Genomic DNA, 284,176 nt, shown 5'->3' with positions numbered 1-284,176 from the left:
AACACCACAGAGGCTGGAATTCTGAAAAATGAACAGTTTCCCCTTCTCCACCTTGATCCAAAGCTCTTGTGTCTCAGTAATTACAGAAATGTTGATGTCCCACCACAGAACTTCAGTCTCTGGGATTCAGCTAGACAATGTCCCAGACAATTCCATCCTCAAGGTCCCTCCTTACCCCTGCATCCTGAAAAAAACTAATGAAAAGTTTTCCATGTGAAATGCACAGAAACCACAGCAAAGCCATTCTGAGTGATTTATCAAAGTTTCTCTCTGACAAGCACATCACTCTTGGAAGCCAGAGTTTCAACTGATCCCCAGTGATTCCAGCTGAGAACCTACATTAAAAACTGGCATTTACAGTCATATGTATCCAGTTTTAAAACACTGATTAGATTTTATTAAGCATATGCATTTCATTTAAAATTAAAAGAATTTTTTATTATTATTAAACTGCTGGCCTGACTTTTGGTATGGTGATACTATCTGTAAAATATTTTTGAAATGAAATCAAGAAAGTGTCTGAATTCCAACCTTTCCCTGTCAGCCTGGAGCACAGGGGCAGTGTCTGAGCAGGGTCACTCCCAGGAGCAGTGTGGTACTGTTGGGCTTTTGGGATTTACAAAACGGAATAAAGAGGGTATAAAGAGTTTTGTGATTAAAAAAAAAAAATGGAATAAAAAAGGGAATAAAGATTAAGAATGAAGGACACTCTGCGCCAAGCCTGCAACCTTTGACAAAGGTTGCACTGGACTGCTGGAGAGCAGAAATTCAGATTTATGAGCAGCCACAGCAGCACCTGCAGAGGGAGAAATCTGAACTGGGTTCAAACCACGGGTCCCTGAGCAGGCTCCACCTGCCCTGCCCACCTGGGGCAGCTGCTGTGGCCACAGAGCTGGGAATGGTTGTTCCAGAACCTTCTGCTCCTGGAGCTGGGAATGGTTGCTCCAGAACCTTCTGCTCCTGGAGCTGGGAATGGTTGCTCCAGAACCTTCTGCCCCTGGCAATGATTGCTCCAGAACCTTCTGCTTCTGCTCCTGGAGCTGGCAGTGATTGCCCCAGAACCTGTTGCTCCAGGCTCTTCTGGGCTGGTTGCTCTGAGGGATTTTTGTTGGTCCACAGAGCATTTCAATCCCTGCAGTTTGGGGCAGGGCTGCTGTGGGTGCAGAATTTACTCAGCACATCCCCAGCAGGGTTTTCTCTGTGCTTGTTACTCAAAGTTGCCAAAAGAAGGCCACAAAAACAAGAGGGCAAATTCTCACAAGACACAGCGAGGAACTTGGGGCTGACTCTTGCTTTGTTCCTTGCCCAGAGCTGCCTTTATATAGAAATAAACTCCAGACAATCCTGACTTCCTTATTGCTACTAAACACCATGACAGGCAGTTGACTTCACTGGACAAGCCTGCAGGATTCTCATTTCCATTTGCTGGGGTTTTTATGCAGCATTTTGAAGCCACCACTTGAGAGACAAGGACCCACAGCTGGGACAGCCATTACCACTTCACCAGCAAATTCTCATAAAATACACATCAAACAAAACTGCCTGAAATGCAGGAGGAAGATCACAATTACAGGGGAGGCAAGCAGAGGAGGGACCTGGTAGAGAAGTCCTGAGATGCCCCTGGGCTGGTGAGGGTGCAGATAAATTCAAGGAGAACACATGGAGGGGGTGCTTTCCTTCCCCCGGCTCACCCAGAGGTGCCACACACAGGGACAGCTCTGCATTCCTGCTTTTCCAAGGCTTCTGGAACCTTCCACCTCTCCCTTCCTCCTGCAGCTGTTGTGTGAGCACGTTGACAAACTCACATTGACAAACTCACACTCGCAATCTCACATTCACAAACTCACACTCACAATCTCACACTGACAAAGTCACACTCGCAATCTCACATTGACAAAGTCACATTCACAAACTCACATTGACAAACTCACACTCACAATCTCACACTCACAAACTCACATTGACAAACTCACACTCACAATCTCACATTCACAAAGCCCAGGTGTGCCCTGGTGGATCCTGATCCCTCCCCCAGCCCAGGGCTGAGCAGAAGTTGTTAAACAAATGTTGAAATATCACTGAGCAGGAGCTCTGGGTGTTTCCAGCCTCCTCTAAAGGTGTTACCAACCCTTTCCTCCATTCCTCCACCTTGGCCAGTCCCTCAGCCCTGCCAGCTCCAAGCTGTGCTGGTGACAAGGACAGGGGTAGGGACAGGGATGTGTCAGAGCAGGAGCAGCTCCTGGCAGGATTTAAGGAGCAGCTTGTAGGATAAATCACTCCAAACATGAAAACATTTGTGAGGATTAGTGAGCAGGAGCTTTATGTCAGCAGCTGTGGTCAGATTAATTCCAGCACAGGTTACCCACACTCAGCAAGCAGCTGGCTGTGTCATCTTTACAGTTTAGGAAAGCAAGAGATGCTGGAAAAGCTTGGAGTGAAAGCCTCAGAGCTGGGTGATGTTGTGGTTGTTCCAGAAAAATGGGATTGGGGTCCCACACTCTGCAGTCACATCTCAGTTTGTGTGTGGGATGAAGAACAAGGCTCACCACTCCTGCCAGCTCCAGAGAGAGAGATAAACCTCCAATATTATTTTTTTATTCTGGAAGAAGAGCATTATCCAACTAAAAACCTAAAAGAGCATCACTGGAGGTGCTCCTTTCACCTCTTGATTAAAAAAGCCATGAGCAGTTTGTAGCCCCACAGCCAAAATTGAAATTTGCTTCCTTTTTCTGCCCTCTCTGGTTCCTGATGGCCCACAGAGCAGATTTGGGAGGTTTGGAAGGGATGGATGGACACCCTAACCAGGATTTCTGCAGGGACCTTTCCCCTCTCAATCCATGCACACCTCTGGATCTGAGGATGTCAAGAATTTCAAATACAATCCACCAACACCTAAAGAAATAACGACACAATTCCAGCAGGTTTTGTCTCCCTGAGAGACACAGAAAGTGCAAACAAAACTGAATTGCATGGCAGGACATGCAAGAGCTGCATTTTGTGCCCACAAATGCCCAATTCCTGGAAAACTCACCGAGGCACAGGCCAGGATCCCAAAGAACCCAACCTTCTGCACCAGGTTCTGCACGGCCACTCTCGCCCGGGAAGCAAAGTCCTGCAACAGGAAAATCAAATTATTCATGAGGAAACCTCACCTGAACAGAGCCCAGGACGTGTGTGACATCCAGGATTTCCTACCTGGGAACTGAAGGAATTTTAAAGCAGAAAGGTCAGTGTGAAACCCTGAGTTTGGAGGGACAGTGGTGGTGGAATGGGAGCTCCCCGTGCACTGAGTTTGGTTTTCACACCCTGAGAGTGGCACTGAGCTCCCTCTTGTTGTGGAAACAGATTTTCCATTATTTATTTCCCCATATCTTTGGAATGCCAGGGCTGTTTGTACCTATTCCTTAAACAAGCAGAAGGAATGAATTCCTCCAATGCCTTTCTGAGGACAGAAAGAGCAAAATAATCCCAATTATCCCATTACAGCCTCAGATCTGCTCTCCCAAACCCAGGATCTCAACCAAAATTGCCAATTCCAGGCACTGCCTACAACAGACCTGGAAAATTCATTAAAATCCAGCCTAAATTACTTTAAATTACTGAGCCTAAATTGCTTTAAAAGCAGGGGAGGTGCAGCCCCTGTGACTGGAGCTGCCTCCTTTTATTTTGTGATCAGTTCTTGCTCCTGAGGCTCAAAATTTGCCAGACACCCAGGAAACCCCTCAAAAAAACCTAAAATAAAGATTCTCACGAGCAGTTTCTTTGCATGTGAGAAGGGAATTTACAGGAGATAAAATTCTGTCCAGAAAAATAAAAGCAAGGTCAGTGCTCCCTGCTCAGGCTTGGCCACAGCAGTTGCAGAAAGCTGGGAATCCTTGGGAATAGCAAACATTAAAAAATAATTACTCATTCCTTTTAAAAAACCTACAAATAAGCAATAAAATTCTGATTTTTTCCAGGAGCAATGCAGTAAATTACCCAAGGAAATGACTGTAATCAATAATTAATGATATTCTAAATTCCACCCTCTACTATTGAATTGTAGAATTTAGAATATCATTAATTATTGATTAAAGCAACTGCAGGGTAATCCAGAAAAATTACATTTATGCAATTTTAACTTGGTTACAGTTCTGTTGAAACTTTAAATACTACACACCTAAGAAGGAAAACTACAATTATTTTACAATGTTCTTGCATATTATTTAAATTTTGAGCTGTAGAATTGAGAAAGTTTTCTGTGGCAGATTAAAAAATAATAAATCTGTGATGAGACCATTTGCTTCTTTTTACACCCCTTTTTCAAGTAGTAACTCTTCTTCATTACTGTGCTTTCAAAAAGTTAAATTCCCTATTTAAAAATTAAAACAAACAAACAAACAAAAACCCCCCAATTATTACTCAATGCAGAATAATTCTATTTATTGTATTTAATGCCTGGAAAAACAACTCAAATTAAAACTGCAAGAAATGAGATTTTCTAAATCTTTCAGTGGGACATTTTTAACCACAGGGGAATATAAAACCCCTCTAGAATATCCTATAAAGGTGAATTTCCACACTTTGAGCAGGAGTTACACCTTGGGCTCATGATTACAAAATGCAAAAGATCAAAATTCACTTTTAAATGAAAAATTTCCCTGGTTTTTGTAGGATCCCCCCCAGAACATGAGGATTAAACCTGTGACACCAACCCCTTGAGCTCATTCTGACAGGAAACAATCTGGAAAGTAAAACGAATTTTTTATTTTGTATTTTTTTTTTAATTAAAAGAGGGAATTTTGACAGGAATTGTTGTAAACAACAAAACACAACAATTTCCTGAGGACCCAGCCCAAAACTCTTGCGACATCCAGGGCAGTTCCTGCTGCAGCCCCAAATTCCCTCGAGGTTATTTCCAGGGAAACAGAGCCCAAAAAGGGGATCCCAGCTCCAGGGGGACCCTCAGGGCTTGGGATGCAGGGAATAAAATACCCAATTATTTCTATTTTATAAAAATAACCTTTTATTTTGTTTATTTCTAGGATTTCCCCAAGGAAAACAACACAAACACACACTGAAAAATCTTTAGGATTCTTTACAAATTCATTTAACACCCAAAGGTGCTGAAGCAGATTTTGTCCTTGGGAAAGGTGTCCTGGAATTGTTCTCTTTATAAGCACAATTTATACTTTATAAAAATACTCTTTTATTTTATTTATTTATTTATAAGATTTTCCCCAAGGAAAACAACAGGCAAACACATAGTGAAAAGTTTTTAAGATTCTCTACAAATTCATTTAAACACCACAAGGTGCTAAAACAGATTTTGTCCTTGGGAAAGGTGTCCTGGAATTGTTCTCTTTATAAGAACAATTTATACTTTATAAAAATACTCTTTTATTTTATTTATTTATAAGATTTTCCCCAAGGAAAACAACAGGCAAACACATAGTGAAAAGTTTTTAGGATTCTTTACAAATTCATTTAAACACCACAAGGTGCTAAAGCAGATTTTGTCCTTAGAAAGGGTGTCCTGGAATTGCTCTTTTTAGAATAACAATTTCTATTTTATAAAAATACCCTTTTATTTTATTTATTTCTAGGATTTCCCCCAAGGAAAACAACAGGCAAAGACACGGTAAAAAATCTTTAGGGTTCTTTACAAATTCATTAAACACCAAAAGGTGCTAAAGCAGATTTTGTCCTTAGAAAGGGTGTCCTGGAATTGTTCTCTTTATAAGAACAATTTCTATTTTATAAAAATACTCTTTTATTTTTTTTATAAGATTTCCCCCAAGGAAAACAACAACTCTTCAATTCCTCAGGCAAACACACACTGAAAAATCTTTAGGGTTTTTTACAAATTCATTTAAACATCCAAAGGTGCTAAAGCAGATTTTGTCCTTAGAAAGGGTGTCCTGGAATCTTTCTCTTTATAAGAACAATTTCTATTTTATAAAAAAACCTTTTATTTTATTTATTTCTAGGATTTTCCCCAAGGAAAACAACACAAACACACAGTGAAAAATCTTTAGCGTTTTTTACAAATCCATTTAACACCCAAAGGTGCTAAAGCAGATTTTGTCTTTGGGAAATTGGAATTTGTCCCTGGAATTGTTCCCTCCTCAGGGATTTCTGGAGGAGCTCACTGGGGCCATTTTCAGCTCCTTTTTTCTCCCCCCTTTCCCAAAGCTCATGGGCTTGGAGCAATAATTTCACTTTTATAAGCCAATAAATATTTTTTTCTCACAGTTCCATAAATCTGATGGCAAAGTATCTCGAAAATAAAACACTCCAAGACAATTATTGAAATGGCTCCATGATTTATTTGCATGGAAGTTGTTTCTATTCTGATTTTAATTTATTCCCCCATTATCTTTTACCGTGTTGCTAATGCACTGTTGTATTCATTTTCACAAGATGGAATTGGAAATAAACTTTCTATAAACTAATGGTTGCAGCACAGCTGCTTTAATAAAATATATTATTATAATTAGAGAAGAACTGACTGTATGAACTTAGGGGAAAGCACCATTTTTAACCAAATTTCTTAAAAAGAACCAGCTTACCCCACCCACATTTCTCAACTACAAAATTCAAGGCTGCCTTGAAATTAATATTTTCCCTCCAGCTAAAAACATATAAAACATTAAAAAGCTAATAATGAAAGTCTTTAAAAAAAGTTTAACAAGTTTGTCTCAAAAAAAAAAAACCCAAACCAAAACCAATGTTGGAGCAAATTTTCTCACCTTGTTAATTCATAATTTATGTTTTTTAAGTTATTACTCAGCTTGTTTCTTTGCTAAGTTTTGGTTTTACATTGTCTAGCACAATCTACTTCATGGAAAGCAAATTTTAAATTCTAAAAATTTCACTAAAGAACTTGCCATTGGTCTTCCTTTTGCCAAATTTTCTGAATAAACCAAAAGAAAATTAAAGATTTTTTGTACCTATTTTTAATGATCTAATGTAATCAAACCTGTGAGTAATTTGCAGGGTAATAAACCAACAAAACCATGAATTCCAGCCCCAACATTTACTCTGTGAAAACAAGTCCAGAACTATTTCTCTTTGGTTCCTTCCTTAAAGTTTCTTTGACAAATCTTTGCGACATCTGCAACAATAAAAAAGCTTCAAAGTTTCATTTCCCTGAGAATCCAATCCCCAGTTTTACAACTTTTACCTCTTTCACAACATAATTTTTTTTTTCTTTTCTTTTCTAAAGCCTGCATGGGGAACAATCTTTTCTCTATTTTTTTTAGCATTTGAAATAAAATAAGTTTAATCAATTATTGCTTTAAAAATTATATATATATATATATATGAAGAGAGATAAAAGTTCAGCTACTTACAGGCAAACCATTTTCCCCCCAAATTAAAGTTTCTAGACTGGAGTGGCCTCCCAGCTAATTGTGATTCATTCTTTAGAACATTTCAGGATGCTTGAGCTCACTGTGTCCCTTTCAAAGATGATTTATTTTTTGGGGGTTTGGAAATAGATTTCCTGTGAGTGCCACAGAGCAGGCAGAGGAAGGTTAAATGATTAAAGATGACTTCATTGGGTTAATCATCACATCCCAAAAGCAGGGAAAGGTCAGGCATGATTCCCCAGGCCCAGCTGGCACAACTGTCCTGGGTCTGCTCAGCCTCAGCCAAAGGGAATTTTTCATCATTTCATTCACCCCATTGCCTCCATAGGATAAAAATCCCCCCAAAATTTCCAAACCTAAAGGGATGGTAAGGAGAATTTCCATGTTCTGCCTCAGTGCTCCTCCCTGTGTAAATGCGGAACTTTTATCCCTGGAAAATCCTTCCTGAGAGAGAGAATGGACAACCTTGTCTGTGTTACAAAGTGCTGCCCCATCCCTGTTTTATTTGGTTTCCATTTATAATTTAATCTCTCTCTTCTTTCTCATCTCACTGTGAAGTTGGTGAGCTCCTCAGCAAGCACCTCACTAGATTTAACTAACAAGCTTGAGGAAAAAATTGTTTTAATAAATAAAATTGTTGTAATAAATCAGATTGTTTTAATAAATAAAACCTCACCAGATTTAGCTAACAAGCTCAAGGAAAAATAATTTTAATAAATATTTTTTTTCCTCTTTTCCCTCTCTAACAGAACAGTCACCATTAATTGTTCCCACTGAAATTGTGGAGCCTCTTTTTTCTTACTCTGATTGATCCACAGGAGGTATCCAAGGAGCTCTGAATAATCAGAATCCCCCCAGAAATAACCTGTGCCACCTCTCCAGCCCTGTTCTCTGAAGCCTGCACAGATTATGCAATGTGAGAGTTCATTTTCAAACAGCTGCAATCAGATTTTAGGAGCACTGAGAAACCAGGGGCTCCCATCACATCCCAGCTCAATCTCTGAAAAACCCATCCAGTTCCACATCCCAGGGATTTGAGGCCTGGAAAAACTTCTCTCCTTTTCTTTCCTGCTGTAAATACCTCAAGCACCTTACAATAAATTGATAAAACTGGCAGATTTAACACAAAGGTGGAGACTGAATTTAACACAATTCCATCCCAAGCTCGTGGTGCACATTCCCTGCTCAGGCCTCATCCATGCCATGGACATTCCTCACCTGGTGGGTGCTGGCCTGGAGGAGTTAAAAGATTTTTCTAGAAGGCCTAGAAGGGGATACACAGGATTTGTGACTCTGACAGAAAACAGGAGAATTATAGAAAAAAAAATTAAAATTCATATAGAGAGATCTGGATGTGTTACACCTCAGTGGCTCTCCAGGAGAACTCTGGAGCAGCTGCAGAGATGGAAATTCCTCCTCCTGCAGATTCCTCCCTTTTGTGTGGACAATCCCTCAAGATTTGACATTATTTCTATTATTTTGAGCATTATTTCTATTATTCTTATAATAAAAAAGTTTAATTATCCAGATAATCATCTGAAGTAAAGAAGTAAAGAATATTTTCCCCTCCCCAAAGACTGAAGGCTGGGTGTGAAGTTACCACTTGGATCACCAAAATTAGGGAGTCTTTAACATTTAAAGAGCTGCCTACAAAGACAGTGCCCCTCTTGATGGAAAAATCCCAGTTATGTTAAAAATGAGCTGCACAGTATTTTGTTTCTTCTGGCTTTCTGTTCCAACACAATGGAATCAAACACAACTGATGGGAGAATGACCATTTGTGGTCAGGGAATGGATTCCAGGATTTCAGACTGGGAGGAATTATTAACTCCTTGGAATAAAGCATTGACTGCAGGGGAGCCACAGAGGTACCCAGGGCTGGGAGGTCACAGTGGCTCAGCACTCGCTGGCCAAAAATCGCTGCTCAACTCCCCCAAAATATCAAAAAATTACAAACAGGAATATTGTGATAGCAGCTCAAGGTTCTTTGTTCCAGCTTTCTCCAAAATGTTTCCAGGTAAATGCAAAGGGGCAATAAAAAGAGGAAATTTCCATTTGATGCCTGGAGAGCAGGGGGTGTGAAGGGAAAGGTTTAAACTTCCTCATCACCCAAAATTCTGGGAGAGAAAGGTCCTGTCTGGGAAATCAGAGCCCCAAAAGAGGGAGCTGGGAAAAGTAATTTTCAAGGATTTCTGAAAGCAGTGGTGGGATGGTGGCAGAACTAAGCAAGGACTGAGTCTGATGAAAGAAAGGGATTTACAACAGGCACAGGGCAGATATTCCAGATTCTCAGTAAGTTTCACTTCATGAGAAGTCTGGGTTTTCTGAGGCATTCACTTGTGGAAAAGGAGTTGGGAAATCATGGAAAAGTTGCAAGAGGAAAGGACATAGATGTTGAACGTGGTAACAGTTTAAAAAGTACAAGATGAAGGGAACCAAGCAGCAATGAAACAGCCAAAGAACTGTGGAAAGGAGAGAGCAGCACCCACAAAGCCTCATTAAACAGACTGTGCTGGAGATCTGAGGGCCTGAAACTGGTAAGAGCTCAATATTCAGAATATTTGTATGTAAGCATGAACATACAGTAGATATTACAGAAAAATCCCAGCTCAACAAGAAATTCTGTTTACAGGTGGATTCTTCCATTGTGAGGATGAGAAAGCAGGACAGATTGTGAGGGGTTTATTTCCACATCTGTTTGCCTTCAGATTCTTCAGGTTGGCTGCATGTTAAGGTTGAGGGGTGATGCTGCAATCCAGAGATAATCAGGAGGATGCTCATCATCTTTGGGACTTGGGAAACTCAGACATGAGGAACTACAATCAGTTCTTGGGTCAGAAAACCCTAAGTTTTTCTACAGAAAATACAATTAAACCCACTGTCCTCTTATCAGATGTTAAAAGTGCTGTTAGATGTTAGAAAAGACAGACAAGAGAAGCCACAGAGCACAAAAGAAGCTGCATTTTTTGCAAGCCCTGTGGGAGCAGAGACAACAGAGTGAAGTGTCCATTCCAACAGAGGCTTGGCTTTCCTGGGCATTTCATTTTAGGAGTAAAAGTGTGAAACTTCCAAATTATGAGTCCATTTTATGGCAAATAAGATCTCCCCATTACCAGGAGCAGGAATGAAGTCAAGCAGCTCTGGATCAGTCCATTAGTTCCACCTGGAACTTCCAGGTATTTTCTTCATTTCATTAATCATCTGAACCATGGTAGGAACTTTTTATTTCCCTCCCCCTTCTTGAGGGAAGAACCAGCAGAAATGTTTTTTACAACAGACTCCATCTCAGGAGCTTCCATTTCAAGATTTCAGCCTGTTGCAATGCACAGCCAGGTTCAGAAGGGAAATACCAAAAGGAACACAGATTATAGGGCTCTGTCAGCTCTGTAACTCAAATTTAAACCCAGCTTTTTCCACAGCCAGAACTGAAACCCTCAAACTTCTACATAAAAAGTCCTTTTTGCTTCACACGCTGTAAGAATAAAGAAATTTTGTAAAGAATGAGACACAATTAAAGGAAACAGCCTAAAGGAAGAGGAAGGAGCATGTCCTTTCAGCCTTATCAGATCTGTCCTGCAGAGCTGCAGCCCCTTTAACCACATCCCCTGCCACCTCTGCTCCCCAGAGCAGTAATGTGTCCACTCTGACACCCTGCACACCAACTGCAGATAAACTGATTTATTTCCTTGCTGAACAGCCACTTTCTGTTCCCATGTGGCAGGGCAGATCCTGCAGCCCATTTTCAGGGTGTCATGGCAATGTCAGCAGCACTGCAGGAGATTGCCCAGGGAGCTTCTGCTGCCTCCAGCCCTGGAGGGCTCCAGCACCAGCCCAGACAATGCCCTGACGAACCTGAGCTGCACTAGGAAAGGAAAAAATAAAAAAAGCTGGATTAGAAACTACCTCAGGTCCTTCTCCAGGTGAATTTTTCTTTGATTCCATGACAAGACACTACAGCCACAGGCAGGGGATGAGTGGAGTAAGGAACATCCCAGCACTGCCAAAAACCTCCTGCACTGCTCATTTATCTCAAAGCTACCACTGCCATCAGTTATTGTGGCCAGTTCCAGAATACTGTTAACTTTTAAAAATCCATTCTAAAGAATCGAGTCTCATTTTGAGGTGGTTTAAAACCCAGACATTGTAAGGAAGGGATTTTTGATCACCAGCTATGAAAATTGACATTTTCAATCTCTGACAAACCTGAGAACTCAAAGCCATCAGCACTGAAAAAAATATTGTTTCTTCACAGACGACTCAGACATAAGTTAAGGATTAAAATAGAATGGAAGTGAGGAACTTGTGACACAGCTGACAAAGCCTTCAGCACACACAAGCCTTCCCTCTGAGCCCAGATGTGCAAGCTCTCCCCTGTTGTCCCTGGGAGGGACAGAGGTTCCCAGACAGCTCACACAAGTGGGCTGCATACCAGACTCTTGTACAACACAGATATTTAAACAGTGTCTGGAGCAGGGGGGAAAAAACAGCCATTTCTTGATTATGATACCAGAATGAATTTCTATCAGTTATTGAAGGTTGGCCTTAAAAAAATATTTAAACCGTATTTCTGACCCAGCTTTTGATCATTTATCGGTCTTTCCCAGAATTCTGAGGAGTGAAATATCAAGTATTGAGGGACAAATTTTCCCCTTAGAAATTTGTGTTGAGCATTCCCAACACACACAGAACAGGGAAGGAAAATCCAATGACAGAATTCAACCACCTGCTTTTCCACAGCTCCTGTGCAAATGCAGCTTCCAGAATTTCCAGTACACCTGGTGACATTATTTCTAATTTCTGTTATAAAGTGAGAAATTTGTTACTGAGAAAATCCTCCTGACCGGTGAAAATGTATCAAAGTAACCCAGGTTTCCTCACTGCCTGGGTGATTTCTGATTAATGTACTTCCACACTGAACATTTAAATAATTTTTTAGGGAACAGACCCTTCAAAATAGAACTCAAAAGTCCTCTCCAGTCAGCATTAGTAATTAGTGCAATGCCCTGTGCTGTTTTTTCCTTATCTGTGAGCAGGTGTGCAAATGAATAGAACAATGTGGGCACGTTCCCCTGCCAGTGGCCAAAGAAATCCAACCAGGAGGTGCTTTACACATTCCTTACTCACAGCTCTCATTGTCTTCCCCCTGCCTGCTTTAACTCTTTGCTATCTCTTCTCTCAGGAAGTGCTCAAGTTCCCTTATTTAAAGCTGCCATTGACTCATTCCAAAACTTTTTTTAAACGAGGTAATTTTGGAGAACAGCTCAGAACTGAGTTGTTACTCAGTGCACCCACTGCCTGTTCTATTGTCTGTGAAAACACACTGTCACTTTGTCACCTCACTCCCCAGCACTGTGGGGACTTCAGTCTAAAATGCAGCTGAAGGTTTGATCAGTTGTGAATTTCTGTTTAATTAAAGACCATTAAAAAAGGGAAGAAACCTCCCCTGGAGCTGTTAACAAATACTGGCATCAAACCCGAGGAATGCAGGGTGTGAGGAGCAGCCTCCTGGTGACCACCCACAGCAGTTAATAAATAACAATTAATAAAGAGAGGAAGCTGATGAGGAAAGGGAAGACTGAGCAAGAGAAAGGATGAGTGGAATTCGATGTTCATTTCAACAGGTGATTTCTGGGAAAGCAAAAAAAGAAATAAAAAAGAAGTCAAGGTTTCCCAGTTATTGTACGTGACCCTTCCACTTCCATTTTTATGATAAATGCTTTATAAAAACCTGCTTGTGGTCTGCTCGAACTTCTTTTTTCTTGTACCAAGTACCCTCAAACGCTGTTGATTAAACAAGCCAGCAGCCTTTTCAAGCAGGGAACTTATCAGATAGCAGCTGCTAATTTAATCACGGCACGGATCCGCTCTGAATTTGGCCATCTAAAACGCTGCTAATTAAGCGAGATTTCTCTCATTAGCCGTGCTCAATCATTCCCGGGCAGTGAAGTCAGAAGTGTCGTGTCAGAACACAGCGCTGCCTTGTCCCGGGTGTGGCACGGGCTTTGTTCTGCCCCAGCGCCGGAGATGCGGAGAAGCAGGGCAGGGTTTGCGGCGAGGCCGGGACGGTGCGGGAGCCGGTCCCCACCGGGTTAACCCCTTGCTGCCCTCGGGGAGGGCTCCGTCCCCACCGGGTTAACCCCTTGCTGCCCTCGGGCAGGGCTCCGTCCCCACCGGGTTAACCCCTTGCTGGCCTCGGGCAGGGCTCCGTCCCCACCGGGTTAACCCCTTGCTGGCCTCGGGCAGGGCTCCGTCCCCACCGGGTTAACCCCTTGCTGCCCTCGGGGAGGGCTCCGTCCCCACCGGGTTAACCCCTTGCTGCCCGCGGGGAGGGCTCCGTCCCCACCGGGTTAACCCCTTGCTGCCCTCGGGCAGGGCTCTGTCCCCACCGGGTTAACCCCTTGCTGCCCGCGGGGAGGGCTCTGTCCCCACCGGGTTAACCCCTTGCTGCCCGCGGGGAGGGCTCCGTTCCCACCGGGTTAACCCCTTGCTGCCCTCAGGGAGGGCTCCGTCCCCACCGGGTTAACCCCTTGCTGCCCTCGGGGAGCGCTCTGTCCCCACCGGGTTAACCCCTTGCTGCCCTCGGGCAGGGCTCCGTCCCCACCGGGTTAACCCCTTGCTGCCCTCGGGGAGGGCTCCGTGGAGCTCCAGGGCAGGCGGCTGCAGCTCGGTTCGATTCAAACCCTCTCGAGTCCACGTTGACAAATTCTTCGGCAAGCCCTGTGGTTACAGGGAAGCTGGTTTCACTCTGAGTCACTCCTGTTCAAACAGTTTACTGGAAATGGAGGGGAGGGGGAATTTTCAGAGAAGTCATGTGATGGCCAGACAAACCACAACCAGTAAAGGTTCAGTGGAGGCAAAAACAGGTCCCGGCAACAACTGACAGCCAGTGTGCAGATGGCACTCAGTCATTTCCAAACCAGCCCTGCTGCACCTCGGCGTTTCTGAGCATTTAACCCTTCTCCAAGGCTCTGTTCTTCCCCAGCTTGGAGAGTAAACAAACAGCGCTGGCTGATAGTAACATAGGCAACTAGAAAATATTTTTACATGGAAATTTGGCTGCGGGCGAGGCTGCACAGAAGCGAACCCCCGATGTGTAAATCATTACTTCTTAAAGAAATGCCACTTAATGAAGCCAAACACTCAGAGCCATTAAGGATTAGATATTCAGAGATATCAGTACTTTCCCCTCTTAGCAAGGAGCACCGGGATAGAGCAATGCCCACGCACTGTCACAGGGTGCCCTGAGGGAAGCTGGCACCAAAAGTTGCTTTTTCACTCCTCAGCTTGAAGTGTTCCAGCATGACAGAGAACCGAGAAAAATTACCAAGCAGCAACTATTAAACTGGCAAAAGAGTCCCTGCTCGTGTGTGTGGGACAGAAAACTGCACCAAGAGTCTGTGACTGTGCCGTTCCCAAAGTGCTGCCCCAGCACTGAGCATTCACTCTGCTTTGGATACACTCCCTGTGGCCAAAAGGGAGCTCTGATAAAACCTCCCTTCACTCTGGAATCCCACTGGAACAGAGCTGACAGCAGCTCAGATGCTGTTTGAAACGCTGCTGGGTTCTAAACCCTGCCCTGAGTATGAACAAATCCCAGCTGGGCGTGCTGGGCTCTGCCTTGTGGCAGCTCTGGGGACAAAGAAAAGGCAGAAAAGGCAGAAAAGGCACCCCCTTGTGCAGGGCACGGCCACGAGGCAGCTGTGACACTCCCTGCAGGAACTGGGACTCGCTGGGGAGCACACAAAGGGACGGCGAGGAAGGAGAAGTGAGTGTTCCTTTAAAAGAAGGGGCTTTTTCTCAAGGGTGCTAATGGGAAGTACAGCACAGACACATCGGCTGCAGGTTAATGAGCTCTCTCAAAAGCCAGCACAAGGAGACAGGTCACTCAGATCTGACATTCGGGACAGAAAATCCATCAATAGACTCTTTAGAGTAAATGGCATTTTACTCTGTGCTGCTCTGAATGGAGCACTAAACCTTTACGCTGTTTAATCCTCTTAGGTCCCTTTCTTGGCTGGTTTTTTGAGGCCACATTCCCCCTCCCAGACCCTTCAGGCTGGATGCTGCAGCCACGACCTATTCTCACCAGAGAGGATGCTCATCTGTTTCTCCAAATGACCATTGTTGTTGAGAAACAGCAGCAGTAAGCTCTCTGAGCAGCTCACACGCAGCAAAAACGTCAAACAGCTGGCTCTGCCTCATGGGCAAAGAGCAGCTCAGCTATTCTGCAAAATCCACCACCCATCCCCATACCTTCCCAAAATGATGCCTGCAAGGAGACCTTTTTACTGAAAAAATGCTCCTGTCACTTGGCATCAAGCATTTGCAGCATCCCCAAGGCACAGGACACTTGTCACAGCCTCCGTGTGAGGCTTCAGACTCTCAGAGTGGGAGAAAGCTGATGGAGGTAACAATTGTTAATGAGCAATTTAAAAATAAGCATCAGCACTGCTCATGAATGCAAATTACAGGGCAAAGAGTGATAAGCTGTGCTGGAGATTGGGATTTGCAGAGGTCATAGGAAAGGCAGGCCTGTCTCCCACAGACATCCAGAGAAAACATGACTGAAGCCAAAAGCAAAAAGGAAGTCACATTAGCAAATGGAAAAAACTGAACTGTCAGTTTTATGAGCACAATACAATTTAATTGGATTGTCAAAGCCTCATGTTAAAAGAGTTTATAGAAACCAAACCACAAGTGGAGTTTGAAAGATTTTTTTTTTTTCCTGGCCATCCATCCACAAAACAACACGCTTCAACCCAAACTCAATTGCCAAGAAAATAAAATCAAAAGTACTGGTAAATAACAGCATCATTTTCCTTCATTAATTCCACAAGGCCACTTGTTTACTCCAGGCAGTCAATACAGCTATAGTTTGGCCTGGCCTGACAAAATGCTCTCTAGCAAAAAATTTTCTTCCCAAGAATCTCACTGTGCGTTCTGGAAACCATCTCTGGCTGCTCCCACAACTGTACACACATATAATTTGCTGGGAGAGTTTCAGTAAACACAGATACTGAAGTCATGTATTGAACTGGTTTCCTTGTTGTTTTTTTTTACCACAACTTGATTTTCCTACAGTTAAGGGATTACTTTGCAAAGCAAAGATTGATGGGAGACAAAAGAACAAAGGAGATTCTTTTTTCCCCCTGCTGCATCTTTTAAAAAAATAGAAGAATTTACTATTTATAATAGCAGAAAAACCCTTTGGAACCTTCTAGTAGGGGGAGGCTTTTGGGAAACACAGGGTTTACTGTTAGAATTACTAGATTGCACTCAGTATTTCCAGACAAACCACTTTCATGGAAAAGCTTCATCCATTATTTTTTGAAGGAGGGAAAAGAAAAGTGTGTATTTATCTCCAGAAACTACCCTGGCAGAGGAGTTTAAAGACATCAGTGCATGGTAAATAGCATCTGCTGGTTTTTAACAGCAGTCTCATGACCCGTTTCAACTTAGTGGCAGACAAAACAGGATAAGAAGGAAAAATAAAGAGGGAAAAATTCAGTGGCAAACAGCATGAGGAAAAAATGTTTGATTTGGTCTAAAACACTATCAGGAACTCGTGACCAGGATACAAACTCCTGATCTGAAGGAAAAAATATCCACAGCAGTACCTGACTGATGTGCTGCATCAACTGCAAACTGTGCTCTATTCAACCCCTGGGGAAAATAAATGACAAGAGCAACAAAAAGGGACTTGGAGCAGTTTTGCTGCATTTCCACATCAGGAAAAATGTTTCCTCAGGCTGATGAATGGGTCACACACTGGTCCCTGAGGGTGTCAGTGGCAAGGCAGGCAAATGTCATCTGAAAGGGGTGAGCTGAGGCTGAAAATCATCTCTGGCCCAGGGCGGATTTCAATGCAGCCAGAACAACCAGGATTATGGAACAGCAGCTCCTGTACCCCTGTTTTCCCAGCCCAGTGTCTCCCTACCTTTATTGTGCTGTTCTTGGACTCTAAATAATTGCAAATGCTTGGCTGCACTATTTTATCTGCTCCAACAAGCTGCACTCTTGTCCTGCCATCAGCACAGGTATCACCCAGTGCAGGATCTTTCTCCATCCCTGGGAAGTCTGTTGTGAACTCACACCAGCTGACTGTTTGGCCCCCCTCTCATTTAACTGGAATGGTTATTTACCCCCTGTAAGATGCTCTGTGTCATTAACTCTGCTGTGTCACACTCTGTCCTTACTTGTGCAGTCTCTGCGTGTTCCAGCATCTCCTCGAATTCCTGGTACTCCTCATCATCAGGCTCAGCACCCGACAGCCGGGCTGCCCTCGCCATGAAATAGGGGGGCAGCTCTCCAATGGCTGTACCAGCACCCTGGGAAAAGAAACAATCCTGATTTATTTTCCTGTTTATTCCCAAACACAAAACATGTGACACGCACAAGTCCCGTGGCCATTCTCCGAGCCGACAAGAGCAGCTGTTTGGAGCAGTTTGCTTTCACCCACCAGGTCAGAATTCCCATCATTTCCAACAGAATGCTGCTCCTTTGAATCCCTACTTCCCTTTATTTCCCTGTGCAGAGGAAAGCCTGGGGGCTGCAGGGTCGAGCAGAGAGGAGCTGTGCATCCCATGGAGCGGCGCGTGGCTGGAGCCGTGGGAGGCTGGAGCTGGTGGCTCTGCTGTCCCCCACATCCCTGCTGTCCCCCACATCCTGAGTCAGCACTGCTGTGTCTCACCCCACCACATGATGCCAGACACATTCCCCAGCATGTGACAACCCTTGATCCCCAAGGGCCTCCAGAATAATCCGGGAGCTCCTCCCCGGTGCTGTCCTGGAGTTTGCTTGGTCAGTCATGAGACTCTGGGCGAGTGTTTGTTAGAAAACAGACTCAGGTTTTACTACAGCAAGGAAAAAAAAGGTTAAGCAAAGCCTGAGCTGGAGTTTTCCCTCTCCTTCAGCTGGGATAGCTGGAGCCAACCCCAGATGAAAGGACGGCTGCGTTCTCACCGCAGGAAAATCGTATTTGTTTTCTCAGGACATCAAATGACTCATTTCAGTCTTGTGGGTAAAGGCAGCTTTAGCTTAAGCAAGGGAAAAAAGAGAGACAAGCTAAGATTGAACATATGGATAAACAGAGGCTAATGGAACAGGAACTTAGAATTAACTCAGGATGGTTTAAATTTAGGGCAGGTAAGAGACAATAGCTGGGCACTGCACGGGAATGTGCTCCCTGCAGATGGCTTTTCTCTCCCAGGGTCAGCAGTGAGTAACAAATGCTTTTCTCCTCCTTTGAAGCAACGTGAAAGCTTTTCAATTTCCTTTGTTCCTGCTCTATGCACAGCTGCAAGCAAGAATTCCAGCTGCTGTGGATATTCCAAATCAACAGGTTGTGGTTTTAAATACCACCGCAGTTAAATTCTCAGTTTAAGCACCCGAAGTGCACACAGGCCTCGAATGTTTATGCCCTTGTTTTCCACAGAAGAAAAAGTTTAAATGACTGCAACAAGCTGAACTTCATTAATCTGCATATTTCTGGCACAAGGGGAAGATAAGCCAGAAAACAGTAGCAACAACACTTCAGAAAAATTAACTTGAGGTTATGTTCTCAGGGTGATGCAAGAAGAAAAAGTCACATTGCTCCTCCAGGCTCTGCCAATTTGCTTTGGCTTCGTTCTGTGAACTGAGGAAGAGGTTTGCATGTGTGTACTGGACATGAACTTGCTTTAAATTGCATAAGTCACATGCTCATTATTACAAAGCATTTCAGAAGTGCAACAAAAATCATATGATTTCATGTCTGCTGGAGATAGGTTCCTTAAGTGCATAAAAGCAAAAAAAAAAGAAGAAAAACCAGCAAAAGCAGCAATTAAGGGCTCCAAACCAGTAACTATTTAACTTTTTGTCACATTAGATATTTTCCCCATTTAACTCTGAATGCCAGTTTTACATGGAGGTCCCTTGGACTCACAACAAACTGGAAAGGCAAATGCTAATCAAAATTCTTTTACATTCAGAAAAGGAAACTGGGAAATGACTCCACTAGAAAGAGTCCTTTAAACAGATTTGATCCTACTCAGGACACAGGCAGCCTGTTCTGCTAATCCCAAGCAATTAAACATTTTTATTCTTTCCCCTTATTTCTTGTAAAAAACCAAAAAGGCTGCAAGACATTAAAAATATAGGGCACTATTGAATTGCTGGTCCCTGTGGGATGGGAGGCTGTGAAAACTGGCATTCACCTAAGGATTGTTCTGAGCCCTTCTGCAGGCCAGGGCTGCTGCAGCCAACTTTTACAGGAATTGCAAAAAGCATCATTTTCATCCCACCTAATAACTCAGGGAGATTTAATCCATGTTACACTCATTATCAGCAGGAATGGCCAGCCCTGCCATGCTGGGGACTGGGAATGATTTTAATCTCTGCCTGAAGTTGGCTGCTGATGGTTTGGTGACCCTTGTGCAGAGAAATGCTCACATTTCACCCCACAGGACACTCAGCCTGCAAAGTCACCCTGGGTGAGCTGCAAAAATCAGCTTTTTCACCTTCTGCAAGTCACCTTTCTCTTTGCTAAGTGGACATTTAGTTTAAGAGCGACAGAGTCCAAAATAACTCTCCTCCACAGCTTCCATAAGGAGTGAGCTGGAATTAGGACAAAAGAAACACTCTGGAAGCAGAGCAGCAGCAATTGCCAACTTGATTTGGCTTACAGGAAATTAGCAAGCAATGTTTATGTACTCAGGAACATTCCAAGAAAGCATAACATTACACGAGACACCAGGGGAGGACAGAGGATGCTCCCCAGGGAACAGCCAGAGGAGACAGAGTTCAGAGCAAAGGTAGCTGACAGGGAATTTGGAAAAAGGGGGGGAAAGGGTGAAAAAGTGGGATGCAAATGTTCCTGTTCCCTTGGCCTCTCCCTGATCTAATCCAAGGAGCTCAGAGCACCAAGGCACTGCCTGTTCTCCCCCATGGCTGCTCTGGAGGACACGAGATTCCAGCTCTGCTCTCCCAGTTCTCAACTTCATTCTCCTCATAGCTCAGTTTTTACATGCTGCAGATGAAGCAAGAGATGTTTACCCTCAGCTGCATTTTTATTTTGCAACCCTAGAAACGTAGCTGTAAATGCCATTTTTATTGCTTGTCTCTATTAAACAGATTTCAGCAGAGGGGGGTGAGGAAGAAAACAAAAAGAAATCTTAGATATATTTACAGTCTTGTAAGGATTTGTGTGATCAGCTACTTACTGAGCATTCAGGCAATTCTGGACTTTCATTAAGAGTCAAATTTAAGCTGTACTTTGCTTTTTGACAGGGCTGTGAGTTCACTTTCTCTGTTACTATTTTGATTTTAGTCTCTAAACTCACACATTGACTGGAATTTTTGTAACTAACACAACAGCTGCTATTTAAGAAATTGTAGTGACCAATTGCCTTATATATTAAAAAATACCAGGGCAGGCATCAGATCCTGTTTTTAGAATTTCCTTTTCCTGCATTTGAGTTGGACAACCAAGAATTTAGTAATTAAATCACCAGCTAAGACAGGAAGTCAGCAGCAAAATAAAGTTAATTTGGCATGTAGTTCACAGCAGATGCATCTGTGTAAACTGCAATTCAAAATGAAAAAAACAGCCTGGCCAACCGAAATTCTCCAAAAATTCAACTTGTACAAGAAGCTGTAAAGAAAAAAAAGAGGAAAACTGAAAGGAAGTTCCAATGACAGAGTTTCCTAAGAGCCTGATTCACTTAGGAAAAGCTGCTCAGCTTTTAAGTGAAAAGTGGAAGCAGGCAGAGAAACAGAAATAAAAGGTGTAAAAATGTGGAAAAGAACACTTTAATATTAAATCAAATTTAATTAAAATTTATATATTTTATTAAAATATGTTAAAATGTGGAAAAGAACACTTTTTAATAATTAAATGCAATTTACTGCTGCAGCCCAGAACAAGCTGTGTGAGATGAGATGAGAACTGCAGCTTCACTCATGTTACAGCCCCAAAATTATTGCAATTATTTCTTGCTTAGCCCTGAGAGCTGCCAGATCATCTGGGGTGCAGAAACCCCTACTAAAATTTACTTTTTACATCAACAGCCTTCAAATTCTCTGCTGGTGTTTAGGAAACTGCAGCTGATAGAAAGATCCCAGGAATATTCTGTTAAAAAGATCAGGGTTAAAAAGTTCACTTCTCACATTACCTCGGGCATCGTTATTTTGCTAATTAAGGAATTTTTGTCAACTGCTGGCCACAGAATTAAACACACAAATGGAATTGCAGGTTTTTAAAGCAGCCTTACCCACATGCAGGCCTCCAGCCTGACTTTTGAGATGATTGCCCACAGGGAGATGGAGCCCTCAGCTGTCTCCTCGTCGGGGCAGATGATTTGATCCGGGTAAGGAGGCTCAGGGAAATTCACAGAGTTACATTCATAGGCAGCAAGAGTGACTGAGGCTATGTGTGGACCCTGAAAAATAAAAAAAAAATTCAATTGTATTTTACGTTGAGTTAGAATAAAAATTAAAATTAGCAACCCCCTTCCCCAACATTTGTCCCTAGGCTAAAACTTAGTGTTTCTCTCTTTTAATAATGTTATTTATGAAAAATTCTTGTTTGTTGGAGTTTTTTTTTAAGGCCACCTGAATCACAATGTTGAGCTACCAATGTACTTTTAAATAAATTAAATATTTCTTTTGACCCACTGAAATGTGAGGAAGCCTTTCAGCTTGTTCCCTGCCACTTAGAAGGCTGTCAAAGAGAAATAAAAATCCTTATTTTTAAAAAAAACAGGAATTTTCAACTATTTTACAATGTTCTCCTTAAGGTATTTATGACCTACAGCTTTATTAGAGGAGGTGTTTTCCCTACTGCTGCTTTTAGAGGATTAGGCATTTAAATTATATATTGATTTTTTTAATGACTGGGTTTAATGACATCTTGCAGCAGACTTTGCTAACTTCTGTATTTTTCTCCAACAGCCAGTTGTTTAATTTGTGTCTGTTTTTTCTGGGTAAACAAGAAAGGGACCTCAGTGCTTTTTTGCTAAAAAATGGTTTAAAATGTAATTCCAGAATTAAACATTATTTAAATACCATTTAACTGAATTAATTTTAGTTTCCATCTTACACTGTAAGATTTTTTTGGACAAAACTCCAAATAAAAGCAGCATAAAAATCTATTCAAGAAATGAACTGTTACATAGTTTAAAAACCTGAAAGAATTGCCATTATTTTTAATACAAAAGAATTGAGAAGCAATTCAAACAATCTGAACACCAGACATTGTAGCTAAAAAACAATCACTTAACAAAGGTCATGGAAACACTGTCCAGGGAAGAGGGAGGGGGAAAAAATAAAATTACTGAATAAAACTACTGCGTTAAAGTGAGGTCTTTATGTAAAACCACACTTTTAAATAAATCTAAAAGTTTCATTAAGTGCAGAACAAATTACACAACTTAACTTCTGCTATTCATTATTTGATGGGTTTTGACATCGTGCTGGGAAATATTGCCAGCAATTTTCATTTATGTTTTTATCTGCAATCTTAATTTAGTTTCATTTTATTAGAGCAATAAGGGAGTTGGATATACCCCCAAAAATCAAAGGTGAATTTATGACAGAGCAGAGGGAGAGTGTGAGAGAGCTGAGCCCTGCCCAGGCTCCCTTTGAAATGCAGGAGCCATCCAGCCCCAAAAGCTCCATTTGCACATTAAAGGGTGAAATTCCAGCGCAGCCCCAGCGCTCCTGGGTTTGCTGGGGAGATGAGATTCACTCACCAGCATTTCACAGCAATGACACCCACACTGCCATTTTTCAGTGGCACTGAACTAAGAATGTTGAAATAAAATCCCACTTATATTTTCTGTATGGCAGCTGCAACTACTGTTGGCATATGCAAACAATTCCAAATAAACCAAATAAATCCAAATAAACCCATTCTTCTGGTGAAGCACAAGCTGCTCTGAGAGCAAGAAAATTATTTTATTTATTCCTTGCTGCTTTACAGGAAGCTCATTCCAAGTGCTTGGGTGTATTTTGGATTGCAGAAATACAAAACCTGTGAGATGATAAATGAGGCACAGAATCTCTTGAGGAGAAGAAAAGGTTCAGTGAAATAAAACTGAAAAAGAAGGGATCCAGAAATTAATACACAAGAGAGATTTTGATATGGAAGGGAGAAAAAAGACTGGAAGAAGGAACCAAGGAGTAATAATTTATATTATTAATATTTCTATAGGCCATAATGGTAATAAACTTCTTGGTAGCTGTAGCAAGATCATCTCCACAGCAGCTTCAGAGCTAAATAAATAAATCTCTCTATTTCACTCATCAAGGGCAGATGCAAAGAGATTTGAAACCTCCCTACAATTGTAAAGTACATTTATGACAAACCTGGGAACCCTTTCTCACTGTGAAACTTGGAGGATTTAATCCCATCCCTGCTTGCCCCTCCCTGGGTCTGACAGCCACCTTGGGACAAAAAAACAAAAAAAAAGGTCTCAATCCTCAAATGAATGGTTTTCACCTGCAGAAATTTGCAGTGAAACCCTCCTGAAGGGCAGGATTGCAAGGAGGAAATCCCCCAGTGTTTGAGCTGGAAATGACAATTCCCTCATTCCCTCATTCCCTCAGGCCATGGCCAAGCAGTGAGATAGGAAATCCAGAGGTGAGGCTTTCACTGCCACAAAATTTGGAATACAGCACAGAGGAACTACAGCCAGCTTATTTAGAATAGCAAGAGACAAATTTTATCACTACTATCAGTGGTGACAAGCAGCCCCCCAGTCCTTGCAAGGCTTGAGCATCCCCCAGAATTCCTCCCAAAGTGCACCCAAGGTGGATAAAGCAGCTCCTGAAATCCCAGGGGAGCACACCAGGACAAAATGCCCAAGTGGAGATGCTGCAGGAGCCTCTCCAGCAGAGCTGCCACCCTGCAAGAGGCTGAACCCCCTCCAGACCCTCCTGGTGAGAGCCCTCCCAGCCTCAACAAATGTCTGCAAAAAGAAAAATCTCACAGGGAGTAGCCAATGGAAAAAAAAAAATAAAATAAAAGGCATTTGACCAAACAGCTGCAAAGGGCCACCTGAAGGCCAGGCCAAGGGAACAGAACTCTCCCAGAGCAATGTAAACAATTCTATAATGGAAAAAAGTTGGAGTGGTGGAAGCCACAGAAGCCACATTTGAACTGGAATGAGGAATAAAGTGCAAATGGTTTGTTCAGAGGGATGAAGTGTGGCATGGAACGGGGGCAGAGCAATTCCCAGGGCTCCTCCCCTGTCTGGGTGTCCTGGGGGTCACAGGGACTCCGTGCCAGGCTCAGAGCAACACCCCAACATCTGATTTTGGAGCTCCACAAACCCTGGGTACCCCCAAACAAAGCTTGGCTGAACAGGCCCAGGGCTGGGAGCAGGAGCACTGGGGGGTTCATTTCTGTTTCTGAACGGAGCAGGGACCAGCTTCAAACAGGCTCCAGGTGCCACCTTTGGAAAAGTCCTGACTCTACAGCCAGGAGGATTCACTCTCATCCAGTTTTTTATCCTTTTCACCAATAACACCTCCTCCACCCTCTCCTCCTCCTCCTCAGTGTGGGGTGCAGGAAATGCTGAGTGTTTTGCCTCCCTGCAATAGTTCAGTTTGTTACAACACTTGGGGAAGTCCTCTGAGATGTCCCCCTTGGACTGGGACTGCAGCTCTGCCTTTGGAAAGGACAAAATTTCCTTCAAAGGACAAGGCTTCAAACCTCATCACACCCAACACTAAATCCCAGGCAATTCACATGAGCTCCTGGCCAAGGCAGGAAAACTCAGGGCATGTAAGATCCTGAACACCAACTGTCCTTCCCTCACCCTCTCCCAATGATTTTTTTTTTTCCTTTTGAGCTGCAGGAGGCACTAAAAAAGGATTAAAGAGGAGAAACTGAGAAGCATTCTGCTGACTGGGGTGAGAAACATTTGCTTGCCACTGCAGAGGAGCAGAAGGAGCCTGTGGTCAGGAGGAATGTGATGTGTTAGAAATATCTGTACCATTTGCAAATCAAACAGGACAGGATTTGCTCATCGAGATGAACTCAACATAAATCTATTTCTGAGCAACAGCAGTTCAGGGCAGTTTGGAAATCCCTGTCTGCACAACCCAATGTCTCAGAGAAGGTAACTTTCAACTCTTGAACTCACAGGCCTTCAAAGGAGTTTGATTCCAGTGGTTGAAGGCACCCAGGTTGGAATGGCACAGAAGTTAATTGAAGCCATGTACTATGAAATTTCTGGAAAGTAAAAATCTTTTTATCTGTAAATTATGCTTGGAAATTCATCTGTGGAAGTAGAAAGAGACAGCAGCCACATGTAAAAAAAATCATGAGGTAAAATCCTTGAAAACATGCTGATCTGTATAATTCTTACAGCAGAAAGTCTTTGCCATAAGGAAAAGTGACCGAATATCCAAATAAAAATGAATCATATTTTCACACTATTAATCATTCTGAGCACCTGGACTGGAAAGTCAATTAAAGCCCCAAACAAATCCTGTATCAAGTGTTGGTTTCTCACATGCCCCTCCACAGAACAGCCAGGCTGCTCAAGTGATACAAGAACAACCACATCTAATTTTAACCTTTTCTTTTTGGGGAAGATATAATTTTAGACTGGCTTTAATTTAGAAACATTTCTCAAAGAAAAGTGATATGTCTGCCAGCAAGAAAAATATTACCCTGAACTTAATGCACTAAAAATCTGTTTTCCTCCTGGACACACTGCTCTTCACACTGAGTTCAAGACTCAGCCTTTGCACAGGGGGGGAACAAGTCATGATGCATTTGATGGAGATAAATTGGAAAATAAAAGTTTGCTTCTCATGGGAAACATCCTCTGAGTGGTGCCCCAGGCCACGACTCATCCCATACTTATCCATGAAGTCATTACACCTCTCCAGAAAGTCCCACCACACTCACAGCATCTTTTTTATCTCTGAGAGCAGTGGACAGCTGCCCACAGAGGGAACTGCTCTGTGATTAACAGGGAGAAGCTTGGTCTGGTACATAAGTGCAGTCTGTCTGTCTGTGCTACGAGATTAAACTGTCTCATGATTTTATAACGTCTGGAATGTGGTGCTGGCTGGAAATCAGGGCTGGGGACAGAGGATCCTGTACCTGGAGCATCCTCAAGTGACACCAACATCCATCAAGTGGTCAGGGCTGGGCTTAGAAGACCTTCACAGCATTTCAAGCTGGGCATTCATTTTACACTCACGTGGCTGTGGTGACGTTTCTATTCCCACTTCAGGCAAGCCTTGCCCTGCAGTGCAGAGCTGATGGAAATTCCAAATGATCACCACAAGCTCTGAATTTGACTAAACCAGAGCCACTGAGGGGGCAGCACATGGCACAGCTGTCTGTAAAGGGCCATGGTGCTGCTCTAAGGAGTAACATGAAACACAGATTTTTTTTTTTTAAGGCTGCACCTACATTACTTTCTATAGAAACAGATGGACTCATGTCAGGGGGAGGCACAATTGCAAGAATTCAAATTTATCTTCTGCTGCTGACAGAAAATCATTAATAAAATCATAAAATACTCTGACAGTGTTCTCTCCTTGCCCTTCCCTAGCCACCCCCTCATTTCTAAAGAGTAAACTCAGCATTTATTCAAACTGCCACCAGCAGTGGTGATTGGCTTTAGAATCTCCAATTAGAGATGGTTCTGCACAATTATCAGTATTTTCAACCTGTTCCAGGAAGCAGGACATGAAAGGTAGAAAGTTCAGGCTGTGCATAAAAAAAAAAAAACAAACCAAAAAACGCAGACACTCCAAGGGAACAAATGAGGAGAAAGCACAATGGGCCCTCTCAGCAGAGAGCTGACAGAACAAACGTTGAGGAAGTGGAGAGCAGATAATGAAAACTGGGTGTCAGCTTCTGAGAGGTAAAGTCCATCAACCTTCAGGAGGAAGAGAAGGGTGCAGCCACCCTCCCATTAACTGCTCCACCACCCCATTAACTCCTCCAGCACCCCAGGACTGCTCTTGCACAGCCTGACCAAGGCAGCAGTGCTGGGTTTACTCCCTGTAGGTAGCTACAGGCATCTGACCCAACAACAGGAGCACTCAGGGGGACCAAGACTTAAATGAAAGTTTTTCCCCTTGAAATCACCACTTTTCACCTCAGATTTTTAAAGTGCAAGCGAGCCACCCGAAGATTTAAGGAACACCCAGATTGCACAACTGATTCAGCAGCAGTGTCCAGTTAACTCAGCACACCCTCCCAGTTCATCAGGGTGTTATTCTGATCAATGCTGCAGTTTCAAGCAGAACAGAGCCCAGGTGCGCTGGAAGCAGGAATTTCTGGGAAGAAAACTGCAAAAGTGATTTTTAAAAAAAGTTTTCTGTTGATTCGCGTATTCCAGGATATTTTAGTTCATTGTACAAAGCTTAGGACAGCTGGAGGAAGTAGTTTAAAGACAGGAAAGAAACAAATGACAGAGTAAGAGACAAAAACGACCCTCACACCAACAGGCTCCATTTCAACTTATTTTAGAATTAATTTCAGCCTTCTGCACCCTCCAGGTATTTTTCTTCCAAGCACCCCAGCAATTCAATGGCAGTAACGTGAGCACAGGTATTAGACAGAACCCTTTTTTATTTCCTTTGTTTTAGGCTTGCAAGCTGACGTGTGAACTGGAGAACAGAGAGGCTGGAAATGAACACCTCACTTCACAAGAAGAATTCAGCCTGGGAAGGGGAGCACTGCTGCACCTCCCACCTGGCTGAGGCAGCTCAGTCTTTGTTTCTCACTTTTTCCTTTACACACAGAACCTTCGTTTTCTGGGTTACTCACAATGGTTTTGAATGATCTGCGTGGAAAGAGCAAAACCTCTCCTGAAGCTGATAATTACTACGAAAATACTCCTGTGTTAGTCACAAGGAAGTAAATGGAGAAAAAAAAGAGAATAAGTTGTGTGGGTTTCTAAATTATTCTATTTCATAAAAGTGGAGTAAGTCCTGTTCTGTGAGCTTCTCTTTTATGAGGGACTTAAGTAATTTTTATCATGAGTCCTCTTACAAGCTCAGCTCCTGGAACAAGAGAACTAAAAGGAATTAGGTTTGACTTTAAAAAGCTTTTAGTAGTCCTGACAGGAAACCGTTTATTTGTGTGGGTTTGTTTTTTTAAAAATTATTTACACCACCAACATCTTTTTTTCCAAGATAATGGACTCATTATTGCACAAGTGTCTGGCTTTTAAATCTTCAAATTCTAACCTAAACCAGTTTGGGTAGGGCCAGCACAGGGCTCATTTCAGCTGCAAACTCTGACTGTTTGGGGAGGCCAAATGTGACTCCTGGGTGAGGGGAACCAATTCAGAATGAAAGTGAGATGCTGAGCCCTTAAACCAGACAAACCCAGCTCTGCTCTCTCAGGGCAGCACAGGCAATAAGGGCACTGCTTTTCTCTTTAAAGGCACATTTCTGCTCTTTATTTTTTTTCTATACTTCAGCTCTTTTTTTTTTTTTTTTTTTGCTGTGCCCTCTTCCACTCTGCTGCCGAGCAGCACTGTAAGAATTCCTGACAAACCCACATATTCCAGAGCTGAAATATCCGGGCTGGACCTCGGCACAACCATTGCTATTGTACCTCACATTTCCTGTTTGCGCTCGCCCAGGGCCTGGCCACCAGCACAAACCCCCTCAGCAGCTAAATCAAAATGAACCCCCTCAGCAACTAAATCAAAATGTACCCCCCCATAGCAGCTAAACAAAAATGTACTCCCTCAGCAGCTAAATAGAAATGCACCCCCTCACAGTTAAATCAAAATTAACCCCTTCAACGTTAAATGAAAATGTACCCCCTCACAGTTAATGAACTCCCTCAGCAGCTAAATACAAATGAACCCCCTCAGCAGTTAAATAAAAGTGAACCCCCTCAACATGTAAATAAAAATGTATATCCCCTCAGCCCCCCTGGCTCCAGCAGCAGCGAACAAAATCCACATTTAAGCACCAAAACCACCACCAATGCAAACAGGCAGAGCTCTGAGCTGTGAGGAATTCGGTGCCATTCATCCCCTCAGGGATTTCACTTCCCCAGGGAGAGGGGACTCACCGCGCCCTCAACCACTCGTTTGAAGCACTTTTTTTTTAGCTTCATCTTTGACAAAAATCCGTTTTTCAGAGCTGAAGTGAAACCAAAGCACGAGGCAAGGTTTGGGTGGGGATGGGCTCAGCCATGATCCCAACCCTGCCCTGCTCGGAGCCCTCCGGCACCGCCGCCTCATTCATTCATTCATTTTCAGCAGCAAAGATCTCTCAGAGATGTGCAAACACCAAAAATTCCTCATGAGTTACCCTCAGCCATCCTCTGCTGGTAATGAGGTGATTCATGCTGTTCGTATTTTAATCTACCACCAAGAGAAAACATCTCAGGACCGAGGAAAAAGCCATGTACTGCTAAAACCAGTATTTGGAGTCATTAATCATGATAGTTTTATTTCCTACAGAACCACATCATGATTCCTATTTTTAAGGGTTGTTTTTAAAGAACTGTGAAAAACCTTTAATGGGCTTCAGGAAAAATAAGCCAGCAGGCTTGTTTTGAGAGTGTCAGAATGGAAAGGATTCTTGGAAGAGTGGCCTTGCTTCCCTGTTCCTGCCTTGAAGATCTGCTCTGTGCCAGCCCTCAGCTCGGTGCCAAGTGCAGCACGAGAATTGTTTCCCAAAAAGCCATGTCAGATTTTACATCCAGTGCTGGCAGCAAACAAGGAAGCAGCATTAAAGTAGGAATTGATACTTCAGATAATGTTCAGGCCCTCTCTAACATGTAGAAAGGTCTCCAATCACAGGAACAGCAATTAAAAGCCTGGTATCAAACTGACACACTCGACCTGTCTCTCTTGCACCAAGGATTGGTGACCAAAAAAATCCCAAATCAGATGTGAACTGAAATGATCCTGAGGCAGCAACACCCCTCCCACACTGAGGCTGCTTGAAATTCTTCTTTTAGCAATTTCCAAGTACTCTCTTCTCAGCTAACCCTGGGATCTCTCCTGGCACCAGAATGCAGCTCCAAAAAGCAGCTGGTGAGAGATGCTCTGAAGGATCCAGACAAATGACAGTTTTCAACGCTGCAAAAACAGCTAAGCAGGCCAGGGAAAGCAAACATCAGAGTCATTCATATCCTGCAGCCATTGCATAACCACTTGCAGAGCCTGCCCAGTGCCTGGCCCCATGCAGTAAATGGCTAATGCAGAGTGTTTAATTCAGGTGCACCTGTGTGACAGCTGAGGGAGCCTGAGCAGGTGCCCACATGCCATCAATTCCTCCACGTGCCCTCGGTGGCACAGACAGGGCTGCAAGTCCCAGCAGAGCTCAGCACCACATGGGTGGGCCCAAGGGCATTGTTCTCCCAGCGTGTAATTGCACTGCCAGCAATCTCCCTGTACATACAGCTTTAAAATGAGCAATTAATTAAGAGCAATTTGAAAGCACTTACTGGGCCTATTCTCTAGTGCCAGCAAATCCAGGCACTGAAGCAGGGGAGGATTTGTTTTGTAGCTTCTCATTTCTTTGAGTCAACAGAAGAATAAGTTTTACCATTATGAAGAAAGGTAATTAAAGTGTGTGGAACATGAACAGTAGATCAGTAGTAATGCAGAAGTTAATATTGAAAGCCTCACTTAATGTGTCATATTTCGATTTTAGAGGGAACTGCTGTACAGTTAACAAAGCAAAATAGTTACAACTCCTTTCTTTGAGAGCTGGAGCCTCTACCTGCATTGTCTCCAGCTGGGTTAAAAGCAGAGCACCACTCTGAAAGAGCTCACCCCTGAAAGCTCAGGTCAGCACTCCCTGTTCCCTCTCACACCGAGCAGATCCCAGCACTGTTTTACTACAGCGATAACAAATCCCATGTACACCTTGCTGGCACAGCTGCAGCGATAAGAACACGAACAGTTCAAACACGGCTTGTTCGGGTCAGCAGTGCTGTTTTTACACCCCCTCTGCCATCTAGTGGCAACAACCGCGTGGCTTCCACCGAGGTGTAAACCATGAGGTGCTCAGGCACTGCCCAGGTGTTAATTGACCTGAGCAGACCGTGCTAATCACTAAATGTCACTCAGGAAAAAAGAGGAAACAAATCCTGGCTTCTCGTTGTTCCAGGAATTCCCTCAGTGAAACAGGAACATGCTTATCTCATGTATTTATATATTAAATACATTTAAAGCAAACTAGTGTTTCTCCTGTAGTATTTACACTTTGGATGTTGATGGTACATTTTTATTACATTTTAGTCCATAACCACCTTCTAATTACTCAGTGTAATCTAATCAGTCTGATTTCCCTTCCTAACAAAGTTATGTGAAGCCTTCCCTTTTATGTTCCTAATAAATACCTTCCCTACCAATATTAAACTCAGTTTCTTTTCCTGGGTGACACATCCCTGTAATCTTTGGAAGGCTGTGAACTTCCCAAACACCCACCATAAGTTATACTGATAAACCAACTGAGAGGTTGTATTTTCTCTAAATTATTTCAGTGTCAGCTCAGGTCAAGGCCTAATGAGGTTCACATATCCCAAAGGATAATCAAAGTGATGTATTATGGAATTTAATTTTTCTACACTGAAGGAATTTAGAATTTTGATTTTTAAATACAGAGTAAAAGAAAGGTTCCACCTCCTTTAAGAAAAGGAGTGGTGCTGTCTTAGGAGGATTTCATGTGTCAAAATAATTTTGAAGTGGCCTGGGGTGTGACAGTGCTCAATGCACAAACTTGGTTTGTTTAGCAGGAATTAATTCCACAACCTTTAGGACAGAAGCAAATCTGAGGCTGCTCATGCCATGCCATCCCATCTGCCAGGCACTGCCCTCCCTGCTGGGGGGACAGGCAGGAGTTTCCTGCAGTGTTTTCTGTGTTATTGTTAATGATTAAAGCAGCTCTGAAAGTAAACATCTGTAATGGTTCCAAACACAAGATGACATTTGTTGCATGAACTGGTTTTAATTATTTTGTGGCCATGAATCCTTTTCTTGAATCCAGGACAGTGGTTTCATAACCCAGGAACTAATCCAATGGCCAAAAGCAAAACACACCCAAACATTTCCCTGACTTTCATAGCTACACTGAGATAAACAACATCATGCAAATTTTCATACTTTATCTTCATAGAAAAACATTGTTCTTGCTATTATTTTCAAAGCAAAATTAATACAGACTGAACTTTAAACCAGCTGCCTGTTTTGGTGGCTTCAGTTAGAAAAATGATCATTTTAAGCTACTAAAAAAATACTCTGAAAAATTTTAAATGGAAACACTTGAGCTGCACACAGTAGGACAGGCTTCATTTAAATGAGGAGATTAGAGGGTGGAGCTTGCAGATTTGGCTCATTGTTTCAAAGTGAGCATTAACCAACAGCAGGCCAATATCCACAGTTCAACAAACACAGAGCTTACAAACTACAGAACAGGGGATGCAGTGTAGAACATGAACAGCACCCACCAGAGCACCAACTTCAGATGTATTTAATGTTGAGAACTTGCAGAAAATTATTTATTCATTGCTTTTAAAATATGCAACAATTAAAGTACTCAATTCAAAAAGGACATGGTGTGGAAATATCCTTACCAAGTAGAGCAGAAAGGTGTGGAGACCTGTTCCAAGCCCAACAGAGGACAGAATGCCCAATCCTACCCAGTAGGCACACCAGAAGAACTTCTTCTCCATGTACTGCACATACTGAGCAAGGAAAGGCACAAAAAAAGAAAAAAAAATATAAATTATGAAATCTCCAAGGCAGAAAATTAAGCTACAAGCTAACACAGACATTTATCTGGATTACAACAACTGAAATAGGCTCCTAAATACTTCTTTTTACAATTTATTTCAGTAACAGCACAGACATGTAGAGGAAACTGCACTTTCAAAAGAAAAAGAACCCCACATTTTGGAATCAGCAAGTTTCCAAGGAGACAGATGGAAATTCAGGTTCAATAGTAGGAGGCTGAAATCCAGAACAGGCCCATGAGGAGCAAGCCCCAGACAGTGTCAGGTAGAGCCCTGGCAGCTCAGAGAATTGTCTGAACAGTTTAAATAAAGAATAAAATCAGCTGCACTCCCAGTGAACCTGCTGGATGTTACACCTTGGAGCAGGTTTGTCATTTTTAAGAAAACATTAAAATGCTGGTTGTGTGCTGCACCCAGAAATGAGGGGATGTGGGAAAGCCACAGCAAGTTCTGGACACTGTTTTACACCATCCATAGACCAACAGCACCAAGGTGAATTTTACACCATTCTTATCCAGGCTCCAACCTGCCCGGGCACAAAAACACCTTAAAAATGCCAAGTGAACCTGGCTGACACCTCCTTGGCAGGGAGCTCCTGCACTGGCTGTCACCTGAGGGTGACACTGCCCTCAGCAGGCCCAAGGAAACCTGGGCAGTCAGGACTTGGGGTCCAGAACAGCAGATCCCTCAGCAGGCAGTGCCACACCCCAGCAGGAGGGATGGAAGCAAAATTTGCAATTGGGAACCTGCTCATTTCAGAGCTGTGACAGCAGCTGGGATTGGTTTTTAAAAGGGCTCCCTGTCCTCCAGGAAAATCAAACTCCAAGAGAAATGGGGAAGGGAAAGGTGCAGAGAGCACCATCACTAAGCTGAACCATGTCTGAGACTTCCAGTGCTGCAGAAGCACCAGGCTTTGTGTTCACATCACAGGAACAGATCTGAAACACAAAACCATTTTACATCTCCTGTGCTAGCTGGGCAGGAGACTTTCTACAGGATCAAGAGTCATTTCTTGGGAAACACGAAGCTCTGCTCTGTATGTGCCTGTCCTAGCTGGGCAGGAGACCTTCCACAGCATCATTTCTTCCACAAGAATCATTTCCTGGGAAACACGAAGCTCTGCCACGACTCAGGGTAACACCTCCCCTCCCACCACCATGAAAATCCTGCTGACAGCAGCTGGGAAGGAGTGCTGCAGCCCCCCAGGTGTGCTTCACTCAGGAGCAGATGAGACACCTCCAGATCCACCAGAATGACACAGCTCATCCCTCCCCACCTCTGAACACAACTCATGCACACCAACAGAGCAGCCACAACTTGAGGAACAAAACCTTAGCGAGCAGCTGCAAAGATCCATGATAAATTCATGGAGATGGCAGCAGGATTCATTCAGTTCCCAGCCCAGGGAGGGAGGGGGCCAGGGAAGCAGGGCTGGTACCTGCTGGTGTGCTCCCTCGATGTAGTACAGGGCTGTGAGCGCCGCCAGTGCCAGCACCACGCACGCCAGGACCCCGCGCCGCCACCACAGCCTGAAAGACAAATGGCAAATCAGGGATTTTCACCATTAAACATGCAGCTCAGAGAAACTCAGTTACCTCTGGGGACTGGGGATGTGCTCAGCAGGGACAACGGCAGCACTGCAAACCTCCCAAGAAAATATCTGGGGAGCCTTTAGTCTTCAGGGAAAAATCCCCGCGTCACTGGCAAGCCAGATCAAAGTTCAGCCACTCGTATTTTACTTTTTTTAATAAAGCAAAACAAAGTAACTGACTGAAAACAAACACAAGCTGAAAACAATTCAGCTTCTGGAGCCAAGAGTCAGACCCAGGCCCTGAGCAGCAGCTGTGGCCAAGCACAGAGCAAAGCAGGCCCTGGGCAAGGACGAGCTGGGTGGAATTCAGAAATGCTGATTTCCAACTGTGCTGCTGGGCAGAGCCACAGTGACAGTCACAGGGATAAATCTTTACATTATTTTGTTTTCCTTTATCTATTAAAATTGGTACTTATAACAGCTCCAAATTTAATAAATCTATTTTAAGTAACTTTGAAGCATTAGGTGAGTAAATGGAGAAAAATGTTTTCCAAAGTCATCTGCTACCAAATAATATTTGAGCACATTTGGTTTTAACTCCTTTTTTCCTGCTTGATGTGTATGTGGCCACACACAGTAGATTAGCAAATACATTTATAATTTTCCACAAAACACTACTATATTGTCACCTAATGATGTATAAAAAAAGTGCTAGCATCACTTAAAATTCCCAGCCTAAAATAGCAAATTATAAACATAACTTATCTAATTAGACAGAAAGATAGAAATGTGAGGCATAATACAGGAAAACAGTCACAAATATTTCATATTAAGCAAACTGAAAAGAGCACTCAAAACATTTTAAAATTAAAGTTAGTGCTGCTTACATTAGTATGACAATTGAATTTTCAAATTATTGTCATTCAAAAACACAATTTATGCAATGAAACACAGGAGATTATTAAGAGTCAATCTGAGGTCTCAACTTAATATCTTGTAATAGTCAGGGTTATTTTCTGTAAAGATTCTGTCAGGGGAGTGCCAGACAACTGAAAGTGCTGCTCAGCAGAGGAGGCAAGTGCTATCTGTAACAGAACTGGATGTCTAGGAAGCCAAATAAGATTTGAGGTCTTAAAATAAATCCTCCAATGTTTTTTCTGCTTAGTTTAAATAAATGCTTGGCTATTATCAGAAATTACAGATGTCAGACCCAGTAAACAGTTCTCAGAGACAATTCCTAATGGTAGTTGAAAGAATGCACATAATAAAATAAATAGGCTTGGGGGGGTTTCAGGTTTTTTTGGGGTGTAAAAAGGAATTAAGGCTACACTACACAAACCTGGTGTTTTTCGTACAAACAATTTCAAAGGCAAATGGAAGCTGTCAGTAAATCTGGACTGCAGCACCTCCAGACAGTGAGCAGAGCCCTGAGGAGCAGCCCCACAGCTGGAGTCACCCAAGGTGACATTAGACCCTGTCCCCTGACTGGGAAAGGCTTTGTGAACTCATCCCAAGCACAGCAGAGCCACCAGCACAAGCCCTGCCTGGCTGCTACTCCTGCCATTTTCACTGCACATTACACTCTTGTTTTGGCAGCCTAAACCCCCAGGCCTGTGCCTTAAGAACTGGCTCTGCATTTCAGCACTAGCAGGGAATGGCAGGACTGCTCCTCACCAATTCTCTCACTGGGATAAAAGCTGGTTTTATCCAGTGTGGAAATAACACTCAAGGAAAGTGCTTTAATAAATCATTTCCTGCTGTAAAAAGGCCACAGAGAAGCAAAGTCCTCTTTACAGCATCATAAACATCAGTGCAAGCTGCACAGAGCCCTGATCTCTGCCCTGGCTGAGCTGTTTGAAGATTACTCAGTGACACCAGCATTAGCAGGTCAGTGCTGACACTGCAGCCATAAGCACAACATCCCTTTGCCTTAAGGATCTCACTCTTTCAAAGTGGAATATTCAACCCTTCAGAAAGGCAGTTTGCCATTTTCTCTCCCAAGCACCTTGCTGCATTTATGTAATTTAGGCAGCAGATCTGAGAGCACAGCTACAAGTGTGGGATGCTCCAGCAGCCACCTTTAAGGGACAAAAATACACATGTTGTCTGAAAAAAACCAGTTTTCAGGTTGTGAACCATCAGGGAAAGTGAGATGTCAGAATGACCTACTGAATCAGAGCATGGGTTTGCCCAGAACGCTTAGTAGAAGTTAAAGAAATGATCTTTACTTTATGGTCCATTCCTTCAAGTTTAATAGAGTTTCCAGGCAAAAATACTGCAAGGTAACAAGAGGTTTTTTCCACAGCACAATATTCAACCTCTCCTCTCGCTCCCTTCGCTTCCGCTCACTCAACATCGAGGAATCTGCAAATGAAAAGGAAAGAAAATATAAAAAAAAAAAATCTGTAAAAGCACAGGTTGGCAGTCAGCTGCTATCCCACCCAAAAATACACTGATTTTTAAAAAAAATTGTCAGGAAGTTAATGGGAGCTGTCGCTATAGGACATGGAATAACACAAGTGTCCATACTGCTGCTCTTAAGGTGAAGAAAAGGGAAGTGAATTTTCTGACTTTAACATTTCTAGTTTGTTAAAAAATGACATTGGAAGGTGAAAGTGCCACCTTTCCAATGACACTGGACAAACTAAGAGTCTATTCAATGTCTCTTTTTTTTATAAAAGAATGCAAAATAAGAAGTTGCAGGGCACTGAGAGGAGCTGAGAGCAGCCAGACCCCAGGTCAGGTGTGAGCTCAGCAGGGACATTTCCCTCTGAAGCTCTGAGCTGGCTCTTGTCCAGCACAGCTATTCCCAGCTGCCCCTGCAGAGGATGGAATTACAGGGTGCAACTGGATAGGGGCACCTGCCCTGCCAGGCAGGAGCCTCTCCCAGAGTCCTGTCCTGGAAAGGAGCTCAGCCCTGCCTGGCACTGAGCTCACACCCAGCCCAGGCCCTGCTCACAAACCTTTTCCAATCAAGGTGTTATTTTGTGCTCACAATAAGATGAATAAAATCCCAAACCTGAGCTGTTTTTTTTGGAGGAGAATGAATGGCTTGTTCAAAGGTTGTCAAGCTAACAAGCAGTAATAATTTTTAAACTTCTAAAGAAAAGGAATTCTGGAATAAGATTTAAAAATAGTACCAGTAAACAATGAAAAAATACACTTGTAGCCAAACAGACACCAAAGTTGTTGAAACACCACTTACTACACAGACACAACACATGTATTCTATTTTGCATTGTAATAATATTGATAAATTTTAGATTTTTAAAAAGCTGTTGCATTTAAAATATTGATCTAATCTGATCTCCAGCACATTGGAACCCAAGATGTATTATTTCAGTCTTACTCCAGTACCTGAACCATTTTGCCTTATCAGATGCTGATATTTACACAGAAATTGCAGCTCTCATTAGTCACACAGCCCACTTAATTCTGTATTCCTTAGCTGGAAAATCAGTTGCTTAAGATGAACTAACAGAAATCCTGGCAAATACTGAAGAACATCCACATTCCCTCAGAGTTACAGGATGATTTAAGACTTTAAGTAAAAGACTTTAATTTGTTCCATACATACAAACATGCAGTTAATCTTTTTGGTTTAATATGTGTAATAAAAATGTTTCAACCTCGTTTTTATGACCTTGTTTTTAGTAAAAGGTCATAAAAGACAATGGTGTAAGACTGCACGCAACTTGAGAAATCACTTGATTACAAAACTTAATTAAATATGGAACTGGCACATTCAAAGCTGACAGGAAACAAACAAGGATGATTATAATTTCCATGCTTTACTACACAGCATGGATAATTCAGTGACACAAAAATCTTCATTAACTGTTTTCAGGTTATTTTTCATGAGTTCTAAACATTAATCCCAGGCTACTTCAGCCATACCAGCAGGAAAAACAGAGGAGAGGCAGGAGGTGAAGTAGTTAAAACTGTTTTGCTGGTAATTTATCACTGAAACCAATAAATTATAGTGACATTGAATTTCAACAGAACAGCTAGAAATTGGGAGACTAATAACTGGATGTGTCCCAGAGTAAATCAGGTTTTTATGACCAAGAACTGACTTTTCAGTGCCAAAGGGTGGGGCTGTACAGTCTGACTTCCACAGCCACACATTTGCCAACAGAGTTACACTTTTTTAGGGTTTTTTTGTTGTTGTTGTAGCCTCTGCTGGTACCCAGGTCAGCTTGTGGGGCTTAAATGTATCAAGAACTTTGGGAGAAGAAAGGAGTGTAAGAGAAACGTGAATGGAAATACACAGCATGAATCTACTCCATGGCTTTGAAATCCTAAATCCCTCAGGTTCAGAGCTGACTGAGGTTTCTAAGATTGATTCAGGCATGGAGCCCTCTGCAATATGGGCATAAAATCAGAGTGCCAGAATGGTTTGGGTTGGAAGGGCCCTAAAGCCCATCCCATTCCACCCCTGGCACGGGCAGAGGTGCCACTCCCTAGGTCAGGTGGCTCCATCCAGCCTGGCCTGCACAGAAAACCCAAATCAATTCCTTTTCCATCTTGTGCTGCTTTGCAGCCCACACAGGGCAGTGAGAGCACCAAGGGATTCCCACCTACCTGTGAAGTTGCCATTGTGCTGCTCTTTGCTCATTCTGATGCGTCTCTGGTCACAGTCTGTGCCATTCTCTGCCATCTCATAGATCAGTCACCTCTGGGGCTGAGAGAGAAGAAACCAAAAAGGACAAGGTGTGGTTCAGGTTAGGAGCTCTCCACTGGCAAAGGATGCAGACAAACACCCAGCAGCTCCCAAAGCCAGCTCACACTCATCCTGCATTACACCACCAACACAGAAAGTGATTCAATCCCCACACTGACAAAGATTAAAACATTTCCACCTACATCATTCTAAATTTTTCACTCAAATGACAAAACTCCCTCACTTCTAACAGCTGAACAAAAGCTCATTAAACAAAGCCCTTCCTTGACCCAGCCCACTGTTTGGGCTCCAGGAGCAGCAGAGCTTTGTACAAACCTCACTCCCATCCTGAGGCTGGAGCTCCAGGTGTGCTCCTCGTGCTGGCACCAGAGCTCTGCAGGTTGTGCCTGTGTCAGAACCCTCCCTGGCTGGAAGTGAGCCCTCAGTGTGGTAAACAGGACACCGAGCTGCATCTCCTGCCCTGCACAGAAGGCAAACCCTGCAGAGGACAGGAGCTTTCTGAGGGGAGCTGTGCTGCCCTGTCCATGCTCAGTGCTGCTTTAGCCTCCCTCTAGAGGGATCAGCCCTACAACAAAACCCCAAAAGAACAGATGGGGCTTTCCTTATCCAGGAGAGTAAATAATGCAAGAAGTGGGAGCCAGCACAAACCACAGTGTTGCAAGAGTTGCCTTTTTTTCTTTCAAAATACAAAACCTGAACAGCTGACAATTCTTATGCAATCAAACACAGAGTGTAACCAGTCAGACTCCTTGTTTTAAAAACCCTCTCTTGAATCTTAAAACTCTCTCTCTTAAAAGACAGTCCCACAAAGCTATAGCATTTTATTTGCATTGTATTTCTCCCTGTAAGCATACCTGATTTACAGTTTTTCATATGTTGCTTTTGTTGGAAAGAAAAGTGGTGCAGTATTAAAATGACAGGTTATATAAAACTGTCCAGTGGAAGAAATTGAAGTTCTACAGAAAAAATCCTTCCCCATTGATTTATGTGAGGCTTAAGAGCCAAGCAGCAACTCAGGTTTGGTAAACAGGAGTGAGGTCACCCCTTGGATTCAGACTGCAATAATTTTGTCAAATTTTATTAAAATGTTCAGAGATTTCAGATACTGTATTTGACATTTCCAGGGTGTCACAAGTCATTTTACACAGGTGTTTTTCTAAACAGGTGCAAGCCAGGTACATTAATTGCAATACAGATAAAATTGTTGGCTAGAATCTAATTACTAAAAGTTTTAGTTAAAATCCAGTTGTCAAAAGCCCTGGATCTCAGGAAGGAGGAATTATATATTTTTATATATATAATTATATAACATATATAATATATAGCATATATATAAAATCTACAATTTTATATATATGCTATATATTATATATGTTATATAATTATATATATAAAAATATATAATATATAAATACATATAAATTATATATGCTATATATATGTTATATAGTTATATATATAAAAATAAGCATTTATGAACAACTACAATTTTATATATATTTTATATATATTAAATAGATATAATTATATATATTTAAATAAGCATTTATGAATATCTACAATTTTATATATATTTTATATATTATATATTGAATTTTATATATATAAATAAGCATTTATGAACGCCTACAATTTTATATATATTATATATAGTATATAGATATAATTATATGTGTATTTAAATAAGCACTTATGAACACCTACAATTTTATATATATTTTATATATATATTACATAGATATAATTTTATATATATATTTAAATGAGCATTTACAAACACCTGCAATTTTATATTAATATGTAATGTACAATATGTATAATTTTATATATATTTAAATAAGCATTTATGAACAACTACAATTTTATATATATTTTATATATATTATATAGATATAATTATATGTGTATTTAAATAAGCACTTATGAACACCTACAATTTTATATAGATTTTATATATATATTATATATATATAATTTTATATATATTTAAATAAGCATTTACAAACACCTGCAATTTTATATTAATATGTAATGCACAATATGTAATGCACAATATGTAATGCACAATATGTAATGCACAATATGTATAATTTTATATATATTTAAATAAGCATTTATGAACAACTACAATTTTATATTTTTTATATAGATATAATATATATATAATTTTATATATAGTTAACTAAGTATTTATGAACATCTCCAATGCAAGTTTCCATACACACACACCCATGTCCACACCACAGGAATTCACACACACAGAGCCCAGACTGCAGAGGGCAATATTTCAATTATTTCAATTGCACACCCACACCCTGCCAGCCTGATGTTCACAGAAAGCTGCTTAGGAAGCAAAAGCCAACCAGAGCTGCTGAGCACACACAGCAACACTAAAAAAAGGGTTCTGGCTTAGGGAACTTCAGTCACGTTTTGTTGACTTAAATATAGCAAAGATTAGAAAAAAAAACCCACAAATTTCAGTGGAAGCCACACGTTCCTCGTTTTGAAATCTATCTTTTTTCACATGTGCAAATCTAGACTTCAGAATTAAAGTCTTGATTGGTTTGGTCCCTGCTCTCAGCTTAATTACACCCCAAGGAAATTCATTTAGTGCAATGCCAACTGCTCTCCGTGTCTGATGCTGCAGCCCAGGCTGTGCAAACCCTGAATTCCAGTGCAATCCATGAATTCCTGCCCCTCTGGGGGCTCAGGTGTGCTGTTCCCAAGGCACGACAGCTTCTTCTCAGGAGCTCAAACGCCAGAGCCACTTTTGCCCTGGCTGCCTGGAAAGGCACTAATCCAGGATTAGCTTTGCATAACACCACCTCACACAAGTCAACGCTTGCACTGAGCAGATAAATAATCCCTTCCACATTTCTGCAGGACAAATACTTGTCAAAAAGGTCTTAAAGTTCAACCATTCTGCAGGAAAGCTCTAAAAATTCCTATTTAAAAGCACAGCTGACTTGGAGATGGGGTGTCTACCACATGGCAGGGCTGAAAGGCTGCAAACCCTTCCTGGCTCCAGAAAAGAACCTCCCTGGTTCACCTCAGTCTGATTATACTCAAAGCATCTTAGCAAAGGGCCTGGAGGCTGCACATCCCCTCAGCTCAGCACCCTTGATCTGCTGATGCCCATCAGAACCCCTGGTCCTGCACTGATTCCTGCCCACAGGGATGGGCTGGAGTGGGAGGTGACCCAAAATGGAGTTATCCTTCATTAACTCACCCCATGTTCTCAAATCTACACCCAACCCGTGAGAGCTCACCACGGGAAACTCAATTCCATCTGCTGAACAGAACTTCACTTCTGACAGAAGCTGGGGAAGACACAGAGCCCATCTCTAAAAATAAATTTGCCTACAGCATGGAGCATTTAGCAGCAAACATAAAAATAAACTATTTAAAAGAGCGAGGAAAACAACTGGGGCCAGTTTTTGTATCAGGGTGCCTGAGATCATTTGTTAGAGCTGTGCTCACACAGGAGCTGCTCTGTGGGGCTGAACAAAGAGCTGACAATGCCCCATTGAGCTTTAGTGCAACCCAAAACGTGAAGTATAAAAAGACAATTATTGCTAGTCAAAAATGCAAATTGCTCAACAAAAAGGGTTTATGGTGACTGTGACTGGCACTTCACAGCAGAAGTGAGACAAAGCAAAACAAGCAATCAGAGCAGGAGGGCACAACAAAACCGGGCACTGCACTATCTGCCCTCTGTAATCATGGAAAAGGACAAAAGTCTCTTCTCTGGAGCTCTGGGGGGCTGTGGAAGCACCAAGTGCTGCACTCATGCAAAAGGAACCAGTTTTGGACAAACTGGGGTGGCTGCACTCTCACCCAGAGGAGCAGGATGTGGGCTCATGTTCTGTTCTGAGCATTTCTGGAGGACTCCTTTCCAGGGTGCTGGAACAACAAGGAAGTGTTTTCATGGTCTCAGTCATTGTTTGAACCACTCATCCTTACCACTCCTTACTGAAAGAGCCCTGACTCTCAGCTCCACCAGCTCCTGCTCACACAGCTCCCACAACCAGAGTTAAAACTTGAAAAATTTTGTTCCCCCCATCCACCTCAGTAACACATCATCTCCAGTCAGTCCTTGCATTTAAAGCCAAATGTTCCAAACCTGCTGCTTCCTTCTCAACTTTTTTGATATTCCTTCTTTTTCCACACCCCAGTTACAACAAGGGGAAAAAAGGATTAAAATCCAGCCTTTCCAGGTGGGTAAAGAATTGCACATCTGTGAGAGGAGTTTTTCTTCAGTCACCAAATGCTCTACAGAGAGACTAAGTTAACAATTCCCTGGCAAAGAAACTTGGAGAGCACTTTTCCCTCGAAAAGCAAAGCTTGCCTGGCACAGGAGCAGGTTCAGGGATCAGTTTGGAAGTGAAACATCCCCTGCCCCTTCCAGCTGTTCCCTCTCCAGCACTTGCCCAGGATGTGGGGGCAGTGGAGGAGCCAAGCAGGTCCTCAGCTCTGCAGCCCAGAGCCTCCTCCTGCAAAGCTGCTGCCCCTCCAGAGCGAGAGAGCCCCGTGTGGGTGGCACTGGGGTGGCACTGGGGTGGCACTGCCCCTCACCTGCGGGTTAATGACTTTCCTAAAGATGACAGAAAATATTAAATGTAACTGCGCGATTTTTCCCCCCCCCCCAGTCCCTCAGCACTCCTGGGAAGTGTTCAATTAAAATAAATGAGGCCACATCTGAAAGATGCTCCAAATCTCTGCACATTTAGCCCATAATGGGTTATTTTGATAGGAGTGCATTTATTCCCATGCTAAAAATGTTTTCCTAACTAAAATAGTTTAATTCCTCAAAGGAGAAGTAATGCAGTTAAAGACCACAGGTTTCCATTTTGTGGGTTATGCCTCTGTACACCAGACCTATTTTCCAATTCCCACCCAAATAAATCAGCTTAGAATTTAGAGTTAAAATTCCAATTTTTTTTTTTATGGGACTTTGAGATACCTTTTAGGAAAAACTGTTGTAACATGAGCTTCAGGGACACCATACAATTTTCTTTTCAGTTAACAGAAAGTTCTGTCCCTGCCATTGAAGCCACATACATTAACTTGATCTTTTTGGTGTATTTTTTTTTTCTGGTGAAACATGAATTTTAATTACATCCAGCAGTAGAATCAGGTGCTATAATAAAGGAGTAGAGACAAATAGATGAAAAGGTGAGAGCCAGGATAAGAGGACATGCAGAGGAGGCACAGCACAGATGAAAGGGGATGAACACAAGGACCTGACAAAGCCCAGCGAGGCTGAAAGCAGCTCCTGAGATAACAAATTCTGCTTTTCACTGGAACACTCTCTAATGCAGCCAATTCAGATTTCACACTTGGCCATCCAGTGAGGACACACTGCCCAGACAGAGGCCAATTCTGAGCCCTGGGAGACAGAAAAATATTCTTTTAATAAGCTTGAAATGCCCTGAACAACTCACTAATAACATCCCTCTGGTCCAAGCAGCACCAAAAGCAGCAAGGCTCAGTGGTTTTGGTGCTGTCCCATGGCTGTGTTTGAAGCTGGTACAAAAAGCTCAGCGTTGCAACAGCCTCAAGGTTGTGCCCTTTGTCCTCAGGGAACAGCAAAGTTCACCCAGCTCAGGAAGAAAAGTTAAAGTTCCAACCTGCAGATAACTCTGTCTCCCATCACAGTACACCAGTAATTACAGGTTTGGGGGTTTTTTTGTTTGTTTTAAGCACACAGGTTTTTAAGGAATAAGAAATGTCCAAGCATGCACTAATGGCACAGATCACCCTGAGGAGAGCAGCTCATGAGGTGCACTCAGAGGCAGTTATGACATTCAGAAGGAATTCCAAGACAACAACTTAGAAAAGAAGGTTTAAGGCAGAAAGAGTGCAGTTGTTGCAGCCTACTCACCTTCCTCATTGCTGCCACCCACTTGAAAGCTGCTGAGCCTCCTCCTACCCTTCCTCACAGCAATTACAAACACCGGTGACTTCAGCAGCTCAGCAGGACACGAAACAAATCTCAGACTAACAAAGAGAGCTCACCTCCCATTGCACAAGTGGAAAGTGGCTTTTAGAACCCTCATGTGAAAACAGGGGATGAAGCCATTGTTACAACTGTCACTTATCCCATAAGGAATAAAGGAAAGTCTATTCCACACTGCAGAAATGATGGAGTGGAAGAAGGAGGACTGACATAACAAAGATTATTTCAATAGCAAAATCAATGCATTAAGAAAAGCTGATGTATGCTATCATAAGGTGTTAGGAATCCCCCAACAAACTGAGGTGAAACAACCTCTAAAAGAGCAGAATTCCTAACAGCAAAACAGCACCAAAATCCACTGCCCAAACACAACACACGTGGTCCAAGGCATGAAAGAATATCACCACATTTTTCTCCACCTCAACCCACATTGTCACCATTAACTAAACCAGGATACCCACTTGTTGGTAAGCACAGAGCAGAGAAAACAAGGGCAGGAGAAAACCCTGAAGAAATGTCGTAGGCGCAGTTGGAAAGGGATAACCTGGATTCACAGCACTTCACAGATAAACAGCTGCCATCAAACATCACCCCTTCTCTCAGGTCACCTTCATGACCTGCCAGGCAAAACCGGAATAAAACGGGAATCTTGCTGCTTTATTATCTGCTGTAAACACCACACGACACTGGCTAGGGAAATAAAAACCAGACGAGGTGTTTAACCCCAGCCAGCAGAAATGCTCCCATGGATTTGGGCCTCACATCCACGAGCCCCAGGCAGCCCACAGGGACGGCGGGATCACCCAGCCGGGATCTCACAGCACATTTCCAGTGGAAAAGCACACAAAAGCCATCGCTGTCTGCCTCTCCGCAGGGAGCAGGACACATTTCTCCCTGTGTCATCAGGCACCGTCCCTTGGGCCGGAGCAGGGCGAGTCTCTCCCACCTTCCCGGGGCTCTGGAGGAGCACAGCCGCTCTCCAGCGCGGTGAGGGGGCAGCGGCTCATTTCTCACCCTCAAGGCCGGCAGCAGCAGCCTGCCCTCCCGCCCTGCTCCTCCACAGCATTCCCGGCTCCCTCACGGCTTCCTCGGCTCGCACAGCACCGGAGCCGCCCGGCCCGGGGGGTCCCCTCAGAGCCGGAGGGGCTGTGAGGGGAGCGGGCGGCGATGGGCAGCGCTGAGGGGCCCCGCTGAGGAGACCCCCGCCCGCCGGGACAGCCCCAGGCCCGGCCCCGCACTCACCACGCTCCGGCGGCTCCGCTCGGCCCGGCACAACGCGGAACTGGGCCCGGCACAACACGCCCCGTCCCGCCCCGGGCTCCGTCACTTCCCGAGCGCCGCGGCCCCGTCACCTCCGGGCGGGCGCGGCGGAGCGGCAGCGGCAGGTGAGCGCTGAGGGGATGCTCCCCCATGGCCCCCTCGGTTTCCCCCTCAGGGCCGCGGGGTCCCGCACGGTGCTGTCCCCGCTCGGGCCTGGCGGGGCTGAGGAGATGGAGGCGGCCCCGCTCTTCAGCTGAATTTGGGTATTGATTTAAAATCTCCGGCATTTCACAGTTTCTCTCCCCGTTTTTAGGTGTAATGAGGAAAGGCTGAGAGAATTGGGAGGGTTCAACCTGAAGAAGAGAAGCTCTGAGGTGACCTAACTGCGGCCTTCCAGCAGGTGAAGGGAATTTACAGGAGAGGTGGGGCAAGGTTAATTACAGAGGCCTGGGGTGTTGAACAAGGGGGAATGGTTCACACTGAAAGACGGGAGGGTTAATTGGATATTAGGATATTGGTTAATTGGTCTCACCACCTGTGAGGGTGGTGAGACCCTGCACGAGAGCAGCTGTGGCTGCCCCATCCCTGGAAGTGTCCAGGGCCAGGCTGGGCAGAGCTTGGAGAAATCTCAGATAGTGTCCCTGGCCATGGCAGAAGTTGGAGCAGATGAGCTTTAAGGCCCTTTCCAACACAAACCATTCTATGATTCTATGATAATTTCCCGTTTTATCTTAGCTCTGAGTCAAAGCCCATCAGCAGTGAGGTGTTTGCAGTCAGAAAGCTGTGTCTGGGGAGCTGTTCCTTTGTGTTTCTAACAAATGTTCTTTGTCTTCAAATAACCAAATGAAAACCAGGTGAGAGCACAGAAAATGCTCTCAGAAGCTGAGAAACGCTCAAGTAAATTTGTCTTTTCCCCCCCTTCCAGAGGCAGTCTCCAAAACCCACCATGATTTCTCTCTTTGAGCCCGAGTTTGTGAATGTCATCATCGGAGTGGTGTGCGGTGTGTGCCTGGGCTGGGGCATGCGGGGGCGGCTCCGCAGGAAGCCTGGAGGAGCTGGGGCAGTGCCAGACCCTTCCAGCAGCCTGGGGGGCGAGCCTGACATCATGGGGGAGACAGGGGAGCTCAAGCTGGTGCTGATCGTCCGCAACGACCTGAAGATGGGCAAGGGCAAAGTGGCAGCACAGTGCTCCCACGCTGCTGTCTCTGCCTACAAGCAGGTTCACAAGAGGAATCCCGAGCTCCTGAAGCAGTGGGAATATTGTGGGCAGCCCAAAGTGGTGCTCAAGGCTCCTGATGAAGAGACTCTGGTGCAGCTGCTGGCTGAGGCCAAGCGCCTGGGGCTGACTGTGAGCTTGATACAGGATGCTGGGCGCACTCAGATAGCTCCAGGCTCCAGGACAGTCCTTGGGATAGGACCAGGACCAGCTGATGTCATAGATAAAGTGTCTGGTCACCTGAAACTCTTCTAAACTGGTACCAAAAACACCTGGATGTGTTCATGTATGTCGGTGCTGAAGGGATGAAAATCAAAGTTGGGGTTTTTTGCCATCTCTTTCCTCAGTGTTAATAAAATAAGCAAGTTTTGTAAGATTTAATTTGTAAATCATGAGTTTCTCTAGCTTTTGTTCCAGAAGTGGGAAAGAATATTCTAGGCTCAGGGCAGTTGAGGGAAGCAGAGCTGGCACAAGAAGGAACCCAGTAAATTTACAATTTGTGCAATTGATTGAGGATTTTGCACATTGCTTGATGACTTTTAAGTTTCCTCTTTCTGCCTGTTTTCTGTGAATACCTTCTTTAATTCAGAAAGCCTCAGCTGCTGAAGCAGTTAAGGACTGGAGCTGGGGGTAACTGTAGCCAACTTCCTGCCCAACAACTGCTGCAACAACTGTAACTGGTACCAGACTGACCAGTTCAACTGGATTTGCAGCCCAGACCAGTAAACAGCTGTGGGGAGCAGCTGTAAGCTGAGCTTCCCTCTGGAGGGGTCTGTGTAGCTCCTACACGTGCAAAAATGTGCAGTGAAGCCAAGGTGTGGGGAGTTACCCTCCATTAAACAACTGGGCACTCAGGGACAGGCTTAAATCCTGGTTTCATTGAGATTAACAGGCACTCCTGTGTTTAAGGAAGCACCTTGTTATAGGTATTACTGCACAGTTCAGAGCACCTTGGGGGTTCCAGTAAATTCTGCCTGAAATTTGTGAGAGTTCTGCTGTTAAGCACCTTTGCCAACCTCTCAGCGACGTGTTCCAGCTGAGTGTTGTGCACCAGGAAGGAGAAGGAACAGGATTGATCTCCATCTCCACAGAGCCAGAGGGAATGGCAGAGGGGCTGAAATGCCAATAAACACAGAGGATGGAAATGTTCTTATACTGCACCCCTTACTCAGAGGCAGAATCCTTTTCAGGGACTCACTGCAGGCTTTGCTCCACCTCTGACCTCCATGCTGACCATGGAGAGCCTGGGGCAGGTGAGCCCTGCCAGCCCCAGTCCATGGAAGTGCTGCAGTGCCCAGGATCACAGCACACAGCTCTGGAGCTCACGGGAGGAACACGGAGTGGCATCTGCATCCTGATGCCCAGAGTGGCTCCTGGATAAGGAACAGGGAGTGGGATCTGGATCCTGATGCCCAGAGTGGCTCCTGGTTAAGGAACAGGGAGGGGGATCTGCATCCTGATGCCCAGAGTGGCTCCTGGATAAGGAACAGGACCTCCTAGAGCTCCTGTTGGAAATGTGGCCAGTGCTGTCAGACTCATCACACTCAAATATGACAGTATTCATAAAGAAACATTTAAGTCAATTTTATTTGAAGCTAAATATGTTTAAGGCAATTTACATACCTAGAACATGATCTCAATTGAACTGGCACGCCCTACTACAATCCTAATGTATCATCTGGTCGAATATGCTAGAGTTGACCACAGTGCAGCCAACTGGTGAAAAGTGCTATTTTCTTCTCTCTGCCATAATCTCTCTCTAGAAAAAGCATTACATATTTTCCTGCATTGCCCCCTCAGTGCAAGACCCCACCACTGGTCCCCATTGCTGCTCTGCTGCTGGCCCCTCTGACCCCTGGCTGCACACACCTGCATTGCCCCCCACTACCAGCACTGGAATACTTGGGTTGAGTCCAAAGGTCCTTTTTTTGAAGACAGTAAAGTGAAGCTACCACTATGCAGCATGTCCACAGTCCAGTAATTTATTTTTAAATTGCGTAATTTCAAATTGCACAAACAAAACTGAACAGCAATATGCTTGAATTCTCTCTTCTGTACACTCAAAACAGTGATCTAAAACACCACAATATCCAACATACACAAACCTCAGGGCAGGGTTAGTAAATACACAGATTGGAATCATGGTGCTCTGTTCCTGAATGGAATGTCCCACAAAAGCACAGGATACAGCACAACATAAGGTCATCTGTTACATATGGAGTGAGCAAAAAGACACTAGCATTTTCTATATGCATAACTGGAAAAACCTGCATAGGTTAAGGGAAAAAAAAAAAACCAAAAAAAACAAAACCCAAAATTTTTACTCATTTTAAGTCAGGCAAGGTTGTCTGTACGCATTTTAAATTCTTTTAGAGCTATGCAATCCAACCCAGGGAGGATATGCTGATTAGTGTTGTCTCTTGTCAGCAGTCTTGCAAGGTCAAATACAATTATCTTGGCTTTAGCTTTCTCCAAATATACAGTGAGATTTAAATGCATTTAGAATAGACAGTACATACCGTAAGCTGCTCACATACAATGAAATTAAGATTCAATATTAGAGTGTAACACTATAGAGTGCAAATCAGAATCTTCACAATAGACTTAATGGTAATAAGCAGTCCTGCAAAAGCCCACTTTGAACAAAGTCGTTTAAACTATTCCCCTTCTGAAAGTAAAAGTCTAAATGGACATGGAATGTGAAAAAGATTTAACAGAAGTGATTCAAATCGTTCGCGCTAGAAAAAACAGTCCTTCATGAAATAAAGGTTACAAGAACACGAGGCAGAACTCTTTGCTTTTCCCTGTTATGAGTTAAAGCGGGGAGGGACGGTGGAGTTTCAGTAAGAAAAGTTGCTGCTCCAGGCTGCCTTGTGCTGCATCTCACATGCTGTAGCCGAAGCCGGGCTGCGGCTGCCCGTACGGAGGGGCCGTGTAGCCGTAGCCAAAAGGTGCCTGCGGAGGAACCGCCACGCTGGGTCCTGCTGTCAGCATCAGCTGGGGCTGGCCTGCAACACACAACGGGCATCTTACTCCTCCTCAACTCAGAAACCACCCTGCTAAATGCCTGGAAGTTTGCAGGAGGTTATTTTCTGTGTTTCACCCTGCTGACCTGGACTGGGCTTCTTCAGGGCCACAACCGGTAAAAACCACAGGGCACAACACATGGCTAAAAATACTACAGTGAAGAAACTCTTACTAGGATAACCCGGATATAAAGACAATACCCAATATAAAGTAGGTATAAATATGCTTTAGATATAAAGCATATTGCACAAGATGCAAATAACCCCTTGGTGGAAATCTGGAATGGCACAGCTCCTTCCTGTACACCTTCCTTAAGGAGTCTGGAGTAGCACAGATCCTGTACACTTCTCCTTAAGGAGTCTGGAATGGCACAGCTCCTGTACACCTTCCTTAAGGAGTCTGGAATGGCACAGCTCCTGCACAGCTCTCAAGGAGTCTGGAATGGCACAGCTCCTATACACCTTCCTTAAGGAGCCTGGAATGGCACAGCTCCTGTACACCTCTCCTTAAGGAGCCTGGAATGGCACAGCTCCTGTACACCTCTCCTTAAGGAGTCTGGAGTAGCACAGATCCTGTACACCTTCCTTAAGGAGTCTGGAATGGCACAGCTCCTGTACACCTTCCTTAAGGAGCCAGGACAACCTTCAATCCTGCAGTCCACAGCTCACCTCAGCAGCCACAGCACTTATCTTGTATTTTGGAACACATTCCTTAAGACTTGATTTCACATGGAGAATGTTCCCATTTCCCAGGACTTTGTCAGGAACAAAACAAGATTAGGGAAGGCTTGTTTAAAAAGTGAAATATGTAATTGATAACACACAAACTAAAGCATTACCATAAACAATAGGTTGTGTTTCTGTAGCTTGCTCCTCTTCCTTTCTCAAAGACTCTGATGCATCCAGTTTATCCACCTGGAATTGAGACCAACAATTAAAGAAATCTCCTCTAAAACAGGTACTTATTGGTGGCAGAGAAGTGGAAAAGCCTTAGTGGTATGTCAACACCCATCAAGAAAAGGAGACCATTTACAAGTTAAGATCAATTCAAGTAGCAATGTTGGTACTGGTGCAGTCAAGATTGTCTGTTTCCTGAACAAAATCCCTCACTGAGGGATTTTCAACTACTTTGAAAGCTCACTCCAGGCTGAAGCTTTGTACAAAGGTTCTGGACTGGACTGGAGCTGGACAGTCTTTGGACTCAAGACTCAGATTTGAGCTCAGTCTCAATTGGAGACCTCTGGCCTTGGAGCAATTGCCAAGATAATGCCCAGACCTGGAGAGGTTTCCCTGGAGGTGACATTGAGGCAAAGTAATCAGGTTTGTATTTGGATAGAGCAGACTGCAATAGCATCCGACATGTCACTTGAGCCTCAAGATTTCACTTTCCAAACCCATTCACTCATGCAATTTAAGTTCAAATGCAGAGAATGCATGTGTATAAGACTTGCTTTTTCCACTCCAGAACTGTGTGGCAGTCAGCCTAAACCCACAGATACTCCAGTTCTTCCAGCTTCACACACAGTAACAGACAAGCCTGGCCAGCTTCACTGCTGCACTGCGAGTGCAATGGTGCTGTTTGCCCACCCCTACAGAAAGGCAAGAGAAGGAACTTCTGTAGTGAATTATTGCTCATTTCTAAGACAGATCCAAGGGAACTCAGCATTTCTATAGTCTAAGGCAGGCCCTGAAACTAAAACCACAAAATGAGGTATTGGTATTTTACCTGGGAGATAAGACTTAGAACAAAGTCAGAGGTAATCATGCCAATTGCTTTGAAAGACAATAATACAAGATTAATGTTTCATTTCATTTGTGTCCTTAATAAAGGAGTTTGAAGGTTTCCTGCACTTACACAGGGTCAGTGTTATTTACTCAGCTACAACATTGACAAGTGAGTTTTGAGCTGAACTGTGCTACATGAGCAAATATCTGCTGTGAGCTCCTCCTTTCAGCTGTGTGTTCCATAAACCTGTTCCTGTGTAACCTCAGGCTGAGGCACAACTCCAGGGAGTGGCAGAAGTCCTGAGCTGGAGTTCCCTCAGTGGCTGGGCTTCCATGGCCAGCCTGGTGGTGCCTCCCTCAGTATCTGGCCTGCAGCTGCCAAAGTGCACGGGATTGTATCCAATGCTCCGAGACTCATTTCCAGACACCGTGCTGGGAACTGCACTGCTTTTAACTCCAAACAGCAACACACTGAACACACAAGCACAAGTTTAGAGATGCAAATCCAAGGAGAATGTGCTACTAAGCAGAGGCATTTGGCTTACTCACACTTGGAAAGCCTCCAGCCCAGGACATTCAATGCATTTTGGAGCCAGTTTTGATGCCTCCCCTCAGAGCTGAACAAATACTGACAAGAACAAGCGCAAGTTTGAAACCAGCCCTCAGGATGGTTCTTACACCACTTGCTCGAGCATCACCAGCTTCAGGGCCCTACACCTGGAGCAAGATTGACTGAAAGGCTTTTCCACAGGGACTGCAATAAGCTGCAGAGGAAAAGTAACATGCATTCAATGTTATCGTGTTATGTGTGCATGAAAAAGAGGCAAAAGTACTGAAGCACGAGTGAGGTCTGAAGATGACTGCCATACAGGCTCCCCCCAGAAAACCACAGCAGCCCACAGCAATGCCTTGGAGCTTCAGGAGGAGTGGGATGTAATTGCAATGACTGCTACACATGCGTCGTTTATGCAAACACTGCAGTTCAATTACCTTTTTTCACACACACGCTCTCCTACTTTCCTTACTAGCTGCTGAAGGACCTTACACTACGTGTCTTAGGTTAGCCTTGAGTTCCAGTGGTGTCTTTACAACCAGCAGTTTTTGCATTTAGTCCATCTTCAAAGCTGTCTGTCAACTTTGCTTTGCCCTTTGCTGAACCACATTAATGGAAAACTCCTGCAAGGGCTGACCCCTGGGCTCAGGAGGATCACAGTGGCATTTGTAGGGAAGCAGATGGACACAAAACCTTGGATTGCCCTTCTGAAGGTCAAAGTTACATAGCAAAAGGCAAGCCCTGGAGTAGCCTCAGAAGAGCAATAAGCATTACCATTTTTATATGTTTTTTTAACGAGGTAGCAAAAGAGGTTTAGTGAAGCTGAAGAGCTTGGAAGGCAGTCTTTTTTTGGACAACTACTAGAAATTTACTGTAGGGAGGAGAACCACAGACTTGTAAGAGCTGAAGATTTAAGTTGCTACATGAACTAGAGCACTGTGTGGATTAGATCAGCACCATGAGAACTGACACCTGAGTGAGGAAGAGTCCCTCTGGAGCAGCCAGTATCTACTCTGCCTACGGTCAGCACGCATTAGTCATGGTCCAGAGATCAGGAACTGGATCACAGCCCTTCAACTAGCAAATGCCAGACTGATTTAGGGATTCACAGACTTATTTCTTATTGTAGGAGGTTGTTCCAGTCAGATTGGCTGTCAAATAATAGCATTTGTAAGTATTTGTGTGTTGTTTCAATTGCAGGCTGACTGTGATCCAACTGATCACCTGTATGCCCTTCCTGAGGATCTAGTAGCTTATTAGTAGCAAATGAATCTACTTTTCTCCTACAGCACTAGCTAGTGAGAGTTAAACAATTTGCAAATGCTTTAGTGATATTTTGTTTGGGGAAAAAGCAGTAGCAGCAGTGTAGTAAACATAGGAAAGAAAAAAACTCATGCAGAATCCTTAGACTTAGTCCTCCAGACTTAAAGATGGAAAACAAGAATCAACTTTCACCTTTTCCTTTATTGCATCAACCTGCAAAGGAATTCAGAAGGTGCAGCTTAGAAAAATCAAATTCCATATTTAGCATATAAAAAGGTAGAAACAAAAGCGTCAGGGAAGAAATAATCAAGGTACAGGCGAGTAAAAACAAAAGTACACCAGAAGTATCTGCTTTAGAAAGGCAGCTCTGCTTCTTGCTGGCTCTTACTTCATTAGCTACACCAAAGCTACATCCTAATCCTTTATCAGATCAGGAAATGTTTATCTTTAAGAATCTACTACTCCCACCAAAGGCATGGTGTTAGCTTGGTGCAGGCATCTCTGACAAACAGTTGCATTGCTCAGCCCACCTCCCCCAAAACAGCATTTCAGGCTGGCTACAGAACTACAGCTAGTTCTGCCTTTGGAAAGAACAGCCAGGCAAATTTCTGGACAAACAGGCACTTTAGTCTTCACTGACTGCATGAAAGTAAAAGCTGAACTCAAGCTTGGAAAGGTCTTAATCATTAAGCAATTTACACCATTTCACTGGAAGATACTCCAAAAGCTTCATCTGGGAACATCTTGCTAGTGACAGCTGGATTGAACTCAAGTCTGTTCAAGTCTGTCAGAGCATTACCAAGTAGTTCCCCCATCCTGAGTCACTTCAAGTAAGAGTTGAATCATAATTAGTGCCATTACGTGTCAGAGCCACATTTTAGAGTTAAATGCATAGCAGAACAAGTTATCTCTAGGTCTAGCTATAAAGCTGTTTTAGTAACAGTCTAGTATTTAGTTAAAGCTTGATCCCAGCTGGGATTCCTGACTGACACAGCACAGGAAATGCCTGGAGCCTGGACCTACTTTAGACACTGCCCAGGGTCAGGCAAATACTACTGATGTAGGTTCTGTCATTGGCAGAGGGTGAAGCCTGCAAGTGTTTCAGCCTCTTAGAGGGCGAAGTCTCTCCCCAGATGGACTGAAAAGTAAGTGTGGACATGGACAGACAGACATTGGACAAAGCCCAAACCAATGTTAGTAGCAAGCAGAGAGTCTCAAGGCATTCACCACAGTGACTAACAAGCTCTGGGTGTTGGAGGGGCACCTGCTCTTACCTTGGTCAAGTATTCCTTCATGACCTGGATAAAGTATGGCATGGCAAAGTCCATAATGTTGTGCCTCCACGCTGTTTCCAAGACAACATCCGGCCTTAGGAGATCGTAGCAGGTGAAGAGACAAGCACCAAAGCATTCCCTCTTGTTCTCCTGCAGGAACCACTGCAGCAGCTCCTCTGCCAGCTCAGTATCTTTGGATTCTGAAGCGTACTGCATGGCATCCTGCAAAGGACAGAGCCTCAGCCTCAGGGGACACAGCAACCCACAAGGGGCTGTTAACCAAGAGCCAAAAGCCAGAACCAACAAGGCAGAGCTGTGGAGCTGCCCTGGGTGCTGCCTCACCTTGTAGAGCCTGTCCTTCTTGCAGAGCTCCACGCTCTGTTTCCAGCGGTTGTTGCCTTTGAAGAGATAGGCGGCGATCCTCCGGAACTCTATTAGCTCGTGCTTCTCCAAACGTTGGGCAAGAGAAATGTTGTCAAAGTTGTCATAAGCATCTATAGAAGTCCTAAGAGCCTGAGTGAAGCAGAAAAAAAAAAAAAAGTCACACCTCAGATGTACAACTGCACCCACAAAATGCAAATATTTTCCACTAGTTCTCTATTCCTGCTTGTAGGAAGATAAAGTAGCCCAGCCAGACCTGCAGAGATCTGCTATTCTGTTTGAGAAGCTGCTGTTTGACACACATGGAGTTTAGATCTTTCAGTCAGTATTTTTCAGAAGGTTAATAAGAGTCTCTGAAAACCAGGCAGCTGTTCTCTGAAAACAGTAAAACAGCCAGACATCACAACTGTTTGCTTCTTCTTTTGGTGGCACCCAGTGTTTGTTTGCGTTAAATAAAAGCTGTTGCACTTATAACATAGCCACTCTATCCCCAATAGGAATGACACAAAATGCTCTCAGGAAGCCACTAATACTTTTCCACTTATTCCATGGTTCCTCACCACTAATTCACTTTAAAGCTGAAGAACATACACTTAAGGAATTAAAGTTAACAGCAAGCAGGTAAAAAATACTGAAAATGAGAAAGAAAACTCTGTGTTTCTACACATGAAACAAAAGCTGAGAATACGAAGTAAATCCAGAATGAAGTGCTTCAAGACAAGACATACCTGGTAATCTTCTTCAATAATGAAGAGGTTGTTGAGGGACTCATTGACTGATTTGTTGTTGTGATTTTGAACAGAGCGCAGGTAAGGCTTAACCAGGGGCAGCTGTTTAACCTTCAAGGAATCAGAGAGACATTTAAGTCAGTTTTTGTGGAAGTCTCTTAGCATTTTCCCTGGCAGGTAGGGGGGTAGCTAAGCATTTTTAAATGCTACTACAGCTCAATGCTTTCCCAGCTTTTGTTTTTATCTGGATAGCAGGAAAATTACCTTTGTGAAGAACGTGACAGCACGAGTGTGGTCAAGCCGAGGGGACAACACCATCAGCAGATCATTGAGCAGCAGAGGCTTAAATTCCAAATAGAACTGAACTGCCTTGTAGTACAGCTCCACATTGGCCACCTACAGAGGGGTAAAGATGCATGTTCAGAGCAGGAGTTTGATTGTGGGGAAATCCAAAAGAAAAACAAACATAACTTTCACCAGGAAAGCAATACCTTAGTGATGATATCTTTGAACTGGCCTTCTTTCCAAGCATCTGTTGGGTGATTCATCATTGTGATTATGGCATTATCATATTCTTCATACTTATCATACAGGAACACCAGTTCAGCCCAGAGGTGGGCTTGTTCTGCAGCTCTCAGAACCTAAGCAAAAGGCAGAATTAGCAATATTTGTTAACTGGAATTTCCAGCAGTGCTCAGGTTTTAGTGCCATTAATAACCCCAGGAGTTGCTTGTGCAAAAGCTGGGTACAGACAGCCCAAAGAGGTGCGTTTTCAGTTAAATTTAAAGCCTCAGATATTCACCTTGGGAATGTTAACTCTGGACCAGAACAGCTCCAAGTGCTCCCTCATCTTCTGTGGCTTGAACTTGGAGTAGAGAATTGCCAACTCTGTGAACATCCCCATGTGTGCTCGCTCCAGTCCAAGTGCTGCTTCCAACATAGTGATCAGCTCCTCAAAGTACCCACGATCCTTAGAGACACACACAGAGACATTTCACATCAGAAACAATCCAGAATCCCAGATTTTGACAGGGCTGCCATGACAGAACTGACTGTACAACAGGAGTCAGCCTAATTACCTGGTAATAGTTGATTAGCTCTTCCAGCTCATCTGCATGCACTACAATGTGGAGCCCACACAGCTGAGCCAGGCGGAATTCTTTTCCATCCACACAAGCGAAGCAGACCTGGAATTGAGAGTTGTGTTACTGCTTGGAACCAAGGCTCCTGAGCAGGCCCCAGCTTTGAGGCCCTGAGCTCAGGGGCAGGGAATTCACCTCTTTCCACGTGCGGGTGCTGTTGGCTTTGCGAGCGCCGTCCACGGCTGCCTGGTACTCGCCCAGGTGCACCAAGGTCGAGGCCAAGCGGCCGAAGTTGGACACGTTGTTGTACAGGAGCTTGGCAGCTTCATACATCTTCTCATCATAGCAGCGATCACCAACCTGGGGCAGAGCACAGCCAGGTTATTCCAGCACCTTTTCAGCCAGTGGTTTACATTCAATGTGAGGCATTCAAGTCCTTGTCAAAATGGATTTAAAGATCTATGTGCATATCCAAAGAGAGAGAATTCCCAACACCCCTCTGTGAGTCAGGAAAACAAAGTCAGCCCCACTCACCTGCTGGATATGTGCATTGTTGGGGCCATTGATGAACTCCTCTAGCTCTGCCAGGCGGTTTGTTTTAGCCAGAGCAAAGATTAATTCTGTTTCCACATACGACTCCCGGGCCTTCTTGCGTGCCATCTGCAGATACTTCACCAGTTCTTCCCAGTTTCCTATGGAAAGGAGTTCAGAATGTTTATTTCACACCACTGGGGACACCTGTGCTTAACTTAAACAATCTGAGCCTAATTTTGACATATTTCTACAGCCCCAACAATCAACAACCTTCACACTGCCAATTACGCATTAATCAAATAATCTCAAAATGGGCCTAACTAAAATCTTATTTAACTTCATATAAAGACTCTGAAAGAAGTCTCCAGCTAGCTAAAGAAAGAAATTACAGGCTACTGATTATCTGCAGATGGAATACACTACCTTTTCCCACTCTTATTTAGAGCAGTCCTTGAAGGGCCAGATTCCTCTACTTGCACCAAGATACAGGTCTGGCAGAACTGCAGTTTGAGCAGACCAGGCAAAGGAGCTGAGCAACATCAACAGCCAAGATGCAAACAAAACTTAATCATACCACTGGCATTAGCAGCTTGAACAACTTCCATGTATGAGGAAGGATCATCTGCTTTGATGTAGGAGTCAATTGCTTCCTTCACCATCCCCTTCTGGAGCTGTGCTTTGGCCAGCTGGCTCCACACTGCAGGTTCATTGCAGCGCTCGGCGAACTCGTACGCACGGTCCAGGTTCCCAATGTGCTCTATCAACACCTGGGGAAAGGATAACCACCATCAGCCACTCTCAGGAAGGCTAAGAGTGTCACTTTTACAACACACTAAGCTGGAGTTTATCTAAGTTCCTCAATGGATCCACAGCTTGTAAAAGAGAGGGACTAACTCCACACAACCCACACAGCGTGAGTGATTTTAGGCTTACAAAGTTTCAATAAACAAATGTTGTTTAGGTTTGAGGACACTTGGACCTTTAAGTGCAAAGGTTAAAACTCACCTATTTTCACAGAAACAGTGTCTGCTTTGTAAGACAAGACACTGAGCAGCTTTGGGCACTTTGCTAACTGGTGTTAAGCACCAGCAAAGTCCTTGTGAGGGGATGCACAGGGAGTTTGTACAAGCTGAGAATTGAAGATACCTGTACAGCTGATGTGTTGACATCAAACTTCCTGAAGATAGCAAATGCCTCCTCAAACAGCTCGTTGCTGATAGCAATATTGGCTATATCAGGGGCATCGTAGTTATCCAGGCGGTTGATGTACTCCATGACACGGGTGCGGTCAGCCTTGATAGCTGTAAGGATGAGAAGGTTCTGCAGGTTCCTGAGGAGGGAAAAAACCAGTACTTAGCAAATAATGATCAAGAAATTCACCCTCCCCTCTGGAGAAGGTATTAGTTCATTTGCTGTTTCACATTACAGCAGTAACTCCAAGTTTCCTGTGGCTTAGCTTTCATTTCACACACCTGTGCTCACTGAACACTGAATTATCCAGAACGATTTTCTCCAGCAGTTCAATGAGCTCGTTGGGAAGATCTGCAGTCATGAAGGCCTTCACAGTGACAGAGACTTCCTCGGGGTCCTGGGTCTCTGACAGAGCAGTCTGGACAACCTGCAGGCAGAGCAAGGCATGCAGAAATGAGTGATGTCAGGTTCTGCAAATCCAGTTGGGACAGGCAAGGCTGTGAGTGTCCTGCAGCTGTACCTGGTCAATCAGGGGTCTCCTGTAGGGGTTGCTTTCCAGCAGCACACTGGCCCAGAGCTCGGGGTCCTTACGGCGAACTAAGTAGCGGGAGAGACTCTTGAACAGGGAGTTCTCATTGCACACCTGGAGAGAGGCACAGCTTGCTCAGAGGGAAGGCAAGGCTATGGAGCCTACAGAAAATTGTACTGTAACTCTGAACTGAGGGCAGACTGAAATCTCAGCCTTTGTTACTCCATTAACCTCCCATTTTAGGATGAGCAGGAGAGTTTCTCATTAAGCTGCAGAGGAAGGTTAAACAGCCACCCCCTCTTCTGTGTTACAAACATGCACTTCCCAGCTTAATACATTTTTAAAAAACCATACTTTTGTCCTAAATCTTTCAATGCAGCCCCTGACACTGATGTCAGCAGTCAATCAAGAGGCAGCAGCCTGGCATACATACATTGATCAGCTCCAGGTCACACTGTCCACGCTCGTAGGCCACGCAGGCCAGGTGAGGGTCCCTCTTCTCACAGTACTTGCCAACAACACGGCTGTCATAGTAGGGGTTCTCGCGCAGGAACCTCTCTGGGTTGTTGTTGCTGTCAATGTAGATCTTGGCCAGTGCATTGTGAGTGGCAGGCTCCTCACAGCCCTCGTGAATTCTTGCTTCCAGCCAGGGCAGAAGCAGCTTCAGCCTAGAAGAAGGTGATTTTCATGTTAGAGGTTGAGTAAGTAAATATCCAGTTGTATGATTTCTACACCCTGGAAGCCAGTCTTGGTGTAGGATAGTCAGAACTAAACCAGAGTTCCAGTGCTCTGTGTTAACCTACATTTTGATTCATTATTATAATGGTGTAACCTTCTGACACTATGAAGAAAACACACCAAAGTTATCTGGAGAGATCCCCACATCAGGCAAGAATTAGAGCTGGCTCTCACCAGTGGCAGCTTCTGCTTGTGTCAGTACCAGCTTTAGCTGTGTGACATGCACTGATGGATAAGCAGCAAGCACTGCCAGACTGGAATTGGTAAGAGACTTGTAGAAGTTTAATACCTGTTTCTTTTCTCAACCTCTGCAACAAGTTCATCAGTTGAAAATTGACCTCTGACTACAAGGATGAGGTTCTTGATCACATCTTCAGAGCAATCCACATCAAGCAGTCCCCCAATAACAACAGGCAGACGGCTGGGATTGACCTGCACAGGAGCATTTAAAGAGGTCAGGATGCTGTCAGGGAGCAAGGGCAGGCAATGCATATCCTCAGAATTCCACTTGTTAAGATTGACCCCATCTTCCCACCTTTACTCCCAGCCTCCTAAGGTTCTGAAAAAGCTTGAAAGTCAATTCTTCAGTCAGCAGGTGTTCCCACCCCAGCCCAGTGGCTCACTTAGCTCCCACAGGAAGAGCTCCTGAGCAATCCACTTTGTCCCTGCAGGAAGTTAAAAGGAAAACTTCCCCTTCTCCCCACTCCAAAATACTGAGACTTAAAATCACCTCAACAACTCCAAAGTTATTCTACCAAGTGGCACATGAGTGGGAGTTACTGCTTAACCTGACTGAAGAACGAGACCTGACTCACATCAGGGTTAATTTACTGGAGGCCACTAATTAACCACTTAAATGTCATTTTCAGGTACAAATCTGTTTGCACAATACTTAAAGATGATGCCTGTAATTGTACATGATACTGTAAAAACTGATCAATTTGACTCACTGAAGCCAAGGGGCAAGCTGTCACCTACCTTCTGTACATAAATCTCAATATATTTCTGGAGATTATTTCTATACAAATACAGCACCAAGTCGTGCACAAAGTCAAAGCGGTCGCACACAATGATGAGAGGCAGCTGGTCAGTGAGTTTAGCTTCCTAGAAAGAGAAGAGCTTTAGTAATTTGCTTTTGCTCTTGGACTTAAGCAGACAAATAATACAGTCACTTAAACTGTCAAAGCAGCTGAATTTGGAAAGCCAATCTCAACAGTCAACCAAATAATGACAGCTTGTTGTTCAGCTAATTGTTTGCAAGATGTAAAGTGAGAGCACTCACACCCACTGCAGGGAGTGAGGAGCAAGAAGCTTTTTGGAGTTTAACCCTGCTCCTTTGCATGGCAGACTCTACAGAGTTTTACAACACAATACAACTATTACAAGCCTAGGCTATAGAGAATATTTTTGGTTGCCACTGGTGTTTGGTGTGCAGGATTAGCACTCTGGGATTTCAAAAGAAATTTAACCATGACTAGATTAAGTTGTGGTTGGTAATGTAAAACTTAGATACAGAATTAACTCTGAGTGCCATGTGTCATGTGATACCTCCTAACTATGGATTTAGAGAACAGTAAGAATTAAGCTCTATAGCAGTACTACTTAAACTGCTTACCAGATTAATTATCTAAAAGCATTCCAACTTTCAGCATAAGGTTACAATGGTTACAGTACAGAAGCTTAGTCTATGTGGCAGACAGTATTCCGGATGCATATTTCAGATCACTTATTCCAACATGCACATCCCAGAATATAATCCTACATATAAATTACACTTAAGGACTTTACACAGGGAGGCCTGTACTGGGAGATTTACCTGGTACATGTCCTGCACATTCCAGACATGGAACAGCACAAAAAACAATAACTTTCATCAGGAGTTTGACAGCTTGATAACATATCTTAGGTGGCTTGATCAAATGACATACCTTACACCTCGGTGACACCAGGTTAGTTTTAGAGAATTCTCTTGGGAAGAGTTTTGCCATCTTCAGATATGATCAGCAAAATCTAAGACTATGCTATGTAACCAACAAACATGAAGGCAGGAAATGTTCCCAGATAAAGTTTTCCCCTCCCACATGGTTCCTAAGGTATTTCTCAGTGTTGTGTCTGTCAATAAGCTGACTACTAAGACTACAGAACCTGAACTTTGAGCACAGCATCCTTCCCTACTCTCCAGCAATGCTCTGCATCAGTCAGGATATTTCCCACTGACTGGCATCTCCCAGCAGAGCTAAACCATGGCTCACCTGGCTGAAATTTCATGTGTAGGAGAGTAAGATCAGCCCTGAATCTGAAAGCATTTATGGAATGAACTGACTCTTTTCATCTGTTGTTTCTGTAGTTGCTCAGTTGGAGTTGATTACACTATAAATAAGCATTAAGTTATCAACTCATTTGGCACTATGGGTGTTCTCAAGTTAAGCAAACTGTTTCCTATTTTATAGCAGACATTTTTAACAAGTTCTAGGTAAGCTGGTACATTTACTACAGGTTAAGAGTTCAAACCAGATTAACCTTAGCAAGAACAGTGAGGAACTGACCTGATTCTTATTTTTTAGACAATATTCCAGGCTCAGACTTCATTAGGAGGTACTGTCAACATGGCAGATACCTCAGGTTTGAGGACACTTGGATCCTTAAGTGCAAAGGTTACAACTCATCTGTTTTCACAGAGCTGCCTCATTTCACTAGTGACATACCATATTTTGTCAGAACCCCCAACAGCCCCAGACATTCCAGTGTTACCCAAACATTACCTTGAGGAAGTTTTTAACACGTTCTGGATCATAGCAGTTGCTTTCCCTGCAGATTCTTTCCACTTCTTTAATTTGTCCTGTCTTGCATGCAGCTTGAATGTACTTGAAGTGCACATCTGGATCCTGGCTGAAGTTTACAATGGAGCCCAGGAAATAAAACAAACCTGCAGAGAAACAGTAAACACATTATTTGCTGGTCTCAATTAAAAATACAAATCCCAAAGGCTACAGAAATTAAAGGCACCCATTTTGGACAAAGGCAAGAGGCCAGCATTCTAGGTTTTTCTAGATCTCCAAACATTTTCCAGGATTTCAGAAAAACAAATTATGCAACTGAATAGTGGTATCCACCCTAAACAGGGAAACTTGAAAGTTTAGATCTGTTTCAACACAGTTTGAGGCCTAAATACTTAAGCTGATTATGGCTTTCTAGATTTCAGCAGACAGACACACACCTGTAACGAGGTGAGCAACAGCTCCTCTTGCAGAAGTACAGACTCACCTTCAAAGCTCTTGAAGGACTCAAAGAGCTCAATGAGTGACTGTGTTGACAGCTGTTCGTGGTATTTGGAAGCCACCTGGACACAGATCTGCAGGTTCTGACGGATGTTAGCGGACAGCATCGCACGCAGACACTCCAGAGAGTCTTCTACTGACAAGGACCCAAAATAATTCACTAACCACTGCAAAAACACATAAGGCATCTTAGACCTGAGCAAAGAGCAGTTATTAGAGGCAGGATTTGCAGGTGCAGGGTGTTTGATGCCTTACCTCAGGGTTGAGGAGGTGAGTGTGAACCACGGCACGCTTGATGTCGTAGAGGTCTGTGAAGTGCTCGAGTGCTCTCTGCAGCAAACCAGCCTTCTCACACAGCTGAGCTATGTGAGCCCGGTCATAGTGAGTAAACATTTGGTTTCCCAGGATGGCATCTGCAACCTGGAAGGAACAGGGAACATTTTCACTCAGTTCCTGAGCACTCCCAGCAGTGTTTGCCATGTCCAGCTGCAGGGAGTCTGAGCAGTACCTGAGGGGCGTGCATGAGGTTCATCTCAAGTAAACGTGTTTGCAGGGGACCTTCTGAGGGACGATTATTCTTCAGTGCATCCAGCAGAAAGGCTGTACATTGCTGGATTAAATTATATTCCATAAAGACATCCACAATCTGCAAAACAAAAAAAAAAAAAAAAAAAAGGAAAGAAATTTAGGTTTTTGATTAGGAACTGGAAGTATATTTAAGCATCAATAGCTAAATCCAAACTCATTGCTCTGATGGTTTGAGCAGGGCTCCTCTTACCAATCTAATGCTTTGAAGTCAACATTTCACAGCAATAAAGTTATTTACCTGAGTTATATCTGCAAGAGGCTCTTCATCTTGAACGAGCATTTGTGCAAACTGCTGTCCTTGATCAGGGCTGATTCTCATTACATTCCTCAGCAAAAAGATCCAGTCTGGAGTATATCCAACCTGAGAAGATGATGGAAAGTGAGAACTCAGCAAGAGCACCACACATCTTGGTAAATACAGAGCTCAGTCAAAGCTACTGTCAGATTACACAACCCAGCCAGGATTTCCTCTTTTGGAAAAGGCTACATGGGGAAGTAGGGAAAGATCCATGTGTGAAGTCTAACAGTAGCTATTCATGAAAAACTTGAGGCAAAAGTAAATACTGTACAGGCTCTCAGATTCCCCCCAGTTACTTTGGAACATGCACTAGCTATTATTAAATACAGGACAGATAGAGCAATTAAATTTTCTCTCACCTTCTTAGCATACAAAACAATCTTCTGGACTTGTCCTGTTTCAGCAAAACACTGGATGACCTTGTTTGGAACGTTGGCTCTCAGATAGACACTAAGTGCTAGCGTGGGATCCACAGATTTCACAAGGTCTCCCAGCTCCTCCGAGCACTCCAGCTGCTCACAAACAGAAATGCAGTCAGCCCACCCTGGGAGTGCCATGATGAGATGCTCTACCACCCTCTTCCTCATTTCTCTTCCTTTTGGACTTCAAAAAATTAAGCCCCAGGTGGACAGCCTGAGCTGACTCTCCCAGCAGGGCTCTAGTGGGCTCAGCTCCTCACGCTCTACAGCAGTTCAATGAATTTTCAGAGCCAGAACTGGGTGACACATTGTACCAGCGTGTCTCCCCAATTAATTACACAGCTGTAACCACAGCTCACAGCACTTGCAGTCAGTTTCCAACGGACTGGTTTGGCAAAGCCCAGCAGCAGCTCAGAGCTTTCCATGCTCTGCACAGCCTGCTGTGATTTTAAATGCAGAATGAGTGAGAATTGATCAATTCCCTTGCAGTAGTTTGAGTCATAGTGACAGGTAGAGTGAGCACCTACTGCTCAGCTGTTTGCTGTCACTGCTGAGCTCCCAGCTGAATTTTCCTGGGAAGGGGGGAAGCTGTCAGGCAGTGCTGTTCCTTCCCCCCACACCTCTGAAAGTATCAATCCCAAACTCACCTTATCTTCTTTTAACCATTTTTCCAGGAGCTGCTTGCGGCCCTGCTGGAGCACTGGTCTGCAGAGCTCCAGTGACTCATACTTGTTCAGCTGCCCTTGGTCCAGCAGAATGCCAAAATACTGCAGGAGAGGGGAAGTCTGCCCTGGCTGAGCTGGAACACTCTGGAACCGGCGTATGGTGTCTGGAGTACGCAGGATTCCCTGCCAGAGAGAGAGAGAGAGAGATCCACTTCAATTTTCTGCTGTTGTGGCTTGGCAAGAGCTTCTCCAGGAAGCTGGAGGTAATGTCACTGTAGCTGTCACAAGCATTTCTATGTTTTGCCAGCCCAGAATGTCAGGAGCAATATGGCTGAACACCAGCTCAGACACTGAGATGCTTTGACAGAAAATGTGCTATAATAACCCATTATACTTATTTCAGTAGCAATGCAGATTTAAGTTCAGAATTAGGACACGCTTGGCCTTGCAAGCAAGTTCCTCTCATCTGAATTTAGCTTAGCCTGGGTTTTTTATCCTGTTTCCAGGTGCACCCTTCAGCTAGAGGTTGTCTTTTCACAGACACTTTTTTGCATCACTAGAGAAGTAAAGGTGAGTACCAGAAATGTTATGAATCATAGCCATTAGTTCATCATTTACTCCTCCCTTCCTCTGTGGGCTTTACAAACTCCAAGATCATCCAGCTTGCAATCACTGTCATCACCCAAGGTACCTGTGAAGCACCAAACTACCTTGGGACATGAGCAGTAACAAGACTCTGCCCCTGCCACTAGAAAAATTCACTGAGCTATCCTGAAGCCAGTAGAGTTCAGTGCTATTGTGAACACTTTACCTTTGGGGCATTAGCTGCCACTTTTGCTGCCTCTGAGTAGTTCCCTTGTGCAAAGAGTGCATTGAATTTCCTGGCAAAGAGCTCCTCGGCCCCCGCCAGGTTGTTGCGGACAGCCATCCGTAGCGCCAGGTCAGGGTTCTGCAGCACGTTTGTGATGTAGGGAATGATGTTCTCCTCTTCCACACACACTGACAGCACCTGGAGAAACCACCAGGGGAAACATCCAGTTAGCCCAAGTGTCAAAAGTGAGCCAAAGGCTAAGGTAACTTCTGAGAGGAAAGTTAGGGTATTCATGGAAAGTTTTTCATCCCTTGATAACTCATAATTATCATTTTATTAAAGAGGCCTCTGGTCAGAATGAACCAATGTCATCCATTGTCTGCATCAAAGCAGGCAATTAACAGTTTAATTGAAGTATCTGCAGAGGCAGAAACACAGAAATACAATGGATCTTTCAGGGATACAGGGATCTTTCTAAAACTCAATGTCTTAGGTAATCAATCCTAGAGGATACCAGGAACAAATCTGCTCTATATTCCCCATGTTCAACAAACAATCCACCCAAAATCAGTGTGGGCTAAAGGCATGGCTGTACAATGTGAGTAACTTGTTCATAAAGTACTTAAGTATGGAGATAGAACAGCACATTTATTTTGGGGCACACAACACTGTCAGACCCCACATGCTCTGAGCAGAGTTCAAAGTGAACATTTCTGGAAACTGAATTTTTATTCATAGACATGAACCCTGCAGTGCAACATGAAGAGCCAGTGGGATCAGCTAAGAAGTGGCTTCCAGGCCAAGTTTCCTTACCTGTCCCTTTCTGTTGACCCCAATAATTCCAGCTGTTGCTTCATGCTGTGCAGTAACAAAAATGGTCTCTCCACTGATCCTGTTCATGTAGATACAGGTGCCAGTTTCCAGGTCATACAAGTGGATGTAGCCATACTTTGTTATGAGGAACACCACGTCATGCTTGTCACTGATCTGCAAAACAGAAATAGATTACTCAAATTTGGCACTGGATAAATGAGTTGGTGCTTTTGGAACAGCTGGGCCATTTCAGGACAGCCAGAAGTGCTGTTTTATTTTTACTTGAGTACTATCACAGCAGAATGACGTTTGAAGAGCTTGAAAAGCAGTTAAAACATATGGATATTTCTTCTATAAATAAGAACATGCTGCCTTTGAATGCTGCTTGCCTCCACCTTTACTTTCCCACTACTGAAGCAGGAGCAGCAGCCACACCAGTCCCACCAGTTTAGGCCCACATTAAGTAGCTGGCTCCCAGTGCCCTCCCTGCTCCTGTCACATCCACCCAGAGAAGCTGCAGACCTTTTGCAGCTGTCATACCTGCATAGCAACAGGAAAGTCACTTTGTGCTTCAGGAGGGAAGAAGACATCCACAGCTTTCTTTGGAAAGGGCTGATTCCCAGTGGGTGGTGTGCCAACCTCAATGATATGCAGCTGTGCAAGAGATAAGATTAATTCTTGAAACTAATTTATTTAACAATAGATTCAACAATGAAATTACAGCAGCTCTCTTGCTGCTCAGCCTTAATTCCAGGTTTATGCAAAGACAAACTAAGTTAATCTTCCTAAATATTTTCACTGGCTAAAGGTGTGGCACCTGGTGTTCATGTACCAGTTAAATATGATCTTTAGTTACCTCTAATTACTTGGAAGTCTCAGGATTCAGTAAGGTTACTTTAGATGCAATCTTTTAACTTGGTTCACATTCTGCAGAGACAGTTCTGAAGATGTTTCTCTGAATCTAGCTCTGGTTTTGCTGTAACTCACATAATTCCAGCATTCACATGGGATCATTATTTAGCCCTGCAACACTATTGCTTTACTTTTTTTTTTTATTTCCATCCAATAACTTGGAAATTATTTGAGTCTGATACCAGGGATCAGCATCAAAGAAAGATTACCACAGCTTTTCCCTCAAGTTCAGCCTGTGAAGCTGAGAGTCACATGTTTCAAGCAGCTAACTGGGCTGGTCATGACATGCCACTTAACTTCTCCACTCACAGATTCTTGCTACACCAGGTAGTCCAAGCTCTGCATGCACCACATGTCATATCCAGACTGACACAGTCCTTCACTTTCTTCCTTAAATGCAACTTTTTGCATTAAACCACTTGTTCTCCTGGAAGCAGAGAACCAGGGTGAGTCACTAAAGATTACAATATGTTTAGAACCAAGCCTTACCTTACCCCCAGCTTGCCCTCTTACTGCAAAACAGAAGAGAGTGGATTCTTCAGCATTCCCTTCCATCTTGAACTGTGCAAAGCTGGCTGCATGTCCCTCGATGGGCTGGGACACTTTTCTGTCCACAGAGTACAGCTGCATTGCCCCCACTACACGGTTTTGCTACACAAAAAAGAACAAGTGTCAGGAAAAACAGGCACTGTGACAGTAATTTAATTTAATATTGGTCAATATGCTGCCATTTAAAGCTTCCTCTTACAACAGCATCACTTCAGACTCTTGTCACTTCAGACTAGTGTTCATATCATTACAAATCCAATTATAGCAATGTGAGATTTTCAGTTACACTTAAGTTTGTTATTTGAAGATTGAGATGAGCAATTAAGTTTAATAAAACAAACAGATCAGTCCTGCTCCTGTAGAAGGAGACAACAAGACAATCTCTGGGGTTTGCCCACCTTCCTGGAGGTAAAGTACCTGAGCAGATATTCCAGTCAGCAGGAGCCATTTCTGCTTGGCATCAGTTCTGTAGTTGATGATCTGGCAGCCAGCGAGGCTGGAGTGGCGATCAAACATCTTCACAGGCTGGGACTCGCCCTCCATGCTCCAGTGGTACACGGCGTTATCCGTCACGAGGGCAACGGTGTTCAGAGAGATCCACTTCCAGAAGGTGACATCATCTGTCATGGTGTGAGCCTTCATCTTGCTCTTCATCTCAATGTTAAAGATTTGCAGCGTTTTCCCAGCTAGAAGACACAGTGGTGTTAGGCACAGGACAGAGTTGCACTAGGACATCAAACCCTGGGGACTTCCTTCAAGAAAAAGCTGCTCTACACTGGCAGACCTTCAGGGATCAGCCTCCACTTGGCAGCAGACCACACTCCTGGGGCTGATTTTACTGATTTGCCACTACTGAGCAATCAAACAGATGTGGAGAATGGGTTGGTAGGAGACAAAAGCTTCAGCCACACAAATGGGTTGGAGGATACTTCACACACACCAACACCAGGTCACAGTCATGCTGAGGCTCCTTGGAGCTCTGAGGGAAGCTGTCAGTGGCATTTAAAGCTATGTCCACATCTGTTTTAAGTATTAAAAGGGCACAACATGGAACAGTCAGGTTGGCAGAGGGCTTTTGTAATTCAGGCTAATTAACCAAAACCTTGGGGTTGCACTAATGGGATACACAGCTACTGACTGCAAACCAGACTGACAGGAACTGTGCAGGGCAAGGAATCTAGGGACCAACACAAGCTCTAGAAGGCAAGAGGAAAAGTTCTCCAAATACATAGAATGGTGCATACAAACATCCTGAACAGCCACCTGCAGTCAAATCTACCAGTTTGTATAACACAGTGGCCTAAGAAATGATTTCTTCCTGTTGAGAAGATAAGAAAAGTTCTGACAGTTCTATTACTTATAGGAGAGAATTATTTAAGCACACATTAGTGTAGCCCAGGAGGAATAGGAAAGATCCCATAAAAGTGGATGCAGGCCAGAAAATCTGCTACAGTTAGTAACTGTAGGCCAGCTTGAGGAAGTCACAGTGCCACAGAGGCAAGTGCCTGCACTCACCAAGGACTGATTTAGCTCAAAGCCATTAGCTCAGCAATTGATGCAAGATGCTGAGTGAGGAGTTTCTCCAGAATTTGGAGAAATCTCTCTACTACAGAGTTACTCAGGCTACAGGCAGCAGTTTGTTTCCACATCTAGTGCAGCTGGAGCTTTAGGGTCAAGGGAGAGGACATTCAGGTAACACATTCCTACATGCTAGGCAAGGTGTATTACAAGGCAAAATCTAGACTTGAGTCAAAGGGGTCAGTCCTGTTCATAAAAAGCTCAGTATCAAGATCCCAGTGATTCAAGTACACTTTGGGTTCTTGAATGGATTAATTTTGGGAATCTTAGGGTTTCCCTTGTTTGGGAGGGCACAGAAACCTCTGACTTTTAGGCCTTCAGTTGCTTAAACACCACTGTTCAGCCATGTGCACCATAAATCTGAGCCATTTTATTCTGCTTTTTCTTGTCATAAGACACAACAGGTACTAGGTACAGTCAATTGAGGTAACTCACCATCTGCACACACAAGAAAGCATTAAAGTTGTGACAAAACAGTAGCACAGTATTAAAGGCAAAGTTAGGTAACATTGGATACATACAAATCTTTCCATTAGCAATACATGCATTTCTAGAGTGACTGCACTTTAAGCTTTTTGGGCCTCTGAGGGGAAGAGATGGACATTTCTGGAAACTCCAGAGGAATGCTTGTTCTCTGTAACATCAGAGATACCAAGCTGGCTGACCTTGTACTTCCTTCACCACACAAGTCTTCCCTGCATAATTTTACTCCTCTTATCACTGCCTGATACAATAAAAATGCACTGGACTCTTTCAGCAAGGCCAAACCAAGGCCTTCAGGAATGTTTGTCCCCCCTTCCCAGCCTTAGTTTTCCTGTCTCTAAGGAAAGGTTTAGTTGATCTAAGAGTTATACTCTTAGATCAGGTCTCACTTCCCTCTAACATGATTCCTTAAAGGCCAAACTTGCCTTCCAGCTCTCCCTGCTCAAAGCTGCAGCATTTGGACTGAAGGAAAAAACTCATCCTAATCATCAGCAAAATAGCAGGACACTCAGCTGAAGCTCCCTGCCCAGCTGCCTCCAGAAGGGCTGAAAATGCATTCAGCTTAAGCTCCCATTAAGCTGTGGGAAATTGCTGCAGGATCCTCCCACACAAATTACCTGGGAGAGCTCAGTCCCTCACAAACTAGCTCTACAGCAAGCTCTCCATCCACTCCAGCAGCCCTTTAGCAGAACTCATACCTTTCAGTGCAATGACTTTACTGGCAGGGTTCATGATAGCACTGTCAGCTGAAATTGGTCTCCTGATGGGGTTGCTGGGGTCGTTCATGTCAATGATCACCACTTGAGCCTGCTCTCCTACTTTCTCTCTGATGCAGATGAATTTGTCAGACTCCATGGTCAGAGTGCTGAACCCAATGTTTGCTGGGTTGATGCCCAAACTTTGGAGCTGGAAGAGAATAAAAAGGTTTAACATTATTACCTTGGTATAGCCACAAGCAGCTTTTGTGAATGTCACAGGAAATATCAGACTTTGCTTTATCTGGTGACAAACAGCAATGCTACCCCAAACCTGCACAACACAAAATGTTGCACAATTTCATCTAAAGCCAGCAGGCTTCCTGGAGAAGCATTCAAGCACTTGTATCTTGTCTTCAAGGTCCATTTACAACTTATCCATTAAGAACTCAATCTTTGAGCCCCCTCACATGGCTTAAAGCACTCTGAACTCACCATACTGGACCTGCAGCCTCAGCCCTCACTCTCCCCAGCCCTCCTCCCTGAGCTCATCCACTGCCTTTGGCAGCTATCACTATTTCAAGCTTAACACCACACGTGAGGTGTCTGAGCTTTATCTCCATCCCTGTGCAGCTAAAAAAAGCTGCCTGTCTAGCAATTAGCCCAGGCCTGTCTCGCAGCAGCAGGCACAGCTGGGCACTGCTGAAATCACCAATGGCCCTGTTTGACACAGGAGTTATCAATAAACCACTTCCTTCTCTGAGCCACAGCCTGCTCCCCTAAGCCTTGCAATGCCCACATTTCTTGTACAGCTTGCAACAAAACATTTCAGTTAACAGCACTTAGCAAAGCCCCTGCATGAGGAGGATAATCAGTAGGGAAACAAAGTTGATTGCATTTTTAACACCAAAAATGCAGCCATGGTCACATCACACCGATATTCCAGCTTGTCCACCTTGAGAACCCCAGTTTTCTTCTATGAGAAGAACTATCAGCTCTAATATTCTGGTATTTTTCTTTCTGGAAGACCTTCAAGCCCAAGATGCCCCAAGAAGGGCGAGACCTTCCAAGGCATTTTAGGCTGATTGTGCTGGTTTGGAGCTCTCAGCTCTTATCAGCTGTGCTCTGAGGCAGCTCCAGGGAGGCCATGCCCCAGCTGCTCTGCTCCTGCCTGTTTGCAGCTCCTGATAAAGAGGGTTTGACTCCACTTCCCCTTTGCCCAGGCTCTGCAACAGCACATGTGAGGAACAAGTAACATCTGAGCCGTGGCACAGCAAGTTAACCAAGCCAGCCTCACAGAAATCACTTGGATGGATGATGTAGATTATGCAGAGAATATTTTGACAATAAAGTCAGGTGACAGCATGTGACAGCTATTAAAAAAATAAAAATCAAACCCTAACTCATTAACAGGTCAGAACTCTTTTACTCAGATTTAGGCAAGTGTTTGAGGTCCAGCATCCCAGAAGCTGACCCCACATTCTCCAGCCATTTAGAAGATTTTAGATTCAAGCTCAGAAGTCCCTTTCACACTTTGAGCAGTGTCCTCCAGACCTGGCAATTGTACCTGAGCTAGGCAGGGTTATACACAAGCCAATCACACCCCTGCAGGGAGGGAAGGGCTGGAGATGTGGGAGTTTGATCTGGTGGAGCTGCAGTGACTTACTGGGACGTGGCATTTCCTTTGCTAGGGCTGCAGGCTTAGCAAGTGCCAAATCATTTATCAAGCACTCAATTTCCTCGTTAATTTGGTAGAGGGGGTGGCTGCAGAGAGCCAAGCAGGCAATAACTCACAGGGTGAAACCAGAACAAATCAGAGCAGCAAGTCCAAGCAGATGGCAGGACCTCTTAGGGAGGTCTAGACAAAACCACCACAGCAAAGGTGCTTGGATACTGCAAGGCAGATTTACCTTAATCCACAGCAAACTGCCATCTGCTCGTGCAGCTCTGAGGCTCTGACCCAGGTGGGACATGGGAGACTTTTACAATTTCTGTTATCAAAGATGAGGTATTTCTTTGCAAAGATTTAGAAGATTGGCACAGGAGCTCTGAAGAAGTTTTCTGATGGAGATGCAACCATCTCAAGGTCTCTAAGTCCACAAACTCCTCCTGCCAACATTTCATCTTTCATCTCAACAAACCAAGTGCATGAACCACGTCTGCTTCAAGGCTCAGGAAATTGACTCTGACAGAGACAATCTCTGTGTTTGGTTACACAAGAGTGTCACCAGCCAGGAGTGGCACTTCCTTGCCCAGCTGGTGAATTTCTGGGCTGCACAGAACTCCTGAGCACAGATCATTCCCTGGAATATCGGTTGTTTTCCTGCCCAAACAGGCTGAAGTTCAGGTGAGTGAGGCAGGCATGTTTATAAAGCTAAGCAAAGCAAACAGAGATGAAGATTACTGTTAGGAAACGTGACAGCAAATATTTCTTTGAAGGCTTTTATTCTGAAAATTTCAATACTATTCCATGTACAAACCCAGGAGCTGAACTACAACTAAGGAGTACAGATTTTCTATTACAAAGGGAAAGACCCCCAAGTATTTTATGCTGCACCAAGTCTACTACATTTCACTGATTCATAAACAAAAAAAAAGGAATTTCAGACATTGCTATATTTTACTACAAAACCCACTTCCTTGGCTTTTAAGCAGATATGAAAGCAGAACTTGCTAACAGTCCTTGGGCAACTGATTTACAGTTGGGAGTTATTTTACAGCACCGTTTGTTGGAAAGATCAGTTGCACCAGACTCCTGCTAGGAATAAAGTGTTCTGTGAAAGAGCTGCTCCAGTAGAGTGGAACCATGACACAGACTGTCAGGGACAGCAGCAACTCCTGTGTTCAGCAGTCCCCAAAGGACTCATCTCACCCAGGATCAGATACTTCAGTCACTTGCAGGCTCTGCTGAACCCTGGAATTCTGTGATGGCATTTATCTGAGCAGCCCTGAGATGTGAGTCATTGTAACGTTGTAAGGCAGTGGCTGATTACCAGAATTGTTTTTTCACTGCAAGATAATTCAAGTGCATTCTTGGTAACTTAGCCAGAGAAGTTGTCACATGTGTAGGACATCAAACTGAATGGTAAAAGTGCTGACAGGAGTCTCTTTGTTGACCCCTTCCTGTAATGTTCCCTTTCTTGTGGCAGTCTGCTTAGTTGTCAGATCATTTCTCCTTGCCTGTGAGGAAGGGCACGAAGTGCTGAGCACACATTTCACCTCAGCTCTCACACCCAACAGGATGCAAGCACTGCTCTGTGGCCACCAGCAGCTGCTCAGCCCCTGCCCAGAGACTCCTTATCTGCATGCTGCTGGAAATCACAAAGCTGGAAAATGCCACTAAACTGGAAAATACCCATATTTTTGAGAAGCACTTCAGTGTGCAATGAATCATATTTAGCTCTATCCCAGGCCATGCTTTCCTAGGCTTTGACTGACCAAGGCAGACACTTGAGCTGCTCTTTTCATTCCACAGACCAAAGTTCAGCAGAGCAAACATCAGCCACACAGAACCATTTGTGTTTGTGATGCTCTCTTAGTTATCCCTGCAGTTCTGAGAGTCCCACAGCCAGTCCATGGCAAAGTACTCCATATTCACCAGTGCAAGGTAAGAGTTACAGCCTGTGGCAGCCTAGGAAGTCGTGTTTCCAACAGATAAGGAGATTCAAGAGCTCTCCTGTTTCTATATCCTTCCTATTCTCTGCCTCCCCCCCAGCAGGCTGAGGCAGCACCCTCCCTCAGCAGCCAGGCCGTGCTGTGGGACTGTCCCAGTGCCCCCAGTGAGGCTGGACCTGCTGGCACTGGGGCTCAGAGCCCCTGATCCCACTCCTCCTTTGGGCTGAGCCCAGCCCCAGCAGCAAACACAAACCACGGCAGCAGGGCCCTGCACTCAGTGCCTGGGAGGGACGTGCCCAGCACAGCTCATAAACTGCTTAACTCAGTGCTGCTATCCAATTAGCTGAGACACACACACAATCCCTCTCACTTCCATTCTCTCTTACGTATTTCCCCTCTGTAGGAATACTCCAAAATCACTAAGAAGCAAAGAGCAAGAATCCCACCAAAACAGCATTAGGCACCACAGTTCTCTAATTTCTGACTTGCACTGTCACAGAGGATGTAACTGCTCCCAACTAATGCTGTTACAGCAGAGATTTGTGGTTTAGGCTGCATTAAACTCCCTGTCAGCACAATACATGGAACAATTTTGCTGTTTGTCATATTTAGAGCAAACAACTGAATTTATATATTTCGTTCTATGATTCCTTGGCTGTCCTGTTTTATTCTCTGGCCCAGCTGTGATTCCAAGAGCCATCCCAGCACCACCACAGCAGAACAGCACAGCTGCCATTCAGGTTTGCTCCATCAATGAACAATAAATACAAACCCCCTTTTCCTAGGGTTAAAAAAGCACTTCTGTCCTGGTATCGAGTGCACAGCCTGAGCTGGTAGTTTTCTCTATATTGTTTTACAAAAATATTTCAATTCAGAAGAATATTTATTAATGCCTTAACTCAGTACAGCAGCGGGCCTGCTCCAAGTTCAGTATTTATATATTTCAGGGTAGTGTGGTTAAATTAAGTGGCAATCACAGTTCATCACCTGCTAATTAGTCTGGTTCCTTCTCACTCATCAAGAACTTGTCCTCTTAGAAAAGCTCCACTGACCCACCACAGTAAGCAGCTGTTTTCAGGAATCCCTGAAGCCTGGATAGAAGCAAGCAGATCTGCAATCATCCCACACACTGAACTCTGATCTCCCACTACATACACAGTGGATTGTTTCCTCATACCTACTTTGGGGAAAGAAAAAAAAAAGGCAGCAGCTATATAAAGTTTTATAACATGAGTGTTGATAGCACAGCAATCAGGTTCCTCCCTGAAAATTCCCAAGGAAAGTTCTGCCCAGGCTGTTGTTGCTGCTCCTTGGTGGCAAGGCAGGGGTGTAGAGCAGACACCACACAGATAAGAGCAGCCTGCACACCTGGGGCTGCTGAGATTGCAGAGCTTGTGACCCTGACAAACAAACCCTGGCAACATTTTTGGTTTTACACTCCCCAGAAAGCTCCCTCCTCCCTAGCATGTTACCTACTTGTCCAAAGTCCACCTTCAGCTCCAATTTGGGGTACAAAGCACTGTGCCCCCAAGAGATGAGGCATTCAGGAGTTTTCACCTCTTCATTCCCAAATCACACAGCCAAGCTGCCAACAGCAGCAGCTAATGGTCTGCCTTGAAGCTGAACACCAGGACAAGCTTTGTACTTGACCACTTTTTAACCTCCAATAATGAATCTGTGGAGAACCAGGATCACACTGTGTCTATTGACTGATTTCAATAACAGCCTGCAAGAACTTTCTCATTCAAATCCATCACCTGCTTTTTCAGGCTCCAGCTGGGTACCTCCTCTTTCATTAACAATCACTACAAACTTGCAGGTGTTGCACAACACCTGTACAACAAGTTTCCTAGACAAATGTGGGTCAGGTACAGTTCAAGAAATTGTTTTATTGAGTCCATGAGGAGCCTGGACAGCAAAAATATTGCAATATCAGTGTTTCTGCTCTCAAAATTACATCAGGAACTTCAGCAGAAAAGCAACTCCTAGAATCCAAATTCCTCTGAATATTTTTTTCAATGAAATGAAAGGAGGAAGTTCAAAGGCAAGAGCCACGTGCACCCAGGCTCAGAGGGGTGCACACCCAGCTGAGAAAGGATCAGCTCCTGTGTGCAGCTGGAACAGAGACTGGTTCAGCCAGTGCTCCACACTGAATGGGCACAGGCAGAGAAAAATGCAAATCCAACCCCAAATAAGCAGACAAATCAGTCTGGAGGCTGAGCAGTCCTGTTCCACCCCAGTGCTGGCCTGGAAGCTCCCAGCACTTCTGGCGTGAAGCAGATGAGTTCCATTATGTAACAGCACTCATGTCATTAGAGACCTGGCAGTGGGTCACATGCGAGGTTTGGGGCTTAAATAATGCACAAAGGTGCAGTGCCACAATGCCTGACTGAGAGCTGGGCTGGCTTTCACCTGAGTGCACAGAACCTCCTCAGCACCTGGGGCTGGACAAGGCACTGTCTGGGAGGTGAAGCTCTGGCCAATTCCTGACATTCTCCTCTCAGTGCTGCTCACCACAGGGATACCTAAACTATGGATTCTGCCCTGCTTTTAAACTGATATTGGAGTAAAACCATTCAGTGCTCAGCTACACACCTGAACAAGCACCAAAGCAGCATTTATGAACAGCTGTAGCCTTCAACTAAGTACTCTGCAGTGGTTCTTTCAACAAGGCGCTTAGAAATGAATTACCTTCCATTTGAGTCGGGCACTTTTTTTCACAGTAAATCATGCAAATCCATCACTGTGTTTACCCCAGTTAGCTGAGCACAAACCAAACACAGACCCTGGCACCACCAGAAGACCTTGACCAGGTGAGCCAATGTAGCTTTTACTAGACAAATTCTCCTCAAAAAAAAAAAACAAACCCACTCCTGAGCAGTGAAACCGAGCTGAGGAACACTCAGAGCCCTTCGCCCTTCAGACCTGTCAGATGGGAAGTGCCCATTGCACAAGTGGATCCAGACCCCTCCCAGCGCCGCGGCTTCACCCACGGGCAGGGAGCCCTCGCTGCCCCGGGAGGGAGCCCCGCGCTCCCGCTCCGCAGCCCGGCGCCTCCAGGAAGTCACCTCAGAGAAATTCAGCGCCATCGCTCGGAAATAAACTATTAACGTGTGGTTCTGGTGCAACGAGAGCCAGAGCTGGGCTTGGGGAGAGGCCAGCGGACAGCGGAGCGGGCACCTGGGCACCTGCACTGCCACAGCTGCACTGCAGGCAGCCGCAGAGCTCCCACGTTTCGCTGCAATACGCGATTTTCCTTCCACAAAATGACATTAGAAGTGGGAACACCGGCAGATCGCTTTAGCCTGTCCTTAGAACTACAGAAGCTTTAAGACCATTCAAATAAATACATTAAGCGGCACACGGACACAGCTCGGCCACCTGCCCGCCTCACCCCCCCGTGCCGGGCCGTGCCGGGCCGGGATTTCCCGCTGGCGCCGCTCCGGAGCCACCCGCGCCCGGCCCGCACCGCCCGGCCCGCCCGGGCACCGCGCCAGCCTCGCCCACCCCGCCGGGCACGGCCCGCGGGCACCGGCAAGGACGGGATGCCCGGGCCGGCCCCTCCCGGGAGCGCCCTCCGGGCAGCGCTCCCCGAGCCGGGCACCGCGGGCCGAGCAGCGCCGAGCGCGCCCGGCCGCCCTCACGGGAGGCACCGCGGGCAGGCCCGGCGCGGCTCCCCCGGCTCCGTCCCCGGGCGGCTCCCCCGGCGGAGCGAGGCAGCGGCCCGCCCGCCCCCGCGCCCACCTGGAGATGCTCCTGGAAGCGGATGGGCAGGATCTGGGCCATGGCGGCGGCGGGGCGCTCCGGGCCGGGCCGGGCTCAGCGGTGCGGGCGGAGCGGGGCCGCGATGGCGGAGCGGGGCCGTGCGGAAGCTGCCCCCGCCGGCGGAAGGATACCGCCGCGGAAGGATACCCGCACCTGCCGCCGCCGGTCGGCCGCGCGGAGGGATCCCGGCGAGCGGCGCCAATGGGAGCGGCGGCTGTGATGCGCCGCCGGAAGGGACTATTTGGGGACGCATCACTCCCTCCCTCCCTTTCCCCGGCCTTTTTTTTTTTTGCCACATCATGCGACCGAGGGGCCGCGGCGTCACTTCCGGCCCGCGCGCGCGCGGTCACGTGGGGCGGGGCGGCGCGGCCGGGCAAGGTGACACCGGGGGGACACGGGGGGGAACAACAGTGGGACACCGGGGGGACACGGGGGGGACGTGAGGGGACACCGGGGGCAGTCCCTGGACCACCCCCGCCAGGGTGTCCCCGTCACCGGGATGGGAGGGATGTCCCCTCTGAGGGGACACTGAGGGGACAGGGATGTCACCGTCAGCGGGATGCGATGGATCCCACCCCCTCCTGCCAGGGTGTCCCCCTGTCATGGGGATGTGATGGAGGCACAGCCCCGGAGGTGACACCGAGGGGATAAGGGTGTCCCTGGCACTGGGATCTGATGGATTCCCCATCCCCTCGTGTCCCTGTCCCCAGGATGTGATGGATTCCTTATCCTTAGAGCATCCCTGTCCCCGTGATCTCATGGTGTCCCTGGTGTCCCTGTCACTGATGGATCTCCCCTCCCAGGGTGTCCCTGTCACTGGGATCTGATGGATTCCCCATGATCTGATGGCTCTCCCATCCCCTGCTGTCCCTGTCTCCAGATCTCATGCATTCCTCATCCCCAGGGTGTCCCTGTCCCCTCTGTCCCCATCCCTCCCCCCAGGGCTGCTCTCCCAGACCCTTCCCACGCCCCTGTTAATGAGTCCAGCACAGTAATGAAGCTCCTCCACACTTCCCTCTGTGTTTTATTAACTCCCACTTGACCTCCAGCACGTAAAACAGGTAAAAACTTAACTTTTTCCTGGGATCAGCAGCCAGAGCTGTGTGTGCTGTCACACTTGGCATGGCTGAAATCTTATTTTATTGAACAGCTTATTCTGAAATCTTATTTTATTTCACAGTTGTTACTTCCCCAGACAATTTTTACTTTGTCTTAAATTCCCCATCTCCAAACCTCTGAGAGAAGCCCTGGAACACAGTGGGGGAAAAATCCCTCACTTGGAAAATGAAAAGAAAAAAAAATATATATAAAGAAATCAGCATTAGGATCTGCCAAGTGATTTATAGCCCCAAGGAACAGTGGGCATTCTGTGTACTCATTTCAGGCCCACTGGGTGGTGCAGATGGCATTTGACTCATGAGGGGCTGTGACACTGCAAATATAAATCAAATTAAACAGCAGAACTCAGAGCAGAGGATGAGTCAAGCCCAAGTGCTGCTGCTGCTCCAAAGCAGAAAGAACAAAACCCTTCCCCATCAATCACAGCATGAGGAACAATTACCAGAGCCAGCACTTTCTTTATGAGCAATAATATTGTAATATTAAAAAAAAAATCCACGGTTTTGGAGGCAGTGCTGGAATGCTGGAGGTGAGGCAGAGGTGGGATGGTGAATGCTTTATTCAGGCTACAGTAATAAAACACAATCCAGCACTTGAAGCAGTGCCCAGGGTGGCACAGAGCACACAGCTGAGGCAGGAAAAATCACAGCAAGTTCTTCCAATTATTTGGAAATTCTTACCCAAACTGCTCACTCCAGCCCTGGAGCGTTTCAGGGTTATTATGGTGATAAAACAGAATTTCTTTATTGAGAAGGAAACAAACTTCATGATGACAAAGCACCACAGCTCCTTCTCTTTCAGATGCTCAAGGAAAAACACTTTTAATTCCCTGTGTGTACCTGGTACAGCACAGCAAGGAATGCAGGTGGGAAATGTCCCTTTGGATTTTATCCTGAAATTTTCCCTTTTGGTTAATCCTGCAGTTGTCCCTTTGGATTTAATCCTGCAGTTGTCCCTTTGGATCTAATCCTGCTGCTCCCACCACTGCAAGAGCCCTTCCTGCACATTTTCCTGAGCATGAATTCTGTGTGACCACCATCAGAATAAAATGGGTAAAAAATTACAGTTCCACTCCTTACAAAAATAAACCCCAACTGACCTTGAAGAAAAATTTCATTTATAACAGCACTGAGAGCTCTTTCAGTCAAATAAATGCCAGAGAATTGGCATGACACTTGGTATCAGGGCTTCAGCCACAGCTGAGGCTGTGAAATTGTTGCCACTGCCCTGCAGCAACACCAAGCTTGGGAAGCTTTCCCTGCTGGATGCAGCACAGGGAATTGAGTTTGTCCTCTTTGGCACAAGTTTCCCTGCACTCCTGTCAGTCCTTGGGCATTCTGCAAAGAGCCCAGAGCTGCACAATCTGCCCCCCAAGCAGAGTTACCCCATTTCCTTCCCAGGGCCACTCAGAGCCTGAGCTCTTTGCTGCTTCCTCTGCAGATACCGAGCTCGGGCATCCTGGATGGATTGCTCATCGTTCCTCCTCTCCATCTTCCCTGCAGAGCTCTCTGGGGCTCCTTCTGGGGAGAGAGGAGAGAAAGAAATGAAAATAAACTCTCTGTGTCAAACCCACTCCCCTGGTGTGTTTGTGTCCCCCCCAGATGAAGGGAGGAATGATGAATCTGGCTCTGTGTTCTCAGAGGGCTGATTTATTGTTTTATGATGCTATATTAAATTAAAGGATGCTGAACTAAACTGTATTAAAGAATACAGAAGGGATACTTACAGAAGGCTAAAAAGATAATAATGAGAATTCTTTCCAGAGCCCTGACACAGCTTGGCACTGATTGGCCATTGACTGAAAACAATTCACATCAGAAACCAATGAAACAAGCTCCAAACACATTCCAAAGGAGCAAAACACAGGAGAAGCAAATCAGACAATTAATTATTGTTTTCCTTTTTCTCTGAGGCTTCTCGGCTTCCCAGGAGAAAAATCCTGGGTAAAGTGATTTTTCAGAGAATATGAATGTAACACCCCCCAGCATTACAAGTCCTCCTATTTGTTAAATACCAAAAAGAAAAAAAACCCAACAAAATCTCTTTTTTTTTCTCCCATGCAGCCACTTGAATAACTTCCAGAGAGGACAGACTGCACCACAGCAGGGAGGGAAAAAAATTCAAAATAAAATCACACCTTAGCTCCCATGTCAATGTTTGCAGCTGGGCTCATCTCATCCCCAAATCTTGCTTTTTACTGAGCAGAGAATATGAAACCTGTGTTCTGCACACCCACTTCTCCTCTGAAATGCACATCCCAAACTCAGGTTTGAGCAGGACAGCACAGGAAAAAACATTGGGATAAACTATCTTTAAAAAATTTCCGGAGGCAGGAGGGAGGGAGAGGAAAACATGCAGATAAGGGAGTGAAAAAAGTCAATATTGCAGCTCAGGCACCATCAGAAATGCACATTCCCCCACAGCACTGAGACCTTGGGACTGCTTCTCACAGAAGGCAAGAGAAGCAGAAAATATTTTCAGCCTAAAAAAACAATAAAAAAGAAAATCAAAGGCTCTGAGAGTTTAAAATCTGTGAGTGAAGCAGCTACTGCAGCCTGGTCCTGGGGGCTGGTAAGAGAAGGAGAATGAGCTTTAATCAGCACCCCTTGTTAAAATAATTCTAATTATTATGTCTTGTCAGCTATTCAGCCACCTATTTTCATGAAGGTGCCAGAAATACAACATCTGTAAGGTGAAAATGAAACTGCAGTTAATTGGGAATTGCCTGATGAAGCCATAACGAGAAGGGGGACACAGAGAACATTTCCTTCAGATAAACTAATGGGGCTCTTCTGCATTATTTATAACCAACTGAAATTGATGTTTAAAATGCTGGGTTTATACAATAGTGCAGGGGAGCAAGTGATGCTGGCCTGAGCACAATTGTGCATTTTTGCCTTTGTTAAGGAAATGGAAGAGAATCTGTGTTTAGTGTACAATGAATGGATGTTTTGGAAGGGTCAGCTCAGGAGTAAAGAGGCCCTTTGGATACTTGGCTGCTTTAGGAACCTGCTGACAGGAGAATCCCAGGAATGCCAAGCGGCCAGATCAGTCAGCAGGCACAGTTCTAATTAACACTGACCATTCACACATTGGCATTAAATTCATTGTCAGAATCAGACACCAAAATGTGAGACTTTTTCTTCTCCCTCTATTGCTGGGTGAGGTTTTTGATGTTTTTTTTTCCTTCCCTCTGCACCACAGCTCTTCTCCCAGGGCATCATTATTTGGGCATCAATGGCTAAATACCCTTCACAAACTCAACCAACCAGCCTCAAAATGCTTTTATTCAACTCTGCTCAAAGAATCCAAAAGGGGTGAGTGTGGCAAGAAGGATTGCAGAGCTGTGAGGAGCATAAAACAACCACAACTACACCAAACAAATTAACACTTTCTAGCCCAGAACCTGCCATAATAAACACACAGGGCTCCAAAACAACAATGAAACTTTAGTGGTATTTTTTCCTGATGTCTGGGAGAAATGATGAGGAGGACTCCATCTTATCAGAAGGCTAATTAATTACTTGATTATAGTATATTATTCTATGCTATATTACATTACATCTAAACTGAATCTGCCAAGCACTCCACTGCACAGAATCTTGTGACTGTCCCAACACACACACCTGGATTCAACTGGGCAGCGAATGAAAACACACCAAAATCCAATTACCAATTCCACTCACCAACAACACAGGAGCAGCAAATAAAATAAGAATTGTTTTTTCTTTCTGGAATTGCTTTTTCTTTCTGAGGTTCAGAGAATATAAAACCCAGGAATATTCTTGGGAAGAACTGTGCCTTGCTTTTCCTCTGGGAGGAGAAACGCGGTGACAGAAACGCGGTGACAGAAAACCACACGCACACACACAGAGGGATGAGCACTGTGCTTACCAAACTGCCTTTTGAGCTCCTCCCTCTGCTTCCACTTGGTTATTTCCTCCTCAGTCACCTCCTCCCTGGCCACGCTGCTGAGCTCGTAGGCATCCACCTGGTGCAGCCTGGGCAGCAGCTCCCGGAGCCACTCGTAGCGCACGGGGCACACGGTGCGCACGTAGATCTTGGAGGTGACGGCCACGTCGTGGAAGATGATCCACTCCAGCAGGGTCTCCTGGTTGTACAGCTGAAAAATTCAAAGGCTGGTTTGGTTTTTCACAGCCCCACCTGCAGCAGAATGGGTGGGATGTGAGCGGGTGTTAGCGGGTTTTAGGGGTTTAGAATTGATCAAAGAGGCAGAGCGAAGGTCCAGCCTGTGTCACTCCCACCTCACAACCCAAACCTTGACCAAGCCTGAGGAATTTGGGTGCAGCCCAAAGCAAGCACCAGGGAGAGTTTAAGGACCTGCCCCTCATTCCTTTTGGAGATGCTTTTCTGCTTTATCAGGATTTTGGGAACTCACTGTGGATGAAGGGTGGATGTAGACAATGCTGCCATGCCCATCCATGGTGCAGAATGTCCTGGCTGCAGATCTAAAAAAAAAAGAAATTAAAAAATAAATTTAAAAAACCCAACAACAAAACAAAACACACATTGCTGTGATTATACAGCAACACTGAACTGAACAAATCAGCAGCAGCACAGAAAAAAGTTCTCAAATATCCACCAAGAGGAAGGTGCTTCCAGAGCTAAACTGTAAAAATCCATTTAAAGAGTGAAATACAAGAAATCTCATTTACCACAGCAGCACTGCAGGTGTAACACCACAATAACAACAGGGCTTGGCAGTGAAGCCTTTGAAAGCTGTGAGAGCTGGAGAATTCCACGCCCTTCAGCTGAATATCTGGAACCACTCTCAGCTGCTGAGTTCATTGCACAGACAGAACAATGACATTCCTGGGAAGCTCTCCTTGGAATGGTGAAGACAGCCAAAAGCAGAAGTTCCAACCCCTTGCAGAAACATCTCCTTCACCTGCAGTTACTACTTTGCTGCTTTTACCAACATAAACCCACACTTTAAAGTAATTTGCATGATTTCTTTTCCATTCAGTTCTCCAAACTTCACTCCTTACCTCCTAGCAACATTAACAAAGTATCCTGCACACAGGCATCTTCTCAGGATTTCAGTTCTGGAGCCTTCAAATGTCTCCTTAGGGAAGTCTGGCAGCTGGGAAAAGAAAAAGCAACATGAATCAGGATGGATCTTCAAGAAAAAGCAGTTAAACCCCCTCCATCCCATGGATTCTAAACTCTGGGCAGAAACCATGAGGAAAGGAGAAAACCTCTCCTTCTTGCCCATTACCACCACTGGACCTGAGTCACACAAGCAAGATAAAAAATATTTAAGTGGTTTATTTTCTACTGGAGGAAGGCAGCAGCCACCTGGCAAAGGCTCAGCACCCACCACATCTCTTAAATGTAAGTTTATACAGCTCAAACATGCCCAGAAATGTTATTTTTTTTTACCTGTTTCAGTTTAGTGATTATTTCCCGCAGCTGCCTTTCCACACTAAAAGCAGATTTCACAGCTCTCCAATGGATCCAGTATTTCTGGCACCAGGCTGAAGGAGACTTGCTGAGAACAGGAATATTTGAATTATAAAGAAGCCCTTTGTCAGCTGCTTGCAAAGAAATTTGCCTCTGTTTTATTGTTATGGTCACACAAAAACCTACACAGGCAGATACTTGGTGGGGTTAAATATCAAGTGTCTGGATGGAAATTACAGATCACAACAAGGAATAAATCTGAAACCAGGAATGAGCACAGAGATGTGTAACTGCAGCACACCTGAAAACTGGGAGTTATGAGCAGTGCCAAACCACTTAGTGTAAGGGAGAATTCCATACCTTGCTTTGCACTGTTCAAAAATATTTAAGAGGGTTGCAAAGTCATTGCATCCTCCCACTTGAGAGGCAAGTTCCTGGTGCTGAAGCTCAGCCTCCTTCTGCTTCTGAGGATCACCTGAGGAATAAGTTATATCTCAAAGTCATTTTTGTTCATCACTACCTAATTTTCTGTTTGTTTTTGGCAGCTTTGGCTCTCTATTCCTGTTATCTTTAAATTTGTCTCTCCTTCTACAGCTGCACTTACAGTTGTTCCTCCCTCCTATTGCTGAACAAGAGCACACAGATGCTATTAAATCCATGATTAATCTCATCACTCAGCACCAGGGATGAAGAATTCCATTCTCTAAGCAAGTACTGCTCACTCACAACCCATCCAGAGGCTGACATGGGAAGATAAAGGAATAAACAAACAGCTCACAGGGATCAAGAGAGGAAAAACAAGACTGTTGAACCCACCCACCACAGCACCCTCTAATCTACTGAGCTCAGCTTCTTCCTCTGCCACAGCAGTGAGATCTTAAAATAAAGATAAAACCAGTGGAACTGTGAGTTTAGTAGGAATTCACCTCCAACAAATACAGGGAGGCAGAAGCAGAGGAAGAGGAGCTCCCACCTGGGCGGATGAAGACGTTTTCCACAGACAGCATGGCTGCAATGGGCAGCAGCAGATCCTCACAGCCCAGGGAAGCAGCTTTAATCACAGCACAGGACAGGTTGGGAGGGAGGGGAAACTGCACCAGGAATTCTCCCAGTCTGGTCACATGGCCTCTCCTGAAGGAGGAAAAAAATTTTATTTTTTACATATACATATATATATGAAAAAAATATATATATAATTTTTATATATATATATTTATATATAAAATATTTACAGGAAATATATATTTATATAATACATATGTTTTTATATGTTTACAGGAAAAATATATATTATATATTATATATACTTTAATATATTTTCTGTATTTATTATAAATTTCATTATACATTTCATTATGCATTTTATAATATATATTATTATATATAAATATATATTTACAGGAAAATTAAATCTATTTTAATATATGATATATTTTAAAATATATTTTCTATATATTATTATGCATCTCATGATATATAAATATATATTTACATGAAATAGATATTTATATATTTATATTATATAAATTTATATATATTTACAGGGGAAAAGTGTATATATTTTTATATATTATATATGTTTTAATATATTTTCTATACTTCATTATATATTTTATTATACATTCTGTTACACATATCTCACTATATATCTCATTATATATCTCATTCTATACCTCATTCTATATATATCTTATTATATATTATAATATATATATTATATATATATTATATATATTATATATATATTATATTCTATATTATATACCTCATTTTATATACCTCATTATATATACCTCATATCATTATATATCTCACTATATCTATTTTTACATACACAGATTCAATGCAATGATGTTTAAATGTGAATTGGGTAAGAAGCACTTCCCCTCTGACTGTGAGTGCCCACACAGGTGCTGGGACATGCACAAGTGTCACCAGCAATAAAATAATCCACATTTCTCCAGCTTGCTCGTGTCTGCTCCGTGGCAGGCACAGCCAGCTTTGGGTTTGGTTTTTTTCATTATTTCCAAGAAGAATTCCTGGAAGCTCAGGATAAGATCTCATTTCCTGCCTGAGCTGCTGAGCCACAGCAGTCTGGGATGCAGAGCTGAGGGCACTGAGGAGCTCCAGGACAACGTGCAGAACCTGATTTTTATCTCCCAAACCCCAAACCCTGCTCCAGCCCTGCTTTTGCAGACAGTCCATTAAACCCCAGGAAACTTCCTGGAGGTTAAATAAGGAAACATTCTGCTGCTGAGGAGTGTCCTTTAATCCACACAAAACATCAACTGAAGCCTTAGATTTGAAATTGTTGTAGTGAAACCTTTTGGTTTTTACCTGTCAATGGCATTGCACTGGTAAAGTTCCTTCAGAGCTTCCAAAATGTGTCTTTCCTCAGGAGGGTCCAAATAGGGAAACCTAGGGATAAAAAAGAAGTAGATTTGTTAGTTTTTATACTCATAAAAATAATTTTAAAATATTTAAATATTTCTTTTGAAGTTTATTTTAATAAATTTTATTTATTATTTTTATATTTTAAATTTATTTTATTTATTTTAAAGTTTTAAATATTTATGAAAATAATTTTTAAACCTCCCCAATGCACGTCTTCTAACCAAAGTTAGATCATCATAATAATAATTTTCTGTGTGTTCCTGTCCAACCTCCAGCTGAGGAATTTCTGATGACAAATTCCATGGCACACACTAAACTGCATTTTCTACTCTTGCTCAGTCTTAGAACTAAAAAATTCCAGAGAGATGAAACTTTTTGGGTATAAAATGCAGTACTTTGAGGATTTTAAGTACTTAAAGTTGTAAAACCCAGTATTTTAAAAACTATGAGTATTTAAAGGTGTAAAAAACAGTATCTTAAGGATGTTAAGTATTTAAAGGTCTAAAAACCAGTATTTTAAGGGTTGGAAGTATTTAAAGGTGCAAAAACCAATATTTTAAGAATTTTAAGCATTTAAAGGTATAAAAAGCAGTATTTTAAGAACTGTGAGTATTTAAAGGTATAAAACTCAGTATTTTAAGGATTTTAAGTACTTAAAGGTATAAAAACCAGTATTTTAAGTATTTAAATGTGTAAAAACCAGTATTTTAAGGATGTTAAGTATTTAAAGGTCTAAACCCCAGTATCTTAAGGACTTTAAGCATTTAAAGACATAAAAGCCAGTATTTTGAGGATTTTTAAGTATTTAAATATATCAATTTTTATGGATTTTATGGCTTTAAAGGAACGCTACAAACAAACACATTTAATTTGGGCGAGATGGGAGTTTGGGCAGAGCCTGATGCTGGGGATGCAAGCTGGAATGGAGAGGAGAGCAGCAGCAAAGCTGATTGCACTGTCCCACTTGGCTGGGGCCCTAATCCTGCCCCTGCCCCTCCTGGGGCGGGATAATCCCCCTGCAGGCAGGGAGCTCACCTGATGACATCGTGCACGGAGAGGCACTTCAAGGTGAGGATCACAGATGTCAGGCTGGTCCTCCTGATCTCTGGCACGGTGTGCTGGGGCATGCACTGCTCCCAGAACTCCCTGCTGTACAACCCAAAACTCTTCCCCGCCGACGTCCGGCCCGCGCGCCCGGCTCGCTGCTTGGCTTCACTCCTGCCCCAAAAAAAAAAACCAACGTTGAAATATTTAATCCCTCCTAGTACCACCTAAACAGTACAAAATGTTTCTCTTTGTAGTTGGAAGAGGTATTCTTGCACTGAAATATCCAGTTGAAAGATCCAGCTGAGCAAGAAATAAAGAACAATTTCTGTGCGTTTTTTGGGTGCCGTCGTATTCAGCCAGCTCTGCTCAGACAATGCCAACTCCTCCTAAATATTTTTAGGACTAAATTTTTTTAGGACTTTTAGGAAGTTGTATATCCTGAACTGCTTTTTACTTGGTTTAAAATTGCTCAGGTGTGCTGGGGCATGCACTGCTCCCAGAACTCCCTGCTGTACAACCCAAAACTCTTCCCCGCCGACGTCCGGCCCGCTGCTTGGCTTCACTCCTGCCCCCAAAAAAAAAACCAACATTGAAACATTTAATCCCTCCTAGTACCACCTAAACAGTACAAAATGTTTCTCTTTGTAGTTGGAAGAGGTATTCTTGCACTGAAATATCTAGTTGAAAGATCCAGATGTGCAAGAAATAAAGAACAATTTCTGTGCGTTTTTTGGGTGCCGTCGTATTCAGCCAGCCCTGCTCAGACAATGCCAACTCCTCCTAAATATTTTTAGGACTAAATATTTTTAGGACTTTTAGGAAGTTGTATATCCTGAATTGCTTTTTACTTGGTTTAAAATTGCTCAGGTGTGCTGGGGCATGCACTGCTCCCAGAACTCCCTGCTGTACAACCCAAAACTCTTCCCTGCAGATGTCCGGCCCGCGCGCCCGGCTCGCTGCTTGGCTTCACTCCTGCCCAAAAAAAAATCAATATTCAAACCTTTCATCCCTTCTAGTACCACCTAAACAGTACAAAATGTTTCTCTTTGTAGTTGGAAGAGGTATTCTTGCACTGAAATATCCAGTTGAAGGATCCAGCTGAAAGATCCAGCTGTGCGAGAAATAAAGAACAATTTCTGTGCGTTTTTTGGGTGCCGTCGTATTCAGCCAGCCCTGCTCAGACAATGCCAACTCCTCCTAAATATTTTTAGGACTAAATATTTTTAGGACTTTTAGGAAGTTGTATATCCTGAACTGCTTTTTACTTGGTTTTAAATTGGTTAGGTGTGCTGGGGCATGCACTGCTCCCAGAACTCCCTGCTGTACAACCCAAAACTCTTCCCTGCAGATGTCCAGCTCGCTGCTTGGCTTCACTCCTGCCCAAAAAAAAAATCAATATTCAAACCTTTCATCCCTTCTGGTAGCCCCCAAACAAGCACAAAATGTCTCTCTTTATAGATGGAACAGGTATTCCTGCACAGCAGCTGAAAAATCCAGTTGTGCAAGAAATAAAGAAGAATTTCTCTGTATTTTTTGGATGCTGTCATATTCAGCCAGCACTGCTCAGACCATGCCAATTCCTCCTAAATATCTGTAACTTTTAGGAAATTGCATATCCTGAACTGCTTTTCACTTGGTTTTAAATTAGTTAATTAAACCAATTGAAGTGGTTTTTAAACCTTAAAATGGTTTTAAAACCTTAAAGTGTTTTTAAATCTTAAAGTGGTTTCAAACCGTAAAGTGGTTTTTAAACCCTTGAGTGATTTTAAACCTTAAAGTGGCTTTAAACCTTAAAATGGTTTTTAAATCTTAAATTGTTTTCAAACTTTAAAGTGGTTTTAAAACCTTGAAGTGGTTTTAAATCATGGGGCTTTGAGGTTGCTGCCTATTTTTTATTTATTTTTTTAACACAGAGCATTATTCCCAGAGCAGCTCCCAGAAACAATAAGTGAGTGACATTTTTCACTTACTTTGAGATGGGAACCACCTCCAGGATGTCCAAACCCACTCTGGGATTATGGTTCAACTGCTTCACAAAGCCACTGTCCACCACATATCTGAAATAAACAATCCAGAGAGGTAAAAACCAGGGTTTAGCAGGGAACTGACACAAGGATTTAATTTTAAAAAACACATTTATTCTACCTAGACCCTGGTTATTCAGTAGATTTGACTTCAAAATAGATTCAAAAATATTGGTCACCTCTAAGACTATAATAATATCAATGGTTTTCTTACTACACACCCAAAAAAAGGCAATAGTAGCAGAATAAATGTGTTTTTCCAAACCCAGACCTTTCTGAATTATTCCCTCTGCTATGAGAGACAGAAATCAATACCTGACTCCTTCAATGGTCAGAGATGTTGCAGCAATGTTTGTGGAGACCACACATTTTCTGATGCCTCTGGGGGCTGGCAAAAATATCCTTTTCTGTTGATCTAAAATGACAGAAAATGATGACGTAAAATAAGACGACAAAATAAAATAAAATAAAGCAAAGCAATATAAAACAAAGTATGCATAATAAAGCAATGCAAAATAAAGCAAAATAAGGTGTAAGGTAAAGTAAGGTAAAGTAAGGTACAGTAAGGTACAGTACAGTAAGGTGAAGTACAGTAAGGTAAAATGTGAAGTAATCTGGGCTTTCAGTTACTCAATATCCCCTTCCTAACTGAGGATCCTGAAGTCATATCCAGACTTGGATCTGGATTTTGACTGGAGGCTCAAGCAGAGAAGGCTGAAGTTTGATTTAGTTCATGATGACCACAATAAAACCCCACCCCAAAGTGCCCCATTCCCACCCTTTTCCCAAGCCAAACAGACAATCTGATGAGGATGATGTCCATAACAAGCCCTGCAGCTCAGATTGCTGTGATTAAGTGAGATTTTGGCTCTGACCTGTGGACATGGAGCCGTAGAGGGGCAGGATGAGGAGCCCCTCCACAGCGCGGTCGTGCACCTCGTAGCGGTAATCGATGGACTCTGCTCTCTTGAAAAGCACATCACAAGCTCTCTCTATCTCATTCTGCCCTAAAAGACACACAAGAGCACTTCAGTCACCTAATTAGCTACAGCTCTGCCTTCCTGGTTTGCAACACCTTCAAAAAAAATTGTTTTGTCAATATGTAATATGCCAACATCATTAAAATGAGGAATTAATGAGAGGGGATTTGGGAGGTGACACCCAGCCTTTCCACAGGGCCTCCCACCAAGGATTTGCCTTTAAAATTGGATATATTTTTATTAGATATTAATATTAGATATGGGCCTGGCCCATGCATTGATGTAGGATTTTACAGCTAAAATAATTCATCATTAAAATCAGGAATTAATGAGAGGGGGTTCGGGAGGTGACACTCAGCCTTTCCACAGGGCCTCCCACCAAGGATATGCCTTTAAAATTAGATATATTTTTATTAGAGATTAGACAATATATATAGGCCTGGCCCATGCATTGATGTAGAATTTTACAGCTCAAATAATTCTTCCTCCCTGAGTTAACAACAAACTAAACCATGCAGACAACACAGAGTCAATCTGGTTATTCCTAAAAAGCTCGGAAATTACCATTGCACAGGACTTTGTGCATCAACTGCACCTTTCCCTTCTCTCTGCTCTGGGAGACACCAGGCAGGCTCTGGAGGCTTTTCTGCTTTGCTGGCAGTGCCATAATTCACCCAGGAAAATCCTCACCTGTGAGAAAAACCAGGATGTCACCTTCTGGTTCATTTAAGTGAACATCCAGGGCGACCTTCACAGCCTGGAACAAACAAAAAACAAGGCAAAATCAGTTGAAATCCCATTTAATTCACCATCCCAACTGATCCTCCCCTGCCTCCTGCAGAGATGCTGAGAACACAACAGAACAGCTCATTCCTCCAGGTGAAAAATACCCCAAAACCAGAGAAAACAAACCTCTGTGACATAGGCAGAGCTGCCCACATCCCTGGGGCCCAGCAGGTTGCAGAATATCTCCTTGACAGGGTAACTCCTGCCTGGAATGTGCAGCACTGAGCAGTGCCCAAAGAACTCTGAGAGCTTCTCCACCTCCAGGGTGGCTGACATCACCACCACCTTCAGGTCTGTCCTCCTGCCTGCTGGCTTCTCCTGCAGGAACAGCTTCTTCAGCAACCCAAATAAAATATCCTGGCAGAAAAACAGGAACAGCCGATGTTAAAACCCTGGTTTTCTTAGAAGAGCCTGAAAAACTTGGAAATTTGATTATTTTATCCCACTGATAGAGTGAAAATCACATATTCCAGGCCTAAGCACTCTGAAGAAAACACACATTTGGCCTGGATATTTTGGTTTCTAGAGTTTAATGATTTTTTTACCAGCTCTCCTCACAGCACCAGTGTAACTCTCAAACCCCTTTGTTTTTCATTTTTACACTCTCCTGGTCAAGTCATTTGTGAGAAGTTACCTCAGCCCCATTTTTCATCCCATTTTCCAGCCATGTCCCCTGACTGTGTGTGCACCCTTCCTTGGTTTTATTTATTGCTACGACCTCAGCAAGTTTATTTTCCCCTGTGCTGCTCTGAATTACAAATCTGCTCCTTCCACCACTTCAGCTCAGTTATTTGCAATTCCCTCAGATGCCTGAGGGCAAACTGGGATTCAGGAGATCATTTTCCCTTTTTTCCACTGGGCTGGGAGATGGTTTGCTGGAGCAGGAGGTTGTCTGACACACAGCACAATCTCCTGAGGTCTCAGTGACCTCAATGTCCCTTTGCTGGCCACACAAGGGTCAGGGTGACCTCTGAAAGCTTTTGGGACTCAGGTCTAGATGCTTCCATGGACCCAACAGCCATAATCTCTCTGCACAGTCACATACACACCCTAAAAAACATTGGACAAGAGAGTTTTTTTTTTTGGTGTATTTTGTGGTGGTTTATTTTTTAAATAAGTATTCTAGAAAGTCTGTGCTCTGCCTTCAAACTCCTGGAAATTTTGGGAGAGTATTCAACAGCCAGCAAAAGTTTTAATTGCATTTAAATGCAACCACTACAAAAATCCAACACTTACAGGCTACATCTTATTTTCAATTTATGCAGCACGGACTGAACAAAGCAGCAAAAGGACAAAGCACATCCATGGAAAGTCAGTCCAAACCCCTCGGGGATCGTGCTGAAGTGAAAGGAAGGGATAAACAGAGCACAGAAAAGCAGAAACAGTGACCCAAAACGCAGCCATGAGAGGCACTCACAGTGCTGAGGCTCCTCTCGTGGGCTTCATCCAAAATGATGATGCTGTACTTGCTGAGCAGGGGGTCAGCCAGGATGTGCCTCAGCAGGCACCCATCAGTCATGTACCTGATGGCAGTGTCCTGCAAGGGCAACCACAGAGTCACTGCCAGCCTGGCCTTCCATCTCAAAGCAAACTCTTCTACACATTTACCCAGCACACCACAAGGATTTTCCTTAAAAGATACCTAAGGGCCTGGCTCATGCACTGATATAGGATTTTACAGCTAAAATAATTCTTATTCTGCTCACACACAGCAGCACACCTGCAAGGTGCCCAAAAACCTCCCTCAAATGAGTCAATGCTTGCTTATTTTGAATACAATACCTACCAAGCCTTAAAACACAATGCACAGAGCTCCATTATTAAGCTTAAAAACTTCCTAATATCTTGCTAGATAAACTTTTCTGTATTTAGGGAGTTATTCCAGACAAGTGTTAATACACAGACCATTGTTCTATTTGTCTTGGCTTTTCTACATTTTACATCATTTTTCTGCTGACTTATGGCTACTGCTTAGCTCTAAACTGTCTGAGAGACAGTTCTGAGGCCTGCCTTCTGCAGCTTTCCCAAAACTTTCTGATTTTATGCATTTCCACAAGGGGACACAAACAGCTGGGACAGCACCCTGCCCCCCGGGTGACCCTGGCACATCCCTGGGCACCACAAGGATTTTCCTTAAAATACTTAAGGGCCTGATGCATGCATTGATATAGGATTTTACTACTAAAATAATTCACATTGTGCTCATGGACAGCAGCACAGGTGCTTGGCAATGTTCCACCTGCAAGGTGCCCCAAAATCCTCCCTCAAATGAGCCAGGGGACACCAACAGCCCCTTCCCAAAGCCCTGGGACAGCCCCCAGCCCCCCCGGGTGACCCTGGCACATCCCTGGGCATCACAAGGATTTTCCTTAAAAGATATTTAAGGGCCTGATGCATGCATTGATGTAGGATTTTACAGCTAAAATAATTCTTACTGTGCTCATGCTTGGCAATGCTTCACCTGCAAGGTGCCCCAAAATCCTCCCTCAAATGAGCTGGGACAGCCCCTTCCCAAAGCCCTGGGACAGCCCCCTGCCCCCTGGGTGACCCTGGCACATCCCTGGGCACCACAAGGATTTTCCTTAAAAGATATTTAAGAGCCTGGCCCATGTATTCACAGCTCAAATAATTCTTACTGTGCTCATGCTTGGCAACGATTCACCTGCAAGGTGCCCCAAAATCCTCCCTCAAATGAGCCAGGGGACACCAACAGCTGGGACAGCCCCTTCCCAAAGCCCTGGGACAGCCCCCCCGGGTGACCCTGTCCCACCCCCAGAGCAGCCCCCAGGTCCCACCTCGCAGGTGCAGTCGTCGAATCGCACCTGGTACCCCACGAGGGTGCCCAGGGCACAGCCCATCTCCTCGGCCACCCTCTGTGCCACCGACACGGTGGCCACGCGCCGGGGCTGGGTCACACCGATGGCTCCGTGCCCGGCCAGCCCTGGGGGGACACAGAGTGAAAAACACCAATTTTAGTGATAAAATGGTTATAAAAATGGTAATGTGGCTAGAGAAATAATAATTTGGATAATTGGGATTAGGACAATACGAGACAATAGAAACAAAGAGTTACAGATGTCTGGGCATCTCTTTCTGGGCAAAATAAGACTGAAAAAGGACCCACATGAACAGAGGATTAACCCTTAAAAACAATAGCCTGTTGCATATTCATACAGCTCATACATGATGCATAAATCCCATTCAAACACAGGATTCTGTCTGGGTAGTGTCAGCTTCTTTCTCTGAATCCTAACAGCACCTTTGAGGCAGGAAGAAGTTAATTTCTTCTGATAATGGAGCAATAAATTATTTTTCTCTGAAAGATTCAGGTGTCCTGTGGCTGCTTTCTCGCTCCAAGTCCTTTCTTTAAAGAAGTACCTTCCATAGCATAGTTTCTATTTTAACACTTTGTTGTAACATAAAACTATATTTACCACACTACTTAAGAGACTTAATACAGCATTACTTTATAACACAGCACATATAACATTCATTTGAATATTTGGAAAAAGCCAATCATAAAAATACGCATTTTTCACAGAAGGGACATTAAAGATCATCTCGTTTCACCCCCTCTTGGAACATCTTCCACTATGACAAGTTGCTGTGAGTCTTCTCCAGCCTCGGATGCTCATAGGGATGGGGCAGATTCCCTGAGCAGCCGGTGCCAGGCTCTCCCACCCTCACAGAGAACAATTCTTTTCCAACACCCCACCTGATCCTGCTCTCTGGCAACTCCCTGTCACTCCAGACTCCTTCAAGCTTTAAGATCACCCCTAGAGCCTCCTCCAGACTGAACATCCCCAGTGACTGCAGGACACTGAGTTGAGCTGCTCCAGGTCACTTTATATCACGTACCTACATAATGTACACATAGCCACAGTTTGGGGGGTTTTTTTATTATTATTTACAAAGGTTTAACCGAGCCACCTCCTCTCAGCACATCCCAGCCCGAAGCTGCGTCACCCGTGAGGGGACAGGGGCACAGCCGGGTGAGTTTATCGGTGCTCGTGTCCCACATCCGCAGCCCGCGGAGCGGCGGGGGGCGAAGGGGGTTCCGTTACCTGCCTCGTAGAGGTACCTGGGCAGCTGCGTGCTTTTACCGCTGCCCGTCTCGCCGGTGACGATGAGGAAGGGCCGTTCCCTCACGGCCTCCACCAGCTCGCGGCGGGAGCGGCGGATGGGCAGGGCGGGGCCGTCCATGGCGGCTCCCGGGGCTCACCTGGGGCTCCCCCGCCTCACCTGAGGCCCCGCCCCCGCGCGCCCCCGGCGGGAACCCCCCGTGCGCGCCCCCCCGCCCCGCCGGTGCCGCGCACCACGCGCATGCGCGCCACGCCCCCAATTCCCCGCCTCCTCGTTAAGCCACGCCCCCACGCCGCTTCCCGCCTCTTCCTCAGGCCACGCCCCCCGCTCTCCCCTCAGGCCCTCGCGGCGCTTTAGAGCCAGGGAATTGCTCAGAAAATGACAAAAAATTACCAAATTACAAAGCGCGAAGGGTTGGAAGGAACTCGAAATCAATGCGCGAGGGCCAGGCTGCTCCGATTTATTTAGTGACAAAACTTGAGTCTTGAGTCCACACGTAAATGTCCTGATGGAACGACCCTAATTAGGAAAAATACATTTTAAAATCTAAACTACAGGAAACAATCTCGAATTCTGTTATAAATCATTTCCATAGGTCAGCTAAGTGTCATATTGTGTTGCATTAAAGTAATACTCTCCATAGGTCAGCTAGGTGTCATACTGTGTTACATTAGGCTGTTACACAATATTGAACAAAACACAATTGTACACATACAGAAAATAGTAAAATATTGATAAACAAACCTGCTGCACCAAAACTTCTTCCTTGAGAGAGAAAAAGTTCTTTATGTTGGATCTTTTTATACTTTCAAACCTAATCGACAAGAAACGAGATTCAATCTCTGAAACAGAGAGCAGCCAACAAGCACTAAGGGATGTGTTTAAAAAAACCAAATTACTTGGTAGAATCTTAAAAGTTTAGGGCTGGATATGCTCCAATGATCTCACACTTAGGGGCAGCTTAACAAAGCTGTGTAAAAAAAAAAAGGATACCCTTGGTAGTGGGCACAAAGAATGTAGAATTTAGGGGACATCTGGTAGAATTGCCAAGATGTGGAAGAAACTGATAAACCCAAATGAGCTCCAAGTGGGTAAAAGGTGATTCTGGTAATTCTGTGACCACCCACCCAAGAAACCCACTGACCCCAAAGAGAAGGACTCAGCACAGCACTAATTAGCGTCAGAAGCAAATCATTAACCGGTAGAAGATAGAATACTAATTAACAAGTGGACTGTGTGACTGGCGGTAAATGAACACTAATTCCTTTGTGTGCTAAAATGTGTAAACAGTGAAAAGTTTTGATGGTTGGGCTGCCTGCTCTGTGAGGTTCACCCAGGCTTGGCAATGCTGAAATAAATAATCAATGTCCCTCTGTAACGTGCAGGTATCGCTGTGCGGTGCTCTGGGTAACAAATGTGATTTTTAAGGACATGAATTACCCAAAACTCGCTGTGATGAACAAATGAAGGCGCTGCTGCTCCATCTGCGAGTTCACAACCGGCCTGAAGGTGGCAAGCACAGAACACTGAACACACACCAGCTGCAGTCCAGCTCCCCTGCCTTCCCCAAAATGCGATTTTTATGGTGAATTTTGCCCGTAGCTCAGTGCTTTCTCCCCTCACATGCTGTTTTTCACCCTCCATTGGGCTCCATCAGTGAAAAGAAGCTCACAGTAAATGTGTCACACCAGGAGCAAATTCAGGCCACCCACTGAGTCTGGTTATCCCAAATTCCCTCAATTTTTGCCTCTGGCACAATGGGAGAAATATTTCCCCACAAGGAACATGCACTCTGAGGCTTGGAACATATTCTATAATTTCCATCAGTTAGCTTTGTCTAACCTACAAATAATTGTTTAGTTTGCCAACAAGCATGCATTGTAAAATCTCACAATAAGCTGGTTTGTGACAATCTGACAAAAAATAGTGGAATGTGCCAATACACTCTATGTTGGTACACTCCGTTATGGAAAATATCACATTTATTGAATCACCATTTACTTATGTCATGTTGCCACTGGTAATTTACAATTAATGGTGATCATATACGCATTTGAAACTGCAAACACACCCTTATTTCACTTTTTGCTTTGTGTTTGCCAAGAAATATTTAATGGTTTTAATAGACACACATTTATGCAGACACACTTGCAGTCTGCACAATTTTATTTAAATCACATCTTTCTTTTGGCAGACACAGGGCTAGGTAAGGTTTTTCAATTCTCTCTTTTTTTTTTTTTTTTTTTCTTTTTTTTTTTTTTTTTTTTTTTTTTTTTTTTTTTTTTTTTTTTTTTTTTTTTTGTCCTCCCAGCCTGGGAATAGCAGATTTGGTTTTAATCAACCCCTTTGCAGTGTTGAACTTTGTCCTCCTGGAATACAGAGCCATTCATTGAAGGATTTCCCCCTGTCTAATAAACATTAATGAAGCACACTTTACAATTCCCCCGTGATCTTATCTCAGTTTCACAGATGGGGAAAACAGAAACAAATTAAGGGGTCTGCACACACCACAAATCAAAGGCAGAGCTGGGGGAAGAGCCCAGGAATCCCAGCACAATTCCCTGCTCCAATAACTGAGAAATGTGCTCCCATCCCTGCAGCTGCTCTGGCACAGGGCAGCATTGTTACCTTCAGGCCATCCAGGAAGACTAAAATTGCTCTTTTTCCTGAGGTTTAGCTCCCCACAGAACTGCAAATCCTGGGAGGTGGCAGAGGGCTCGTGGCTCTGCTGGATTATCCCTCAGGATGTCTTTATTCCCTTCTGAGCAGAGGATCTCTTTTCTTTTCTGATTAGCAGAGATCTAGCAGGATGTGGGAAATATTCCAACCATGAGGTTTATCCATCTTTCCCAGGAGAGAATCCTGATTTCCTGGGGAATTTTCATCTCCTAGCTCTGGACAAATGTGGTCCTTTCCATGTGCCTGTGAGGAAAACCACATCTATTAATTACATCCAGCAAGGAAAGGCAGGTAATTGCCTTGAGCCTGGAATCTCTAAGTAGGGCCACTTTTCTAGCAGAACAATCCCAGAGCTGTGATTTCAGCAGAGACAGAGGAAACCAATGTTCCCTGCAAGCTGCACTCCTGTCAGACACCCAGCAGTTTTTCTGACAGCCAGGATTTTTGTGGCACTGGCTGTGAGTCATTATTGAAGAAGTGTTATTCTTAAAACAGAGGAAGAATACTGGAAAAAGGAGGTGTTAGACAGGAAAAAAAACCCAAACCCCTTTCACACCTCCATCTGCTGTCTTGCAGTGCCTTGCTACCAAACATTTACAAATTGACATGATTTATTGCAAATCTTGCTCTGCTTGTTAAAAATTGCTTCTTTTTGAAGACGCAATCAGACATTTAGCCTTTCTCCCCTACCATGAAAATATTTTCCTTGTGTTTAGCTCCATGGAAAACAACAATTCCTACTGTGCAGCCTTCTGCCAGGACAGCCAGGTTATTCCTAACTGCACTCCCAGGTTTCTGCTGAAAACAGGCTGCAGGAAATACAGCACAGGCAGGAACCTGGTTTAATTTGTTCTGCTGGTGGGCAGTGTCCAGCCAGACCCAAGCTGGGAATCGCTCTGGTGGAATTAAATATTTTTGTGCTGGAAAGGGATTTGCAGTTCTGTGCTGAGAGCCCATCTCAGCTGTGGCATTGAGGAGCTCCTGAGCCAGGTCTGAGCGAGCCATGGCACGAAGGGTGACAGAAATGCCACAGCAGCTGCTCACCCTCTTGTTGGTGGCCTCGCAGCCCTGCCCAGCTCACCCCAGGCTGAGCCATTCCCCTCCAGCTGCTCTGGAGCTGTGTCTGCACATGGACCTGCAGTGAGTCACAGTCACACTCTCAGGTCTCTGTGCCCCAGTTCTGCAAACCTTTCTGCACAAACATCATTGTATTCAGCACAAGAGACCTGGTGTACTCACTGCAGGCCTCGACCGATGTTCCTACAGCCCTGCTTTCTCTTTAAAATTGGTCTAGGAAGTGATTTTGCTGATTGACCCCCCTCACACGTCCGCCTGCTTTACCCTTTTTAAATTTAACTCCAGTGTCAGATGTGCAGCTGTTTCCGAGGCCACGTCCATCAATGATTGCTGCTCCTGCCAGGTGCAAGCCTGAATAAAAAGGTCACGGGCTGGGGAGAGGATTAAGCTTTGGCTCAGCTGTTTGCATTCTCACACAGAGCACGGGCTGTCCATCCATCTGTCTGGCAGCCCTCACACACCATGCAGACAGGTGAGGGGCTGAATGTTGGAAACAATTCAGTGACGCTCGTACAAAGCCACTACACCGTGTCTGTGGTTTATAAAAAGCTCCCCCAGCAATCCCCCGAGCAGCCCTTGGATCAGTGAAATGATCTGTGCAGGAACATAAATGCAGAATGGCATGGGAACAGTCTCCCTGGAGACTGGGGCAGGGCAGACTGGAGAATACCTAAATCTCTAAATGGTGTCTGAGATTTTTCATGTTAAATTGGAACATTTCCTTCCCACGCTTACCTAAGGAGATGAAGGGAGGCAGCTTATGGGCACTTAGCACATACACTGACAGCAAGCAGGGAAAAAATCCAGGAGGCAGGGAGCAGATCCATCCCCCTGGATCTCCACCTGAGGCATTCCACTGATTCAAGGCCTTTTGTACCTGCAGCAGTGAAAGCTCTTGGTTATTTTAAGACCTCCTCACGCCTGCACTTCTGTTTCAACCCATGGGAGGCTTCCAATCTATTTCTGTATATCAGTAATCCTTCCTCTTTTGACTTCCTTATCAAATGTGCAAAACAATCAATAATTCACTTAGGCCCTCCATTCCCATTAGAGTGCACCCATGGCTGTGATTTAAATATATTTCTATGGCTGTAGAATGAGCAGATATCCTAAAGTGCCCTGGAAATGCCCTCTTACACATGACAGCATCTCCTGCCACCCAAAGTAGTTTTATTTCTCCAGCTGTTAAATCTAGGACAAAATACTACTCTTTTGTTCTATATTAAGACCATGGAATAACAGCAGCTGACTTCCCAGCCTCTGTCCTCGTGGAGGGGAGCAGCAGGATGAAGAATTAACCCCTGGCATGAGCTTTTCTCTTGCTAAGTCATTAAGAAAAGCCAGATCTCCTTGATGCTCTCCTGTATAACAGAAAACTGGAGGTTGATGAGCTGGGGGCTGCCTTCCTCCCCTCCCATGGCCCTCACCACACGCTGCAGGTCCAGGCTCACCTGGGATTTGCTTCCACAGCCTTCTTTGGAAGGACCCGAGGCTCGTGTAGCTTAATTAAGGATAAAAAAGCAGATGTGAACTCTCCTTCCCCTTACCACAGATGCTGCCACACCTCCCAGGAATGAACTCATCCCTTACACCCTCATTTTGGAGGGGAGGGCTGAGCTCTGGGAGATCAAGTGACTTGACCAAGGCTCCAGGAGTGACAGATCCCCAAGTGCCACATCCCCCAGACTTCAGAGATCTGTCCACACCAAACAAGTACCAAAACTTCTTACCTGGGACAAGGACAGAGCCTCTCTCAGAGCACAAACTCCCCTCATATTTTATCTGGGAATCCACGGCCTCTCCCATTTCCTCTTTAACCCTTCAGTATCATCAGCTCTGTGTGTCCACAACATCCAGCAAGGAGGACAGAGCACGGGGCAGCCACACACGTCCTGCTACTGACTTCACTTCTTCCACCAGCTCTGGAAAAAACAAAAACAAACCCAAATCCCTGCTCCTGCATAATTGTGGCTCTGTTATTCATGGATCTTAAACCGTACTCCTTCATGAATTTTAATGTGCAGTCCATTTTCTCCCCACTAATCCTACATTAGGCTGGAAGCCTTTCCAGACTGAACATTTGCCCTCCTTCGCTTTTCATTCCCGTGGCTGCCCGTCCCCAGGCACTGCCCTTGTCTCTGCTGGGCTGGCACCGAACTTCATGAACATGAAAGCGTTTTCTTATCAGATCCTCCAGTTCTGTGCATCCCCGGCAGAAGCAGCAGGGTGGCTGCCCTGGGAACTGCAGCTCTTTATTTTGCCCACGATTTGGATTTGGCAATCTCTGTTGTTTGAGGCAACGCCTGTCTGCGAGTCTTTAGCACCGTGCTTTTATAAATCCCCTTTTCCAGCTAAAACCTTCTCCGCAAGTCATCAGGAAGGGGTGAAAGCCTTTCAGGAAATTCTCCTTTCCAAGGAATTCCTGATGAGTGGCACACAAGAGCAAACCACAGGCGGTTCCACACCACCACAAGCTCCGAGATGCTGAACAGCCCCATTTTAAATGAAATCTCGTTAAAAACCAGACAGAACCATGAGATACTCCCATATCACCTTCTGCAAAACGCAGTTTGAGCCTGTTCTGTCAGTACTAAATTTAATAATTTGTTCAGCTGAAGTGATGCTTCCAAAGGGAAGATACCAGTTTGGATAGAGGAGGAAGCCACCATTTCCCTTGGAAACATCCCTGAGGAATCATTCTGCCCTGAGGAGTGGAATCTACACCAAATTGAGGCAAGATGCTCTGACTGTGTTAAATTGCTAAGAATATCTCAAACCCATCCCCTCCATGTGTCTCACAGAACCCTTATTAGATGAAAAAGAAATATGGTACAGTTCTCAGCTCTGAACTTCTAAAAATATGAGAACTTTGATATATAAGTGCATGTTGAGGACCTGGCTGGCACTGACTACAAATGTTCCCAATTGCCTTTAATTCCACACACTTGCAGAACCAGTGGAGAAATTTCTTTTCCAGGATATCCAGAGCACACCCAGTGCTCCAAGGATTCCATCCCTGGGGACACTTTGTGTGCCATCAGTGCAGCAGGCAGGGATGAATCGGGCTGAAAATCTGATTTGAACTTAAACAACACTGACCTGATGAGGAGAGAGGAGTCTGAAGCAAATCCCATCTGTTCCTTATTTCTATAACAGGCAAGCTAAAACCCTAAATCCACACAGCTCTGAGCTTTGAAGCCAAATTTTGCAGCTTGAGTCCATTACTAGCAAATGATGACTGCTAGCCCAGCTCTTTTAATTGGAGGCTGGGATTTAATACTCAACATTAAATAAAGGAGACACATTGCATGGTGACTAACAGCTAATCTGGGAAGGCATTTGGAGACAGAAATTCATGGGTTGGTGAATCAATTGGCCCACCTCTTTGCTCCCCATAAAATTCTTATCAAAACCCTCATGGTTAATGATGTTCTGAGGGTTAACTGATGTTTGAGAACCCCTCAGATGCTCCTCAGCTGTTGGGGGCTAATAAAACCCTGCACTAACTCTCTTAGTTATTGTATTGTTACAGTTTTTGCTGGGTTTTTTCCAGCAATTTGATGTCAGGAAAAAATCTAATCCATAAAGCAAGCAGCTTTTTAGCTTTGTGAAAAATAAAAGTGAGCATATTCAGAGAAAAAAAAAAAAAAGTCTGGTCTCTGTCCTTTAATTTTCAAGAACAAAGCTGGAGAAGGCTGATCCCTGAGTGAGGGTGGAATTTGGCAATTCCATTCCCATTAGTGCAGAGCAAACCCTTTAAATATATAATGGCTCAAGGACAATGTGGATTGGAAAAAATAAGCTTGGAACTGTTAAGGCACCTAATTGTTTTCCATCCATCTACCTTCACATTAAACCCCAGGGTTTGAGGCTTCCCTGGCTGCTGGGGCAGCCACTGAGTTTACTGAGGTTTTGAAGTGATGCTCTGTTTATAGAGCTGCAATTACTCAGTCTTGGCCTTTGTTTGGAGAAGAATCCCTGTCCATCCTCACTAATGGCTTCTTCTGATCTCATCCAGTGTGGAGGATTTCCTGAGCATATTAAAAACATTCTTCACTCTGCCTTTTTAGTTTAGCCAAAGATTTAACAACTCCAGCATGAGAACTGTGTGTTTGTGCTGGATTTGCTCCCTGACAGCTGATGCTGTGCACTCTGTTCCCTCCATGTGCCCACAGGCACAAGGGGACTGCTTGAACTGCTCCCATCTGAGATTTTTTTGGGGCAAGAACCTGTGAGGGTGGTGAGGAGGTGTGGCTGTCACACCCCTGGAAGTGCTCAAGGCCAGGTGGGATGGGGCTCTGAGCAACCCGATGCTTTTAAAGAGGTTACAATGCTCACTCATCCTGTAAAATGTGCACAGCAAAACCAGACTTAATTCCCTGCAGGACACACGAGCAGCTCTTGCAGCCACCTCATCCTTTGGCCAGGGTGAGGCTGGGATGTAATTGCAGTTACTGTTTGCCAGAGTGGGGCATTTTCATGGCAGGTTTAATTTTACTTTCTATTGCTGACCTTACACAGAGAGAACAACCCTGCAGGGCATGAGGGAGGGCAGGCTGGCAGTGCAGGGCATCTCCTCCTCTGCTGCAGTTCCTGGAGGAGAGGAGGTTAATTAGCAAATTGTAATCAGTGCCTGGGGGAGATCAGCACCTGAACACCTGTTTGAGGGTGCTGTGGGACGATTTTGGGGCGCACACAGCTCATTAAACCCATCCTTAAAACATTCAGAGCACAATTTCAGTGTAGACATTAAAAAAGACACCTCACTACCCCATGCCCACTTCTCCAGACTTCCCTTCCCCTCTCAAAAACAAAAAAAAAGGGGGGAAATGGAAAAACAAAATAGATAACTCTCACTACTGAACTGCAAAACAACATTTCCCCCCCCCCAATTCAATGTCATCCATTAAGCCTAAACTAACATACATCTATGTCGAGCATAGCAGAAGTGTTTACAAACAAACCACTAAAGCAGCTGTGTGACCAAAATTTCCTTCAGCCCAAATATTTTTCACCCTCAGACTGATCAGACACGTCTGAGACACAGGTAATAACTCCCACTGACAGGCTGCTGCTGATTCCCCATAATTCCTTTTTTGTGCCGTGAAATATCATCTTCTCTATCTAAAGCAAATTGATCTTTTCACCCAATCTATTTGACAGCCCTACCATTTAGTATTCAATTACCATTTCAAGAATAAAACCCGTTTGTGATGCAGACACCAGGAGCTCATGCTGGGGGCTGGGGTCTGCATCAACCCTGAGGCTGCCGTTATTTTTTTAATGAAGACCAAATTAATTCAGAAATATGAAAAGAATGGAAATAGGCACAAATATGCCAATTTGGCTCTCCCCTTAGCATTTTTGATTTTCCTCTCCTCCTTCTTTCCCCCATCCCCTTGAGCAGCTCAGGATGGCTGTGTGTCAGGAGCAGCTCAAACGCCTGGGAGTTCCTCCAGAGCAGCCTCATGAATTCCCATCCTGCTCTTCCCAGATGCACAACTGTTTTTTAAGTGCATTATAGAGGTTTATCCTCATTTAACCACCCATCTCTCAATTTTGATCTTTGAAGGCTGAGATTTCAATATTGAATAAGATTATAAACCTTCGTTTTCATGAGCTTTCATGATTTGCTGCCTTACCACTGCACAGAGATCCTAGACCTTGCTGAAGATCAGCTCCTATAAGCCAAGAAAGTTGCTCAACCAGTTCTTTCAGAGCTGGTTCTTTCATAAAACTTTATTTCTAGAATTTTGGTTTTGGTTTTTTCTTTAGTTTGAAGCCTGGTAGGATGTTTTAGGCAGCTGCATTTTAATCTTTAGCATTAATTAGCTTGATAAAGTATAAATAAATATATAAATTTATTTTTATATATTTTTACAAGTATATATAAAGTATAAACAAATAAAATGACAATCCTAACGAATGCCCCAAAAGGCGGCCCCGGTGTTGCCACCAACCCCAGCCAGTTTTAATTTTCCCTGGTACCATCCTTCCTCCCATCACTCCCAGCACAGATGATGAGGCTGCAGGGACAGGGCTAGGATTTACCTGCTGCTTCTGTGAGGAACTAAAAATAATAATTAAAAAAAAAAAATCTGCTAAAAATACTGAATGATCAGGGAGAAAAAAAAATGTTAAACCCCAGAGATCTCCCTGGGCTGCGAGGATTAATTTTAATTTCCCTTTAATCCGGACACAAATCGTGACGTGCACGGCTCAGCTCCGTGGACAGAGCTGCAGCTCTGCTCCCCCAGCTTTTGGGTGCATTCCAGAGGAAAATGGACACACGACAAGCAGGAGGCCACAGGGTTCAGTGCAGGCTGCCAGAAATGTGTCCCAAATCCCGCGGCTGCAGCTCCCAGTGTGTCCTTCCCCAGCTCCACATTTGGATCCAGGCTTTGCTCCTGCCTGCAGCCAATTTTGGGGTGCTCTGATCCTGTACCACACTGTGGGAAAGAGCAGAAAAAGGGGCCAGAGGTGCCAGATTACAGCCTGGACTTCTGAAAAATAAGATTTACCAATCCTCTCCACTTTTAAGGGAAGGAAAACAGTTATTAGAGCAAATTAATTTGTGTTAATTCGTTCCCCTCTCCCACATCCCCACAGCAGGGGTGGGCTGAGCATCCTCAAACAGAAACTTTGCTCCCAGCTTCCCCCCATATCAGATAGATGCAAATATGTGCGTGGAAAAATTTACATACAGAGCTTGGTGCTGGGAGGAAAACTCCCTTAATTCCCAGGACAAGGCCAGGGTTTGGTGGTCCCCACGTGCAGCAGCTAAATCTGGAGGAGAATTTGGGGATGGAAGGAAGCAGGAGGACATTTCAGGGTCCTTGGGCAGGAGGGGTTCAGCCTCAGGAATATTTTGAGCAGACAAGGGCTCATAGTTTGAGGTGTGATTTACGTGCAGCAGCACATAAACACCTGAAACGGGGTCTGTAAAAACACCTCAGGCTCCACCACAATGCTGCTGCTGTGGGGCTCAGCATGGAAAAAAAAAATAAGGAAAATGAAATGTAAGCAATTCCTTAAAAGCTGCTGCAAATGTGCTTTCAGCCCAGGAGTGATCAGAGAGGCGAGTCAATATTTTCCTGGAGAGGAAACGCTGCTGTGTTTACACCTGGAGCTGTTTGCTTGTTTACACCTGGTGCTGTTTGCTCTCAGTCCTGCTCAGTGTTTGCCCAGGGCAGGATGTGGGGAAGAATTCAGGGTTTGTGTGGAGGAAGCTCTGTGGTTTCAGGAGCTGCAAGGAATCTCTTCTCTGGGTCGTGTTTCTGTGAGCCTCAGACAAGGGGCTGCTGTTGGGCTGGGGCTGGGCAAGGTGGATAAACCCAAATATTTAATTCAGGAGGGCCCAACCTGCAGCTCTGGTCTGCAGGACCCTTCCCACGTGGAGGCTTTGCTCTGATTTTTGGGAAGATCCCCCATGGCTGCCTTTAAGATTTCCTCCTCCAAGTGCCTGAATGACCCAAAATTTGCTGTTTGTGCCACCCTCCTGTGGCACAAGTGACATCCCTGTGCCTGGCACAGGGGAATAGAGACACCCATGGGAACGGGAATGGGCCCTGCAGCACCTTCCCTTTGGGGAAAGCTGTGTCTGGGCAGGTTAGGGCTGTGCATCCTGGAGATCCCACCCAAACCCTGCACCCTTGGGTCCCTGGCACAGCCACTGCCCTCCCAGAGCGTGGAGCAGAGCTCACCCAGCCCAGGGCGGGAATCTCCACCAGGAAAACTGACACCACCCTGAAAATGGTGGCCAAAATCAAAATATTTCCCTGGGATGTGAGAGGATGAAGGCACTGCCAGCTCCCTGGTGTGGGTGACATGGAGCTGAAGGTGCCCCCGTGATCCCTGTGCTCACCAGGCTGGAAAGGAGCACAGAGCTCTCCCTTTCCCAGCACCCAACAGCTGCCAAAGGTCAGGATTAAGCTCCACAGACCTTGGCAAGGGTTTGTGCAAAGCAATCCCCTCCAGCACCCCAGGAATGTCTGGGCTGAGCTTCACCTCCTCTCCCTCCTGGGAGACTGGGGTGGTTTGGCCAGGCTGAGCTGGGAAGGTGGCCAGGCTCCCTGTGCCACCAGGATCTGCTCCCAATCTCCCCCCACGAGCCCTTAATCAGCTTCCACCTGGGATTAGCTCAAACATTCCCAGCCTCTGGTTCAAAATAGCTTCTCTTGCTCGTGGGCAGCTAATCCAAAAGGAGCCCTGTCCCCGTTGGCCAGCAGCTCCACAAGGGTGGGGTTTCCCAAGGCTTGAGCCTCGCCTGGGTCCCAAATAGTTTTGGATTGGGACCCTCGGGCAGGGAACGCTCATGTTCAGAGCTGGGTTGTGATGGGGATTCACAGGAGCAGCTTCACTAAACCCAAGCAAAGCCTGGCCTGGTGCAAGGCAGGTACAAAGAGCACAAGAGCCCAGTTTGGGCTGAATTACTTGTGTTTTGGGGAAAACTCAGGTTTGGCGCAAGGGATTTCACTCAGGAGCTCACAGACCCTCTCCTGCTGACAGCAAATAGAGCCAAAAAAAACAAAGCCCTGTGTACCTGAGGCCACCAGGACCTGGGGATGAACTGGGTAAAAAAAACCAGCTTCTTCTGTAGGATGGATCCCAGAGCAAAGAACTACTGAAAACCCAGAGAAAACAAATCCCTTCCCACATCACCCAGAGGAGCAGGCAGGTTGGGAAGGGACGTGCCAGCAGCCACATCCCCAAGTGCGGCCGATGACGTGGCTGTGATTTAATAAAGGACATTATTAGTGCCCTGCTAATGGCTCCAGGCACCGGCAGCAGAGCTGGACGGCTGCTGGCAGCTCCCAGCCCCAGAGAGCTCATTCCCACCGGGCTGCTAAAGATTAAATTCACCTCCACAAGCCTGCAAAAGGACTGGCATCGACAGTCCCCCCATCACAGCCTCCTCCTGCTGCCCCCATAGCCGGGCACACGGAGCCACAGCAGCTCAAATCCTGCAGTCAGACAGAAATCCCAGCTCAAATTAAAGATAACACAGCCCCAGCCCTTCAGCCACTTCATTTCCTCCCCGTAAAACCTGCTCCCACCTGGCTTCTTCCCACTGAACCGAGCAGCAAAATCCAGCTGAGGTTCCAGCAGCAGCAGCACCACTCCAAACAAAGCTCCCTCCCAGCAAAAACATCTCCAGAAACCAGCAAAACCTGGGGGCTGGGGGAGGCGCTGGTGATGGGCACAGCTGGTGGCATTGGTACCTCTCAGCCATCACTCCTTGGCCTCATCAGCAGTGATTGGGGTGTTGATGGGCTGCCCTGGGGGAGATAAGGGCCCCTTGTCTGTCAGAAATTGATATTGACTGCTGAGGTGTTCACTTTTGTGTCTCAGAGCCCCCGCTCTGTGCCATGAAGGCTCTGCTGCTTCCCCCTGGCCCAGGCAGCATCTGCACCACGGTTCATGTCCAGGCAGGAAACTCCAAAAGAGAAAAATCCCTGTGAGGCAGGGATGGAGCAAATCCCCCGTTTGCACAGGGTGAGACATCTGCCAGCAAAGGCAAACCTGCGTCAGAGGCTGAACCCTCCCGAGCTCCAGCTCCTCCAGCACCAGGGCTTGCCTCTGGTTCTGTCTGAAACCTCCATAAAAATAGCACAGTTATGGGAAAATCCTCGTCCAAGTGGAAAAGAAAACACCAGCCTGGCTTTCACGGGGAAGCAGAGCTCTATAAAAGCCTCCTATAACATTTGCTGTTTCTGTCAGGCATCCAAACCTTGCGCAGAGCCCTTCACCCAGGGCACAGCTCCACGGGGCGAGGCCGGGCCCTGGTAAAGGATTTTATGATTTTTTTTCCCCCTATTATTTCCCTTCACCTCATCAGAAGTTTCCATACATTGGGAACAAACGTCTGCAGGAGCTTTCCCTGTGGAGCAGCGCGGGGCAGCCCCCGCCGGGAGCAGCTGCTTGATCCCGAGCCAGAAATAACAGGACAGCCTGGAACAGCTCCATGAGGGTTTTTTGTTGGGGTTTTTTTTTTTGTTTTTGTTTTTTTTTTTTTTTTTTTTTTTTTTTTTTCACAGAAGTCGAGCTGGTGATGTCTGTCACCCCCCTGTCCCTGCTGTCCTTCATTCTCCCCGAGGATCCCCTGTACAGGCTTGGGGTGCCCTGATGGATGGAGGGATTTAGTCCTGGAGAGGTTTAATCAAAGGTGCCCGTCCCTGGACAAAGTCTGTGCTCGCAGCACCCCCAGATTCCCCAAAACAGAGCAGCACTCTGTGGGTTTTGGGGTCACACAGAGAGGGGTGGCAGCAGGGCTCTGCTATTTCCCCCAGGGGTGACAACGCTCGGGTGACATTTCCCTCGTGCCTGCCCCGCTTCTCTGGGACATTTCTCGGTCAGCAACAGAGAACGGCCCGGGCTCTATTTATACCCCAGCCTGGAGCCGGGTAAAAATATCCCGGGCGTGTTCGGCAGCCTGAAGGCGCTACTGTAAATCCTCCTCCCGTCATGCAGAAACGCGCTGGCTCGGGGGGAGCCGGGCCCGCTGCGAAAGGAGGCGCTGGGGAAGCCCAGGGGCACCGTGAGGCTGAACCCCGAGGGCAGGAGGAGCACAGGGATCGAGTGAAGCCGTGGAGCAGCAGCTGGCGGCATCCCCGCGTCCCAAAAAGCCGCCTGGGAAGCAGAGCAGGAGTGTCAGATTGCTCTTGAGCCGGGATTAAAGGCCACGGGCGCTGCTGTATTTTTAGCTTCGTGATCATCCCTTGAAAAAAGAAAAAATAAATCCCTCATTGTGGTGGGATGGGAGAGGAGCCGGGAGCTGCCCCAGGCTCGGCCCCAGCGCTCTTTATAGCCCGTACTGCGGCCACGGGGAAGGTCACGGTGACCCTGCAGTGCTGTCACCTCGCGGGGACCGGGGGACCCATCCATCCATCCATCCATCCATCCATCCATCCATCCATCCATCCATCCATCCATCATCCATCCATCCATCCATCCATCATCCATCCATCCATCCATCCATCCATCCATCCATCCATCCATCATCCATCCATCCATCATCCATCCATCATCCATCCATCCATCCATCATCCATCCATCCATCCCCCATCCATCCATCCATCCATCCATCCATCCATCCATCCATCCATCCATCCATCCATCCATCCATCCATCCATCCATCCATCCATCCATCCATCCATCCATCCCTCTCACAGAGCCGGAGCCCGGGGCTGCAGCCGCCTGACTCAGCTCAGTCTCTAATGCCGGGCTATCAATGGCCCCGCTCGGCTCGGCCCGGCCCTGGTCGCGGTTAACAGAGCCGGGAGGGGCTGTCCCGCATCCCCAGCCGCGCTGCTCCCGGTCCCTCCCTGCCCCGGGATGCGGGAGCGGCCGGCTCCCGCTGCCCCCAGCCCCGCTCCACACTGTCCTGGCATTCTCCACCTCCATCCCATCCTGATGGGATCTGGCGGCCGTTCCCAAGGCCACAGCTCAGGGACAGCCTGGAGTTGTCCCCTTGCTGTCACTCGGGTGGGAATTGCTGAGCAGGACGCTTTTTCCTGGCGGGATTTTCCCTGCAGGGCTGGGATGGGGAACAAGAAATGTCCCCACATCTGTGGGTCCCCTCCCCACCCCAGGGCATTCCCACTGTCCCAGGGATTCAGGGTTAAAACCTTCGGGCTTTTCCAGTGGAGCTGTGGGAACAAGCCCAGCACCAGGAGCTGCCCCACACAGACCCTGCAGGGCATTTTTTGGGATGCCATTGTCCCCAAGGTGGGGGCATGTCCCTTAGGGACACACCCAGAGTGTCCCAGGCTGGTGTGAGGGGCAAAAGGAGCAAATTCAGGTTTTGGTGAAACCAAGAGCTCTGACCCCACTGCAGGGACTGTCCATGGGGTCACTCCCATCCCCTCTTCCCTGGCCTTTCTCAGCTCCCAGGAATCCCCAGCCCCTCTCGGGTGCAGCTTTCAGCTCACTCCCAGCTCAGGGCTCTGAGTTCAGCCCCTGGGCTGTCCCCAAACGGGGTTAAGTGGCTTTTTTGGTCCCGTGGGGAATTAAGGGCACTCAGCAGCACAGGCACAGAGGGCACAGAGGGCACAGGGACAGGGCCCTGCCACCTCCAGCAGTGGGTGAACAGGAATTGCACCCACCCATCCCAAAACCCCAAATACAGCACTGCCTTCCCCCTGGCTGTGGAGCTGTCTGAGGTGGAGCAGCAGGAGCTGCTGTTTCCCATCCCCTGGATTGGGATGAAAATTCCAAAATTCCTCTGGATTTCAGGGATTTGCACAGAACAAAGCAGAAACCTGGAGCAGCAGCTTTAGTACTTGAAAATTTTATTTTCTCAAATGAGCACCAACACATATTGTAAATATGACAAACAATACGCCTCCCTCTAATACTGAAGAACTATATACAATGTACAAATACATGAAAAGGTGAAAACCAATTATTTGAAAACAAACAATTGCATTTATGACTGAAGCAAATGACCTGAAAGAATATGCCAAAAAAAAAAAATTAAAATAAGATCAAAGAAATAAAAATATACACAATTTGTAAACACAAGAGCATCCATAGACAGGCTGGTATTGGAAATATTGTCCTTAGTTTTGTCAGTGGGGAAAGCATTCCCATTTCCTTAGGAAGAACAAAACAAAGGATACACACAGTTGTAACGATGAGAACAGCTTATTGGTGGTTGTACCTTACACAATGCCATTCTGCTTGCATTTAAACATGTTGATTTTTGATTTTATTTTATTTTTTTTTTTCTGAATTCAAGATGATTTCGTTTCCCCTCTTCTGCTTGTTCTTTCTCACCAGGATTTCTGCAGAAAACCTCTGTCTAACCTGATTGTTTCTGAGCACTGAGAGCTCCTTCCCACTGAGCTGAGCTTGGTGTTTGGTGTCCCCTCTTCATCCCAAAACTGCTTCCCCTGGAAGCTCCTCCCAAAGCAGGGGAGTGCAGTGAAATGCATGATCCACACACTCTCAGAGCAGCCAGAAAAATGCACACACAGAGAGAGAATTCTCACTTGATCATCACGAGAACAACGGGGTTGGTTTGGCAGGGTTGGCTTTGTTCCTGTGGGGTTTGAAGTTCTCCAAACCCAGAGAGTTTTTAAAGAACCTGCAGCAGTTCTTGAACAGCTCCTTGCTCAGCAAAACACAGTCCAGTGCTTTGTGCTGTTGGTCCACTTTGGATAAACAAGAGACCAAGTGAAATAAAAACAAAGGAGGGAGAGAAGGGGGGAGATTAAAGACAGAAAGGAGAACAAAATAAATGAATTTTACTGCCAAGAGAGGTAAACTTTTACTCTAATTTGTTATGTAGCAGCCTGGTTAAAAAAAAATAAAATAAAACAACAACAACAAAAATAAAACCTCCCCTCAAAGATAAAAGCAGGATCCAAAGATTTGTGGTTTAGGTTAAAATTGGGTTCAAAACTCCATCCTCCACCCCTGCAAACCTGAGGCTGCAGCTCCTGCCCAGCCCCAGAGCTTCTCACTCCAGCCAGCACTGGTGCAAGGCAATCCCAGGCCTGGATTCCACAAACCAGGAAAATTGGGAGCCCCAGAGGCTCTGGGGGTTCCTGCTGGGAGCAAAGGGGCTCCAGGAAGGGCAGGGGGGAACAGAGCCCTCCTGATGCCAGCCCACACATCCCCTGTCCCAGCCCAGATCTGCCACGTCCACAGGAAACACGGATCCACCTCAGAGGACAACGCAAATCAGGAGTTTTTGTTTCCCTTTGAACATATTTTCCAACAAATACAGAAGGAAACAGGATCATCATAAACAACAACAACAACAAAAAAAAAGTGCTCTCAGGGAGGGGCTCTGAGAAAACAGCACCAAATATATTATTTCTTTAAAAAAAAAAATTAAATATTATTTACAAAAGTATATTTCACAAGGTAACGTCTGGGGGTTATTTTTTTTTTTTCCTGCTTTGTATATATATTATCATCTGAATATTTCTTACAGGGGTCAGGATTTCACACCGGAGCAAAAACAATTTCAAAACTCACTCAGGTCTGAGCTTTGGGGTCCAGGGGGGGATGTAAACTCAAGGGTGCTCAGGGCTGCCCAGGCACGGGGCTGGGCACCAGGCAGAGGAGGAGAGCTCAGGGCTGTCCGTGCAGGGAAAGCAGCAGCTCCCCAGGGCCACATCTCCCCTTCTCCTGGGCACAGCCCCACCTGGCTCAGCTCAGCAGGGAAGTTCTTTGGTTATGTCTGAGCGTGTCCCTCACCAGCACTGAGCCCAGATCCCAGCGCCGGCCAGAGCTGCTCCTGCTCCCTGGGCACTCACGGGGGCTGCACAAGCCCCAGTTCCCCTCTCAGCCACTGCCCAGGAGCTCTCTGGGTGCTGGGGACAGGCACAGCCTGGCTGGGCTGCACCAGGGCTCAGGGCCAGGCTCTGAGCACAGACTGAACAGCACAAAACCAATTAAAAGCAGATTAACGCCTCGCCCTATTCCAGCTTGGACTGGTTGCCATTAAAAGCCAACACCTGTGACCATAAAAACCAGCCAGGTCTGATGGGGCATTGTCCTTTTCTGTCCCAAATGAATGGATAAAACCATTTCCACCTGGCTGGCATTTCTCAGAGCAGTTCTCTGCACAGCCCTGCCTTTTATTTTGCTTTTTGACCTGCACTCACTCCCAATACCAACATCAAACCACGAGCCCTGTGTGCTCCTCTCAGCCCCACAGGATTTGGGATGATCCCTCACCTCTCCCAGCTCTTTAAAGGCTCTGTGCAGAATAAAGAGCTCTTTGAAGAACAGGAATTGCTTCCCACCAGTCAAAACCCAATGAATTGCCATGGATCCCCAATGAAGGGACAGGGAAATGGCACCAGGTCAGTGCCAGCAGGTGCTGTGGGAGTTCTGATTTTTCCTGCGTTTGTCACTGAGGGAACGTGGCTGGCAGAAGCAGAGACAGTCCAAGCCAGAAGCTGAAGCAATTGCTGCACAGCCAGAGCAGGAGGGTGAGGGCAGAAGCCACCTCTGGACAGGCTGGTCACCAACTCCATCTTGAGAGAGAAAATAAACAACCTTTGCTCATCAGCTCTGGCTTTCAGCACAAGGATCCAGCCCTGAATTCCACCCTGATCCTTCAGGAGAGTCTCTGCTCCCATTCCCTGCCAAATAACACCAAACGAGTCCTGCACAGCCCCTGGCATCTCTCGGGGCTGGGGGCAGTGATTACAGATCACAGCTCCAATTGGAGCTTCTGTTCCATGAGGAGCCACCAGCCCTGCACAACACTCACTCACTCCTTCCTTCTGCATTAAGGAAGATTTACCCCCCATGGATTAACCTACTTGAGAGAATTCTGCCAACAAAAAATAAAAATTCACTGGGGGAGAGACAGAGCGAGCTCAGCTCAACAGTCCTGGGTGATGCACCAGATACTGGCTGGATGCTGCAGAGCAAATTTCTCATTTTACTTTTACTTTACACAGCTCCCCTGGCACACAGGACACCCCTCCCCACCATCCCCCTGGGAAGGTGCTCAGGAATCACCAGGGACAAACAAAAATGGGAAGGACTCGCTGTCCCTGCAGTTCTGACACCCAATCCACCCCTCAAGGCATGGATCATTCCAGGGCTGCTGGAAGATGTTTCATTTCTTTTTTTTTCCTTTTTTCCTTTCCCACTCTCCCCGTGCCTGCACTGGGCTGCTGGGAGTGGGGAAAGGGGGGAGGATACCTCAGGGATGAAATATCCACCTGTGCCCCACAGCTGCCACCACTCAGCTCCCTCCTCGCCCCACTTCCGTGCATTTTCTGAGCCTGGCATCCGAGGAAAAGGTTCTGTAACAGCATTTTCCTCCTTGCACTTGTGAAAGATTGGTGCAACACCACCAAGGGTGCTCAGGGGAGGCCAGGAAATCCAGGGGTACCCTCTGCCACTGTTTGTCCCCATCCTCCTCTATGGAATTTCCCCCTCCTTGCCTCACACGTGCCTTTTTTCACCTCTCCACATTCTCCAGGCTGCAGCTCCAGCCTCCTTGTGCCTGGAGTGGTTTTCTCCTCCTCTCTGAAGGGCTCACAGCTCAGGATTTGGTTTCTCCAGCCATGGGGATGCTCCCTATGGCCGTGCTCAGCTGGGACCTTCAGCCTCCCTACCCTGAACCAGCAAGGAAAAGGAGAGGCAGGAACCTCCCCTGCAACAAGGAGCTCACAAACAGCAACCAAAACACAGATTGTGGGGGAACTGGCTCTGCCACTGATGGATTCAGAGAGAAAACACAGCCACGAGGTAACTCTGTCCTTTCACACAAGGAGATATTCCTGTGTCCTTCTTAGACAAGTGGATATTTCTCTATCCATTCAGACACGTGGGTATTTCTCTATCCATTCAGACAAGTGGATATTTCTGTATCCACTCAGACAAGTGGATATTTCTCTATCCATTTCCACAAGCAGGTATTTCTCTGTCCATTTACACAAGGAGATGGTTTCAAGCCTCGCTTACCCAGGACTGAAAGGAGCAGCACAGCATCACCCTCTGATGGTTCCCCACCCCTGCCCCACCTTCTCCTGCCCAACCTCGGGGTTTGGCACCAGCTGGGAGGTGCCAGGAGAGCCCAGGCCAGGCTGGGTGGAGCTCTGGGCACATGGAATGGCTGTCGGGCATTCGGTGCATTCTCTGAGCCAACACAACAGAGAGAGAAGCAGCCAGGGTCAACTCACAGACAGATACAAAGCAAAGAGACAGAGAGACAGGAATTTAGAGGCCAGTCACCAATAAAGATGGAGAAGGGTGTGAAGATGCTCCCGGGTTGCAGAGCCTCTAAATGCATGGAACCAAGCGTTCAGTCACTCTCTCACTCTTGGGTACAATGTTGGGCTGGATGGCATCTCTGGCACTGCAGGGCTGGCTCTGCTCAGTCCCAGCCGTTGTCCTTGATCATGTGAGCTAGTTCAATGATGTATTTGCCTTCTTTATACTTCTGGCTGCTTTCAAAAGCGTGTTCCTGCAAGGGAAGCAGGAGCAGAGGGAGATTGAGGTGGTGCTTGGTGGGAATCGGGTCACGGATCAGATTTGGGAATGCTGGTGCAAGCCTGAGCCTTGCCCAAAGAGACAACTGCAGGTCCTCCTGTGGGCTCTCAGGGAAATTGTGAGGGAAAAAATCTTAAATCCTGCTTCTGGAATCCCAAATTCTGCTTCTAGAGTCTGAAATCCTGCTTATGCATCCTAAATCCTGCTTCTGGAATCCCAAATTCTGCTTCTAGAGTCTGAAATCCTGCTTATGCATCCTAAATCCTGCTTATGGAATCCCAAATTCTGCTTCTAGAGTCTGAAATCCTGCTTATGAATCCTAAACCCTGCTTATGGAATCCTAAATCCTGCTTATGGAATCCCAAATAGTGAGTCTAGAATACTTAATCCTGCTTCTGGAATGTCAAATTCTGTTTCTGGAATATTAAATCTTGCTTCTAGAATCTGAAACCCTGGGATATTAAACCCTACTTCTAGAATTCTAACTCCCGAGTCTAGAATACGAAATCCTGCTTCTGGAATCCTAAATCCTGCTTCTAGAATCCTAAACAGTGAGTCTAGAATACTTAATCTTGCTTCTGGAATATAAAATTCTGCTTCTGGAATATTAAATCTTGCATCTATAATCCTAAATCCTGCTTCTGGAATCCCAAATCCTGCTTCTGAAATACTGAATTCTGCTTATGAAATCTTAAATCTTGCTTCTAGAATCCCAAATCATGGAATATTAAATCCTGCTTCTGGAATCCTAAATCCTGATTCTAGAACACTAAATCTTGAGTCTAGAATAATAAATCCTGCTTCTGGAATATTAACTCTTACTTCTAGAATCCTAAATTCTGCTTCTGGAATATAAAATTCTCCATCCGGAATATTAAATCCTGCATCTGGAATATTAAATCCTGTTTCTGGAATCCCAAATTCTCCTTCTGGGATATTAAATCCTGCTTCTGGAACCCTAAATCAGGAGTCTACAGTACTAAATCCTGCCTATGGAATCTTAAATCCTGTTTATAGAACCTTAAATCCCACTTCTAGAATCCCAAAGCTTGTTCCTAGAATCCTAAATCATGTTTCTAGAACCCTAAATCCCACTTCCAGAATCCTAAACCCTGTTTCTAGAATCTTAAATCCTGCACCAGCTCAAGCACTGGTGAAAAATGTTTGGACAAAATTATGTGGGCCTCCAGAAGCAGGAATTAGGATGCAACATTGGATTTTATTGGAAGGTAATTGAATTTTTGAAGAGCAAACAGATAAACTCGTGTTCAACAGCATTTCCAGTGGGGAGGACACGGGATTAATGGAGCATTCTGTTATTCTGATAACATCTACCAGAATAATAGAAAAAAGACAGTGTGAAGCACAGGGCTGAAATTATCCTCATTTATGTTAAATGTCACCGAGGGGCACCAGGTGTAGATAAAATAAAGTTAGTGAAAACAGAACTATTAAAGCTGATTTTCTAAATGGAGGAAACCCGATGGCTACAGATGCAAACCTGCATTCTGGGCTCCCAAAACGACCTCCCCACCCCCTCAGCTGCAGCAGAGCTGCCCAGGGGCACGGGCAGGGACACAAATACTCACATATTTCCAGCCCAGCGTGGTTTTGCAGTTTTCACAGTAAATATCTGCCACGGCGTGCAGTCCCGTTAACAACACCCGCTCCTCTGCGGGGCCACAGCCCACGTTCACTCTGGGACAAAGCACAGACAAAGCTCCATTAGTGCCCCTCCACGTCAAAATGCTCCAGTAAAGCTGGCAAAGATCTCACTGCAGTGTTTGGAAACACGAGCAGGAGGTTCTGAGTTTCCCAGCTGCGCCCAGACAAAGCTCTCTGGCAGCTCCAGAGCAGAATGAAAAGGTGAAATGGGATTTTTATTCGACTGAAAAAACTCAATGAAAGCTTTGAGAAGGAGATTAATAAGGCTCTAGTCACTTTGCTAATTAAGCATTTGAGAAAGGTTTTCATTCTCAAATTGATAAAATGGTACTTTTACTTTCCCAAATGGAAAATTGAAAAATGTGAGTGAAATCAGCAGCTCTGCTGAAACCAGACCAGCAGCGACCTCCCCAAAACTATTTCCAGTCACTGGGAAAACTACACTCCGTTTTTATGAAGTGCATATTTAGATATCATCTATCTCCACATTTCCAAACTCTGGTTATGGTCCCACTCCATCCTGGGAGAGGAGATGACTCAGCCATCAGCTCTCATTTCTCAACCCAATGACGACAAAATTCACCTTTTCCTTGCTGCTTATCTGAAACCCCTGCACCACTCAAATATGAATCAGGGGCTATTTCTGCCTCTTTCTCCAGCCATGTGCAGGAAGCTCCCCACTCCCAGGCAGAGGTTTTCTGAAGGAAATTGGGGTTTTTGCCCTTTTTCAGGAGGGTTTTGTTGGGTACTCACACGGAGTTGAAGAGGTAAGCTCGTCCTTGGCTGCCCTGGAAGGACTGCAAGGCAAGAAAACAAAGCTCAGTTGGCTGCTCGAGAGCAAAGAGGGGAATTTCTCCATCTCCAACAGCTGCCCTTTCCACAGGACACACCTGGAACTCCCACTGATTTCATACTTTTGGTGTTCATGAACTTCACTCCTCAGCCTCACCTGGAGGCTGCAGAAATGGGTTTGTGTAGCCATGAAATTTTCTGAAAAAATCCTTTCCTTCAGATTTTTCCTCCTGAGAAGCTGAGAGGCCTCAGGAACAAAATGTAAACAATGGTTATCTGCTGCTGTGGAATGCAGCAGGTGCATCTGTGATTGGCTCATGTGGTTGTTTGTAATTAATGGCCAATCACAGTCAGCTGGGGTATTGGACAGAGAGTCCAAGACACAAACCTTTGTTATTATTTTTTTTCCTATTCTTAGCCAGCCTTCTGATGAAACCCTTTCTTCTATTCTTTTAGTATAGTTTTAATATAACATATATCATAAAATAATAAATCAGCCTTCTGAAACATGGAGTCAGATCCTCATCTCTTCCCTCATCCTCAGACCCCTGCAGACACTGTCACAGGTTTGAATCTCTTTTCAAACTGCACTTGTGCATGAATTCTGAATCTCTTTTCAAACTGAACTTGCACACAAATTGTCCTTTGCACAGGGAGCTGCTGACCCAAGCTCAGGGATTGGGATGTGTCTGTGCAGGAGCTGGGCACACAACACAGCTCCAGCATCCCACAGAAGGCTCAGCCCTGAGGTGTGTGCAAACCTCAATTCCCACTGGGAGAGCCTCAGGAACTGGGATTAATCCCACAGGAGATGGAGATGGAGCAGCCAAAGCAGCCCAGACAATGCAGGCACATCCTCAGGATCACCGTGGAAAGGCAGTTTGGGGGGATCAGGATCCAGCCTGGCAGGACACTGCAGGCACTGCCAGCCCCTCCCAGTGTGCCACATCTGTGCCACCACCCTGTGACAGTGCCAGGCTGACAGGCACCGAGTGCCAGCTGCATTTTTAATGTGCTCTGACAGGCACACACTGAATTAAACATTTGGTGCTTGTGAGCTGGGCTGGGCTGGGCTGTCTGTGCAGGTTACCTTGTGGGACACCTCAGGGAATGGGCAAGTCAAAAATCAGCTCTTCTGGACCATTCACTGCTTCACTTTGCACCTCACCAGGAACCTTGGAATGGTTTAGTGGTTTTCTGAAAACCTCAGCTGATGATTTCAGACCAAAACCCTTAAAAGGAGGGACAGAATTTTGTGGGGAAAGAGAAACATTCATGTTTTACATCCAGGCCCTCTCAACAGCCATTTACTTGGTTAAGAGCAACCTCACATCACACAAAACAATCTCTGGGGGGTTTCTCCCCCCCTTCCATCACCTGCCCAATGGATTGGCAGCCCAAGCCCTGACACTCCTGGGGAAGATCCCCAATTTTCAAAAGGATCCTTCCCTGGAGCAGAGGCACCTCAGAGGGCAGAAATGCCCCCGGGGCACCAGGCAGGGAGCTGTGCATGGCACAGGGGCTCTGCCAGCTGCAATCCCTGCCTGGCACACCATCCCTGCCTCCTGCAGGGATAACTCATCCTCAGAGGGATCCCGAGGCCAATATTGGCCACCCAGGGCACAGAGGAGCCCCTGTGGATGCAGAGGGTGCCCGAGGCTCTGGGATATCTCTGACTCACACAAAAGCAGTGCCCTGAGGAATTCCTCTTTTCTCGGGGAGCAATTGAACAGGACACAGGGCTCAGGCATGTTTGTGTAATTGCATTTATGAGAGAAGCCTCTCTCAATGCCTCTGCAGGCTCTGTGTTCTGCTGCTGTCAGAGCCCACCCTGCAGCATCCCACGGAGCTGGGGGACCCCAAAGTGGGACCCCAAGGGATGATTCCCTGCTCAGGAAGGAGGGGCTGAGCAGGGGGCACTGCCTGCTCCTGCTACAGCACTGGGATAACTGGGGAGGGCTCAGGGATGAAGCACAAAATCCCACAGCAGCCAGGGCAAAATGCAAGCAGATGAAGCTGTCTCAGCATCCAGTCCTTGCCTGTAAATACTTCTCCAAAAACACCAAAAAAGTGACTGAGTTTGCCAATAACAGCAACTGTGGGAGCAGAGTTTTTACTGGTACAGAAATAGGATTTTCTGTTCCTGCTGTCTGTCTTTAATCAACAACAAACCCAGCCCCATCAGCCGTGCTGGGGCTCACTGGACATTGTTGCATTGCCTGCCCTTCCTCCCAGCCCAGACCAGTGCTTCAGGGTATCTAAGGGTGGTCACTGGAAAAAAAAAAAAAATTCATGTTATTTACCCCCTGCCCAAGCAGAGTTTTGAACAAACCACTGCTCAGCTTTCAGTGCTGTCTCAATAATCACCCTCCAGCAAAACACATAAAAAGAAGGGATGAAAGTCTGGTAACCACAAGTTCCCCAGTGCATCTGTCCTCTGCAGGACTGAGCTGTGTCTCTGTAAAGGTGGCACAGACAGCTTTTATCTGGGTGCTGTAACCTGAGCATCTCCTGGAGATGTTCCTGCACACCAGAAAAACTGGCACATGCTGTAATGGGAACTACAAAATCAGAAAAAAAACAAAAACACAACAACCCAGGTATATTTATACACAAGCAGATGCTCTTGTATTTGTTTTTGTCGCTTTGTTTGTTTGTTTAAGAGCCACACAAAGATTTCCACAGCACCCTTGATGTGCACCGGGGTGACAGCCAGCAGCCAGACCTACTTTCTGTGCTCTGCATTTCCCCTGTGCACATTTCCCACTGAAACCCAGACTCTCAAACAGCTCCTGGCACCACTTTCCAGCTGGGAGAGATGCAAAGGATGCTCTGTGGATGTTTCCCACTGGAAGCTCCACAGATTTTTCCCTGCCCTGCTCAGGGTCTGGCTGGGAACACATCTGGATGTGGCAGCAACGCAGCCCAAGCTCCCCATCCTGCCTGAGCCCTCTAAAAACCACCTGAGCTGCACTGGAGATGCACAACAGCTCAAAACAGCTCAAAACAGCTCAAAACAGCTCAGAACAGCTCAGAACAGCTCAAAACAGCTCCATCCTCCTGAGCCTGAGTGTGAACCCTCCCCACTGCTGGCTGCTGATCCCAAGGGATGCTGCCTGCAGTGCCCAGGTGGGAAGCAGAGCCTGGAGTCAGCAGTTTGGGGAAGTTTTGGGGCAGTTTTGGGGCAGTTTGGGGCAGTTTGGAGCAGTTTGGGGGAGTTTGGGGCAGTTTGGGGCAGTTTTGGGGCAGTTTTGGGGCAGTTTGGGGCAGTTTTGGGCAGTTTGGAGCAGTTTGGGGCAGTTTAGGGCAGTTTGGAGCAGTTTGGGGCAGTTTGGGGCAGTTTGGGGCAGTTTGGAGCAGTTTGGAGCAGTTTGGGGCAGTTTGGAGCAGTTTGGGGCAGTTTGGAGCGGTTTGGGGCAGTTTGGGGAAGTTTGGAGCAGTTTAGGGCAGTTTGGGGCAGTTTGGAGCAGTTTGGGGCAGTTTGTGGCAGTTTGGAGCAGTTTGGGGCAGTTTGGAGCAGTTTGGGGCAGTCTGGGGCAGTTTGGAGCAGTTTAGGGCAGTTTGGAGCAGCTTGGGGCAGTTTGGGGCAGTTTTGGGGCAGTTTGGAGCAGTTTTGGGCAGTTTGGGGCAGTTTTGGGCAGATCCCCTCTCCTCTCACAGCACAAGCTCCATGCTGAGATGCTCTGGCAGCTGCTCTGGTTTGAGGAGCTCCTGCCCCCCAATTTGCAGCCACCTTGCAGCCCCTCAGCCGTGCTAGTCCCAAATCAGAGCAGTGAAATCAAATCATTCTTTTAAAAAACCAGATGTTTTTTGAGGGAAATGGCTTCTCCCTCTTTGCCCTGTCAGCCAGTGACAGCACAGTCCCAGGGAGTGCTTGTGGGGCAGACACAGCCCTGGGAATGGAGAATTCTCTCAATGTGCTGGCAGAGCACAGAACTGCAGCTCTGCTGGGAGACTGAGCCTGCACAGAGGCTCCTGGGCTCCCACTGATGCTGCTGGAGCAGCCACAGCCAGATCCTGCCTGGATCTGCTCTGCTCAGCAGCCAGGACCTTGGGAGCTGTTGGGATAAACCCATTTTGTTATCTCTGCTTTCAGCCCCAGAGCTGAACCCACAGCTCTGAGCACACCAGGAAAACTGGCACATGCTGTAATGGGAACTACAAAATCAGAAAAACAACCCTAGGTATATTTACACACAAGCAGCCGCTCTTGTGTTTGTTTTTTGAGCTCTGACATCCCAGCAGCAATGCCAGGGAAAGGCACAAACCCTGGGAGCTCCTGCAGCTCCTCACTCCCAGCACAGGGACAGAATCGACACCCCGAGCCTTTGTGATGCTGCCTGACAATGGGCTGAACACAAAACGAGCTGCTGGAATCATCTGGGAAAAAAGAGGAAGCAGCTGCCAGGGCTGAAAGGCTGCAGGGTGATGGTTGTTCCCTGCAGATGCAGCAGAGAAACCCTGCCCAGCTGTGAACAAACCCTGCTCACCTGTGTCCAGCTGTGAACAAACCAAACCCTGCTCAGCTGTGAACAAACCCTGCTCACCTGTGTCCAGCTGTGAACAAACCAAACCCTGCTCACCTGTGTCCAGCTGTGAGCAAACCCTGCTCAGCTGTGAACAAACCCTGCTCACCTGTGTCCAGCTGTGAACAAACCAAACCCTGCTCAGCTGTGAACAGATTCTGCTCACCTGTGTCCAGCTGTGAACAAACCCTGCCCACCTGTGTCCAGTTTTTGAACAGATCCTGCTCACCTGTGTCCAGTTTTGAACAAACCCTGCTCACCCGTGTCCAGTTTTGAACAGATCCTGCTCACCAGTACCCAGCTGGCAGCTCTGAACAACCCCATAAAACAGGAATGAGAAGGCAGCTGGTCCCAAAGAGGTCCAAGAGGGGAAGGGAACAGTGTGTGCCCCATCCCAGGCTGCTCCTGCAATAATTGCCACTGCAGGGATGCACAGGGAGCTGAGGGCCCTGGGCAATGAGGGGTGGCAGTGCCAGGAGGAAAACAAGCACAGGAATCAGGATTTTCCAGAAGGAACAAGTTCCCTGTGCTATCCCCACAGGGCAGAGTGGTGCAGTGAGAGAAGGGATGGTTCAAACCCTTGGGCACTGAGGAACCCACACGAGGAGCTCTCCAGGGAGATTTGGGATCACTGATTTCCCAAATTTGGGGTCTGAGTGGTGCAGTGAGAGAAGGGATGGTACAAACCCCTGGGCACTGAGGAACCCTCCAGGGAGATTTGGCATCACTGATTTCCCAACTCTGGGTCTGAGTTCCTGCAGCCACAGCACAGCACTGACTGTAGATTCATCTATTCCCTCTGACTCTCAGATTTATCCATTCCCAGTGCTGATCTAACCCTTAAACACCCAAGGAGGAGAGGTTCTCATAAAATACAGCCTGAACAGGGAGAGGAGACCTGTAAGTAACACAAAATGTGGTGTCAATACAACCTGACACCAAGATGTGCCCCAAACCCAATTTCCTTGTGCTCATGCATTAAATCCCAATTCCCACCTGCTGCTTCCAACATCCCACACCAAGCTCAGCCTTTGTGGCACCTTTCAAGCCTGATTTGATTTAATTTGATTAAAAAGATGAGCCCTGGAATGTTGCAGCAGGGGAGAAGAATGGCAAATAAAAACGGTGCAAATTCCTGCTGCAGATTCCAGGCTGTGCCCAGCCATTCCAACATCACAGCCAGCACTTCCCAGGGGAGCAGCAGCCAAATTGCTTGGTCTGAACCCACAGAGCCCTCTCAGGGTTCATTAATTCCTCACACAGGGGGGCAGGCCATGATCACATTAAACAGATTCAATTTTGCTCTGATGCCACCAGACATCAGAACAGGTCCCATTATTGCACCTCGTGCCCAGATGTGACCTTCCCCTGCTCCAGATGTGACCTTCCCCTGCTCCAGATGTGCCCTTCCCCTGCTCCAGCTGCATTCCTGAGCTGTAATTGAGTTTCACCACGGGTCCTTAATGCTATTTAAAGCCCCAAGTCGATATGGAATTAGTGGACCAAACTCATCTCTGAAATAATTCAATTAATTCAGCATGGCCTTTACTCCCCTGCAGTTGGTGTTGCTCTGCAAAAACTCAGGGAATAACCAGGATTTGCTGCATTCCAGGCCCAGAACAGCTCCAGATTTTGTGGCTCAGGTTGTGCAGGAAGATACACAGATTTTTGTCTGGTTTTGTTCTGATGGGAATTTCATTGCAGTTTTTTATTCTGCCTCCCAGGTGTTGATGCAACCCCCAGCCCATGTCCAGCCTACAAGAACCCTTGTGCTCTGAAATCCCAGAGTTCCAGTGCCATACAACATCTCCTGATCCCAAAACCCTTGGGCAGATTGAAGGAATCCTTAAAGGGCAAATTCAAGGAATTCTCATTTTAAAATTCTTTTCAATAAGGACATTTTTGGTCCAGTTTTGGTTTGGTTTTCAAAGGGAGATTCTCTCATATTCTCACATTTCTGGGTGCTGGAGCCAAGAAAAATCCAAATTTTCACAGGATTCCCCCAAAATGCTGAAATATCATGCAGCACAGTGGGTATCCCTGGAATGTCAGTGGTGCCCAGGAAAATGAAGGGATTTAAATGGGTCAGGACCCAGGGGCACATTCCCAGTTATTTATCCATACCCAGAGGGCAGGGAAAGGGATTTCTGTCAAAGGGGAAATTTTATATTTCAGTTGCAGAAGGGAAAAAGAGAATTTCTTCTGAGGCTCTGCAATTAATGAGGGCCAGCACTCAGGGAAACACAAATTCCCTAAAATCAAGGGGGAGGTTTTTCCTCCAGCACTTGGATTTCTAACACAGATAAAAACCCTACTCTGCTGAGCTAAATCCTGAGCCAAACCTTACAAAAATGCCAAAATTCACAGAATAGCTGCAAACTGCTCTGTCCCCTTGTCCCTGCCTGGCTGTCCTGCCTCACTCCAAGCCCAACACTGAATTTTCCTCCTGTTATCCCTGTGCTATTCCCCCTCCTCCACTCTGCTCTTATTTATTTTTAAACGAGTTTCCAGCTCCTCACAGACTTCAAAGTGAAATTTCAAAATGCAAATGGCTGAGGGCACAAACTACTGAAGGCAAATAAAAGAAAAAAACCCATCAGATTTATGACTTCTATAAAACTTCACAATATTTTGGGGCTCCTCTTGTGATTTTTCACAGTCTCTGGTTGCTGCTGTGCTTCAAAACTTGACTTTGAGATGAAAAAGGATGGAAATACTGTGGGGAGAAAGAGCAGATGGAGTGTTTACTTTTAAAAGCAATTACTGCAGTTTATTTAGGGGCAGAGAAAAGCAGGGCAGAAATGTGGGATTGTGATTCCAGGAGAGGAGGGAGCCTGGGCACTGCTCTGATCCCTGCACCAACATTCCCAGAGCTGGGATGGGTTTGGCACCTCTGGCACCATTCACATTTGCCATGAAGAAGGGTAATATGGAGAAAATTTTGTAATTTACTGTGAAAAACCACAGCAGGTCACAGTGAAGCCCTTTCTGGCTACACAAGGGTGAAAAATTGTAATTTTTGCTGTGGGTTTTATCCCCCACTTTCGAGTGCTGCTGTTTTCCTCCTGGCTCAAAGCATCCACCCCAATGCAGTCACTTTGGAAAAGGAGTGGCAGGGGGAGAATAAAGCCTTTTATTTCCACATTAATTATTGCTGCTGCATGGGTTTTGGAGATAAACACAGAGCTGGGATGGAAGATGGAAAGTGCTAATGCAACAAGTGATTTAATTAGCAGCACAACAGTGAGTGTGCACGTATCAGTGGAGCCCTGTTCACCACTAATGCAGCCCACAATAGCAGCAGTGCTGACACTGAGGGCAGCCTGGCTTCTCAGCAAAAGCAGATTTGCCCAGGGCAGCAGCTCCCCTGTGTCCCTGGGCAAGATCCACTGCAGGGAAATGAAGTCACCAAACTGGCTGAGAATTCCTCCATCTATTGAAACTCTCCTTCATTTATCATGAATAAATGATATTCATTTATATCACCTAAATTCTCAATGTTTGTGTCTTGTCAAAAGTAAGTTTTGGTACTAAAATGTATTTTATTATCGAGGATTTGTCCTCAGAGCTGAGCTGGAAGCAGATTTTAATTCTGATTTTAAATCTCCCAATTCCAGGTATCCAACCTCAGTTTCTGCATTTGTTATTGCTGCTTATCCCAACAGCTGTGATTCCATGGTGCATTTTAAGAGAGGAGTGTGAAAAATGCAGGTATTTTATGATTGGCTTTTCACAAATATTAAAATAAATATTGTATGTGTGGTGTTAGAAAGTAATGCTGTATTAATTCTCTTAAGTGGTGTATTAAATATAGTTTTAGGTTATAAAAAATGTTAAAATAGAAATGATGCTATGTAGGATACTTTTTTAAAAAGAAAGGACTGGCAGTGAGATAGCAGCCACAGGACACCTGAATCTTTCAGAGAAAGAGAATTGATTGCCCCATTATCAGGAGAAACGAACTTCTTCCCGCCTCAAGGTGCTGTTGGGGTTCAGAGGAAGAAGCTGGCACTGACCAGACAAAATCCTGTGTTTGAATGGAATTTATGCATCATGTATGAGCTGTACGAATATGCAACAGGCTGTTGTTTTTAAGGGTTAATCCTCTGTTAATGTGGGTCCTTTTTCAGGCTTGTGCTGCCCAGAAAAGGTACCTGGACATCTGCAACTCTTTGTCTCTGTTGTCTCATATTGTTCTAATCCCAATTGCCCAAATTATTATTACACTAATTGTATTACTATTTCTATAACCACTTCATATTAAACTTTTAAAATATAAAACCAAGTGATTGGCGTTTTCCACAGGAGACTCTGGGCAGAGTTTCCTTTTTCCTGAGCCTCAGCCCTTGCCCGTTCCACCCTGCTGGATGAGGAGGAATGCAGAGGATTCCTGCAGCCTGCCACACACACAGCAGCTCCCCCAGAGCACACAGACAGCCTTTCCTGCTGCTCTCAAACAGAAATCACCCTCACACACTCCTCAGGGCCCTCTCCCCAAAGGCAGCAGGTGGGAAAAGCCCCCCCTGGCTTTGTGCGATTAAATTACAGATTAAACCAGAGCTCTAACGAGGATAAATCAGATTAAAACCACACACCTGCAAGGGAAATTCCCAGGGCAGCTCCTCCAGGAGCAGCCCAGGGTTCTGCTGGAATTCCCTCCTTGTCCAAGAGCTGAAGCTCCCAGGAGGGCTCAGACCTCACCAGCTTCCAGCTCCAGTTGTTGAGGAGTTGCAGCAAAAACCCCTGATGATTCAAACTGTCCTTCCTCCCTGGCAGCTCCCTGGATAATAAATGGGAACAATATTTTATTTATGCCCAGGTCATCAATTCTAAGGCAGAGGAAGCAGCAGATGAAAGGAGAGCTGTTTCCATGAAGAAAGTGATGGATTAGAAAAATCCATTTTTACCTCGTTCCTCCTCCTTGACAGGGGATTCTAAACTCTTGTGATTTATTACCTTTTTCCTCCTTCTTTTTGGACCAGAATGAAATATTTTAAAAAAAATCACACAGCAGTTAATTGCTGCATAAACACAATTATGCAAGGAGGTACAAATTACCTTGGGGTTTTTCTGTTAAACAGCAATATCCTGGCTAAACAAAACAAAAATCCTGATTTTTTTTTCTTCAATCCCATTATGGACAGCAGGAACACTTGCAGGGTGAAGCCCAGAGGAAGCAATTCCACACAGGACAGAAGGATCAATTGAAGTGGGGGCATTAGAGAATGGGCAGCACAAATTCTCCTTCCCCAGCTCGGGTTTCACATCCTGACTTTCCCCTGCAAAGGGCACTCCTTGCTTGTTTGTTTGTTTGTTTGCTTGTTCCCTCCCAAACACGGAGCTGAGGGACTCGAACAACAACCCCAGACCCTCTGCCCTCCTCATGCCAACCCCAACCTGCCCACAGAGGGTTCTGGGCATGGATTTGTCTGGAAAAATTCGAATTAAGGCTGCCCCTGGTGCTGGAGGAAAAGCTCTGATGACACATTGTTTTACAGAGCACTGAAACCCTCTCGACCTGCATTTCATTTTAAACTTCATGGAAGCCAAGAACTACAAGGTGCTTTTTTCCCCCCCCTCACATTCACAGCACTGAAATGGGAGCTGAAAAATCTCATAATGACTTTTCCCGGAGCTGCTTTGCTGTTTATCACTCACTGCTTGAACTCAAATATTTGCAATTAAGAGCAGGCTCCGAATAATGCCTGGAAGTGGCAAATTCATTAGGGAACAAGAGCTGGAAAGGAGGATCCAAAAGCTGCTGGACAGCTTCTAGAAAATGTGCATAAAATGGATAAATCTGGTGCATGAAGAGCTCCCAGCAAATAAATGAACACAAGATTTCTGTGCAGTGCTGAGCCACTGAGACTGATGCAATTATGAAATGTGGGAGCTGAAAAGATGCTGCTGCAGAGTCTGAGGCTGCAACAATGAGAGCAGCTCTGTTTCCATCCCTAAAAAAGAGACTGAAATGCTAAAAACGTAGAAGAGAACCACAAAAATGATGTGAAACTGGAAAAAAAATCAGATTGCACCATGAATCTGTTTAGTCTGTCCAAAAACTGATCAAGAGTGACTTTGGTTACTGCAGATAATTTATAGGAGAAGAGCAGGGACTGGAGATGGATTTTATTAGCCAAAGAAATAAAATAATGGCCAATGACAAGAAGCACAAGTCAGACAAACCTAAATTCAAAGTTTCTGATTTTTAATAGTAAGGATGATTAACCACTGGATAAAAATGACCAAAGGGAGCAGTGAATTTCCCCTCCTGAAGTCTTCAAATGGAGACTAAATGCTTTTCCTGGAAGAATTGCTGCAATCCTGGAGAAACCCACTGGCCCATGCCCCAGAGGAGCTCAGGTGTGAGGATGATGATGATGGGATGGCTCCTCCTGCCCTTCAGAGCTCATCACTGTTATAAATAACTTTATTTCAATTACTGTGGAGCTGGGAGCTTCAATTCATATTTGGGAAGGAACAAAATCTGCTTTAAAGCAAGAATAAAACCTGTGTAATGAAATCCAAGAACTTTACCCATGAGAAAGGAATACCCCTCTCACCTCATACACTGGTTTTTCCTGTGATGGAAATGCAGGATTTTCATCAGACATGTCTTGGACATTTATTAAATCTCTCTTTTTCCATTAGGTTAAAGATTACCTCGTTGTAATTTCACATTTATTGTTCTGCCTTGTGTGCATGGTGCCCCCACCCAGCAAATATCTTCACATCTTTAAAGTGAACTGAACTACAAATACCAGAGAAGTGAAGTCCTAAAGGACATTAAACACTGCCTTGTCCACATGAAAGAAAGAAAAAAAAAAAAAAGCAAAGAGCCAAACCAAAGACCCAAAAACTGCTGCTCCTTTCACTAAAAACCCAAAACTGCTGCTCCTTTCACTAAAAACCCAAAACTGCTGCTCCTTTCACTAAAAACCCAAAACTGCTGCTCCTTTCACTAAAAACCCAAAACTGCTGCTCCTTTCACTAAAAACCCAAAAAACTAAAAACTGCTGCTCCTTTCACCCAAAAACCAAAACTGCTGCTCCTTTCACCAAAAAAACAAAACTGCTGATCCTTTCACCAAAAAACCAAAACTGCTGATCCTTTTACCAAAAAACCCAAAACTGCTGCTCCTTTCACTAAAAACCCAAAAAACTAAAAACTGCTGCTCCTTTCACCAAAAAACCAAAACTGCTGCTCCTTTCACCAAAAAAACAAAACTGCTGATCCTTTCACCAAAAAACCAAAACTGCTGATCCTTTCACCAAAAAACCAAAACTGCTGATCCTTTCACCAAAAAACCAAAACTGCTGATCCTTTTACCAAAAACCCCAAAACTGCTGATCCTTTCACTAAAACCCCAAAACTGCTGCTCCTTTCACCAAAAATCCCAAAAACTGCTGCTCCTTTCACCAAGAATCCCAAAACCTGCTGATCCTTTCACCAAAAATCCCAAAACCTTCTGCTCCTTTCACCTGCATGTGGTGCCCCAAATGCCCCCAAACAGCTGAATTCACCCACAGCTTCTGTGGAAAAGCCTGAAATCCTGTTGAGATCCCCCAGCTGGAAGATGGAGCAGAGTTTGATGCTCTCATGGAGCCATAAACCTCCCCAAGAGCTGCAGAACCACCAGGCTCAGGCTCCAGCAGCCAGGAAGGGGAGAGGCCACAAGGACTGGGAGGGAATTTTCCTGCTCCACCTCCCAAATCCCGGCTGAGAAGATCAAAAAGAGCTTCCCAGTGTTCCCTCGTTAACAACCCGGCCCCGAATGGGAAATTCAGGCACACAGGAGTGCTGGATTTTCCCTAAATTCTCAGCCTGGAGGAGCTGCAGCCTTTCTGTGCTGAAGAATTTCCCATTCATGTTCAGCTGAGGTTCCATGCAGACATCAAAGGAAAACATTAAATTTCCCCAGCAAGCCTGGGGCTGACTTCAGAGGATACATCACTGAGTAATGCTGAGCAGTTGGATCACAGTTAATTCAGGGGAAAAAATGAAACTGCAGGACGCCCACAAGACATTCTCCACATATTTCCATAATCAGGGACATTTCTGCTGAATTACTGCTCACAAAAAATCAGCACCCAAGACACTCAGTGGCGTCTCTGGCCTGGATCTTTCTGCTCTTGTTCCCATCCTCCTTTAAGGGCACCAAATGGAATCCAACAGAAAGAGCTGGAATAACTCAAAGTAGGTTATATAAATCAGAATCACCCCTGCCAGTTTTAAGCTTTGTTTAACTTTACTTGGTAAATGTCTATTTTGTTGGCTGCTCCCCTCAGGCCCCAACAGAAAATGATGTAAAAGAAAAACTCCTGTGTCTCCTTCCTGGAGACATTGATGATGGAATATATATTTTTCTCAAACATTCTAAAAACCATGGGATGTTGTGCCTGTAACAAGAAGTACCTTTCACTTATTTTTTTGGCATTGAAATATGATTTTTAAGTACAGTTGCCTGGCACAGTGATTTTGTTTTTACATTAAAACCAAAAAGGATTGGGACAGCCTGTACTAATTTGGAGGAGCAGACAGGACCTGCTCCAAAACCCTCCAAGCTGCATTTTTCAGGTGGGGAAAAGGAGGAACAAAGACATTCAGTGACTTCCTCAAGGTCACACAGGAATCTGTTGCAGGGCAGGGTTGAGTTCCCAAAGTCTCAGCCCACTTAAGCTCTGGAAAAAGCAGTGAAACAAGAGTATGTACTAAATTTGGCACAGCCTTTTAAATGATGCATTGCTCCGAGGGAACAAGAAACTCCACTCATGCTAAGCCAGACACCAAAGGAACACAGAAAGGAAAAACTGCTCACTCCACCCAATTTATCTGATCACCTTAATATTTCCTAAGTCAATAAGGCCTTTCTTGGCCAGACAGCCCAACCTACAATTTAGATCCTGTTACAAAATCAGACACACTAAACCACTTTCTCCCTCAGGCTGCAGGAGATAAAAGGCCAAGTAAGCAACATTTTGGTAACTGGCTTCATGTAACAGCTTTGGATTTTCTTAAAAGCCTCAGCATCGATTGTTTCCTTTAAATAGCAATGGTTTATTGAGAAACCTTCCACCCCTTTTAAAGCACAAGGTTTTCCTGCAGTACAGAAAGGAGCAAAAACAGCCCTGCCAAGGCAGATTTGTCTGAGAGTTTTGGATACCTGGTGCTGGTGAAACACTTTGAAGCCAGAGTTGTGCTGAAGGGCTGAGAGGAGAAACTTGGGAGATGGGAGAGGGAATGAAAGCAGAACAATCCTGGGATTCAGCTCCAGTTGTGCTTGATCCAACAGCTCCAGCCGGGGCTGCAGCTTGTGAGGAGCATCCAGAGCAGCTAAAAGCTCCTGGAGTGCAGAGCAGCCCAGCTCGGGGCAGGAGGAGCACAGGAATCCATTCCATGGAGGCACATCCCCAGCACCTTGCTGTTACATAAAAGCCTGTTTGGTGGGGATGCTTCCAAGGATGGAGCCATTTGGGCTGCCTGGGTCCCATGGCACAGCCAGGCTCAGGATGAGCTGCAGCTGCTCCCATTTCTGCAGTCTCCCACTCCCTTTTCCAGCCCTGCTCCTCCCTTCTCCTCTGCCACGTTTCCATGTGGGAAACCAGCACAGCAGCTGCAGTGCCTGCTTCAGGGATGGGAGCATAAGGCTGGGATGAAAGGACTGAAACATCTCCCCAAGCCCTCCTCCAAACTGAGCTCCAACAGATAAAAAAGCCACTATTACACTTTGCCTGGGAAAGCTCCTCCACATTTGGAAGCCCCTTGAGGCAGGGACTGCCCTTCTGCTCAGTCAAACACCACTTGTACAAGCCATGATTGCACAACTGCTTTTATAAGGTTTCCAATTATACAAAGAATGTGTTTTTATTCATGTTTACAACCCTGAGAAACAAACCCTGAAACCCCAAACCCTTTGCATTCAAATTCCATGACCTGCTGGTGGCTCCACCAACGATGTGGTCCCAACTATTAATCCACACCTTGGTCTAGAATGAACTTTTAGAAGGAGCACGCTGGAATTAACACTTTCAAAAGTCACATTGTGCTTCCCTCCTTTCCCTCTCCTGTCCGTATTTTAGCAGTCAGCATTCCTGGGCAGTTCCTGGGCTAGGAGCTCAAATTCCAAGCAGTTGGCAGCTCTAGCACTGCCCTGCTGGAAAGCTCCTTAACCTGCAGAGCTGCACTGGAGCATGGACCTGGAACAAGGAGGGGAAGGAAGCAGCAAAGGTGAAAGCACTGGCAATGTACAGCCTTGTTTTCCCTTGGCTGGGGACCAGCTGTGTCAAGAAACAAAAGCAGAGCACAAGCTTTAATCTACTGTACAAACAGCAAGTAAAACAAGCCTCCTTCCTCAGCCAGTGAAGCACTTTCTGTGTCCCAACACAACATCCAGGGCACCAAATAAAAATCCAGGGAGTCACTGCCCCATCCCAGGTGGGCACAGGAGCCTGGAGTCACCAGCTGGCCCAAGGGTGAAGCAATTTCACCTCCAGGGCACAGATGCTGCTACATTTTACATTTATTTACATTTCAAACCCCTTTCCAAGGGGCACAGCCCCTCTGTCCCTGCTGATCCACGAAGCTGAACTGTTCAAGCTGCACACACAGAGCTCACAGCACCATTTCCACTCAGCCCAGCTCATCAACCTCTGGCTGGGGCTGTTTTTTCTGAGCACAGATTTTATAAGCTGAACAAACTTCATGGAACAGTTATTCCAAGGCAGCTGAGCCCTGGGAGCTGACCACAGCCAGGGAAGGTTTCATTTTCCCAGTTCAGAACAAGCTCCTCTTACTGGCCTGCATCACAACTCTTACTGGCTCTGAGAGCTTTTAATTCAGCTTATCCCAACACCCCTCAAGAGCTGGAAGGGACTGATCAGGATCAGTGAGTCCAACTCCAGCACAGGACCCCCCAACAATCCCACCCTGGGCCTGAGACCAAACCCTGGGGAGCCTCTCTCAGTGCTCCACCACCCTGGAGGTGAAAACCTTTTCCTGATACCAACTAAAGCTGCCCTGAGCCAGCTCCAGCCATTCCCTGGTCACAGGAGTGAAGAGATCAGTGCACTTGTGAGGGTGGTGAAGACCCCAGGCAGTCAACACAAAAGCAGCAGCTCACAAACAGATCCTTTGGGATGAGAGCCCATTTTCCAAGGGAAAAGGTAGCTGGGTAAGGCCAAGCACTTCTACCACCACTGATGTGCAACATTACAGTATTTGCAGGGAGATATGATGCATCTGACTCCATCTTATCAGAAGGCTAATTAATTACCTTATTATACTATATTATTCTATACTATATCACATCACATCTAAACTGAATTGCCAAGCACTCAGCTCTGCACACAACTGCCCTGATCTTGTGACTGTCACCCAACAGTCCTGACACACACACACACCTGGCCCTGACAGGACAAGGAACCAAACCACCATCACTTTGGGGAAACAATCTTCATATTGCATTCTAGTTTTGCACAAACACAGGCACAGCAAATGAGATAAGAATATTCTTGGGAAGAATTGTGCCTTGCTTTTCTCTGGGAAGAGAAATGTGGGGCTACACACTAGGAACCAAACCACCATAACTTTGAGGAAACAATCTCCATATTGCATTCTAGTTTTGCACAAGCACAGCAAATGAGATAAGAATTACTTTTTCTTTCTCTGAGGTTCAGAGGATGTGAATCTCAGAAATATTCTTAGGAAGAACTGTGCCTTGCTTTTCTCTGTGAAGAGAAATGTGGGGCTACACACTTGGCCCTGAACCAAGGAACCAAACCACCATCACTTTGGGTAAACAACCTCCATAGTGCATTCTAGTTCTGCACAAACACAGGCCCAGCAAATGAGATAAGAATATTCTTGGGAAGAATTGTGCCTTGCTTTTCTCTGCAAAGAGAAATGTGGGGCTACACACTTGGCCCTGAACCAAACCACCATCACTGTGGGTAAATAATCTCCATACTGCATTCTGGTTTTGCACAAACACGGGCATAGCAAATAATAATTGTTTTTCCTTTCTCTAAGGCTCAGAAAATGTGAAACCCAGAAGTATTCTTGGGAATAACTGTGCCTTGCTTTTCTCTGTGAAGAGAAATGTGGGGCTGCACACGTGGCCCTGAACCAAGGAACCAAAACACCATCACTCCATACCGCATTCTACTTTTGCACAAACACAGGCACAGCAAACGAGATAAGAATTGTTTTTTTAGATAAGAAAGGTTTAGAGAATGTGAATCTCAGAAACATTTTTGGGAAGAACTGTGCCTTGCTGTGAAGAGGAACGAGGCGGCACAACGTGAGGGAACGAACGTCTGCTCCGGGGAGCCCCTACCTTGGAGATGAGCTCATCGTGGTTGGCCAGGTGAGCCCTGCAGTGGATGCAGCTGTAGGTCCTGTGGCAGGAAGGCAGATACGCCTGGAAAGTCTTGGACCTCGTCATCTTCACCATTGGAGCCACGGAGCGCTGGCTGAAGTCGGGGGTGGCCCAGGAGGCGCTCCCGCAGGAGGGGTCGCACGGGAAACAGCGGAACACGCAGGTAAAGGCCGTGGTTTGGCAGGGGTGGGCTGTGTGGGGCGGGCTCCACACGCTGCTGATGCTCCAGACGAAGGGATTCGGGCACCAGGAGCAGGGGACTGCGCGGAAACCTGCGGTGGAAAGCAGACAAAACACTCAGCTTGCAGCCCACAGCGGGATTTAGGGCTGGATTTAGGAGACAGGAGAGATGCCCAGGGATTAAATCAGTACCAGAGATCTTTATTCATTTGCTGGCTGCCCTCACACCTCCCTGCTGCTGTTATCTGCACCATTCTTCCAGCATTTCATGGCTCTGGAAGTGCCTGCAGAGGAATGGAGGTGATTCCCACCCAGCCTGGTCCCAGGGTTTAGAAGCAGGAGACAGGAGTGATGCTCAAGGATCAGATCAGCAGCACAGCTCTTTATTCACCTGCTGGCTGCCCTCACACCTCCCTGCTGTTATCTGCACCCCTTCTTGCAGCCCTTGTGACTCCTGCTTTAGAGGAGGGTAGGTGATTCCCACCCAGGCAGGGACAAAGTGGGGAGCAGAGCCAGCCCCTGTCCCCTGCCTGACTCACTGCTGTGACACCCCATGGGAAAAATGAGAGCTGGACCTGGGTTTTCTAAGGCCACGAGTCACCAAACCAGTTTTTTCTCTCCATTCTGTCCTACTTTCCCCATGGGAAATGCAGGATTCCTTCATTATACTTTCCTTTAGAACTCGCTGCAAGCTCTGAAGGTAGAAGCTACTCTATAAACTGCACTCCAGTATTTTATTTTTTTTTATCTGAACATCTGACAGCAGCCAAAGCAAGGCACAGCCTCTGAAGCCTACTCCTGATAGCAAGAGACATTAAAAACCCTATTCAGGATGGCAACACCATTTTACACTCCAACATCATCTGACAGCACCTGCGAGGCAGCTCAAGTCTGGGTCTCTTTTTGTTGGCAGAAATGGAGTTTTCAGATCCCACACCTATAAAAGTCTTAGAGCTGCAAGTGTTGCTTTTGAGGATGGAGGAGCACAAAGGAAGCAGCAGCAGCTGCCCTCCCTCCCGGAGCCATGGCGCGCACGCACGCTCTGCAAATTAATCGTGAACTCTGGCTGCTCCTCCCAGGAGGATTTCCCTTCCCATGTGATTCTGCTCAGCCTCTGAGCCTGCACTTTGTGGGTCAAACATGGAACAACACCAAGATCACCCCCAAAATAAAGCAAACAAGGAAGAACATCTCAGACATCAGGAGAACCCTGCCTCCAACACTTGCCCAAACCTTGTCATGGTTGATGAATTCAAGGTGTCCAAGCCATGGATGCTGTCCCAGGGTGTCCAGAGCTCTGTCCAGCCTGGCCTGGGCACCTCCAGGGATGGAGCAGCCTGTGCCAGGCCTCCCCACCCTCACAGGGAAGGATTTTTGGGTGATCCCCACCCCAAAGCTCCTCTCTATCAGTGTGAAGCCATTCCCTTGTCCTGCCACTCCCTGCTCAAGGAAATATTCCCTCTGCCTGGTACCAGAGGGACCTGACCACACACAGAGCTCAACAGGAGGCAGAATCATGTAAAACAACAGGATACCCAATTTTTCTTCTTTTTTTTCCTGAAATATTTTTCTTCTGCTCTCCAGGAGGCAGCTCCCTCACAGTCAAACAGGGGAAAAAGCATCTTGCTCATCAGGCAAGCTGCTGATAAAGCACATCCATCATGATCATAGCAGTCAGCACTTCCACAGCACTACAGCTCACTCCCAAAGCTTTCTGCAAATACCAACTGATCAGATTAACCTTTTCCAATTAAAGTTACAGCCACAGCTGAGCAGGACCCCTCTGACACAGAGAGGTTCATTTCCCAGCTTGTGAGGAGCTCACCCCTCTCCTGCCCAGTCCAAATGAGGTTTTGCCAGGGATTTACCTGGCCAGTTGCTAAGGACTGGGCACTGTTTGCTCCCCAGCTGCAGCTCTGGATTTCAGCAAGATTTTAGTGTCTTTTACACTCATCAGAGAAGGAAGATGATAAATCAGGAAGATAAATCAGGAAGATAAATCAGTCTTCACCTGTATCCTGCCCCAGTTCTCTGTGTGCACCAGAATTTTGTCAGAACTGAGTTCTGCATTAGTCAGCATTGTTTTCCCATCCAAGGTGAGAGGCACTCAAGGACTGTAGCCTAAATTAGCAACAGGGCAGAAACCAGATGTAAACCAAAGCAGAATCCTCATTTTCAGCTGCCACAAAACCATCCCCAAATTCCAGGGCCCTGATTGAGCAGCTGATGTGTTTTATCCCAGATCCTGGAATCTGTGAGGCTCCAGGGAAGCAGGAGAACAAGTGTGCCCTTCCTGGAGCAAATGCAGCTGGACACAAATTCCCTTGGAAAAGCTGGGGGAAAGCACAAGGAAGGCCTGGCAATCACTTCAGCTGGTTCCTGGATGAGAATCCAGATTGTGTCTAAACCTCAGGCTTGATTTGTAATGAAAAGCAGCCCCCTCTCACCTCCACACCAGCGTGGATCAGTGCAACAATCCATCACCACTTTCACCACCTCCATCCTGCCCTGCCAAACCTCCCCTTCCCCACCAGCTGCAGAAGGCAACCCCCAGGCACCCCCAGAGAGAGATAAATAAACCCCAACCAGAACAATACCCCAGCAATCCTTTAATTTGCTGCTTGCTGACCCCTCTGTCCAGACCTGCTCAGCATCAATGCTCCAGAACAATGAATAAAGCAGGAAATCCTACAGCTGCATTTGTCTGACACAGCAATGAGCACACACACAGGAATTATCTGCTGCACACAGCTTTCTGCAAAAGCAGCTCACGAGCATTCATTTATTTGACCTCACAACACACTGAACATCAGCAAAAAAACATTTGACCTTTTAAAAGCAGACCAAAAAAAAAAAAAAATTATTCAGGCGAGATGGTATCAGAGGAACTGCAATCCCTGTCTCAGGGCTGTGCTGAGAAAGCAAACTCCATCTCTGCTCCAGGCAGGGCAGAGAATAAAGATTTGTGAGCCAAGATCTTGGTGGGAAGCCTTGTTAAGAAAATGCCTTGAATAAAAACTTCAGATAAGCTCAGCTGTAATTTCTCAAGACACCACTTTGACACAGTGTGACCACATGTGAACTGTCTACCTAGAGCTCTGTCCTCACCAGTGTGGGAGAGGAGGTAAAACCTGCAGGAAATGCATCCTGACATTCTACAAGCACAGCCAGCAGCTTATAAGGACCAATTTCTGTCTTAAATACAATTTTGAAATGTATTCAGTGGCTCCCAGCAATGCAAAACCCAACCCCGTGGATTTTTCATGTCCTAATGCCAACTACATTTGAATTAGGAGACAATTACCAGCTAACAGTGCATTTGTTCTGCTGCAGAACAAAGGCACCAGGATGAATTTGGGCTGTGCCTCTGGTTTTCAGAACGATGAGCTCATGTTCATCAGCATCACAGGCAGTGGGCAGCAGTGGAATCGTTGCCCTCACTTTAAAAAAGAACAAAAGAAGGTTTGTTCACTTTATCATCGTGCCCAGCACTGTCAGAGAGATGAGTATCTGTCACCACCAACATCATCCATTATTGTTCTTTTCTCATTCAAGAGAAATTTATCTCTGGGATGCACTCACTCGATTCAATGGAAGAGGAATTTGTGCCTATTAATTAATGCCCACCAAGTCAGGAAGTTGGTTTAGACAAAAGGAAAGGATTCTAAAGAAAAAAAAAACTTGCAACATCATTTATTGTGGGTTATCAGTGGGAAAATCAGCTGAATGTTTTGTTTGCCTGCCCTGGGTGTGTTGGGCTGTCCTGCTGAGCTCTGGGCAGGTATCAGCTTCCTGATGGAAAAACCACCACACACTTTTTGCCATTTGGGCAGCTTTGGTTCAGAACCCACCCTCCACCTGTGGGTGTCCCACACAAAGCTCTCAGCAATTCAGGAAACACAAAAAAAGGAGGAATTCTGTGCCAAGCACTTGCCAGACAAGGCCACTGTGAGTACAAGTCCACATGCCAGGGAACAAAACCATCACACACAAGCCTGATTTCAATAAAATCCATTTGCAATGCAGCTCAGATGCAAATGTTCGTTGTGGCAGGACAAACAACAGGTTTGTTTGGGCTGAGAGGTTTTTTAATGATTTATTCAATTTTAAGATAAACTTCAGCCCGTGAAATACTTATTAGAATATAGCAAATGCTACAGAAAGCTGCTTGCAGCAGCTCTGAAATAATGCAGGTATTTGGAAACCCAACCTTTCTCCTTTGGTGGGTCTCTCATTAATACAGGAAGAGTTTGAGATGTGCTGATTCCCAGAGCAAGGAGAGCACAAGAGGAATTGGGTTTGGAGTTTTCTGTGCCTAAACTGGGTAGCTCCAGGCTCTGACCAAGATTTTAGGAAAATTCTCAAGGTAAATACAGCCACTTACCAGGGTTTCCTTGACAAAAACTGCCTCAATATTCCCCAATGCAGCTTGAAGGAAGGCTGGTTTCTAATTGATGTCCTGCTCTGCTTCCCTATGGATCAGGAGTTACCAGAGCCAGGTGTGGGACACTCAGACTCACCTGGCACTGCTAAAGGAGCATTTAATGCCCTGATGGTGAAAAAAATCCTGGTCTGGGGCAGTTCTGGAGAGGTAGAGCTCTGGGGAAGATGGAGCAGATGCTCTGAAGGAGGGAGGGAGGGTGGGATGTACCTTGAGGAAGGATGAACATCCTGAATTTAAGCAAGGAACAACACAAGGGGCAGCCAAGAAAGGAGCTGAAACAGCAGATGGGTGAACACAATGTGCCCCACTCACTCCCTCAGCAGCAAGTCTCTGAAATGCACCAGTTCCAAACCCTGCAAAGAGCTCAGCACTGACTCCTGAGTGTCCTTTAACACCTCAGCCCATCCTCCAAACCCTGCAAGCAGGAGAAGAACATGAGAAAATGTGGGAAACAGCCAGCAGGAACCCTCTGCACTTTCATCAGCTGTACGGACATCACAACAACACAAATAATAATAATAATAATAATATTTAACCCCTTCTCCTCCTCTGGGTGTCTCCTAGCAAGTGAGATCTCCTCATCACCGTGAGGAAGCACTGCGTGGTGCTGGGGAAAAGGGGATGGACGGAGGTGATGCTGACAGCAAAGAGCATCCTATTACAGCGACCTGTGTGGGTCGCAGCTGGTGATAGAGAGATGGTGAATCTTGTATCTTGATCAGAAGGCTTATTTATTAAGATATTATATATAATACATTATGACTATACTAAATAGAATATAGAGAGAGGTTTGCAGAGCTGCTAGCTAAGCTAAGAATAGATAGAAAAGAATCCCAAACAAAGTTGTGTCCAGGGACTCAGTCCCCTAGCTTGCACTGGTGATTGGCCCTTAATTATAAACATAGAAAATGAGCCAATCAAGGTGAATCCTATTGCATTCCACAGCAGCTGATAACAATTGTTTACCTTCCCTTCGGAGGCCTCTGCCTTCCAGAAGACACAGAAATCTGAAAGAAAGGATTTCTGTGGAAAAATGTCTGCGACAGCATCCCAGACACCTGCCAGGGAGCCGCTAGAGGGCACCGGGAGGAGCTGCAGCGAGCAGGAGGCGATCCCAGCGCCAGGGAAGCCGGGACGGGCAGGATGCCAGCCCTGCTGCACCTGCCCTGCTCCACATTCCACGGCCAGCCCCGCCACACTGCTGCTGCTGATCACCTCTCCAAGCTGGGCTTGGGTGGCTTTTCTTCCTCTTTGAGATCATCACTCTGTGTCTATCACAATTGCCCTGGTCAGAAATAGAGACGGCATCCCACAGTAAACCCCCCCCGGTGTCTCTGATGGACAGGCTCCTCTAAAGGCCACCTGCAAAGCACAGGGAAATGAGCTGAAACTGAAAAGGAACAAGGAGCAAATTTTAAAACTCGCTTTTGTTAGAATTTTGTGTAGATTTGTCACTTTAACCCAGTAAAAACCCATTAAACTTACTAACATTAAAAAACATTTTAAAACCCTTATTTTAGGTTCTGTCAATTTGGAGATTCAATCAAATTTAAAAGTCTCACCTATTTTAATAACCCACACCAGTGCATTTTCAGGTTCCCACATGCAAGAAGCAAGTTCAAAAGGCTCCTGCATTCCAAGCAGGAATCCTTGTGTGAATTACAGCCCTCAGCCAACTGGAAAGGGAAAGAACAGGTTAAAATAACTCACTGAAGATCATGCAGAGGTGCTTCTTTCTGGCTCCTGACTACAGAGAGCAGGGCACAATGAGAATTTTCTGATTTCTTTACAGCCTAAGGCTGGGCTTGGAGCATTCAGTGTCAGAACTGCTCACTCATGCCTCCCCACAACCCAGAGCACCATCAGACAGCACTGGGAAGGCAGGGAAAGGAAACAATCCTGGATATTTTAATCAAAGCCTTTCCTTTCCAATTTCATCTCAACAAGGCACGGCACAAGCTAGGACAGACATCACCTGCCTCAATGGTTTATTACAGAAGGATTCTTTAAACCTTTTGTTATTTAAAGGTATTATTAAAAGATTATAATTTATTACTTTTTCCAGGCCTGCCTCTGAAACCACAGGAGCAGGGACTGCAGGATCCAGCCTCTCCAAGCAGTGACTGACACCTCTGGCTGAATTCTCTTCCCACTCTCCCCAGTTGCCTGGCAGCGATATCTTTGCAATGCAGAGGAGCCTGTGCTGCTGATAAGGAGCAGCAGGGCGAGATTACAGCTGTGAAATGCCCACCTCCAGCTCCCTGCAGCCACATCCAGGGCCCAGCTCCAGCAGAGGCCACTCCAGAGGTACCAAGCAGGGGAGAAATCTCCTGCAGAAGCGGCGGTGCCGAAGCAGGCGGCGCTTCCGTCTGCTCCCACCAGCAAATCCCACTCGTGCCACAAATAAAAGCTGCAGCCTGGGCTAATTTAACACACAAGTGACTCCATTTCCTCCTGTACATTTTGCAAAGCCCCAGCAGGCCCAGGAAGGGGTAAGAGTGCTGCAGCTGAATCAGCTGAGCTGCAGCTCCTCAGTTTCAGAGCTGTCCCTGCACTGGACAAAGCCACGCTCAAGGTGAAGGTCACACTTGGAGCCACAGACAAGAATTCTGCCACATTCACACACACACAGAGTTCTACAAAATGAAACAAGACCCTTGCCCTGCTATTCCAGCACCAAGATGAACTAAAGGCAGAGGGGAAAAGCTCTTCCCATCCAACTGATCACTTACTGACAAAATGGAAACGCTTTTCATCATCCCCACTTCTCAGCTTGATTCGCTTTAATTGCAAAACAGTCTGGCTGTCCAAACAAATCCCCTATCACTGCATTTTCTGTGGTGCTCCTCAGATCACTTTATTATCTCCCTCTCTGGCACACGTAGGTATGAGCAGGATTCAATTACCTGGGTCTGCAGGACGGATCATCCATTTCTCCTGATAAAGGCAGGGAACACAGTGAGAACACTTATCTGCTGCAAGGATCACTCCAATATCCCCAGAGACATTAAAGAAGGGTCTGCCAGAGCTGCCTGTCATGACTCACTACTACAAGCTCCTCTTGCCAAATTCCCAAGTTTTCACTGCCCTCAAACCCCACCTGCTCTTCCCAGGAAATCTTTAACCCAGCAGCTCATCTGCCACAAGACAGGCAGCAGCTTTATTTTCTACCCTGCTACATCTGATTCTGTTCTGAGTAAAGCTGAGGATAAAACGGTGAATTCTGACCCATCTCTGCCAGAAACACTTTAAATGCAACAGTCCCTGCATTAACAAGGGACAAGCTCTGTGTTGTTCAGCCACAACCCCTCTCACTCCCCTTTAGTGTGTCAAGGGGGCAAAGCCAGGTGAGCATTTAGAGCTTGGATCTTCCCATGGCAGATACTCTATAACTGAATCCAGTTTAAGAAGGTCAAGTCAAGCTGTTAGCTTGCCAGGTTTTGTCATTAGTTCCTCCTGGATATCCTCTCAGCCTGCCAAGGCAGGTGCACTGACTCACCTGGCTCAGCCTGTGACAGAACTGACGCACGTCTGAGCTGGGAGTTCCTGGGACTCTCCTCAAGTTTTCTTATTTCCCCACAGTTAATGATTAACCCCATCTTTTATTTTTGTTTGCAATGCTGGCAGTCTGTTTTTAGCAACATCTTCCTCCAGCCATATTTCATCAGTGAAACCTCAGAGGTTTCCTCTGGAGCTCCATGGCTGGGCTGGGCAATGCCCAGGTCACACCATGCTATGTTTTGTCCTCCTGCTGCCAATGTGAAACAGGAGAAGTGACACCACTCTGCACATCAAAAACCTCCTCTGAAGGGCAAATTCAAAGCATCCTCAGCTTTTGGAACTTTCAGGAGCCTTTGCTCCACTGCGGGAGTTTTGTTTTGTACAAGTCACGACAGCAGTGAAAAAAAAAAAACGAGACTAAAAGTGATATATTTTTGTGAGTTAGCAAAACAGCTCACATTTTAACATCCTCCACCTGAGCAGGTGTAAAAAACCAATCTCCAGCTGGACCTGTTGGTGAGGAGACCGGAAGGCAGCTCCACCAGCCTGCATTGCCATAACTCCCAGTGACTCACGGAGCCCAGCACTATCATTTGTTAAAGCAAGAGTGAAGCAGGGATAATAGCTATTTACTAAAAACAGAGGAACGTGATTAGCTTTAATTAGCATTGTCAAGTGACTTGAGATTGTCAGGTACAAGATGTGGGAGAACTAAGTCTCATTAATTATGTTATTTCCTGCAGCCTTAAGTGGCTTGGCCAGTCCAGCGAGGCTTCCGGGGATGGAGCTGCTCCCCACGGCCAACACACCCCACAGCAGAGGGTGGAAAAGGTGGAAAAAGCTCCCAGGCAGCTTGGAAGATGTGGCTGTCCAGTAAAAGGTGGCAGAGAAGGAGAAGAATCAGCCACACTCAGTTTATGTGCTGCAGGACAGCCACAGAGGCTGACAAACGGGGACAAAAAGGCAAAATGACACGGCAGAAAGCAGAGTGAGAAATAACCCACTGCCAAAATCCAGGGAGATGAGGAGCAGGGATCAATGGGGGTACAGGGAACAGGATTCAGGGCACAGCACTCCCAGAAAAGTGTGGTTTTATTCTCCCCAAAAAGACAAACTGTAAGAAACCCACATTTCCACACAGCCAACAGACATTGATTTAGCAGCTGAGGACCTGTACCAAAGAAATGAAAAATCCTGGGGTCAGAATAGTCCCTCTGTTCCATGGACTGCAAGGAAAAGGAAAGCTGCCCTCAGCCATCAGTTACTGTGATTGGATCTGAAAGACAGGAGCTGCAAACAAACAGGCACAGAAAAGAGGGAACACCCTGAAGGACCAACCCACAGCTCTCCACCAAGGAGTGGAAAAAGACAGCTATGTGTCCTGGTTTCCAAGCAATGAACAACTCTGCTGCATCCTGGACATCCTGATCAGCTTCAGAACAGCCTGAACAGGGAACTGAACCCTCAATTTCCTCATTCCTGACTCCACTCTGTGATCCCTGTGCTCCAGCACCCCACAGCTGACCTCTAATGAAGACTCTGCTTAAGCTCTGCCAGTTAATGACCAAAGCCCAATGAAAGCCTGGCTTTATTGGTGCCTCTTCTTCCACAAACACAACCAAAGGCAAGGTTGTGATGCAAGAACAAGAAATAAATGGTTTTTTTACTCCTCTGCAATCCCTGCAATGCTTTTGTAGTACCACAGCACATGAAGGAGGTCCCAGCTTTGTGAACTGCCAGCCAGGACCTACACCAGAGTGACCAGTTCCTTAATTAAATTCTCTCTCTCTCAGCAACAGGTTTCAACCCATGAGTCAAGGAGCCTTTGAGGGAATGTGGATTTACAGGTAGGGATGCTGTCTGCTTCAACACAGCCCTGACTCAACTGCACACACCAAGCAGCCAGGAAAGGAAATAATTTATTCACAATCTATGGATCCAGAGGACACCAGGGAGATCAAGGACTGTTTTGCCAGTTATTCCAATCCTGGCACTGGGAAAGAGACACCTGCAAAGAAAGCTAAAATAATAAATAAATAAGGGAAGCACTTGACATCTCCATCACAGTATTCCCAACCTCACCTTCAAAGCCCAGCCCTCACTTTTACACAAGAGGAAACAAGAACATCCCAATTTCCCTGTTCCAGCACTGCTGTTCCACAGCACACCGTGTTTACAAGGCACCAGAGGCGTGGATCCAACACGATGAGATCTTGAACAGAATCAGTGGGAGTGCTGTGCGAGGATGAAGTCACAGAACACATCCTCTCCAGGCAGAATCCTCTCACGGATTACAAGGCAAGCTCCCCTCAGTATCTGCTTGTTTACAACCCTCTCACTCAGCACAGGCCTCCCTGCGCTGCCCAGCTTTAAGGAACCATAAACGCATTAGGAAAAATCCTTATCGGGAGCGGGGAGCCGGCGCTGAGGGAGGCAGGGAGGGAGGCAGGGCAGGTGCTGTGCCCTGGCCCAGCCGCATGCGAGGAACACTCACTGCTCCGACAGGCCCGGCTCTGGCTCTTTTCTAAGACAGAAAAAGGTGAGGACAGAGCCACTCCAGTAAATTACAGGCTAAGGCTGCGAGGATCCCACTTCTGTTCTTCCCACCCTATTTTAAACAGGAGGATTTCAAATCAGCTGCACTTCAACAATCAGCATTAAAACCTGAAGCTATGGACCCAGGGCTACTTCTGTCACCTCGAACTTTTCAGCATCAAGCCCAGGAGTCTCTATGGAGATGCAGAACCCCGTTAGCATTTCAAACCTCAGCCCTGGCCCTCGGCGGAGCTCTGCAGAAGAGGAAGCTGCTACACCCTTATCAGGGGAGACAGCAACAACACAGAGCAGCTGAGCAGCAACACAGCAGCCGAGATACAACACGGGGCAGCTGAGCGGGGACACAGAGCAGCTGAGCAGACATCCATCCCCCGGCTGCCCCGCAATCCCTGCGCCCCCCCGGGCACGATGGCAGCAGAGGCACGGCCGGGCACGGCCGGGGCTCCCGGGACTCGCAGTCCCGCTGGCACTCGGAGCCGCCGGCCCGGAGCCCCCGGGGAAGCTGCGGCAGCTCCGCGGGGTCACGGCCCGAGCCCCCCGCACGCCGGTGCCACCAAGGCTCAGGGCTTGCGGTGCGACCACCGCCACAGCCGGGTCGCTGCCGAGGCACGACCACCTCTGCTCATCCTCCTCTTCCTCGCCCGGTGTTTCCTCGCTGCTCCCCGGCCCGGTGGCACCGAGTCCCTCCCGGCCGGACCTGTTGCCCCCCGCCTCCATCCCCCGGCCCGGCCGCGCACACAAAGGCCGCCGCTCGCCCAGCCCGGCTCTCCCACCGCCAGCACCGGGGGCTCCCCCATCTCCTCCAGCGGCGCTGACGGAGCCCCCCGGGGATGCTCCGCGGGCTCCGCGCGGCCGCGGGCCGGGTGCAGGGGGGGACGCGGGGACACACGGACACAGACGCGGCTGTGGCGCAGCTGCGCGCGGCCGCCCAGCCCCGGCCCCGCCGCGCGCGGGCCGGTACGCTTCTCCTCGGCGGCCGCTCGCCCCTCACGCCCTCATGCTCTCCGTGCCGCCCTCACTCACCGCGGCCGCACCGAGCGCGTCCCGGCGCGGACCGAGCGCGGCGGCCGCCGACGCGCACAGAGCCCGCAGCGCCTCCCCCGCCCGCCGCCTGCTCCCTCCCCTTATACCCTACCGGAGCTGAGCGACATCAACTTTAACCAATCAGCTCACGCCGGCACATAGCAACACGCCGCGGATTGGCTAGCACCGGCCGCAGCCCATTTTTGCCCAGCCATTCAGGGCGCGGCGCTCCCGCCCCTCCCGCGCGCACCCGCGGGTCCGCACGCAGCGGCTGCGGCCGGCGCAGCCAATGGGAGCGCGGCTCGCGCCACCGCAGCCAATGGGAGCGCGGCTCGCGCGGCCGCACAACAAACACGGCGCGGGCTCTTAAAGGGGCCGCGCCTCCCGCGGGGATGCGCGCAGGATGCGCGGGGGATGCGCGGCCCGGGGGTCCCGGGGGTTTCGGGGTCACGGCGCAGGGAAAGGGGCGGCTGCGGTCACTGGGCCGGGGTTGTGCGGTATTTCCGTCTTTCCCCGCGCAGGTAATTAGCGCGCGTTAATGAAGGGCGGCAATGAGCGGTGTCTGTGCGCGGGGGGGGCGCTGGGGACGGCCCCGGGATGGGGGAGCAGCGGCAGAGCAGAGACACAAAATGCACGAACTGAACCCCAAAATCACCAGTACTAATCTCAAAATTCATTATTAACCCCAAAATCACCAGTACTAACTCCAAAATTCACCAATATTAACCCCCAAATCCACCAGAACTAACCTCAAAATTCATCATTATTAACCCCAAAAATCACCATTATTAGCCCCCAAAATCCACCAATATTAACACCAAAATCTACTGGTACTAACCCCAAAATTCACCAATAATAACACCCAAAATACACCAATATTAACCTCAACATTCATAATATTAACCCCAAAATTAACCAGTATTAACCCCCAAAATCCACCAATGCCAACCCAGCTTCTCCACCGCGCCTCAGGGCTAACAGCAGAAACGAGGATATTCCATATTTCTCTATCCATGAATTTTCCAGCAGATTTGTGCCCCAGCAGGGCAGATGTGCTCACACCCCCAGCAAACCCCAATTAAACCCCAAATCCCCTCAAACTCTGTAATTAACACAGAGAGCTCAGGTCAGCTGAAGGCTTCTCCCTGTTTTTATCCCCTAATAACAATAATTCAGTGTATAAAGTACAGGTTTAATATCCCAGAAGGGTTTGGGGTGGAGGGGAACTTAAAAGTCCATCCCATTCCACCCCTGGTGGGTTATTATGAAATAATATTATTATTAAAAAGAAGATTTCTAATCTTTGAAATGGCCAGGGAGTCTTCGCACTATCCCCTAGACATTTCCAAAATTAAAAAATATTTAATTAATATCTATCTGTCCATTTCTCACATCCATGATTAAAATTCTGCATCTTCAGGGCTGAAATATATTTGTTTTATGAGATTATTCTTGTTCTCTCTCCTGCTTAAGGAAATTCTTAATGATATTTTATTGCAGAATTTCTTAATTGGTAATAAGAGCAATATTCTGGTTCAAAAGTTAAATACATGGAATAATAAGGCAATATTTCCATTAATTATGATAATTTTTAAAAAAATAACATCCTAGCTTTTTCAGCCCCTCTCCCCAGTGCTAAAAACTCTGACTTTAACAGATCCAGACGAGGTTATCAGCAGGAAGTGGTGACAGAATTTACTTGAACTTGAAATCACCCAGAAACCACAAGAAAAAACAAATTTACATCACCAAAGAAGGGAATTTTTTCTTTTCACCCCAGAATTTTTCAGTACAATATTATTATTATTATTATTATTATTATTATTATTATTATTATTATTATTATTATTATTATTATTATTATTATTATTATTTACAAGGTGAATATTAATGTTTATATGCAGAGGTTTCTGTTGTTTATTGGTTTAGGGTGATGAGAAATTGGAATTATTTTGCTTTAATTCAGCATCATTGTGGAGATCTGGGGGCTCACACAGCTTTGAGGGTGTAGTAAAATATCACCACAAAAAAGCCAAAATTTCTTCTTGATATTTTGTGATTTATAAAAAATTGGAAGGTTTTTAGGGATACCAGTGTTTTATAAGGAGAATTTCACTCACCTTTGTAAAATAAAACATTCATTGATTTAAATGCTACTTATTAAAGATTTAAATCCCATTTTCACATTTGATTCTGGGTTACTTTGGTTGCAAACTTTGCTGGGTTGAGCTTTAGGGAAACCTATTTTAAAAAAATCTGAATTTTGGCTCTACAATAATTACAACTTAGCTTTAAACTGAACACTAACCAGGATTTTTAATCTCTCTATTTGCAAACACTCATTTTTTGGAGCCTGAGCAGCACAGTTACTGTTTTTCCCTGCTCAGTGGCTGATATCAGTTTAAATAATAATTATTATTTAAACCAGCAAAGCCCAACTGCTCCAGCATCGCTGCCTGGGGAAAACTTTTGTCAGGCAATTCTGAGAGGGGAGAAAACTGCAGATCACCCACAGAGGAATTGCCTCAGCCCTGGGAATGAAATCTGTGTTTGGAGCTGATAAAATCTCCTTTTCTTGGCATCCCTGATTTTATTTACAGCAGGAACCAAGATCCCTCCCCTGCTATTGCCTGTTTTTCTTTATTTGGGAAGAGCCTTTTTTGTCTAAAATGGGAATATCTGAAATTTTTGATGCAGCGGCATCTTTCAATGTTTCCATCATTAATAGAAGTAGGTTTGGGGTTTTTTTCCCCCAATTTCACTATTTTTGGTCCAACAAAAACCCCAGTGCTTCATCCTGCCCCAAAATCACCAAGCCACGACAGTGCAGCTGTAACACAACCCCAGCAGCTGCTCCCTCATTTTTCCTTTCTGCAGCAATAATCCAGATTTCACAATTAGGATTTCTGTAGGATTTCCATGGAATTCGGTTTTACCCTGCAGAAATCGATGGGGAAATCTCCTAACCCGGGGCTCCCTGGGCTGCAGCCCCGCAGTGCGGGTTCCCACTCCGAGGATGATGATGATGATGATGATGATGGTGGATCGCTCTGGAAAGGCAGCGGGAACCCGCGGGCTGTGGCGGCCTCCGGCGGCAGCACCGAGCAGGGACATCCCCGGTTATTGCCTACCCTAATTCATCAACTCTGCACTGGGAGTTTCAGGGGGAAAACAATATTTAAAAAAAAAAAATAAAAATCTATATATAAAATTTTTTATCTTATCTATAAATAGATAAAAATATATTTATATAGTATAGAAATATATATATTCCTATAGATAAAAATATATAGAAATATATATATAATATATATTATATATTATATATATAATATATATATAATATAATATATATAATATATAATATATAATATATATTATATATTATATATTATATATATTATATAATATATATATAATATATATTATATTTATATTCTATATAAAATATATATAATATATTTTCATATATTTATATATAATATTATATATTATATATTATATATATAAAAATATATTTATATATTATAGAAACTATATAAGTTTTTATATATTATATATTTTATAGATATAAAATATATAAAACAAAAATATATATTTATAGATAAAATTATATAAAATATATAATATATAAAATTTATAGATAAAATTTTATATATTAATATATGCATTTATATATTATATAAATAATATATAAGTAGATATTTTATATTATTTACTTATAATATTCTATTGTTTATTATGATAATTATATTTTCAATACATATTATGAATATATTATATTCAGATACTATAACTATATTGATATAGTAAATATAATTATATATTTAATTGTAATTATATATCATATTATATAGGTAATTATATATAATATTATGATATATAATGTAATTATATCTCATAATAAGATATATATCATAAGTAATTATATCTAATATTATAATAAGATATAGTATATTATAATATATATTATATATAATATATATATTATATATAATATATATATTCTATTCTATATTCTATTATATTCTATATTCTATTATATTCTGTATTCTATTATATTCTATATTCTATTATATTCTATATTCTATTATATTCTATATTCTATATTCTATTATATTCTATATTACATCCTGAAAATTACTCAGAATAATCAGCACCTCAAGCCTTCCTGCTTTGGACAAATAAATTGTGAAGTTTTTCTGAATATTTTGTTTGAGCTGCAAATTCATGGCAAGTGACAGTACCTGAAGTGATCACAAATAAATATTTTCCATGTTAAAGCCATCTGGAGAATCCTCTCACAGTGCTGGAAAAATCCTTTGGAAGTTACTGAATATTGTAACACACAAACCCCCAGCTCACCTCTCTCACCTAAATATGAACTCTCAAGGCTTCAAAATTACACTTGACCTTAAAACCTAATATTTCATGTAATTTAATGGCAATCCAAAATGTTTCCTCTAGGATTAGAGGAAATTTTATCCTGCTGATGATCCGAAAGGACAGAGACCTGCTGCAAGTGGAATTCCTGAGAACACCAGCTCAAACCAAGGACACTGTAAACACAAAACTCTCAGAAATGAGGTTTTTAGGGAAAGAAGTCACACCTAACAAGCATTCAGTTTTAGACCTTTTATGAGCAAAGATGTTTTAATGTGCCACATTTCAAAAGCATCAAGTCCTTCTTGACATGAAAAGAGAAATCACTGCATAGCTTTGGAGCTAGAGAGGTCCACGAGAGTTTCTGCAAATTAAAAGTGCATGAAATCCATGCAGTCATCCTTCTTACATAAACAGGGTGGAGAACACAGTGTTAAAACAATATTTAGAGTTAAAAGTACCTGAAAAGAATCTCACCTCAGAGAGAGATGAACTGAACATCCTCCTGGACAGTTGTGCAAGTTCTCAACAAAAGCTTTTCTGTACAAGTGGTTTAAAAAAAAATAAAATCACACAGCAATTCTGGAATATTCCAAACAAGATTGGAAAGAACAAATCTTCGTTTTTTAGAGTTCCCCCAAGTCCATGGTGTTTGTCACAAACAGTTATCACAGCCTAGGCCCTGTGCACTGGGGCTGGGAGTCACCCATGGGACATTTTCTGTCCCATGAGATCAGAGCTGAGCTCTTGTGTAAATCCCAGAGGTGAAGGAATAAATCCAGCTCTGGATTTATTTCCAGCTTTGTTTATTTCCATCTTTTCCAGCTCTGGAGCTTTTCCCTCCCAACCCAATTCCAGATATTGAGCAGCAGATTTGTCCAAGAGAGGTCAGTGTGTAATCAGCACAGTCAGGAGCTCCATCACATGTAGAACACTGGTGGTCTGACAAAAATAGGGTTGGGAAATGTGTTGAGAATTTAAAAAGGCAGAAATTTCCATCTCTACTACCAAATAGAGAATTAAAATGTTAAAATTAAATATAAAACACTAATTTCAGTGCCTGTGTTTTATCATTCAATGTAGAATAATGGAAAATTGATTATTTATTGAGTGTTGAGGGAAACTTGACACAAAGTAAGTCAGAGATCAAAACTGGCATTTTAAAACTTAGCTCCTCCTAACTGAAACAAATCAGTTTTAATGTGGTTTTGATATAATTTTCCAAAACCATAATTATATCTGCATCTTAATATTGGTGCATGTGTTACAAATTCAACAGCAATAAAATTGAATTTAAAAAACCCACATTGCATAAAAACTTATCTGGAGCTACAAACTGCTAATAAACCCAGATTGGGACAGAAAGGTGGAATTTTTTTTAATTTTCTGAGCTGCATGTGGAACATTTTCTATAACCATTCTGTGGCTTCTAAAAAGCAGGCAGAGCTGTGACTTGACTGATTATTAGCACTTATGTGAGCAGACAGAGCTGGTCTGAGAGGGAAACAGAAAGCTTTAGTAGTTAATAAATAATTTCATCCTTTTCCCCCCATGAACAGTTAGGAAGTTCCATTTTCCTCTCTTCCATTCAATAAGCAACAAGGCTGATTAAATTAGGAGGAAATTGAATCTGCAGTCATCCTCAGCAGGCAGATATTCCAAAGGACAACATTAACTCATCTGCCCCCATCAGCACATGTTCACTTGAATCCTAAATGCTGCAGGTTTTTTCCATTTCATCCAGACATATTCCTCAGAAAGGAGCTGTGGTGCAGAAACAAAGCCTCTCCCTGCAGATGGGTTTGGCATCCTCACAACCTCCTGACAGGCAGTGGAACAGCAAAGATGCTCCACAATTATAAATATGGCACAGCAGCCAGGGGGTGCAAAAAGAACCTCCCAAATCTGAGCTACCAAGGGGAAAAAAATTACTTAAAAATCAGTTTTTAGCACAGTGACTGCTCCTTGCTGTAAAAACACATCTGATTACTGTGTTTATTATTAAATCTGTTATTTTCACATGAAATCCCTTCAAGAAACAGACACTGCTGGACCCAAACTCTTGTTTAGAGAGAGCATCTGATGATGCAGTGCCTGAGCTCTGGACATTGGGGGTCATGAAACCACAAAATCAAAGCCCTGAAGGCCCAGCCATGCCATGAGCACCCCAAGGGCACTGCAGGCTCCAGCGTGGCTGACACTGGGGTAACTCCTGCTCACAACAGCATGGAAGCTTCCAGAAATACCTTCCTGCCTAACTGGGCTTTCCTGGCTGTTGCCAGTTGTTCCCACATCCATGCACACAAACATGATGGATACTGAATGGATTTTTGTGGAGAGAAAAGACTAAATCTATACACATTAGATTGACACTTCCTCCCTTTATAAATACACAAAAATCTGGGTGAATTCATTTAATAGGAACATTTTCATTTGTCCCTGAAACTCCTGACCAAATTTAAAATCTTCTTTGGTCCCTCACCCTAAAACACAACTTCCTGTTCATCAAGAACCACAAATGTGCAAAAGATCTTTAGGACATGGTGGAAAGGCTATTTCAAAGTGAGTGGAATCTGTACCAAGTGCAATTTTCCATCCTGGAAATCCAGCCCCTGCCATGAGAGGCAGCCAGAGGCAGGGGCAAAGCTGGACCCTGCACTGGAACTTGGTGTCAAACCCAGATCCTGATTTAAATCCTGGACCAACAGGTCACAGTGTTGCCATCACCTCAGAGAGGCTCCAAATCCAGTTCCAACTCAAGTTCAACATTATTGTCAGTGAGAATAATGGAATAAATCTGCACTGAGTTAATTCTGGCTAAAAGTGACCACCTTCACTGAGTGCACTTCACTACCTGGCCAGCCACAGAGTCTGCTTTGCTGTTTCTCCTGTGCCTGTTTTTCTTTATTTTATTTTATTTTTTTTTTTTTTCTCTAGAAGGTACCTGAAATCTAAAAGCAACACAAGAAATGCAAACACACAGGCTACACTTTCAGAAATTCTTCAGTTTCTGCTCACTAGAATATAACTGGAATAACTGACATGTCTGGACAGCTGCTTAGGAACAATTGTGACAGGTAAAATTATGCTTATTATCTACAGGAACCTTATCAGGCAACTCTCTTCCTAATCATCATCATTTGTGAAGTGTGCTGTTACTAAATGAGCTATTTACAAATGTAAACTATGTCATTAAAGTTTAAAATAAATAGACAACCTTGACATTAGGTAGTGATTTGACAACAAGGAAACAGATCATCAGTTACATCTTTCCAACAGAAATGATCTGTGCATGCTGCCCCCAATTATTTTTGTTTTAGTGAGGAAAATCCTTGGCTCACAATCTGTTCTGGAAGGACTTTCTCAGTTTTCTTCCTTCATGCTGGGTAATTATGTAAGAACTCCTTCAGTTTTGTTGGATAGTCTGTCATCACTCCAGTGGCTCCAAGATCAAATGCTCTCTTGTATTCTTGTTCTTCATTCAGTACCCAAATGTACACCTGGGAAAGGGGATACAACAACCAAGTTATTACAGGAAATAATCATTTCCTTTTTAAAAAGTGACTTTTGATCTAAATTGTTTGATCTGAGAGAGATGTTGCTGCATATTTAAAATGAGAAATGATGACACTGATGCTGGACTTTCCCCCTCACCTTCCAAAAGGGACATTTTTTAATGGTGACTCCAATTCCACTACCCCAGACTTTGTACCCTTTTAAAAGTCAGTATTATTTTGTGAAAGTCCCACATCAAATAACCAGTTTTGCAGATTTTATAGGCTTAATTTTTACTTCAAGGGATTAAAATGAAAAAACTCTTTTTTTTTTTTTTTCCCCAGGTGTACAAATCTTCCTTTGCAACCAGAAATATAACAGCAGCAGCTTTTGCTCAGGAACTAAACAGCAACTCCTGGTCCCAGAAACACAAAGAACTTGCTGTGGGGAACAGGAACCTCCTTCAAGGCTGGGTCTGTTTGAATTCTCACTTCAGCTTTCCCCACTGTACCTGGATGCCCCGAGCTGTGAGGTGATCAAACAGTGCCTTCCTCATCAGCAGCCTGAGAAAGGAGAAGGAAATTAATGAACAACTTCAGGTATATTTGGAATTTTCAGTGTCTGTTGATGACCTGCAATGAAGTTCCTATAGAGTGTGTTGAGTTTTCCACATGAGAAATCCAATCCTAGAAATTGTTCAAATAATTCAAGTATCAAGATTAAATCCAGCAGAGAAATCCTTCACCCTGCAGGGACCTTACACCTTGTCTGGTGACCCACTCTGCTTTCAGGTGAGGTTTTATCCTTCCCACCAAAAGACATAAAAATGTCCTGGAGAAATTAAACTATCAGATGTCAGAGGCAGGAGACACTGCAGTCACTGAAAAGCTGTGCCTAAATCCCCTCTGAAGCACAGATATTCTTAAAATGCAAAGTGTTCCTTGCAAGGCAAACAGTGCCTCTCCTCTGACATTATGAAACAGTCACATCCACAAAATCTGCATTCTGCATCTAATTGCATGTTAATTAGCTGAGCACAATTAAGGACAGGAGCTTAACAGACAACTGGAATAATTCCCACCTTAAAAAGCTCATGTGTATGGAAAATAAAAGCATAAAGAACACCTACATAAGATTTGAATCTGATTTATCCTGCACTGACAAAAAGCTGGAAGGAACTGAAAATATATAATGCATAGATAAACAACTAAGATTAGCTATTGCTGTGAGTCAAATGTTTATAAATATAAAAGCAAAATATAAATAAAAATCAGACAAAAATCTTACGTGTCAGCCAGCCAGATAACAAATCTCTGGCTTTTTGACATCTTCTCTGGTTCTTTCAGCCTGTTGAGGAAAAGGAAACCAAAAATTACCAGAGCACAGATTAAAATCTTAGTTGAGATGTTCCAGCAAAAGGAACATAAAGAATTAATCTTGCTCAAATTAGAGCAGCAATTTCACTGCTCAAGACAGTGACGTAGAATTGGGTTATACAAGAGAAATGAGCCACATTTAAGAGAAGCAGCAGAGATGAGAATTCTGCAGCATTTTGAGTGAAGAATGAGAAGGATTGTGAAATCTCATTTCCACTCTACTGCTGGCTTGTCTCTTGGCCCTATCAGATAAATTTGTTCTCAAGAAAAGAGGAGAAAAGAGCAATAATTTATTGTAAGTACAGAACTGCTGGGTATTACTGTGCACAGAATTCTCCCAGCAATATCCAAAAGTGCCTAAACCAGCAGAAAAGGAACCTCAGCCCCAAAAACCAGCTCAGGGAGGCCTCAGGGATCAGCTGCTTTACACTGGGGCAGCAGTGGCTGTAACTCACTTGAGGATGATGGAAGGCATGGGGATCTCAAAGAATTCCTCCTTGAAGGGAACAAAGGGCAGCAGCCCAGTGTAGAACAGGCCAAGGAGCAGGAGGACACGCTGGGCACAGAAGATGGTGGCAATGTCAGAGTTCTGCAGGAGCCACAAAAGAGATTCTCAGTTAGCTTGGTAGATTTTGACTCTGCTGCAATTCAATTTACTCATCAATGCATGGCTGAAGTGCAGCAATCACACCTGAGATGAAGCTGCTTTATGTGAATACATCTAACTGCTGTTCAGGTAGGAAATGGGGTGTTGTCCTGCACTGATAAACTGAAATAATCAACTAGACCGAACTATCAATAAGATAGATTTCACTCAGGTGCATAACTCCCTTGGATTAAGCACGATTGTAATTTAATTCTAAATTGTAAAATTCCTCAGCAGAAGGAGGAGAATGATAGCTGTGAAAGAACAGCTTTGTGCTGATGCAACTCTGTCCACTAGTGGCCACATCCATTATTTTCATGCAAAGAAACAGACAATCAGCAATCCTTGGGAAAATTGCTTTTTATCAGATGAATGATGTGCAAAAGAGGCTTCTAAGAACTCCTGGCATAGAACTGCAATGCCCTATATTTCATAAAACAAGAATAAAACATGACTAAGCTGAATTCCTCAAGTATTTTATGGCAGGGTAGAGGAGTGTTATCTGTGCTTGCCTTATTTTAGCAGAACAATCTGAGCACAGAATTTCTCACCACGAGTAGAAGCCTGGCTTAGCTGGTTAAATCTTGATTTGCAGGGTGGTTTTTTTTGGTTTTTTTTTTGTAGGATTTGTGAGCACACAGCACCAAAGCTCAGCTGGACTCAGCCTTACCTCCTTGAAACACTTGCACACAATCTCATAATTGACATTGCCCCACACGGTCAGGTGCTCTCTCTTGTAGCGACTCACCAGCTCTGAGACCTGCACACAGAAAGCACAGCTCTCACCTGCAGCCACTGGAACTGAATGCAGAATTATTGAACTGAAACTCTGCTTGCTTTGGAAATCATTGCAGGGAAGAGTTCTTTACTTTTTCACAGAATCACAGAAATTCTAGGCTGGAAGAGACCTTTAAGATCATCGAGTCCAACCCATGTTCTAACACCTCAACTAGATCATGGATGCTTTGATGAGTTCAGGACAACAGATTATAGCTACAAAAAACCCTAAACAATTCAAGGAAGCTAAATGACAAAATAATATTTTCTGGAAAGATTTCCCTCTGTGTTGAACACATCTACTCAGGTTACTTTCTACTTTCTTACTACCTACACAGGGATTTTCAGGTTAGGGTGGGTTTTTGTTTGGGTTTTGTATTGAGGTGAATCCTCTCCTTTGGTTTTGGGCACCAGGCACACTCAGAGCCCCCTGCCCACCCCACAAATTCACTTTTCAACACCCCCCAGCCCATTTTCTCCTCAACTCACCGAGTAGTTGAGGTCAGAGATGCTCACATCATCACCATCTACACAATAACATCATTTTTATGCTGCTTTGGGGAGCAATAGCCCCTAAGGAGATCCTTCCCATCAGGTACAAACCAAACAAGTCTCCAGCAGTGCTGGAGCTGTTTCTCTTCCAGATGAAGGGTCCTGAAGAGCTTTTACAGAATATCTTGCACAAGATCCCTTCTCTGTCTCCTCTATTACCTCACACAGGGAGCAGGACCCAACATGTGAAGAGTGAAGCAGTCCAAGAGCACAGATCTGGCTATCACAGACTGCCAGAACTCCAAAAAAACCCCTGGAATATCAGCAGCACTGCCCTGCCTCACTGCCAGCTCAGCAGGGCCCATGTACCTTTCTGATCAGCACATCATTGTTCATTTTGATGTCAATGTTGACAGGAGTCTCTGGAAATGCCTCAAACACCTCCTGCAGCAGTGGGATTCTGTTGTCTGTCCCCTCACACTGACTTTCTGGGGAAACAAGAAATTTCTCACTGCTGTGGCCACTTTGAACAAACCACAGATAGAAGCAGAAATGGCAGAGCACTCAACACCTTCAAACTTTATACTTTTAATAAAGTTCCAAGGATAATCACATTTTTAAACAAAAAATGACTTCATTCAGCTGTAATTAACTATGACAAGCTCATTTCCATCATGAAAATGCCCTCAGCATGCTGCACATTCAGGTTTTAACTTCATGAAATTCACTCATTATTTAGCAACAGTAGGAGTGCAGGCAACATTAAAATCCTGAAATAGCAAACACAGGCTCAGTTACCACACACCAAATGCAATGAGATTCATGTGAAAAAGACAAAATGAGAACAAAATTTCCTTCTGAACTCATGCCTACAGGAACTACTGCACTGGTTTCTACAGCCAGGGTTATATTTTTATATTTTTCTTTTGAAACTTCTTTTGTCATGATATTGAGAGAAGCAAATGCACTTTTCTAATCCCTTTGCCAAATGGAAAATTGAAACAGCGAGAGACAAACATCTCACCTTTCTGAAAGGTGACATCCAACTTGCAGAGATAGGGTGGAAGTTCCTTAAAAATAAAGAAGAATGGAGCATCAATTCAAATGCAGGGATATAATCATGACCCTCCTCCCAAAAGACCAAAAAAATCATAATTCACAAGCCACTTTCTCCTCATCCAAAAATCTGGTTTAGTAGCACCACTTTCAGTATTAATTGAACTGTTTGGCATTCTTAGATTTGTGTCACCTGTAATGGAACCAAGCAAAACTTTCCCAGATGTCTGAGAATTCTGGAAATTCCACTGAGAATTCTGAAAATTTCACTGCTGAGGCAGAGGGGATTCATCTCCCAGTTTTCCCACTGAAAATCTGGTGACACCAGGAAGAGCTTTTGTCACTCTGCCACTGGTGTGACAAACCATCCCAGCTGCAGAGCCACTGACCCAGGCTGATCCTGAGGAGTGAATGCCCTGTGGATGTGCCAGGTGTGATCTCCTGCCTGCTCAGGGAGTTTAGGGAGGGTGCTTTAGTTTAGGGTGGGTTTTTGTTTGGCTTTTTTATTGAGGTGGATCCTCCCCTTTGGTTTTGGGCACCAGGCACACTCAGAGCCCCCTGCCCACTCCACAAATTCACTTTTCAACACCCCCCAGCCCATTTCCTCCTCAGCTCACCGAGTATTTGAGGTCAGAGATGTTGACATCAACTCCTGTTGATCTCTTCAGGTTCTCATCATGGGACACAACCACTTGCTCATCCTTTGTCAGGTGACAATCCAGCTCCAGCATGTCTGTCCCCAGATTAACAGCACTGCAAGGAAAGGCTGCCCTGAGCCACTCAGGTGCTTTGTGCAGCTCCAAACCCAAAACCTTCCACAAACCAACCCACTGGAAGGGCCTTGGATGCTTTAGTGGTGCAAGGAATCCTCTCAATGCTGCTGCAAAGCAAACAGGAATCCTCACAATCTCTGCTGCAGCTGAAGCTGATGCAAGAATAAACAACATCTCTGGAAGCACAGATGGGGATTTTGGCTCTGTGTCCCAGAGGATTTGGGAAGCTCACCTGAGGATTGCAGCCTGCCAGCCCAGGATTGAGAAACCTGCTCCTAAAGATTGGGTCAGGATTTGGAGTGGGGTGTTAAGGAGCAGCAGCACATCTGCCCACTGCAGGAAGTGAGGTTGTGAAAAAAGAAATTGAATTTGTGATGAGAAACCACAAATGACAGGGGTGTGAAACCTGTTTTTTGTTTATTTTTTTACATTGATCAGGAAGGGATGGATCAGGAAATTAGCAGTGGGACTTTCAGGCTTTTGGCTGTTTTATTGGGTAGCAAAACAACCTGAAACTATTGTTTTAAGGAAAAAGTTTTAATTTAAATGAAAAAGGAAAGAAACCACTAAACATCCAGTCACAGTTTTCAAAGCAAAATAACTATTCCTGGTCCAAGCCACTGCTTTGAAAAGTTCTAATCCAACCCCAAATGCACTCCATGGTAGTTTGGTTCATAGGAGGAGCAAGGAAAGCAGAAAATAATAATGATATTGATGGAAATAAGAACAGGAAACCTCACACCAGAACAACAACAAAAAAAAAGCTGCAATGAGCAGTGAATTGCTCATTTGACCAGAAAAGAGGTGTCATTCTAGCAGACAGATAAAAGTCTGAACCCTTCCTTCAAAACCTTTTTATCCCCCTCTGAGCAAACCCACAGCACCTGTGAGCTGTGCCCACCTGGGACCCAAAGCTCTGGAAATTCAGTCACAGCCTTTTCCTTCTGGGCTTTACTGGCTGCTGAACACAGCCCATGGACATCCACTAATGTGGTAACAAACCAAAAAATAAATCAGAACACACTCCCCAAAGTGGTTAAAACAATTTCTGGTCCAGCTGGGATAATGATCAAGGAGGGCTGTCAAATTAAAGCCAATTTGTGAACTGTTTGCCAGTGCTGCTAATTAAGAATTAGGAGAGGAACAAAATCCTGTTACATATGGAGGAATCACAGGCTGTACTGGGTGATTTTTTCCTCCTGAGGGAAAGCAACTCCAAATCTGCTGCAGGAGATTTGCCAGATCTGTAGCTGTTCCCATGTTTTATCATTGCACCAGCAGATTTTATTAGCAATATTTCTTGCTTAAGAATCAGGGCTGATGCTGCATGGCAAGGGGAGAACAACAACTTTCCTTGTGAGCAGATTTGAGGCTTTGCCAGGCCCTTACAAGCAGCTCAGTGCTCAATGAGCTTCCTCAAGTGCTGAGCTGGCCCAGCTGGAATCAGTTTGTTCTGTCAGACCCACACTGCTCCAGAGAAGGCTCCAGATTCACAACATCATTGTGGATTCAGATCCAACTGCTCCAGAACTCAAGCTGTGAGGTAGGCTTGCATTTGTCAATTAGGGTGAGAGTGCTCCTGCTTAAAATCTGTTGTTTTATAATCTAAACACAGCACAGAAGCATTTAAATATGGTAGAACAAGATTATAACCCTCCCCCCATCTATTATACATTTTACCCAGTAAAACAAAACTAAAAAAAAAAGATTGTCTTTGGTACAAAAAGCTTCTCATTTCCTTGCAGAATATTTGTAAATTAAACAGTATAGAAACTGAAATTGCCAATAAATGTCTCCTCCCCCCATACAAACATTCTCCTCTGGATTCAACTACAGCAAGAGGCAAATATTCCTGCTTGTGCAAACCTGCAGGAACAGCTCCTGCAGACACACCCTGTCTGGCTTCACACAGAATCTGATGGATTATCATTGATCAGCTCCTATCAGCTCTTTGAGCCAATCCTGACCATTTTTCACCAGCCAAAACACTGATTTTCTACCCCTTTTGCTGCTTTACTTGTGAAGATGGGAATGAGCAAATGGGATGGACAAAGCCTTGACCCCTTCCCAAAAGGAGCCAGAAAATTTCTACTCCTAACAGGAGGAAATTGCTTCCTGCAGAGCTACCCTGGCTCTCCTTGATGAACTTTGCTACTGGCAACTGCTGTGGGTTCAAAATCTGCATTTGTCCCACCACAGCTCTAAAATAATTAAAATGGGCAGAAGAAAGTCAGAAAAACTCATCACAAAATGTATTTCCCCCAGCACAGTCCTTTCTCTAAGTATTACTGCTTATTTCTGGGAATAAAATAAAAATAGATTATGGAGTAACTTCCATTGCAAGAGCTCTTTGTGTACAGAATGATTATGTATGACATTAAATGAAAATTAAGAAATGGTTCAAAAAAAAGGAAGAAGCACTTTCAGAAAGTCTGGTAGCAGACTTGAAAAAAGGCAGGCCAGCAGGAAAAAAAAAACCAAACAAAAAGCCACAGAAAACTATGCTGAGCTTCCATGGAGATAGAAAATAGTGCAGGACTTTCTTTTCTTTGCTTGGGAGAGCTGGCACCCCTCAGGCTGCAGGGACACAGCAAACTGATGAGGCTCCTGAGCACAAAGCAAACCAGAAAAACCCCCAACAAAACAAAGAGGAGCCCACAGAATGTGGTCCCTTCTGAGCAGCAGCTGGAGTTTTAGATTTGCTGCTTCTTCAAATGCCTTTGAGAACCTTGTTAAAATTCACTACTTAAATGTTAAAATTCACTACCTTAAATGTTAAAATTCACTACCTTAAATGTTAAAATTCACTACCTTAAATGTTAAAATTCACTACCTTAAATGTTAAAATTCACTACTTAAATGTTAAAATTCACTACTTAAATGCTGGAGGCTTTAGAGGCTTTCTGGTCCCAGCCCCATTTTAAACCCTGAGTAAGAGGCTTTCACACATTGCATGAGTGCAGGGAAAACCATCAACAGCAGCATTTTCTGCTTTATAGTGATAAATTAATTAATGGCAGTAATCACCACCAGGCACAGCATTGTTTGCTGGTTTAGCACAGCTCAGGCCTCAGGGGTTGTTTCCATTTGTTACTGAGCACAGACCATAATTTGTGGTATCCCAAGTCCTTCTGGTGGAACTGGAGTGGATTTGGCAATCCACAGAGTTATCCAGAGGAGAGCTGATTTCAGAAATGGGACACAAAGAACTGAGGAATTCCCACCTCCCTTGGTGGCTTCACTCACTAAAGACACTGAGAACACCTAAGTCAGATATTCTCATCCTTCTGTACTCACTGGTGAAAGGCTGCCATTGTGTTCTCCAGGTTCTCTCCAGCACCTGCAGAAACAACAAAAATAAAACTTAAACAAAATCCTTTTCCTCCCCTCAACCCCACTGAAAATAGAATTAAAAACTAGCAGGTTTTAAAATATACATATTTTGAGAAATGAGATGAAATCCTCATGAATCAGAAATCTTTGTTGCCACCAATGTCCTGGACAGACACAACCTTCTCCAAGTTAAAAAAGAACTTCTCTTGGATTTGTGTAACACTTAGAATATTCAAACCAAAGTGTTTGTTTTACCAGAGGTATTTAGTTAGAACAATAAACCCCACAGGCACAGGGAAATTACATGCAAAAATGGAGCTGAGAGTGGTGGGAAGAGTAACAAGAGAAAAAAAATAACCAAAAAAGCAATGAATTAAATCACCCAAGGCATTCTAAAGCTGACACTCCCTAAATGTATAACCCAGCTGGGGTGACATAGGTGACAACCTCTTTGTTCAGTGCAAGGAGCACAAATCTGTCAATACAGGTTTGTGCTGCAGGAGAAAGGAGCTCTCACACACCAGGAATCAAACACACATCCATTCAGTTAAGAAATGAAAGGACAAGCAAATTTAATTTTCTCTCAGGCAGGATTAAATTCTGCAAGTCCTAAGCCAGCAATCTCTGCATAAAAATCTTTGAAAATCAGCCTGATTAGGGACTGGAAAAGGTTGTTCCTCAGAAAATAGGCAACATTATAGACTGGCAAACAAAACAACCTCGGGAGGATCCACGTGCTGATGAAGATATCTATGCAAATTTCAGCTGCTCTCAGACAGCAATGAATGACAGACTTTGTAAACAGCAATTATAAGAGCTCCAATTAAGGCCTTGCCTATTAACAAGACCTCACCAGGACATACTTACCTAAACCTGTGCTCAGTTACTTAATTAAAGCAATGCACGAGCACCAATTTAAAATTGTTGTTCTCAGGCAGGCGTACAAAATGGAAGACTTAGAAGCATGATGACAAAAATCTGCAGGGTTTAATGTAAAACAATATGGTGAGCCCACAGCAGCTCCTGTGATCAGATATTCACCATTCTATGGGATTTGATTGCAGAACTGGGAGTTGGCTGAGCAGCAAAAGGGACAAAGGAGAGCAGGAGAACCTCATGGTGCCCATCTGGTGATTGCCTAACAAATGGGAATCCCCTGCACAGGGCCTGGCTGATCAGTTACAAATTAACTGCAATAATTATTGAGGGTTTTAGATAACTTATCAGCTGGGGCAATCCAGCCCATACATCCTGAACGGGGAGGGAAGGGCCCAAACACCCGAGTCAAGTCTTCCATTTGTGAGCAAAGCAAGAGCAGCCTGACATTCCTGGGCAGAAAGTTCCAAAGATGAAAGTTTCAAGTGGCTGAAGTGACAAATCACATGGCAGGGAGGTGGTCAAGGGCCAGGGATGGTGACAGGTCAGGGTGCTGAGTCAAATGCCTGACTTGGAGCATTTCAGGGAAATGAGGAACAAAGTTGAGAGATCAGCTGAAAGAGGAATTCTAAATCAGCCACCACACGCAGAAAGGGGAACTACATGAGTTATTGGATAAAAGTAATTTTTCTCCCAGAAAAGTGAGAAGGCTGGGCTGACCAAAGGGCTGCTGGCACTTCCCCAAAGACATTTCCAGCTCCATGGGCCCAGTCCCTGTGAGGAACAGACCTTGCCCAGCCCAAATGGCACAGCCAGACATGAGGAGGGCACCAATTCCCCCTCTGCAAGCACCACCAGGGCCAAGAGGGAGCCAACACCCAGCACTGCCTCAAGGAGCTGACCCTCGAGGAGGTTTTGGGGCCAGCAGGTCAAGGGGGGGATGGTTCCCCTCTGCTCAGCACTGCTGGAACCACACCTGGAGCACCAGGTCCAGTTCTGGGCTCCAAAGCACAAGATTGACCTAGATCTACCAGAGTAAATCCAAGGAGGGGCTGTGAAAATCAGGGATGAGAGGATGAGGGTGCTGGGATTGTTTTGTCTGGATCCTACACATGTAAATACTGGATGCAAGGGAATAAAGACTCGGGCAAACTCTTCTTGGTGGTGCTCAGGGAAAGGACAAGAGGAATAAGAACAGGTTTAAATACAGGAAATTCAGTTTATAAATGTAAGAAAACCTCCCTTGTTTTGTTGCAAGAGTAGCCAAACTTTGGAGAGGTTGTGGAGGCTCCATCCCTGGATGTATTCACAACCTAACTGGACCAGGTCCTGGTTAACCTGCTCTGATTAGATGCAATCTCCAGAGGTGCCTTCCAATGTGAATTATTCTGTGTAAAAACCATCCTGCTACCCTCTCTGAGAGACCCTGCAACCCAGGGCTGCTGGCATCGGCACAGGACTCCAACACAGAATATCAGGAGTCAATAATTGCTCTCAGAAATGACCATTTATAAAATTATGCAGACACGAAGAAATAATTCAGGCATGATTCTACAAAGTGAGGTGACAAAATGCTTGAATGAAAAAGCAAGATAAATCAAGACTTAAAAACTTGACTGCACAAGGTTTGATCCCCAGAGAGGAAAAAGCCAAACGAGTTAAGCTAATTGGAGTAATGCAACAGGAAACCTGACACTGAGTCTGAAGCTACAGCGTGACTAAAGCCGGGAACTCGAGTCCCGCAGGAATTTATGTTGCAGGGTAAACACCGAGGACAGCAAAGCACGAGGGATCTTCAGCCTCAGATGGGCAAAAAGCTGCTGCAACGTCCGGGGCTGCCCTCCTGCCTCGGGTGGATTTCACAGGAACGATTCTCAGGCTGTGGACTTGGAGTGGCTGAGGAATAATCCTGCCTTAAGCGAGGCTTTCCTGCAGTTCCGATGGAGCTTAGAGCGACCGGCCCGAGCCCTCGCATTCCAGGCTCGGGGCTGCGGATCTTGACTGAGGTGCTTGCAAAGGAGCGAGAACAGAGGATTAAGGGATCATTCCAAGTTCCAACAAAGTCGCCTGCGAGCTTTTAACAGCTTACAAATAAACCAAACCCAACTAGGAAACCCTTAAAATTGAGAATCTTTTCTTTTCGCTGAAGGAAAAATATAACTACCAAGTAACAGATAATACAGGTAGTCCACACAAAGAGCTACATTTTAAGGTATACTTAAAGCTGTAGTTACAAAGAATCTTAAACTGCCAAATGAAGTAAATGAAAGAAGCGCCAGGAATAAAATCATTACGAGATCAGCTCCAATTTTTATATTATGATAATTCAAGACAACAGCATTTGTTAAGGACCACTGGCTAAAACTGTGATCAACCCCTGCATAAACTGGCACTAAGTTTGATGTTGAAAACTGTTTAAACTCAGCACCAGACACCTCTGACACAAAATATCAAAAAATATTTACTAGCAAACTAGCTATTTTCAAAAATTAGGTGAGGCAGCGTGGAAGAGCACAGAACTGATCTCTACACAACAGGAAGACACACCTTGCTGCATTTCCCCCTCCCAATGCTTTGGAATAGGTGGGAGAAACTTAAAAGCCTATTTTAGACAGAATCAACGTGCCTGACTTTCAAATGCAAGAGGGTTTTACCAGGGCACTGAGCCATTCACTGTCTGCCTGCAACACCGAGGGGAACAAGAACAGAGTCACAGCAAATCCTGAAAGCAGCAAGCAAAGAAAACAGGAGGGCAGAGGCAAGAAAATTGCTCTCTTGTACCTGACCTAAGCAACAGCCAGACGCCCATCTGGCTGGGGAGAGAAATACCAGGATACAGAATCGTCAGAAAGGAGGAAAAAAAAAAAAAAAAAAAAAAAAAAAAAGTAGGAAAAAAAGCTGATTTTCGACTGGCGCGGTTGGACTTCGGAGATTAATTCCGCGTGCTGAAGCGAGGCACTGGTCAGCAGGTGGCACCTAAAATTAGGCTGAGGGAGGAAGGTTTAAAGGGAGCCCCTGCAAGGCACGGACACCGCGCAGCCCCTCACGAGCTTCCCGCGCCCGGGGGCCCGAGCAGAGCCCCAGGGTCGTGAGGGAGCAGCGCCCGCGGGCCCGGAGCGCCCAGAGCCGGGCTGGGACCGTCCCTCAGGAGCGACAGAGAGCAGCGAGGCTCCCGCATCCCCTCCCCTCCATCCCCGCAGCCCCTCACTCACCGCCGCGGTGCGAGATGTGCCGGCAGCGAAAGCGCTGCCGCTTGGGCCGGTGGAGCAGCCCCGGGCACTTGAGGAGAAGCGCGGAGGTGAGGACGTATCCACCCAGCGTGGAGAGCACGTAGAGCGTGGCCGACATCCTGCACCTGTCACCGGCCGCCCCGGCCCGTCCTGCCGCGCTCCGTGTCCGTGTCCCAGCCCGCGGGCGGCTCGCAGCGAGGCGGAGCCGCTGCGGGACGCGGAGGCTCCGAGGCAGCGGCGGCGGCGGCTCTGAGGGAGCGCAGCCTCTGCGCCCGCGCAGCCGCCCCGGCACCGCCAGGAGCGCAGCGCGCAGGCGCGGCGGCCCCGCGCCCTTCCCTTCCCTTCCCGCCCGTGAGGGGCTGCCCGCAGCCGCCGCTGCTTCACAATCGCTCCGAGGGTAATTCCCAATTAAACGCTTTAATTCCCAACCGAGCCGTGCCGGCTATCTGCTGGCAGGTGGAGGGATGTGTGTTCCACACCCCCGCCCAGCGCCCGCCTCATGGGCGGAGCTGTCACGGTCAAAAAGCACTCCGCAAGTACTGTGGGGAAATTCTCAATTATATGCTTTTATTTTCCACCTGGCTGTGCCGGCTCCCTCCTCACAGGTGGAAGGATGCGTTTCCCACACCCAGTTCCCCAGAGAAGTCGTATTCCAAGGAAGGGACGTGTTTTCCCCCATCCAGCCCCTCAGACCCGTCAAATTCCAAATGGCAGGGATGCTCTTTCCCCACATACCCCCTCAGAGGTCATAAAATCATAGTCCAACCCCTTATATCGTATTCCAAACAGGAGGGATGCATTTTCCACGCCCAACCCCTCAGAGATATCACATTCCGGATGCAGGGATGTGTTTTCTTCATCCATCCCCTCAGCGATGTCCAAATGGAAGGAATATGACATTTCCCACATCCAGCCCCTGAGAGATCACAGAATCATGAAATGCTTGGAAAAGATCTTTTAAGACCATCTAACCCCAACCCTAATGTTGTATTCCATATGAAGAGATGTCTTTTCCTCTCTTCCTCAGCCAGCCCCTCACAGATGTCGTATTCTGAGCAGAAACCAGGTCTCAGCTCCGGTCATGTAGTGTAATTACCATACTATAGCAAACTGGCAAATTAAATTTTGTGTGCATGCTAATTAGAAACAAATATTCTAGAAATTAAATTAGGTCTCGGCATACAGCCTTACATCTTACCTCAGTTAAAAGTCGATTTACTGTGGCTGATTTTTTGGCACTGAGAGTCACTTGATACAGGTGAGCACAGTTTCTGGCTTTGCTGTTAATATACATCAGAACTGCAGTATATTTTTTTTTTAAGACAAAATTATTTCTCCTATCATCACATTAAAAGCATAACTTACATACAAACAGCTTGTTCAGAAAAATATTTTGCTCATCTTTGCCTCAATATGACAAAGTAAACTCTTGATTTCAGGCAGTGCTAATTTTTTAATATTCCTAAACAGGTATATAAAATACAGGATGGGAAAAAGCACTGTCATCAAAACATTTAGTAATACAAGATCAGCACTTTACGAAAACCAGCTTTTATTTTTTACAAATGAAAACTTAATAAATGGAAAATTTACATGTCTCAGATCCCTTTTCCTGCTTTGATATCAACTTTATTTCCAATCTCACCGCATTCCAGTGAAATACAGTGGGGGCTTCACACAATTGCAGTGACAACAGTTGGGTAACCAAAACCCACGAGCTGGATTGAAGACAGCCTTCTTAAACTCAAACAGAGCTACCCAAAACCATTCTCATTGTGTGATTGCTTTCAGGATTCCTCGGAGAACCTTGTAGCTCATTAACTGTTGGCTTTCTTTGGGAGGGAAGCAGGGCCCCCTCTCTGTCACGTAGGCGTAGGGAAACCTCAGCACCCAGAGTCCATCAGAGGGAAGGGTGATTTCCTGCTTCTCGGGGTAAAATATAGGGCAGGGTGGTGGTCCTGGCTGAACCTAAAGGCAAAAGGAAACGTGAATAGGTAATCAAACATCATTACTACCTTAAAAAGTAATAGAATGCAAATGGAGTTTTTTTTTTTTCAAATGTGTATTGAAAGAAAAATAGAAGAAACGGTGAAGAATTCTCCAACTAGGAAAACCAACATTTTTTCACGTCTTAAATTCAAATTGTAACTACTAATAATAATTAAGCAATGAGTCACTGGTTTTCTCCATGACATTTAAAATGACAAAGTCATTCTTAAAGAGTCACTGTTAGCTTTTTTTTTTTTTTTTTAATAGCAGGGAATGCCAATAACTCATCCTTGGTAAAATATTTTTGTGTATTTACTTTATACAAAGTATAAATTTTAAAGTGTAAGAAATCACAAGTGCTTATGTAACAGATACTTTGGAAACAAGTGTCTGGGCTGAAGTTGGCGTGAGTTGGAGTTTCTTGACACCGTTTTAATTAATGTTTCCCCAACCAGCCGTGCCTCTCTGCTCCCAGATTCCCTCTGCACTCCCTACCTGAGGGGTCAGGGTGATCTGCAGAGGAGCATCAGGAACCACCACGAAGAGCCTCATGAACTGGGCGTAGTGGGGCTTGAGGCCGCGTCCCTGCGTCGAGGACAGGATGTACAGGGGCATGTCGGAGTTGAGGGCTTTCAGGGCCGACTCCTTCGGCCCCCCTCCCATCACCTTCATCACCTTGTCAGGCCCCGAGCACATGAACCTCCTCCCTCGTGCATCTTCATACTCAAAGCCCACAAAAGCCCGAGCGATGTCGTCCCTGCGCCGGCCTCTCCCCATCACCACGGCGCTCCTTTTCCCAGGAACAGCCTTGTTGGGAGCAGGCCAGGAATTGGTGTCTAAGTCTCCTTCATCTTCAGTTCTGGTCCTGATGACAATGTCCCAAGGCATTAAATAGTTTGTCCCCGGGATAAAACCCTGTTGATCTAAGCCTGTGTGGAAGTTGTAAGCCTTAGCAGGCCCCAGCTTGACCAGTGACCAGCTGGAGAATTTGGGCAGAAGGCCTTTGGGGCAGTTGGAATGGAGCATCCCGGGCAGGTACTCGACAGTGGACGCCTGGCGATCCACCAGGCTCGGCCTCTTCTCGCCCTTGGAGTCCCCGCTCTGCCCGTGGCTCTCTGCGTTGTCCCCTGCACCCTGGGCATCGGGTGGGTAGGTGCCCAGGCTGCCCGTGGACTGGCCCAGGCTCAGGGCTAAGCTCAGGCCTGTGCTCTCTCCCTGAGTCTGAGGCTCCTTCTCTTTGAGTTTCTCCATCTCGCCCTCCGGAGGGGCGGGCGATGCCTCGTCCCGAGCAGGCGCTGGGTCAGGTGTGCTTGGCTGGAATATGGGGAAGTTGATGTGCTCCAGTTTCCCACAGCACTTCTCTTCCAGCAGCTGCGAGAAAGAAAAGGTGGTTTAGTATCCACCCTGAGATGAGGGAGCTCAGAGTCACAACATCCAGCAGCTATAATTAAGATACAAGAGGTTTGCACCACGTGAGAACCAAAGCAGCGATGGGAACACGGCCCACAGACCTGATTATTTAGAATTCACATGGACCAACATATTCAAAGTGTAAACAGCTGCATAAACTGGTGCTCCTGTGTGTGTGGTAAAGACTGGAACTGCCCATCCTGGTCAGCCCATTTCTGCTCCCAGAAATGTCTCCCCCAAGCAAAAAGTTGGTAAGGTTAAGAGGAAACTTGTGGTCACTTCAGAATACAGACTGTGCAGCTGGAACAAAAGCACTGCTGGAAGCACCAAGAGACCTGAATTACCTGGTAAAAGTCATAATTGGCTGCTTTGATATCAAAGGGGTCCTCCCGAGGAGCTTGTTTCCTTCCACAGTTGCAGGCACCAGTGGAACGAGCCCGGCTGTTGTGGTACAGAATTGGGGGATTTCTGTCTGCTTCTGGCTTTTCCCCTAAAAGCAAAGTCAATCAGACCTTGGGCAAATTGCTCACCATTCACAACTTTCTTTATTCCCTTCATCCATTGCTCCCTCCCTGCTATACACAAATACAAAATGTTTGTCAAGCAACTCCTCCCTTTCCCACTTTTAATATTGCAAAGTTCCAGTGGAGGTTTTACCACTAAACCAAATCTTATTTGTTTTTACAACCTCTTCCTGAAGGCTCAAAGTTCTTCTGCCTGCAATAAACTTGCAGAAGTCAGTTTTGACTCCCTGATCAACCAGGTCATTTAAAGCAAAGGGGGATGCTTATGCTTTTTAGAGAATTTTGTTCTTACACTCCTCTCATTAGGAGGACTCCAGTGTAATTGCTTTTAGCTGGTAAGACAGAATCAGAGTTACTACTAAAATCAGAAAATCAGAGTAAGAGTTGCTACTAACAGCGGACTGGCTCCTAAACTCAGCATAAAGGAAACCTGCACATCAGCTCTGCTATGATCCCGCTGTAGAGATGATCACAGAATCATCTGGAGTGGAAAAGACCTCTGAGATGATCGAGTCCAACCTTTGCCTGGTCACCACCTTGTCAATCGGAGCACAGCACCGAGTGCCACACCCAGTCCTCGAACACCTCGCTTTAAAGCTGCAAACTTTCACCTCCCACAACACTTCAGAGCCAGTACTTTCAGCCTAAGACATTTTAACACAGATACAAAAACTGAACCATGAAACCAAAGCACGAGTGAGCACCTTTACCTGCTTTGGGGAGCAGATGGAACTTGTGCACGCAGTGCTGGTCCGTCAAGCTCCGCTCCTCGCAGAGCTGGTGCCCGTTGCTCCAGAACTTGTAGCAGTCCTCGTTGAGCTGCATGGCGTATTTGTGGAAGGCCGGGCCCCGGGCGTGCTGGCTGTACACGCGCAGGGCCTGGGCCAGCTGGTTCTTGTGCACTGTCATGGTGTAATTGTGGGGCAGGTTGGACTGGTAGGCGCTGTGGGCCATGGGCAGAGCCTTCTGGCAACGGTTTTCGGAGAACTTGGTGTCTATGTCTAAGTAGCCCTCCAAAACTTTGATGCTGCTCATGATTTTTGAGCTCAGCTCGCCGCAGGTGGGGTCATTGTCCTTGCCTTCAATGGTCACTTCATAGAGTTTTAGAGCAGCTGCCACCCACTTCTGGTAGGTTGGGAGCTCAAAGTGAGAGGGCTGCGGGTTCCTCCCCACGCTGTCTTCAAAGCCCTTCTTGCTGAGCACCAGCTCCACGTGCTGCCACAAGAACTCCTTGAGGGTGCAGTCCACGAGCTGCCCAGAGGAGCTGGAGCTGGAGCTGCTGCTCTCTGCATGGAAGGAGAGCTGCTGCCGGCCGTGCCTCATCATCTGATACCTCCTGGGTCCCGACAGGGTGGGAGCCAGCAGCGAGTCAGTCTCTCTCATGGTGCAGTTGCTCCGGAGCTGGTCGAGAAGCATGGCCACGGGATCATCTCCATCCTGGGGCCCTCCAGCCACGATGTACACGAACGCCTGGTTGGCGGGCACGGTGAACAGGCAGTTGATGCTCTGGTTGGTCAGCACGCGGCTCTTGCGGAAGATGCGGTAGATCTGATCCTCCAGAGCGTGCTGCAGCCTCCTCTTGGGGGAATGCTTCTTGGGGGGTGGCTTTTCCAGGTGACCACAGGGGTCCTGACCCCTGCTCGGCAGCGGATCCACCTTCAGAGCCCCGTTGAGCTGGAAGAGGAAGAGGAGGCGTGGAGGGCATGGCCTGCAGTTGAGCTTCCACTCCTTGCCGACAGGACAGTCCTTGATAGCAGCTTTCAGCGAGGGCAGCACCTTCTGCCGCAGCCCATCCAGCGCCCTGAACACGCGGTCGTAGGTGATGTCGAAGGAGCAGGTGGGATGCACCAGCAGCAAGATGTGGCACACGGAGAACAGGTACAGGAGGCTCAGGCAGTGCAGCTTCTCCTGGTGCTTCCAGAACTCGTGCGCCTCGGCGTGGGGCAGCGGGGCCGGGCCTCCGGAGGGGTGCCCGGGCCCGGCCTCTCTGTTCTCGGCGGCCGCCAGGTCCCCGCAGGCGCGCAGCAGCTGCGGCGTGTCGCAGATGGAGGTGAGCACCAGGTACAGCACGCGGCTCTCCTGGCTGTAGTACGCCTGCAGCTGGTTGTAGTCCTTGGTGGCCGGGTCCCCGTCCTGCCCCGCGGCGCCGTCCGCCAGCTCGGGATCCTCCTCGGGGAAGAGCGGGAACACCTGCCGGTCGCACACGGTGCTCACCAGGGCCTCCTTCTCGGAGCAGAGCTGCAGCGCGGTTTTGCCGAAGATGCCCACCACGCACACCTCCTCCTCGCCGCCCGCCGCGCCGCCCGCCTCGGCCGCCAGCAGCAGCTCCCGCAGGCTCATGGGCCCCACGGCCGTGCCCATGGCCCCGGGCGGCCCGGCCCCGGGCAGCGGCATCGCTCCCGGCCCCGCTCCCGGCTCCGGAAGCGGCGGAGCCCCGGCCCCGGCCCCGCGCATGAGCGGCCCCGCCCCGGAGGGCGCGGACACGGGCACGGGGGGCGGGCGCTGCGGGGCGGGACCGAGCGGAGGTGACGGCGCGGTGGGCACAGCACGGCGGGGACAGCACGGCGAGCATCGCTCCCGGAGTGACAGCACCGCGGGCACCGCGGGTCCCCATGGTCCCCGAGGATGGGATCCGCACGGCCGGCAGTGACAGCACAGCGATCACTGCTGGTCCCCATCGCTGCCGAGGAACAGCCGGGAACACCGCGGGCACCGTGCCCAGATGCCGGGCAGGGCTGTGCCACCACTCTGCCCTGGTCCTGGGTTGTATCGTGAGCTAAACCGCGCTACAGGCACAACCTCTGCCCACCCCATGACTTGGACTTGGAAGGAAGTTTTGAGTTCCTCGCCTTTAAGCAGTGCAGCCTTTTAATCGCGATCAGCCAGCAGCGATACACAGTACAAGGTCCTCTGACATTTGCAGCCACAGGCTCTCCAAACAAAACTGTTTTGTTGAAGCTTGCAGCTTTCCACTTTAATGACATTAGTGCATTAAACTGTTGTTTTTTTCTTTGAAAGTGTACAAATACCGTCAAGTTATTTTTTGTTAAAAAAAGATATAATAATACTGAATTTCAGCAAATACATATTTGTATGACAAGCAGCACCAGTGCTAGGAATATAACAGTCCCTGCTTCAGCAGCACCCAGGTGTCAAAAGACTTGGGCAACTTCCTATTTTTTTTCCATTATGAATAAAGATGCAACCAAATTGAGAGACATTAGGGAGAGATAAAAAGCACAATCTGCTTTACAGGGTTTCACAATGCCCTGTTTTCCTGTGCACTACATTTACTTACAAATACATGTGCCTGAGTGGGATAAAAATGGGATTCAAGTGTCTTCTTGACCACAAATGGAAAATTGCTCCATAAACCTACTTTCCTTTTTACTTTTCATCAAAGCTGTTTGCAGCACTCAGCCGTGCAGGAGAGGGACTCTTTGGGTGAGCCATCTGTCAAAAGAAGGGAAGGGTCAGAACTTGGATATCTGAGCTCATTATCACTGAGATAAAACAGTGCAATTCTTAGCTGGCACCTTAAAACAGACACAACAAATCAGTAAAATAAAAGATGCAATTCACCCTCACGTTTTGTTCTTCTGCAAAGTGGAACTATGACAGTGAAAGTTGCATTGAGGCACCCCATTGGCCACCAAAAAAAAGCAATTTTTCCTCTTGGGATTGTCAAATAACCTGCCAGAATGGCATGTCCATTCTGCAGAGCCTTTAAATCAGTAGGAATTCTGTGATTTTTATGATTCCAAGAAGAGGGACAGAGTGACTTGCCTGAAACTTGCGCCGCAGTGCCCGTGTCATGATTGGGGTCAGCCCAGAGCCACATTCAGTGTTTTCTTTGCTATTCAGAGGAGTGCCACCAGGACTTCTGAAAAGGCAATTATGATTAGTTTGATTAGTTCCCTAGTTTTTCTAGATTAAAAAAAAAACAATTAAAGAGAACAGAAAGGAACAGACCTTTCTATATCGACTTTCTTCAGATGCTTCCGAAGATCAATCTGATTTTTAGGGGAGGTACTAAGAGAAATAAAAAAAGTTGGTACAATGAAATGTTTCCCACTCAGTAAAAAGTGTTAATCACTGTTTAAAACAGAAGAATCTAATATCTAATCAAGGAAGAAAGTGTCTTACATTAAAGATTTTGCAGCATGAGGTGATGGCTTGGATTTAGGTCTCAGATTAACACTCTGTAGATCTGTGACTGTAATTAATGCCCTGCGTGGCTTCACTGGTGATTGTTCCTACAGCAAGGAGAGAAATGTTACCCCAAATAAAACTTCAGAAGGTCTCACTACCCTGAAATCCATTTAATATTTAATAAACCTGAAAGATTTTTATGGCTTTTATGCTTTTTTTTTTTTTAATTATTAAGATTTGAATGTGCCTTGGATAAAAATAGTTTTAGGAAAAAACAAAACAAAGCAAAACCCTCAACAAGGGGTGTTTTTTCTGCAAACAAAGTTCCAGCTGGGCAAAAGGAGTCCAAAAATCTACTGATAAAACAGAAAGCTGCATGGCCTTAATGTAAAATCAGAGCTGTCCTGAGTGCCAGGTGAGATTTGAGTTTGTCATTTTATTTCTTCCCTTCCAAAGCCCAGGCGCAGAATTAGAATGGTCATTTAAAACTATCCCTGGGTGTTTGGATGAGAATCAATTTATAAAAAGAAAAAAGCAGGAAATACAGCACTTCCAGGGGGGATTTTCCCTTGACTCACCCTCCAGTTTACCTCGTCCATTCTCAGGTTGCTGTTTGTCTTCTTCAGTTTAACATTCAGGAGGTCTCTGAGGGTGATGTGCATGGGCCCATCCTTTTTCACTGGTGCTGCCTGAAGGCAAAGGGGAAATCAGGAAGGGAAAGTGACTGAGCACTCACAGAGTGATGTGCTGAGGAATCCAGGTCCAAAGGGAACTCAGGCATGAAACAAAAAGCAGAGGAACCCTCTGATTCCCTACCAGTTTAGAGGCTGTGCCCCGTTGGAGGAGGAGAGGAGCTGGAGGCAGTTTGGGTGGAGGCAGCGGCGGTGGAGGAGGAGGAGGAGGAGGAGGAGGAGGAGGAGGAAGAGGAGGAGGAGGAGGAGGGATGGACACAGGCATGGATGCTGAGGGTGGAGGATCCATCTGTGTCCCCACAGCAGCACCCAGGACTGGCTTGTGACACCTCAGGCAAAGGGAACTTTCTGAAGGCGAAGCTGCCACGCTGTTCATCTGGAAGCGACAGAATTAAATAAAGAGAACATTAAACCCAGCAGAAAAAGTAGGTGGGATTTTAGAGAACAAAGGTGCTGGCTAAGGCTGAGGCATAAAGACATAAACCCTCCTGCTGTGAGGGAGCAGCAGCTCTGGGTGCACAGAATGCCCCTGAGGAGCTGCTCAGACCTCAGTGAGTCTGCACTGAACACAATTCCTGATCCTCACACAAACAAATATTGCCCTGCCCCAGCTGGACTGAGACTGACCTGCAGGGCTCCTTGTAGCTTGGCAAATTCACTTTCCAACTTCTCCAGCTTCTCCCTGAAGGTATTTAGTTCCCTTAAGTAGACTTGTGATGGAAATATGGTGTCTTTAACCACCTGAAAGCTCTAAGCATAAAAAGAAACAGATTATGTATGTTTGTGTGTTAATCTTCTTCAGATCAACATGATTTTTAGGAGGGGTACTAACAGAACAAAAGAAATTGGTACAGTGAAATATTTCCCTCTAAGTAAACAGCATTAACCCCTGTTTAAAACAGAAAAATCCAATATCAAAGAAAGGATCTACCTGTGTAACTCTGCCTTGGCACCACCAGTAAAGAAATGATGCTGCTGTTGTCAAGGGCCTGACCACACTTTTTACACTGGGCAAGGCTAAAGGCCAGTGGGAACACTTTGGGGCTGGTGATGAGTTCAGAGGGAGAGGAGCTGGTGACCTGCAACAGAACAAGGCCAGAACTTCATTTATCATCTCAGCTTTTAATAAAGTAACTGTGACCAATCCTGTGGAAATGACAAGCAGGTAACAACAGAGCAAATGGGATCACAGAAAGCCAAGATACATTTCAGTACAGAATGGGGGAAAATCCTATTAGAAATAGTTTTTTTATTCAAATTGCTTTTCCTGGTTATTAACCATAGAAACATTAGGGTTGGAAAAGATCCCCAAGGTCACACCAAAAGACACCATGGAGTGCCATGGACTTGGCACAAATATTTTCCTCTTTTCCATGAGCCATTGGGAGCTAAAACAAACCCAGGGATGGGGTGAGAAGGCAAAATTCAAGCAGAGCCTCTTACCGTGGAGAGGGACAAACTGAGCCCTGGGGGGTTGCAGCATTTCTCTTCTTTTCCACTTGAAATTTTGCTCGGGATCTTCGTTTTCGTTTGCATTTCTTGTACCTTGCCATTACTGGGGAAAAAGACACATTGCAAATGGATGTAAAGAGATAAATCAAATTATACATTGGGACAGAGCTGCCACCAAAGAGAACAGCACAGGCAGCACCTCAGAAATGCAGCCAGAGGTTACTCACAGCTGCCTTGGTGGAATTATCATGGATCAGTGATAGAAAACACATCCTTAATTTCATATGATCCATGGGGATGTGTTTGCACACAGAAAGCACCGTTTTATATGGGCTTATTCCTCCCCTTTTCTGTTTGTATCATAGATAGCATTAAAAAATAGTTATTATAAATATAATAAAAATATGAATTAGTTAAATAAGTACACATGAAGAACATTATTTATAATACCATAAATAAGTGTAAATATACAAGAAAGTGATTAGAAATGTTATCAATTGAATAGAAATGCTGCAACTATTAATATGAAAGCACAATAAAAATAAACGGATGTTCAGTTTTTCGTTAGGCTGGCGTGCCAAGCACTGAATTTGGGGAAAACGACGCTTGGGGAGAACGGTGACAAAAGCCACGGACAAGCCACGGAAGGATGCCGGGGGCGGCAGGGGCCGGTCCCTGACCGGTGATCGGTGACATCCCAGCCCCGCTCACCGGGACCCCGCACGGAGAGCGGGGATTTCTCTGTCACTCACACCTACACACGCACACCTGCACACACCTGCACACACCTGCACACACCTGTGGGGGTGTCCCGGGGGTGTCCCGGGGGTGTCCCGGGGCCGCCCCGTCCCCCGGGCCGCGCTCCGCGCCCGCCGCCGCCGATTCAAACCGCTCCCCGCGCCGGGCCCAGCCAATGGCAGCGCCGCTCTCTGCCGGCCCCCCCACGCGCCGCGTGTAAGCCGCGCGCTGATTGGCTGTCGCTCCGAGGCGCGCCCGCGCTCCACGGGAGAGGGGCCGGCGCTGCCCCGCCCCGGCCCGGCCGCGCTGAGGCGAGCGGCGCCGCCATTGGACGAGCGCGCTCGGTGCCGCCAATCGGCTGCGGGCAGCGCTCGGCTGGGGAAGGCCGGCGGGGTGAACCGGGCGAGGAGCGGCCCCGCCGGGGCTACCGGCGCGACCGGGAGAGAACCGGGGAGGCGGAGCGGCGGCGCCGCCCCCTCAGGGCCGCAGCGGACCGGCCCGCGCCGCTTCCCGCCAGCACCGCGCGCCCCGCCCCGGCCAATCACGGCCGGAGCCCACTCCGGGCCAATGGGCTCGGCCGTACCTCGGAGCGGGTTTACATTCTCCGCGGGCCAATGGCGAGCGCGCCCCGCGAGCCGCCAGCCAATGGGAGGCGCGCGGCGAGTGACAGCTGGCCAATGGGCGCCGCCGACTCTCCCGTGCCGCGGCGCGGGGGGTGGGGATCTCCCCGCCGCCGCCTGAGGAATGTCAACTATTCAACATGGAGACGGCGGTTACCAGGCTCGAGACCCTGGTGAGGGCGGGCGGCGGCCGCGCTGAGAGGCGGCCGCGCCGCGGGCCGGCGGCGGCGACGCCTCGGAGGGCGCGGGGCCGCCGCGGAAGGGAGGGAGGAAGGGAGGGAGAAGCGGGCGCGCGGGCGCGGCGCGACGGAAGAGCGGCCCCTCAGCCGCGCCCGCGTTCCCCATCCGGGCCCTGAGCGCGGCCCGCGCCGCCCTCGACGGGGCGCCCGCCGGCCGCGTCCGGGTCAGGCGGGTTCGGCCGGGCCGGTCCATTCCGCCCCCCCCTCCGCTCCTCGAGGGGCGGGGCTTGCGCCGCTCCATTCACCCCTCAGCGCGGGGCAGGGCGCGGCCATTTCCCGCGCACCTGGGGGAGGGCGGGGGGGGTGGGCGCGCTCATTGCCCGCCTCGCGGGGGGACGCGGCCGGGCCGGGCCGCTCCATGTGCCCGCGGCGGGAGGGGGGGCGCGGGGCATAGCGGAGCTCCCGGACTAGTCCATTTTTTCCCAGAGGGGGGTGAGGGTGAAGCGCTCACCTGGGCTGCACCATTGTGGTTACGGAGAGGGGAGAGGCGGGCTGGGCTGGTCCATTGGCGCCGCGCGCGGGGGGAGCGGGGCGATGGCCCCTCAGCCCTCAGGGGCCGAGTCCCAAAATCGTGGAGTTTTTCCCGCTTTTCTCTCCGTTCCACGGAGCTGCCCCTCAGGGAATGACGGCCTCTCTGCCAGCCCCACTCCTGGAAAAGTGGAAAAAATGAGGTTTTTTTCCTCCTTTTTCTCCTTTTCCAAATGAGAGCTTCATTTTTTACCTCACGCGTGAGGGCTCTGGGGAGCGGTGTCCAACCAGCCGAGTTCCTCGTGCCGTCCCTCAAACCTTCATCTTCTTGTTACAGTGTCTTTTTTCTATTTTTGCCCACATATGTAGTACTCTGTATTTTTTCTGAAGCCTAATTTAATTTCGAAATATGTTTAAAGATACTTGGGTTAGATGTTTAATTACTGAATTTATTTATTGTCATGTTTATTGAAAGTCATGCTTTCAAGTAATTCTCATTTTAGGACGTGTGAACAGAGAGGTGTTTTTGCCCTCTTTAAGCTAACAGGGGCTTTTATTCTGGAATTTAGAATAATCTCACATCTCACAGCTTTGTGTCTCCTCCTTTCCCTTCTGCTTTGTTGTTTCCCGTCCTGGATTTCCTGTGAAGTCAGCTCTCTCCACACAAGTGTGATAAAATAACACTTCTTATTTCCCTCGAGCTTTTGACACGAATTTCATGGAAAGCTTCCTTTTGGAAGCAGGGATAAAGTAATTAGTGGGAGCTTGAAGAGAAAAATGGGTCTGAAAATAACAAAACCAACCAGGTAATCAATGGTTATTTGTGACAGGAGCACCATCAGTGTTAGATTAATTATGGAACAGATCACAGAGCTGGCAGTGCTTCATTCAGAGCAGTTCCGTTCATTTTTATTTCTGTTTTTTGGGATCCTGCACCTCCTCTGCCCTGAGTGGTGTCTGTCCAGTGCCCTTTTTATGTTGTACTACTGGTGATGATGCACAAAAAGCAGTGCAATGTTAAAAGGGCATTGGCCAGCAATACAATCTGCATTGTTCTCTATTCTTTTTAATCATATACAAGCCCAAAATCTGTCCGAGACCACAACATGAGATTGCCACTGGTTTATTTTTATTTATTATTTTTTAAGGAGGAACATTGGCCGTTTAATGACAAATGCCATAATCCCTGTCTTAGACGTGGCCCAGGTCACTCAGCTCTGTGTACATCCCCAAAAATCCCCTTTCTCCACTCCATTCCCAGGTTTCTTGGTGTTTTTTACAATATCTCAGCAGCTCCCAAGCCTGAGAGTCCTCCAGCTCTCAATATGTGTTAAAAATCCCAATAATCCCTGAGATTTCTGGAGCACCCCTTCCTTGTGGTGGTGTTCTCACCCCCCATGGTAAAGGCCATCCCCAGAGCTGGGCAAGGAGTGTTTAAGTGCATTTAATGGAGTTTTTAAGTGCATTTAATGGAGTTTTAAGTGAATTTAATGGAGCTTTTAAGTGCATTTTACTGTGATTCACCCTGGAAATTACAAAGAATAAACTCTGCTGTCTAGCAGATATTCCCTGTAATGCAGTTTAACAACATCTGGCTGATGGCAGGTTGGAATCTCAGCTTGCTGGGAGGAAAACCCAAGCCATAAATACACCTGGAAATGGAATTTCCAGTTTAGAAAGCACCAAACAGTTTGAAATTGAATTTCTGGCACATCTCTTGTTGGGTGGTTTTTCCCCCCCTCTCACAATCAGTGGAATGGCAAATTCTGAATAATAAAAATAATAATAATAATGTGAGTTTTTGTGTGTTAGGATTTGGTGAGCTTTAACCTCATGCAGCTCTTCACCATCCACAGAATCCTCTGGCTGAGTTGATGTGGTTTTTAATTCCCTTTTTTTGGTGAGTGTGTGGTTGATTGGTGCCCAGAATTGTTGCTGCTAACGAGTGCTCTGACTTTATTGCACTACTGTGCTATACAGAGAGCAGTGCAATAGTATTGTCAAAGCATCTGAGAGCAGAGCCCTCTGCACTTGCTAACATTTCCTTCCAAACCTGTGAGTAAATTACACATTTGCACCTCAAAACCTGCATTTTCTGTGTGGTTTATTGTGAAATAATCATCCTACAAATGCTTCTGAGCTGGAATGCGAAGGGGGGATTTTTGCAGGTGAAATGCAGCAAGAAATAAATATTTACAACAATAAAAGCAGTCATAACAAACTGTCCTCACAAAATTCTGGCCACATTTAGCTTCACATCCAGTTTTTATTTTCTTGAATCGCAGTATGTTAGTTGGCTCCTTATGGAAATGTCAAATTACAAATTTACACCTCAAACCCTGCATTTTCTGTGTGGTTTATTGTGAAATAATCATCCTACAAATGCTTCTTATATAGAATATTAAGGGAGGATTTTTGCAGGCGAAATTCAGCAAGAAATAAATATTTACAACAATAAAAGCAGTCATAACAAACTGTCCTCACAAAAGTCTGGCCACATTTAGCTTCACATCCAGTTTTTAGTGTCCTGAATCACAGTGTGTAAGTTAGCTCCTTATGGAAATGTCAAATTATCAGTATTGAATATTTAATGGGTCATTTGGAAAGCAGCTTTGTTGTCTGCTTTCCCAAAAACTCATCAAATTGATGTTTTTTGCTTTTCTGAAGAAAAGCAAAAAATGAAAAAAAAAAAAAAAAAAGCAGAAGAGAACAGCAAAAAATGAGAAAAAAAAGGCAGAGGAGAAAAGCCAAAAATGTTCTTTTTGAGGTGCCTGCCATGGAAAGGAAAACCTAGAAATATTTCTTAGTGGAGGAGAACAGAAACCATTGAGCAGTCAGGGAAGAAATCCCTTGAGAGCTCTTTAAAAATGTACAGTGTGCTGAAAAAGTATTTTATTTATTCTTGGGTTTTGTCCTGGCTGCTTTCTGGGGCAGGTGTGGGAAGGAGTTTGCTGGGCAGATGGTGAATTATGGTGAAAGCTTTCCCCTTGATTTATGGGTGCTCCAGCTCTTCACTGGATTTATTTTCCTTTTCATAAGCTGTTATTGAAAATGTGCTGGAGGTGTGTGGAGCATCATCCATCACCCCTCAGAAAGGGGAATTTATTGCAGATCAAACCCTGCTCCTTCAGGCTGGGTTTCCAAACTCCCAAAGGCATCCATGGCCATTCCTTAAGGCTTGTGAAAAACTCCAATCGCTTGTTTTTGACATTTTAAAAGTTTAATAGTAATTAAATGGTTATAAAAATGGTAATACAATTAATTATAATTTGGATAACTTGAATGAGGACAATATGAGACAATAAATACAAAGAGTTTTGGATGTCTGGGTCCCTTTTCTGGGCAGCACAAGCCTGAAAAAGGACACAGTTAACAGAGGGTTAACCCTTAAAAACAAACACCTTACACGTGATGCATAAATTCCATTCAAACACAAGATTCTGTCTGGTCATCATCAACTTCTTCCTCTGGATCCCAACAGCACCTTTGAGGCAGGAAGAAGTTCATTTCTCCTGATAATGGGGCAATAAATTCTCTTTCTCTGAAAGATTCAGGTGTGCTGTGGCTGCTATCTCACTGCCAGTCCTTTCTTTAAATAAACTACCCTACATGGCACAGTTTCTATTTTAACATTTTTTATAACCTAAAACTATATTTAACACAGTACTTAAGAGAATTAATCCAGCATTGCTTTCTAACACAACACATATAACATTCATTTTAATACTTACAATCATAAAATACCTGCATTTTTCACAGGCTGATGTTCAAAACATAAATATTGGAATCCCAGCCTGACCACAGACTGTGGATATTTATTCCTTTATAACAAATACAGCCTTGCTTTGAACCTTAAAAAAAATTGGAATTGTCGCTTTGGGGTTAATCTCAAAATAAACAGTGAAAAGCAACTTAAGGAAGTCACAACCATTTTTGATTTGCTTTCATCACTGTCTCTTCTGTGAGTGTAAAATCACTGAATTATTGTGTCAGAGAGTTAATGAGCTGCTTGGGAGCTGGGGAAACTGCCTTTCCTGAAAGTGGAAGTCTTTAACAGATATTAAAATTGCAGACTAAAATTAATTAAGTAGTAATGCTATCAGCAGAGTGTTTTACAAGGCAATTAGACAATTCTCTGGTGGCTTCTTTATCCCAAGGAAAGAAAAGTGATGTCATCCATTTTCTGAGCTGGTAGTCAGGCTGCTTTATTAGGGAATAATAAAGTGTATTGTGGACATTAAAGCCATCTGAAAGAATACATCCCTAATATGAGTATTAATAAAAGCTCTGATGATTCTCTTGGATCCTGAATTAACTCTGTGTAAATAACTTGAATGTTGTAGTTTTGCTAACAGAACCCTTTATATTTGAATGAAATTCAATTGGAAAACTTTTATGGTCTCTGAGCTTTTCAAAGTCAGCACAGCCTGGGGTTTGTCTGCAGTTTTTGGGTTTTAATAAACTGTGCCTGACCTTAAATATTTTAGTTCCAGAAAGCAGAATCTGATCTGGATTATATTCAGCGCAGAGTGGAGTTTGAAATAATGAAAAGTCTTCCTGAGGATACAGCACCAGAGGTAGTATTTCCAGATGAAATTCCATTTTATTGCATGAACTTGGTCATAAGTGGGTATTTTTTTTCTTTAAACCTGAAATATAATTGGCTATTCTTTAATATACTTGTCAGGACTAGTAGCAGTAGTAGTAGTAGTATGAGTATTGTTAGTATCATTATTGGTATTGTTGTTATTGTTATTTTATTTATTATTAATTATGACTACTTTTATTATCATTAATAATATTATTATCAGACAATTATTATTATTATTATATTTGTTTTATTTTAATTATTTTTATTTTATTTATTTATTTCCTGCATCATATATCAAGATAAGTGGCCTAATATGAATTCCAAACTAACTCCTTTGGTTTCTTGGGACAGTGAAATCCTCCCATGTTCTGCTCTGAGCAATCAGTGGTGTTGGCACCTAAATTCAGGTTACAGATTCCAGTCTGAGCTAAAACCCTTGCTGTGAGAACCAAGATAAACTTGCCAACAAGCATTGAATAAATTCAGATTTGGGGGAGAGATGAGAGGAAAACAATAAATGACATCACATCAAGGATTTTGTAAACAATCCCTTTTCTCTTGTAAAGGATTATTTCATGTTCAATGTCTCACATCTACACTTTTAATTGATGTGTGGCCACATGAATTTTACCATTTAGTGCAATTTAAGTGTTCTGCTCACACAGGAGGACCCAGCTGCTCTCCTGAGGGAGATCCCAGTGCTGAAATCCAGGTACAAATCCCTGTGTGCCCGGATGGAGAAGATTTCCCTGGAGCGCAGGGAAACCATGGAGAGCATCCGTGCTGCCCTGGGGAAAGCCATGGAGATTGAGCAGGCACTGCAGCAGCAAACCCAGCTGAAGGTGGGTTTTTAAATTTAATTAAAATAAAAATTTTCGTTTGAATCACTTCCTTTTCACTGCTGGCAGTGAACACCAACTTTGTAACCTCTGTGTGCCACTGGAAATTATTGTCTGTGCAGACTTGCAGAAGATCAGGAGACAATTTCCCAGAAGGAATGCTGGCAGGATTGGAGCTGTTTTTGAAAATCCCAGCAGTTAAAGTCAGTGCTGTTCAGATTTGGAGCTGAGGAGTGTCCATAGAGTGACACAATTTGGGTCATTTCATAGCACTTGACACCTCTGTGCACTCCTCAGGGCCACACTGACACCTTAAAGAAAACACAAAGTGAAACCAGGTTTAAAAGGCTAAAAAGCTTTTAAATGACAAATTTTCAGTGTCTAAAGGGAGGAAGTTAAACCATTGTAACAAACACCCTAGGATTGCTGTTATTCCAAAGCTGTTTTTCCTAAGATAATGTTTAAATTGCTAAAATACTCAACAAACAACATTTTCTTAAGTGGTCTTCAGACACTGCTTCATTATTGAAGAGGTGAAAACATTAATTTTGACCCTTTACAAATGAGGTGATTTAGATCAATATTCTAATGACAGTGATGGAGATTTAGACAGATTTATTAATCTGTCAACAGTTACTGGTAACTTTTGATAGACAAAATGGGCTGTATCATGATTTAAAGGACAGTGGTTATATGTCACAAAAGGGAAAATAGATCATATCTTACTGTGCTTTGAGGATATTCTGCCCAGAATAACTTTATACTTGGATTTTCTCAAAGTGGAAGACCCTTCTTTAAAGTTATATGTAGAGCTTTAGGTAAAGATTTTCTTGCACTTTTTATATTTCCTAAGATAAAGATTTTCTTGCACTTTTTATATTTCCTAAACCAAAGATGGATCAAACTTCTGGAGACATAAAAATCTTTAAATTAAATACCTTTTTTTAATTGAAAAATTTCTCTTGCTTGACTAATTTATAGTATTGGTGCTGGAGGGAGATCATGGTTGATTTTTCAGCACCACTTTTTTTTTTGTACATTTGCCTTCAGAGGAAGGAAATCAGGAGTTCACTGTGAGTTTCCATGAGCCAAGGGCTGCACAAACATTGAGTCCCTCTGTAAATATCAGCACCTCAGGAACTGAAGGATCACACTTCTCTGTGTTTGCTTTTTTCTTGTTTTCCCAGAACTCACCTCTGTCAGCAGCAGAACAGACTGCAGCCCAGCTGTTAAACCTGAAAACTGGGAAAGAAATGGAATTTTCAGTGCAAGAGGTAATTGGGGCATGGAATGTCAGAATTCCAGAAACTTTTCACCCCAAGTGCAGGAGGGGCTGATTTTGGGATTTCATACCTCTCAAATGAATGGGATTTTTCAGAAATTGGATTAAGTTCCTTAACAAGCCTTTTCATTTTTATTCTATACAGATTAAGCTTTTATTAATTGTTCCAATTAGATGGTCCACAAAGGAGAAATTAACTTTGATGGAAGATTTTGTTCCTGTTATTTTTTAATTGGGATATGTTTGTGTTTCTTGGGAATGCACTTGGTTGATCTTCTTGATAAAGAAACATTTGGGTGGGAGTGAGGGATGTCATTGATTCAAACCAATGTGGGGAGAAATTTAATTTCCTGTGAAATATTAAACAAATTTTGGGATGTGAGTAACAATCTGTTCTAACTGTAATGCAGTAGAACTTAGATCTAAATTAATATTTATTTAAAAAGTCAGATATTCTCCCATAGCTTGACGTGTAATTATCCAATATAATTATCTGCAAATATCTGCTCTGGGTCTCATATTAAAAATATTAAAGCAGGTTAACAGAGGGTGTTTTTCTGATTGACTTTTCCTACTTCTCACTTGACACTGTCACACTTTGTGTCCCTTTATTGCCACACTTGGTTTGCATGGAGCCTGCCCAGCTCCTGCAGCTTCCCTCACCCTTTGTTTGCAAATATCTGCTCCTCCCTTGAGAAATGCTCTCCATTTATGTCCCTCACCAATTCCAGGTCATGTGCAGCCCTCTCACATCTGGGCTGGAAAGCTGCACAGGCTCATCTGACTCGCACATTAATCTTCCTGCGTCCATTTTAAACTTCATTTTTAAACTCTGCTTAATCCCTAAGATTTTGCTGTTGACCTCAGTGGCTGCAAGATCTTTGCTTATCCAATGGTAAAATGTAATTAATGTAAATTTCATGCAGAAATGAAAGTGTAAAAAAAGATTTCTGGGCAAAGCACTAACAAATACTGACATTATTGTTTATTTTTAGCCATCCTCCCCAGGATCTACAGACCCTGGCTCAGATGAAGGTAAGTGCTGAAAAAATCAACTTCCCACTGATTTAATTTCATAAAGGCTGTGTTAGGCAGGAACTGCAGTGTTTTCACTCAAGCACCAGTATCTGCTGCTTTTGTGTGAAGAATTTAGACTTTTCTAGAAGGACCTGACCCCTGAGTTACATTCCAGGAATAGTTGCCATGTTTCTGGGATGTTTTCCTTGCTTTCATTGGGATTGAAGTGGAAAACTTGTGTTTAAGCTCTGGAAGAAATGGTGCACTAATCTTACCATAGAAATTCTTCTTTTAAACTCATTTATCCCTGCTTATAGGAAGGAGTTTTCACACTTGGTTTTGGTTTGTAAAAAAAAAACAAAACACAAAAACACAAAAAATAAAGCCAGCTGGTCATTGCCAGACCAAATCTGTCAATCCTCATCAGATCTCAAATTAAATGATTTTTTTTACTGAGTGTCCAGATCCAGTGATTGTTTTTTCTCTCCTTTCTCTTGCTGGAAAATCTTTCTTTAGTCCCACCTAGGGGTATTATCAAACACTCATGGAAGCACTTTCTATCTTTGATGCAATTTCTGAAGAAGCAAATATTTTCCATTTCTTTTTTCTTTTTAACAAATATCTTCTGTTTCCAATTTTTAGAAGCCCAGTTCACCCCATTGACTAAGGAAGCATTTCTGAGTGTGCCCAGGAGCAGAAGAAGCATTGCCAAGTTAGCAGACTTGAATAATTTTTACAAGGAGTTATTTAACCAAGAGGTAAGGCTTAAAGCCATTAATGGAAAGATTTTTATAAACTGCAAAGAATTGCAGCCTTTTTAAATGAAATAAAAGCAGCCAGTTAAGCTTATTGTAAATTCAAAAAGCCCTGAGACCAAACCATGTCCCAAACCCTGCCCTCCCCTCACCATCCCCTTCTCTGGGTGAGTGATGGGGGTTTCTGACAGGCTGATGTTACAAAAAAAAGGAAGTTTTAAACTCAGGAATTCTGTCTTTTTAACCCTGAGATTTACAAATGACTGCTGGGATTTGAAGTGGCATAGAAAAGTTGATGGTAATCTGAATAAATTTGTGATTTACAAAAATCATCGATTAACCATCATTTGCTTTTTAGCCTTTTTCTGCCAGACCTGATGTTTGATCCCTGCTCTACTAAATTGTTTTTGTCTTACAGAGCAGCACTGAGTCTTTCACAGATGAAGAAGATGAATATGAAAGCCACTGACTCAAGAATTCGAATCCTGGAAGAACTGGGGATTGTGGAACTCGACAAACAAGGAAATGTTAAATTAGCTGTGTGAGAGAAAACTCATCTGCCACAGAATCATCCTGGTGCAGCTCCTGAGTTATTGAGGAACAAGAATTTCTCTGGAGGAAGAGTTCCACTGTAGGGAAGTTGTTCATGTTTCTGTATAAATATTCTGTTGGTAATACCTGAAATTGGAGAGTTCAAGGTCGCTGAGGTTGGCACTCAACCTTGGCTGTTTAAGGGATTTATTATGGGATTTTTTTTATTATGGGATTTCTTTAAGGGATTGTGGTTGATGCATTTTTAAGGAATGTTGTGAGCCATGTTCCACTTTCCTGCTGCATTCCTGAGGGGGTTTTAAAGGCAAATAATCCAAGCCTCTCAATTGTCCTTGCATTCCTGAATAAAGATTTATTTTACTTTTGTTGAAGTGACTCCTGACCCTGATCCCTGCCCTGATTCATTTCCCTTTAATGTCAGTTCCCTCGGGTTTTTACAGTCCAGGCAGGGTCAGAAGGGATTTCTGGGCACTGTCCAATCCAAGCCCCTGAACTGCAGCTCAGGGCTGAATCCTGAAAATTCCCAAGGATCCAGAATTTACAACCTTTTGACCACTCTAACAGTGAAAAACATAACATTTTTTTTCTATGTCTAATATTTCTATATTATATATATTATACATTCTATATATTGTATACTTTTTAATATTTATATTGTTATATTTCAGCATAATTTGAGAGGGTAAGATACATGAAGTTTTATTAAGTTACTTTGGGCTTTTTTTGTGAAAAATTACATCTGTCAAAGGAGAGAAATTTAAATTAGTGCCCTTAGGGAGGGAAAGGCTGATTTCTGAACCCATCCTTGAATTGCTTTAGGGTTGGATGGGAAGAGAAACAGGCTGGGTATTGAAGAGGAAAGAACAGGGATAAGTTGATTTTATGGTGTCTGCTGCCAAGTGTGCCCTTTGAGAAGTAACTAATCAGTTTCAAGCAATTATTCAGTTTCACAAACTGATTTAGTAGCTTTCAACCACATTGATCTTCTAATAGAGGACTCAAACCTTGCTGTGCCACTACCTATAGCAGGGTTAAATATTTCATTTAAAGCTGGCTGCAGCAACTGAAGACAGCTGTCCGTAGAGGCCAGAAACCCATCCCTGCTCCTGAAATCTCGCAGGTAAGGAAGAACAAAGAAAAATAATTAAGAAAAATAAAGAAAATTATGGGAAAATACAGGAAGATGCAAACATGGGGCTCTCTCCCTGCCGGTTCCCCTCAGGCGCCACCCGCGTCCCCCTTGGGATGCCTTTGGCAGCTGGGGTGTGCCTGGAGCTCTGAGTTCTGTGGTTTCAAAACCCTAACCCAAGGTCTAACCCTAAACCTAACCCTAACCCTAGGCAGGAAAGGCAGCTCTGATCTAGGGCTGGTTCCAAGGAAAAAGCCGTGGAAGCAGCGATATTGTGGCAGTTTAGTGTTGCCCTTGGGATGCCTTTTGCAGCTGCAGAGTGCCTGGAGCTCTGGGTTTTGTGTTTTCAAACCCCAGCCCTGGATCTAACCCGCACCCCGACCCTCAGCACCCATCGCGGCCCCGTTCCCTCTCGCTCCGCCACGCCCGTTCGGGGCGGTCCCGCGCATGCGCGGCGCGGGCGGGGCGGTCTCGCTGCCGCGGTCACGGCCCGGCCGGTGCGCGGGGCCGAGCTCGGTGCGCTGGCTCCGCTCCTCGCAGCGCCGCTCCCGGAGCTCCTGCTCCTCACCCGCGGGCACGGACAGGGAGCTCGGGGACAGCCGTCCCTGCTGCCGCCGCTGGCGGAGCCGCAGCCATGGACGAGCAGAGCGTGGAGGTGAGGGCGGGCGGGCGGGCGGCGCGCGCTCCCTCAGGGCTGTGAGGGGGCAGCGGCTGCGGCTTCTCCGCCCGCGGTGAGGGGGCAGCGGCTGCGGCACCCGCCCGCTTCACCGGAGCCCCTCGCAGCCTCCGCGTACCCTGTGTGAGGGAGGAAAAAACGCCGAGCGGTAGCGAACGGCGTCGGCCCGGGCGCTGGGAACAGCCTGCGGCGCTGCGGGGCTTGGCTCGGGTGGGCAGGCAGGTGGGGAGGGGGTCGGAAATGAGCTGGCGGAGCGCCGCGGGTGCCGGTTCCGGAGGGGGATGGATCGGGGCAGGGATCCATGGAGGGATGGATCCGGGCATGGATGGATGGATCCGGGCATGGATGTAGACCTGGCGCGCACCGAGCCCGCCCCGGCACCGTGGAGGTGCAGAAGTGGCTGTGACCCGGCAGCTCCAACACCTGCTGGGGGCTGTGTCACTGCCAGGCTGGGAGAGGATGTAAAAGACCGGCTGCGATTATCTCCTGTAACCGCGTCTGGTGCGTTTCAATGGCTTGTAGCTGTTAAAGGAAGCGTTAATGTGTGGGAGATGTATTGGTGTCCCTAAATTGAAGATGTGTTGCTTTTGTGCTGATTCACAATCTGAGTTCTGTGGGGAAAAAAAAAAAAATTAGCCCACCTGAAGGACCTTATGAAGTTCCAGAGTTATAACCAGAAGTATTATAAGTTCTGTATGATACAGGAGTTGTATGTATATATAAAATGTATGTATATGTAAAACTTCCTTATCAGTTTAAAATTATCAATATGGAAAGCAAACATTGCTTTCAAAATTTGGGGAATGTTTTTATCACTTTCTCATTTGGGGAATGTTTTTATCACCCAAAATTGATTAAATAGAGTGTAGAAATAGTGGAGCTGATGCTAATGGTAGACCTTAAAAGAATATAAGTCTTATAAAAGTCAAAAAAATACCCAGTTCAGTTCAACACCTCTTGTATTACACATACATGCCCTTACCGTGATCTAGAAATGGTGAAATAGTTTAGTTCCAGTGCACTGTCTGCAGGTACAACACCATTTCTTCTGGCTGCTGCTCAATCCCGTGTGAACACACGCAGGAATATCTTGGCTACAGAAAGGCCTGCTCTGAAAGAGATAAGGCAAACAGAAAGTATTCCTTTGAAAAAGAGAATAATGTTATAAAACAGCTGCTGGTGCAGTGTGGGAGAGGCTGAGGGGGAGAGCTGTGCCGTGCAGGTTGTGTCTCCCTCAGAGAGGTGCTGTTTGGAGCAGCACAGAAACCTGGCGCTGTGCCTGGGGAACAAAGGCAGCCCTGGTGTGTGTGAAGCGTGTTTAACAATGGTGCTAATCCCCCTCTGCAGAGCATTGCCGAGGTGTTCCGATGTTTTATTTGTATGGAGAAGCTGCGGGATGCCCGCCTGTGCCCCCACTGCTCCAAGCTCTGCTGTTTCAGCTGTATCCGGGTGAGTTTGCTTGCTTTGGGCTGTTCTTTCAAAGGTTTGAACTGAAAACTGGCTGAGCTTATGAAAACATTCTTTTCCTGGAGTTCCAAGGATTCCTTTTTTGTTTTTTTTTTTTTCCCTTCCCCTTTAGTTTCCCTTTCAAAACCTTTTATAACACCCCTGAGGAAGAAGTAGGCAGGCTGTGCATTGCCTTCAGTGCTGCTAATTATAGGCACCATCTGGAATAATTGCTTTAAGGAAGAGACACACAATGATCCCTCCTTTAGCACCTCCTGAGAGTTGGTGATGCCTGTGTGGAAGAGAAAAGTTGGGACAGGACTCAGATGCTGACTTTGCATCCGGGAAGGTCACAGCATCACCTCGTGTGCCCTGGAGGTGTTTTATAACGCTTGGCAGGCTGCTGTGGTGTGATCAGGTGGGGCTAAATCTTCCTCAGGGGAGTCTGAGGCAGCACCTGAATCCTCATTCCTTTATTTAGGCCCTGGCTCCCAGTGTATCACACTCCAGTTCCAAATCCAGATGCTGTTTTGTGTTGCTGTAGCAGCAGAAGGTTCAGCTGAGGTTTCCAGACCTCCAGTAGTATTTCCAGAAATTGGAACAGACATTCATCCTTCACTCTGGAAGCTCTGACAGGAGCTGGAGGTGAAGGATCCGTGCTGCATATTAAGGATTTCAGTGACATATTGTTGCTGGGTGGTGAGAGATTATTCATGAGACTCTTTAAATGTAGTAGAGAGCTGACAAATATAAACCCATCAAGTGCTGAGCTTTTACACTTGTGAGTTGTAGTGGGCAGGTGAAGTTCTTTGCTCAGCTGTTTGTCCCTGGAGCTTTCTGGAAGAGAAGCATTCACAGGCTCCTTGTGGATTTGATCATTGAACTTCAGCTATTTAATTTGTCTATAAATAACTCAAGAGGAAGAAATAAATTACCTTGAAGACTAATTAGACTCTGAGAAAGATGCTTGTGGTGTCTTTTTCTTTCCTTTATTGAAGCATCCTCTTTAGTATAAGGCTCTGGGAATCTGCCAGGTGGGTGGTTCCTAATGGAATATTTGGTACCTCCAAATTCTCTGTGTAATTTTAACTGAAGCATCTCTGCCCTCTGAAGACAAAGTGGTTGCTTGTTACTAAGACACAAATAGTAGCTTCTTCTGTGACTAAGTGGTTGAACAGTTAAATTGCATATTTGCTTAACAGGGAAAAAGTAATAAATTAAGTAACTCCTAATTAATGATACAATGTATTTGCCTGCAGTTCTTTCATTCCAGCCTGTTTAAAAAGGTTTCTCCTTTTTCCATCACAGCGTTGGCTGACTGAACAAAGAGCTCAGTGCCCTCATTGTAGGTAAGGTATTTTTAATAGCAGCAATTGGGTGGATTGTCCTGTTATGATCAGTCTCTTTTTCACTGCAGCTTGCACTAAATTTATAAGCTTTAAATTTTTTTCAGACCTGCCTGCTGTTTCTTTAAAAATTGGCCCTGGTATAATTCTTCTGCTAAAATGCATTCTGGTTTTGTGAGAAGCTGAGCAGGATCTTTGTTCTTCCCACATAACACTGCTGTGCACATAGCTGGTGTAACAGGAGTAACTACAGGGAATTCCTCTTTATATTCTTCTTTCAAAAGTCAGAGCCCAGGAGCTTCAGATTTCAGGGTGAAAATGCCCATTTTTTATGCCTGTAATTTGTGTGGAAATGATGCAATTTCTGTGCATCATTGCAGGCTGCAGTCCCCACCTCTCCCAAATGATCAAATTGACATAATTTATTCTTTTCTCATGGAATAACTAGTCCAGTTTCTACTCTTTTTTACCTGTGACTCTTCTGGTAATGTAGTAATGAGCTGAGCTCACTTCAGTGCTTCTTCTTTGGCTCCTGGAGCCAAATTCCTGCTCTAAGTGTGCCCTCCTCCCTGCAGAGCCCCCCTGCAGCTCCGAGAGCTCGTCAACTGTCGCTGGGCAGAGGAGGTGACACAGCAGCTGGACACACTGCAGCTCTGCAGCCTCACCAAGCACGAGGAGAATGAGAAGGACAAGTAAATTGAGTGTTCTTTGCATCAAGTGTTTGGTGGTTTGGATTGTAGCAGCTAATTTTAGTAATTTACTCTCTGTATCTGTGAAGCGCTTCTGGAGAGAGTACTGAAAGCAGAACCTTACAAAAGGTTTTTATTGACTACAGCTGTTCCTCCTGCAAAAGGTGTTGTGTAGCAGAATGAGTGAAAATGTTTAGCTGAGTTTATAGAAAATTCATGGCTGTTTTCTGTTGGTGATATGTGTGTTTTTTGGTTCAAGGTGTGAAAACCATCATGAGAAGCTCAGTGTTTTCTGCTGGACCTGCAAGAAGTGTATCTGCCACCAGTGTGCACTGTGGGGAGGAATGGTAAGGGGAGAGGGACACGGTGTGAGGGACTTCAAACTTTGTGTCTGATGTGGTTTTGAAGAACTGAAAGTGCTGTGAAACTGCTGCTGTGGCTGTTGGATTGCCATGCAAATACTGCAGGTTTAGGTGCATTTATTATTTAGTAACACTGCTTGTGAAACACGACACTTTCAGTTCATAATTAGAGAAGGAAATTGAGTTTTTACCAAAACCAGGTCAGAATTACCTTCCTTGTTATAAACTTCTTGATGTTTTGGACAAATTCTTTGTGGTGGGGAGATTTTGTGAGCAAAGGAAGAAGCTTTGCTCAGAAAACAAAGATAACACTTGTTGTTTAATTGTCCTGACCTCCAGTCTCCAAAGCTGTTAAATTCATCAGTGTTTATCCATCCAGCTGGGTATTCAAGGAGAAACAGCTGTTGCTGTTTGGCATGTAAGTGGTTAACAGTGTGCTGCCTTTGTTTGGGAAGAGTGTTTTAGTAATAATAATAATAATGATAAAAATAAACCTTCTACCAATATTTGATTTGGTAAAGGATTGCACAGTGAATGAAGCCGTTTATTTTTGGAGGACTCTTGAGATTCCAAATAACTCCTGACAGGAAGCTTTGATGGGAATGAGAGCCAAATTCATGATTTCTTACAAAGGGAAGTGAAAGACTGACTTCCTACATACAATCTGCTTTGGAACCTTTCCAGAATGAGTGATGCACTCGTAGGCTTTCTTCCCTTCTCTTTCAGGAATTTAATAGGAGTGGAATAAAGTGGAAAAGTGATGCTGTATTATTCACCACCTCCTCTTCCTCCCTTTTTTTCTCTTTGAACAGCATGGGGGACATACTTTTAAACCACTGGCAGAAATCTACGAGCAGCATGTCACCAAAGTGAATGAAGAAGTGGCAAAGCTGAGGAGAAGACTCATGGAATTGATCAGTTTGGTGCAGGAAGTGGTAAGAAAGTTCTCCTGTAGTGGCAAAGGAAATTGTAAAGTGGGAAGTGGAAATAGTACCTGTTAGAAGGTGGTGAGATTATCCCACAGAGAGACCTTTTTGTTTTTTCATTTGACTCTTTTTATACAATGTGGAAAGATCAAAATATTCTCAGTTCTGGTTTAGAGTTAGGTAACAGAATTTTTCGTTTGGAGTGTGCTGTTTAAAAGCTGAAGTTGGATACTTCTTTGAAATATATATTTTTGTCAACACTTAATGTGTTCTGTCATGCTAAATGAGTACAAAAATACTTTATTCTAGCAGCTTATTTTCCTTTCTCTAGGATAATAAACTGTAAATGTATTTGAGCCTGCAGGATGAGCAGCTCACCAGTTGGAGATATGTTTGTGCACATTCTTTTTCTTCCCTGTGGGGTAAAAATGTCAAAAATCTGAATATTCACACGTTCAGCTTGGGCAGTTTCAGTGGGGATTCCAGCAATTTGATGCAGTTTCTGGTAGCCCAGGAAGAATTACTTTTATGTTCTGTTATATTTATGATGAGCAGTCTTTGTGCATGTAAAACCAGGAATTTTTGGAGCTAGTTTCTGTATGATTTTTGCTCATTTTTCAGGTGCCTATTTGCCACGTGCACTCATAGTTTTGCTCTTCTCCAGCTCAGATGTGACTTTATAAACACAACTGTGGGGATAAAATGCTGAGAGTTTGTGGCCTTACCCTGGCAGAGAGAAGGATGCTGGATTTATCTCATTACCACAAAACTTTTCTGCTTTTATCATGTTGTTCTTGTAAGAATAACATGAATAAAGAGTAAAAAAGTTGCAGAAGAGAAACTGGCAGCTGCATTTACAGATCTGATCCTAAAGAATCCCCACATGACGAATCCCTGTGTGATCAGACAACGTTGCCGAGTTTCCCAGTTACCCTTGGGGCTCTCTGAGGGATCCAGTGAAATCACTCATCAAAACCAGCGCTCCTCTTTCCCCTCTTAGGGGATTTAGGGACAGTTGAGCATTTTTGGGGTCTGAGGGAGCGTGGCTGAGGGGAGGTGCAGCTGTGTGAAGGTTTCTGGCCCCGCAGGAGCGGAACGTGGAGGCCGTGCGCAGCGCCAAGGACGAGCGCGTGCGCGAGATCCGCAACGCCGTGGAGATGATGATCGCCCGCCTGGACACCCAGCTCAAGAACAAGCTCATCACCCTCATGGGTGGGTATGGCCTCTGTGAGGAGGAGGAGGAATGTCTTGGCGATGTGTAAATCCACTGAGAAACTTTGTTTCCCTGGGAGGGGGACTCATTCCATGCTGTGGTGTTGAGTGAGTTCACTGCTGGCAGGAAATTTCCACCTGCAGCCAAGCCTTTGGTTAATGATGTAGTTACTGTGAAAAGTTCTAAATTCACCATAACATGATTATATTCTGTTTAAAACTCCTATATAATGACTTGGAAAACATTCCCATCTAGCTGGAAGTTATTTAGCACTTTTCAAGTAAAGTGCTTTTACTTCATCTGTTTAATTTGAAAATGCGTCTTTGTAATAGATGCTCCTTTTAATGTAATTTTAATGTAAGAAGGGCTTATCTGGGTAAGAGTCAAACCTGCTTTTCTTTCTGTCCATAAAAGCACCCCAACAAACCTGCCATTTCTGGGACACAGAGCACTTAGTTACTGACTTAACCTTAAATGAGTTCTTCAGTACAGCTCTAATTAAAAATGTAGACCTGCTTTTCAGATGCTTTCTCAATCAACCTTGGTACATGTAGAAATCCTTTACCTTAGTATGTTCTGAGGCAGCTTCCAAGTGGAAACAATAAAAAATAAAATGCTCTTAAGAAATATTGAGTATGTGTTTTAGGGGTTTTTTAACATCTTTTCTTTAAACAGGTCAGAAGACATCACTTACTCAAGAAACTGAACTTCTGGAAACCCTGCTTCAAGAAGTAGAACATCAGGTAATTATGAAAGGAGATTAAATGTTGTGTAGATAGGGCAGCTGAGGAGGGATCTTTCTTACTTTTTTATTTTAAAAATATTAATTGATGGATATTTCTGGAGGATATATTTTCATTGATGTGGCCTTAGGTTGCACAATTTCTTCTTAAAAGAAAGTGTGTCTTCTAGAGATACTCAAAGGTGTTGTGTTGCTTGAAAAATTACTACAGGGATTAATGGCAACATCATACAAAATTACCCAGTTCTATGTAAGTTAGTTTAATCTAAGGGAAATACACAATGGCTGTTGTAACTTCCATTGTGGAATTCCAGAAAGTAAAATAACCCAAAACCTCCAAGCTGCATTTTGTTGTGGTGTCATGGCTAAACTTTCTGAAGCTGTGACAAACATGTAATTCAGTTGTTTAAAACCAAAAGTGGATAAAACCTCTGATTTTGACTGAGCTAAGGATTTTTTCCCTTCTTTTTCCCCCCTCCCAGCTGCGGTCCTGCAGCAAGAGTGAGCTGATATCCAAAAGCTCAGAGATCCTGATGATGTTCCAGCAGGTCCATCGGAAGCCCATGGCCTCCTTTGTCACCACTCCTGTCCCCCCAGACTTCACAAGGTCAGTGTTGCACTTCTGTTCTGTTTGTTCAGTGTTTAAAAACATATTTAAAGTACCTGAGAGGAGAGTTTCCTCTTAACTTACTCCTTGTAGTATGTGCTGCAAGTAGGCTTTTCTGTTCCAGCAGGGCTTATTTTGTGTCTGTGGTCCCTGCTGGGGACTCAGGACAGTGGGTTCCAGCTCATAATTTTTTTTTTCTCTTTTACACATGGTTTACTGATTTGTCCTTTTTTCTCTTATTATTGGGTCATTCAGTATATAATTGCCAGGCTCTCATGAGATGCCTCTGCAGGTCACCTTAATTGAGAATATACAGCCAAAATCACTTCATAGCACAATTCTTCATCAGGAGAGTGCTGCTGGTGCTGGGTTCTGAGGGAGCCTGTGCTGAAAAAATGGAAAGTCAGAGAAGTGTCAAGAATTCCTCAGCAAAAATTGGTTTGGCTGTGTCATGGTTTAAATCTGAATGTTTATTTTCCAATGGCACCAAGGAATCTCCTCCTGAGGAGGTGTTTAAATGGAATTATCCTGCAATAACCCAGTGTAGTCTTGATGAATTTCAGTGGCTGTGGGGTGACCTGAGACATCTAAAGTTCTACAGATTGTAAAAGTTGGGATTTTTAATGCCTTGTTATTCAAGTGTAATACATTTATTCTTTCACCACACAGTGAATTGGTTCCAGCCTATGACTCAACAACATTTGTCTTGGAAAACTTCAGGTAAGAAAATCTTTAATTACTGTGAATATTGGCACCATCCTTCTGTTCCTTCTGCACACGAGAAGTGTTATTTAAAACACAGAACAACCTCTACAGAAAACAGTGAGATGTAGACTAAACTATGGGAATTCCATAAAAACCTCTTGTTTACCAGATGAATAATCAATTCTCTGGGAGGGTTTTGCTTTGTCCCAGTCCCAAATGTTTTCCTCCTGTCTCGCAGCACCCTGCGGCAGCGAGCGGATCCTGTGTACAGCCCTCCCCTGCAGGTGTCAGGACTGTGCTGGAGATTAAAGGTTTACCCGGTGAGTTTTGTCTTCAGCTGGAGCTGTTTCCCCATCCCAGCTCATTCCCAGCTTTCCAGTAAGGAATCATGTTTGTCTCATGCTGTACATGAAAAGCTGTAGGAAAAGTAAAGAACATTATAATGAGTTGGTCACCAACCTTTGGAGAATTCCCTCTCTGCCTCCAGATCTCCACTGAGAACATGCTCAGTGGAGTTTGGTTAATTTAGAAGCAATTAAAGATGGATCCTACTGATATTGCAGAGGAATTTTGATGGATATTTTGGTGTCTCAGGGATTTCTGCAAATGTCCCTCACAGAACTGAGGTATAGAGTAACTTACCCTGTTTGAGTGATAATTCCTGGGGAGGTGGGAGGAGGACCAAGCATTTGTTCTTGACTCTGCATCCAGCTCTCAAACTGGACATTAAAAAGTGTATTTTGCTATGTCCCTTCAGTGGGCTGAATATTCCAGTTTCTGAAGCTTTGTCCATGTTGGAATGTTGACCCCCAAGCTGGGATCTTCCCACATTCCTTGCTTTGCTCAGTGCTGCTCCTGCAGCTGTGTGGAGAAGGAGTTTGGTGGTGGAGCAGCAGCTCTGTCGTTGTGATTTTTGTGACATCCTTGAAAAATTGGCTCTGTAAGTTAAGCCCATGGATGCCCAGAATTGAATTATTGCAGTGCAGAGATGGAACTGTGTGGAAGTTTCCACAGTATTGTAAATTCAGGATTAGCTACCTGAGCTGTGCTGTCAGAAGGCATTAAAATTTATTTTTTCAATGGTAAGTTGAAATGTTTCTTCAAGCTGGAGGATTCAAGTTGAGCCATTCTTCATCCTTGATTCAGGTGAGTGTGATGGAGGTTTTGCTGTATTTTTTTCTTGACTTCTGGTGACTCTAATATTGTTTCTCAGTTAACTGCCCTAACTTTTCATGTTGCATGGGATTTTTTTCTGAACAGATTGCTATTTTCTCAAAAATTAGGTAGCTTTGAAATGTGACTCTATGTAAAATATTTACATTTACATTACAGAACTAATGTTTAACCTAAAATAATATTTTTCTGATACATTAAGTGTTTGTCTATTCAGACTTCCACTTCATCAAATACCTGAAGTGTTAATAGAGTAATTAAAGCTTTGTCTTGAGATTTATATCTGAGATACCAATACTGTGAATGTGCTTCTTGTTGATTTGTGTTACAGTAGGAGGTCACTGAAGACTAAAAATCACAACTGTAACACCCAAAGTAGATTCCTGCTGCAAATCCAGTGCTGATTGAAGCTGTTTTCTAAACTTCTCTAAGTTTGCTGTATCAAATTGTTTTGGTTTTTTAATTTTTTATAGTTTTTGCTTTCTATTTTTAATCAATGTCTTGATTTTATTTCAAGGATGGCAATGGAGTAGTTCGGGGCTACTACCTGTCAGTGTTCCTGGAGCTGTCTGCTGGGTTGCCAGAGACATCCAAGTAAGCAAAGCTGCACTAGGAACAGATGTTGGGGTTTTTCTGTCAGAGACTGCAAAGCCCTTTGAAAAAGAATGGTGAGAGTTCTGTTGTCTGTTGGGCTTTGACTGGGCACAGAGATAATATTTTAAAGTTGTTACTCAGTGGCTTTCTTGAGATAAAAAAAGAAGCTGGTGAAACAACTGATAAGAGTATCTGTGTAGTAGTTCAGCCCTGGAGTTCACTCTACTCCATACTCCTGCTCTCTTTTATTTTTCACTGTTTATTTAAATGTTCAGTCAAATTTTAGGCCTGACACTCATTCAGCTGGGCAAGAAAGCGCAGCTCTTAAACCACTCAGCAATTCTGACATCTTTTGATCCCAATCCCTGTTCCTTTGCCCTGCCAGGTATGAATACCGTGTAGAAATGGTTCATCAGTCCACCAACGACCCCACCAAAAACATCATCCGGGAATTCGCCTCTGATTTCGAGGTTGGGGAGTGCTGGGGCTACAATCGCTTCTTCCGCCTGGACCTGCTGGCCAACGAGGGCTACCTGAACCGCCAGAACGACACCGTCATCCTCAGGTGGGGCTGCTGCTCTCCTCCCCATTGGGGCACCACAAGCCTGCTGCTGAAACAGGGAATTATTTACCTGTTTGAATTGAAAATATTGCTGGCGTGTTTTGTTCCAAGTGGATTTCACCCTCGGCGGGTTGAAAGAGGGAAATGTGCCCAAGGGAGTTGGGGAGTGTTTTGAGCGTAGTTTCCTTTGAGGAGTGGCTGCTCCTCATTTATAAGGGTTAGAGATCTGTAGCTACCAGACTTAAAGGGAAAAGGTGCTTTCTCTCCATCTTTACGAACAGTTTTAGTGGGCATTGGAGAACTTTGGGTATAAAAGTCTGTGAGTCCCTGCTACAGAACTCACTGTGGCTGGTCAGGGTGTCAGGACACCGAGTCCACAAGGACCTGTTTGTTAAGCTTATTTCACCACTAGATTTTAAATTTTAAGGTTGTTCTGCAGGAGACATTTGAAAACAAACCTCAAACCAAACAAACTCCCTCAAAAACCCCATTTCAAACATTCCTTTGAAGGTTCCAAGTGCGCTCACCAACCTTCTTCCAGAAGTGCCGCGACCAGCACTGGTACATTGCTCAGCTGGAAGCAGCTCAGACAAGTTACATCCAGCAAATAAATAACCTGAAAGAGGTAAGTGGGGTGTTTGTGAATGTAAAATCACCTCTTGGAGTGTCTCTGCAAGTCAACAAAGCTGCTTGATTTGCTGCTGCTGCTCCATGGTTGTTGTTTTTGTGCCCTTGCAGAGGCTCGCGATTGAGCTGTCCCGGACTCAGAAATCCCGAGGGGTTTCCCCTCCAGACACTCACCTCAGTCCCCAGAATGATGAGGGCTCAGAGACAAGAGCAAAGAAACCTGGCCAAAGCATTGAAGCACTGCTTGAGAATTTCACTGCTCCAGGATTGGCACGGGAGAACAAGGAGGAGGAGGAAGAGAAGACTCAGCAGGAAGACTTTAATGTAGGAATTCTCTTTTTCCCACCTCTGTTTATGTGCAGCTTTCTTTGCTAAGGCAGCAATAGAAACAGGGGAACTTGTGAATTGTAAATGAGGTTTATTATCCTTGCTATGGAAATAGGAGATGACACACTTGAGAGCTGTGAGGGAGAGGTGACTCCAGAGACATGTTCCAGAACTGAGCTAAAAGATCCCACCACAAAAAGTCTCCAAGTTGCAGCTGAGAAATCTGATTTGTGTTTGTTCTTTAATGTGCTTTGAGAGCCTCCTCACTGCTGTGTGATGGTGACACTGGGGACAGAGAGTGTCTGTTCACAGCTTTTGGGGATGCATCAAGGTGCTGCTCAATGTTTCTAGATCAAAACCCTTCTGTTTTTCCTGCAGCACGAGCTCTCAGATGGTGACCTGGATATAGACCTTGCTGGAGAAGATGAGGTGAACCACCTTGATGGCAGCAGCTCTTCAGCAAGTTCAACAGCAACCAGTAACACTGAGGAAAATGACATTGATGAAGAAACTATGTAAGTAACTAAAAATGTCTTTCAGCTCATCCTGTACCCAGGGTAATCATCCTAATTCCAGTGGAAACTGAGTAATTTGCTTGGGTGTGTGGGATCCCAGTGTGATTTGAGAGGTGGTTCCTATACTGGGAACAACACAAACTCACAGAGTTAGTGCTAAACATTGAATTTTTGGTCAGCTAATTAGTGTCTTTCTGATCTCTTTATTTACGTTGGTGCTGCACTCTGTCTTTGACAAGTGATAATCTGTGAAGGTTCTTTCCCAAACACCATTCAGGAATCTGTCTCAGTGCTGTAACAGAGTAGAGGTCTGGCTCTGAGAAGTGTTGCAGTAGTAGGAGAGTGACAATGAGGCCAGGTACTTAAATTAGGAAATTCAAGACTGAGCAGAGCTGATGTCAAATCCTGGAATCTTAATTAAAACATGACAATCTGCTGCTGCACTTCCAAACACTGGAGTTTGCAGCATCACATTTTGCAGTCTAGGTACATACAGCACTTTTGGCCTCTTGGGTAATGAGACAGTCATTTAATTACTACACTTCCTTTGTCTGTTTGGCTAGCTTGGAATGCAGGAAATACAATTTACAGCACTTTATGTTGTGTTTTGAGGTTTGTGCCACAGCATTTAACAAGAGCTGAGGAAAGCTAACAGTTGTATTCTCCTTTTCCCACCCTGACCACCCCTGCAGGTCTGGAGAGAATGATGTGGAGTACAGCAGTACCATGGAGCTGGAGGATGGAGATCTCATGGAGGATGCAGCAGCTGCTGCCACTCCTGGAGCATCAGGTATGAAAAATGACTCCAGAATTCCCATCAAAGTGAAACACTGCTGGATTCCTTCCCCTGCTCCTCCTGCAAGCAAAGCCAAGCTGTGTGTTCTGCAGGCAGTTCTATTTTGGGAACTGCTGCATCATGTGGTTTGTACTGATTATTGCAGTGTAGCAGAAACACTTCATTGGTTCAATAAAAAAAAAAAAAAGGGAGGGGGGGAGGAAATCTGAATGTGCTGGTGTAAAAATGATGTCAAAGTTTGGAGGGCAGCTTTGAAATTCCTTGTGTTCCAATCAATAGGAGACTGACAAGGAATTTTTACTGATGTCAGGGTGACCTCTGAGTGGGTGACACATTCACTTGGGGTTTAGTGCCCTGCAAAACCCAAAGAATGTGGAGGGAATGAAGTAAAGAATACTCACAATACATTTTAAATGCAACATGGTAAGGTGTTCTGGGATTTTCTGCAGCCTGGAGATGATCACAGCCCAAATTAGCCACAAGATTCTGAAAGAAATGAGTATCTATATGGGATATAGAGAGATACTGTGGAATCTGAGTGTATTTATTTAGGACAAAGATACCAGAAGTGCTGTTTGTGCTGCTGTGAAAGTCTCTTGGTGCTTGAAGGACAGAATTCCCTGTTTTGAAGTTCTGGAGGTCAGGGAGGGACATGTTTGTCTCCTTACTCCTTTAGAGTAACTCTAATCTTTGTATTTATTTATTAGCAAATCTGTTCATTAAGAGATTTTTATAAGAGGAATGAAGTGAAGCATTTCCCTTTTCCAGCTGTTTTAATCAGCAGCACATCCAATTGCTTTCAGCATCCAGAAATCCACAAAACACCCACATCTCCTTAATTTCACGGGGTCAACGAATTCCTTACCTACCTGTGTGACTCTTTTTTGTTTTCCCCAGGTAATAAATGACCCCTGTGTCCCTCAGCTGCCCCCTTTGTGTCTCCCCTGATCAGGTACCAGCCACAGCTTCGGCAGAGCCTCGCGGCGCGGCGCCAGCGCCCTGGGCTCCGCTGCCAGCAGCAGCCTGCTGGACATAGACCCCCTCATCCTCATCCACCTCCTGGACCTCAAGGACAGAAATGGCATGGAAAACCTCTGGGGCCTCCAGCCACGTCCTCCTGCCTCCCTTCTGCAGAACAGAGGTAACCACAGGCACGTGTGTGATGTTAACTCATCCTCCTGCGTCTGCAGGTGGAATTAAAAAGCCACTTTTCTGGAAGGGTTGGCACTGGAGGACAGCACAGACACAATTCTGTGCTGAGGCAGCAGCTCAGCCTCTCCCTGCACACTGGGAGTACTTGGAGCACGGTGCAAACCAAAAAAAATAAATTCTGGAATTTAGAGGCCATTAGAGCTAGAAAAATGTGAGTGGTTGTAAGGGCTGGAAAAGGGAAAAAAAGGATCAAAATGTCAGGAGCCAAAAATAGTGATGGTATTTAAGTAATTGAGGAGTATTTGTGGTTCAGTTGGGACCCTTGACCCGAAAATAGCAATTAACTCCATGTGCAGCAGCAGAGCTGGCAGCCCTGGCTCTTCCTGGAGGTTGCTTGTTCCTCTGGTAGTGAGGAATTCAATTTATTATTGAGGTTTGATTGAATTTTGTCTCGATTGACACTTATTTAACTGCTGGCCCAGAACCATTTGGTGACTTTCTAGAACAGAAAGAGAAATAAATGTCCCTCTGCTACAAGTGATGCTGGGGTTTGCTGCCACAATGCCATTGGTGGCACTGAATTTAAAAGCTGGCTCAAACTCTTTGTTCCTTTGTCATTAGCTTTTTAAATGGGGTTACATAAACAGCCATGAATTTTCACTGAATGTAATCCATATTTCCAAAAATGGAAGTCCCTTCTAGAAGAAGTAAAAAAAAAAAAAAAGGGAACAGCACATGAACTGAGAGTCCCAGTTCTGTTTTGCTTTTGGAAAAGGAGCTTTTTCCCTGGACAAAAGGAGCTGAGGAGAGGGCAATGCTCTTTGTGCTGTGCCTCTGAGGCAGGTGAAGCTCTCTGTGTGAATCTTTAGCTACTGAGCACAGCCAAAATCACCTGTTCTGGAGCTTCCCTTGGGCTGTGGCTGTTCCCAGTCAGGTTGAACCTGGTCAGTAAAGACAAAGCTGCTGTTCCATTTGGAGTTTGCCAGAGCTCACCTCCTGAGGTGAAGGTTTCTGAGAGCCACTTGACTTTGCAGTTTGGAACAGCTGAATTTGCAGAGAAACACAGAATTTATAACAGTTCAGATAGACCCAGGTTGATTTAATTCCATCTGAACAACACAGAGGATTATTCAGGTACTGACTGCTCAGCCTGCTCTGCTGTGGGGTACTTAAGGGAATTCCTTCCCTAACTGCAGCTTCTTTGAGTTCTGTGTTATGAGATATTGGTTCTCTGAGAATCTTCTACACAAAGTCAACAAGTTTCATAAAAACAAATTTGATATGAGCTGGCAAGGTGGGAGCTCAGGTGTCACCAGGATTCCTGCAGCAGCACTGGGAGCCTGGCTTGTCCCAGTGAGCAGGGCTGGGGACCTTCCTCCATGCAGGGGACAACACCCTGCTGTGCCAGCAGCCTCAGTGAGGCACAATGTGTGTCCCTCACTTACAGCAGGACACGAGGTACAACTCTTGTGTGTCCATGTTGATCTGAGGATGCTTTTGCTGACCTGCTGTGCTCTCTGTTCCCTTGGGAAGCCTCCTCCTACTCGCTGAAGGAGCGGGAGCAGCGCAGGCACCAGGCCATGTGGAGGGTGCCCCCAGACCTGAAGATGCTGAAAAGACTCAAAACGCAGATGGCAGAAGTTCGGAGCAAGATGTCTGATGTGAAGAACCAGCTGTCTGAAGTGAGGAGCAGCAATGCTGCCTCAGGGGAGGGACAGCCCAGCTTCTTCTCCATCGAGCAGGGGGCCCTGGCTGCCTGTGGCACTGACAGCTGCAGCAAGCTGCAGGAGATTGGCATGGAGCTGCTGACCAAGTCCTCAGTCACCAGCTGTTACATAAGGAACTGTAAGTGTGTGGGCAAGGGGGATTCAATCACCCTCACAGGTGGTTCATGTCCCCAGGCAGTTCCAGTTGAACCTGAGTATGAGGAACATCAGGAATGTAAACCTGCAAACCTGGCCTTGCAAACACCAGACTGGACCCCACAGGCACTGCCAGACCTGAGCCAGTGACAGAGTTCTGAGGTTTAACCCAGTGTCACACTGCCAGACCTGATGCAGTGACAGTGTCCTGAAGTTTAACCCAGTGTCAGACTGCAGTGACAATGTCCTGAGGTTTAACCCAGTGTCAGACTGCAGTGACAATGTCCTGAGGTTTAACCCAGTGTCACATTGCCAGACCTGAGCCAGTGACAATGTCCTGAGGTTTAACCAGTGTCAGACTGCAGTGACAATGTCCTGAGGTTTAACCCAATGTCACACTGCCAGACCTGAGCCAGTGACAGTGTCCTGAGGTTTAACCCAGTGTCAGACTGGTCTGAGCTGCTCACTCCCTTGGCTGCTCTCTACCAGGCCCATCTGGGAACTTGAGACAGCAAATGACAGCCTTGCTGAAATCTAAAATGCAAGGATTTGGGTTTGTCTATCATTTATATTCTCATGCTGGCTAAAGGAGTGTGGGTGGAGCTTTCTGAAGGATGTTCCAGTGGAGGGAAGTGAACATGAGCTGTGCAGCCCAGGCCTCTGACAGAAAGGATTTTGTGCAGGACTGAGGGTTAATAAACAATGAGACCAGGGTACAGCAGTGCTTTCACTGAACATTGGTCACATTTTTACACTTTTTTTGCAGCTGCCAGCAAGAAAAGTTCCTCAGCCAAGCCCCTTCGCTCGGGAGCTGCTGGGAGCCTGTCCCTGAGGAGAGCCATGGACAGCGGGGACGGGAACCTGCGCCTCAAGGGGGACAGCAGCCACCCTGCTGAGGGTACTGAGGGGACACTGGGGGGACACAGCCACCCTGGTGAGGGCACTGAGGGGACACAGCCACCCTAGTGAGGGTGCTGAGGGGACACTGAGGGGACACAGCCACCCTAGTGAGGGCACTGAGGGGGAATGGCCACCCTAGTGAGGGCACTGAGGGGACACAGCCACCCTAGTGAGGGTACTGAGGGGACACTGAGGGGACACAGCCACCCTAGTGAGGGTACCTGGGCACTGAGGGGACACAGCCACCCTAGTGAGGGCACTGAGGGGGAATGGCCACCCTAGTGAGGGCACTGAGGGGACACAGCCACCCTAGTGAGGGTACTGAGGGGACACTGAGGGGACACAGCCACCCTAGTGAGGGTACTGAGGGGGAATGGCCACCCTAGTGAGGGTACTGAGGGGACACTGGGGGGACACAGCCACCCTAGTGAGGGTACCTGGGCACTGAGGGGACACAGCCACCCTAGTGAGGGTACTGAGGGGACACTGCCACCCTAGTGAGGGTACATGGGATACTGAGGGGGCAGAGCCACCCTGCTGAGGGTACCTGGGCACTGCCACCTGAGGGGTGGAACTGCCATCTCTTCTACAAAAGCTTCTCAATGAATATTTTATTTAGAAACTGGAGTTTCCCTTAAATTTGCATGGGTGCTTTTTCCCACCCAATGAGTTCCTGTAGCTGAGCTGGGGAGCAGCCCCTCACATTCACTGAGCATTCATAAATCTGTGTGTTGTGTTCTGGCCTCTCAGGAGTGAAGCTGACAGTGCAAATCCAGGATTCACCAGCACTGAGCCAGGTTTAAATTGTGATTCAAATTTAAATTGTGATTTGGCTTAGAGGGAGCTCCAGGAAGCTCCAGTAAGGATTTGATGGTGGAGCTGCCCCTGGGTTGCACAGTGCCCTTCCCTCAGCGCTTCAGTGCAGGCACAGGGGAGCCCCAGACACAGAAATTGGTGCTTTGCTCCTCTGCAGCGCTCAGAGGAGGAGCAGGGGAGGGTCCCAGGGGTCTCACTGTGCTCTCCCTCCCTGCCCACAGGCCTGGGCAGCTCCAAGCTGGGCGCTCGGCCCCACGGCCGCGCCCCCGAGGCGCCGCCCAAGGCGGAGGAGCCGCCCTGCGAGGGCTCGGACTCGGAGCTGGGAGCTGCTGCCCTCGGGGGCCTGGCTGCTGGAGACAAGAGCAGGAAAGGTGCTGCTCTGGGGTAAGGGCTTCTGCAGTTTTTTTTTCTCTTATCTCCTCCCCCACCTTCCCTTGATCTGCAAAAACCCCACAATCTCCTAAAACCAGGTGCTTGTAGCATGAAAGAGAAATTACTTTGAAGTTTACTTGGTTGCTGCTGTTCCCTCTGGACAGCAATTTTTGGGTTTATAACTAGGTTACAAGCTGTCTTTTTTCTTTTTTTTTTTTTTTTTTTTTCCATTTTTCTCTTATTTTGATCAGCTCTGGCTGCAGTCTGACACTTGGAATTGAAAGGCAGCCCAGGTCTGCTTTCCCACTGTTCCATGCAAAATACCCTCTAAGTGACATTTAATCACTTTTGATTTCCTCATTTGAGATAAAGTTTTTCACTCTAACTCAATTTTTCAACCATTTCATGATAATAATTCTCTATTGGCCACCTAAGCAAAGGTCAGTGGAGTTTTCAGGTTATTTTTTCTAAATAGAAAAAATAGAGTAGAGTAGAGTCACTTTTTAAAAAAAAATATTCAAAATTTTCAAGTTTTAATGATTGGTTTAGAAATATTAAAATGTTAAAAAAACCCTGAAAGTCTAAGTGAGTGTGCCGAAGACTTAAGGAGTAAAACTCAATGTGGCACTAAAAGCTTTGTTTCCACAGCTGAGCTCAGGCTGAATTTCTAACCTGGGCTTTTGTATTTCTCCTCAATTCCTTCCCAAGCTCCAGCTCCAAGGGGTGTCGGGCAGAGGGAGCCCAGCCTGGGGGCCTGGAGAGCAGCTCAGAGCCCGGGGAGCTGCAGGGGCTGAGCTCTGAGGGAGCAGCAGCTGAGGAAGGAGGTAAATTGGGGAAATTGGGCTTTGAGGGAGGAGGGAACCCCCCAAAGCTGCTGCCTTGGCTCTGAGCTCTGCTGGGAGCTGCAGAATAAATCTGAGTGGGCTCAGAGCATCCCTGTGTGCCTGCTGAATGGGCTCTCTGGACCAGCAGCTGCTTTGGTACCTTGAGACAGCTGCAGGGCTTTGCTGTGCAGTGCAGTGGCCTTGAGAAGTTGTTCATTTCTCATTTAAACAGAATCAATCCTCTGCCCTTGGCTGGTGACTGTGCTGCCTTCAGGGCCAGCCCCTGTGGAACTTTCTCCACAGCCACACAAGAGCCTCTCCAGCTCCTCAGTCCTGCTGGGTGTTGTGGTGCATAATCCAGTTTCCTTAGAGACTTGAAGGAAAGTTTCCCCCTCCCTTCCTGCATCCTTTCCATGCTGGAAAAAAATAACTCTGCATTTTTTTCCTTTCTGAAAGTCCACACAGAGTTTTTCTTATCTTGCTAAAACTCTCCTGCCTTCCACCCCTGCACTAATTTGAATTTCAATGACTGGATTGTAGCACAAAGCCTATATTAAGGTGCCAGCATCCATCTCGAGCTGCAGTGTGCAATATTGTGTGGGAGTTGGCATTTACAGAAGGTCTCTCAGTGACAAAACTGAATTTCTGCTCTTAGTCACTGCAGCATGATCGTGATGTGCTCCTGCAGTTCTGCTCTCAGAGCAGGGAGCCCAATAGGAAAACGCTTTAGAAACTGAAATACTTCATTGTTAAAAACCCCAGGAAGCAAATATTACAAATTTTCTTCCTTCAGAGGAAAAACTGCAGTAGAATTGGCCCCTCACTTTGCTTTTCTTAGCAATGAGTATCAGGCTGTGAGCAGCAGAGCCTGTGCTGCCCATGGGGAGCTCTGGCTGCCCCGTGACCCCCCAGGCCATCACCTGGAGCCACCAGGGCTCTGCTGCTGCTTTGGGAGGGAAATTTGTTGTGTGAGACTCAAACTCAAAATATTGCTGCTTGAAGGCTCTGCAGGCTCACCTGCCCCACAGGCTGTGCTGCCTTTTGGCTCCCAGAAAAGCAACTTGGATTTTCTGTGCCAGCTGCAGAGTGGAGTGAGCAGCTCAGCTGGTGACACAGGACAAACCCAGCGGTGCTCCATCAGACCCTGGGTGTTTGGGACCTGCTCCTTCCCTCTGCTCTGGCACCCAGGAGCTGGCAGGATGGGACATGGGACAGTCAGCAGTGCCATCACTGTGCCCTGGGTGTCTCTTGCAGCTGGGCTGTGTCAGAAGCACGTCCTGCACCTGCTGCCAGGGATGAGCAGTGACAGTGACATCGAGTGTGACACGGAGAACGAGGAGCAGGAAGATGCCACCTCCCCCTCAGAGGTGTTCAACCAGGCCTTCTCTGCCCAGCCCTCCAGTGAAGGTAGAGCTGCCAGAGCCCCTCTTCCCAAACCCTCTCAAACCCTCCCAAACCCTCCCAAACCTTTCCAAACCTTTCCAAACCTTTCCAAACCCTCCCAAACCTTTCCAAACCCTCCCAAACCTTTCCAAACCCTCCCAAACCTTTCCAAACCCTCCCAAACCTTTCCAAACCTTTCCAAACCTTTCCAAACCTTTCCAAACCCTCCCAAACCTTTCCAAACCTTTCCAAACCCTCCCAAACCCTCCCAAACCTTTCCAAACCTTTCCAAACCCTCCCAAACCTTTCCAAACCTTTCCAAACCCTCCCAAACCCTCCCAAACCTTTCCAAACCCTCCCAAACCCTCCCAAACCCTCCCAAACCTTTCCAAACCTTTCCAAACCTTTCCAGACCTTTCCAAACCTTTCCAAACCTTTCCAGACCTTTCCAAACCTTTCCAAACCTTTCCAGACCTTTCCAAACCTTTCCAAACCTTTCCAAACCCTTCCAAACCCTTCCAAACCTTTCCAAACCTTTCCAAACCTTTCCAAACCTTTCCAAACCTTTCCAAACCTTTCCAAACCTTTCCAAACCTTTCCAAACCTTTCCAAACCTTTCCAAACCTTTCCAAACCTTTCCAAACCTTTCCAAACCTTTCCAAACCTTTCCAAACCTTTCCAAACCTTTCCAAACCTTTCCAAACCTTTCCAAACCTTTCCAAACCCTCCCAAACCTTCCCAGTCCTCCCAGAGCTCCTTGGATGCAGATCCCTGGGAGGGGAGGCTGTGGAGGTGTTAGAGCTCCAAGTGCCAGTAAGATTTGGAACTCTCCTCTTGGGATCCCAATTAAAACAGCTCAAAACAGGAGAGGGAAACTCGTGCTAGCCTTGAGAAGTCAGTTGAGGTGAATCTCCTGGGAAGGGCTGGAAAACCCAGAGCTCCAGTTCCCAACTGGAGCTCCCTGTGAGCCAGGACTGGCACTGTAAGCAGGCAAATTCCAGGGAGGTAAGCACTGCCTGAGACATGGATTTGCATCTTAATTGGCAGGGATGTGCTTCCAGCAGCTCACTGGGGCTCCAGAGACTCCTCTGGTTGAGCTTTCACTTTCACCCAATAGATCAAAGATGTGGGGCCAGGAGGTGAAGTTTTGGCCTGAGGGGAGGGAGCATTCCCTGGCTCTGCAGGGTCACTGGGAGCTCACTGGGCTTTACTGGTGCTGTGTTCACCCTCAGGACACTCCTCGGTGGTAGCAGATGGGGACCAGGCCAGTTCTGAGGATCTCAGCTTTGTCCCTGCAGATGACAGCACCAGGTAACTGGGAGGGTTCTCCTGGGGCTGCTCAGGGATCCTGAGCTCCCTCTGCCTCTGAGGCAGCCTGGGAGGGATGGAAGGAGGGCTGAGCTCTGAATGCTCCCAAAACTGACTGGGTTGGAACAGCTGGCATAAAATTTTAACTCTTAGATTGTGTTTGTTTGAGGCCTTCTCCAGCAGGAGGGTTCTCAGTGCACACTGCCTTTGTTTGGAGCAGGTAGAGCGTGGGCTCGGGGCCTGAAGATCCATGGCTGCCTCCCTGGAGAGGTGTGTGAGTCCCTGGAGCTGTGCCCAGGCTGTGCCCTCTCCACTCTGGGGTTCTTGTGCCATTGTCTCACCCTGCCCTGGGCACGAGGACCTTTGCAGGGGTGGCCCTGCTGCTCCACCAGCCTCAGCTGCCCTGAGGAGTCGTGGGGAAGGTGCTGAGCCCCAGCCTGGGATGAGAGTCCTGCTGTGCCACTGGAACGAGCAGAGTGTGGCTGTCCTTTGGAATGCTGGGGGAAATCAGCCACCACTCCATTGTTTCCCCAGTTGGTGACGTGGACCAACCACACCCATTGCCAAACTCTTTGTTTGTTGCATTTTGAGCTGCTGAAGTCTTTGTGAAGCTCCTGTGGGAGCTGATGCCTGGTTAGTGACAAAGCATGAGCCCTGTCAGTACCTGCTGGTGTTGTCCTGGTGTGGCTGCCTGTGCCCTGTGTCCGTGTGAATGTGCTCTACAACTCCTGGTTTAAAACTGTTTGCACTTTGTTAATAAAATGAATGTTGAAATCTGAATTTCAGGTGTTTTGTGTGTGGATAAGTAAAATGGTGGAGCCTGTCAGGGTCAGCTCCACTCACTGCAACACCTGGCTGTGTGTGGAGGGGCTTTTCCTGTCACTTTTTTATTTAATTATTCAGTGAAAAGCACTTAAACCCCTATTTGTAGAAGCCAGACCAAATGCTGATTCAAACAGAAATTGAGAAGGATGCAGAGTTTTCCCCGAAGTTGCTTTGGTTCTTCAGAAGGAGCAGATGCTGGGCCAGGCCAGGCCACACCTGGAGGTGCCTTGGGGTGTTTGGGGCTGTGGTGGTGACACAGCTCAGTCCCTGGAGCTCTGGGGCACAGGGGCTGCTCTGGGCTGGTGCTTTGCTCACCTTCTATGGGCAGCTTATTCAGAGCTGGTTGGGGAAGGGGCTTGGAGAGGGACACAGATCTCCTTGTGCTGTGCCATGACAGCCCCATCCCTTTGGCCACAGTGATGGGCCCTGAGCAGCCACTGGAAGCCAGAGCTCAGCAGGGTAACTGCAGCCCATATCCACAAAGGAAACCCCCTCCCACCACACTAGAGGCACTTGCTGCCTTTGTTAGCTCTTCAATAACCAGACTAGCTGGAGTGTGGTTTAAATTACTGTTTTATTAAGATATTGGTAAAACTTCAACAGTTTTTCCTGTATAAACAGCTTTCATAAATAAAATATGGATGATAATACATGGTTAGAACTAAACTCGCGGGTGAACTGTAGAACAAGATTGCAAATGGAAAAGTCCCAACACTGGTACATGATTTAGCTTGGATTTATTCACTTCAGAAAGAACATGTTTCATGAACAAGGTACTACAGAAAGGTCAGCAGGAGCACCCAGGAGCTGAGACCCGGGGTGAGCTCAGCCACCTCCCCTGCTCTCGTCCCGAGGTGTCTTCAGAGGGAAGGAGAGGAAAGACCGGACAGGACAAGGGTTGCACGAGACCCTGACAGGTGGGGCTTGTTTGTCTTTAATGCTGGCAAGGGCTGTGCCATGGCTGGGGTGCCAGGGCTGGAGGGGGGCACGGACATCGGGCTCCGAGGTCCTGTTAATGCTTCCTTATTATTGCACGTGATACGAGGGTAGAAAGTTTTGTTCCTGTCGCAAAGAGGATGTGAATTAAAGAAAGATTGCCCTAAATTACAGACATGAACAAAGCTGCAGTATCCCCTTGGATGGCTTTGTTTATGTGACTGAGTGCCGAGTGAAGAAATTGTGCTGAAACAGCCCCTAATTTAGACCAATCTTTCTCATTTTTCTTTATTCCCGCAGAATCTTGGGGTCGGGAGGATTTGGAGAGGAGAGAGTGGACCTGAACTACAGCAGCCATGTCTGTGCACACAACTCCTTGTGCCTCATCTGCCCATGGGACAACTGACACACAGTGCTCCAAAAACAGGTGGAGTTTCTAGGATGATGCACCACCAGAAACGTGGTGTAAGTTAAGTTAAATCTGCTTGGACATTGTCCTCCAGCGCTGCAGCTCTGCAGCTCAGCTACGGACGGTTCTCACTCACAAGGACAATGGATGGCACTTGTAGGTAAAGAAAAGTTCCACACGTGCGTTTCCACCCGCCTCTAGTGCAAATGGAATGGGTGAAGAGCTCCCTGCCCTGTGCTGTTCTGCTCTCTGTTCCTCAGCCTTGGGCGCTCACAGTGAAGAGCTCACGAGCTGGTTTTGAGCAGCTCCAGGCAAAGCAGCCCCGAGCCCCTTCCTCAAAACCACCACAACTGAAAGAGAACAAAGCTAAAGCCGTGTTGTCACTGCTACCTCCTGGTTCTGCAACCACGGTCAGCACGGCGACCGAGAGGGATGCGGGGCTGTGTGGACGCGGCAAAGGGATACTTCAGCTCTTTATTGGAAAGATTTCGTTGTACAAATTTTCACCACCACTAAGATACACGATAAAAATACAAAACACAGGTCACAGACTAAATCTCAGTATCAACAGTTAATAAATACAATGAGATAGTTCTCTATTAGCCTAATATTTTACACTGTCACCAGATAGACGATCAAGGTACGAATACAGAACACTTAGATACCGTTAGAGAGGGATTATTGCTTACGTCAGCAAGCAGCAGATAAGGGCACAGGAGTTTGAACTGAAGGAACTACTTCCTATCACCAGTGGCATTAAGAGAAAACACTGCATTTCACAAGCACTGCTTTTTGTCTAGTGTGTAGAATCAAGAGCAGCATAATCAGACCAATAACCACTACTTTTAATATTATAGAACTTTAAAGGACTTACCTTACAAATGGTTCCTATCTACTCTATAAATATGCAGTTAGTGAAGAAATGAACACTTGCTCTATCTATACAATGGTTTTACCTGACCACACTGCAACTACGATGGTGGATTGATTTTTTTTTCTCCTAGCAAGATAAATGGGATGAGTCGCAGAATTACCATTTATGAATCCACACCTAAAAAAGCTAGATCCTTCCCAAAACAGCACACATGCAGTCCAGTGCTCTTCAACTGCTCCTGCAGACTGGGAAGAAGTTTTATCATCTGTGACGGGTTTGCATTCTCATTTACTCACATCAAGAATTGCACTTACACCACCTTTCTCTCCAGAACATGACAGTCAGCTAAAGATGGACTTTCAGTGAGTCATTATTACTGTGAATAATTTAAAACAAAGGCACCGCAGAGATGCCCCAGAGTTGCATATTTTACCATTTCATGGTTTCTCAAATTTCCTCGGTAAATCTGACTTGGACCAGAAGCTGCAGCTAAAGAGAACGTTGACAACAGCTAAGGCAGAATAAGATGGCAGATAAGAGCCAATGATCCCGTAAGATTAAAACAAAGTCTGAAAAAGATCAAAGGAATCTAAAGCCACACTCCAACTCCTGGTTGCTCACAAAGCCTTTTGCTGTTCATCAGATTGCTTTTAAAATAGTGCATCAAAGAGAGAAGCAGCGGAAATTGGCAGAATTCAAGCCTCGCCATCTTGTCATGTTGAATAATTTTCTTGACTACTTAATATTAAAATACTTTGCAAATTCTAGCGAAACACTAATACTGCTATTGTTACTGCTAAAATGATATGGATTGTTCACTAAGTGCCTATGAAGATTTATTTTGTTCCTCCTCCTCCCAATGCATCGCTGTAACACAGGGTAGGAACGGGATCTGGACTTGGTGGAGCTGATGGGGATCGGCCGCTTATTCAGGTCCCAGCCAGCGGCTCCCCACGGGCGTGAGCTCCCCTCGGCAGCGGGCAGGGGCTGCTCATGCACAAAGGGCGGCCGAGCAGAGCCCTGCGGGGCACCGAGCTCCTCCCGGTCCGCTGCGGCCCCAGCGCAGCCCCTGCTCCGCTGATCCTCGGCATTCGCATCCCTTTGGTGGCTCCGCATCCTTCCCTACACACCCAGCGCGCAGCCCTGGAGCCGCGTCCTTCCTGGCTGTGAAACGCTGCCTTTGCCAGCTGGGAATCCTCACCGGAGCCACACAGCTCCTCCAACAGCTCCTGATCTCCGCTGGGACGGGCGGGGACAGAGGGTGGGACTGGACACCTCCACGGGTTGGGTTATCTTAAGACCTGAGATGAAGTTAAGGTGGGAAGAGGTTGGCTCAAAGCATTAAGCACAGTCATGTTCAACTCATTGAGAACAATTTCCTAAACTGAGAAATGAGAAAAATGCCACTCAAAGCACCAGAAAGATACGAAATTCCCTACACTGCACCTCCAGCTATAGGAAATAATTTCTTTAAACTGCAAGAAAAGTTTTCTTCATACTCTGCATTTTATATTACATGGGAAACATAAAGGTAAATGATGAGTCTGTACCTCGATGGGAGTCTTGAGACCAGAGCAGCAGGAGCTTAGTATGTCCATTCCTAAGGTACCTGGTAAACCCTGTATGGCTTTTAGTCATCTACCTGCAAAAGTGGATGTAATTTTCTAATTCATCTTAACGCTCACCTGGAATAAACAGAAAGCAGAACACAAAAGGAAAAACAAAAACCCAAAAAACCCCCACACCTCGACTCTGTTATGGAAACTTCCCCCTGCTCTAAAAAAATTTGGCAGTTCTAACCCAGATCGTTCTTTGAGTATTGCTCCACAGACATTTCTCAGGCAGGTGCAACCTTCTGCATGTGTAAGGAGCGTGCCCTGGCGTTGTCTGTCTGTCTGTCTGTCTGTCTGTCTGTCCACGTGCAGCGCTGCTGGGCTCTCCCTGCTGGATGTGGCTGACACTCGTGTGTGCGGGTGGTCGGGCGGCTGCGGCATTGCTGGGGGTGGCACCACCACCAAACTTTGTTAGAGATCCAAACAACTACATTGGTTAATTCCTAGTTCTATTTACACGGGGTTGAGCTTGGCAGGGGACTGGAGTACAGTTCGGAAATGCCCACCTCTTTTTTTTTTTCTTTTTTTTCTTTTTTTTTTTTCTCTTTCTGATGATGCCAGTTTTATTTTGGGAATGTCTACTATGGGAGTCTGACAGGGGAACACGAGGGGGTGGTTACATTTTACAGCATTGATGAAGGTGTGGGTCTGGTATACAATGACTTTGTCTTCGCATCATACACTCGCTGTAAGAGCCGTGGCTGGGCAGCCTCCGCCACGGGGAGGGCCGGGCCAAGGCCCTCCTGCTCCTGCGGCCCCGGGCAGGGAAGGGCAGGCCGGATCCTTCTCCCTGGGAAGGCTCCTGGGCCCAGAGCGGCGTGTGAAACTTTGGTTTGAGCCTGGCTCCTCGCCGCCTCTTCCCGCTGCAGAGCCGCAAATGAGAGAACGCGGCTCGTTTTCCCAGGGATTGGAACAGTTCATCTTCCAGCCCGAAGGAGACGGGGGACGAGCCCCTGACCCTGTAGAGGCCCTGCCCTGCAGCCCCCGAGCCCGGCAGGCCGAGCTCGTCCTGCCCGCGATCGCAGCCCCAGGGCGCGCCGAGCTCCGGGGCCTCGCTCCTCACCGGGGAGCCGCTGATCCGACCCGCGCTCTTTGGTATGCCAGGACTAAACGCTTGGACTGGTGGCAGACATTTGGCACTCTGAGGTGTACTAGTTTCTGTTTTTGTCAGGTCTAAATAGCCTTGATCCTCCAGGGGGTTAACGCTGGAGCCTATGCTTAAGCTAGTTCTGTCGGTGAAGGAGTCCACCCGTCCTTCATAGCCTAAATCCGCAGGTGCTGAGCACTGGTGCTGGGGCCAGGGCCGTTTGCAGTCTCCGTGGTTCTCCTTGTCTTCCCCGTTGTCTTCCTGCCCCCCTTGGAAGGAGTTCTCAGTCCAGTCCGACTCCTCGCTGACGGCGACCGCCGCGTTCATGTCCCTGAGGAACACCACGATGACCGTGATGTTGTCGCTGGAGCCGGCATCGCGAGCAGATGCCACCAATTTATGTGCTACCATGCTGCTGTCACCGTTATTCTCCTTCAGATGGTCAGCCACCACTTTGACTGCCTCATCGGGGTTCACTGTGTCGTAGAAGCCATCACAGGCCAGAATGAGGTAGTCTTCGGAGCCATCCAGCACCGTGGAGGCAGAGTCTGCGTCCCCACAGATGTATGGCTTGTGCTCAGCGTCCCCTGTGCGAGAACAGCAGAGAAACACAACCGTGGGTTTGCAGCCACAGCTTCCAGCAGCCCTTTATTAACTCAGTGTGGAGCCAGTGACTCTTACCCCAAGTTAAAGCAATTATTTGGAAATTATTCCCTCAGACTGTAGGGGGAAAAATAGAGGTTATTGCTCATAGGTCTATCTTCAGCTGTATGTCAAATTTTGATGACTAGAAAATTAAAATTTTATAGTTAAAAAGCAAAGCAAGCCTCAAAAAGGAATGAAGGCTCTCTCTTACCAATAGCTCTGGAGACAGAGAGGCTCCCGTTCACCCTCCAGGCTCCAAACCAGACCACGCAGCCGCCCAGGGCCTCGATTCGCTTCTTCTCATCCTGAGCAGCAACACAAGACAGAGCAGTCAGAGCTGCACCACACACTCAGCACTCCCAGCAACACCTGGATTTTCACAAACACAGCAGGCCCCATGAGCCAAAGGATTTGCTCACAGATCCAAACAAACCAGGATAGTGGAACATGCTCTGCTGCTCACAGAGATCTGGCATGGCAGCGCTCCCCAGAGCTGTACCTGTGCTGGTCACTGCCCAGGGCTGTTCACACAGCCCCTTCTCACCTCTCGGTCTGGTTTGTGGGGTTTCATCAGTTCCACAGCTTGGCCTCTCCTCACCAGCATGACCTGGGAGTCCCCCAGCCAAGCCACATGCAGCATATTCCCTCGGATGAAAGTCACCACCCCGGTGGTTCCGCAGCGCAGACTCTGGAAAAAAATACATTTCCATTTCAAAGCATTTTCTTCCTTAACCCAGGGACAGAACACATGGAAACTGCAGCACAGAGCTATTCCCAGGGAGGAACAGGCAGTGCTTTCCCTACAGCTACAACTGCTCACTTACAGCCCCTCAGAGCCAACCTGGCTGAACACCAACGTGCCCCATGGCATCCCTGGCATGGGACCTGCCTGCCAGGAGCTGGGCACTGCTGGGGCTGCTCTTGCTGCTGCCAGGCACAGCTGGGTGTTGGTGACCCTGAGGGCTGAGCCTGGGAGGCAGCTGAGAGGGGGAATGGCAGCAGCATCCCTCAGAGGGGCTGGGAGCTGGGAGAAGCAGGAGCTGACATTTTTATGGGATGTGAAGCTATGGACACCAGTGGGGCATGGAGAGCTCTGTGCTGATTCCACTGTGCCTCTCTGGAAAGGCAGGATTGATTTGCAGTTCATGCTCTCAGTCCTGTTGGAATTATTTACCAATATAACCACACGGGACGTGCCTGGCTTGTCTGGCCCTTGCTGCTGGACCAAAGGTGGCAGCTGTGGTGGTTTCACCTCAGACACCTTTGGCTGGCTGGATATTGCAGCTGGGTGCTAGAGACAAGTCCAGGCATGCAGGAGCTCAGGTTTACCTTTGATGGAGAAGCTTTAAGGCAATGGTGAAGGAAAAAGGAGTCGGGTTCTGCTGGAGGGTTCTGATCCAGAGCTTTACTCTGGCCTCTGAATGCAGCAACAGCTCCAACAGAACTCCCTAAACCATGTGGTTGTTGTGTCTTTTAACCCTGGGGAGAGGGGCAGGGAAGGGGTAGGGATCCCACCAACCAGGTACAGGAGGGGAGGTCTCAGGGGACAAATGACACCTGGATGGCCCAATGTCCCCAGGGCTGAGGGCATCTTTTGAACTCTGCCAATCACTCACTGCCCATCTGGAGTACCAGGACTGACAGACAGCGCTCAGCAGGGTCAGGGTGGGGAAAGGAGAGGTGATGGCACACCTGGGGAGATCTACAGGGATAAACCTGAGGTGTCTGGGGCAAACCATGAGCTGGCAGCACAGCAGAGCCCTCACCTCCCTGGCTGCCTTCTGCACGAAGCGCTCGTCGGTGACGCGGAAGGCGCGGCACAGAGCCTCGGCCGGGTCCTGCTGGAACATCTCCTGGTGCACCATGTTCACGTGCAGGTGGATGGAGGCATAGATGGCAGCATCCACTCCTCCATGGCCATCAAACACTGCAAAATAAGCTTGTTCTTCTTGGTCCTGCCAGAGGAAACACAGGGAGGAAAAAACTCAAGTGAAACCAACGCGAACAGCTCACTGGATCATCTTAAAGCTTTGAACTTGGGATTTGTGCTGTCCTCATTAAACTGTAATTAGAGACAGAGTCTCCACTGGAGAAGCAAACTACCCTGACCACCTGCACTTGCATCAGTGGGAAATTTCCACCTTCCTGTTGAATTCTACCTGCAAAATGCAAGAGATGCCCTGTGTGGTGTTCTCAGTACTCCTTAGGTCCCATTTGTTACAGCTCAGTCACACAACTCAAATAGGAAGTGCCATTCTCATCAAATTGTGCAGGAGATTTTGTGACTGCAAAAACCACAGAGAGGGAAGAACATCCAATACAGTTTGCATGAAGTCTACATCATGATTGGAATCCACCAGGGATAAAATGCCAGTACAGTTAAAATGTGAAGCCAGCCAGTCTTTGCTTTCACTCTTCTTTATTCCTTAAATCTAAAACATATCATCTTAGATGTGTTTTAAAAAAACTGCATGTGCTCTCTCATCAGAAAATTGTGATTACATTCACAAATCAAATACAGCAAAATCACTCATCCTCAAGGCAGTTTTCTCAGCTTCCCCTGCTCTGTTCAGAGAAACAACGTGGTACCAGGAGACAGCAACTCCAGCAGCTCACACACACAACACCAACCCACTGACAGAGCCAATTCAACCTTGACAGCCAGCTCAGTGACTGGAATATTTGCACATTGTAATTTTTAGGTAATGGGCTCCAACACAAATTGGAATAAGAAAGCTGACAATTGACAGGCAAAGGAAACATCTGCCTCTGTTTGCATTAATATCTTTTAAAGGTAAGAATGTGGATGGGGCAGAAGATGGTTATTAAAGTGACAGGGTGTAATAAAGAAGTAATTATGCAGCAATTTGATCCTTAAGGTAAAATTCTTGCCATTTTCTTTTACTTTCCATTCCTGAGTGTCCAGTTTTATATCTCAAGGGAGAGCAAGAATGAGTGTCTGACCAATGGCAACATCAAGAAATTAATGGAAGGGAAGACAAGGCTACAGTTCCACCAAACTACTCACATTTCTAGAATTGTGTGTGAGCTCTCAGTCCTGCAAGGTTTGGGTTTGTTTTGGATTTTTAACTTAATTTCCTTATTTTTGCTTTTGGCTTCTTCCTCCCAAGAGGAAGGCTTGAAAAGCAGAGCAGACCCACCCCAGCTGCCAAGTGGCTTCAGAGATGAACTGTGAGGTGACCAACTGCCAACCCTGCTGAGGTCCATCACCCTTCACTCCCTCAGTGGAAAACCTCCTGCTTTCCCAGGATGCAAACCACTGACCTGTGGCATTCACATTCTCTGAAAAAATCCTTCACCCAGGGTTTTTCTCCTGGGAAGCTGAAAGGCAGTGAGAGAAGCCTCAGAGAAAAGGAAAACAATTCTTATCTCATTTGCTTCTCTTGTGTTGTGTTCATGTGGAATGTGTTTGGAGATTGTTTACCCACAGGTGATTGTTCCATTGGACTCTGCTGTGAGTTGTTTTGACTGATTCTGGTGTGAGTTGTTTTGACTCATTGGCCAATTGGGGCCAAGCTGTGTTGGGACTCTGGAAAGAGTCATGAGTTTTCATTATCTTTTTAGCATTCAGTGAGTATCTTTTCTCTATTCTTTAGTATAGTATAGTATAGTATAGTATAGTATATATATATATATATCTTTAATATAACATAATGTAATAAAGTAATACATTATTCTGATAAGATGGAGTCAGATGCATCATTCTCTCCCCTCGTTGGTGGACCAACATTTACAATATTGACCACAGAATCTGTGTGTGTGTGCTCACCTCGAGGTTGAAGAGCCTGGACTGGACTCTGGAAAGAGTCATGAATTTTCATTATCATTTTAGCATTCAGTAATTATCTTTTCTCTATTCTTTAGTATAGTAGAGTATAGTATTCTTTAATATAACATAGTATAATAAAGTAATAAATTATTCTGATAAGACGGAGTCAGATGCATCATTCTCTCCCCTCGTTGGTGGACCAGCATTTACAATATTGACCACAGAATGTGTCAATTCTCACAGAGTGTGTCAATTCTCACAGAATGTGTCAATTCAAGGTGTGAGCTCACCTCGAGGTTGAAGAGCATGTTGAAGTCGGGGATGCAGACGTGCTTGTCCTCCATCTTCCTGCGCATGTTCTTGATGGCGTGGATGGAGGTGTCGTAGTAGCGGTGGGGCTTGGGCTGCAGGGGGAAATCCTTCACCCAGCTGCTGCAGATCTCGTGCAGTTTGCTGTAAACCAAACGGGCCAACTTCACCGTCTCGATCTCTGAGGAAGGCACAAAGCACAGATGAAAGCCTTGAGAGTGTTATTAAGGCAGAGTTTTCTCCCCTGCATACATTAGAGAGATGAAACAAAACCATTTTAGCCAAGCAGTTGATGTCAGCAGGGAAATTCTGGGCTCTGATGCATGAAAAGAAGAAGCCAAAGTCACCATAATCAGCATTCATCAGTAAGCAGCTCATTGTTTGTCTGTCTTTTTAACTTAAACATTTCCCTGTGCCTTTGGGGAACTCATTTGCAGCAGCAGAGACAATGAAAGGCAGGAAAAGTGCTGGATCCCTGGCTGGCCCTGCCCAGGGTGTGCAGCTCTGACAGGGACTGTGTCATGGCACAGGGTGCCACCTACAGAACCCACCCTCACTGACAATGACACACTGGGTTTGGACCAAATTCTCTGTTCTAAACACCATTTCATTGCAGAGCTGAGGCAAGGCTGTGGAAACAATCTGCAGAAATTACCAGAGTGATTTTAAGGTGTTTTGTGCACTTTCAGCAGTGCACAGGTGCCTTCTTAGCTATTCCCTGATTTCCTATTATTCCCATATTCCTGACAACGGTGTGTCAGAGAAATCTGCATGAGCAAATGACAAAACCACAAAGGCCTCAAATTTAAGAAAATGCTGAACTGGCACTCCTGGGAAATTGTCATTTTAAAACGTGAAAACTCAGGCACTTGACATTTGTTCTGAAATCCAGGAGAGGAAAACAGGAAGTCAGCATCAGAGCTGAACACGTCCCCATCTCTTTGTTCATGATGGCTCACCAAAGGCAGGATCCTCAAAGCTGAGCAGCAGCAATCCAGGAGTGCCAATCACTCCTGCAGGAGGAGGGGCTCATGCAGGGAGGAGAGGAGGGAGTTGCAGCATCTCTCACTTCACAGGAATTCTGTACAGAGCCTAAAAGCAGCATTTACAAATTCCTGTCCTAGGTCTACAGTGAGCAGGGGGCCCAGACCCTTAGGAACAAATACTGTAATATTGTCCCAGCTCTGTTGATTATGGGTTGGTTCAATCAAGAGGTATTAAGCTGAAAATACACTGGATAAATAACCAAAAGGAACCTTGGCTCCTTGATCACACAGCTTTAAAACCAAGGGGTGGAAATCAAACACTCCCACAGTGTGAGTGGGGGGTTCCTCACCCCACCTGTGCTGCTCTCTCTGGGGCCACCAGAAATCTCCCTGGGTAATGTATTTAAAGAGAGAACACATCCAACCTGAGGTGTCCAGGTTCTATTTTCCAGAGGAAAGCTCACAGATTTTGCTCTCCCATTCCTCATGTCCAACCTGAAGTGTCCAAGTTGTATTTTCAGAGGAAAGCTCACAGATTTTGCTCTCCCATTCCTCATGTCCAACCTGAGGTGTCCAAGCTGTATTTTCAGAGGAAAGCTCACAGGTTTTGCTCTCCCATCCCTCCCCACTGGGCAGACATGGCAGAGTCACCTGTGGCACCTCTGCAGGAGGGTGCCAGTGAACCCAGGGCCCTGCTGAGATCCTCACTGCCCTTCCCAGGGGACCCTGGGTGGTGTCAGCATCATCAGCAACTGCTCGTGAGGTTAAAACAGGAGAATAATGAAATGCCAAATAAAAACCTCCCCCTCACAGCTGGAAATTACTCATCAATTGTTAATGCTGCCACGCTGAGCCAGAGCTGACTCAGCTGGCACTGCAGTTGTGTCATGGAGAATTTCATTTCCCTCCTGCTGCTCCCAAATCCCCAAGGTTGGAGGGAATGCTGAGCTGCACCACAGTGAGTGGGAAATCCAGCTCAGGCATTGCTGTTCCCAAAGATGACAGGGCAGAAGGAGGTGGAAAGGATACCAGGATTCAGGTCCTGCTTTTTAGTGCCATGTTTTATGAGCTGTGTTGATAACATGGACAGGTCAGAACCAAGGTTTTCCTTCATCTAGGAGCTGTAGGTCTCTTTGGATATCTCTAGGATCCATCTCCTAGAACCTGGAACAACTGGGTAATGGACATTAGGATTTGCTTTGTGACATCTCCTGGAAATCTGACACCACCACCAGGTCCCACGGTCCTGCTATCCAGCCTCTGCTGGTTCCTTAACAAAGCCAAACTTCCACAAGATTCTCTTCCTCCACACACAAACCCCAAAGCTAAATGTCCTTAACCTGACCTTTCAAACAAGAAATCCAACATCATTCAGGTCTCATGGAAAATCTCTTGCAGCTGGAAGGGAAGAGTGACTCAGATATCCAAAAACACATGGTCACCCCAAACACAACAGACCCCTAATCTTGCAATTCTACATTTGTGGACTCCAACCAGTTTTTCCTCTTGTAAGATTTGCATTCTTCTGTCATGGAGTTTCTCATTTCTCTCCCCACCAAGAGCTGCTTTCCCCACTCCTAAGCACAGGACATGATTTGTCACGTTGCAATTCTCAGAGTGAAATGTGCCACTAAGGAAATTTGAAATAGCTTTTTTTTATCTTTCAGCAAATTCAAACTTGAGGCAAATCAGGTAAATGTCTCTTTGTGTTACACAGAGTAAAAATCTTTCTGGGTTCATAAAAACCTGACATAGAACTGGATATTAAAGCCAGGCAGTGAAATTCAGCTTGGTTTCACATTCTGCAGCAGCTCAAACAGCATCAGGGCACAGTGAACTCTGAGCATCAAACTCCAGGATGTAGAAATCCCATTTTCACCACCTGCCACACTTTGCTTTGCTTTCTTCCAAAGCATTGAAGCATTGAATTCTCCCATGTGGCACCACTGAGGGCAGATCTCCTCTGAGCACCAGCCCAGGATTCTCCAGGACTCCCTGGAAGGGTCTCCAGGATGGAGCTGCTGCTGCTGTCACCACTTTTGTCTGGGTTTGCTGGGCCAAGCCTGGCCCTGGTGGCTGCTGAGGCACTGATGGAGCAGCTGGGGCTGCCCTGGATCCCTGGAGGTGCCCAAGGCCAGGCTGGATGGACCTTGGAGCCCCCTGGGATGGTGGAAGGGGTCCCTGCCCATGCCCATTGATCTTTAATGTCCCAAACCTTTCTGTGATTCTGTCATTCTTATGTCCTGCTTTGGAAAATTATCACTTAGATTATTGAAATTGCAGGGTTTGTATGAAGCTGTTGCTTTACTACAGGCCAGAGGATTTCTCTCTTCCTCTTCCCCTAAACCCTCACAATTTAACACTCACACTGCATCAGCAAAGGGATATTTTATTTCCAAGTATCCTCATTATGACAATTCACCTCAACAAACTGCATCTGGAGCCCTATTCTTAGTGCCTGCTGCAGTCTGTTCCCATCTCAATCTATGTTTGCCTCTGTCTTACAGCCTTAGATATATTTAAATGTCAATTTCTGTAGGTGTGAGGGTTTTGTGGTGGCTTTTTTCCCTTTCTTTTTTCCTTTTTTGTTGAATTCTGTAGATATTCTGTGTGGAGGCTTAGTCAACATTTCCTTGGAGACTGTCAAATATTTATGCAAGTTTCAGAGATCTCAATTTGAAATTAATGAAGGCTGCTCAGCCAGAACAATGACAAATCTATTCCATTTACCTGCTCAGCAGGAGGAGGCAGCAATACCTACAGAAAGGGAACCCAGAGCAGGTTTTTCTGTTCCTCAGGTTTCCAAGGGCCTCTGGGGAATACAGCAAAATCTTCCTTTTTGACGAGCCAGATTTATGGATCTTCCTTTTCCCCAGAATAATTTACAGGATTTTTTTTTTTAATCAAAAAAGGAGGGAATGGACAAAGTGGTTTGGGGACTGTATTTTCAAGATCAAATGACAGAATTCCTGTTACTACATGTGAGAAACATTGCTCTTTGTTGTAATGAACAACCCAGCTAATTGTCAAGGTTATTTAGGCCAGCACACTCTTGAAATGAGTTAGGGTGCATGACCTTGAGCTGGAGGGTGCAAAAATCTTGTCAGCCAACACAGACAAATGAGAAAAAGGATTTTTCTTCCTTTTAATCACGAAATCTCTTTATACTACCTTTTGCTAAAACCATAAAAAACCCCTTACAAGCCATAGTAAAAACCACACTGACTGAAATAATTCAGAATTAAATTATCTCTTCCCACATATATTTGACTTTGCTCCAAGGATGAGGGAGGACAACTGGCACTTGCCAGCAGAACCACATTGTATGAAGTGCTGAGAGAGAGATTCAGGGCCATCAGCAGACACAGCCACGAAAATGCATTTAATAGAGTGATTCCAAAGGTTTGATTTGAGCAATTAGACCTGCAGCTCTGTCAGGAGTGGTGGTGAGCTCCCCATGAGGCTTCTTCCATCCATGTGGGGTGTTTCTGTCCCAGAATTTCAGCCCAGGGGTGGGATTTGGGAATTTGGGACTTGGTGGCACTTACGGATGATGCCGTCGGCGTTGTCCACGCGCTTGGGCAGGAAATGCGCCGAGAGGTCGCTCTGCAGGACTTCATCTGACGTGGCTCTGGCTAAAGCAGAGGCCAGAAATGAGGGGCAATTACTGGAAAGGAAAAAGAGAAAGCACAAAAAGATGTTTTAGTGTGATTCAGCCAGGTAACATGAGTGTATTCTTCACCAAGGTTCTTTGCCTGAGCCCTGCAGCAAGACCTCAGACTCACTGATGGGTTTTGGTTGCCCCCTTTCACTCCTCTGTTCCCTGGTTCTTAAGTTTTAATGTTTCAGTTCATAACCTCTATTTAAATTCTTTTCAAATCTAGACTTGGACCCTCCAGAGTTTGTCACACCACTGTACATTTTTACATATGTATGGTACAATTTTAACTCAAGTTAAGTCCAGTTTCTCCTAAGATTTGGAGTCAGGGTTCCAGAATTCCTCAGATTTCAAAGTGTCCAAAGGGTCAGGTTAACCCACAGGGAGCTGATGTGCATGAGGTAAAAAAGCTCCCTCAGGAATGATTTCTACCCAGAGTGAAGTGGCTTTAACTCACTGTAGTTTAATTAAACCTGGTATCCCCCAAGGTTAATTAATCTATAGCAAGCCAAGGCCACTTTAATGTACATTCTCTCATTCAAGAGGAATTCAATACCTCCTAATTTATGTATAACTCTGAATTTCCCATTGGTCAGCCCCAACTTCTCCTGGTATCTCCTGCTGACACAGCCTGAAACTTCCAATTTCCACAGATTTTAGTGGGATAATGATGTCTTTCCCAATACATCCACTCTCACAGGGCCACAGAGAGACACAGAGCCAATTTCAGCCCAGAAACCATCCATCAACCACAGAATTCCAAGTCAGAAATCCAGAGAACAGGAAATGAACAACAACACTCCCTTCCGTTCAACATATCTATAAACGATTAAAGGATAAGATTAACAATAAATACCTTTGCCTAACACTGTTAGGAAGCTCTGGAAATCACACACAGCGCCTCGTTAGGGCCCCACCCATCCGAGGCTTTTCCCTGGAATTCCCAGGCAGGATTCCGGAATCAGCCGCCTCAGGGCCGGCCCTTCTCGGGCTCCGATCCCGGCCCTTCCCGGCCCTTCTCGGGCTCCGATCCCGGCCCTTCCCGGCCCTTCCCGGGGCTCCGATCCCGGCCCTTCCCAGGGTTCCGATCCCGGCCCTTCCCGGCCCTTCCCAGGGCTCCGATCCCGGCCCTTCCTGGCACGTGGAGGAGCTGATTTCCTGCCTTGTTTCTTCTGTCTTTATTTGGCTCACAAAGAGCAGGTTTGTCATGATGGTTCTGCTCATGTTCCATGAGATTCCCCAAAAAGGGAGAGGTCTCAGTGCCCGGGATAGCAGAATTATCCCAGCAGTTACCAGCAGGGCACCCGCAGGAATCTGAGCTGTTCCCAGTCCGAGGCTTCCCTGACCAGCTCAGGGCTGTAAAACCAAACTTGTTTTGTATCACTTCTAAAGAACCCTCAGGAACATCATGGGCAAAGAGGGAACCTGGTTAGGAACGTGGCTAAAATAGACTCAGGACTAAACAGCAAAGAATAAATAGCTCAGAGGGGAGGAATTTCTGCTCTGCCTGGCCCTGGGAGGGGGCACAGCAATGTCTGTGGATACCCAGAGCCATGAACACTTGTATCTGAAATTTTAGGTATTATTTTAACTGCAGAGACCAATGGCACAAGTGAAAGGTGCATTTACAGGAGGTGTAGCAGGTCAGAGTATTTCCCCCCAGCTCCAAGTGCTGTTCACGTGTTCCATTTCCACACAGCAGCTCTATATCCAGCCATAGAGTGCATTTCCATTACAATGCTAAACCTACACAAAAAGCTGCTAAAGATGTTATTAGATAAATTAAAGGATTTTGAGTACATCCTTCCTGATTCTCTGGCAGCGTAGGTGTGTTTAGAACACCCACAGTTGCATTGTAGCAATCCTGGAATAACTCTGGGAGGGTATTAAGTCAAGCCTAAAAGCGCTCTGCTTCCATGAATTAAGTTGGAGAAAACCAGTCTGAGGTGGGTTTAATTCAGCCCACATATTATTATGTTACCAGCTTAACTCCTCTCCATCCTGATAGCATTAAAGTGGGGAGGACTTTCTAAACACCTTCCCTGAGCTGTTCCTCTGTGCTCTGAATCTAATACAAACTCTCCTCCTGAAAATAAAAGAGACGGCAAATATGAAATTCTTATTGCAAGGGAGTTCGCTGCTGGGGCTTGAGCAACTGATCAATTTGGAGGGGAAAGGTAGAGAAAACAAATCAGCTGAAGGCTTTCCTTCTATGTCTGGCCACTCTTTGTCCTAATAATAACAGCTGCTGGCCCAAGAATTAATTGCCCTTGACATTTGTTGATCACAAAGCTTCTTATGTGGCTGCTGCAGGGCTGTGCCATGTGAGCAGGGAGGTGCCCACACGCAGACAGATGATTTCCCCTTCCTGATTAGCACCTCTCAACGTTTCCTTCTCTCCCTTGGCTCCTCAGAGCACTTTTAGTTGAATTACTTTTTCCCTTCAAGGAACAGCAGATTGCTCTGGAGGTTTAAAATAGCTGTTGAAGGCAAACTGCTCTGAGGACACTTCATTACTGCTGCTCTAAGACAAATGAAGAGCCAGCTCTGGGATCTCTATCTCTGTTTTCAGCACCAAAGTGAGCACTCAGGTGAGCAGATACAACATGACACAAACAGCAACCCAAGGGGAAAGTTCTCCCTCTTCACAAAAGCCAAAATTGTCACCAGGATCCCTGGGGACAGGGAGGAGCTCCCACTCTGCTGCTGGTGTAACCAGGGGTTACCTGCTGGCTCTGCAAAGAAATTCTTCTGCCACCTTCTAGATGCTCAAGTGTTATTAGTCATGAAGTCTGACAAATTGAAACTGGGAGGGCACAGTCTTGTTTAGCAGAGAGCTGAGAGCTAAAATGCCTTTGTCTATTCATAGCTGTGCCACTAACTCAGCAGCTGACCTTGGACGAGTCACTTCGCCACTCAGACCTTCATTCCTCATCTGCAAACAAGGAATGAGAATGTCATTTCCTCAGGGAGAGGAGGAGGAGGAGGAGGAGGAAGGCTGTAGAAGGCCTAAATCCGTGTTTGTGAAGTATTCTGGAATTTCTTGCTAAGAGCCCAACTGAAGGGAAAAATACCAAGATGAGAGTGGGAGATATTTTCAATCTATAGGAGATTTATACTTTCATACTTCTGATAGCTTTCCTTAGGTTTTTCTCACTCTTTTCTCATAACTGCCAGAAGTGCTAAGTGGAGCACACAGGCAAACAACAGCTCTGGGTAACTCACAGTGTCACCAACAGCTGCAGGAGAGGGGAAAACCAGCAAAGAGAGACCTCAAGTTCTTAAAACTCTCAGTTCTGAGCATTAGCACTTCTGATGGGAAAATGAAGCTAAAATGCCTAAATCCACAACGAGGGCACCAGGGCTGAAAATCCCCAGCCCTGTCATGGTCTGGGGGAGCTGATGAGGCATCACTAACCCAAACAAACAGGGAAAATGGACCAAAACGAACTGGGGCTTTCAAGAGGCAAAGCGGGCAGTAAATCACAAAATGCACAGTGTTCCTGTTACCTCAGGAATCCCCTGACACCACAGAACAGCAATTGTTTTAGTTAGAATGAGCAATGATTTAAATAGAAATGCTATTCAATCTGCTGAGACACAAAACAAATGCACAGGCAAACAGGATAAAGCAGCATATTTGGTTTCACCCAGCAATCCAAGACCCAGAACATGACCTGAAAAGAACCAAGCACAGCACATTCCCAAAGGCCTGTAATTTACTGTGGTGGTAAAAGACTTTGTAGGGATGACAAATGAACTGCACCCTTTCCAAAAGACATTCCAGCAGGGATGCACTTTGGGAAACTCCTGCTCGTGTGGCCAGTTGCAAGCGCTTGTTAGAAAGCAACTTCTGCCAGATTCACTTTAAGAAAAACCTCATTTGTCCCCTGCCTGTATTTACAAAACATCCCCAACTCTCAGGAGACCTTCCAGATGGAGCTTTGGAAACAGCCTGGAAGCTTTTTGAAGAAGCCTTTGAAGTCTTTATTATTGCAGGTTCCCATGCTGGGAAGTGCAGAGCAATGAGCACAGAAATGCTTTGGGGAGCTCCTTGGGCTGTTTCCCCACCCTCCCTTCCTCCAGCTCCTGTTTCTGTGGCCATCCAGAGGGACCTGGAGCATTGAGGGGCTTCTGTTTGTCCCCAGACTCCTCCAGGTCACCCAGCACTAGAGGGGAATATTCAGTGAAGCATTCCAAGACCCTAAAATGATTATGGCTGCATCCTCTGGATCTGCCCAGCAGATGCTATTTCCAGCTCCCATCTCTGCAGGTTCTCCTCTCCTGACTCCCAGAGCATCCCTGCCCTGTGCTGTTCCACTGCTCTGCACAGCTGCTGGAAGTTCTGATGCTTATTTAAAGCCTGGTCACGCTGGACAAATGGAGTATTATTATTTTTTTTCCCCCTTAACACATGGTGAAACCCTGCACTAGATTTATCTGCTGCAGTAAGTTACTAAAAAAAAAACCTGGCACACACACACACACACATCCAAAAATAAGAAACAAATAGAAAAAACAATGCACCTTTTACAAGCTTGCATAACCAAAGCTCCTTGAGAAGTCATTTGAGCTGGCAGTGGTGAGACAGTGAAGATGTTGATAAATCTGTTTGAGGGAGCTGCAAACGTGCTACCCAAGGAAGCTGCTATCTATAGGCTCCCAGAGACAGCTGCCTGCTCACATCCCAGCCAGCCTGTCCTTGTGCTGACAGTTGTAAGCAGCAGAAATATAATACACAAGCCTTGCAAAAAGACACTTCAGATACATTTATCATGCCCCTGTCTTATGCAGACACTGCATTCACCAAATTTTTAACCTTCTGCTTTCTGCTCACTGATGTTTTCCAGGCCTATTTTGTACAGATATATTTCTGTAGTTAAGTCTGTCTTAACTGGATGTGAAAAAATACCCAAAGCAGAGGAGCACTGCTCATCAGAAATCCTCTGCACAGCTGGATGAAGATGCTTCACCAGGGGAAACCCTTGGCTTTTCACAGACTGTTCTCAGCACATGAATTAGGCTCAGAGCTCTGATGCAATTTCTGCAGAGCAAGTCAGTGCTCCCTTCTACAGAGGGTGAAGGGCACATGGCAGTACATAAAGGCACCAAAATGTGAGCAAGACAAAATAAAAAGGTCATCTCTGTCTCTTTGATGAGGTGCAATGTCAGGAAGGGCAGTGTGTATCTAAAATATAAATGCTGGCTGCCCACAAACCCCTGATAAGCATTTGTGATTTAATGGCTGTCAATAAAATAGCACTGACACCACAGGGGTGAATTGTGAAGAATCCAAACCACACAGAGCAGCTTCTCCTGAGCTCCTGCCTGGATAAATTGCCTGGGTATTATCTTTGAAACCAAATTCTATTATTTCTCTCACTCATCCTCCCAGCGTGGGGGTTCTGAGGTTACTCATATTCCAATTTCTGGGGCTGATGCTGTGGCTGCATTTAAAATGACAGAAATCACCTCCTGTAACATGGACAACCCCTGAAAACCCAGCATGGCCCTGCCAGGAGCTGGAAGCCAAATAACTGCAAGAAATTGAATTCCCAGGAGTGACTCTGGGAGGGTTTTCTTCATTACAGCAAAGAGCTGAGGATACAAAGTTTGCTGTTGGAAATCATATCCCAGCACTTCACAGCCAGATTGTATCCATCTGTTATTAAAAGAAAGGGAAACCTGGACTTTGAAGGAATGCAGAGAAAAATGGACCCCAATCCATGAACCTCTGGTTTAACAAACACCAAGATGTTGAGGATGTATCTAAATAGACTCCCCCCATCTAAATCAGAATATTTTCTACCTGAGGAGTAAGATTCTGAAGGACTGGATAGTTTTATAATAAAATCTTAATTGCTGTTATGAAATGCACTTTAATAATTATAAAAATATTATTATAAAATTTAAAAACCCCAACAAGCCACTTATTTGATGGGCATTGATTGTGCAGCTTAGCTCTTTGGTATTCAGCTTTGCAAATGCAAACTCCCAGTGAAAATAAATCTGTGTTTACCCTATCATTAATTCATCAAAAGAAAGGTAATTTATTGGTATTACCCACTCATGTGACTTTCAGGGGTTTATAGTGAGAGGAAAGATCCTTCTGGATTTTGTTGTTGTTTTGCAAGGATTACCCTGCACGTTCCCACAGCCCATGCCCTGCTCAGGGTGTGGGGGTGTCCAGAGTCCCCCAACACCCTCCCTGTGCACACTTGGCACCGCTGGGAATGGAATGGGGACAAAGCCACATCAGTGCCAGGTGCTGCTTCCCTGGAGAAGGAAATTTCCTCGCTGGAAACCCAATGGCAGCAGCAGTTACCTCACTCTGAGTTTCCCTGGCAGAGCCAGGCCTGTTTAAAAGCTCCACAGGACATTAAAAATGTCATTGATTTTTCTCTCTTTGGCACTCAGTCAGCTGAAAGTCAGCATAATTCAATATCTTTCTCCTGCTTCCATTAGCAAAGAAAGGAATCCATGCTTCAATCTGTGCTGCCTTATTGGAAAAAGTAATTTAATTTTACATCTGAAAGTGTGCCAACATCAGCATAAAAGCATGCACTGTATACATCAGATTTAATTTATGAATTCTGCATTTTGTCAAGCCAGGATGAGATGCTGTCTAAAATCAATGAGAGTGTCCAGCTCACTCTGGAGGTACTTATATATATTCTTATTATTTCAGATATTTTATGTCCTAGCTGGAGTTTTTGATGATTTCTCTCCTTGCTATAAAATATTAATGACACAGTCTCTAGAAAAGTTCATGTTGCAGGAAACTTGCAGCAGAGTTCAGGCACATCATTTACTTACCACTGATTCATGCCCAATTTTTTCTCTGTTATAAATAAACTTCCACTGACACTTCCCTTAAGTGGAAAGGATATTCCATGCAGATCTGATGTGTCAGAAATACAAGTTAAATAAGAATCCCCCAAAGCAGAGCCTCTGTTTTATCAGAGATCAGATTAACACATCCAAGTCCTCTGTCAGAAAGAAAAATGCATTTTGGTGTTATAGCTAAAACTTCATTTCAAAGAAATGAAATAAAATGCTCCACAGCAACACATCCCCTGCTGTCTCCTGCAGATCATCATTAAGGCAAACAAATGTTAAATTACTTCTTTAAAAAGGGGTGAAGATGGTGCCTGTTCAAATGCTCAGCTTCAGTAACACCCCCAGAGCCAGGCCCCAAACCCTGCTCCTGTTGGAGCATTTATCTCCATGTAACTGAGGAAAAAATCAGAATTGCAGACCAGGATTTCCAAATGACATTTGATCACTTAACTTCTTTCAACCCATTGAACAAATATCAAATCTAAGGCAAAACACACCCTGGAAGATTTATGGGCACTGAGTCAGCAGTGAATGTTCCCTCGCTGCCTTCTCCCTCCTGTGCCTTGCACTTCATCACACAAATGGCTTGGGTGTTTATGCCAGATGTAAGATTAGATAATTACTCATCCAAGTCCTGCATGTCAACTCTTTTTGGTGATAAAAAATTTATTCCAAATGCCCCATTTATAATCAGTTGGCTTGCAGAATGATTCTGTTGTGCAGTGCTGTAATTGTGTGGAGGGACACACTGTGTTTGTGCTGTAGCAATGCCTGATGTCAGGAATTCTGGGCCTGCAACACAGGGACAATGCTATTGACCTCTGGAAAGCAATTTCCAAGCCAATGATGAAGTGCCAGATATTATTAATTAAGCCTAAAGTGGGGATGGAACAAGAGAACAGCAATTCCCTTGCACTGATTCCCAGAAAATCCTGCTGCTCTTGTGCATGACGTGCAAGAGAAACAAATGAAAGCAAACATAAAAAACAATGCAGCACCTTTAAAAGTGTTTTACAGGCAGATGTGTAACTACAGGCAGATTCAAGGATTTCCCAGTGGGGCACATTAAAGATTGGATTGGAACCTCAAGATGACAATTACTGACACTGATGCCCACAGAACAAGATGCTGGAGGGATAAAAGGGGCTCAGTGATTGGGGTGAGTGCTCTTTTAAAGGAAAAACCCTTTAGTTACTCAGAAAGATCCCATCCTAATTCCCACTGTCACTTGTCCTTTGCAGAATTGCAAAGGATAATGGCAGGTTTAGGGGTTTAGGCTTTTTCTTTAAAGGATAATCAAAATGTTTCAGCTATTCTGTTTCACATTAAAGTCCCTAATGCATTCTGTTCTACTGAGCCACATAGTTATTTCAGTCATTCTTAATAAATAACAGTTGCCAGTAGTAGTTAAGCCAACAGATCTGAATTATTTATAGTGTTGAGGAACAGAACAGCAGATAAAATACATTAGGGCTCTGGGTTGTTCTGGCCTGAACGACACAATGGCAGCATTTAGATGTTTTTCACCAGCCTGTAAAATATTCTCTTTCCAATCCTGGTTTGAAAGATTTCCTAAAGAGGCAGCAGCCAAAGCTCCAGCCATCCATCTTCAATAATCACAGTCATGAGCAGCAGGTGAGGGCCTCTCCCAAACCCTGCACTGGCACAAAGTTTGGTTTCACTGGACAGGTTGAATGGTTACTTAGGATTAGTCCTAAATTATTAGAGAGAAGCAGAACTTAGGTGTTTACATATTATATAGCATGGCTCTAAACCTTCCAGTGAATTATTTAAAGTGTTGAACTCAAATATTTCTCTTCTCCCTTTGCCTATAATCCACCCTCCCTTCAGCTGAAAAATGCAAAGATATCACCTGATTTTACAATGGCAAATCCAGCTTCACATTCCAGGCTGCAGCATGGAAATCCTGGGATTTTAAGAGGCCACATCATGAAACATTGAACACACAAAAAGCAACAGGGACAGAAATTATCTTGACATTAACTTGACAAGTTATGTTACACACATGTTGAATTTAATGCTTTTTGTAGCTTCAAAGATGCATTCCAGTATCTGTGCTGATGGGACAATGTGCCTGGGTGGGAATTTGTGGCAATATCTGACTTTGTCACCTTGTGCTGCCATCACAGGGGACTGCAGCAGTGGGAAATTCACTGTACAACCAACTCACAAGGAGAATTGTGCCCACAAATGCCAAGGAGAGATTTACACTCAGATGCTGCAGGGAGAAGAGCTGGGGGAGTAGTTGTAGCAACATAAGCTTCAAGCAAACAGTTTTCCTTTTATAGCTCACCTTCCACTTCCTAGATGGATCTATTTACAGCAGGAAATTGTAGCATCTCTAAGGAGTAAAAAGAATTTGAAAAGGACAAAAAAAAAAAAAAAAAAAAAAAAAAAAAAAAAAAAAAAGAGGAGAAAATCTGGAGAGGTAAAAACCCAACCAAACTTCTTTCTACCAAATACTAATGAAATAGGGGAGGAATAACACTGAAATAGGGGAGGAATAACACTGAAATAGAGGAGGAATAACAGTGAAATAAAGGAGGAATAACACTTGGAGGCCATGCCAGGTTGTGGAAGTGGCTCCAAGACATTTCAGGCTCTGGGAATGAGGCACAGCATCCCAGGGAGGGACAAGGGACAGGGTCCCTGTGCTCCCCTGCTCCCTCCTCTCCCTGTTCCCAGCTTTATTGAGGATTTGCACTCTGAGGTCACCAAGGTGGGGAAATTCTGTGAGCTCCAAGCAGGGGAATGTGGATTTCCACAGGGCCAGGCAGGTCCTGAGCCCGTGGAGCAGAGCCTGCCTGCTGTACACAGCTAAATTTGGCTCTTCTTGCTCACAAAGGCTCTGGGAAGTGATTCCCAACAGGCTGGGGATGTTCCAAACAATTCTGCAGTGCTGTGGCCTCTCTCCTGTCCTAGAAGGTACAGAGAATGATTTAAAACTGGGGAGAGATGTCTTAAAATTACTCCCAGTCCCATTTAAAAAGAAATCTCTGCACATTGTTAAAAGGTCAACTGAAAAAACAATAAGAGCTGTGACATTTCATAGTGTGACATTACAAATCTCACCAGATTATGGACATTGGTTCTCTACCCTGGACTTCTCAATACTTCACAAATTCTCCCACACAAACTCTGCCTGTTCACCACAATCTGGGACTTTGTTTATGCAGCATAATCAGTCTTTAAGTCTTATTTGTTCCATCTGATTTTCTGTGAGATGAGCACGTTCCCAGCACCCATTTCAGAGGTGCCAACGCTGCTCATGTCAGAATTGCCCAACAGCTCTGCTTTCCCTCTCCCCCTCCACAAAGAAGATTGTCAACTTTTCCCTAAGCCTATTATCAAACCTGTGATCTCTTCAGAAGAGGCACAAGCTCTAAATATAAGAAAGAATCTGTTACATAATGCCCTGAGCAAGGAGCACACAGGAGCCTGTGGACAGCACGAGCCTGAGTGAAAAGGGAGGAAAATCTGTGACATTACCCAGTGCCAGCCCTTGGGTCTGTCCCGTGCACCCAAAGCACAGAGAACATGGAATAATTGCAAAATTTCAGGGTTTATCCCTAAGAACATGGAATAATGTGCAAAATTTCAGGGTTTGTCCCTAAAAACGTGGAATAATGTGCAAAATTTCAGGGTTTGTCCCTAAGAATGTGGAATAATGTGCAAAATTTTAGGGTTTATCCCTAAGAACATGGAATAATGTGCAAAATTTTGGGGTTTATCCCTAAGAATGTGGAATAATGTGCAAAATTTTAGGGTTTATCCCGAAGAACATGGAATAATGTGCAAAATTTCGGGGTTTATCCCTAAGAACATGGAATAATGTGCAAAATTTCAGGGTTTGTCCCTAAAAACGTGGAATAATGTGCAACCTTTCAGGGTTTATCCCTCTGGAAGGTAAACAAATGCAAACAGGTGACATTGCCTGGAAGTTGATTCGGGATGTGGCAGGAATTTACTCAGATCTGAAGAAATGTTCCTCAAGCATGAGCAGGAGTTGTTTGAAGCTGCATTGTAAATAATGCACTGGTGGGACTGACTCAGCCCGTGATGAGGAGGCTGAAATGGAGCAGGGACACAGCTCTAATCAGCACTTAAGAGAGTTCCTCAGGAGCCACACTATCAATTACCCTGGTAATACATATTCAGGGAGGCAGGGATAGCAGACAGAGAGAATAGCAAATCAAAACATTAATAAAAAATAAGGAACCTTTGGAGACAAATGATTATCTTCTATGTCTACAGTGCTTTGTGCATTCCCAAAGGATTTAAAATCTAAAAATAAATGATTACTTCTAGCAGCACTGACATCCAAGCTACCTTGGATAAAAAGCAGCAAATTGCTAACCATGGATAGCAACATTACACAACTGTTTGGAATAAACAGCAAGAAATGGACCATGCTGGAGAGAACAGCAGGTCTCTACACAGAAATTGAGGGTAAAATGTAATGAGAATAATGTGAATATCACCTGTGATGGGATAAAAATGAGAATTGTCTGCCTTGATATCTCATCCTCAAACTCCATCATCCTTCTCTCATCATTCTTTAGCACCACACTGAGACAGTGCCTTGAAGGAAAATGCTCAACATCTGCAGCTGAAATACATTTATTTATATATATATTTATTTAATATATATATTTATATATATTTATTTATATATATATACATAGATACATTTATATATATGTATATATATACATACATAGATACATTATATATATACATACATACATACATACATATATATACATATATGTGTGTGTGTGTGTGTGTGTGTGTTTAAATATCAGTAATCACCACACAGATTCCTTGGAAAAAGAAAGAGCAAATATTCCTTAGAATAGACAGAAGATCAAATGTCTCACAAAATTTTAAAACAACAAAAAAAGGAGGAAATCTAGAGAGGAAAAAACCCAACCAAACTTCCTTCTATTAAATAGTAATGAAATATGTAGCTAACACAGAAATTACTAAAACCCCAGGCAAAGTAATGTTTTGAAAATAAATTCAATCAATTCTGTCCCCAAAACACACACTGGTAATGGTATTGGTAGAGAAAATCATGTAACAATGATTAAAAAAATAAAGAACCAAATGTGCAAGGCACAGCTCTGGACTAAAGGCAGCAGTAAATTAGAATAGTAATTATATAAACACAAAATAACAAATCCAGGAGGAGAAAATCAAGGAAAAATAAAACAAGTAGATTTTCTTAGATGGAAGAGAGATTTCTGTGAAAGATTTAGAGAAGAGCCACGAAAGTGCAAGAATTTTTAACTGTTAACAAAGCACCAAATGTCAAAAAAGAAATCAGTATTCCAAATGCAGCCTGGAAAGTGCAATGGATGATTTCTGCTGGGTTTATCTGTGAAACACTGCTAATAGCACAGAATTGGATCTATCAGGAGCACAGGCAGGCAGCACCAAGATTCCTCAGGGGCACAGAGGTCTCAAATCCAAATGCAGGTGGTGCCCCCAGCCCAGTGAGCTCCTTAATGAGGCATGGAGGCAACAGCAGAGACACAACTGCCACGGGTTACACTGACAATAATAGAGCAAGGCAAAAATAAAGATTAGCAACGGCAGCTGAGCTCTGAGATAACGCAGGGGAAGTTGGTGTTAAAGCAGGATTTGAGCTTTAATAAGGCAGCAGTGGTAAATTGGAAGATGTAACATGATAGGAGGCTGAGCAGTGCTCCCAGGTCTGGGGCTGACAAATGACACCTGTGCCAGTAAATCATTTAATCCCTGCACCTCCATCCATCCAGGAGACAAAGAGCTCCATTGCCTTAAAACTTTGGAAGAGCACCATGAAATTTAATTTATTAATGCCTGAAAACTGTGCTTTAATCCTTAGATGGAAAGGGCTGGGGAAGGACAAGGTATTTACAAAGTTACCACTGCCTCCTCAAATATTTTTGTATTTTTGTGTTTTCTTCAGTGAATCCTCATCTGCTTCTGTTCTGTTTCAGCTCATGATTCCACAGCATGTCTTGACTTAGAGATGTTAAAAAACAATAATGGACTGATGGCAAAATGCTCATGGTGTTTTCTAATATTTAATGTGGGTTTTTTGATGATCATCATCATAATTTCCTGAAATCATGCATTTTATTTGTAGATTTTTAGTAGTACCAAAGACAGACAAAGAAAATCCCCTCATTCCCAAGTAAGGCTCAGCAAGGCTGGAGCCTGAGCTCTGATTTGCTTTCACCTGCCTGAGATGGCAGCAAAGGGAAATGCTCAGGACAACAAAATAGAGACATAAGAAAGCAGCAAAGAAAATCCAAAGTGATGCCCACAAGAGTGGAACTGACCCCAGTGTGCCACTGAGAGCCCAGGCAGAGCAAAAAGTGTCACCCACAGGGACAGCCTGGGGCAGCAGGGCTGGGAATCCAATCAGGGAAACCTCCCAGGCTCCTGCTTGCAGCTGAATATTAATTCTGGATATTCAGGAGAACTTGCCAAGAACAATTGCACTGTTCCTCCTGAGCCTTCAGCTCTGAGTCACCATCACATTATGGAAAGGTGAGCACAGCACAGAAGGGGAAATTACCTGGGTTTCGTTTATTTATCAATAAATAAATAATTTATTATACATATAATACTTCTCTATTTAATATTTCTTTGTTTATTATATAACATTTATTATAAATATTATAAATAATTCTTACATCTTCTCTTTTTTAAAAGTACTATGAAAATGTCATTATCTTCACAGGGATCAATGATATTCCTGGGCATGAAAGAAAGAGGTTTTTGTGTTTGATGGAGAACTTTGAATCTCTGCTGCTCTCCCTCTCCTGCAGGAATGGCTCAAAGGAATAAAGGGATATTCCTTTAGTGTTCTTCCTCCTGCCCCAATCTACCTAGCAAGGAATCTGGAGAAACTGGAAAGAAATATTAGCATTTATAACCATTTCTTAAATCCAGATCTCATCTTGCCAGAAGGAAAATGTCCATTTTTGACAGCAAGTTTTATTTAGGCTGGAAAAGGAATATATGTGGCCCTTTTAGTACATATCTTCAGTTGAATGTGATGTCAGTTGCAAACAAAAGTGAATATTACTGATTTTAACACCTCAGTGATCAAAGCTCTTCTCTGACGCAGGGAACAAGAAAAATTAGCAGGGAAAAGAACAGAGGGCATGAAAAATGTGCAGGGAAAAGAACAATAAAGTACAATAAGACACGTCTGAGTAACTGCTCAGGTTCTGATATCTGCAAAACCTGACCAAGAGGGAAAGGAAGAAAGAGAAAGAAAGGAAAAATTAATGGAATGATTGAGATTAATTTGAGTACTTGCTGCTGCAATAATTAAAGACTTCTCTCTTATCATGTGAATGTCTCAGGCACCCCATTCAGGAGGGAGATTGACACACTGATATATTTTACTTCCAAGTTAAAATGGATTTCTCTTCCCTTGCAGCCACTCTGGAATATATTGAAGCAAAATAATGCAGAAGATTGATAAGAGCAAAAACAGTGATTAACATTTAGTCAGGAGTGCAAAGAATTCTGCATCCTGAATCCCCCTTTGACAAAGGAGCAGCAGGAATTGGACATTTCTCCTCTCTGTCTTTTCCAGGGGTTTTTCACCCTCCCACATCCCAGCCCTTGCCCACAGATTTCAAACAAACTCCTCTGGTTCCAAGGATGACAATGAACAGAGAAGATCTCCCAATATTTCCCTTGCACGTCCTTCCAGGTAGAACTCTTTCCTCCAAAAGGGATTGTTGTGAAATGAAGAGAAAGACAAGAAATGTGAAGTGGTCAGGAAATAGGGGAAATTAGAGGATTAAAACCCCTGACTGTGCTCCAGGTTGTCCCAATAATCAGTTTATATCTATTAACTTCAAAGTCTCCCTTGTTGAAATATCATATCTTTAAAAGTCTAAAGCAGCAACTAACTAAAAAAATAAAAAGAGAGTAAACCCCCAGATTTCTCACTCCATGTACTTAATCCGAGGTTGTTTCCTGATGGAACCCTTGGTAAGTGGGAGTACTCAGGGAGACACTTGGATTTACATAAATTTGAGAGAGAAAAACGCTCTTAGAGTAAGTCCATGGCATGGTTGGGATTGAGTCTTCCAGCAGAAATTACTCCAGGCTGCACAGAGACACAGTGCTGAGTCTCAGGCAAAATTCATAATTAACTTCAGAGTATGTCCTTAAATTCAATCACTGCCCTCCCCTTTGCAACATTAGCACAATATTTACAGGTTATTCATGCACAATATGCCAACTCTAAGTTCTTATTTTACCTTGCTTCTAAGTTCGTTTTACCATTGCCACACAAATTTTAAATCTGACTCCCTGCCATTCCTGATAATTTGATTTTTACCCTTTTGAAAGGAACAGTACACATATCACAGCAACACTCAGCAGTTAATGCAATTTAATGCAAAACTACACACAATTTTCAAAATGGATAGTGGAATTCATTTAAGAGTTCTGCTAGACTCAACCTGATATATTGCATCATCATACAGTGGAATAGGTAATAACTTAGGACTTTTTCTTCGTAATGGCCAGTAAATTCAAATTCTAATAGTTCTTCTGTAAGCAATTCATCTGCTAAAGACCCAGGAGCAGCACAAGCCACTCACCAGAAGGCACTGAGGTTCCCAGCTTGGCAAATACAGAAGAGATTTCAAAGAATCATCCATTTGCTTTTTTGGCACAAAAATCCTAACATTCCATGAGCAATTTCTGAGAGATCCATGATGGAAGCAGCAAAGAGCACACCCAGCAATGCCTGGTGGAGAATTTACCAAAAGGATGAGAGAAAGTGGCAGAAGCAAACCCAGATATCTCCTGGGCAAGGTGGGCTCTTCAAGCCACTCCTGTCTTTTTTCTTTTTTCTGTTAGAATTTAGCTTCCATTTTGGGGGAACAAAGGAAACAAAACAAAACAAAACAAAAAAAAAAAAAAAAAAAAAAAAACCAAAGCACATTTAGATTTGAGAAGAAATGTGTAAGATGAGTGTATGAAGGTTGTGGAGTAGGAAACAGCAGATGGCTGCAGAGGGACTGCACGCCCCAGTTCACTGCTGGGCCCCTGGTGACGCCAGCAGAGCCCCCAGAGAACTGCAGCCCCAGGATCTCAGATTGTCCCTGCAGGGCACAGGCCTTGCACAGCCTCACCAAAAGGCTCCTCAAGCTGCAGCCATTCCATCCATCCTGCAATGCCCACAGGATTCAAGGATAATGTTTATTTTTTGATATACTCTTCTCCAGCCAAATTATTTCTGCTGCACTAAAGATCTGTTAAAAATGCAAATCAGAGAGCAGTGAGTAGGGTCAAAAGTTTGGAACATGAATAAATGGTGGCTGAGGAAACACCAGAATTCACACATGGAGCAATGAGGCCCATGAAGACTTGGGGGTGAAAAATTCACAGGAGGGATTCAGAGTGGGCAGAAGGAAAACCTCCCACCTGTAGCTGCCATCACCAGAACTGGAACAGCCCTGCAGAGGCTGTGGGATCTCCAGTGCCAGGATCTGAGGTGAGGTCAGAAAGGAGCTCCCAGGATGGGCTTCAGATTTAGTGAGTTCTACCTTGAGTGGAACCATGGACTCAATGACCTCCTGAGCTGCTTTTCAGCCCTATTTTCTATGGTTTTTCTATTCTATTAAAAACATGTGAAATTTCCCTTAGCTCTTTTCCTTAAAGGAAGGAGGGTAATTCAAGAGGCACGGGATCTCCAGAGCATAGTCCTTAATTAATTAACCTGCTAAGGTAACCTGCAGTCACATTGTGCTGTGGGTGCCCCCTCCAGCTCCTGCCCTACATTCCTGTGGCTTCTGCCTCTGGAATGTGGAGCTGGATCACAGAGAGTGGTGTGGCCTAACTCTGGGAAATCCATGGGAATTGAGGTGACTAATTAGGAATTGTAATCAGGCCCTTAATCCAAGGCAACAGAAAGACATGCCTCTGGAATCCGATTAGCTGCTTAATAATTCAAACCAGGCACCAATAATGGATTGACTGCCTGGGAAAAGCATCTTCATCTGAGGCTCAGCCTCACATCTCCACTGAACTTCCAAGGAAAGAGAAGCCAACCCTCAGCCAAAGTAAAATCCACGAGGTCTCTATGCTGGATGTGACATTTTGGGGTTCTCAGGGCTGTAAAATTCTGTAGGGCTGAAGAACCAGCTCTTCTACCTCTTTGTAAGGAATGATTCTGTAATGATTTCAATTCTGACACTTCTTTGCCCCATTTTTAAAACATTTAAATCATTTTTTAGGGTAGCATCTCCCTCACAGGCAGATCTTTGGGTGCATTGCTGATGACAGCCTTTGCTGAGCTCCTGTTTTATCCCAGCTGCTGGGAATCAGAACTGAGAGACTTAATTACTGCACCTTTCAATAAGGATTTCATTTTATTTTCGTTCTTTCTGCTGCAAATGCCCATGAATCAGAGGGTCACTTTAAGCACAGAATTCAATTTAATTATACTCAAAGGCATTTTTATCATTAAACAGGTCAACTTATTAAAAAAATATCTTGATTATGAATAATGGAAAGGCTGGCAGGCAATCCAGGAGGGTTTCACTCTGAAAGCTCCCACATCCATTTGTTCAGATTTGTTTACTAAGCACTGGGCAAGGTCCCACTGAATGAAAATGAACATGACAGCATTAACTGAAACTGCATTCAGTATTTAATTGGAAGTAGATTTTCATGCTGATTTATAGATCTTTTAGAAATGTGATTATTTTCCAGTATTTGTAAACTGGACTAATAATTCCTGATAAAGGCAGGGGATGAGAAAAGCAACTGAGAATAGGACAGTGAGCTGGTAAAGCCCTTGCCAAGGTGCAGTGATTCCATAGATCAGGCAGGATTGGATCCTTGCTCAGGTAGGAAATGTTTTAATTACATGCCAGGGAGGATGTCTCTGATGGACTATCCTCATGTGAACCACTTGGAAATAGAAAAATCCATGCTGTTCATGAAGACTTGATGTGCAACGCAGAGGAGAGTAAACATTCTGGAGAAAAACCATTCTGGATGGGAGGGAACAGAAGAAAAGCAAAGCTATTTTCATGCTTGGGTCTTTTCAAGGCAAGCATTTGCATATTTTTGCTCTATTTCGTATGCAACTCCGTGTAACATGATTTCTGAGCTATTTATAAGGCTAAGTAGTCAAGTAACTGTGTTTTATATATCCCCTTCCTTTATGCTCCCCATTTTCATTAACTCTTTGTTTTCTAATAGTTCAACAGGCCCAGAATTCATTTATTTATTTAACTCTGTGGTCAATACTAATTTAAAAACTGGTTGTTATTTTTAACCACTTGCTCTAAGTATAAAAAAGAATTAATTCCATTATTTTAAGCTAAAGGCTTTAAAATGTAATACCACAAGGATGCAATGGAAGAAGTAAATTCAAGTTTTTACTGAGTTCCAAAAGGTTTTTACCTTCATCTTTATGTCCTCATGACACAGAAAGGAATCAAACTGCAGAGATAAAAGCTATTACCTGAAAGGAGCCTGATTGCAAAGGCAGCTCCTCTCTGGACCTGGAGGCCTTGGAGCACTTTCCTAATTCAGCCAGGATTACTTTATGACCCTGATCATAGATAACCACAAACACACAGATATCAAATGGAAGAGCTAGAAGCAATTTCTGTTCTTGGAGGAAAGTTGTATTTGCTGCTTCATGGAGGAGTCCAGACACACGAGCAGCAGCTCTCACAAGCCACAGAGACAACATGGCCTTACCACAGCCCTGGATTCTCATTTTTCCTTCTCAGCTTCCTTTTCTACATAAAATCAAACATCCCACAGCTACAGCACCACAGAACTGTCAGAAAACCAGGAGCTGGATTTTATTTGCCATAAATGGTTGCTTATGGCAGACAGGTTTGGTTTTATCAGGAGAACAGATCCATCATGTTCCTCTAAATACAGAAGTTTATTAAAACAGGGATTTATCCAGTTCTCACATCAGTTCTGCTGCTCCTTTCTCTCCCATGGCCTCATCTCTTTCCTCTCCCAGCTCTGAGATCGTTCCTCTCCTGTCCAGGCTGGGAAAGCAGCAGATTTCCTGGTAATGGATTCATCTGCTGCTCTCTGATGATCTATTTTTGCTCAGATGATTCAATTGAATGTTCCTGCAGTGTACAAGGCTGACCTGAGCTCTCTCAGGTGATGACCTAAGGACTACCATTACTTTTATTAGTCATAAAAAATTTCCAAGAAAAAGTTTCTTATGGAAACAAATCCGAATGAAAGGAAGAAACAAGCAGTGAAAATACAAACTTGCAGCTGCAGTGTGACACTAAAATGTGTTTTATAGTCTCCAGTCAGGTCTCATACTGCTTACATTCATTTTACAGCTGTTGGATAGTTGATCATTGTTTGTTTGAACACAAGAGCAAAGACATTTCAAATGGCACAGCACTTGGGTGTGTAATTGGAATTCTCTGTAAGAATTTGCCATTTTTTGTGACCATTCTTACAAATTCCTGAGTAGCTCTGTAAATAAGGTCACCCCAAAGAAATTGGGCTGTGTGTGAACAGAACAGAGCAGTCCTTGGTTCTTGTGCTGCCTCCTCACCCTCTTCACTCCTGCACGTGGCCCTTGCAGCCCTCTCTGTCCTGGCTTTGGCAGGTGGCAGTGCCAAGAATCCCAATGATGTCACCTCTGTCACTTGACACCTCCGAGGACACCATCCCTGTCACCTCCACACGAACGAGGAGCACAGGGTGCAACAGCACTTCCAGATTCTGGGGGAGGCAAAGGAGCAGCAGAGGCACAGCAGGAGCAAGGGCTTGTGGTGATGGAAGGCCCCAGTTCCCCCTGAAAATCCAGGAATTCACAGGCATGTGCTGGAAGTTTTGGGATCTGGGCTGTCCTTTCTTGCATTCCACTGGAATTTCACTGCAGAAAATGCTCCCTGACCCAAAGAATTCACAATTTCAATATTGAAATTGTCAGTCAAAAGGAGAGGAAGGAAGGGCAAGAGAAGTGAAGCATTAAAGGCATGAAAAGAATGATGATTTGGCACCCAGGTTAGCCCCACTGCTTGGGAGGGAGATTTCCATTCAAATATTGTTCAGATTATTATGATGAAATTAGGACAGGTAAGAAGAGCAACTTCCAAACACAGAGGTCTGAACCCCAAGCAAATTGTGCTACAAGAAAGCAGACTCAGAATGATAAGGTTCCTAGTGGAATATTAGTCTTGCTGCCACATATGTCAATCCATAAACTTAGGGAAAGGAACACCCAGAATATAAATTGGACTCAAGGCAAAAGCAGCTGCAAAGCAAAGAATGAGCTGATTTGACACTTGCTAAAAAAAGTCCATTAATCAGAGGAGAAATATTTATGCTTTCAAGTGAGAACAGCAGACTTGAAAAACCAAATATCTGCATAAATTCCTCATTGTATTTCCAGACTTTCAGCCACAACACAACTATTTCTGTGAAAAATATGATTATACAAGTTTGTGTGTGTGTTAACAATTAGTGAGGGTAGAATTAAGAGATGTCCCACATTGAGAGATCTAAAAATGCCACACAGGTAACATGATGAGCATTTCAAGCTGACACTGGACCACTGATTAAAACCAGATCATGTTTTATATTATCCAAAAGTGGTGGATATAACCTCCAAGTTGGAATTCATTTTATGCTGCATAATTTCTTCCTATTAAATCTGAGTGGTTCTTTAAAAAGCAAATTATCTGCCAAGGGTATTTTTAATGGGAATTTTGAAAAAATAGCCAATATCTAATCTTAAAGTTCTCCTGAATTTCTGTTGCTATAACAACGCTTGCAAACCTTTTTCCTGTTGAGGACATCTGTAGCTATTTTTACAGGCAACAGCTGGATTTGTCTGTCTGAATTTCACTTACAAGAAAAAGTGTTTTATTTGCTGCCTTTGAACAAGCTTTTAACATAATGACAAATGTCAGAGCCCAGCAGGCTCAGTAGCTGAATAATCTGGTATAAAACATGTATTACATGGCAAAAGTGTAAATTAAGCAACAATTTGATGAAAAGTAGTGAGAATCTCACAGTCCCCCCATGCACAGACAGTTCTTCCTTCCAGATTTAGCACTGGAACAACAAGGGCACAACAAGTCTTTAGAAATGAGATCTTTGATCACAGGAGATGCCACCTTTGTACTTTAAATTTGTCTAAAATTTACCAATACAGAAGAGCAAGAGGCTGACTTGCAATTTCCTGCAGAATGAGGTGTGCCAGGCACCTGGGAACATCCAGCACTCTGAGATGCCCAAATGCACTGACAATGTAACAGCCAACCCTGCTCATCCTTCTCTAGAAAACTCTCATTCAACAAAAACAACAAATCCAGTCAGGGATGATCGTGGAGATGTCTCAAAAATAACTGAGCTCTCTCAGCACCTTGCAGGATTGGGCTTTGGGGGATCTTGCCCCCAAATTGCTGATGGCTGTAAGACTGGAGAGAGAAATTTCGAGCTCAGACAAGCAGGGAACACCCAAATTGGCATTGAGAAAAGGCCATTTCAGTTTAAACCTCCACTTTATGTTGTGCAGGATGTATTTATTACTCTTATTATTGCCCATAATTTAGAATATAGGATCATTAGCATGACTCCCTGGAGTGAATTGTTTGAGGATTAGGGAGGAATGAATGATATCCTAATGCTGATTCCATGGCTCTGCTGCCATGTGTGGGGAGAAGCTGCTGGAAGCTGAGCCTGCCCCCCCAGGCACAGCAGCTCCAGTGCTGCAGAGCCTTTCAGAGCACAAGGAGTCACAAAAGGCTCTGTGCATTCCTGAAAAATTCCCTCCTGCTGTTTCCAAAAAGACCTGTTGGTGATGAACTGCAATCACAAACAGAAATAGCACTGGGACTCTGCTGGGATATTGGAAATACACAATATATGAATTATACAGAGGCAGGACCTGCACCTATGCCTGGGTATTTGGAGAATATTTGCTTTATTTTTCAAACAAAAGAGGGGAAGACATGACATTTGGTGAGCAGGGTCCTGTATCTTTTATTCTTTCTGATTTTAGCAGTAAATACATAATTACTGTAAATGCATTTACACCTACACGACTCCTAAAGCAGCCCAGAACTGTTCCTGCTCATGTGCTGATCAATAATTACCAATTTTCATGCAGAGACAGGTAAATTGCCAGAGCTTCACCCCAGGACACTTCGTGCTCAGACAGACGCCCACAGTTTCAAGGCAGCACTTTGCACCACAAAAGGCAAAACCAGTCTGAAAATTTTTTCTTAATAATTTGCTTCCAGCTGATTGCTCCCCACATTCAGATGTGTTCCTACTGCATTTAGACGAGTTCCTACTGCAAAAGTCCTGAGTATGACTTGGAAGCCAAGGAGATTTACAGCCCAGTGGCAGACAATGCTTTTGTTGACACTTTCTAAGCTGAATTTATTGGAGAGCTTCCTGAAGAGCGGAGAAATATTCAATTACCCAGTAAATATCAAAGAACATGCTTGGTGCTGCTGTTCCTGCCTTGGACAGGAATTCCAGGCTTTGAAGTGTGACCTTTTGTTCAGGCCTGCTGGAGTCTGTGTTTAAATTGTGTGCTGCAGAATTGGACACAGTGCTGAGCTTAGGAGTGATTTCCATGCAGGTTTATCCACAATGCAGGGAGCAGCACACAAAGTAGAGACTGAAAGGCCCAAGGCAGCAGTTTTTCAACAATTCTCTAAAAGAACAAACCAACTTCCTCTAAAAAAAGATTAAGAGCAGGGATGTGAAACAATTGAAATTCAATATCTGAACTGTGCCAGGCTGAGGAGCACCTGGGTGCTTTGCTGTTGTTAGCAAGGGAATAAAGAAAATAATACAGAGAATAAAACAGCCTTGGGATGCAGCCAGGAGAAAGCAGAGAAATTCTGTCCCAGGATTGATGATCCATGGGAAGGCTCATCTGAAATTCCACTCATTAATTGATTGCTCTGTTATCTACAAGATAAGAGGCCAACAGGCCCAGCAGAGTGCAGGGATGGGACAGGATGGGCACAGAGTGGAAAGCAACTTATTTGTTAGGATGTGGCAAAAAACAAGTAGTTCAAGCAACTGAAAGAATTGGAGAATGACCTTGTGTTAATCAGGTCAGCATGCCCAAGGGAGTGGGAGGGAAATCTCTTTACTTAATAAGATCAGTCTTGATTTTAGAGATAATAGGGACATAATTACAAATTGGTGAGGATGATGTGACCTCCAACCCATCTTTGAAATCCTCATCTCAGGATACTTAATAAACCCAGTGAAAGTGGGAAATAAAATGGAGTGAGGAATGATGATCAGAGCCAGTGCCTGGTGGAAAACTCTTCAATAACAACCACACTGAATTTTGAGGAACTGAAAGAAACATTTTAACACCACGTGGAGGAAGATCTATATGCAGCAAAACCTTTTAACACATCTTGTAAAGCAAATTACTTCAATACACTCACACTTTAACAGTGTGGTTTGCAGCTTTAACACACAAAATGAGAGCAAAACAGAGAGAAAATGAACTGGTCTTTCTTTGAAACAACCTCCACACACACCTTCTTGGATAACCTTCCAAAAATGTGGCCTTTTCTGTCTGCTATTTATATTTACTGAGGCTGCTATGATGGGTTTTGGAATAAACTCTCAGCAATCAATCTTTAGAAACACAACAGGACTTGGGTTTTGCACACGGGGATGCAAACATCTGTAACCCTGCAGGTGCTGCCATCTGCTCAGCTATTAGAATTTGTACCCACAAATATCAAACTCTTCCAGGCACTATAAATACCTTTGGTTTCATATTTTGGTGATTTTATGAAGGTTTTAAAAATCCAAACCTTATGCAGAAGGATTAGAAAAAAAAATAGATGTGTTAGAAAAGGAAGAGAGAGGTTTGGAATGGATATTGGGGAGGAATTTCTTCCTGTGAGGGTTTGAATTGCAGAGAGGATTTCTCCAACAGTGACTGACCTTGAATTAGACTTCAACACTTTAGAAAAAACTTTTGAATTTACCTCATTTCCAGACCATCAGCATTCAGAGCACATGAATGACACTGATCCCCATGTGCTGAAATTCTGACAGTTACCTTTAAACAGCAGAATCAAAGTAACACCAAAACATCACTAAATGTCTTTACTACCATTTTCCAGATGAATTATTTAATAGCAAACCAAAGAATAAAATTCTAACCCAGTGACTTCAAGATGACATTGCTCTCTGTTCCCAATTTCTGTGTGATCCTCAAGCTGAAATCAAAAGTTGCTCCATAAATTTAATGCTATTTAAGAAATCTAGGGTTTAAAGAAATTTAAAGCAGAAATAACAATAGAGGATAGCTTGGGGGAAAAAAGAAATCAGTGGAAAGCCATGAAATTTCTCAGTGTTCCATCCTTCACGTCACAAATAATCTCTCTGGAGATACAAACACACAGGCAAAATTCAATTAATGCTTTCAAACTGACAGGAGTGGTTAAAAATAATAAAATCAAAGCCTTTTTAATCAGGAGGCATTGCCAAAAGGTGCATGCAATGAAGGCCAGCACTGATTCCAAGGCCTGGGAAGGATCCAGAGGGCTCCTAAAGCTCCTGGGTCTGTTCTGAGCCATCCCCTGGAAGCTCTTCCCACATCTCCTGGCTGGAGGTTGCCTTGCCATGATATATTTCTATGGAATAATAGGGAAAAAATGATGGAAAATGTGAAGATTGCAGGCATGTTCCCTGGAAAAAGCATATTTGATCACAGGAAGCAATCCTGACCTATGAATTCCTTACTAAAAGTTCTTCCCACTGTTTGTTCCAATTTATTCTCATTTTGAGATGAATCCAACCAAAAGAAGGGAGAAAAGAGGGGAAACAAAACAAGAATTCTGTTGAAAAAATACCAAGGCACTATAGAGGGAGTTTTTGTGTTGTTATGGAAACCCAGAAAGCACAGCTAGGAAAAAGAAAAGTGAATAAAGAAGCAATTTCAGCTGCAAATATAAACATGTCCTTGCTTCCTGGAAAAAGTCCTTCCAAAGGATTTTGTTGATGCTGTGCACCCAAGCAACTGAAAACTACAAATTCTTCCCCAGAGAAACACAGATAAAAATTGGAAAGCCACTGTAATAAAATAATAAACAGGACAAGGGAGAAAAAAGCAGATGGAGTTATCAAAGTGTTGTTTTCACACCCACAAAGAAGCAGTTTGCTGAAAATGCAGAAAACTTCAGACATTCTGTTTTAAGTACTCAGTAGAGTGGTGGAAAAGGACAGGATTCTGTATTTATCTGGAGAAAAATAGTTCTCTGCTCCTCTCCCACATTTGTGTTTGTATTCCATACATTTTGAACAGCTAGCCAAAGAAATAATTCTGTTCTCTGAACATAAATTACTTAGGAAAAATTGGTTGTTTTATTTAAAGCTACTCTGATTATGCAGAACAAAATGCAAAAATGTCCATTATCTGTTAGTCTATAGTGCTTTGCACATGAAAAGTTAATTTAAATATATTTCCTGACACAGACCTAAAAAATGCATCCAAAAATAATGGTGATTAAGTGCACTGATATAACCAAGCTTTGGCTTTCAAATTCTCATTCTGTCATTGGGTAATTCTTAATGAAATGGCACAAATCAGTCCTGCTAATGGCATAATGCTCTTATGTACCTGGATAATCTGCACTGCTCAGGTATCCTGCACCTTGGCACCTCAGGATCTGGGTGGATTTTTAGGGAAGAGCACCCAAAATTGGCCCTTTCCCTACAGAAGGAGGGCCTGCTCTGAAAACTACTTTCACTGCTTGAGAAAGAAAAAAAAATGGATTTATTACTTATAGCAATGATCACCTGCTTATGGAAATCAACAGCAAGACAGGAGAGAGTTTGGCATCAATTCTAAACATTCATTGTCACAGACATCTTTTCTGAAAAATACTTTCTTTAGGATTTTTCCTTCTGAGAAGCTGAGAGGCCTCAGGAACAAAATGTAAACATTGATTATCTGCTGCTGTGGAATGCAACAGGTGCATCTGGGATTGCTCTCATGTGGTTGTTTCTAATTAATGGCCAATCACAGTCAGCTGGCTCAGACAGAGAGTCCAAGCCACAAACCTTTGTTATCATTTTTGCTGTTCTATTCTCAGCCAGCCTTCTGATGAAACCCTTTCTTCTATTCTTTTAGTATAGTTTTAATGTAATATATATCATTAAAAAATCAATCAGCTTCTGAAACATGGAGTCAGATGCTCATCTCTTCCCTCATCCTGGGACCCCTGTGAGCACGGTCACAATTCATCAGTTCTGAATATCCAAGGGTGGATTTTCAGTGAGCCCTCAGTGGTTTTGGCACCAAAGCTACACCTGCACCTCCAGAACAGCTATTGCTGCTGAAGGGATAATGGCAGGAAATCAACTGCACGTCCAATAAACACTCCTGTAAATAAGCTCATCTTTGAGAACAGGTTCTCTTCCTCACCAAAACAAAACACAAAAAAAAAAAAAAAAAAAAAAAAAGGAAAAAAACCCCAAGGGCAGCAGACCACAGAGTTCACATTATGGACCCAGTGGCTTCTAAATTCATTCTGGAAAGAAAACCATTTTTACTGCTGCCATCCATCACTCACCCAGCTCAGGAGCTTTTTCTCCCTGCAGGGCAAAGTCTCTTCATCCTCACTTCTGTCATTTTAAAGCACAGAAGGGAACAAACCACACACCTCACACTGGGGGTTTATTCTTTCCTACACCAAATTTTAAAGTCATTTTGTGGCTGGGAACAAAGAACTCAGGGATCTGAACTGTGCTGCAGCAGTTAGGGAAAATCACTGAGCTCTTCATGCACATAGATTTGTACATAAATAAATCAAAATAAAAATCAAGCAATATTCACAGAGATGTTATCATTGGTTTAGAAAAAGACTGAAGTGCAGTAAATTACTGGGATTAACTTTGGTTTGTTAATTCCATGCTCTTGCAAATCCCTTTACCTCCAAATTCCTGCCAAACTCCTTAATATTCTTTTAGTAAAACTCAAAAATAGAAATATAGATCTTGGCAGCATCTAGTGTAGGACTTTCTTGTGGGAAAAACAAAACAGGTAAAGGAAAATTAATGTGATTTTTCAAAGGGAAGCATTTTACCTCATTTTGTGAGGATACTCACAGTTTGTTCAGCAACAAACACAAAACCAAAGCCTTATATATTTTATAACATGAAAGTGCCCCAGTAAAATACTGTCACCTCTCAATTTGAGCCACTGCATCTCCAAAACTCCAGTTTCAAATTCTAACATTGCCATTGAACAGCCTGGTGGGCACCTTCACTGCCAGGAGCAGAATAATTGCAATAAAGAACCCAGAAAATGTGTTTTCCTTTGGGTCAGGTGGGAGCAGGGGTTGAGCATCCCCAGGATGCTGCATTCCTGTCTCTCCTTTGGGGTACAGAGTTAGTTACAATCTCTGCCATAAAAGATACAATGCACTGATTTATCCCTAATTAAGGATGGAGTGCAGAAACAAGATTTGATTGTTATTTACCTTTCCACATCTGTCAGCCTCTTTCAAAGACAGTGATTTGAAAGGGGAGAAGAAACCTCACTAATTGCTCTCAGAGCTGTGTGAAGAGTTCAGGCTTTCTGTTTTTGGGTTTTTGTAGGGAAGAGCTGTGTTTCAGATGTAGTGTGTGTTGCTATGGTAATTATTATTTTACTGAATGGTATACATTCAGAACTGATTTCATATTGTCAGACAGCAATTAAACAGATTAGGCTGTGTATACTCACAGCTCTGAAATATTTCCAATTTGTTTTAAATTCTGGGGCATGTGAAAAGCAGTGCCCTGGGATGTGAAGGATCAATTCAAAGGGCAGCTCCAGCTGTGCAGGTTTCCTCTTCCCTCCTGCTCTGCTCCCAGCCTGGGGGATTTGGGAGTGGAGACACTGCAGGGCATTTTGGGGCCTCAATTCCCACTCACTTCCCCAATCTGCAGACTGGAAATCTCTTTCCAGATGGCTCCAGTAACTAAAACTGAACCTCCTCCCTTCCATCTCCCAGTGCTGCCCTGCTCCTCAGAGGAAGTTTCCACTGAAGAAACCTCCATGAGGATAAATTCTTTTCCTCCTCCTGCTGTCCCTGTAGCACCCAGCCCCTGAAGGCAGGTTGGCATCACTGCCCCCAGTCTGGAGAACAGAACCAAGGCATGAAGGGCTCACTCCTCACCACAAACCCTCTGATTTCAGCTCCAACAAATCCTTCAGGCTGACAATCCAGATTTATCCAGCCCCCTCACGTTATAGGAACACAAAAGAAGTCAAGGAAGAAAAACAGGAAACAACATGATTTGATTTTCCTGAGAGGTTCCAAGTATCTCAGAGTAACTAGAGAGGCAATATTCCCCCAGGACAAAAAGGATGCTGAAATTGGTGTAACCAAACCCAAGAAACCCTTTGGAATTTTATTTGCTGTGTCTTAGCTTGGCATAGGAAGAAATTATAGCAGCCAGGGTAGGAAGTTTAGAAAGCTCAGGCTTCTGCTCATCTCTAATACAGGTTTTCTTTGGTAAAACAATCAATTCCAGAATCCCATTTTTCCCCATGCTAAGAAATAACTCGAGGCAAAATTTAATCCATGTGAGTAGGGATAGTCATGGAGATGAATGAGATGAGAAACACTTGAAAAATGTCCAGAATTGTCAGGAAGGGAAGGAGCTGTGCAGCTTCTGAGCAAAGGATAATAATCTCCAAAAAAAAGAGCAAATGAAGCCTCAGTTCTGTGGGCCATGGCTGGATATGTGCAATAATCCAGATAAAAATAGGGTGCAGCTTTAAGCTTTGTGAGGAGGGCACCTGACAGGCAGAGAACAGCAAGAGAAATGATAAGATTATCTAATTATCCATCTATTTTCCTGGTCATTTTCTCTCTCAAGTAAATGATTTTCATAGGTTGACATATTCCAGTTGGTGGGAGCAGGTCAGGGAGGAGATCAGCAATGAGTCAGCAGTGGAAGGCTGATGGCAGCATTAATCTTGAGGAGAGCTGAAGGATGAGAGGAAAACAGAATCATCCAAGATCAGAGAGGATATAATGGGCACAGAGGGTCTGAGAGGTGAGCAGGCTGATGGCTGCACAAGGAACAGCAGCCTGCAGGAAGCTGCCACAGCACAGCCCATCAGCAGAGAGGAAACAAATGGACTAAAATAAGATAGAACCTTGAAAATTAGGATAAAAATAATTTGGATTCTGAAAGGAGACATGATTTACCCAAAGGGTGTCACGTCCTGGCAACGTGAGTGAAGCAATTGTCCAGCATTTGCTGTTTCTCCTGGTGATAAGGAATCAGCATAATCTGGGCATTTCAGACAGTTCACAAAGGATTTGGCATCCAGTCAGGAAAGTCTTGACTTATCTTTTTGTCCCAGTTCCCAACCCTGTGAACAGTGGGGGCTTTGTGTGCCACCAGGGTATTGCTAAAATAGCCAGGTTGTTCACAACAGCACTCCCTCCCCAAAATCACCAAAACAAAAATGGCTTTTTTATGTCTTTTGGATCAAGCTGTCATGTCTGTAAAATACAGACATGCTGGGTATCCCTGACATATGGTCAGAATAATTTGGGTTATTTTCTTAAATACAACATTCTCTTAAGGCAAATTTACTGTGTAAGAGCTATGGAGGGGAAAATGATGCAAAATAAATCAGTATTCAGTTCCAAGGGAGATTATAATACATATTTAATTTTAATAGATACTGAAACTCTCTGTTGGGCTTCACATTCAGGCTAATTATGACTAAACCAAAATGGTGATTCTGTGCCTTTCCTGTGTGTTTGAGAAAATTTGGCTTTGTCTGCAGAGAACAGGGAGGTACAGACAAGGTCATTCACCTTCAGCTGCTGAAGGAGCTCAGAGAAAGAACCTGAACTGAAATTTGTCTGGAAAAGAAAGCAAACAGTTAACAGGATTCCACAATATGAGTTTAGGAAAGCTCCTAATCCTGAGCTTTCCGAAAGGGCCACCACATGAAAATGCAGTGCTGAAGGAGCAGCTCACTCTCTAAGGCCACCCTGGCAGCTGAAGTGACTGTCACAGCAGTGTCCCCAACTTTCTCCTTAAAATGGCTCTAACACCATCCCTCAGCCCTTCTGAGTTAACTCGCAGTGAGCACGTGTGAGGCTGAGCTCAAAGTTATTTTAGGAGCCAACTGGAAAGGAGATTCAGCCTTTTTAAAAATGGAATTGTTTTCTCTGGTTTAAGACTGTTTCCATGGAGAGACCACAGCATATGAACATCTTTAGGCCAAGTGCTTTGCTGCAGGCTTATCTGAATGGAAGCACCACAGGAGGAAGGATAATTGAGGCCAGTTGTTTAAAATTCATGGGCCTCCTCCTGTACTTAACTCAGGAGCAATTTATTTTCATTATTTTGATCTGTTAAGCATTTAAAAGTTAAACAGTTCTATACATACCTTCTCTTAAGTGACATACCTTAATATAATATTTACTCAGGATGGAATAAACTCGGTGGCAGCAATGTCAGGCTGTTGGGTGAGGGTGACAAAGTGGCAGCAAAATCACACTGTAGGTTCATGTAAAGGGATGCAGGAGGGGAAGAAACCTCCATCCTAAATTCACACACAAAATAGTCTCTGAACAGGCTATTGCCTCTTGGGAGAAGCATTCTTCTAAGTTATAATGAATAGGTCTATTAAAAAGGCAGTTTACTCTTCACTAAAGGCAAATAAAGCCAGCAGAGTGCTGGTGGTGATGGGAGCAGGGATGTTGTGATCCTGCTTTATAAACCCTGGGTGAATATTGGCTCTGATTGGGATCTCAGTCCAGCTTCTGTGCTTACAACTTCCCCTCCCAGCACAGACAAACAAGAAAAAGTACACAGAAGGCAATAAAAGCCATGAAAGGAATAGAACAGCTGCTCTTGGAGGAAGAGCCAAGAGTTTATGCTGTTAAAAAGTAAATATACTGGATACGCTGTTTGCTCTTGCACGCCTTCACAAGGCAAAGGCAAAATTCAACCTTTCCCCTCAAAAAATGCTAATTGGACTTGGCAGGAGCAAGTTTTGGGATTGAGGAGCTAATGTTTAAATTTGATAGACTGACAAAGGTTTACCTAAGTCTTGAGAACATTTTCAGAGCTTAAAGAAGCAGTTTCCCTCCTCTGTGCTCAGCCATCACGTGAATTGCTGGTTTAATCTGTGTTTTCCCCAGTGCAATAATTCATGGTCAGGCTCAGGAGTGGGGGTGGAATGCCATGGGCCTTTTCCAGTCAGGAATGTTGTGGGATGCAGCCCATTCCTGGTGGCAAAGCCAGATTAGGGCACTCAGCAGAGGACTCAGTGTAAATATCTCAGTTCCATGGTCACATCCCAGGAAAATTAGGCTCAAACCACTCAGATATATTTCCAGTTTTTGCTGATGGGAAATGATCACCTGAACTACCTTACAATCCAGCAGAGGAGCCCTCAGGTGCTGCTCATGGCATGGAGGGTTTGTTCCAGAGGACACCTGCACACTCCTCCCAGGACAGAAGGGTCATTAGGAACCTGAATGGAAGAAGGACAGGAAGGAAATTTCCTCTGGCAAGTCAGGATGGTGCCACTTGCTCTGGCTTTGCTGCTCATGATAAATGGGAGTGTCAGGCTCTCAGAGCTGAGTCCCAAATCAGACAAGCTGATCCTCAGAAGATGAGGGCTGAGTCTGAGCACATTTTCTCTAGCTAAAGAAATTCCATTTAATAGCAGAACATTTACCTTTGACATCAGAACCTCTGTACACACGAGAGGAACAATTTACAATTGACATTTTCCACAGCAATACTCTGTTCCATTACAAATGCATCATGTTCTTTCCATTCTTATGCATGAAGAATAATGACCTTAAAAGTAACATTTCAATTTACAGGAAATTTTAACTAGCACAATCATCATCCCCAAAGGAACGTGATATTGAAATATTATTCTCTTGAACTTTGCAAAACACAGTGAGATATCAACACAAATAACAAACCTTTCACTGATTTAAGGCACAGATACTGTGGTGAGGTATTTTTGCAAGGAAAAGCCAATTTGCTCTTCTCTGCACAAATAATATTAATAATTAACTGACATTCCATATTCACTGACTCAAACCAAATTTCCTGAGATGAGCAGGGGTACAGAGAAGCAAAATTATCAGATTTTGCTGGGGCTCTTTGACCTGCATTTCTTGGACTAATGAGAAGTATCTCATTAAGATGCAAACGAGCAGCCCATGTGAAAGGAATTCCAGCTTTCCAATTGCCTTTGTAATTTCCTGTGTTATGATAAACATTTCTAAACACAGGCAGACATTTTCAAACAATTAACTGCAGATTTTTGGATTTTTTTAGGTCAAGATCCCTGGTTTACTATCAATATAATCTATGATATATATATATAGGAACCCTACTCTTTTCCTATAGAGCAGAAACCAGCTCTGCAGCAAACATGGGTTAATGGAACAAGGACACTGATGAGCCACAAAAGTCCTGTCAGCCACAACTCTGTAAACAAAATATGTCAGCAGGAGAAAAATGGAAATGTTCATGTATTTTCCTTCTTGAAATTCAGGATCTGATTCTGCTGTTTGATTGCATCTCTGGGGAGAAACTCAAAAAGCAGACAGGCTTGCTTTGTCATGTTTCTCCTCTGGAGAATTTTGAAAAAGAACCTATTTGCACCAGTGAAGGTTGAAAAACTCTGAATCAACAGTGACATGCTCAGCTGGTTCCTCCCTCCAAGACAAGTGAAACAAGAAGATTTTGTATCTTTTATCCAACCGAAGCCATTGCCCCCAATGGATTTTACACATTCACAAATATATTTATGATGCCTCATTAGCCTGGCATGATGAATAAACTCCATCAATCAACATTTATTTTACTAGATTTAACTGCTATTACCCTTGAGTTGAAAAGGAAATGAAGAAAAATGTAGGCTTGTAGGAGCTGTTAGCCCAAGGGCTTTGTTAAGGATGAAGGGGGAAAAAAAAGGAATTGGAAAAAACTTTAAAGATTGATTGTGGTGCCAAGGCCACCACCACCCCATGTCCCCAATGTCACATCCACAAGGCTGTTAGATCCCTCCAGGGACAGTGACTCAGCCACTTCCCTGGGCAGCCTGAGCCGTGCCTGATAACCCTTTTGTTTTGTTTCTCTGTTTTGATCAGGGAACAAGAATTACTCATCTGCTGTAATTATTCTTGTGAACAGCCATACCTTCAGCAGGGTGAGGGCAGGAGCTGCTGTGCCCCTCAGTGAGAATCTCCACATTAATGGGAGCTGCAGCAAGGGAGCTGAAAGGGATGAGCTTCACTTGCTTGGCAGGGGGCTGGGATGGCAGGAGCTGGGGACGTTGTTGTGGCTCTTCCTGTGCCACTGGCACTGCCACGTAAATCAGCAGCACAAGTGCCAGAGCTGTGAAATTTTAGATGAGGAAGGGAACAGGAACCCTGAGCTAAAGCCTGGTACTGCAGCTGGCAGAAATTGTGCTGAGATTTAGCACAGGATTTGGGTTTCAGGAGTGAAACCACAGCCTCAATCAGCTCTACATTAAAATACATTTCTTCCCAGAGCCTGTGCATGCTCATGTCTGTGTGTGTACGCCTTTAAAGATAAACCAGCAAGCAGACAGATGTTGATTCATGGAGAATTAGAATTAAAATAGCCTCCTTGCTGATTACACCATTCAGCAGAGGCTGTTTTGTCCTTTTTGATGTTATTTTTTCATTGCTGAATGCTCCAACATTGTCTCATCTCCAATGTCCTTTAACACCACGTTCATAATACCACAAAGGTACTAATTGACCAGAACATTCCAGTGTGTATATTAAGACTCCCATTATGCAAAAATAACAACATAAATGGCTGGGTTTGCCTGTGCTATCTATCTGTAGGTAGGTAGCTATAATCCCCAAATCTCTCTATATCCCCATCCCTCTGTCTTATCTCCAAAACAATACTGAAAAAAACCCCACAACAAACCAGGCTTATATTATACCATATTAAAAGCTCAGCAGAATTTCATTAAACGGCTACATTTGCTTTGTTTGAGATTACAAACGCAGATCTCCCTCGTTCTGGCAATCCATAACCCAAGATATTTGGCACTCTATCAACAATTCCAGACTTGGAAGGATTATAGATGTGCTGACAGTTAAAGGGAGTTAGAGTTCCCTGCCTAAGATAGATAAGTAGCATGTACTCTTTGATAAGTCCTATCAGAGCCCCACTCTGACAGCAATTCCTGCAGCATGCACTAAATCTTGCCCCGTGCAGCTCATTAAAGGCGCTGCCATTTGTCCCAGCAGAGCCTGAGCTCCCCTGTCACCAGGAAATATATTCCATTTCTTTCCCCAATTACACACACTCTGCTTTCCAGTCCAGATTCAGGATCTGTTCAGGGGGGGAAGGACTAAGGCTTCTGTAGGAGCACACAGATCCAGCCTTAATCTGCTGAGCTGTAAGACAAAGCTGTCCAGTGGCTTTGTGGCAGAGGAACGGCCTGAGCAGCACAACACAAATTCCACTGTTTGTAAACATTTCATTCCATCATTTGCACGGGGTTGCTCTGTGGAAATGAGGAGTTTCTGGAGAAACCAAGCAGTTTTGGGGGGGTGTAAGTCTGAGCTCTTTAGTTGCAGTGATTCCTCCCCGTGCCAGGATTTTGCAATCTCATTACCCACACACAGAGCACGAGGATCTCAGCCAGCTCCATTCAGGAGCAGCACATCCAAGTTGACTGAACATTTTTTTTCCTACAGGAATATCATGATGATAGGTTCTGCAGAATGTGGTCAGGCTTGTGCTCACTTCACTGGGTGCTACACCATTACAAAATCCATTCGGAAATCTCTTCCTGCCTTCAAGATAATTGGGAAAATAACAGAGCTCCAGCAGCAGAAGCCTTGCTGTATGTGTAATGAAGATCTGGGATCAAACATCTCAACGGATTCTCTTAAAATAAGTGTATTCTAATTTCCTAGATTATTACCTGCCAAAGCTCAGTGGGTGGGCTCTGGAGGCCTACGCTGTCAGGAATCCCAGGTTCTTAGAATCCTGTCATATCTGTCTGCATCCACCCCCTCAGTGTTTCCAGTTTCCCTTCTTCTGCTTCTGAAAGTAATTCCCTGGGTAGCTGTCACATTAAGATATTGGGATACAGCCTTCCCACTGCACTCTTGGATTCCAGCTGAACCTGAATGCCAACTCCACTAACAGAAAGTGAGTACAACCTCCTCCAGTGCCTTGAGATGAACCTGCTTTGAGCTAATGAAAGTCAATTTCTAATTTCAACTCTTAATTGTGATCAATAGGGCTTGAATGAAACTTATCCAGACAAACAGGGGGAGAACTGATAGGCACAATCCATGTCCAATGTGGCCATTCAGGATTATGTACCAGCCAGATTGGATTCTTCAGGGTTAAGTATTTTTCAGAAAAAGGGAGATGACAGCTCAGAGTTATCACTGGAGCAAATCTGGTGAAGTTAGAACACAGTAAATGGGTTTAGAGCCCACAGATTATCACTGGTTTTTACAAAAATGGACATTCCATAAGGAGCCTCACACACTTTATTGGGGTGGTGAGGCCAAAATCCTGACTGAGCATCACCTCTGGCTCTGCCCTCCCTCACTTTTACTCTAAACCACCTTAGAGCATGGACAGCTGATTTCAGTTCCTCTGGCATTTCTGAGACAATGGAGAGGAAAACATCACAGTTCTCCCACATTCTTAATTCAGAACAAAAACCCCACCACACCCTAACACCTTGCATACACACACTAACACATCATTTAACCAATTCTGTCTTTTTAATAAGCTCCTAATCAAGTTATTTTTAACTCAGAAAACTCCTTTGGTGGCTTATGGGCAAGCTTGTTGACTACAGATAAAAGCTGTTTTAGACATTTGTGTGCCTTTTCCTCCCTATTATTGAGCACCATGGCCAATATTTTGCAGGAATAAAATAATCAGGATGATATTTTCAAGCCTGATATCAAGGGCAACACTTCCCAAAGAGCTTTGTTTACGCTGCCATTTTTCAGGAACTTCCCCAGTTTGTTGTTCCCACCAGTGTTATGATGAGGGCAACAATTTTAGACACTTGAGTGTAAAATTTCCTTATCATGTCACTTCCCCCTTGCTCTAAGTGACACTGGCAGCTTGTATTTGCTACTCATACTCACAGTAGTAGTCTCTCCTCTTTTCATAGAGTACTACAATGGTTTTATAACACACACAGAGAGCAGCAGTAAAAGTGCCAGTAAAATTAATCAGCCTTGCATCTGTAGTAAAAATCCTGCCTTATCATGCATTTATTTTAGTTTTTCTCAGATTATGGTTACAACAAATGAATATTGAATATTTGCAGGCAAATGCAGAGAGAGGCATCATCCTCATACTCTATTGTGTTCACACAACAGAGATGTGTAAACTATCTTTGGATCCAGGAGGTGGAAGAGAACAGATGAATCTTGGAGCAGAATAATACTTGTGGAATGTTTTCTGCTACAGGATATCCCAGCATGTGGGCTGGAGCATGCAACTGGGGGAGTTACAAATCTACTTCATATACTGTACTATAGTGTGTAGTGTATATACTGTAGAAATATACTTAATATTGCAAAAACTTTATTTTGATATTGGGTCAACACATCACTCCACACTTAATTCTGCCGGCAACCAGCAGAGAACCAGACCCCTGACAAAAGAGGAGGAACAAATCTAACAATTACCAATTTCTCTTAGATATCAGAAAGAACAAATCTGCTCATTACCAAACCCATCCTAATTGGTGTAAGTTCATCAGCACCACATCCAGGGGTAACTTGCCATGTCAGTGTCCTTCTGTTTGCCAAGAGATTTCTAGAATGTGAGGAATTCTTATTTCCCATGTATAGAACAGCAATAGGGACTGGTAGAGAATGAAAAATTTATCTTTTCAAACCACTCCTGGAAACATAAAAGCATCTCTTGCTGGTTAGACCTCACTGGATGAACAAGACAATTTGTACCAACTGTTTGCCTTGTCAGACTTCCTTTGTCATGGAAGAAACGCTGAACACTGGCAGAAGAGAATGCTGAAACTTGAGAAAGATGACAATTCTGTAAATCCAGTTATGATATCTCAGCTGCTGCCCCACAGGTACATCACTGAATGAATCAGGGAGTGTGGCTGGGTGAAAGGTGCAGTTTCCCCAAGGGATCAAACAGAAATTCCAGTTTTTCAGTTTTTCACAGGGCACAGGAGGAGTGCTGAGCTATGGGTGGATTGCAGCTCTCAGCCTCTGACTGGAGCTGACTGGGTGCTGAGGTGCAATCAGGGTTTTACTGGGAGGGTTAGACACAGCCTGGTTAGGGAAGGGAACTGAAGTCATCATCCTGGCAATTCCTTTTGATTGTTTGAGCTGATCCAATGCTTCAGCTCTAATTACCCTCACAATTTTATTTTTAAATTATTTTCAATTGTGTCTATTACATTTTCTCATTCTGCTCCTTTCTTCTTGGAGGTTAATTGGTGACTGCAGTGTCTGTTGGAAAACAACCCCCCTGAAATTTCAGTTTGTTCTTTTTTTAAGGAAACTTTCCAAGTTGATAGCACAGTAGAAGTGTAAAATGTTTCCAAGTACATTTTTCAGAAGCCAACCCAACACCAGAGCTTCTACTCAATTATTTTAAATTTACATCAGTTGTATCATCTGAGCTAAGTGCTGATACAATGATTACTTGGTTTGGCAGCACTTTCTAATTCACCTTTTCACTTGTACATTCCTGTTTTAGGGATTTTTATGGCATTTTAAAATGCCATTTTTATTTGGGACTTTTTTAGAAGAACAAGGAAAGCACTTGTCCAACAAGACTCCCAACTGGATTTGTACTTGTAGCAGCAGCACAATATAATTTAAATTATAGCTACAGAAATGAAAACTTTGTCACTGAGCTGGCAGAGGGTGGGGAGAAAGGATCAAGAATGAAAAGGACATTTTTAAGTGGAGAAGAATTTTTGAATGTTTACTTTTGAACCAAAAGTAACTTGCTCTTTTCTCTTTTTTCCCCCTATAAATTTTCCCAACCTCCTGCCCTGCTTTATGTATTTATCCTTCCCTTTTCCTAGAAAAGTAAAACAAATCATCTTCCTTAAAATAAAGGATAAATATAGAGTAAATTAATTAACTCACTTCTGAGACATAAGGGTTTATGAGACTGGAGGATGTGTTAGTTTATTCTTGGATTTAAAAACAGCAATTTTTGAGGGTCATATCCTGTGCCTTTTTATTTAGCCCAAACTTCCTTTGACATAACTTGGAAGTCCTTGACATGTAAAAAATGCAGCTTGACCTCCAGACACAGTGAGGAGCTTGGCACTGCCCTGCAATTTCCAGGTTTATTGTTGCTCCCAGGATCACTCAGGGTTTAACACCTCTGAATTTCTGTTCTGCCTGCCAGACAGCCCCAGGCAAAGCCAGCACTGTCACACTCGTACAGAACCACAAGGAGACACTTGAATTATTTTATCAGTCCTTCCAAAAAACCTGAGTGCAGCCCAAAGCAGCTCCCTGAAAGCACCTGGAGCTGCTGGGAGGATATTAATAGCAAACCCCCATGAAATAAGAGCACGAGAATGCATCAAATCCTTCTCTAAATTAAAGTATCAGCCTTGATACCTCACAGGGGTGTCCAAGTCCAAACCCAGCCCTGTGTGACCAGCTCAGCTCAGGAACTGGGCCAGGATCAGAAACTGAGGAGTTTCTCTATGTTACAAACTCCTGTCACAGACTGACAATGATTCTCTAAGGAATGAGTGGGTGGGTCATTTATGTTTGTGGTGTTATTTAACTCTTTCTTCCTCTTTCTGTGGTATTATTTCACACTGCCTTAATGAGCTGGGTCTCATCTCTTCACAAACACAAAGCAGAATTTCCTTCTTCTTTTTGCACTTCCCCAACCAATGCTCTTTGTTATCTCTATTTCAGAAAATAAAAACTAATACCCCCTCCACAAAGTGTAAATTTCAGATTTCTTTTTATTCCTGTTGAGAAGCACAGACAGAGTGTGGAAACAGGAATTGACCAAATCCATCCATTTTCAGAGGACAATAAATGAAATTGAATAGTTTTCAATATGTTAATGCAAAACTAGCTTTTTATTAGGTAAATCCCATATTTTGTCATGTATAAGATATATATCTTGTAATTGGTTTCTTAAAGCTATTTAATATAGAATTACATTAACAGAAATGGAAGAAGAGCTTTTCTAAAAATGATAATCTAAATATTTAGAGCTCATTGCTTTCTGCATTAAATTTTCAACCAGCTAGGATGAATATAAGAAGTATTTTTCAGATTTATTGTATTCTACTCTCTATATTCACTGTTGACAAACCTTTTTACTTGCATCTTCCAAGACACAGAAAGAATTTGTAAAATTTCAGGGAGGAGAGAAATATTTTTAGGATATTTAGTAATTTTGTAGGATAAACTATTTTTTCTTTAATCCCCAGAGCCAGAATTAGAACTTTGTGGCTTGGCTCATGTTTCTGGAGATGACTTTATTGTATGTCATGGACAGCATTGACACTTGGGAAAACAAAGTGAGTGTGAATTGTGGGGTGCTAAACCAAAAGTATCTAAAAGCTTCTCTAAAATTAACATACAATGTAATTAGTGAGGTTTGAAGCATTGTATGATCATTTGGGTCATTCTTACCAGCCAAACTGAGAGAAGTTGACAGCATGAGGAATTTTAAAGCATTTCCAATTGGTTCTCCATGCACTGGGAAGGGGAGCAGTCACTCAGTGCAGGCTCAGCTCCTGCAGCCTGGACACACACCCAGAACCTGCAGCTGCTTTTCCTCTCATCCCACAGGGAACTGCACCACGTTCACACAGTGATCTCTCTCACTCTCTGTTTGTGCAGCAGACAATCATTCCCATTGATTTACACAGTTTGTACCTCTAAGGTAAAAGGTTAAAAGCTCCCACTTCTGTTTTATCAATGCTCATTTCTACTGGGGGCTCTTCCCTACTTCAGGTTAGCATCAATTAATTTTCTTAGAGAATCTGATACTTTGGATATCTTAAAATTTGGACTTTTTGGAGTGAAGAGGAGAGGTTAAGTTCATGTCACACCAGGTAGAGCTCCCACTCTGTGAGGAGCAGAATCCAGTGAGGAAGCAGAACTAAGAACAGCCCAACACCTCCATGCTCTGCAGGCACAAAGTGCATCTGTCCCAAACAGGGGTGTTCCTCTAACCCCCAGAAATACTGAGCTTCTGGCTCCTCATTGCCAAATGTTTGCTTTTTACCCAGCTTTTCAGAAGAGTATTATTACCCCTTTCAGGAGAAAGGGGTAATAAGAGAGCTGAGAGCATAAACTCATTTTAGACAGGGATGTTTATAAATAAATACATGAATTCATCAATATTTCCTCAAACACAGCAATGAGATGACAAACAGAATGACGCCACTTCTAGGAAAGGTTTGGAAAAGCCTTAGTTTAAAATAAATGTCATGCTGTGTATAAGTGTGTGCTTTAGTTTATAACTTACTAAATTCCTGCTTTTAATCCAGGCTGGAATTTTTGATAATTTATCACTGTTGGGCCCAGAGGTTGCAATAGGAACTGAATGTTTCCCTGGGTTTTTCATCTTATTTTTAATATTTATTTTGTTGAGAAAAAGACAACAACAAAAATTTGTTGAATTCTCACCTAGAGCATGGGGAGTTTTCAGCCTTGCAGAATGTGGAGTTAGGACCGAAGGAATGGAATCGTTGTGGCAGCTAATGAATGTAACATGCAGAGCAGGGTGTTTGTAACACTGAGGAGGAACAAGTCACCACGTTCATTTCAGCTCCCTGAACCTCAGTAAGAAGGTCACAGCCTGAGGTGAAAGGAACAGCCCTCGAGAAAGTGCCAAGAAGTTAAAATGCCAAGGGCTATTTTTACATGCTGCTTCTATTATTAGTTACATGGTGTGGAAGTACAGAGCCTATGAAAAAATCATATTCTCAAACCAGTAAAGTACTCAAATTCTTTCTTGTAAATGAAGAGCAGAAGAAACTAAAATTGAAAATTTGTTAGGTACAATTTAAGAGGTTTTACTGGATCATCAAAGGCCGGCAAAAATAGCTTCCAAATCCTACCCTCTGAGAAAATGAAGGGGCTGCCCACCCATTAATTTCACCCAATTAATCAAACATTCCTTTTGCTGTAACTGCAGTTCCCCACTTCAGGTTTGTGTGCATGCAAGGCCATTTTGCCATGATCAGAGTTCAGCAGCCCACTTGGGAACCCTGCCCTGCCACCAAAGGCACCCATGAGGGAGCACAGGGAGTTCAGGGCTGGGAGCAGCTCCACAGCTCCAACTGCTGCATTACTCAATCATTCCTTGCCCTCAGCTGTTTTCCATCCAATACAAACATAAACTGAGGTGATCCTGCAATCTGGTTAACTTGTTTAACTTCTGTATTAATTATAGAAGTACCCAAGGGCAGCTATTTCCCACGCACTCCTCATTTATGGCTCTGATGATTACTTCTTTATAAAATGTCTTATTAAAGGCGGGTAATGTTGTTTCTTCTTAATGAAGTACAAAGGCATGGCAGAAAATGTTGCTGTAAAACAAGTCCACAGTCTGCAATCATTTTATCTAATCACTGGTGTGTTGTAACAACAAAAATCTGGAATATTTGGTTAGTAATTGAGATTTCAGCCAACCCAAACAGAAGGCCCTGAAGTACAACTGGTAGTAACGGCCCTTTAGCAGTGTCATGGGTTCCTAACATGTCTCTCACACATATTGTCCAGGATACATTTATTTTTGTAATCATTTGCATTACATAATTGTGGTTGCATTGCATAAGACAGTCTTGCAGCATGCTTCAAAGAACATCTAATGTTTTAAACTGCTCACTCCATTTCATCTCCTTTCTCACATGTCTTTCCTAGACAGCGAGGAGAAAACAAATGAAAAAAGAGCAGGCACCAAAAAATGGGAAGAAAGAAAATGGTGTGGAACAGCCAGAGAATATTTCAGGGTATCAAATATAGTAATAAATAGTATTCTCATTATCTGTTACTGCATGCCCTGTTGCTTTTGCTTTTAATGTGATCATGTAAGCAATTTAGCCAGACAACAAAAACGAATGAGAGCAAACATCACTGAGACAGCAGGCAAGGCACTGAAACTTCTGCTCACAGAATGCAAAGCAAACTAAAAGTTTCACCTTTTATGAAAAGAACCACACTGAGTTCTTCAAAGAACAGGTGGAGAAATGCTCTGCCACTGTTACAGTTACAATGAGGGATTTTAAGGATAAAAATGTTCTGTGCAGTGTTTTGTGCCAAAAAGAATTACCAAACAAACTCTCCAGAGGAATGAAGCTCATCACATCCAAAAGGCAGAGTCAAAAGTAGTTCCACACAATGGCCAATGAGATTTGAGTTGCAGGAGTGGTTGTATAAGGTCCAAAAAAAGAATGTGTTAGCACAGATCTAATTCTTCAGTCAGTTTGTACTCAAAAGCAAACAGCCTCACTTAGGAGGAGAGAATCTGTGCAAATTGCTCTTGGGTCAAAAAAAATCTTGGTGTGAAAAGCTCCTAACAACATTAATTCCCTTTAATGTGTTGTACTACCAGCGACTTTCATTGAAATAAAAGCAGTGGAATGAATATATTTCCATAATCTGTTCACTCAGAATGATTTTTAATGCTATATAAAGCAACTCCCAAGCATAGTCACCCTTGTGCTTGAAAAACTCAGCATCCTTTTAATCATAAAGTAGGAAGTTTTGAAATGTCACCTTGTATGTTAACCATTACAAAATGTAAATCTGCAATTTAGATAGATCTTTTGAGCTGCTATTCCTTTTTTTTTTTTTTTTTTTTAATGAGTATCAAAATATTTGATTTCCTTCAGTATTTTTAAAAGTGTGGGAGGGTGAGCTGAATACGTCTTAGAAACAACAAGAAGAATCCCTCAATGTGTAGAGAACGAGTTGTGTTTGGGAAATGTTTGTAGATTATTTGTAGATTATAGTGATTTCTATTTGTAGATTATTTGTAGATTTAGATTTCTAAATCCAATTTGTAGATTTAGATTTCTGTTTGTAGATTATAGTGATTTCTAGGCTAAGGGGATGAGATGTGTGTGCCATGACATCACCAGCATTTAGAACTTGGGGCTCTTTTCAAGAGTGACAAGGTACCAGCAGCACTGAGGCTCTTGACTTTCTGCACTCCCCCAGTGGGATGATTTAGGATGAATTCAGACAAACACCAGGATTTCTAGCACCAAAATCCCTTGGGTGTGATGTCAGCATGCTCAGCTGTACCCAGCCAGCTCCACACCAACCCTGGAGGGGATTCCTGACCTTGGAGGGGCTCCTGAGAGCTAACACAGCCTCAGGATGGGAAAGCCCAGCCTGGTTTGGGTTGGAAGGGGCTGTAAAAACAACCCAGTGCCACCTCTGCCATGGCAGGGACACCTTCCCCTGTCCCAGGGTGCCCAAACCCTGCCCAGCCTGGCCTTGGGCACTGCCAGGGATCCAGGGGCAGCCACAGCTGCTCTGGGCACCTGTGCCAGGGCATCCCCACCCCACAGGGAACAATTCCTGATATCTAATCCAAGCCTAGATTAGATGAAATATTCCTAATATGGAGGAATATTAGGATATTCTAAATGGAATGTTCTCTATCCAATCTCATTAAGCAGAGAAAATGCCCCAGCCAGGTGCAGCCAAATCTCCTCCTGTCATTCCTTGTGGGCACAGGCCAACATTATCATTTCTATTGTTAAACCTCACAAAAGATGATGAGGAAAGCACCATGTTAAAAAGGATGCAATGACTTTTTGTTGGTCCTTGTGATTAATATTAGACATGGCAAGTAGTTAATTACATTTCTTAAAAGGGCTTTGAGATTGCAATCAATAGAATTGATTCTAAAAGACAAATTATGAAGGAGTAAAACATCACAGCCTATTTAACAGGATGCTAAGAAAGCCCATCCAGCATCATCCATGGATTTCAACTTAAAGTGACAACAGTGCCAGCTTTCATGTGAGAGGGTTTAGAGAGCAAGTTAAAACGTGGATATCTGCTGTTTAAAGGGAGAGAATTCCATCTCTCCACTCAACAGAGATGGAGATAGCAGAAATAACAATTTTCAAGAACTTATTTTATTTTAAAAAGGATTTCTGCTCATGGAAAATTACTACAAGAAGGTCTTCTTTAGCTTAACATTGAAAGCTGAGGGGCAAAACCTCCATTCTCATTTACTGTCCACATTTCACTTAACTCCAGGGTTAGGAGGGTGAGCCTACATTGCCTTTCTTCATTTTTTATAGTAAGGCTGTGGGAAATCCATAAGCAAAAAATATTTTCTCTCTTTAAGAGAAAGAAAGGATCAGTTAAAAGAACTCACTTCAAATACTGCATTTTATTGGAATCTAAGTATTCTGTGAATGTTGCACAGTATTCTGTGAATGTTGCACACTATTCTGTGAAGAAATGTAAAAGGACAGTGCTTACAAGTTTTTCTTTTCATGTTCCAAGTCAAAGCAAGGCTTTTACAGCCTTTAAAATAATAATGTTGCCATCAGGGACTTAGTTAAGCACTTAAGATGACATAAGAATAAATTTTACTTTTATTTTACTTACCATCTTCTGCAAACTCAGCACTGGAGAAGTAGGGCTACTTTCTAAGCTTGTTCAAATGAAATTTGAATTCCTAAATGAACACTTGAAAGCAGAAATGTTGTACCTCCAAAATCACTGGAAATAAATCTGAACCTAGAAATTATACCAGCTGTATCTATTCCTATCAAAGCTTGGGGCAAAAAAAAAAAAAAAAGAAAAGAAAAGCAAGAAGAATGCACAGTTGAATTTTTCAAAGCATTTCATTTGCACAGGAAAAAAGGAGTGTAGCAGCAAGACAAATCTGTGCTTCCTGGTGACACAACTTGTAAGAGTCTGGCTGTGTCCTCTCTTGGCAAGCACAGCTTTGCTGATTTGTTTTTCAGAGGTCTTGTCAAGAACCAGCTCTCTAAATGTGTCAGGTTTAATAATGGTATCAGTAGGAAGAGGAAGAGACCAGAGCATGATATGTAACTTTGTTACTCAAGTTAGTAACTTCTTCCTATAAAATGAGTCAGAAATCAGGTCTGATTCAGCAGGAGCAAGAGATGGGATCTCATATTTAATGTTTTAAGGCCTTGGTATGTTTGTTTCTACATAGAAACTCTGTAAATTATATTTTTCTCTTGAATAATATGGTGTAGCCATAGCCTGAGAGTTCATTTTGTGGTTACCAGCCAATGTTCCAAGGCAATCCCCTTTTGACAATTTTCTCCATCTAATGCAGCTCCTATTGATGGCTTTCATTCTGTGGAGGGTCACTAAGAAAACACACAGTGCCCTTTTGGTGGCATTTAGACAGATAGAAAGATTACATTAATCTAATTTTCCAAGCATATGTTGCCTCCACAAAAAATAAAAAAAAACAAAAAAAAAAAAACAAAACAAAACAGGAACAGGAAAGCTCAAAGGGGAATATGAGTCTTTTGGAAAATAGCAGGGAAATCTCATAAATAAGAACTCTTTGATACTGATCTACACAGTGGCAGAAAAACATTATATTTTGTCATGATTAGCAATATGTTCTCATGTCTGAAATGGTCTGACTTTCCTCAAAAAGATCTAAAGCTCTGTGCTTAAAATAGCTGAAAAACAGCTGTTGGATTTTTCACAGCAATGGGTTTTATCTTCATGCTACATAGAATGCAAACCAGTCATTTGACTAATATATAGTTGCAGAAAACATGCCTTCAGAACAGTCTCTCCTGCTAAGGACAAACAGAGGAAATATTCCCTTTTACATGAGTTTTCATGTGCTTTTTTATTTAGGTTTTGGGGGGTTTTTTATTTTTTTATTTTAACACTTTCATAGCTGTTTGGCACAAGAGAGCTTTACTCATACACATCAAGTTTCCCACCTCTGGAAGCAGCTGAGCCTTTGGCTGTAAAGGGTGAAAAGATTCTGCTTCTGCCTGTTTTATAGTCTTGTCACATTTTAAGTTTCTCTGGTGACTGGAGAGTGAACTAAAAATACAGAGCCTTACCTGAGGAATACTTTTGCATATTTCCACTTACCTCAGATTCCACCATCATTCAAGAAAAAGCTATTTCAGTTTAGCTCTGTCTTAGGAGTTGTTAGATTTGGCTTATAATATTTTTAAATGTTTTATTTAAGCCTTTAGGAAACTGTTTTCTCACAACATAATCCCCTGCTCCCATGATTTTGAGGTAGACCTTGGTTTTAGCCTAGAGGAGGAAGCCTGCATTGATTTCACCACAAACAAAGCCAGGGGATGCTCCATTCAGTGGCCATCCAAAGATTTATACTTCAGGCTGAAAAAACCCAAAGAGCCACAACCTGGCAAGAGCTGGGTCTATAAAAAGATTCCTCTCAAAAGGTCTTTTTTTCTTTTTTTTTTTTTTTTTTCTTATTAATTTCAGCCTTCAAATGGGGAATCTGGGGTATGGGGACAGGCAGAGAGAGAAAGGATTGGGGAGGAATTCCAGTTCAAAATAATTTCATAGCTATACTTCAAATAATACTTTCAAATCATCTGCTCCACGTCTAAAACTTTATTCCCACTATCGTGACTTTGGATTTCACAAACCTGTTTAAAAATAACCCAACAAAACACGTCCTAAATAGGTAGAAGGGACTTGCCTCTCTGCTCTCTACCACATCCTATGAATGTGCTGCTGTATTCCAGAGACTTTCCAAAGGTGGCAGGGCGAGCATGTGTGAATAGGAGAGCTTTGTCCTCTGCAGCTATCATTGTGTTGTCCCTACCGTCCACAAACGCAGAGGGCAGATGAGAACTGGATAGAAACAGACCATGCAGTTGTAAAACCCGGTTCTTTTCTCTCTTTATTTATTTATTTCTGCGACTGAGTAACACCTCTCATTACAATTACCAGCTCAATGGCAGAAAATCTCCCCGGTGTGCTGTGCAGATTTTCACAGCTTCATTTGTCTCCTCCTGTGGCATCAGTTTAAAAAGGTTCCTAAAGAATTGCCACTAACAACCGCTTCTATTTCGAGCCTTCAAAGCCGGAGCTGAGCACAATACAAGGCACTGGTAACTGATCTTTAGGTTTCAGTCCACAGACTTTCCACACTGGGAATAGATCCCATCTGTTTCCTCTTTATGCACCAGCCTTTAGAAAGCACAGATCTGGAAACTGCCTCCGTACAGAACCGAGTATAGCCGGCTTTCCCCAGCTGACGGCAGAAAAATCCCCATGATTATGGATAGCTTTCTCCCAAGGCTTTCTACTCCTCTTTTCTCCCCGCTCTGTGAATACACGGTGTGGCTTTCTCCATGTGCTGTGGTTTTTTGGAAGGGTGAAGGGACTGGACCGCCTCTCTTCCCTTGCCCCATCTTCATTCCCCTTCTTGGCAGAGGTTTCCCCATTTACCAGCCCTCACAGTGGGAACATTTCAATTTCAAGCCCCAGCACAATCAACCACAGGCAAACCCCCCTCTTTGCTTTGGCACCAGAGCGTGAGATATTTCCCCCAGCGCTCTCCCTCCCCAGCAAGCTGCTCTCCAGATGGATGCTCGTGGCTCTCCCTTGTCTTCCCTTGTCCTGTCCCGGGCGAGGGGAGGGCACAGAGCAGAGGATTCCTTGGGGCAGGGGCAGCCGCACAGAGCAGGACGCTGTGACCCCGGGGTGCTCAGCACCACAGTAGTCCTGAACTCTTTTGCCTCGGGTATCCCCCCTGCCCTCGCTTCCTTCCCTCAGCCCCACATTGGGGGAGTCCCTCAGCCCCACACGGGGTGTCCCTCAGCCCCACACTGGGAATCCCTCAGCCCTACATCGGGGGCTCCCTTTAGCCCCACACCGGGAGTCTCTCAGCTTCACATTGTGGGTCCCCTCAGCCTCATATTGGGGGAGTCCCCTCAGCCACACACTGGGAGTCCCTCAGCTTCACATTGTGAGTCCCCTCAGCTCCACACCGGGAGTCTCTCAGCTTCACATTGTGAGTCCCCTCAGCCCCACACCGGGAGTCTCTCAGCTTCACACTGTGAGTCCCCTCAGCCACACACTGGGAGTCCCTCAGCTTCACATTGTGGGTCCCCTCGGTCCCTCACAGGAGGGTCCCCTCAGCCCCGCGCCCTGCCCCGCTCCCCTCAGCCCGGCACTCACTACTTGTAGAGCTGCTGCAGGCAGAGGTCCAGGCACTCGCCCTCCACCTCCTCCTCCGTGATGTACTCCGAGAGCGGCCGGGGCAGCGAGGGCAGCGGCGGGGGCGGCGGCGGCGGGGCGGGCGGCTGAGGGTCGCCGGCATCGCCCTCGCCGCCTTCTCCCTCCTCCGCCTCGGCGGCCGCTCCCGCTTCTCCCTCTGCCCCGGGCTCCTCGTCAGCGTCTCCCGCGGCTTCGGCAGCGGGAGGGGGGGCCGCCGGCTCCGGCTCCGGTTCGGGCTCCGGCTCGGGCTCCGGCTCTGCCCCGAAGGGCCCGCGGAACTCGCCCAGGAACAGCTCGAGGAAGCGGCGGTAGGTCTTCTCCTCCGCGCTGCCGCCGCCGCCGTTGCCCGAGCCGCCCGCGGCCATCGCTTCGCATTCCCGGCCGCCCGCCGGCGGATCAGCACTGCGCCCGCAGAGAGCTCCCTGCCCGCCGCCGCCTCCTCCTCCTCCTCCTCCCTCTCCCTCCCTCCCTCCCGCCGCCTGCGCGCGCGCTCCCGAGCCGGGCCCGCGGGGCCGCGCACGCCGCGGGGGGTGCGGGGCGGGGGGGGTGAGCGCGCCTGGGCGTCGGGAGCGCGCGCGGCTCTGAGGGGGGCCCGGCGGGGTCCGGCGGCCGCCCGAGGGGGCGGCTCGGGCCGCGGCGCTGGCGGGGGAGCGGGAGCGGCGGCAGCCGCGCCGCTGTGATGAGTCATGCGAAGGCAGCCAGACGCGTAGGTTCCTCACAGGAACCCGGAGGAAACCTGAGCGCACATCGCCTGTTACCTAATCCCTGCCTCCTTCGGGGCTTCCCTGGAGCTTCCGCCGCCGCCGCCGGCGCCTCCGCGGCTGCCGGAGGGTGCGCGGGGCCGGGGCGGCAGCGGGGCCCCCGCCGTGAGGGGACGGCGCTGTCCCGCCGAGCCGCGGCCCGGGCCGGGGCCAGGAGCAGCCGCGGAGAGCGGGTTTGACAGCGGAGAGTGTTGGCGTGAGGGGAAGTGGCCATGGAAAAGGAAGAGGGTAGGTTTAGTTCAGGTGCTCGGGAGGAATTGTTCGCTGTGAGGGCGGTGAGGCCCCGGCAGAGGCTGCTCGGAGATGCTGTGGGTGCTCCATCCCTGGAAGTGTAAAAGGGCAGGTTGGATGGAGCTCTGAACTCCCAGGTTCAGTGGAAAATGTCCCTGTCCATGGAATAGATGATCTTTAAGCTCCCTTCCAACCCAAACCATTCCATCATTTTGTGGTAAATTACATATTACACAATATCTATTCATTCCATGTTCTGGCAAAGGAGAATTTGTGACAAGCTGAAGATGCTACACCAACTAAAACTTAAAAGATAACCTGCCAGTGGGAGACAAGCTGTAGTGAATATTCTCTTGCTGTCTAATAAATGTCTTTCATTTGTGAAAGGCATTTTGGCTTGTTTTATTCACTGCTCTGGAAAGCTATTTTCAGAGCTATCAGATCCATAAATACAATTAATGAACAGGTATAATTGCAACACATTTAAAATAGCTTGTACACATGGGAGAGAGCAATATCCTTAATGTGAGATATACCTTGAAAAATGGCCAAATCACAAGCCCCATATGCAAAAAGATCCTCAAATTTTTATGTGTTGTAACAGGGACAGTATCCTGCTGAAACCTGTTGTTCTCTGCATTGTAGCAATTACCTCTGCATGTCACGGTGCTCCTGTAAATCTGTCTTCTGTTTGGTGAGCTATTTCAGAGCCAAACTAATTTTAGAATATTTCCAGCAACTGCATTGACTGATCATATTGAGATCTTGTGAATATGTAAAAGCCCTGAGAGTTAAAAATGTGATTGTCACAGTCAGTCTTAGTCCTTCACAGCTGACAGTGACAGAAAATCGCATCACTTGTCCTGGAATGTTATGTCTAAGCAATATTTTTCTTTATGCCATTTCTTTGTTTTCAATTTAACACTCATTTATTTAGTGAATACCAGGTGGGTTTGAAGGGTAAGAAACATTGAAGGGTAAGAAACATTGCAGTTCTTTTTGAGCAGAGAGCTCCCAGTTGCAGCTGACGATGTCATTGCTGGATTTTGTTTTTTATTTTTTTTTATGTTTGTGTGTTCTGCATCATCAGTGAGTCACAAGCCCCGGGAGGATGTATATCAATGCAAGTATCACAAAGCAGTTTCAACTTCATCATCAGTTGTTTTTCCCTCAGAATCCAGAGGCAGTTGGAGTTTCCAAGAAACTATAATCCAGATAATCTTAATGTTCTGAATTATAAAAATTCCTATTACTACAATGTCTTAGGGAACTCACAGCTAATTCAACAAGATGCAAGATCAGCTTCATGTTTTATGAAAAGCAGCAATTAAAATTATCTAAGAAGAGATTCAAAAGCACTTAGGCAGCCCTTTCCTGTAATTTTTGTTCATTTCATATATTTTTTCAGTTGTTTCAAAGAGCACAGAAGAGTATCTGGGAGCAATACCTACTCTGCTCCATGCTGAAACGTTAAAGTTACCAGATGTCCTTGATTCATCTTGGCAGTCCCCATGCGCTTTTCATCATTTGTCTCGTGGCAGAAGACACTAATTAAAATGAAACAGAGTCCAACTCCACCAACTCCACACTCAGGACACTTTGTCAACTTTTGGCACTGTGGTCAAGGCAGGATTGTTTTGCTGTGGTGTTAAACAGCGAGCTGATGGCTGCGAGCCATGAGAGGGAAAAGGTGGGGAAGCACTCCCGGGAAGCCGGAGCGGGGAGCAGACGGCGGCAGTGGGTGGTGGCAGAGCCAGGCAGGAGGCTCTGCTGGCCCTGTGGGGACACCGGGGTGCCCAGCTCCCCCAGCAGGAGCCACCCTGCCCAGCAGAGGAAGCTCTGAGCACCCACTGAGCCCCCAGAGCGTGTGCTCGGCGCTGTTACAGAACGTTTGGAGCGCTCAGGAACTCGGGGAGCTAAATTTAGAGCGCTGGCTGTGCTCCGGGCGTCGCTGGGTGCATGGCTCCTGTGGGATGAGGGGAGGTGGATGGGATAAACTCTCACAATTCCCAGCATCCTGAGTCTCCATATTCTCCAATCACATGGAGAATAAGGGTTGCGCTTGATGTGAGAAGGAAACACAGGTATTTATATCATTTCAAACTTAATAATGTCGTCTTTTGTTCTAAAAAAGAACATTTTGCAGAATTGTTTTGGAAGAAATCCGTTTCATTTTAGCCTTAAAACGATGCCTTCCTCTTTCTCATTTGCTGTTGAGTAATAAGCAGGGTTTGAACAGGCCTTGGGGAGGTGACCTGAATTGTATGGAGGGCAAAAAGAAGTGATTTTTAATTCTTTGTAACCCTTGGAAGTGGCTCCTGTGGGCTGGCAAACAGAAGTCAGGCAGGTCTCATGAAGAATGCTTTGACAATACCTGTGACACATGATCTGATACCATACAAATGAGTTTAATGGCAAAAATCCAATGGTAAATGCTCCTTCAAAGTAGGGCTTCTTTAAAAAGTAGGGCTTTTGCAGTAAACCTGAATTAATTTTAGCAGCTCTATTCAGTTTTAATAATTCCAGTTGCTTAAGACTAAAGGCAGCAGGAATTTGTAAGGAATACAGCAAGAGGACTCTTGTTGACAGAGCCAACATCCATCAAACTGCAGTTCATTTTCTCAGGTTCAGCCTGGTCAACTGCAGCTTTGAAAAGCTCAGTACCTTCTGTCATCACAGTTTTACTGGCTCCTTGACCATAATAAGGTTTTTTTAGGGTCTTTCTAATTACCAAAGCCATTCTCTCTTTTTCTTTCTCTTATTATTTCTTTTTAAAGTTTTCGAGGTCAAGTCAGCTTTTCCAGATTAATAGTCAAAGATTATTCTGAAATATCCCCATCCATTGCAAAACACGGGATTTCAGGCCTGAATCCCACTTCCAGCTGTCATGGAAATTTCCAGTCCCATCCCAAAGGAAAATTCCATTTTCAGCCTTCCATTCAGACCCCAGTTCAGGAAAGGGTGTGCTTTGAATTTGTGTTCCTCTCAAACCCCATTGATCCAGCTCATTCTAACTTCTTTCAACAGCCTCAAACCCTTCTGTGAATTAGCCACAGAAACTTGTGCTCATTTCACAAACAAATGAATGAATGGCTTTTAAAGAGATAGATTTATGTGATGTAACATATTTACTATCAAAATGTAGTAAGCAGTAAGTTTATCTAGTAAAAAAAAAAAGTGTTACAATCTCTTATTGACACGCTGCACTTTATAGACATTATTTTCTTGCTAAGGAGACAACTTGTTCTTTAGCCCAAACATTTTAATTTAGTAACATATATGATACAAAAAGAATTACTAAGTGAGTGTAGTTGTAACTGTGTTGCTAAAATTGCAGCAGTTCACGCTAAATAAATTAAGGGTATTAGAGGGATATGTGTCAGAAATTTAAACCTCCAAAATAATGGAAACTGAGCAAGCATTCAAACAGCAAATTCAGGGCCTTTGAGACAAACATCCAGAGCCAATTAGAACCATCCCTTGAGGTCTGTGGAGTTTCTTTTTTACTATTTTATATATGTTATAAAATATTTTAAACAATCCCCCTTCTCATTGTTTGAAACTGAAATGTGATTTTATTTATTTATTTTTTTTTTTTAATATCCCAATACTCCTTTGGCTCTGTTTAAATCAATGGCAAGCAATTCTTGTAAAAATGAGCAGTATTAGCTATAATTCTTGAAGTCTGACTTACAGAATCACAGAATCACAGAAGTTCAAGGCTGGAAGAGACCTATAAGAATCATCAAGTCCAGCCGATGTTCTAACTGCTCAACTACATCATGGCAGCAAGTGCCACATCCAGTCTTTTTTTGAATTCTTTTTTTGAATTCGAACTTACTAAAATACAGACTTTTCTATGCATTATTTTGGCACACAATCTAACATTTTTACTGCTTGCGTGATGATGGGACTATTGGTTTTAATGCCATTTATTATTTCAACAGCTAGAGTTCAAACTGTGGAGAGCTCAGGCTCTCTCACGGATAGATAGTGGATATTGTAGGAATATTTCTTGCTTGTGGGAAGCAAGACAGGAGCTGACAGTTTAACAGTGGGTGCATTTGTGGGTGAAATCCAGTACTGGGCAAGGGGCCAGTTCCCGGTGATTTCATTCTTCAGGAGAGAACACGAAGGCAGGCAGCTTGCAGCAGCCGAGGGAAGGCAGCTCCCCTGACCCCAATCATCCCAAAGGAGCGCACAGCCAGCAGCCACGAGGCAGCGAGGGCCCGCCCGGGGACAGCAGGGGGAAGCCGGGGCAGGGAGCAGCTGGCAGCGGCTGCTGGAGCCCCGGGGCTGCGGAGGAGGAGCAGCAGCGCTGGCCAGGCCGCATTCCCCGGCACCAGGCTCCCTGCGGGGCTCTTAGCGCGGCCCTGCTGCGCTGGGAACACAGGCTGACCCCCTGCTTCCCGTCCTTTCAAACACTGTTATTTCCCTTCTGGAATGGTTGTGCTGCTGCCATGTCAGCGCTGTTTGTTCCATTTCTCTCAACCATCAAACCATACTTCTAAACTTACTACAAATTGTTGCCGGGTGTAGGATCTCAGCACATCAGGACTGACGTGCAGAGACACCGAGATAACCCTTGGGGGGGCTCGGAGGTCCTGGAATGTTGCCAGAAGTGTCTGGTGGCTGGACTTTGATCCTGCACAGGAGATGACACCTGTATGAGGATGGGAGGATTTCACTGGGATAAATGGTGAAGGGATAAGTTAATTAGAGTGTGAAACACAGGGTTTAGGATTTCGGTACGGGGGGTCTAGAGAAGTAAGATGGAGGAATTGGGACGTGTCCTGTCCTTCTTCTTCTTCTTCTTGGCCTCCATCTTCTGTGGTGATGTTGGCACTTTGGGATTGGTTCTTACTAAAAGTGCACTTGTCAATAAGGGTGAAAGGTATTGGGGAAAATAGGTAAATATTGTGTACGTAGTTTAGGGTATAAAGATAAGTGACCGCCCCGGGGGCTCTCAGTGTGCTCATGGCTGGCTGCTGTGCAGACCTCTGTCGGGCTGAGAGAAAATCTTGTAGATAAAAAACTAATAAACACTGAAGATCGAGAAAAAACCTGAAGACTCCTTTCGTCCTTTGGAGCACGGGCTGCCCAAGGCCATCCTGAGCCTTTCCAGGCCATAAAAAACAGCCGAGAACGGGACAGCCGGGCTTGCAAGGGTTCTTCAGGGGTGAAGAGATAGACGAGAATCTTGACTTCACGATCAGAAGGCTGGATTTATTAATTTATGATATATAATACATTAAGACTATACTAAAAGGAATAGAAAGAAAAGTTCAGAAGCTTGCTATGCTAAGAATAGAAAAGGAATGAATAAACAAAAGAGCTCTCTCGGATCTGTCCCTGATTGGCCCTTAATTGTAAGCATGGAACATGGGCCAACCACAGGTGCACCTGTTGCATTCCACAGCAGCAGATAACCATTGTTTATATTCACTTTCTCTCAGCCTTCCAGAAGAGGGAAAAATCCTAAAGAAAGGATTTTTATGAAAAGATGTCTGTGACAACATATATTTATTATAGAATTATCAGATGCTAAAACAGTATTACACATCTCAATATGCCTTTCTAAAGAATTATTATCCTGAGCATGGTAAGACAGTCTCTTTGGAGAAGCTGGAGCACAATGATGTGCCCTTCCAACTTCTCTATCTCATTTGTTCAGGACAAGGGTGGAGTTCCAAGGATTTCACCTTTGTTGTTAATCCATTAAATATCTGAGAATAAATCTGATCCTAAATTTAGTCCCCCTGTAAAATAACTGAAGGAACAGTAACTGAAATTGATCAGGAAAATGGTTGTTATAATTGAGATGTACTTTTCTCAGCTCTGCATTCAGCACTCAGGTTAGTGGCCAAATCTCCTTTCCACAAGTCAATCACTTTGTGGCTGACTCCAAGAGGAGACTGATTTCCCACCTTGAACCTTGGCTGCACCTTTGTACCTCCAGTTAAGCCATTTCTTCTCCATGTTTTCTTCAATTTACTCTACTTAGAGGCTTGCTGGCTCCTCAGTACTTCATAATGGAAAAGGTGCAGAACAGATCAAAACAGGAACAAATAAATTGTTATTTTCCCTGTCCAAACTAAAGAGTTTCAAAGCAGGACTCAGGGCTTGAGAATCCTCCTGTGACCGCAGTGTTTGCCTGTTGCCAAGGCCTGTGGTAGGATCTGCATTCTTGTGGTGACAAAATAAGTTCCTCCACCACAAGTAAATGCTGTCCCCACAAAATGGAATAATTTCAAACTC

At 44.9% G+C, this 284,176-nt stretch overlaps 11 protein-coding genes across 14 annotated transcripts in view; 3 read left to right on the top strand and 8 right to left on the bottom strand.

Moving 5' to 3' along the window:
• VMP1 (vacuole membrane protein 1) overlaps positions 1-46,563 on the bottom strand; it is a 61,727-nt gene extending 15,164 nt beyond the window's left edge. The window contains exons 1-8 of the mRNA XM_058037557.1: positions 46,489-46,563; positions 39,188-39,287; positions 36,832-36,967; positions 34,511-34,601; positions 32,914-33,024; positions 21,602-21,769; positions 17,549-17,680; positions 3,032-3,112 (exon numbers count right to left, since the gene is read on the bottom strand). Coding sequence (XP_057893540.1) covers positions 3,032-3,112; positions 17,549-17,680; positions 21,602-21,769; positions 32,914-33,024; positions 34,511-34,601; positions 36,832-36,967; positions 39,188-39,263 — 795 coding nt within the window. The 5' untranslated portion in view covers positions 39,264-39,287; positions 46,489-46,563. The remainder of the gene's footprint in view (positions 1-3,031; positions 3,113-17,548; positions 17,681-21,601; positions 21,770-32,913; positions 33,025-34,510; positions 34,602-36,831; positions 36,968-39,187; positions 39,288-46,488) is intronic.
• Positions 46,564-46,587: 24 nt separating this feature from the next.
• PTRH2 (peptidyl-tRNA hydrolase 2) lies at positions 46,588-48,111 on the top strand. 3 transcript variants are annotated; one of them, XM_058037690.1, is made up of 3 exons: positions 46,588-46,631; positions 46,820-46,906; positions 47,432-48,111. In XM_058037690.1, the coding sequence occupies exon 3, from the start codon at positions 47,453-47,455 to the stop codon at positions 47,975-47,977; it is 525 nt and encodes a 174-aa protein (XP_057893673.1). In that variant the 5' UTR covers positions 46,588-46,631; positions 46,820-46,906; positions 47,432-47,452; the 3' UTR covers positions 47,978-48,111. The 3 variants fall into 3 exon arrangements, with proteins under 3 accessions (XP_057893673.1, XP_057893674.1, XP_057893675.1); XM_058037691.1 differs by having other exon boundaries at positions 46,820-46,928; XM_058037692.1 differs by having other exon boundaries at positions 46,607-46,631; positions 46,820-46,880.
• Positions 48,112-49,290: 1,179 nt separating this feature from the next.
• Positions 49,291-79,305, bottom strand: CLTC (clathrin heavy chain). Of its 2 annotated transcripts, XM_058037341.1 has the most exons (33): positions 79,195-79,305; positions 71,839-72,046; positions 69,497-69,765; positions 69,020-69,181; positions 68,159-68,272; positions 67,619-67,792; positions 66,806-67,003; positions 65,977-66,177; positions 65,270-65,422; positions 64,851-64,973; positions 64,533-64,670; positions 64,280-64,444; positions 64,011-64,191; positions 63,509-63,672; positions 61,725-61,850; positions 61,036-61,178; positions 60,442-60,676; positions 60,000-60,122; positions 59,761-59,906; positions 59,435-59,618; positions 58,863-59,055; positions 58,289-58,446; positions 57,950-58,114; positions 57,752-57,859; positions 57,475-57,642; positions 57,164-57,313; positions 56,937-57,068; positions 56,673-56,783; positions 55,906-56,076; positions 55,564-55,785; positions 54,482-54,502; positions 51,588-51,663; positions 49,291-50,730 (listed from the first exon to the last, which is right to left on the bottom strand). In XM_058037341.1, the coding sequence occupies exons 1-33, from the start codon at positions 79,234-79,236 to the stop codon at positions 50,606-50,608; spliced, it is 5,049 nt and encodes a 1,682-aa protein (XP_057893324.1). In that variant the 5' UTR covers positions 79,237-79,305; the 3' UTR covers positions 49,291-50,605. The 2 variants fall into 2 exon arrangements, with proteins under 2 accessions (XP_057893324.1, XP_057893325.1); XM_058037342.1 differs by lacking the exon at positions 54,482-54,502.
• A 1,570-nt stretch (positions 79,306-80,875) lies between these two features.
• DHX40 (DEAH-box helicase 40) lies at positions 80,876-97,210 on the bottom strand. Its single transcript, XM_058037491.1, has 17 exons — positions 97,054-97,210; positions 95,785-95,930; positions 94,407-94,526; positions 93,116-93,346; positions 92,894-92,960; positions 92,099-92,230; positions 91,539-91,638; positions 91,170-91,256; positions 89,188-89,370; positions 88,096-88,176; positions 86,732-86,889; positions 86,119-86,233; positions 85,738-85,846; positions 85,344-85,438; positions 84,734-84,803; positions 84,229-84,457; positions 80,876-81,854 (listed from the first exon to the last, which is right to left on the bottom strand). Exons 1-17 carry the CDS (start codon positions 97,190-97,192, stop codon positions 81,715-81,717), a joined length of 2,202 nt encoding a protein of 733 aa, XP_057893474.1. The 5' UTR covers positions 97,193-97,210; the 3' UTR covers positions 80,876-81,714.
• A 19,208-nt stretch (positions 97,211-116,418) lies between these two features.
• YPEL2 (yippee like 2) lies at positions 116,419-148,925 on the bottom strand. Its single transcript, XM_058037679.1, has 5 exons — positions 148,861-148,925; positions 137,115-137,428; positions 120,216-120,259; positions 119,387-119,495; positions 116,419-117,771 (listed from the first exon to the last, which is right to left on the bottom strand). The coding sequence occupies exons 2-5, from the start codon at positions 137,229-137,231 to the stop codon at positions 117,682-117,684; spliced, it is 360 nt and encodes a 119-aa protein (XP_057893662.1). The 5' UTR covers positions 137,232-137,428; positions 148,861-148,925; the 3' UTR covers positions 116,419-117,681.
• Positions 148,926-153,480: 4,555 nt separating this feature from the next.
• On the bottom strand, positions 153,481-169,536 carry GDPD1 (glycerophosphodiester phosphodiesterase domain containing 1). The gene is made up of 10 exons (XM_058037731.1): positions 169,280-169,536; positions 165,156-165,198; positions 161,703-161,838; positions 161,054-161,099; positions 160,399-160,517; positions 159,431-159,520; positions 158,570-158,703; positions 158,026-158,085; positions 157,250-157,301; positions 153,481-156,743 (listed from the first exon to the last, which is right to left on the bottom strand). The coding sequence occupies exons 1-10, from the start codon at positions 169,413-169,415 to the stop codon at positions 156,621-156,623; spliced, it is 939 nt and encodes a 312-aa protein (XP_057893714.1). The 5' UTR covers positions 169,416-169,536; the 3' UTR covers positions 153,481-156,620.
• A 490-nt stretch (positions 169,537-170,026) lies between these two features.
• Positions 170,027-175,614, bottom strand: SMG8 (SMG8 nonsense mediated mRNA decay factor). Its single transcript, XM_058037879.1, has 4 exons — positions 173,931-175,614; positions 173,041-173,186; positions 171,782-172,657; positions 170,027-171,265 (listed from the first exon to the last, which is right to left on the bottom strand). Exons 1-4 carry the CDS (start codon positions 175,612-175,614, stop codon positions 171,068-171,070), a joined length of 2,904 nt encoding a protein of 967 aa, XP_057893862.1. The 3' UTR covers positions 170,027-171,067.
• Positions 175,615-176,607: 993 nt separating this feature from the next.
• Positions 176,608-181,016, bottom strand: PRR11 (proline rich 11). The gene is made up of 11 exons (XM_058037878.1): positions 181,007-181,016; positions 180,311-180,514; positions 179,508-179,619; positions 178,996-179,143; positions 178,692-178,814; positions 178,189-178,440; positions 177,963-178,061; positions 177,367-177,476; positions 177,193-177,252; positions 177,007-177,103; positions 176,608-176,673 (listed from the first exon to the last, which is right to left on the bottom strand). Exons 1-11 carry the CDS (start codon positions 181,014-181,016, stop codon positions 176,608-176,610), a joined length of 1,281 nt encoding a protein of 426 aa, XP_057893861.1.
• SKA2 (spindle and kinetochore associated complex subunit 2) lies at positions 180,965-191,005 on the top strand. The gene is made up of 7 exons (XM_058037528.1): positions 180,965-181,047; positions 186,069-186,158; positions 186,838-187,014; positions 188,199-188,285; positions 189,289-189,328; positions 189,953-190,068; positions 190,484-191,005. The coding sequence occupies exons 1-7, from the start codon at positions 181,015-181,017 to the stop codon at positions 190,532-190,534; spliced, it is 594 nt and encodes a 197-aa protein (XP_057893511.1). The 5' UTR covers positions 180,965-181,014; the 3' UTR covers positions 190,535-191,005.
• Positions 191,006-192,216: 1,211 nt separating this feature from the next.
• TRIM37 (tripartite motif containing 37) lies at positions 192,217-214,449 on the top strand. The gene is made up of 25 exons (XM_058037358.1): positions 192,217-192,401; positions 193,770-193,871; positions 195,177-195,217; positions 195,790-195,906; positions 196,163-196,250; positions 197,078-197,200; positions 198,280-198,403; positions 199,080-199,147; positions 199,629-199,753; positions 200,423-200,473; positions 200,697-200,778; positions 202,149-202,225; positions 202,611-202,790; positions 203,298-203,412; positions 203,526-203,738; positions 204,120-204,256; positions 204,949-205,046; positions 206,005-206,193; positions 207,738-208,049; positions 208,833-208,964; positions 210,004-210,166; positions 210,863-210,978; positions 212,233-212,385; positions 213,594-213,672; positions 213,890-214,449. Exons 1-25 carry the CDS (start codon positions 192,381-192,383, stop codon positions 213,891-213,893), a joined length of 2,910 nt encoding a protein of 969 aa, XP_057893341.1. The 5' UTR covers positions 192,217-192,380; the 3' UTR covers positions 213,894-214,449.
• A 1,849-nt stretch (positions 214,450-216,298) lies between these two features.
• Positions 216,299-277,349, bottom strand: PPM1E (protein phosphatase, Mg2+/Mn2+ dependent 1E). The gene is made up of 7 exons (XM_058037359.1): positions 276,888-277,349; positions 228,692-228,810; positions 224,139-224,338; positions 221,825-222,013; positions 220,603-220,746; positions 220,270-220,363; positions 216,299-220,000 (listed from the first exon to the last, which is right to left on the bottom strand). The coding sequence occupies exons 1-7, from the start codon at positions 277,289-277,291 to the stop codon at positions 218,943-218,945; spliced, it is 2,208 nt and encodes a 735-aa protein (XP_057893342.1). The 5' UTR covers positions 277,292-277,349; the 3' UTR covers positions 216,299-218,942.
• Positions 277,350-284,176: the final 6,827 nt, after the last annotated feature.

The sequence above is a fragment of the Melospiza georgiana genome, chromosome 19 (genome assembly GCF_028018845.1).
Source record: "Melospiza georgiana isolate bMelGeo1 chromosome 19, bMelGeo1.pri, whole genome shotgun sequence".
In the NCBI taxonomy this organism is placed as follows: Eukaryota; Metazoa; Chordata; class Aves; order Passeriformes; family Passerellidae; genus Melospiza; species Melospiza georgiana.
This window is presented reverse-complemented; position numbering and strand designations above follow the sequence as displayed.

What these genes read in the sequence shown, in the direction of transcription:
- PPM1E (XM_058037359.1), bottom strand. Translation starts at nt 277,291, where the DNA reads ATGGCCGCGGGCGGCTCGGGCAACGGCGGCGGCGGCAGCGCGGAGGAG. An exon ending in CAACGCCGACGGCATCATCC is followed by an intron (nt 224,339 to 228,691) that starts GTAAGTGCCACC and finishes TGCCTTCCTCAG; the next exon opens with AGATCGAGACGGTGAAGTTG. An exon ending in CTCTGTCTCCAGAGCTATTG is followed by an intron (nt 220,001 to 220,269) that starts GTAAGAGAGAGC and finishes GTTCTCGCACAG; the next exon opens with GGGACGCTGAGCACAAGCCA.
- TRIM37 (XM_058037358.1), top strand. Translation starts at nt 192,381, where the DNA reads ATGGACGAGCAGAGCGTGGAG. An exon ending in TTCAAGAAGTAGAACATCAG is followed by an intron (nt 199,148 to 199,628) that starts GTAATTATGAAA and finishes CCCCCCTCCCAG; the next exon opens with CTGCGGTCCTGCAGCAAGAG. An exon ending in TTTGTCTTGGAAAACTTCAG is followed by an intron (nt 200,474 to 200,696) that starts GTAAGAAAATCT and finishes CCTGTCTCGCAG; the next exon opens with CACCCTGCGGCAGCGAGCGG.
- YPEL2 (XM_058037679.1), bottom strand. Translation starts at nt 137,231, where the DNA reads ATGGTGAAGATGACGAGGTCCAAGACTTTCCAGGCGTATCTGCCTTCC. An exon ending in ACGATGAGCTCATCTCCAAG is followed by an intron (nt 120,260 to 137,114) that starts GTAGGGGCTCCC and finishes CTTGCCTTGCAG; the next exon opens with TCCTTCCAGGGCAGCCAAGG. An exon ending in CCACGCTGGGCTGGAAATAT is followed by an intron (nt 117,772 to 119,386) that starts GTGAGTATTTGT and finishes CTTCCCTTGCAG; the next exon opens with GAACACGCTTTTGAAAGCAG.
- PTRH2 (XM_058037690.1), top strand. Translation starts at nt 47,453, where the DNA reads ATGATTTCTCTCTTTGAGCCCGAGTTTGTGAATGTCATCATCGGAGTG.
- SKA2 (XM_058037528.1), top strand. Translation starts at nt 181,015, where the DNA reads ATGGAGACGGCGGTTACCAGGCTCGAGACCCTG. An exon ending in AGCAGCAAACCCAGCTGAAG is followed by an intron (nt 187,015 to 188,198) that starts GTGGGTTTTTAA and finishes TTGTTTTCCCAG; the next exon opens with AACTCACCTCTGTCAGCAGC. An exon ending in AGACCCTGGCTCAGATGAAG is followed by an intron (nt 189,329 to 189,952) that starts GTAAGTGCTGAA and finishes TCCAATTTTTAG; the next exon opens with AAGCCCAGTTCACCCCATTG.
- PRR11 (XM_058037878.1), bottom strand. An exon ending in CGGGACACCCCCACAGGTGT is followed by an intron (nt 179,620 to 180,310) that starts GTGCAGGTGTGT and finishes CTTTTTCCCCAG; the next exon opens with TAATGGCAAGGTACAAGAAA. An exon ending in TCAGTTTGTCCCTCTCCACG is followed by an intron (nt 179,144 to 179,507) that starts GTAAGAGGCTCT and finishes GTTCTGTTGCAG; the next exon opens with GTCACCAGCTCCTCTCCCTC.
- GDPD1 (XM_058037731.1), bottom strand. Translation starts at nt 169,415, where the DNA reads ATGTCGGCCACGCTCTACGTGCTCTCCACGCTGGGTGGATACGTCCTC. An exon ending in GCACATCTCGCACCGCGGCG is followed by an intron (nt 165,199 to 169,279) that starts GTGAGTGAGGGG and finishes TTGTTTCTGCAG; the next exon opens with GTGCTGGAGAGAACCTGGAG. An exon ending in TCACAGCTCGGGGCATCCAG is followed by an intron (nt 156,744 to 157,249) that starts GTACAGTGGGGA and finishes CCCCTTTCCCAG; the next exon opens with GTGTACATTTGGGTACTGAA.
- DHX40 (XM_058037491.1), bottom strand. Translation starts at nt 97,192, where the DNA reads ATGGACGGCCCCGCCCTGCCCATCCGCCGCTCCCGCCGCGAGCTGGTG. An exon ending in CATCCTGGTTTTTCTCACAG is followed by an intron (nt 92,231 to 92,893) that starts GTGAGGATTTTC and finishes TGTGTCTTTTAG; the next exon opens with GGCAGAATGAGATAGAGAGA. An exon ending in TTTGTTAATGTTGCTAGGAG is followed by an intron (nt 84,804 to 85,343) that starts GTAAGGAGTGAA and finishes TTTTTTTTTTAG; the next exon opens with ATCTGCAGCCAGGACATTCT.
- SMG8 (XM_058037879.1), bottom strand. Translation starts at nt 175,614, where the DNA reads ATGCCGCTGCCCGGGGCCGGGCCGCCCGGGGCCATGGGCACGGCCGTG. An exon ending in CCAATTATGACTTTTACCAG is followed by an intron (nt 172,658 to 173,040) that starts GTAATTCAGGTC and finishes TCTTTCTCGCAG; the next exon opens with CTGCTGGAAGAGAAGTGCTG. An exon ending in AGATCACCCTGACCCCTCAG is followed by an intron (nt 171,266 to 171,781) that starts GTAGGGAGTGCA and finishes TTTTGCCTTTAG; the next exon opens with GTTCAGCCAGGACCACCACC.
- CLTC (XM_058037341.1), bottom strand. Translation starts at nt 79,236, where the DNA reads ATGGCCCAGATCCTGCCCATCCGCTTCCAGGAGCATCTCCAG. An exon ending in GAGGGCAAGCTGGGGGTAAG is followed by an intron (nt 68,273 to 69,019) that starts GTAAGGCTTGGT and finishes TCTCTTGCACAG; the next exon opens with CTGCATATCATTGAGGTTGG. An exon ending in CTCTTGCAGATATAACTCAG is followed by an intron (nt 64,671 to 64,850) that starts GTAAATAACTTT and finishes TTTGTTTTGCAG; the next exon opens with ATTGTGGATGTCTTTATGGA.